The 242,463-nt window shown below is 39.1% G+C and overlaps 3 protein-coding genes and 1 long non-coding RNA gene across 9 annotated transcripts in view; 1 reads left to right on the top strand and 3 right to left on the bottom strand.

Moving 5' to 3' along the window:
* Nucleotides 1–3,120: 3,120 nt before the first annotated feature.
* Nucleotides 3,121–4,880, top strand: LOC124156944. Of its 5 annotated transcripts, none has more exons than XR_006864458.1 (3): nt 3,121–3,160; nt 4,106–4,270; nt 4,352–4,599. It is a non-coding gene; the product is annotated as an uncharacterized LOC124156944 (long non-coding RNA). The 5 variants fall into 5 exon arrangements; XR_006864460.1 differs by having other exon boundaries at nt 3,142–3,181; XR_006864459.1 differs by lacking the exon at nt 3,121–3,160 and adding an exon at nt 4,840–4,880 and having other exon boundaries at nt 4,011–4,270; nt 4,352–4,474.
* Nucleotides 4,881–14,509: 9,629 nt separating this feature from the next.
* LOC124158049 (cGMP-dependent 3',5'-cyclic phosphodiesterase-like) lies at nt 14,510–39,425 on the bottom strand. 2 transcript variants are annotated; one of them, XM_046533214.1, is made up of 16 exons: nt 39,169–39,425; nt 38,642–38,856; nt 38,438–38,554; nt 37,803–38,047; nt 37,609–37,718; nt 35,821–35,969; nt 35,290–35,432; nt 34,648–34,873; nt 34,085–34,269; nt 29,346–29,474; nt 27,647–27,782; nt 27,393–27,410; nt 22,256–22,373; nt 21,986–22,155; nt 18,167–18,312; nt 14,510–16,323 (listed from the first exon to the last, which is right to left on the bottom strand). In XM_046533214.1, exons 2-16 carry the CDS (start codon nt 38,729–38,731, stop codon nt 16,131–16,133), a joined length of 2,175 nt encoding a protein of 724 aa, XP_046389170.1. In that variant the 5' UTR covers nt 38,732–38,856; nt 39,169–39,425; the 3' UTR covers nt 14,510–16,130. The 2 variants fall into 2 exon arrangements, with proteins under 2 accessions (XP_046389170.1, XP_046389171.1); XM_046533215.1 differs by lacking the exon at nt 27,393–27,410.
* A 4,756-nt stretch (nt 39,426–44,181) lies between these two features.
* Nucleotides 44,182–235,691, bottom strand: LOC124158246 (ankyrin-3). The gene is made up of 18 exons (XM_046533437.1): nt 235,599–235,691; nt 233,419–233,627; nt 232,363–232,626; nt 230,650–231,066; nt 120,436–120,636; nt 114,099–114,305; nt 111,989–112,133; nt 108,915–109,114; nt 102,042–102,239; nt 99,318–99,524; nt 90,081–90,212; nt 85,853–86,059; nt 71,517–71,849; nt 62,211–62,574; nt 61,610–61,818; nt 58,584–58,719; nt 45,124–45,252; nt 44,182–44,462 (listed from the first exon to the last, which is right to left on the bottom strand). Exons 2-18 carry the CDS (start codon nt 233,557–233,559, stop codon nt 44,182–44,184), a joined length of 3,771 nt encoding a protein of 1,256 aa, XP_046389393.1. The 5' UTR covers nt 233,560–233,627; nt 235,599–235,691.
* A 1,439-nt stretch (nt 235,692–237,130) lies between these two features.
* Nucleotides 237,131–242,463, bottom strand: part of LOC124158245 (ankyrin-1) — a 20,008-nt gene continuing 14,675 nt past the window's right edge. The window contains exons 3-6 of the mRNA XM_046533436.1: nt 241,610–241,715; nt 238,556–238,752; nt 237,247–237,345; nt 237,131–237,136 (exon numbers count right to left, since the gene is read on the bottom strand). Of these exons, the coding sequence (XP_046389392.1) occupies nt 237,131–237,136; nt 237,247–237,345; nt 238,556–238,752; nt 241,610–241,715 (408 nt within the window). The remainder of the gene's footprint in view (nt 237,137–237,246; nt 237,346–238,555; nt 238,753–241,609; nt 241,716–242,463) is intronic.

Genomic DNA, 242,463 nt, shown 5'->3' with positions numbered 1-242,463 from the left:
TTCCACGAAAAACGGAGTATGAATATTTCGTTTTCCTTCTGATCGTAAAAGAAAGGCTCCTTGGTCGATAGATTGCAGAAGAAACAAATGGAAATCTACAATAACATCGCACATTGTGAGGTAAGGAAGTGACAATATTATAAGTATTTTTTGCCTGTATTTGTACTTTGTAAATATTTATATATTCAACGTAAGTCTTAATAATTCTAGCAATAGTCTATGTCAATGAGGGAACGTCACATAGTAGAAATATAGGCTTCTCAAAAGTTGTTGACAACGCTGTTGTCACCAGCATATTTTGATACGGATTCATCACGCTTTGCCTTGAAATTATGTTAAGTAATGCAAAAGTGCCAAACTTTTCAATGTTATTTATTACTTCGGGTCATGTTTCATACGGAATAATACGGAAATGGTGCATTTTCATTGTAAATTAGTAGAATAATCGGATCGTATGTAGGCTCGCTTGCGCCAGTATACATTTCTTCAATTCAGTTTTATACGTGCAATGGATAATGCCTTCTCTGTTCAGAAATTCCTCAATTTTTACGAATATTATTATTTAGGTTTGTTTCACTGCGGAAAAGTTAAGAGTGTCGTCAACAGGATGGTCGCAAACTACATAAACAAACTGCCGTTCCAACAGCGATTTCTGGAAAAAGGTATGTATTCTGAAGATAAGTTATACAAAGTTTGAATAAGTTTACATAGTTTTAATATTACAAATTGGCGACAGTCGAATCTAGTCTTTTCTAATAATTTCAGTTTTTTATGCACTTTTGGAAGTCGTAATAAGATGTCCTGTTAAACTCGTGCATTCGTTATACGTTATGCATAGAAATTCTTGCATCCAAACAACTCGGATATCAACCCGTGTGCTGGAGGAGAGTTGGTGGAAGAACCAGACGTTCCCGACTGTCAACAGGACGAGATGTTGGTGATTAATTAGGAAATCCGGATGCTGAAAGCAAAAGTAAGTGTATTATGATATTATGGAAAAGTATTTACAAATTATGATTGTGAAGTTCAATGCAACCATGTACGAGAAAGTTATATGCTTTACTCGAGTTTTAATTCTGCTAGTGTGTAGTAAATTTATGAGTTATGTAGTAGAATATTGAATTATCACTTGTTACGTTATTTGTTTGGCTTTCAGTTAACTTTTTTGTATCAGTGCTGTTGAAGTGATATTTTCATGATACTGGATATTATGCACACCGAATTGCAGTAACCTATAACTTCATACATGGACTCCTTCGCGTATAAATTTATATAAAGCCTATGTACCATTTATAAAGTTGTCTGGTAGTTTTTGAGAATGTCGCAAAGTATATCTTCATTTAAAGGAAGGGTCTATTGACAGGAATTTAATTAAAGTGTGGGCTATAGGGATATCAATATATGGCAGTTCAATTATTTGACAGTTATTTGAGTGCAGTCATTGTGTGTTGAATTCATGGGAATAAGGACATGTGGTATTATGTGAGGTTAAGTTATTGAGAGTGTAACAGTAGTGTGGGAAAAATAGACCTTAAATCTATGCTATCATTCATTTCCTGTGTAAATGGTGCAACAACATCAGCCCATTTTATTGTGGATTAGTGCAAAAGTTGAACATTATATGGCCAAATTCATGCAAAAAGTAATAAATATTCAACATTGTAATAGATACTAATCATTATATGTGTTAATAGATTACCCACTGTAGGATGTGAATCAATACGGTGAAGCCTAATGAAAATGACCACATACAATTTATAATCTGATATTATTGTGATGAGCATTGCTTTTCGCAGGCATTACCTGTCCTTCCTATGCAAACTATTTCCAAGGTTGTTCCTATTATTTCTGCCATTTTTTCAGGTTGAACTATGATGAGCTAGTCAGGTGAAGCAGCAACAAAATAAAAATGTACTCATGAAAGCATTTGAACTGTGGAATGACTGCTGGATAAATTAAGGAAGCAAGTGACCGTCTTATGAGGAATACTGCCTAAGTCTTGGAAGCTGTTTCATAAGTACACAGGTGTAAGTAGATGTTTTTTTCCATTGTCCTCCCTTGCAATCGCAAAATATTGTTATAAATTTATAACATATTACCAAGGTTGTTTTTATCATTATTGTCATCCTTCTAGGTTGAATGGTCTATGGTCAGTTGAAGCGTGTACATATTACTCATGAGAGCTGGTAAAATCATTGGAATTGTAGAATTTTGCTGGATAATTTAAGGACAATGTGACAGTTTCCTGGGGGAACATTATTGAAAGAAGTCATAGATGCTGTTCCACAACCATAAAGGTGTAAGTAGATGTATTTTTTCATCCAGTCCTTCCCTTGCTACATATTTCCATGGTTGTTCTTTTAATTCTAATAATTCTTCTAGGTTGATATATGATCCATGGTCAGGTGAAGTGTGAACATGTTACTTATGAGAGCTGGTAAAATCATTTGAATTGTAGAATGTAGATAGAGAAATTAAGGAAGCAAGTGAGAGTCTTATGGGGAACATTGTCGGAAAAGTTTATGAAGCTGTCTCATAACCACACATATGTAAGTAGGTGCATTTTTTCATCTTGTGTTCCGTTGCAACATATTCCCAATGGTGTTCATATCATTATTATCATTCTTCTAGGTTGAATTATGATCTATGGTCAGTTGAGGCATTAACACGGTATTCATGAGTGATGGTGAAATCAGTTGAATTATGGAATGATGGCTGGAGAATTTAAGGAAGAAGTTGGTTGCCTCATGAGGATTATTTATAAAAAAAATGGTAAGTCATGTAAGAGAATTAGAACTTGTTTCAATAATGTTAATGTGCACATTTTTCCCACCCTTTTATAGGCTACAAAATATTTTTGTAGGATTAGTTTGGGAACTGGGTAGTATTTAGTAATGGCATGAGCTAGCTTGTGTTATTTGAGAATATGATACCTTATATATTGCTATGAACAGCCTTTCATATAGCTGGCAAATGCTGAATGACATGTTAACTTTATTCTCATGTTTGGTTAATATGTGAGATTTTACAACCTGTGAAAGTTATGTAGCATGTATTGTTTCAAATAGTGTTTGTAATTCTATTTCAGGTGTACAAGGATTTTATTTGGATCTTACATCAGGGAGAATATCAGTTTATTTTAAGAAGTTGATGACTTTAAGTATGGAATTGCTGGCATTTGGTATACTTTTTATAATGGTTTTTATATGTTGTGTTTTCTAGCAGCCTGGTGCAATGGTTATTGATGAACTACTTGAAGAACAGTTATTCTTATTCCAGGATGATAATATGCATATTATAACTATCCCTCTTAATGATCAGTGCACACTCATATGACTTATGTGAATATAGATACAGTTTTGTGATTAACTTAACCGTGGAGATTGTAGTGAATTATAATATAAGAATGTGATTATGATGAGCCTGGATGATTTATTTCTCTCTCCATCAATGCAACATTATTAGTATAGTTTGACTGCATATTGAGATGCACCATATCTTTCCTTTCGGGGTTATCTCCTGCATTTATCTCGGTATTAATCATTTCGTTTCATTTAATACCCATTATGTCTGTACCCCACCCTGTATCTATAGTGCATTTCAACCCATAATATATCCATTAAAATTAACACATGAGCGAGGTATTCTACTGGATTTGTAAAACTACTTCCTACAATTTAACAGGCTTTATGCTTCAGTTATTTACATCCATGATTGTCTTGTCATTGTTAATTGTCTGAGTCTAATTGCTCAATTTGGAATGCATTTGCTCCGTGCAGCATTTGCTGACTTAAAATCAGTGATTGAGTTTGGAATCCATCCTATTCTAATTAATGTTCTGATGTATATTCATTTATTGCAGTTATTTGTAAAATCTTTAATGTACCTAAAGGCTCACCTGAGTGCACACTGACATCACTGTGTCAGATTATTTGCCGTGATTCTTGGAATATTTGCATGCGGATTATTCTAGTATTACATTCATTATTGGGATTGGCAATATTTACAATTTCTAACTAATTAACATAGGCCTCAACTTTAGACAATTAATAAGCATTCAATGAGAGTTTATTATTATCATATGGACATGTTATCACTTTCCTAGGTTCCTTTGTCATCTATGGTTTGGTGAATTGTGAACATGTTAGCCATGAGAGTTGTTAAATGATTTGAAGAATGGAATAACATCTGTGTTAACTATGGGAGCAAGTGAGTCTCATTCGGAACATTGTGGAAACAGTCTATGAAGATGAATGATTGGCAAGCATGAGTAAGTAGGTGCATTTTTCATTTGTCTTGCCTTTTCGAAATGTATCCAAGGATGTCCTTATAATTATTTTCTTTCTTCTAGGTTGATCTGTCTTCAATGGTGGAGCAAATGAGATACCCATCAGGGACATTGCTTTAGGAAAATCTTAGTATTTTTGACCTGTGGGGATGGTGAAGTCTGATTATCTTTGGTAACGTTGGTGAAGTAAGTTTGATAAGCTGTCTCTAATCTGTCTCTTAAGTTAGATAAAATCAGGGCAAAGCTGTTATAATGCAAGTATATAATGCAATGCAAATTATAATGCAATGCTGGTATATGCTATTGGAGTATATGAGTCTATACACTGACCTATAATGATAACTTGGATGAACATAACTTTTTCCTTTTGAATGTTGATTTCCCATGAACATACTTGTGCATCTCAAATTGAATGGTTTGTTCAATTAATTACATTGTTAACTCTTCGGTTTACTTTGTCTCATGGTATTTATATGTTATGTTTTCTAGCAGCCTGGTGCAGTGGATAATCATGAACTATTTGAAAAACTGTTCTTCTTAATCCGGGACAGGATACTATGCATTAAGTGGCAGGCTGGATTTGTAATCCTGAGGGTGATACCTGTTGTGTGGACCTTACTGCTACATTTGCCAGCATTAGCAAAATCATCATTCCTTAAAGTCTAGACATTATGGCAGTGCACCTTTAAATGGATGTTTTAAAAGCCTTAAATTATGTGCATCTGTTTTGAAATTAGTTTGATCAAATTGTACTACTATTTCAACAAAATTATATTTTATTTATTCTGGAAAAATATTCTATTGCCCATGACTTTCTGTTTTAATGATCAAACATTACTTTATATGACTGTAATTGTAAATAGTTATGTGATTTACTGAACTGTGGAGATTGTAGTGAATTTTATTATAATATAAGGATGTGATTACGATGTGCCAGCTTTTTTTATTTCTATCCAGCAATTCATCTCAATAAGTATTTTAATTGTTAATGGTCTGGGTGTAATTTGGAATGCATTTGCTCTGTGCTGAATTAAATGCAGTTGCAGTCAGATTATTTGTCATGATTCTTAGAAAATTGGTAAGCAGATGGTTCTAGTATTACATACATGATTTGGAGTAGCAATGTTAATAAATTCACAACCCTCTTAGATCAGTCATCGTATCGCTTGGTTTGGGCATTTTTCGAGAGTCGAACCAAGGTCCTCAGACTAAAATACCGCCATATAATATAATTTTAATAATTTAATTTTTATTTAATAAAATAATAAAAGTATTATCAGGTATGCTATAATTTCCTATAACCTTGGGAGATTTCATGAATCTAACTTCATAAATGAAGGAATGAAACATGGTTCCTTGTACCTATTCACCCGGATCGCTGAAGACAATTTTTGTTGTGTGGGTTGGGGATTTTTTCAGAGTTGAACCGAGATCTTCAGGGTCGAAAACCGCCCTTATTATCTAGTATAATGTAATTAACTATGATCGTGGAAAATTCCATGCACCGGACTTCCTAATTAAGGAAGTGAGACATGGTTCCTTGTACCTATACACACGGAGCGCTGTAGAACGAATGTTTTTTTCGCTTGGCTTGTAAATTTTTCCAGAGTCGAACCGAGGTCGTCAGACTAAAAACCGCCCATGTTATCAAGTATACTATAATTTCCTATGACCTTGGGAGATTTCATGAATCTAATTTCATAAATAAAGGAATAAAACATGGTTCCTTGTACCTATGCACCCGGAGCGCTGAAGTAAGAAAATTTTTGTCGCGTGGGTTGACAATTTTTCTAGAGTCGAACCGAGGTCTTCAGTGTCAAAAATTACCCGTGTTCGCAAGTATATTATAATTATCTATGACCATGGAAAATTTCATGTACCAGACTTCCTAAATAAGGAAGCAAGACATGGTGCCTTACAACCCATGCATCCAGAGCGCTGCAGTGCGAAATTTATTTTTCCCGTGAGTTGACAATTTTTCTGGAGTCGAACCGAGGTCTTCAGTGTCAAAAACTGCCCGTGTTCGCAAGTATATTATAATCATCTATGACCATGGAAAATTTCATGTACCAGACTTCCTAAATAAGGAAGCAAGACATGGTGCCTTACAACCCATGCATCCAGAGCGCTGCAGTGCGAAATTTATTTTTCCCGTGAGTTGACAATTTTTCTAGAGTCGAACCGAGGTCTTCAGTGTCAAAAACTGCCCGTGTTCGCAAGTATATTATAATCATCTATGACCATGGAAAATTTCATGTACCAGACTTCCTAAATAAGGAAGCAAGACATGGTGCCTTACAACCCATGCATCCAGAGCGCTGCAGTGCGAAATTTATTTTTCCCGTGAGTTGACAATTTTTATAGAGTCGAACCGAGGTCTTCAGTGTCAAAAACTGCCCGTGTTCGCAAGTATATTATAATTATCTATGACCATGGAAAATTTCATGTAGCAGACTTCCTAAATTAGGAAGAAAGACATGGTGCCTTACAACCCATGCATCCAGAGCGCTGCAGTGCGAAATTTATTTTTCCCGTGAGTTGACAATTTTTCTAGAGTCGAACCGAGGTCTTCAGTGTCAAAAACTGCCCGTGTTCGCAAGTATATTATAATCATCTATGACCATGGAAAATTTCATGTACCAGACTTCCTAAATAAGGAAGCAAGACATGGTGCCTTACAACCCATGCATCCAGAGCGCTGCAGTGCGAAATTTATTTTTCCCGTGAGTTGACAATTTTTCTAGAGTCGAACCGAGGTCTTCAGTGTCAAAAACTGCCCGTATTCGCAAGTATATTATAATCATCTATGACCATGGAAAATTTCATGCAGCAGACTTCCTAAATAAGGAAGAAAGACATGGTGCCTTACAACCCATGCATCCAGAGCGCTGCAGTGCGAAATTTATTTTTCCCATGATTTGACAATTTTTCTAGAGTCGAACCGTGGACCATAGACTCAAAATACAGACGTATCATAAATTTCCATTTTATGAACTATTTATAAAAAAAATTTCATGTCCCTGCATCGATTACGTTGTGAGATAACCGTGTTCCCTTTTACCTATGTCTCCCATTTAAATGCACGTAAAATTTGAATTCCCGCCGCGCTTGAGAATCAAGATGGCGGATTACATTGGTCAAGTGCGTGACACGACCTGGCTTTTACCGACCTTGGCCAGCCCCATGACACTTCCTATCCCACTCCATTGGGAACCCACGGTCTTTTATTGAAGTCGTTTCCTCAACCTGCCGCACGTTTGCCGGGGCGGCGCCACGTATTCTGGAGGGCAAGAATAGGGTTGTTCACCATATTTTTTTTATTTAAGAAATCGAAAGATCGTGCTTCAGAAGGAGCAATGACAATAATATTATGCTATTTTCTTAATTGTACATGTTTAGAGAAGGCTTTAAACAGTGACAAATTTTACGTTACGCCAAAAAGCCCTACTTCCATCTTGAATTGATGTGTGACGTCACAAGCCTGTAGATGCCCTACTGCAGTGTTGTTTAAGTGGCTCAGCAGGGTTATTCCACTTTTTTTCAAGATCTCCAGCGTCTGCCGCCAGATCAGTGTTTAAAGAAAATCCAAATTTATCCTTTAATATGAGTAATAATAAGCAAAATTACCCTTACTTGTACATATTTAATGCTAATCATATCATAAATAGCACTACAACGTACACATTTCACGAGTTGTCTTTTTGATACGAATTATTCGAATATATTCCGAATCAACTGATTCAATGAAAAACTTGACTCACAATAAATATAAAACACTAATAAAACATGATAATCGGTTTTCCAATCACTATGCACACGCTAAAAGAATTTGCACTCCTTGAAGTTCGAAAGATTCTCCACACCTCACTTCTCACTCATCACTAACGACTTAGAATCAGTTTACGTTATTTCACATTAACATTTCGAGGACAATGAAATGAATAGGCTGAAACAAATAGCTAAACCGGTTATTGTAACATCAAAAAACTTCGAATTTCACTATTACTCTTACCCGTACTCTTACCGTAACCAAAATATGACCAAAACAAAAACAAACAACAGCGCAACGAAATTCGTGAAATGTAAACACTCGTGAATGCTCAAAATGAATAGGTAATAAAATCAAACGGAACTTAGAAGCGAACAAACGATTGAAAATTAATATGCGTTCGATGTATCCCTAAAGCACAACTAGCTCAAATATGAAAAATATCCCCTAGGCAATAGTTAGATACCTTAGATCGAAATGCATAGGGTTGATTGAACTAGCATGGAAGAAATAAATAATTTCGTCTAAGCTGTTACATTCACAACTCCATTCACTCTTTACTTCATCGTCTATATGCAATCATTCACTTAGGGGTACATTAAGGGCACAAATTGTGTTCACTTGCACTAGAAGCACAATGAAAGTTCACTGCACGTAGTTTCCTAGCAAATGCAGCAATACAAAACTTTCAATTCCTGTCAACGCTACATACATTGCCTGCCTAACTTGAAGAATGGATTTCATGTCGCCTTGATCCATCCGGAAGCTTCATGCACAACATAGGCCATTTCAAAATAAGGAATAACCTTGGAAAATGTCCAGTCGGCATGCAGAGTACTCAGCTTGGCATCGAGCGATCGAGGGTACAGGCCAGCCGTACAGGCTTGTGTCGTCATCACCTCTATTTCAAGATGGCCGACCGTTTTTGGCGGCGTTTAAAATTGTTCGAATTTTGATTGCTAATAATTCCATCATTACTTTTTCAACGCATCTGTCATTCATCCCAATCAAAATGAAATTACATCAGAAGTGATATACATTCGTTTTTTTAGACCGTTTTGATAGGCTTGAACAACCCTATTAGCGGGTAAGTTAATTTCCGTATTGTTGAGCGCATACTACAGGTGAGTGGAAATAGTCATTTTTGTAATTAATTAAGATTTAGTTTTCATTAATTTTCGAATGTTAGCCTTCTGCATTATTTCCTTATTGTTCTACATTAATATTTCGTGGATATATATCGCGGATTTACTGAAAAAAGGAAAATGCCGTGGACGTGTGTGGTACCGCGTTGCACCACTGGTTATGGCCACAAGACTTCGGGGATTTCGCTTTTTAGAGTCCCCAAGGACCCTGAGAAGCGATGAAATAGCTGTACGATTCCTTTTTTTGGTGTGCTAAAGCTCCAAAATTTATACATATTTTAAATTACAGGTTCTGCTGTTCCAGTGGTCAATGTCATTCACAATGGAGGAATGAAGTAACACTGAGAAAATGCAAGATGTGCGACGGCTATCATCAACTATTCATCATTCTCTCCTACTAAATTGAATCTCTTAGAATGATTAGTAATTAGAAATAGAAATTAGTAATAGAAAGAATTAATAGAAATGTTAAATTGTGAGTACTTAAAATTTATTTTTCATGACATTACCTTGCATTGATTGTATAAATAATCTCAGTTTCAATAGCGTTGTGTAATCATTCTGGAAATATAGATTTGATGTGTGTGTACATTATATTCGTTGGAAAAATGTGAATCGTTTTCATTCTTAATACCTCTTTCGATGATTTCTTTTAATGCAGCTGTTATCGATGGTGCGTGCAACTCTCATGAAAAGTACATTTACCGCGTATTAGCAGTATTAGCCTGTGGTTTCTGTCGTACTACTCATCTTATTTTTGGGCGAGGGATAATATTTCATATTTGCCAGCACCTGAAAGTGATCAGACATCCGCAAATCCCTCGGACTATATCCATTGCACTGTTTTCGTGGAAGTTTATTCGGAAATTATTTGCAAAATCTCTTTCGTTCTTATCTTTCATAAGGTATTTTACTTCCTTAAATCTCAAATTATTCCTTTGGTGAGTAGGCAAGCATCGTTATAAAATAGCCTTTAACGGTAATAATGGTACTTCCGGAAATTATTCACCCTGTTCAACGATTAAATATGCCTATTCTATACCCGCAAAACGTCCCTAAAATAGAATCATTTTTTTTAGGTTTGCTGTGCCCTGCCATTATTATTATCACTTGATCGAGACTCAGGAGATTAAAAACATTAACATACGTCACTTCATAAGAAGTATTTCACTTCGGCCTTGGTAAGAAGCCGTTTGCGTTTCTGATATTATATTTGTTAATAGTGTTTGAAAGCAAGGAATAACATCTATATTCTTATAAGGCCGTGGAAACATGCCGACGGGCTCAGAGGCAATGGTGCGTACGTAGCTTCTATGACAACTTATATTAACGTTTACCACAAGATAGCTATAAATAATTATTTCCTTAAAAATATCTTTCCTCACTACATAAGGTTTTAACTGCTGACAATCTTTCGTTATGGCTGTAACTGATTTTACAAAGGTATGGAAGCAGACGAAGCTGAAATCCAACGCCTTCCATTTGATTAATACTCACGTATGAGAACGATTTATAGGTATTTTTCGCTATAAGATGTTAAGTGCATATGAAATTGTTAACTTATAACCACTGTCGATGTGTTTATATTCATTTTTGCCATAAATTAGTTCATAATTACTGAAGTATCGTATACAGATACGTAGGAAACTTGCCCTTCAGGATAGGTGGCGCCCCTACCGGCCTCAACGGGAAACGGCTTCATTAAATGACCATGCCTGAACGGAGAGTGTCCAGACCTTCTCATATTCTAAGACCGTGACCTTGGCTCTAATTTTTTTTCGATGGCCCTCATTGGCTCGAGTGGACCTCAATGTAATGGTGACCGGATGGCCGTTTGAAAGAAAAATAATCTGTAGAGATGTTTCACACTGATTACTCACCCATGCTTTTTCTTGGATAAGGTGACTTTGCATGATACAGCCGCAAATAATCCAGTAACTTCCCACGTCATAGTTGCTCTCCCCCTTCTTTCCCTCCAGATCCTCAGCGCTGATCGCCTACTAGTTTTTTTTTAATCATTACACTGCTTTAATGGTAATATTTTTATTGGTGTTACAGCTGACATTCCGTATGTACAAGCAGCTTCATACGCTGTATATCTCATGGTAGAACAAAATTAAAGTTATTATCGATTTTTCGCCTTGGTATAGGTGTCTTTTTGGAAAGATATCGCATGTTATCAGTCAGTCCCATTTTAAGAGTATGATCCCATTGTTTAGAATCTACAATGTAAAATTTTTAAGAATGGACACTGTTATTAGTGTGTTGGACGAAAAAAAATGCAAAAAGACGGGTGCCCGGAAAATGCATAAATACCGAAAATCATTATGCTGGATTTTCAACACATGATGTCCCATCTGCAGAAACAATGCAGATATTGAATTTAAATCTGCTTCGTGTTCGATGAAGTCTTGCTGAATTGCTATTCCTATATACTCTATGCAATGACTTCATTAACTGTCCATCCCTACTTCAATTGATCCCATTTCACCACCAGAAGCACAAAATTATTCTATGTTCAATACTGCAGTAGAAAATTCACTTTTAATTCACCACTAACGAGGATCCCTCGACTACATAATTTCCTTACTGGCATTTGGTTAGATGATGCTTGATATGACTTTCTATTCTAATCACTTACCACTCTTACCCTGATGCCAGAGACAGACTATTTTAACAATTTAGATTAACCCGCTCGAACATCCTCCCTACTTCTTACAAAAGAATCTCATTGCAATGGTCTATGATAAATTTCTGTGAAGTTCTCTCCGACAGGAGGGTCCAACCTCTCAGGACTTGAGCTGTAATGAAGGGCTGATTCTGAAATGCATGCGGGGGAGCATTGTGCATCGACATCCATTCAATGAATGCCATGAACAGAGAAAACCATTGAATTTGAATTGCAATTTCCTCATAAGTTATGACGAAATCCAATTTTTGCCAATTCCTCATTATGTATAATTGAAGTTTTATTGCTTGCACAGGTTATAGATTGTGTTTCCTATATTTTAACCCATTTGTGCTTTTTATAAAAAAATATCCTCAACACAAAGAATTTAACAGCAGCCTAGAAACAGACCTTTCGAAGGGAAAACGCTGAATGGAGATCCCTGTGTGGTGATCCCAGCCATATTGTCCCTTCTTAGAAGGACTTCCATCTCTTGCCTTGGTAGAAATTTGGAAAGTTTTCATTGGTGATTTTGCAAAAATTTATCTCTACCCTAAAACTCATTTAATTATCCTTTCCAAGTTTATAAAAAAAAATTTGTAAAATTCACGAAATTGTTCGGTGAAAATATTGAATACCAAGCATAAATGAAAAACTTTAAAATTTCACAAGCACCGCGACTAAACTGGTTTTTATTATCTTAATATGTATGTGTAATTTTACTAAGTTTTTCATTTAACATGAAGCAATTTCACAAAGTCATGCCTGAAACTATAAATTTTATCCTTTCCAAGCTTGAGGTTGTAGTTAATAATTTATTGTAGTCAGGGTTGTTTGATTTTGATCAACCATATTAGTTGCAAACTTATTGTTTTTCTGTGCCAAGCAATTGGGGGCACCTAAGCACTCAGTCCAATGTTCAGTTCTAATCTTACCACCTCTCTGGTTATTTATGAGGGGTGGAATGCAACGCTAACACCAGAAAAATGGCTATCACTGGCCCTGTTGGAGGGACAGAATAGGGATGAAACATTGAACGTAGGTTTTCGCAGCGAGGGGCATCGTCGCTAACGGCTTCCGGGTGCAGCTGCATGTTGCGCTTTGTCTTGCAAGCTTTCGTGTCCGTTACGGCATGCATCATCAGCCGATGAATGAAAATACGGAATTGGTTGTCAATTAATACACTCGTCCAACCTCCCCCATCCACCGGAGTAGTGAGGGAGGAGGGCGGCGCTGACGTCAGTCAGGACGAGTATATTAATTGACAACCAATTCCGTAATTTCATTTATTGCCTGATGATGCATGCTGTAACGGACGCAAAAGCTTGCAAAACAAAGTGCAGCACGCAGCTGCACCCAGAAGCCATTAGCAACAGGGATGAAACATGTTTCCATTTTTCCCGTGTAGCTTGATATTTTCCTTTGAAGCTAATGATTTATGGTCTGTGGTGTCTTGGGAAGGAAAAAAACGTCCAAGGCATGAGCTGAGAGAGGGCTGAAGGTAGTTTTGTGAAATCTGCATTTAGTTATTTTGACATGATTGTTAACCTACAGATCTGAGATTCCCCCAATGGTTGTTCAATCTCTTGGGAAGTTTCGCACCATGTTCCTGTCGTATTTTGCCTTAAAATGCCTAGATTTTTTGCGGCTGAAATTCTGTTGCATAACCCCCTGTGAGAGCTAATAAATGGTTCATGGGTAGGACAAGCATCGGAGTGCAACAAGTATCTGGTGAAGGGCCATATCTGCGGATATCTGGATCCTAGGTATTCGATACGACCATCTCTACTCCCAATTGTTCTTTCCGAGTGGTCGGGCAATTAGTACCCTTATCCAGGAATGCAAGAGGTGTTGGTTCACTCTGGACACATGGTCTAATTAGAACTGTTATTTGGAGGCGACTGCTAAGGTCATTTGGGTGGATGGAAACCTGATATTGGCAAGATTAAATTTTGCCAAAAAAAGAATAATAAGGACCTTAAGTGGCAACATAAATTCTAAGAGACAGCCTGCAGGAGCCTTTGCTACGTAGCCCCCCTTACCGTATGAAATAGATGTGGGACACATGTGGAGTTGATGAGTGGGCTACAGGATTCTGGTAGGTAGATTGGATTTTGGGGTGTGTTGTGAAATCCAAATGGGACAAGTGTGGATCCAGCATAGAGATTTGGTATCTCAGGAGATCACATGAATTCCTCCCAGGATTCCTTCAAAGCGGGTGTGTGAGTCCAATCCTCTTGCTCTTGCTGGGTACACACATTGTACATTACACTTCTCTTCCTCAAAGATTTTCTGAAAGTAGTGCATAGGTCTATCCCGACAATTTAACCCATCTACAAAGATTGATCCATTTTGTTCATGAAATTAAATCTCTAAATATCCTTTCCCTATTATGTGCACCACTGCTCCAAAAGCATTAGTTTCAAACTCCATTTAACCCAGTTCCTATACCTATTTATCATAGTTCTCGTTCACCACCTAGTCCAATTATTAAAAGATACACCAAAACACTTCAACTGTTTCTTGGGCTTCAAAACCCACTTTATGTGTAAGGGTTCATCAAGCATTAGAGGTCCCCTGGACTTGAATTTGGAGCACCTCAAAAAATATTATGTATTTCAAAAATTTGGTAAGCATCATCGGTTCAATTATTAATTTAATTCAGCAGAAATGAAAACAATTTATTCTCTATTAATTTATAAATCATTGGAAACAATAAGGTATGAAACTGAAAGGAACTGTCCATGACTCCTAACCCAGTTCACCATTTTTTAACAATTCAGATAGTTTTCACTTTATTACTGTCTCCTTTCACTATATAGCACTACAGAATAAACTGTTATACTCCTCTGGTAGTACATGTAGACCCTCACAGCAGACTCAAGAGAAGTGTGATCATTAAAAGTTCGCAAGTGAAAACTCACCATGAGGATCGGTGTCAATATATCATTGAAGTGTGTATTCACAGATGATGACGCCAGTTAAGTCTTTCTCTCATTAACTTATCTATTTAAATTATCTCCAATCTCAAGAGTACATAAATTCTTTCTTTCAAAAATTAAATAAGACTTTATTTTAATTGTTACAGATCTCATGGTGAAGCAAAACAATTTTGGAATTTTAAAGCCACATATTATTTACATGCCTACCTGTTTCATTTGCTCCCAAATCATTTTGATGGTCCCTTTTAAAAGTTAATGCATTACAGATCTTCTCTGAGCTTGGCAGGAGCTCACAGAAAGAAAAGAAATTGGTCTTCAGCAATCAACGAAAATAAGATGACAGCCAATTAATTTTTCGAGCCATAAACTTCCACTTGGGGATAGATAAAGTATGTATGTACCAGGAGTTCACTATTAGGCAGCACTAGGTAAAGCTAGAAATTCAACAGTGATATTTCCTTGAGAGAGTAGTCACAGAAGTCTATTCATGGAAACACCCTTAACATTTCTCTACAACTTCATCATTAAGAAACCATTCTCTGTAACCTGGAGGAAAATGTCTTTTTCGTTGATGAAACCGCTTACATTCACACATTTTAGGCATTAAAGAAAAATGATGCTCGTAGTATGAAGAAAATTCTTGATGGATTAAAAAGCTATCTCACAAACACCTAATTCAGATTTGAACCTCATCTATAGCACCATATTTTTTTACAGCAAATCAGATGATAATCACACTCAAAAACCTCAAGTTCTTTGTGCAAACAATACAATGATGTCAACCCCTAAATGACAATTATATCATACTTAAAATGCTCCACGATACCTAATTATGAAAACAAATAGTCATGATGCATGACACCAAATACTGGCATACAAGTGGATTTGAAGCAGATAATTAGAGATCTCCAATGTAACTAATTATGAAAACAAATAGCCATGATGCATGATGCCAATATTGGCATAGAAGTGGATTTGAAGCAGACAATTGGAGACAGTAAATTTTCACAAAAATATAAAATGAATTGAATTTAGTGATTTAATACAAGAGTATATTTGAGCATGATATTGTTGAATGATGGAGATCATGTCTCTCTGTTCAGTATATGCAGATATGTTCTTAATGTACGTTATTGCCTTTCAATTTCTAGGGTATCCCCTCAATTCTGTCAGGAAAGGAGTATAAGTATCTGATAGAGAAGCTTTTGAGTCAAACATCAAATAAAATGCATTTTGAAAGAAATTCCCTAACCATCACTTATAGGATGGTGAACACACTTGCTTACAAAGAGTGACAACATTTTCATTCCAAAGTCCTTTACACCACTTCATTAGCTTGAATGTAGTTTATTACTTCTATCTCAAGCTGTTCGTCTTCTAAAATTGCCATAGATGAACTTTCTTTTCTTAAACGCTTTGAGTACAGCTCCCAGGCAGTTTCCCAGCACCTTTTATTGATTTTTAGTGCATCGACAAGGCACTCTGCTTCAGGGAACAATTCTGCAAGGAACCTATAAAAAATTTAAAAAATGAATCAGTCAGAATTCATGGGTACTGCACTGATACCATTTACAGATTTGCATTAACTGCTTGCCGATGCCAATTTGTGAGAGGGGAAGAAATTAAATCAGGCATGTAGCATTTGCCTGCATTGGCTTGAGAAGGCTATAGTTCAAATATGACATCATGCAGCAGAACTCTTATTTGAAGTATGCTGCAAATGAAAAAAGTGACTTTCATCACTGTGCAAGTTTTTGTAAAAGGAAAGGACAAGTAATAACAAATTAGGCTTAATTGTACTATTAATGCATTAAAACATTACCATGAGGTGAAACTCATTTCCATCGCATTAACCTGCAGATTGCAGTAAGAACCCTGTCAACCCAATACACTAATTAATTAATCACCAGTTCACTAACAATTAATGAGGGATATCCAGCAGCCATGCAGTACATGGCAAATAATATTATGTTCAGCATTCACCCCTTTCAGCCAACCACGATAGAGCACCTTGCTCACAGCAAACGCTGCCTCCTCTCTTAGCTGCACAGAAGAACAGTGAAATTCCGTACAGTCTCCAGGAATGAACTTAAATCTTTGATCATGCACACGGCAGATATGAGAGTGAGTCCAAAGACAGGAATCCAAACACCAATTGGAGTCGGAGGGGAAATATTTCCTAAACCAGTTTTTTTATTTGTAGGCAATTATCAACAGGGAATAGAATTGGTGTTAGCCCACTGTATTAGGCTACAAGTTGAAGGCCTTTCTCTCGGCAGGTTAATACCTATACTACTCCTCTTTGATTATTGCATAAAACAATGGAAAACCACTTTCACGGATTTTTATCCTTTCAAATTTAATTGGAATTTGGATTTCCTTGACATTGAATGTATTTACTGAATTTAATTAATAGCTATACTTTATTATTACACAAAAGAGAAGTCAACATGCTCTCCCTTTATTTAAATGGCCAATGATCCCAGCATCAGATTTACATGATTCAATGTACATAATATATTCCCTAAAAAATTATTTAATGTTTCCAGCCAAGTATTCAATCATCATAAAATTGCTTTCAAGCCAGTTTTTTCCCAAGGCAGACTTCATTCTACCATAGCATCCTCTCCGTTGTCAGACATAAATATTTATGGACTTCATGGAAATAAACATGGATTCAAGTTTGAAGCTCCATGCCAAAATTCTCTTGTGTTTACTCTGTTTATAATGATCACTCACTCACACTTTCATTCTGAGGGATTGTTTGGATAGGTGAGGGAAGAGCTCACCCAAGATTAATTCACATACCCTACATTAGGCTCCATAAATATATATAAGACCCTCACATTAATCAGTTCAAGAAGACTGCTCATAAACCAAATTCCAAAAGAGTACAAAACCACTATGCTTAGTTAAAAATGTGTTTGGTTTAAAAAAATTGGCATATAATTAAACAACTGATAACATTCTGTGCAAGTGAAAATAAAGTGGCAAAATTTGAAATTTAATGACTGCAAGCCTATGTGGCCTATGTGGAATCATTGTAAAACTGTATGTATTGCCTTATGTAAACTGATAATGATGATAATGTTTATCATACTAATTAAAATGATCCATTCACATTAATCACTGCACGTCATTTACAATAATGCTTACAGCTGAAAAGAGAATGATTTTCTGCTGCCATTAACTGCACTAAAGTATTTCTACCGCGGAGGAAACACTTTTTCAGAATATTAAAAGATTAAACTTTTTCTTATGGATAAAGTTTGGAAAAAAATAATGCCACAGAGGTGCAAATGTCTGAAGTTTCCCTCGTTCAAATATGTAATGGAAGGCTAAATTCATACTCACGTAAACAATGGATGGACAATATCATTGAGGAACTGAAGCTGCAGAAAAGGTATGCACGCTTTCTCTCTATCCATCATCTCTGAAGGCCGATTTCCCATTGCCTTCTCCAAATCCCCTTGTGAAAAAAACTCCATGTATATCAACTCCTGAGGAGTAAAACACTTCAAATGAAAAACAAGACTGTTAAGAAAGTGAAATATGGTTCTCAAACTTTTAAATAAGGAATAATGACACAGCATGTATTAAAAGTACTAAAAAAAAAGCCTCTACGACATGTAAAGGTGCACAAATGTAAATGCTACCAAGCAACCTCATTGGAATAGAAAAAAGGGGAGGGCATAAAAATTGTTAGTACGATTGTAGCAACCAAGCCAGCTGAATTAAATATGTAGAAAATACATGGTTGCCATGTTTATGCTCCCTCGAAAACGATACTGTATCTGACACACAGGGGCATTGGCATTGCATATCACATACCTCTTAAAAGAGTGTGTTTCCATGGAATGCAAGAATATTCTACATACATGCAATCACCTGTGCAAGCTAGGTAGTTAAAAATGCATACATATCTTTGAAATGTACATTTGAGAACATTAACAACAATTTTCCATTCATAGTAATTAAATCTTTCTTAGTACTTCTCAGTCATGGCTCATCAAGCAAATGGAGAACAACTTCACCTATAATTCGAGAGTATTAATATGAGCGTCCATTTTCACATAATTTTCAATCATCATCATTAGTCAACTGTCGTAAGATTGGTATTATAAAAACACAGCAAAATTGCTCCACAAGTACTTATAGCCACATAGCAAATTAACCACGCTCTGCCAAAGCTAGGACTGCCTCCCTAAGCTAGGCTAGTATATATGTAGTTAATCTGTCAAGAGTCTAGGCCTTGGAAGGTTAACACACTCTCTCAGCCTTCTTGTAGATGAATGATAAGTCAATTAAAAAACCACTTTTGGAGACATTTTTCCAATTGTAATTGGCATTCAGATATTGCTTTCCACCTTAGAAATGGACCAAATTTGTCACCTGGAAGGGCAGTGGCAGATTTAGGGGTTATGACCCCTCCCCAAATCATACCAAATTTTTCTTACCTTAATATGTAGCCCTCTATCCTTCTATATCTTAAGGCTTAACACGATAGGCACAAAGTGTGAATCTTTGCCGAGAGATAAGACCTACCATCAGGAGAACCTCAGGGCCTTAGAATAGTAACTATGTCCCACATTTCCCAAAATCCACTATCCCCCACCCATGTGGGTGGGGATGGGCTAGGTGGTGAACCGCCCAAGAATGGTGGGGGTCCGAACAAAATTGCCATTTCATCTTGTGTAAATTGGATACTCAAGGGGGGCTACAGTCCACCGTCGCCCCTCTCTGAATCTGCCGCTGATTAAACCTATCCCAATGCAGGGAAATGAGTGCATAAATAATGCACATTCAATGTACCTAAAATGCACAGAGAAAAATGTGTGTTCACAATGTACATATAATGTACCTTTAAGGTGGGGACAAAAATGTGCTTTCAATGCGCATTTTCTATGTGCACTTAATACAGAAATGAATGCACATTAAAAGCGCAAATAATGCACTGTGGCTCTGCTTGGGATAAGTCCTCAGTCCACTCCTCTAACGTTTGTTTCCCTCCCCTCCGTAGCCCCCAACAAGCCTTTGGCACCCCAGGTAATTGCTCGCTTAGGTTTCATGTTACCAAGGCCATAAATCCTTCAAAATAAAATATCAAGTTACAGGAGAACAATAGAAACGTGTTTCACCCTTTCTGACCTTCTTCAGCCAACCTTCTTCAAAGTCCCAGTTTCTAGAGGCCAAAAAAAATGAGTCGCCTATTGGGCCCAAAAGTGTCTAACCATGACTTTCAGCAAATGATGAGGTATGTATCTTGATTGGATTAAAATATTCGTATTGTGCACAAAATTCAAAAGATAATGACTCAAATCACAGTATATTTTGGACATTTTAAAAGCATTTAAGCATGTAAGTATGTACATAGTTTCCAAGTGAAAAATGGAAGTGGAATGGGGAGTAGGAATGGATTGAGCCCGGAGTTCTATAGCCAGAAAAAATTTCACTGAAGTCAAGTAAAAGTTTCAAGTTAACTGAAAACAATAGTACTAATTGGTTTCATTCGAATAGCTTCCCCCTCTCCTCCTGACCATCTCCCCTCTTTTCACGTGGCCTGCATTCCTGGTCCTCAATTTTTGAAACACCCTGATAGCATTAGTCACATATATGTACCGTGCTCTTCTGTGACAACCAATTAATTTCCACGGTTAGTGTTTTACCTCCATATGGTTTCAAGAATAGGAATGCGCACCAAATATAAAAAAGAACGAGTCCAAATAGGACGCATTACAGACATAATTTAACTTTATTAATCATGGTTCCGTCACTTTTATTTATCGATTTATCAATGAATCACAAGTTCCTATATTAGACTGCACCCAAAAACTGATGAAAAGCTTTTACTACGACAGCATAATTTTGCTTGAATAAGCATAATTGTAATAATATAATTACCACTGATATATCCAACGATGAAAGTAATAAGGATTACACACAATAATTAGAAAAGTAGGTATGTGCACTTTATGTACGTTGTATTTTACACGTTAGTACACATATAATTGTGCATCTTATATTTTTGATTATCTTCCATATACATGACAGTTTCAAAATTAACAGAGGGCAAATTTAAACATAAGTTCCCAATCAATTTAGTAAAAATAAGACATTTTTCAGATTCAGCGCACATAAATAAACGGTACTCCATCAGCAGAACTTGAAAAACATGATAGAATCATAAAAATGCAGGCCTGCGTTAATAGTACATATTAGACCCAAATAAGACGAGAGAGAGACTGGAAACTCAAACCACACTAATCACTTAGCTCGCACGTTTCTACCTAGAAATAAAAAACCTTCATTACCTTACAAGCTCCTCCCTTACTCCCGTCCGTATTCTCCCCAAATCCTCGCTGCTAGGAAGACAGAGATCCCAAACACCCAGACAACACTCTCCATCCCCACCACAGCCCCTCGCCCTCCCCCCATGCTTTCGCAGCCCCCCTTCCTCTCGCTGATCGGACGAGTCCTTCTAGTCCCCCCAACTCGCCGCTGGCAAAACCCTCTGACGGATCATGTTTTTGTCATTTTCTCATTTTTTTACTACTCTACACATGCATATTTCTTGGTTTTAAAAGTCGCATTGGACTAATAACTTGTCTAGAATTCTTTCGTTCTGACTTTTGTTTGCAAAAAATAATGTATTCAATTAATTACAACATGTAAAACTTACAATTCCCAATTAATGTCAATTTAGACACAATAGAGAGAAAAAATGCAGTGACTGTTATATATTAGCGAAGGTTTCACTCAATATAGTATCATACTCATCATATACATATATGTACTACAATTAGAAAAATCGTTTCACAGGGCAATCACCTTCCCTTTAAACTGTTCAATTTTATCTGTTAAGAATAACAATGAAATTTTAGGCACAAAAAATGCATAAAAACTTGGCATTTTAAAAATTTCTACACAGGACCCTCTCTCCCATTCCATTCTCCCCAGACAAAGGTCTTGACCACTCCCCCCCCAAAATTTAATGCAGAATCCACTCTTGGGGGAGGGTTTAAACTCCGACTGTACCCCCATTGCCTACTGAGACACATTAAAACATGAATGGAGACTTTAGTTAACGTGCAAGAAAGATTCTTGAGATTGAGTGCAAGGATCATTCATATTTATTGAAAAATAATTTCTACAGTGGAATGGCTCAGTACTCACCGCTATCTTTTTAGAAATACTCCACGTTTTTGTTTGATCACTCAAGTCGCAGCAGGTCATCAAAAGGGAGAGTAATAACCCCCGGTGATGCTCATTACTGCTGTCGTAGCCATCTTCAGTCAACTTTTTCTGTTCATTGAAAATCCTCAAATGTTGTGCTAAATCAGTGGCTGCAAATTCAGAAGTTTGAAGATTAGAAATGGTAGCCAGGGGTGGATGACTTATATATATATATATCCATTATCACTCTCAATCATTTTTCAAACTGACCAAGTATCAAATGCCTCAAGAGATCTAAACATTTCTTGTACTCAGCCTGTTGTAAACTCTCAAAAATATTGCATCCTTCAGTGTTGAGAATGCACATTGCTTGAGAGAAATGGTGCCTCTGAAAATAGAAGATATAAACCAAATTAGCCTAAAAACCTTATCATGTAAAAAATGGATTGTCAAAAAACACTTCATACTGAGGAAGAAAAGAAATATGGATATTTTTCAGAAGATTGCACATACTGGGAAATATGCCACCTGAGTAGCATAATAGCAAAAATTAATGAATTAGATTTTTCGAATCTTGTTTGAAAAACATCAACAACAACAATTCTAATTACTCCTTTAAAAGGTGAAGTCTGTGAGCTAAAACTAACAGTGGAAATAAATCCACCTGTAATATGAATAAATTAAACCCCTTAGGCTTGCCTGAGCAATACATGAGTTGACATATTCAAAAGGTTTTTAGCATACATTACAGGGTCTGTCCATTAAGCAAGGCAAATATATTTATGAAATGCTTCAATTGATAGTATCACAGGAAAATTTGCTGGGTTGGATGGGGAAATGCTTCGGTTATACAATGCTGATAATTTTCATATGATGCTGGCTCAAGATGTGTCTTCTTAATTCATTATTTCAGGGCACCCCTATTGTTGCGTTGCATTCAATGTAGGACTCACTCAAATGAAAGTAAGCCATGAATTTATGTGAAAACTATTTAAATAATACTGAAATCTGTGCAATGGTTGAAGAAGCTTACAGGGACTCTACTATTATGGATTCTTGAGTTTTTACATATTTTAATATCTATCACATAAATGCAGCAATAGATTAAATATAAGATGATTATTGGCCTGATGCTTTTTTCGTCAGAAATACAAAAGCTGAAATATAGGCCCGCTGCAGTAGCAGGGTTAAAAATAATTCCTGCAGATTGAAAAGAATGGTCATCATCAGGATTGGCATGTTTAGGAATTTTTTGGATGGGTTTTTTGGGAAGGTATTACTGAGAGCACTGCCATAAATTTAGTCTCTTATATAAAAATTACAAAGCAAGTGGCCTAATGAACCTAAAAAAATATTTTCTAAGATTTCGGCAACTTTCTCATTTGAGGTTCTTTGGAATAAAGTTTTCATTTCCAAAGTGGTTGGGTTTTCAATGCTCCTTTTGTCCCCCTAGGCTTGGACGTACACTCAGCGAGGAGGGAGGAGCTGTCCCCTCTTACAATAGCTGTCATAAATTTTTGAACAACTTTTAATACACAAATGTAATTTTCTTAGAGTTTTGGCAACATCTGCCTTTTCCTTTCAGAAATGTCACAACCTGGATTTGCCCCTCATTCCAACTTATGATCTTGGATATGCCCTGGCCGCTTGTAGATCACACTGGGGTACCATAGCACCCACTGTAGACATGTGTATGGTCATCAGCAAGAGAAAAGAGATCTATGACACTTGGATGGTCCACAAAGGCAATGCTCGAAAGCCACACGGCTCTGCTCATTATAGAATTCTTGGACGACTTTGCAACACGACTTTGCATCCCCAGTTCAGTCTGGACTTTGCCAGGTAGCTCGCACTTCCTCGCTCTTCACAACTGCTCACAAAGGAAGCGATTTCGAGACTGTTGAAGCAATCCACACCTCTTAAGAGGATTCAGAAAAAGTATTTCAAGATGCATACACTCTGCATGGCAAAGCCATTGAAAAAAGTATTTAGGAGCTCAAGGGAATTACATTGAAGATTTTTAAATTTTGCTACATTCAAATATTTCAAATGCATTTTTCTAAAAAAAATTTTCCCAACTTATTGAAGAGACCCAGTAAAACAATTTTTGAAAGATTTCTAATTGTTCACTCAAAATTTCAAGTCATTATTTCTATGATGTGAGGAAGACTACAGGCATAAAAATCTCAATCAGAGAGAGCATATCATTCATTGCCATATCTTTTCATTGCGATTCATTACAATAGTGCCAAAGACTAAGAATACCTACAAACCATAGACCTGGACGTCTACAGTCTCCAAAAATAGATGATGGGAAGTAGACAACCCGATTAGCCTTTAGCTCTGACCATGTCCTTAGAACATCAATTGCATGATTTTAGATGAAATGATTTTTCTCCCAATTATTAGCAAAGTCAGAAATAGTAATGCATAATTTTGTTCCATGCTCAGATTTTTCTACCATGCTAAAAATACATGAAAGCTAAAATGCATATTAAGCATAAAAAAGCTATCAGAGAATATTTAAGTTATTTTTCAAATTCTTCCCAAATGTGATAAAGTTAAGTATGATGTAGTGATTTCTTACATTTTTCCCCGACAATCAATTTTTCATTTCCACATCATTAGATAGTATGTAGCAGCAAAAGAATTTCTCGAAAGAGTACATTACACTCTTATCTGGAGAGCAAAATGCAATAAACAGAGGAATGACTGCACAGTAACATTCTGATCAGAAACAAAGGGTAAATATAATTTCACTTGATCAAGCAAAGGGGCCATCGGAATGGCATCTTTACAAAGTAAAACACAGTATGACATATTTATCACTTCTACCTCACACAAGGAGAAAAAAATAAATACAGGACATGAAATAGATTTACAATTGGGGATAAGCATATCACATAAACAAAATAGTGCATCACTAGCGACACCTAGACATTGTAAATATGCAAAGAATGTCCTTGGACCTGATCAAATGATGAAAGTACAGTTGTAAATGACCTCTAATAGCCATTCAACCAAGTAAAATTCAAAAATTGCTTTCGGAAAGTAACTATTTTCCCTTGAGACTCAGCAGCCAGGTCCACTCTCAGCCAATGGATAGACTATAACAACATGGGATGCCCACTGCTGTGGTCTCCCAAAAATGCGAGAAATCCCAAGAAACAAGGTGTAGAGGAGCAAATAAAGTGCTTAAATTCCACATGGAAACCCTTTTCAACCCTTAATTAGCAGCAGATAACTGTGAGAGTGTAGAAGACAAAATAGAAACTGACCAATAGCACTATGAGCTTTATGGAGGGACTTGGATTGACTATAAAGTACCTATAAACTTGACAATTGTGTGTGAGCATTGGGGCAGAATACGTGGATCTTGGGCCAGTGCTTTGATCGTTCTGGGCTCCCCTCAATTCATCTGGGGTGCATAACTCCGAAGATGCACCTGAAAGGGTGGTTTGTAGAATTTCGAGCACCATACACGTCTTTTAGACAAGAGGGCGGATCATCCAGTGGGATTTGTAAAGAATTAACTAAACATAGCCTCCAATGAAATCTGCTTTGTGAAAAATTTCACAACGATATAAAATTCGGAGAGGTAATGCCAGAAAGTAGCGAAAATATTACCAAAATGCATACTCAAGATAAACAAATCACATACATCAAATTCAATAAGCACTTCCAATGAAATTCACCCACCTAATACAAATAAGCTGGCAAAGAACCAATCGACTCTAACCCTACAAAATATGACATTTACTTTGTCGTAGTTTATTGTTGAAGCGTAAAAAACAAACTTGCTGAAATCAACCATATATACTTCAGATTTGTAAATGATTATGTCAGCAGTTATAACTGACAATGAAACAGAAAGTGTATGTTGTGCAATTTAGCTGTGAAACAAAAAGGAGTACGTTTACAAGTTTACTCTTTGTACAGACCACCAAACTTTGCTGATGAAGCTGTCATGTGTATACTGAAAATTCAAACAGCATTCATGAGTGGGGGCAAGGGGGGGGACTCGAATAAAGTGGAGTTACATTCACTTTGAACCTATCGTGAGTTATGCATGCATGAAATATTTATGGCAGAGCCCTGAAGAAGCTACAACTCGTCAAGCATGTTGTGGGAAGATTTTTGGATGAAAATGTGAGAGAGAGGTGAATATTTCACACTCGTCCAGCCACACCTTGAATACAAAGTGAACATAACCTGAACGAGTGGCAGAAAGAATTAATTCACAAACTTAATAAAATACTAAAGAAAGCTATGCGATTCATCATAGAGTGTTATAGGTTTACAGAAAGTGCTACATAGATGTAAAACAAAATAGGCTGGGAGCCACTAGAATCTTGGAGGTTGCACACTAGGCTTAGATTGCTTGGGAAATTGAGAGCATGTCTTTCAAAGAAACACAGGGAGCATCATATGGAAACCCCACTTTATTTCCAGATCTGACAGAAATGAAAAGTTAAGAGAGATATTTTGCCAAATGGATAGAATGCATGAGAATTTGCGTTCCCTCAAAAAATGAGGGGCAACAATAAATGCTGGGGGTAATGTCGTTAGAGTATTTCCTTTTCAATTGTTACACCCCCTGCTGCATTCCTATTAACGCAGCTTGCAGGGTAGTATTTGGAAGTAGATATTAATACAATGGTGTAGTACATAAAGACATTGCAAATATGTTTCAGAGTTTATAGCCGTAAACATCATCAAAAAAATATTTCTTTCGCGAAATTGCAGGGGTGGATGTGTTTTGATATATGTATACATATATGGTAAAGCATATGCTCATATATCATATACATATATGATTCTTGTTTTGGAAATTCATGCAAACAGGCCAAATTGCACATAAATTTAAAACTCTCATTATTTCCTTTTCAAAAATGTTGCTCAAATTCATTCTCTATGTTAGAAATAGAGTTATGGAGATTTATCTATAGATGCTCGAACTTCTCACTAAATGTGCCAAATTTGTTTTAAAAATCAGATAAATGTTACTTTTAAGTGCTGTGATCACCTATGACCCTATTTTCTCTTTTAAGGGCCGGAGTTGAGGATACAATTAGACTCGAGTGACCTGACCCTTGGATTCACATCCAGCAGATAACTTTCAGAGTGAAGATCGAAAGGAGGAAAAGAAGAATGAGTGGAGATGAAAACAAAAGACAAAAAAGTATCCGACACCAAGATGAAGGTGTAAATGTAAGCATAATAAATAGCAATGAATAGAATCCAGAGAGGATAATGAACACAAGCATGGTAGCAGAGAATCATGGGAAGCACGGATGGTAAGAGGCAAAGATGAGAGACAACAGAGAGGAATAAACAGCACAAAAACTTTGGCACAAGCAGTTCTTATGGCAAAGGCAGTACAATTCATCTGCATCCGATTGATTACCTGACTCCTCATGGTCAACTAGGCACCAATAACGATTAGAAAATATGTATTTGTGTCATCACGATTAAACACCAACCCACATGGCTCCATGGAGTGCCATACAAATTAGAAACAATAAAATTAATAAATATAATTGATGAAACTTGGAATCAAAATTTAAACTCATTAATACACATCAATTGATAATTATAAGCAAAATTAATAAGTTCAAGCAAATAAACGAAGAAGGCAAGAAAAGGAATTCAAATATTCACCTCCATAACTGATCCTTCTGAACTATAAAGTCCAGCCAACACAGAGTCTGACGCCAGTTGGAAAGAATTTGTCGTTCCACGATGATCAAGGTCATGACACATGCAAGCTACAATGAAAACCAGCCCTTCCAACTCACTGCAATCAAAAATATAATATATATTCCAGAATATTTCTTCCAAACATGAGAAGTAAACACAGTAAATACCAACTGGCAAGAGATATGATTTGTGATTCACAGGAGTGCAGCTCTTGGAGCAAAGGATGAAGTATGAGGTAAGTAAGCAGTGCATTAATTGCGACAAGCATTACAAATTCGGTTCAGAGGTTTTTAAGAATACCTATTCACAGTTTTGATTCAAATATTACAATTTACAATAGAGTAAAAAAAATTAGTCGAATAATAGATGCCATTTCACCCGCCACACATTTAAATGGGTTTAGAAAAATTGCCACTGAAAGTGTTGGCGATAGAGCTATCCTAACTTCAGAGGGAAATAAACTGCAATTAAAAGTTTAAACTGAAATATATATTCACGGTCGTCAGACACATTGGATTAACCACTTTTCAATGAAAGCAAATACATAATTACAAATATTGAGAATAAATGGATCACTCTCCACTCATGATTCAAACATTTGCAAATTTAAATAAGTTAAAGATTGTAGCACTTTTCCACAAAATTTTTTTCTGCATACAATGCGTTTTGGCTCAGTGAGCCATCATCTGGTACAAGAGTGCTGAGTACTGAGCCATCATCTGGTCATCTGTCTTGTACCAGATGATGGCTCAGTGAGCCGGAACGCATTTTGCGCAGTAAAAAAAAATTTTGTGGAAAAGTGCTACGATCTTTTGTTTATATAAACATGTCTAACTTCCATCAATTGAAGCCTGAATCTGTTGAACTTATTCGGAACATTTGCAAAGACCAATTACAAAGTGAGATCAAGAAGATTTTGCATTGAAAATTCACATTAAAGCGAGATCAAATATGTTCATCAGAATGGAATCATAAGTGTGCAATAAATCCTACACGTAGCGTAAAATGTACATATATATTTTGTGTACCTGAACATGACAGCTGTGAGCAAGTGTGAACTGAGGTGGGTGGTTAGGATAGCAATGGCACCGAGATAAGGGTGTGAGGGCATCATGATTAAATCTTACATGATATCAAAACATTAAATTAAATCGTTTAAAAGTATAATTTCAAATAACATTATTCCTAATACAGCTGTTTCATTAGAATAAAAGCTTCTTTAGGAACTAAACTTCAATGGGAACAGACATGGAATTATGCATGAGATTTTGTTAAAAAAATTGGTGCTAACAACACATTCCAAATTTAAAAGGAAAATTCCCACGCTTTCCTCAGCTTTCATATAAATCCCCTTCATCCAATCCCATAATAATGCATAGGAATTTAGAATGGAAATCGATATTTGAATACACAGACTGAATCACCCAAGCAATAAAGTTTGTAATCATAACATTAAAAATTTCCAGAAGAAATGAAGCACATTCCACCAACATTTTGCCAGGAAAGGAAATATGGATCAGATTCGACAAATACAGGAAAAGTCCACTATTTGCCAACGGCTATTATTTATTAATATACAGGAGTGATATATGTAATTCAATAATGAATATGATCATAATAAAAACTACACAAGAAGTCATGAGAAGCATTCATTACTCACGTAATGTGGCCTTTTTCCATCAAATGGAGATTTTTCAAGAGAAGATACGCAAAATGAGCTACTGAAAATGCATGCATCCAGTTGTGATATGGAGGGTCCCTGTAGCCTCTTTGAACATACAAAATAAACCTGGAAATAAAATGGCAGCATAAGAAAACATATGAAAAATATGTTCACAAATGCTTGGAATAAAACTTCAAAGAGCATTTCGATGGCGAAGTTCTAACGACACGTTACACCTCAAATTGGCCGGTTTGAGACAGGTGTCTTAAACAAAGTGCAATAACATTAAAAAAATGAAATACAAGCATAAAACAACTCTTTGTTTGCAAATGAGTGCTTCTTTTTCAGTTTTATGAACTTGTGGTTTTTAATTTCAGTGTAAAATTAAAAAAATTATAGTTCTTTTGCTCTCCTGAAAATTTGCTATTTTTGAGATATGTGTTTTTAGAACTTAGCTATCGATATGTGCTCTAATTTCAGAGCGAATACTTAAACCAAGGCGTATCATTTACGGCACAAATGTCACTTGTAAGCAAAAATGGACAGGGTATCATAAACCAAGTGGTCTTGAGGATACCTACTTATTCGATTTATAAGCATTGCCAAGAAAATATTTCATCATCTTTTGCACAATAAGAGCAATGTACGTATTCACAGAATCAAAGCAGAATGATTTTGCAACTTTGATCTTTGTATTAGCAAGATTAAACATTGGAAAATATTTTTATGCTTTGAAATCAAGTTGTCCAGCATGATTTTTGGACTGTGTGAGTTAAGCAAGTAAGGCATGCATTTAATTATTTATCTATCCTCCTAGGTAACAATTCCTTTCCTCTATGATTTCATATACATAGATCTTGTACCAGCTCTTGCAACTAACATTGCTTTTTCTAACAATAATATCAAGGCTATATAGCCTATTGCCATTTAGAGCAATAAAAGATGAGGTGCACCAGCTGCAATCAAGTAGCCTATTGAATTTCATCAACATAACCTCTTTTCCATTGAAAAATCTCCTCAAATCATCTTCTCACTACATCTAATAATCCATTGATCATTACATAAAACATCATCAAATCCACACAAATAATGGCTCTCTGATGAAAATTCAGTCACAAATCAAAAGCTTCCACACTTCTCTTTCATCGATACAATCCTAAGGTAAGCTACCCTATAATGCATCACCTTTTCCTCAGCTGAGTTTGAACAGAAAGGCAAGAGATAATATATGCACAACCAATAACTCTCCCATTCCTAACTACAAGTATCACCACCGCAGATGATCTAACCAAAAAGTACTCGTTAATGCCTTGAAAGTACTTGCACTATTCAACTCTCCTCCACTATGTTCACCAAGTTTTTCAATTGTTGACTCTCGAAGAGCGTGGAAAGTAAAAAGATTATCTCTTTTTTGGAGAGGCCTCCTTAAATGCAAAGAAGAATCAACATTCTCAACCCTAGCAAATGAAGGACTTTGCAGAGTGAACTCTCATCACAGGCCAATCCTGTCGAAAGAACTCACACCATTCCCTCACTTTCTAGTCACTCATTTGAGTTAAGAGCCAGAGAGACACGGACATTTTTGAGAAGGTGGCAAATACTGCAGCTTTTTGTCTTTAAATTAAGAGTTACTAGCTAAATATAAAATGGTTCTTTTCTTGTAAACCCATTTTCCAATCTTTCTGAATCCACAATTAGTTTTCATTCACAGGTAAGAGAGTACGACCCAAAAATGGAATCACACCATGCACTTTGCATCCCTCATTAAAAACCACATTCCTATGGTACATCTGGTGGATATACAATATAAATATGGTATAAGTATTTTCCCCTACCTCCCTCACTTATCTGGACAAAGTTTTGGCACAATTTGCTCCAAAAAGGAAAACGAAGCACCCTTAACCCAACCACAACTTTCCCATCCCTTGAATCAAACCACTCCAGGTGATAGCAAAATTCAAAAGCGATTAAGGAAAATGGGATTTAAAAACAAATTCCTCATTGATATACACAGAATATAAATTGATTAATAACTAATATACACTGAATGGATACTTAATCATTCTCTAGCATTCATAACACTATGAGATGAACACTTTTGAGATCCAAATTTCATGGCAAATTTTTAATTTGTCCTGCAAACACTTTGCAAGGTCTTTGCTGATCACTGATGTTTCCTAGACCATCTATTGGGAACCACTGGTTAAAATTTACGTGTAAAAAGAAGGTATAAAAACGAAGCCAGGAATGAATAGTGAAATTACGGAGAGAAGTAAATGCTCCACCTTACAGCCTGGGAAATTGGCATTGCTTTGTTTTGTTTTGGGCCGGAGAGTTCTGAAATTATTCCAGGAGAAATTGATGATAACTTAGGGCTTTTACAAATTTAGCAAGTAGAGCATTTGGTTGGAAATGACGCTGTTGCATTTCAAGCCTGGAATTCTGCTGGAAGTGGTAAAAAAATATTGAGTATTGTGAATTTTTAAAACTTCAATAATTATTAATATAATACAAATAAAAACAGACAAAAATGTACTTTTTTCTAATAGCAAAATAATTACTTTGTAGGTAAATAGCTGGCTTTTCACAATGCATAACTGCATTCATCTAATCAAGCTTGGGAATAAAAAAACTGTCAGGAAAAATACAGCTAAGAGTAGGCAAATTGAGAAACTATATCATTAAGGGATGAGGGCATTAAAATCCAGCCCAGCAAAATAGGAAATGATAGAAGAGAATAGACAAATGAGCTTACCATCAACAAACATAACTTTAACACTAATGCCATTCACCACTATCACCAAATCATAAAGGTAAGACTGCAGAAGGATATCAAAATGCAAGTGATACGTACAATTACTCAATGAAAATATGTACCTTAAGGTATTCACATTTTCTCTCGGATTCAGACATGCCCCCTAACATCCCAAATAAGAGTTGATGCAAGAGCAGAGCAGAAGAGATTTTCATCAAATTTATATTCAGTCATATCAGGTGAGGCTTGATGGAACAGCATATTCAATATTGAAAATCAATACCTTTTTCATGACATTCTTACTAATATTTACCCAATAATGACAAGGACCACACATTTCAACATCACATGTGACCAAGGGGTCACTGAAGCATTTAATCTAGTTTTTTTCTTCACTATGGGTTAACCCCTTAACTGGGGAGAGCGACTATAGTCGCAAGCGGTCTCCGCTCCCCATGTGGGGAGCGCGACTATAGTCGCGCATGCCGTCGCGTCGCAATGTTATGCGGAGAAGGCATGAATATTCATTCTTTATGCATCATTGCATGTTTTTTGCTTTGTCAGAGGTTCTATACCAATATATTTTAAGTATATTGCCATTTTTGTGCAATAGCTTTACTATAAATTTTTTTTCGAAAACGGCATCTCCGGATATCGGTGGATTTGCTCCCCACCAGGTGAAAGATAAGGAAATTTCTGCCCCCAACCAAGGGGTTAACTACAGCTAACATTAATTAGCTCGTCATTACAAGATAGAATGAAAATGGTAATAGAAGTCGCTAATTTCTTCATAATCTGAGTTAGAATCTACAAATCATAATCCTGGATGAATGCCCTGATGGTGAGGAGTAAGTGTTGTAATATATTTGGACTTGTGAATTGCATTGTATGGTACATCCCTGTTTATAATGGAGTTGGCTTAAGATCTGAGCTGCATTTGTGCAGACCTCTTAAAGTTCCGCTCTATATTGTTTGACCACCTCCAAAAAAGTATGCGTCCACCCCCAGTGTGCCGTCATTACCTACCTGTACCTTACTTGCTTACAAAACATTTTATACAATAACAACATGAACATGTGCCAATACTTTTCAAACTGATTCCTCATCTGGAAATAATACTGACTCAATATGCCATGGAATTCGCTTCTCGATTGGTTGTCCAGAATGGATTCATATCAAGCAAGTATTGCAAATTAGTAAACAGAACCATAGAATTAGTACAACTTTCCATAATTCCCCATAGAATTTCTTGAAGTACATGATCATTCTTTCCAAAATCCTAAAATCCTTACAAAAAAACCTTCGATGTCCCTTTACACTCCACACTTTTTCATTCGAATTCCCAGGTGCGACTGGCTATGTCCGACAGAAGGAATAAAAGTGAGGGACGAAACTGCTCTTAATCATTCTACTCACCAAAAAATGCACCTTTAACACAAGAGAGCATCACTGAACTCAACACTCTAGTCCTACTCCAGCTGAACACCACATTCTATTTGGATGAATAGTCACAATCACACAAAAGAATTAATACAGCCATCCCTTCAAGCGTTGAGGGATAGGAGAAGACCTCCCCTGCACCCACCAATACACCTCAGCGCCTAAACCAGAGCCAAAACTAATTGGCACATCTTCAACACCATCACTTCACGAAGCATGCATAGTCATCATTTCTTTTAAGAATCACTGCAGCACTTGGAAGCCTGCTCCTCATAAACAAATATTAAAGGGCTACTATCTCTAATGATAAAAGTACCACTATCACACCACTCTCCGCGACGATGAACTGACACTGGCACGATTAGGGGCAAACAACCACTGAAGGCACACACACTGCGACATAATAAGTCTCTGCCTTTAAGGAGACAGTTTTCATGCGCTTAGCTCACCTACCACTTCACTAGCAAACAGCAAAATTTATAAATTAATCATTCAGGAACTACCTCGGTCACATCGCCTTGATCACAACGAAATTATTTACCTGGCCAGGGTTTCTCTCTTAATTCTCCATCTTTGGACCAATCCCAAGTCATCCAGCATGTAGAGCACTGTTTGGGCAGTATTGGATTCCTTCAAAGACCTCGGTGAAAACTTGAAATCAGCAAATTCTGGGCCAGGCACAGGTAACATGTTACTGATAAGTTTTTTTGTATCCTCATTACTGACCTAAAAATGAATGCACATAAGATTAATCAACAGAGACTTGAAGTAGAGTACGATGAAAATAAATTACATGTGCACAGCAAAAGACAAAAAGAGGTCAGAACTGAATAATTTCTTCAAATTGAGGAACAGAGATACGGTGAGAAGGAGAAAGGCATGGATAGGGTATATCTTAAGGAGGAGTTCTTTGCAAGCCAGTTGTACGTGAGGAACATTGAATTAAGGCAAGGGAAGAAAAGAGAAAGGAATGATAGAAGACATGATGGGAGGAAGACAATGGCACAAGGGGATGAGAATGTAGAGGGCAGAGAAGCTAGGAGAGCCAGCTGACGCCTGCCCAGGGACAACTGTGCTAAGAGGAAGATACAAATGATTAGGTACCTTCATGTGGTACATCATCAATTCGTTCGAAAGTTTACTCCTTGACTGGGCATCCTGAACCTTCTTCAGCATTAGGCTATGTGCTATGCTTATGGCACAATAAACACTGAAGGCCAATGCAATTTCCTCATCAAATGATGTAAAGTGCACCCCATTAATTTTGTTGCACAATTGAGCCACACCGATGACCTGCTTCTCATTTTTAATTGGAATGCAGAGTATGTTCCTTAAAATAGAGAGAAAGCCACAATAGGTATAAGGCTATTGAGTTCTTCTATTATGGGGTACTTATCTCACAAAAACTTAGAACATATTCATCCACAGTCACAAAAATGAAATAAACCCAACAGTCACTTGAGCAGGAATTGAACAATCCCATCATACTGAATACGGGCACCTATGCATGAATCGAAGAGAATTTATCTTTGAGGCCAAACAGATAACTAAATTTGATCTTTATAACCACACATGTGCCAAACCATAACAAGAAACACAAATATTTTAAAGAAACTTTAATTTATGTATGCATTTAAGAAATCATCCACAAAAATATAAGTACAATTGCAACTCATAACAGATATTGCCCTCCAGCAACTTGATCACTATAAGTAAAATTAAAATCAATAAGATTTCCAAGCTAACCTGGTCTTGAAACCAGTGTTTTCATCGATGCCTTTGTAGAAGAGAGGATGTGCGTAGGCATCATGAATGTTCAGGAGCTCACCAGTCATTGCCACATGTCCAGCAATCCCTTGAGTTTTTGCAATCCTTACCTCCGGTGCATTCTATAAATAAATGGTATTCCTTTAAGGAATGAAAGAAATAAGTAGAATTCATATGAAATACGTCATCTTGAAACTTACAAAAATAAAAATAAATTAAAATCTAGAAGGAGATTGAAACAAAAGATGCCTCTTCAATGGGAAGGAAACCAATTGAAGAGAGAGTATTGGAGGAATCATTGGAAACAAATTGATAGCCAACATAATGCATAATGAAATGTAAAAGAAAATACTGCATTGAAGATGAAAATCTTTCCAAATAATATCAAAGACCATGAAGTAACCATAAATTTGTGAATTCAAATGAGACAATTCAAAAAGAGACACGCACATGAGTAATTATGGAAATGAAATTGAGGAGGAGGAGAAACTCATGCAGGAGTATACTAACTTCATTGCCTGGCTCGGCAGGGATGCCATCAAACACCTCGGCAACTAATTCATCCCGCTCCTCATCCAACAGAAAAAGGGAACACCGCTCCGCTTGCGTCAGCTTCCTCGCCTCCATCATGATCTCTCTGAGAAGGTCCGATATATCACCTGCAAACAGAAAAATTGCCATTCAAATTGAATAGTCATGTAAGTATCCCAACAGAAACTTGGAGAAGAAAATGTTGAAAAATCAATTCCGTACTTGCAGTGGAAAGATAAAAATAAATAACACGGTCAGAAATGAAAAAGTACTTATATCATGTAAAATTGGGCAACAGAGATACAGTAAAATGGAAAAAAAAACATGGCAAGGGCATAGCTATATAAAGAAGGAATTGTTTGCAAGCCAGACTCGTTGAAGGAGAAAAGTGAGGAAGGGGAATTAAAAGGAATGGAATAATACGACAGTGTGAGTAACGGGAGGACAGCAGACTAATGGGTGTAGTGCACGGCTGCTGACCAGTGGGATCCAAGTGAAGCCTTGAGACATTCCAAAACAAAGATCCTTGAAGTTGAAGGTAGCCCAGGGAAAGAAACTGAATCCCCCCCTGTGGAAATTTTTGGGATATGTGAGAACTTATACACTTGTGGTTTCGTTTGGGATGAGCTCTTCCCCACCTTTCCAAATCAACCTTTGAATCATGTAACTAACAGAGTGACCTATCACTCCCTTGCCCTATCACCTATGTTAAAATAGGAAGATAATGAATAACTAGTATCTACTTAATAATCTACATAGATGTGATATGAAATTTCAATTCAATTATAATTAAGGATGTCAACATGGGATTTGATAGGTACCCATCAAATTCATTGGAGCCAACTTTATTTTATCCATTAAAAGTAAAAAAAAATCAACAGACATCTCGGGATAGGATGTTTCAGACACAATAAAATATGTTCAGGGTATGAAGATTTGAAGATAAGACCAAAGATCCCAAGATTTTACCATTCAAAATTTTCAATAATATCAATGATAGACTTTTATAGTTCCTGAAACGAAAATATTAAAAGGAATAAATCAATTACGAAGCTAACTTTGACCATCGCCTTTTGGCCGTCCATTGCACTTGAAAAAAATAGTCTTTGTGCTACTTGGCAATGATTTTATTGCCCAACTAGTTTCGACACTTCGCTAACAAGGGACCTTGAAAATGGCACTTAAGTGTTCAAAAGGTTATGAAACAAGACTGCCAAACACAACAAAGTCCATTTTTGCAAGAGGAATAAATCAAAGGTAAATTTGTTCTTTCTAACAGCCACACGGTGTTACAGGGTGAGTCACCATACCTTTCACATCCATTTCAATATGGAATGTTGACTGAACCTGTTGCTCTTCATAAAGCCCTAGATTACGAGGACATCAAATGAATCAATGATTACTATTTCAGTGATTCTTCAGTTATGTATATACAGTGGTTCAGGTGCAAAGAGAAAAGTTCACAGTTGAACAATCAGTCTACTCCAGGGTGTGGTAGACATACCAAGTAACACTGAATTTCATCCCATACTGATTTTGGTTTTAATCTTAAATTAATCTTCAACCCACTTCATTTTATCATGAACACCAAGGAATGCTTGCCAACTTAAAAATCATCATCATACGCCAAAAATTGTTACGTGGTTTGACACAGCTCTCCATTCTGGTTAGAATTAACAACTTAAAAATATAAGAGGCCAAATGAAGTGCAATTATTGCAAATGCCTTTCAAGCACACACACACACATAAAACTGAAATATACTCACTCAAATGGGTAAACAAGTTTCTCGCTACAGTTAGGAGAGATTGGCATTGGATTCGTAATCTCCTTTCCTCTTCATAAGCTAAAGTGTTCAAAATGATTCCTAATGTGTGCCTGAAAGCAAAAGAAAAATCCAATCTCAGTTCTTTCCCATGGTCTACTTTTGATCCTCACCCATCACACGTAAGGGACACTTACTCAAAACACTCTCGGATAGTTGCTATGAACCGAAACACAGAACCTTCTGCTTCTTCAACAAAATTCACAATATAAGCAATGATGGCAACTTGTTCTACGTTAGCATGATTAATAGGAACTGCCACAAATGTCTCAGGCATGAAATCCAACAAAGTTCGAATTTCCTCCTTATCACTTTCCTCCAACTCATGCAGATGAACTACAGTGTTTTTCACCAGAGGAATGCCCACAGCATGGTCTTTTGCCTGAAAAATAATAATGGAAATGGTTTACACGTTTCAACTAAGATACAATTTGTCAAAATGTAAAGGCACATCCACACAGAAAATTTGATAGTGAAAGCTGATGCCCAACGGCTTTTACCAATATATTAAAGGACTTTGTACAATAAATTTGCAATTAATGGATATGCAGTCAGGCCAACAATGTCAAACCTTGAATGCTGCATACTAAAGTACAACATGGCAACTAGTAGGAATCACAAATAAATTAAGGGAAAAGCATTGACCGAGTGATTCTCTAAATGTTCAAGACAATGGAATGGTCATATGAGGACTACAATAAAATTCTAAACACCACTAATTCTAAAACAACTACCTTGTAATCAATTAGCAAAAATGAATATCAAAACATACCGTAAACCGCTTCTCTTCTTCCAATACTTTGTCTCCTAGTACTTGAATTAATAACTCTTCTGTTTCAGATAACACTGCAGCCAGAAAAGCTAATTGGGACCCTGTTTCCTGTATTAACTAGAAAGGTCAAGGATCAAGTTAGAGTCAAAGTCATTACGACAAACAAATATATCCATGAAGGGTTTGAGGTCAGGCATAACTTACATAGTTATTAACTTTAATTTGGAGTTCAGCACTACTTTTATCGTTTAAAGTAGAGCATAACCGAAGGAGATTGGTTTCGCCTTGCGCCATTGTGTCTGTATTTTATGGGAGCATAGAAGATAGGAATTTAGAAATAGCTCTCAGGGTGGAGACATTTTGGAGTCAAACTGCATGATGGAGTTCTTGTATGTGATACATGCATTTGAAACAATGACCTAGAACGAAAATATTTATTTATAAACAAAATATATCATAAGTTATGGCAGCAGTTTCACTTCATTGTTAGCAGTTTGTGAATATAGAATGGGTATGCTATTAATCAATTGCAATGCGAGTAAACTTTTTAAAATGCTGATTACTAAACAGTAACTATATAATGTAATGGAATACAAAACAATTAAGTTATTTTAGACATATTAGTTTCATTGAAAGCTTCTCTTATCATTAAAAACGAACGAATGGGTGCAAATTTGGATATGAAAGAGTCCCACCGCGACACATCGCGGAAAAACACCAGTTGTACTCACCGCCTCTCAGAGGGGTTTTCCCTACGTCACTGCTCGAGTGCTTTCCCCTACGATCTCCTCGATTGACTACCTACGGTGACGATTTGGACCGACATTCACTTTACCTATATAGTCATTTGTTTACACTACACAACCACTGGTTTATTCATGCTGATACCTGTACACCACAATGGGCAAAAAATAAAGAAACACACAAGCGACGCGCATCAGGTACTCCTCTTCTCTCGACTTCAAGCAGACGACTGAGCTGTAACGACTGTAACGTTGCGCGCGGCGTGGACGAAAGATAGTAGTGGGGGGCTGGCCAATGGCAATCGATCCACGGCGTCTCTCCATTACGCAACTGGAGGTGGTAGCTCCAAATTTGAGTCGATGCGCAGTGCGATAAGACTAAAAATGCCCTCTTAAATAATAAAAAAGAAGCATCTATGGGGTACGATGGCATTCAAAAAGTAGCGTGGAAGTAAAATAAATGGAGTCAAAAATTACTCCGCAATTTTCTCGCTATTACAGGGATAAATTGAGCATTCCTCATTATTTTTTAAACTTATTGTTCGACCCGACGCACTTAGCAAAGATAGCAAAAATACACTTATGTGATCTCATTCAGTGAATTATACATAATTTGCAGGCGGTAATTGTGAGAGAGAGTCACTACGGATTAAAAGGATTTTTACCCGAAAACAGGCGTTCTTGCGCAATTTTATGTCGCGAACAAGAGGAAATGGAAATTAGGGCCTTTCATTCAATGAAGACACTTTTGGAAAATGCTGAAAAATAATAGATAAATCAGTGGCGTAACAATTGGGGGGACGAGGGGATAGATGCGCCCCCCCTAAAAGCCTCAGGGAAATAAAATATTTAAAACCATTGTCTAGTTTGGACATATAATGACTGCATCTGCTTAAAGTTAAATTTTTATTGCCAAAATGATGTAGAATGTTTTTCCAGGCATGCCATTTTTTTATTTCCCTCCTCTTAAGTCAAACCCCTTCCTTCCTTCGAGCCTGTACAGGTACAGCCTGAGCCATGCTTCGAATTCACGTTAGCTTCAGGGATTGTTGGCCATATTCCTTTACCGAAGCCTTGCCGTCGCCGTAACTTTTGATTAAAGACTAATTCTGACCGTTTATTATTATTATATCTGAAAGTTAATTCAGCATACAACTAAATTTTTTTGCCAACTCAGCTTGCTCGATGCCGCCAGAAGATATAAATTTGTGTAATTTCATGAAATATGGTCGTTAATAACTCATAATGTATTTTCACCTTTTGATTAAAAATGTGCTACAGAAAATCATTAGAGTATTCTCATTAGAATGATATTGAATTTTAAGCATTGACCGCCTTCACCGGATGGGTGAAGCTTTTGGTAATAATATACTTTATAGTCCTCGCTTTTCGAATACCATCTTATGTCGAGTAAATTTTACACTCGATAGTGAAAATGATTCATAAATGGCACACAACCATTGGCAGAATTTGGGGGGGTGGGGCAGGGTGGACGTGCCCACCAGACCCTTGTAAAACAGGCAAGATTTTTAATACCGTCCCTTTATGAATGCGTTCGTTTTGTATTACGGGGTATCCTTGTGCCCCCCAGAACAAAATCCTGATCCGGCCTTGCACATAACTTTTACTATAACCGCAATAAAACAGGAATTGAGGTTCTGAGATTTAATTGGCATCATGATACTACAAAAATTGAACCGCATCAGAAACTGAATTTCGATGAAAAAAGTAAATGATCAACTCAATATGCGATTTGTTTCCGAAACAGCAATTGGCCTTACAATGTCCCTTCTCCCTACTAAGAATTTGAATACATTTTTTGATTTGAAAACGTATGTTAGGGTGAGCGGTATAAATTTTAGGGCCTGGATTAATTCCAAATGACTCAATCCACGATATCACTGCGTATTCCTTTCGAGTTGAGGTCATAATTTGCAAGTGATATTCATTTCCTCCGTTGACCAACGCTATCTCGGTTGTGCGTCGCATGGTGCTCCAGAAAAAAATATGGACAACTTTTATTTATTTTTTTTTGACACTCTTCCTTGATAATGGATGAGATCACTTGAGCTGCGCATGCGCGTTTCCACCGCAACACGCTTCGTTTCCACAACAGACGCTTCGGCGCTCCTTTATGAAGTTTGGATCTAACTGGGTCATTCCACGTTAACTCATCGCAAAAAGTACATTTTTAACCCCACACGATTCGATTCCTTTCAAATTTGGCAAATACGCAGTGGCCATTAGGAGGAGTGAAAAAATAGAAAATTGTCCAATAAAATAACTATCTAAAAATCATCAACAAAACACTGGATACAAAATTTGAGCATGTCCGCATATCGTTGGACGACTATTACTCTATTTGTAAAATCTGAACAGCATTCACTTACACTTCGCTCTGAAGAGAATAAATAGAGTTATAAACTGAATTTCATTTGGCCTGTTTGCATGAATATTCGAACGAAGTTTTTTTCTCAACAATTCGACGTTGAATATTCCAAAACAAACCAGTTAATATTTTTTGGAAAAAGATAAGAAATTTCCCTGGTTCGTTGATTTTTCATTTGAAGATATCAGGTGGGCAAATACGAAAAAAACCTTTGGAGATCAACTACACCACCGAGTATTCATGATCTGCGACTTCTCAGATGAGTGGCGGATAAGGAGACAGAACGTCGGTGACATCATGGTCTGAGGATGGCAGGATAATTGAGCGGCAAGAATAGAGCAAGAAGACATCTAATGAGACGCTCAGATCAAGTGATTAAGGACGCAAAGAGAAATAATGAAAATATAAGCCGATAGGTGAATAGAGCGGTGTGCTGCTTCAAAGCTATCTCACGAACCCATTTTAACTAATCCATTTACCTAGCATCCATTTTGGCTTTATCTTCCGGATGGAAAATAACATATTACACTATAGTTCGTACAATTAACTGTGGGCCGTCGGCACTATCACCCTACTCTGAAACGGTAGACAGCGCAAAGGAAATGATATATTCGAATTTCAAGGAATTAGAATCAAGGCACAATGATATCCACTTCAGAGGATATGATCGGTGAAGGACATGTAAACAATAATAATTAACAATTTTTACTTGAGGTTCCAGCGTTTTCAAGTAGAATTTCCCTTCCAGGTAGTAGAGGTTTAGAATTCATTCAGCGCCATTGAATTACCACTTTTCATATTTTAATGCTTTTATTTGGTCCCTTAGGTAACAACCACAAAGAAAGAACTTCCCCACTCAGCGTCGCAGCGCCATCGTAGGTAAACTTAAACTTTACTTTTTAAATGACCACCTCTGCTGTAGGATGCGCCTTATTCAACAAAAGTGAAGAGTTTTCCCCGGCCAAAATATTTATTCCAATGACCAAAAAATGGGTGATTTTTTTACTTGCGATGTTATTAACACATGCTGCATGGGGTCTATTGTTCCCCAATCAAGAAATTAGGTCTCTCACCGGAAAATATGCAATTTTAATAGTCTTAAGACAAAGATTTGGTCCTTTCTCTTTTTGATTCTTTCGTCGCCGTCTTGGTCACTCACCAACAAAAAGAAAAAAAAATAACATACCCAATCACCCCCTACCACTCTCCCCCCCCCCCCCCCCCCGGGGGGCGGCGCATTTTAAATTCCCACCTCATACAACAATTCAACGCTTTCCCTTCGGTGCAATGCCGAGACTCGTGGGCAAAAGAAACACTTCAATAAAACTGGCTCAATGAAACATCCAATTATATAAGATATGTTTTAATGTACATTTAAATATGTACAAGAGGAAGAATTAGGAGAGAGATGGATGAACAACTCCATGAACAACAACGATCCTCATTTCGAGAATCTATCACTTCAAAGGAAGCGACTTTTAATGTACCAGGATCACTACACACCACCTAGGGACACGTAACACACTAGAATCCTCGATGTCACGCAATTAAACCCGTCTTGAAAGTCCTTCAAACGTCTTACAAATGAATACTGCAGGAACTTAGGCTCGAACTGCGTGCTTCCATTGAGGAAGAGCAGCAAATAATACCTGGCTGGATCACTTCAGCACAAAACAGATTGGGAGTATTAAAAAAAACACTATTGCGTGTTCACAAAGACCGGAAATAAAAACGACACCACCATGGAATTCAGCGTTAGTGTTCGTAGGTACTTGCTAATATTCCACAACTAATTGTTAGGATTGAAAATTGTTCTGAAGGCACTCGCTCCCTCCATACTGCTTTTCGTACATTTATGCGAAGGAACAACTCCAACAGCTCTCAAGACACTTCGTGATCAAAGATTTCACTGGTTCACCAGAATTCGCACTCTCCAAGGGAGAAGTTGACTGTCAAACGGCGCCGCAACTTATGGAATCGGCGATAGTGGCGCCGCGGATGTGGCACTCCTCAAAAAGTGTCGCTCAGAATCAATATAAGAATAGCTCTTAAGGTGGTTGCGCTGTAGCCAGTAGCTTAAGGACAGCATTGGGACCACATGGCATTGATACTAATGTATACATTGGAAAGGTAAGTCAATCAAATCCTTGCAAACCGATTTTAACCATATACTTAAAGCCTTTTTCATGACAGCCTAATTTTATGGACATTTTCCACCGCAATTAACGACATGTACACAAAAGCCTTGGTCAGAATTCGAAATTCGACGATCTTTGCAGTTCCCACGGGTGGAATGGTCGGAGGAGATTGAGTGGGGAATCACGTGATCTGGGATTTGCCCTTTCTTAATCGCGGTGGAATGCGCAGAAGCCCAAAATCGCTCTACATTACATTCACTCTGACGTTCGCAGCATTCCACATTTTTCTGCAGCTAATCGGCCCCACAAAGCAGCACTTTCGACACTTCGTTATCATCCTTTCACAGGTTCGCCAGAATGCACACTGTGCACTGGAGAAGTTGACGGTCACACGGCGCCGCTCTTTGGAAATTGGCAATGGTGGCGCCGCGGGCGTCAGGATGCATTCACGAGTGTCGTCCGCGTCTATTTGTGCTACGTGGTTGGGTTGGCCACGGAATTGGCGTTGGCGTCGGCCCTCGTTGGTCTGCCGTGGCCCCTGCTGTTGGCCGACCCGGGCTGGTTACCCCCGCCCGCCCCACCGCCGCCCCCGCCTGCCCCCGGCAACTTGTCGTGCTCGATGTCCTCGCCCATCAACTGGCGGTACTTGCGAGCGATCGTCTCCCAGTCCGCCACGTTTTCGATCCTCTGGGCGTTGCTGAAGCTGAGCTGCGAGCCCAGAGGGCTGAGGTGGACCACACTCAGGCCCACCGAGTCTGAAATCAAAATGGAGATTAGGGAGCGCCATCAAGTTAGGAGGGAAACAACCAGAGTTGCAGCAACGATTACTTTTAGTTACTTTTCACGTAAGCTTTAGTTACTTTATAAGCGTAACATTGAAACAAATTCCAACCACCACACCAATTTCAGAAAGTAATCGTTAACCGGAAGTAGTTGGATTCTTATTTAGCCCTAAGTTAGCAGAACTACATTTGGTAACAATTTTATCTGCTAACAATTACGACTATCATTGACTCGTTGAAAAAAGGAGATAGAAATAAAATCTGGCATCTAATTGCTGTTGCGCCAATTGTATCTTATACGTACTAAGCTGCCTTAAGAATGGAGGACATGAATTTTAACTGATCTTTTTCAGAATTTAGTGCCAACCCGCCACACAAACTTCTATATTAGCCATAAAATTTCCTAACAAAATTGAATTTTATCCAATTTCAGCATGGACATCTTCTCAGGATGCGTAAGATTAACAATATATTATGCGCGAGAGCATTGATTGAGCAACGCGAAAGAAGGCAGATTCCTCAGAAAAATAGTGAAAGTACCGTATGAATAAAAAATAAGTCCTTTTATGTGGAGTTGGGAGAGGATTTGCGGTGTTTTCATTTTACAATCTCGAATGTGAAGGCGTTGGCTCACCTTTGGGGGCAACTTGACCCTTCTTGACCTTGGAGAGCCACTTGGCGCCCATCTTCGTCCTGGCGCTGGACCTTGACCTCGACTGCAGTCCCATCATTTGCACCAGACTCGGCCTCTTCCGGTGGACCACTGAAACAAAGACAGAGAGATAGTCAGTTCAAAGAACGACCCGCTCCGACTCCATTGCCAAGTCTAAGAACTGAAAATGACAATGGCAATCTATGACGGCAAATATTGAAGGGGGACGCGCCATCCACCCGACCCAGTAATTTATAGAATAATTGAAAACACGGCTATCTTCGCGGTAGCTTTCCAATGAAAGACTTTACGTCACCAGCTAAATAAGCAACGCGAGTCTCTTGTCTACGCGTATCAGACCCCACAACAGCAGCTCTTACAATTAGGCGCTGAGAGGAATTGTATACCACCAAGGCGCAGCACATAGTAATGGTCCGATACCCCAAAATAAGGCTTTGATCATCCACGCCCTCTATTGAGAACACTTTTAAACATCAATTACAAACCTCGTTTCTAAGACTGATCGTCAAAATCTGGCGTTTAAAGAGTCGATTCCGGATTTAAAAAAGATAGTGAATTTAAAAAGAGTGAAGGCTGAAGCATCGGCCGACGCCGGTGTCTTATCTGGTGACATAAATGTGATCCCGGTGAAATTTTACTTCTATATAAACTACTGCAAAAATAAGGACAGGGATGCAGACCTACAAAAATATTGAGGGGACCCAAACCGGGGATCTTTCCCCTGGAAAATTTTTAAAGTAGTGAGTTTAATGTTTTTAAGCATTTTAGAAGAGTCATATGATCAACATTAGAACCCTGATAACTCGAATCTCGATATCTAGACACTCCGGGGAAAATCGACAAGCCTGACACATTTTTTCCTCACGCCCATAAAAAATTTTTGAGGGGGCTCGGGCCCATGGAGTCGGCGCCACTGATTAAGGAGTAACTGCAACTTCCACACAACGGAAGGAAAACTTTGAGTCATGGACAGAATGACCAAAAACGTATACCAGATTAAAAATATAAAATGTTGTAATTTAAGAATACTGGGACCTAGCCACGGTGATATCTTTACGGAGTCACCCGCAATGCACAAATTGTGCGAAAAATGCACAAAGTAAAAATCATCCACAGAGAAAAATTCATCCACAGAGTAAAAATCAAGGCTTTTTTTCTCTGTGGATTTTTTTACACAATAATATGATGTGGTAAGAAACGGTATGATCATGATAATGAAATGCATATTATGGTTCAAATATACTTCTGAAATAATGTTTTCTCGAATTAAGCATTTTGAAAAAAATAACTGCAATGTGCGCATCAATTCGCTTATACTTCTGACAGAAACATACTTCCAATTTAAAACTCTCTGGTGATAAATTGAAATGGCTGGGTCCGGCGATAAGTACGCTCCTGTTCTGCGACTGCCTTTTTATTTATCGAAAGTTCAACATCTCCTTCCACGATACATATTCGCATTCGAAGAAACCCTGAAATAAGTCCTCAAAGCTTTGAACTGATAAAAATAGGCCGGAGTGCGCCGCGGGATAGATTCTAGCCCGCAACATATTTGCAGCCGATGGGAGAAGTACCATTTATGGTAAAGGTCACGAAATCAAAGAGAGATGTCGCCATTGGCGATGTGCAATTGACGGCTGGAATATAGCGCCATCACTCCAACCGCACTGCGAGTTATTTTTTCTATCAAACTATCTAGGCGCGGGACAGGCGTCGACAGGGGCACAGCTAGGAATTAAGGCCAGGGGGGGTTTTAGCCGCCAAACACTGGGGTGTCTGAGGGTGTGGAATCCCCGCCAGGGTTAGCGGGAGGTGCGGGGACCCTCACCTAGAAAAATTTTCATATAACTGGTTCGAAACGGTGAGTTTTGCGGCCTTCCGAGGGATATTTTATTAATATTTACACTATTCTATCAGTAATATTAATCCAATTATGTGACATGTATTAAACTTAAAAAAATATCTGAGCTCTGGGGGGGGTTTACCCCCCAAAAAAATCCCCCTCGCTGCGCCACTGGGCGTCGAGGCCGCGACAGCACGCACAGGAAAAAAATCGTCACGGTAAAAATCACAGCCGCTGAAGAGTCGGCGCTCATTTGTTAAAATTGTCGAGAGCGGACGATGAGAGCTCGGGGTCAGGAGGTCGAGAGAACTACGCGCTGTTTTATGACGCGTCGTATGTCCCACAGACAACACCTTTTTGCCCTTTAAAGGTACAAAAAATAATACTTGAGGGAATAATACACGTCGGTTGCTAAATTGAATAGACCACACAGCGCGGGGCTTGGTTAGAATTTAGAGGATTTAATAGTAATCTAGCACACAGAGCTAAAAATAGGGAATAAGGAAATGATTTCCATGAAATATTTGCCACTATTATAGTATACGTGAAGAATGACACCCCGTGAAAACATCGAACGATAACAATTAATCTACGAGAATCTTAGAAGTCTATTTGCTTCATTTCCGCATCTTCTTACGTATAATCACCGCCGAAAAGAATTAAAATGTCTAATTTATAGACTTGCCGAATCCGCAGGATAATTTTCTAACACTGTAATGCTTCAAAGTCTATTCATCAATACCTATGTTTATGAGTCACTGAGAGGAAATTGAATATGCTTGCCTACAAACGTAGAGAAAAACCACTGTGAGGAGCACCACAACATGGAAGCATAAAAATAATAAAAAGTGACATTGAGTTCACATAGTATTATTATATTATTAAATCCACAAATATGACAAATATAAGTATAGAGTGTTAGTCCTATTGACTAAGTCGAAGCTGATACGTCAAAAAAACGCTAGTGGCATAAATGTGTCGATAGAAAGCGCCATGAGTGGAAAACCAGGGCGAAATAAAAAGCATGCTGCGATATTCCGTAAATAACAGTCATAGACAGAGAGAGATAGTCCTGAAGGAAATTAATGTAGCCATGGAAAACATGACAAGATATAATGTGAAAATCAATGCAAAGAAAAAAGTTCTGGTCAGCAGTAGAAGAGAAGGAGGATAGCCCAAGCGAAGGAGGCAGTCCTCAAAATGAGAAGTCGTCTTATTGTTGAAATTGTAAGCGATGAAGTCAGGAAGCCAATAGGGTAGTTAGGACACAATTTGAGCACTCATGTTTTTATGGAAGTGAGGCATTGACGATGACAGCAGCGGCGAAATCAAGGGTGTAAGTTCTCAAAAAGTGGCGCTATAGTACGAAGATCAAATGGAAAGACGTAGTGAGTAGTGCGGCGAGAAGTTTTAAGAACGGCAGGAGAGGAGTCTTATGAAAACCTTGGGCGGAGACACGAGGATGTAATGAAAATCATTGCTGAAGGAAGATTGCAGTTGGAAGGGAAGATGGCAAAGGTGGGCCTCGGACGAGAGCAGGTAATAAGAAGGATATAAAGCAGAAGAATTAGGTGAGGGTCGATAGATTGGCCGATGGGAGAACCGATTTGAGAGCTGCATCTTAGGATCGATGTTGACTATCGAATGAAAAATACGGAAAAAGTAAAAGCATAAAAATTTATGCAAAATTCTGAGAACCCTAATTAAGGACCTAGTTGCAATTACAGCGCAAATAAACTTGGACCAATTTGAGAAATCTAAGTTTGAACTACAAGTAGATATCTCGATTAATAGAAGAACAGGCTGAACTGAGGACTTGAACGTGTTTCTAATGATCTAGCGTGTTTTCGCTGATACGGAATGAGATGCGAACATGATACGAAATTTCTAGTGCTGAATACTGTTTTACTTATCTAAATTCCAATTTAAGTCCATAGCCGCAATAATAATTCCCATTTGCACGTTACAGGCAGTTGATATGCTCAGTGCATTGACTTCTCGTTCAACAACAGCGTAGAAATTTGGCGCAGGACAAGGATTCGCTTTCTTTACATTTCATGGGAAACGACTGTAAAATTTGAATCTAGAGGACAATGTGGCGGAGGCCCTTGGAATTCCATTAGTGAAGTTTTAGTGATTTATGTAAATTGCAAGAAGAATTACGCTTTTACTGCACCTAGGCCCTCAATTGTGCTTCTTAGCACCACCTAGAAAAGTAATTTCTTTAGACAGCGTAAGTGAAAAATATATCTACTATGAATCGCATAGCCACCAGTGCAGTGGTGAAACCCAGCCACCCACTAAAATCCTTCGATGTGGATACGAGGCGCTGCCAGTCCACTATCCACGGTCGGAGGGTTAATGAAGCTTTGAGCATATAAACTTATAACGACTCTTTCCGCCGCTTAAGACGTTAAGCGTCAAAAGAAAGCGGCTGAACATTAAGGAGGAGGGTGGAAGGGGACGGGGGTTAAGGAGGGGGGGGTGGGGAAGAGGCGGAAGCCACTCGCGGAAGCAGAACGATAAAAGGCAAACGGCGCGAAGTTATAAAAAAGAAAACTCTTCGCAAACAGGAACATAGCGGGAGGAGGAGCTTATCAGTCCATTTCCCCCCAGATGGAGCGGATCTCAACCAACACACTACGAAGCGAAATGGCTCCATTGGCAAAGGCAAATAGACAAAGAAAACAACGAGTGACGTCAAATCGTTGCACTAAATGGTCAATTATTATAAATGCTAACCGACTGTCGAATAGTAATAACGGGCCCTATTCTCTTTCATTAAGAAACCTCGGTTATCTCCCCGGCAACGTAACGGAGGTTGCGTTCCGTTGATATTCCTGTTAAAAAACTCATAAAGGAGTGAACATGATTCATGATGAACTGGTGACCTCCCTCGAACAAAAGGGAGTGGCATTAACTATAATAGAACGCTGAAAATGTTTTGAATCATGGCTTTACAGCTTAAATAATCATATTATAATATTTTAGGAGAGGACCGTGGTGACCTAACCAAAGACCCTCTGAAGAAAGAACCCTCGACGGGGTTCAAAACATGGATAAACACCATCTCCAAACATGCACGCGTTGCGAAGTGACCCACACGAAGATCACAGCTATGCGAACCACCCTCCCTACTACCCACATTGTGTTCATTCCACACGCTAGTGGGTTAATCTCGGCTAAACTCCGCACTAATCCAACCTCCGTGCTGAAACACTCAATAAGCGATTAGAATTACGAGGAAAAATATTATTATAGTATAGACTTCCTTTTTTTCTGATAACGTGAAATCTGTGCATTCATGATAACTTCTCCAGCGGAGGTAATCATGCATTTTAAGTGAGTACTAAGTCTAAAAAAGTTGCATCCAGTTTTCCTTTCAGTGCAGATTGGTAAGGAAGCCACTAGATTTGCAACTTTGAATACGAAAACACTAATGCGTCATATATACAATAGAAGTATTTAAGATGTTTACTAACAGATAGACACGAGTAAAAGTGTCCAATGTTGATGTCAACCATGACTGTGGATCTCGCTGTTTCTCCCAATACCTATATCGCACCTCAACATGTGCCAGTTGATCTCCACGCGACTGATAAGCTTATCAAAAGGCCAAAAGTCAAAGGACTGAGAAGGAAAGCTTTAATGGTTCAGAAAGGCGTAAGTTATTCCGCAAACAGAAAAAACAGCGGTGTGGGGGTGGGGGATGGGGAGGAGGAGTACTAAGGCGTCCGACTAAGAGGTCCTGTCACTCTCGCTGGTTTTTCGCTCCCACGAAAAAAATACACGCGTGGAGCAAAACTCTCGGCGTTAATGCCAAGCCAAACAAGAAGCAGCGGCAGTAAAGGTTATGACAGCGTGAAGAGGAGCAAGCTGGCAAGCACCTCTTCAAGCCGTGACACAAATCTCCTTGCCTCTGATGAGCGGGGGAATGAGGAAGAAAAGCGGCAATATTTGACGACGAAAGGGACATAGTAATTGCATTCATGACGTCTAACACCTCCATATTAAAGTATTTTTTTGTTTATGAAGATTGTGGTGGATTGAAGTAATGCTATTGTTAGTGTCTATTTTCAATTCCTGGAGCAACATTTCGCTAACTTTTGCACCCTCTTCATGGCAAAAATTCTATCAAAAGTACCTAACACAGACAACAACAAAAAATACAATGCCACTCTATGAGTAGGAATAAAAGATTCAAAGTCTAAAAAGCTCGGATATATTCCTTACCTATGCAGTTAATAACATTGTAGGGGTTTATTTACTTTTGAATACATCAGTATTTAAGCCGAGGACCCTTGCAGGTCTAAATACAAACGCAATATTCAGAAATTGCGGCTCAATTGAATAAGTCTCCCAGGCTACTTCCTAAACATAGGTAAATGTCATGGGATCGTGGGAAATTATTGAGATCAGAGAAGGAAGAATAATTATGGCGTTCAGAACTCAATTACTAAAATATATGCCATCGCAGAGGAATTCTGCTTTCTGGAATGAGAAATTTCTTTTTGATATAAATTCAGCCGAAAAGATTGCTTCCGAAGTAAGTAGTGAACGCACTTTAATAGAGCACACAAATGTAAGGATCACTGGCCAAAAAATAGTCTCCTGTTTGATAAAAGAAGCCCAGGTATGCATGAAGGATTGATTAAAATTAACAGCGTAATGGAATATCAAGGACTGGGCACGTAATTTAGTTTTGAGAAGCCCGATACTTCAACTTTGGACGGGAAATATATTATTCTGAATTGGAACACAAAAAAATGTATCGTCTCATTTATCAATATTTGAAGACTGATGCTATCGAATTACGATATAGGTTGATAAAAATCAAGCACAACGTGTGTTGGTGAGTCAGCAGATGGAAAGATAGGAGGATCGATTGAAGACAAAGTTCAATCGCTGAAGAGGAGAAGGCGGAAAACCTCAGGTCGGGAGAAAGAGATAGATACCTCGGTATGACAGCGAAAGGACGTAAGAGACACTTCTTTGGGAAGGAGATTACGCATGGAAGTTTAAAATTCCGGACGAGAGAGTCTTCGAAAGCCTTCGTTCAACACGTGACGACAGACAGCGCCAATCCCGGTGTACGAGGAAGCTCCAAAATAAAGCCCCTTTGATTATGCCATACCTTCCCTTTCCTCTCCTCTCCTCCCTCCGTCCCCAATGCAAATATTTTTCCGTTTTCTTTGAGTCTCCGTCGCATTGAGAGCTCAAACACTTGAGCAGGTGGCACGGTTGTAAACAAATTCGTAATTACAACATTTTCGTCATTTGTTTTTTGAATCATTGTATTTGGACTCGAAATATTTCCATATCTGAGGCATAATTGAAACATCAAAGCCATGCAGGTAATTGTTTGAGCATATATTTCAATTAATATGCTGCTAATTTTTTTCAGCAGTTCGAGTCGAGTGCAGAGGAATTTTGATTGATAGAAAGTAATATGACATTTCCTTCAGTCTTTGTTTGATGCAGTAAATCAGTAAAATGACATTGCGAGATACGTTAATTTTATTTTTTCCGCTCTTTTAAAGTTAGGAGGTACCTGTTAGCTTTTTTCACGCAAAACGACACATAAATTTTAATCTCAATATTTTTTTTTTAAATTTACGCACACCTAAACATCATCAAATATAGAGTTATCCCTTCTCGATGCAATTTCCAATAAACATTGCGCAAAATCTTATTTATAACGGAAGTAAATTAAAAAAAGAGACACATTTCGAACACTTTAAAAATGTCACACCTTCGTATCGTGGTGAAAATCAGTCACCATGCGAAGAGCAATAACAAACTTCAATCGTGTGATAAGTTGCTAATGCAAAATGTTGGTGCCAGCATGAAAATCTTTTAATGAAGGGAGCAACCGCCTGGACCGCTATCGTCTCACTCCTCTCTTGTCTGCTTGCTTCGTATTCTTGGAGTAGTGCTGCGCCTGCTAAATTCTAAATACTTAAGTGCAAAGATAGAGTTCAGGGATGATGTTGGGACCTGATGCTTCAATGCTAATGAGTATAAAGGAGCGAATCTGTTTACGTAAGCAAATGATCTAAGACAACTGAGAACAAGAGGAAGGGAGGAACAAGATGGCTCTCAGCGCAAGGCAATCAGAAGCAGTGCGTTTGGAAGCTGGTACAATACTAGCCGGTTGAATAGCCCAAGGAATGAAGGAATTCCTAAAAAAGAGTAGTCTCTTCACAGTTCACAGCTGGGAATGTAGGCGCAGTAGTAAGGAGGCAATGCATTGAGGCTTCAAATTGGAGTATGCCTTTATATGGTGGAGAGGCGCGGGGGATGACAGCGATAGAGAAGTCAAGTGGAAGTGGAAGCTTACAAAATGCTAAAGAATAATGATTAAGATCGAATGGATAGTTTGTGCGAGTATTGTGGAGGAAGAGACGGAGGGAAGCGCTTTGAAATATTTCAATGGAAGACGGGGGCGGCCACATCACGAGACAAGTTGGGCTGATAGTAATTCCCATAGTTGAAGCACAAGTGGAAAAGGGAAAAACGGCCACGGACGAGGAGCATGCCGCAGGTGAGGAATGAATAAAAGAATTATATCACTGCAAGATTAGCTGACAGGAGAATGTGGTCGTTGATCCAGAGCCGAAATTTTAATCCATTAAAATAATTCTGTCGATGGAAGTGAAAGTTAAGACAAAAATCTTCTCCTTTCAGCCATGAATTTATTTTTACGGCGTCAATTATATTTGTACTTTAATAAATAATTTTTTTATTTTTGTTGTTTGAGCGATAATTATAGTATTTTCTCTTATCAGGATATCCAGAGCGTAAGTAATCGTTCATTCATTCGCTCATGAATTAAAAATAAGAGAAAGCGAAAGCTGCTGCCCTTTTTTTAAGTTGATGACGTCAGCAGAGTTCTGATTCATATACTCGATCAGGAAGAACATTTCAGCAAGGACGGAATCGCTCAAAAGCGTGTAAACAATAACAAATCACGCGCGGGCCATGCTCTCGACAGAGGAGAAGCTGAGAACCTGAGAGACGCCCGGCATGAGCTCGTGACGTCATCAACATAGATTCAATAGGGTTGATGCTGTCGGTTTTTCGCCGCGAACTGCTCGAGAAGTGGACGATGCACAGTGGGCGGAAATCGGAAAAAGCCGGACAAAATTACAAAATGGCTTTTTTTGAGTTATAAGCTTGAAACTTCGCAGGTATACTCAAAAATGATTGAAATTTATTGATATGTACTTCATTTGACATTGATTTTACCCGTTTCTGAGATACAGAGGCTCAAACGTGAGCAAATTTCCATAAAAACGCCCGTCTTCAATTTTCTCTGAAAATCTTTCAAAGTAAGTGGATGGTGAAGTTATGGGTGGATTCTTGCCGAATATAAAACCACGTAATATGTTGGCATGGTGTTTTTTCTTTATTTTTCCGTAATCTTAAAGAATACAGTCCATAAATTCTTACCGTGCAGTAACAAAATGGCGGATACTGTTTTTCGACGAAGTTTTACATTTAGGTAGAGTTTCAAATAAGTTTTCGGCAAGGTCGCGCAGAGTAACTTATATGAGAGCATTTTTTGAAGATTTCATGAGGTGTTTATGCAGTTTTCTTTGAAATAAGTTTGCGTCGCCGGAAATCACATTGATTTTTCGATCGCGCGGCCGGGTTCGTCTCCGCGCGTCGGGAGTTGGATTAGCCGCGACGCGGTAAGGTTATTGAAGCTGTATGGGTTTTAACGCTCAGCATTCACCGTTTTTATGTTTTGCTTCAAGACACCGATTCTCAAATGGTCTATGGTGAAGACAGTGGAGGTTTTTCATGCCATGTAAGTGCACGTTTCATCGAAGTTCATTTCGTTTTCTTTGGATACGATCGAAGACCATACTTCTTTAAAAGCGTTCAAACCTCGAAAAAGTGAGTTGTTTTCCTGGGACTCATACAAAAAGTCCTACCAGAAAGATACCAGCTGAGACCCTTATACCTTCTTCACTCTCCGATCCCTGACCCTTAGCATTCTACTTCGAAAACGGTCGTTTTATTACACCGCGGAGTGGAGCCTTTGACCGTCTTAACGGGGGTATTTCCACGGGAACTTCTAGCTTTTTTAAAATGCGTATCATACCCTCAGTTCTACTTTATATCCATAAAATGTTTTCTTCTTGAGAAGAAGAGAATAATGTTCAAAAATATGGCTAATAATACAGTATTCAGTGACTTAACATAACTACTAATCATGAACATAGGTGATGGCAACTAAATAATCTAAATTTTATGGGCGAAAATTATGGATCGCGTGACAATCTCATGTTCGGCACCTTCACTAAGCACTAGAAAGTTGTTGAAGAAGATACGATGAAGACAGGGTAGTTTAGGTAGGCAATTCATCGGGAACTTCTAGTTTTTTTAAAACGTGTATCATACCCTCAGTTCTACTTTGACTGTGGTGAAGGAAAGTTAAGTTCTCTTGAGTGCGCAGAATTTGTGAAAGTGTTTTGAATTTGTTTGTGGAGCGTTGAAATTTTAAACTTCCACTTGCGTGTAAGTACGTTTTTTAATAAATCCCCGAACATCTTTTTCAAAATAGTTATTTTTATTTATATTACTAATTTTAGCTGAAAAATTTCTTAGCATTCCTTTCCTAACTAAAATAAATTATAGCTTAAATTATCAAATGACACTGTTTAAATTCCAATCGATACGACATATACAATATGCATTCAGAAAATCATATATTGCAGTGCAGCGTACACAAACCAACAGAATATTTATCGATATCAGGTGTACGATATTTTACATCTCCTAAGTTATTCATACCCGACGCTATTGCACCGCAGATTTAGAACCCCATGATTCAGCTGTCCTTCAGTGTGTTGCAAACTAAAAACTATCGTTTTTCTTAATTTCGAAATGACTATACTTCCCTGTAGGATAATAAATTATATGGGTTTTAAGATTAAGAAAAAATTAGGAAAATAAGGTAAGCAATGTAAGCATTACTTTTCCGTTGATCATGGTCAGTAGTAAACAGAACTTGATCGTGTAAAATCCAGAGTTGAAATCATTAAGGCCATCCACCTGCCTTTCGATATAGGTAATGTCTTTCTGATTTTGTAACTTCTTTTGCCTCTTTTTTTCACCTAAAGCGGATGGGATGGCAAAGTCGTGTCGACGTCGGCAGTGGATTTTCCCAGATAGTGTCATCTAAAATTGTAGAGCGTATATGTGAGAAGTGCCTCCGATGCAATTTAAATTCTTTATCAAAAGTTTAGAGATAAATGTAATTAACCAAAAGAAAGTGGAAACTTCAGTCGTTACCTGTAGCGCTGTTAATCAAACTAAGAGGTACAAGGGAACTCATGACTAGGAATTTATCTGAAGCATCCACATGTCGCCACATTTGCTTATATTGAGAGTGGCCCGAACTTCCATCAAAACCGTACTTAGAGATTAATGTATAGTTCACCACACATTTTGATTCTTGAGAGGTGGAAGTGGTGGCTAAGCAGGCTATTGTTCCCGATATGGTGTGGTTCAGTGGTGCTTGAAGGTTTACTTCGCACATGGTCACAGTTATTTTAATTCCTGCGTTATAATCTGCCTTTTTTTGCTATCGCTATTATATCATAGCTGGGATACAATTCGTGTCCATGGCTCAGAACTACCCTACGAAAAGACGCTTGGTCAAATCAGAGGCAATCATCAATGACAGTGCCTCTTCCACTGACATCTCAGGGTGGACCTTTTCACTCGTCCTCCTCTTTGAAAGAACTCTCTTAGCCCGAGTAGGGGTCGTAGTTGTTATTTCTGCAATTAGGTGAGCGACTGCAGTGTCTTCCCTCTCTCTCTCAAACTCACAGATGCCGCGAGAGCAAGCTTAGCAGTAGTAGCAGTAGTTTTTAAAGTTTTAATTTTCTTCTGCGTGATCTAACACATGAGGTGCGACATTTTTTGGCCGCCCGGGAATGCCTGGCAAATATAATATAAATTATGTAACATGAAGCCACAGGGGGAATTTTATTTAATCAATCAATTTGAGAGGAGTAGATTTTTACGAAAATACAATGCTCAACCGGCTGTCGTTGAAGCATCGGGAAAGTGATGCATAACAAATTCTGGAAATGTTATAGATTCAGCGAGCCAACTTTTGTACAAATACAAAAATCGTTCATTATTTCGAGAACTCTCTGCCCATTTCTTCAGGTATGGCCATAGGATACGTTTTGTCAGGAAGTCATTGAGAAATTTCAGGGCATGAGGGTCTTGTTTTAAATTCAGCCTCCGCGATAAATAATGGAGCAAATATTTTTTACCGAGTGAATGATATTTTTTTTACCAATTCCGATATTATTTTATAGGTATCAAGTCGTGTAATAATGTGAGGTGGCATTTTCTATTGAATGGCGGATGGGGCCTATGTAAAATTTAGAAATAATAAATTTGTCGAACCTATGGTTATCCAATGTCCTAATGAGTACACGGGGAAGAACGTATGGTAAACGTGTAAAGACATGGTAATCTGTAAATCAAAGTAGAACTGAGGGTAGCTAGATCTTCCCGTGGAAATAGGTATGGTCTTCGATCGTATCCAAAGAAAACGAAATGAACTTCGATGAAACGTGCACTTACATGGCATGAAAAACCTCCACTGTCTTCACCATAGACCATTTGAGAATCGGTGTCTTGAAGCAAAACATAAAAACGGTGAATGCTGAGCGTTAAAACCCATACAGCTTCAATAACCTTACCGCGTCGCGGCTAATCCAACTCCCGACGCGCGGAGACGAACCCGGCCGCGCGATCGAAAAATCAATGTGATTTCCGGCGACGCAAACTTATTTCAAAGAAAACTGCATAAACACCTCATGAAATCTTCAAAAAATGCTCTCATATAAGTTACTCTGCGCGACCTTGCCGAAAACTTATTTGAAACTCTACCTAAATGTAAAACTTCGTCGAAAAACAGTATCCGCCATTTTGTTACTGCACGGTAAGAATTTATGGACTGTATTCTTTAAGATTACGGAAAAATAAAGAAAAAACACCATGCCAACATATTACGTGGTTTTATATTCGGCAAGAATCCACCCATAACTTCACCATCCACTTACTTTGAAAGATTTTCAGAGAAAATTGAAGACGGGCGTTTTTATGGAAATTTGCTCACGTTTGAGCCTCTGTATCTCAGAAACGGGTAAAATCAATGTCAAATGAAGTACATATCAATAAATTTCAATCATTTTTGAGTATACCTGCGAAGTTTCAAGCTTATAACTCAAAAAAAGCCATTTTGTAATTTTGTCCGGCTTTTTCCGATTTCCGCCCACTGTGCGATGGATCGATAAACGGTAAAAATAGGAAGGATCTAAGGTTTTCCCGGCGAATAGACTGGAGGAAGAGTTCTCGGGTTTCCAGCCGGGTCCAAGGGTCTTTCAGCACCGACGTTTCAAAGGCTAAGTCTGCCTTCTCACTGAATAGACTCACGGTGAAGACTAGGAAGAAGAGGGACAACTGAATCATTCACACTCTCTGGAAAGGGGAAATTTGGAAGGGTGGCGTTGAGAGTGCACGGCGAGCGAATCTTCCCACTCACCTTTCTGGTGGCACGCCCTGAGGAAGTACATGAGCCACGTGGTGATCAGGTTGAGCGGCGAAGGCGTTGTCGTCGTCCGGTGCATGTTGCGGATCAGCTTGGCCAGACCATACTTCCACTCCACGTCCGATTGCGCCTGTCCACCGAAAGATAAAAGAATTAGATCAAATAAACCTCATGTTTAGACGGATGTACTTCAGGTCTTGCAGAATATTTGCATAGAATAAACGTGGAGCAGGAAAACTTACTTAATTGTATGAAAGGGGCTGAATGTTTAAAGAACACTCTCTAGAACTTATACTCTACGTCGGAGTGGGAAGAGTGGGTCGTCTGGAGAACGTCCCCAAAATCAAAGAAATATCTCAATTGACGAAGTTGATCGCTGATATTCTCATACGCATGTCTTGCTTCCCTAACCCTAGTGCGCCGAATGAGACGGAGAATATGAAGTATTTACGCAAAGCAATTCAGGAAATGAAGTTATTAGCTAGACTTATTATTTGGCGATGCCTAGTACCTCTTGAGGGTAAGTGGATAGATACAGTCAGGCATTTATGCATTAAAGTAGATTTCCATGGAACATTGTCCGTCTCAAAAATACCATTGAACTAAAACCACGCGACAAAAACAGCAATAATTCGAGTGTAAAGTAAAAAAGCGAAAATTTTTGCAGCACGTTGATTCGAAAACTGATGATGGTGTTTCAGCACGAGTATCCGCTGACAATCCCTTTTCCCAGCAATTATTTCTTCAGCCTTTCAAGAAGTATACGAGAAGTACAAAGCGCGAATTACACCGATGGCAATAAAGAGTGCCAACATCTCAGCGCCTAAATTCACAAATGATCTTATATGCGGAGAAGTATTGGGTTTGGTAAACTCAAAAATATTTTTTATTCACTTTCGTCGCTGCCGTTATTGTGGACTTCCGGGCGAAAGGAATCGCGGAAGCATGAGTGGCCAAACGAGGGATCTCCTCTGTTAAATTGGGTCGCGTTCGAATGCAGGAAGGCAGTGCCATATGGCGAGGCTCAATGCTAGTAGGCCGCCCTCCCCCACACCACACCACCCCACTCAGACCACGTCCGCTGACGGAAAGAAGGCAGAATGGATACATACCACTGTGGAAAGTGTGAGCGACGGGAAGGAACACCTACTATCGCGTGAAATAATATAAATGTATCCAAAAATGTTGTATGTTTACGAGGAAGTCCGCGAACGAGTCTTGTTTTGAACGTTCGATGAAAGTCAGTCAGCTGGTCTAGACTTTCGGATTATGATTTTGAAATGTACTCTGGTCGGCGGCGAACTACGGTGGCGCAGAGTAGCACGAGGGAAGAAAAACAGCATGAAATGGGAGAGGCAAGGATGGACTATGCGGCGCATTAAGTAAGGAGCTCTCCGTTTCATCTAAGCCACAGACAAGGGAGTGAACGAATCTTGAAATCATCCCTTAAAGTGTCTCCGCGGCCGACATGGGATGAGCATAGGGGTGTTGAGGCTGGCTAGAGGAAACGGCACGAAGAAACTAGAATGAAGCGATGAACTGTGATGCATTCTGGTTGTTCAGCGCGAATTTACGCACGGGAATGGCTTCATTTTCCAAAAACCTAAAAAGATAACTCCCACATGTCGGTCAGATTGTCATTTCAAAAGTGCAATCGGCATCTCATGAGTGTCAGACATTGAGAAGAGCCCATGTCCGGTAGAGAGACATTTAACACGAATTCAAAGCTCAACAAAAAAATAATTATCAACCAAAGTTTTTCCGAAAAGGCGCGATCATAAGTGCAATGCAATGTACACAAATTTGGCATTATTCATAACGCAAAAGAAAATATTTGTTGCGTAATTAAGAAATTAATTATTTATGTTGAATGTGAAATTGCCACATCTGGCTATTCGTGTGAATAACATCATCTAAAAACTAAAAATGTGTAGATTTTCTAGTACGAAGTAATATGAATATGGAATTGCAACAGCTTTAATGCGTATAATTAAATATGATCTCGGTAAAAAATAAACGAAAAACCGATGTATTTCATCACCCAATGATGCCCACAATAAGTTATCCAATGATACTAGTCTGTCGACCCTGGGAAAATCCATATCACCACCTCTCCGCTATAGCGTAAAGGTCAATGCGAGAGAAATCAACACTGAGAATGAGAGGCACAACTCAATTAACACCGATCTCAATCAGACAAATGAATGATTCATTTACTGTATCATCCGCTCCGTGACTGAGTAACGAACCATTAGAGCGGAGCTTTTTATTAGGAAGTCCACCCGAGAATTCTTATCATCTCTCGTCTGCGTTAGCATGTGCTCTTGTCTCTGTCCATCCATACTAATTAGGAGAGAGAGAGCAGTAAAGAGTGACTCACCACCACTATAAGCAGTCGGAGTGGTTCGCTCGCAGGGAGCACCAAAAGTAGAGCCTAGGCACCACGATGCCCTTTAAGGGACACCCGCGACCGCCACGCCACGGAGGGGTGGACTCAAACCACGCTCTACTCACTGCCTCTCTCGCGAGTTCCCACATGGATCGGTACGGACTTCGATCATACTACGTACGGCGCTTATCGGACAATACGAGGAAATGTGCACGATTCGCCAAAAGCTGCGTCGGCCGAACGGAGAGCGTTGTCCGCATATAAACAACAACCTGATGCAAGCTACGTAAAACAAAATCGCCTCCTATTAAGAGGACGCACCACTCCCGCATTAATGGTGGCATTGAGTATTCCCTTTTGCACGGCATACTGCTGGTTTAATACTTAAGCAACTTAAAAAACTTTCAAAGTGTTTAAGAAAGACCATTTTCAACAGTTACCTTTATCTCAAGCATTGGTATGTATAATACCTAAAAGAAAATACTTTCTTAAAATCATCGTATTTTTAAACAGGAGCCCTTCCAAGAGAACGACCCCTTACTTCGGGGATTTTAGCTTCAGAGTGTTCAAAGGCTTCTCCAAGGATATACAAAGGGGGAAATAAATAGTTTCGGTGTTTTTCGGGACGTACCTGAATCCGCTGGTAGGTGTCGCTCATCATGGCAATGAGCAGGTTGATGAGCACGACCACTGACACCACCATGTAAATGCCGAACACGAACTTGAAGAGGTTGAGTGTCCAGTCGGGCTGCTCCTTCTCCACTTTCAGAGAGTTGGCGTCCGTCATTCCGAAAACGGCGAAGAAGAGGCGCTCGAACGCGTTCAGCGGAGATAACCGGACTGCAGGAAAGGAAATGGGCAATCGATTATTAGTTACAGAATTACCAGTTGAACTTTGAAAAGTCCAGCATGGAAGACGTAGCTCGGTGAGTACCCGAGAAAGCATTGCATACGAAATCCATGGGCCAGAGCCGAACCAAATGGAAGCTCTAATTCCCGTATGATCAACGAAGTTAAGTAATTTTAGGCGCGGACTAAGGTTGCATGGGTGGTCATTCATATCTTTACCATGATGCTCTTATCCGCTGCCAGCAAGTAGCAGTCCAGATAGGGTAAACATTGGGTTGGTATAATGGACCAAGAAAGTTTCAAGTAACTGGGGAACTGACAAGACCAGCCATGAAACCCATGCACTTTTAACTTTGGTGGACTGAAGAATGGTGAGGACGCACCTTCTGCGAATAGGCCCGTGTACGAGATGGCTTTCTTGTTGGCCTTGATTTCCTCCGGAGTCTGGTTCTTGAAGGGCTGGTTGAGCGCCACCACGTGCATCGAGAATCCGAAGATGAAGATGGAGAGGACGGCTGCGAATCGGGCGAGGTCCTTCATCAAGTCACCGATGATGATGGCCCAGGGGCCGAAGAGGTGGTGGAAGGACAGGAAGTCGAGAATCTGGACGCAGGAGAGCAGGAAGGCGATGGCGATGAGCTGGTTCCTCAAATACATGAGCGTGGGCCAGTAAGGGCGGGATATGAGCGAGAAGAGGCCGAGTAGGTGCAGGGCCACGCCAAGCACGCCGAAGCCCAGAACGGCCACCTGCAGGCAGGAGAGGAAAGGAGGATTAGATCAATTAGATAGATTCAGGCTTGTACTCGTATATGTGTGGAAGGGGACCGGGACCCACTGATAGAAAAATATATTTACCGCACTATTACTGAGTTTGATGAATCAGGCATGTCGTCGGAGTGAAGTGATATGTACAAGTGTTCGTATAAATTAAAATATAATGTATAGCATATGAGGTATGGATCGATCGACAAAAAATGCAAATTATTATATTGATAAGTTATTTCGTAGGTTTTAGCGGCAATCTTCATCATTCTTCTTCCTTCCAAGATTAGGCTACTAGCAATAAGCCTGTTCCGGGTCCACATTACCATCTTTTTCTTGATCTTCCTATACATCTCTTGCCAATTGGTTAATATTCCATTGCTGGTTTTGGAATTCTTTCATTTGGCATTCGAAGTATATGTTCCTTCCAACTAAGTTTGTGTCTTGTAGTTTGTCAGTGACTGCCTGGATACCCAGTTCATCTCTTATTTGAGTATTTCTTAATTTATCCAATCTTGTGCAGCCTTTCAATGATCTTAAAAATATCATTTCTGATGATTCTATCTACCTCAATTCATTCTTTTTTGATACCCAACATTCTGATCCGTAGAGTAGGGGTTGCCATCACTCTATAAAATTTTATTTGTGTTTCTTTTCTCGTTTTGTTTTTTTAGAGTTCTTCTAATTCTTTTTCTGCAATATGCATGACTATTAAGAGAGGCTTGATTATCCAACTGCTTTAGCTCCATCCACGATGAATTTCAAAACTGCTTCCACTCATGAACTATTGACTTAGTTGATGATTTAGTAGATGACTTAGTTAGTGTAGATGGAGAACCGGAATATCTCAATGAAAAATAATTTGGCTACCATTTATAACACAGGATTATCAAAATTTTACAAGGGATATTCACGAGATATATTTCGTATTTTTACAGTTTTTTTCATTTATGGAATATAGAATTTTACATATTTGGATGCATCACTAAAACAATTAAGGAATCAACATAAATAGTTCACGCGACTATAGCGGATAATACTAAAATTTTTTATTAGCCTTGTCGGTAATGTTCGATAGACATAGTGAAGTTTACTGTTCATTGGCTGGAACGTTGAACCTTGGTTCTCTTATCATTTCTAATGACGTGTATAACACTGACTATGAGAATAGAACGTAAGTACAGAACTAGATCGGACAATACCAATTGAAAGTCGAAACGACGTCCCTGGGCCGCCTTTTGCCAAGATGTGAATGTTGCCTTTTTTCCAATTACCGACAACCTTCATTTTCTGCAAAATAATTTTAACAGGTTTCAATTCATACAGGATTAAGCCTCGTTCACAATAAGTTCACTTAGTATTGGTTGGCGTTACTGGGAGCTGATTTTTTGATACGAAAGTCTACCACCTCACAACAAATTAAAGAAACGTAAGTCAACTTAGCGTAACCATTCGTGGAGGAAAATTCCATTTTTATCTGATTATAGCAAATGGCAAAGTACATACATGAAATTGTGTACGTATGGTACCAAATATTATCGCAAGTCCTCCAAAATACATTGAAAATGATTGATTCGCGGTCTGAACTGAATATTGGTGAACCAAGTATTTGACACGTTAACCTGGTTCGTTAATCTCAAAGTCACGCCATGTTATCTATTTGCAAAGAGAACGCAAAACTCCTCGCCATATGGTCTTTTCAGTGGCGTATTCAAATATAGGCTATTCTTTAAAAATGTTTAGAGTGTGTAATTTAGACCCTTTTCTAAATTCACTTGGATCTCAAATAAAAAGTAAATTAACCATAGTGTTTGCTCAAATGTGACCTAATTACATTTGACATCAACGTAAAAATTTATTCGGGTATACCCAATAAACAGTGAAACTTCTCTTGACCGTGGCTAGTCGCGACGAGGATAAACGGGCGAGGAAACTGGTCTACGCACTGTGGTTTCCACTTCCTACGGGGATAATCACCGCATTTCCGGCCAATTAAAACTTTGGCTAGGACAGAAATCATTTGCTCCCCAACCGTGAGTGTCCTCCGTTGGCCTCCCGTTAGCCAAGTTCAAAGGAGGGTCTCTTCCTAAACACAATTGCCTCCTGCAAGCACACACCGCCGTCCGTTGTAATTAGATTATATTGGCCAACTGAATAATTAGTAGGTACCTAGGCCGGGAGCCCAAAAGCAGGCACTCTCATTCACCTCTTTGGCAAAAGGATCGCGCTGGCACAATCCAGTTGGTTGGTTGGACCTCCATTCGCTGAGGCATGCTTCCTAAATTCTATGGCGTTCAGCGTATGGCTGCCGACGGTGCATGCAGGGCGCTAATGAAATTTAATCACCCAGGCAGAACGAAAACAAAATGCTAATATCAATGCGGATATTTACGACATTTCTTTGGTGAAGTCAACTTTTTATTATTTTCTTATTTGCATTAAAATTGAGCTACAAAAGCTAATTACAAGCAACAAAATTAATTGCAAGACCTGAAATTTATGGATATTAACTATTTCGCTAAAAATATTCCCAACCAAAACACAATCGGTGCCACTGAATACATAAAATCCATCAGCTGGATGATGGATTAATTAAATATACTTTTATCCCATTTAGTTGACCAAAAATATGCAAATAAACCTTGTTCTTTGACAACATTTTCTCATATTTACCCTGAGGTTCACATTCCTAAAATTAGATGGAAGTGCTCCGCATCTCTTCTCCAATAAGATCCTAAATTTTTGTTGGTCAAGGTCGGTCGAAAATGATCGAGAGCCAATTTGGAGACGATCAAGACAACAGCTCGATAACTTTACTTTCTCGACTCCTGGAATTCCCCTCTCCTTTAGAAAGCCATCCTCTCGCTTCATTGCGATCAGCTCAATCCTTCCCGCCCCACCAAATACTCGCCCACGAAATCTGTTTCGCAATTCGACACTCTACTATTATCTCAACACGGCTCCAGATCAGCGAAGCGCACGCCCCCCCCATCTCACGCACGCAAGCACTCCTATGTCCATTGCCATCATTACTCTTCCTTCACATCCAACATCGACATTGGAGGTCCACGTCCTCTAGTGGGGGAGGCCGAGGGCCTGGTTCGGGAGGTCGGTGCGCAGTTTAGATGGGAATAAGAATGCCGACGACCCAAAGTAACTTCCCGCGGTCAACCGAAGCGAGGAGAATTAACCAACCCTTTCACTCATCCTTCTTTTCTCCACGGAATCAAAAATTACTTTTGCAAAATCATACCTTTATGATGAATAAGTTGGTATAATGAGTGGCGGAGACGTCTGGCAATTGTTCAAAATAATACGTAGAGGCTCTGAGATTTATGTGGTGGAACTGTTCCATTCATTACGTTAGTTAAAAAAACTTTTGGGCTATGTCTCCGCGTCAATTTTTGGGTGGCCTCAACGTTTCCACACCAATGCTGGTCGTTTTTCAAGGGAATATGATGAAGTAGGAATTTAACTTTGTAATATTGTTTTTTATTCTTTTTATTTTTAGATAATATCTTGTAATCAATCAATTGCTTCTGATCTGATCATCCTGAATTATTATCTTTCAAAAATATTATAATATATCAATGATAAAATGGCAGATTACTATCAAGCAGTAGTCCAATCAAAATTAAAACTTATATACATGCAATTCCACAAACTAGTTGACTTCGTACATCAACTTTCTTAACTTGTTTTCAAAAAAATGAAACGGAGAAGTATTTCAAATATGCTTTTGTGTTTCTGCCTTTATTCTGTTCTTTTCGCAGCTTTTTTCCTTATAACTTAATAAACCACAATGAATGAGGCGAAATGTATGAACAAATACAATTTCAGTAAGTAATGACTGATAAACCAATGAGAATATCCAGTTAAATTACAAGAGATTAGAACAAATTTTCCATTCAAACAGGCTATGAAGAATTTGACTCTCCAAAAATTACTTTGTAAATTTTCCAACCTCATCTTTCTCCTCTTTCCCTTTCAGCTCCTTCTTCCTCTTTTCCACTTCCTGTTTCAATTTTGCTTCTTTTTTTGAAAATTTTACTTCAATCAATCATTCAATAAACTGTGATGCAAACAAATTAGATTTTATGATTTTCTATTATTATTCTTCCTTTTAATGATTGCAGCGCTGCCATAGGATTTTGGTGTCCAGTTTTTGAACTAAACTCCTTATTAAATTTAAAATTTTGAACAAAAATCGAGATATTTTTCCAATAATAATAAAAGTGTTATTATGTTGCATTTTCATCTGGTTATGAATCATCCTGAAAATTTCAGCATATACCTAATCGGAAAGTCTGTTAAAGTTGAGTTGCAAGATTTGACCCAGACAAAACGACGAACAACGAAGCAAGTGTACAAAATTTTTTTAAAAAGACTAGTGCCTACCACATTGAAAATCAGTGGAACTATAAATTTCGAGCAAAAGGAATGTGTTTCTGCACTATTTGTAAGTAAACGGTTGTCTATAGATCATTAGAGCTTATTAAAAGTTTGCAGACCAATACTTTTAATGCTATTTAGGAACGTTATTAGCGAGAAATTAGGCAATTAATTCCCTTTGAAGTGATGCAAAGGATATATGATGATAAATTATATTGGTGAATGATATTGAATGACTGTATCAGAGTAGTAGCAGAGAATTGCATTGCCAACGCATTTCATCGTTATGAACTCAATATTATAGGTATATGTAGGTGATAACTATACCCCAAAATAAATTTTAATCGTATTTCGTAGGTAAGTCCCTGATGAGATAACTTAGAAAAAGGCAAGCACGACGTATGATTTCGAAAGTGCAATTGGAAATTTATGTTATTTCATTTACAAAAATATGAAAAACCATCTCTCAAGTTTTCTCCGGGAGATTATGTATCTTTTAACTGATTGGGAATTGTGCCCACCAGGAGTGTAGATTTTTATATTCAATATTTACTATCAAATTTTTGAAAAAAATCCACCAATTTCCCATCTGACATATAAAAGAGAACTTCTAGAAACATACATGCATCAAAAAAACACAGGGAGAAACAAGGGACTAATGAAGTGACTTCAATTCTGTGACGTCGTAGGAGCTCCACCACTTCCTTGACGGTTACCTTGAGTGAAAGGGACAATGAAAAAATAAATAAGACATAGAATCCATTGAGAAATAAATTGAAAAGGAAACACGGAAACATTTAACTTCACGAATAGAGAGTGACAGATAAGATTTAATTTGTAAACGGAAATTTTCCTCGAGGTAAGATTTAATTTGTAAACGGATGGAAATCAGTGAGCCGGCTATTATAGCGGCGGCGCGCCATCTTCTTTGCTCATCGATGGAGACGAAACATTTTCGAGACTTCCTGCTTGTGTTTTCGGTGCTAAAATAATGTGTAAGCTATATTTATGAAACATTCTTCCGATTCTGTATCAGTGGCGAATTATGCTCGATGACTGGTTTCGCAAGTTTTGTTTAAAGTAAAAAACGAATCGTAAATGCTTTAATGGAATAAAAATAAAGTGGGAAGCTAGAAAGCGCATCAATAATTTTCCTAAAACTTAAAAAAAGACTCTTTTATTTACTCATTTTAATTATTATATTTTTAAAATGTGCATAAAGAATTTTATGGAAGATTTTTGTATAAAAACATTTGGATTTTAATTTTGTTACATGATTTCCATCATATTCTCTTTCAATCAGAGTCGAAGAGCAGAAATGTCAAAATCTAAATCCTTAATTTTTACAGGTGGTAGGCACAGGATCTTGAACAGAACAAAAAGCAAGACTTTAACGTAAAGTCTCCACGATAACGCCGCAAAATTGAGGTAAATTCCTCTTTGGTTTTTACACCGGTTAGCAGTCTCCATGGTGGCCAATTTTTCATCAGTATACCCTATCAACACCTTCAGGGTTGAGAAAGGAATAATATCATCTTGCCTCAACCCCAAGAATATAGGAAGAATACTACAGCAAACCACCATGGAGAGTTCGACCCGGTGGAAAACTAGAGAGGAATTAACTGCAGCGATCCGCCGGGAAAGACTCACATCTTTCTGCACATAGGAAAATTTCTAGGTGGAACCCACAAGAAAATGCTCATTGAATAGTTGGAAATCTCGACAATCCCAAGGTTGATCAGATCGAAAGAGGTGATTTAGCCACTACACGATATGGAGAGCACATCATGTATATCGGTCAACCGCCGACTCACCCACCAGTAAAAAAAAAAAATCTTCGACTCATTCATATCTTATCAAACCAGTCAAACTTGCAGTCTGACATCAAAGCTGACAAAAAAGAAATGCCCTTCACAAACTGGATTGTATCTTCTATTCCACGAATTGAGGTAGGAGTCAGATAAGAATTCGCCTTAGAACAGAAGAGAATTTCGTTTTCTTTATGACATTATATATACTAATGCGCAGTGACAAGGCCTTGATCTTTACTAAAATGTTGGCATTAGTTTGTCAAATGAGTAAGAAGGGTGGCATTGAGCAAAGACAGCTGAGAGTCTCCTAGCTCATTATAAATGGTGGTTTCGCTAGAATATGGTTACAAAGATAAAAAAAAATGAACTTTGGGTCTTGAGCTAAAATTTAATGAACGGTTTTTTTACGAATTGCAATTAAAAATGGATGAAATACTTGAAAAACGTGTAAAAGGAAACCCTCTCATAGAGCCCAATGAAAAACCAGTCGTTGAAAATCTACTGCATGACGTAAGCAAATAATTGCTGTCTAATTTCTCTCCTGTTGAAGAGTTTGTATACTTTGAAGGGAAGCAATCAAATTAATTCTAAAAACATCAGAATGAAGATAATGCAAAATTAACCCGAAAGAAAACGGCTTTTTGGCAAAAAGGAGTGTGATTGTGTAAGCTCATTTGTCCAAAATTGCCGAGTTAACTAAGATAAGGAAGATTTTATCACAATTACCCACGCTTGAGTGAGTTGGTAGGGATGGGTACATTTTTTTTTCTCCATCTATTGAGTTCCCAGGAATATACAAGCATTCTCTCTTATCGTCATCCATGGAATCTACATTGTATTTTACTAATTGAAACGAGGGATTGGTAAGAACTTTGCCATGCCAGAATAAGTATCTTCGGAAGAGGAAGTTCCAATACGAATCGAACAGGGATTAAAATGGAACGAAGATTTCACGGCGTTTGGTTAGCTTCAATCACCAGCTGCCGTTGTTCGAAGAACTTTTTTGCAGGCGAATCTGAGTAGGCCATGCCATCTTATCAGAATGATCCTTGAAGAAGAATATCTGGAGGTTGCATCATTCTGAGACTACGAAACCGCGTGACTGGATTACAGGTGCACATGTCAATCAATGGCTTCAACTCCGATACGCAATGTAACCATGAGTTTACTCATGCTGCTTCGCTCGTGACATAATCCCAGTTCTCACATATTATCAAATTCAAGGAATCGTGGATTAAGAAGACGGAATTACGTCCATCAGGTTAAATTGACTTTTACCTGCCAACTTTTCCATCCTCGATTTCAAGTAAACACTCGTTTTCATTACAGCAAAGATTACGCTAAGATTCTTAATGAAAATAATGGTGAAATGCATTGATTCAAGATAAAGCTTTTGAATCCGCAGAAACTTTGCCTGATTTGAATAAGCATCAAAAGAATTTATTTAACGTCATTGTATAATTAGTGATGATGACTACAGGGAGTTCAAGTCAGACAGAGAGTGCTACTGAATTTTGAAGCACTTCAACATTGTGATTTCCACTAAAAAAGAGCATTTGGGCACCACCCTACCTAATCACCGGATTCGAATGCAATTTGAAGAAAGGAATATTAAATAAATTAATTCAAAGATCGAGCGTCGTAATGTACGATCCTCGAACATTACAGATTCCATAAATTAAAAAAAAGCTCTTGTATGATACTTTGCCGATTGATGCTACAACTTTTTACAGCAGCTGTTTGGTAAAGTTTTCGTTCTTAGAACTTTAATTGGCAGTTCTACTTAAGTAAATTGAATATTAGAAAATTTTAAGATAACTTTAGTCATAAAGAAAGTCATTTAGCGTACATTTTGCTCTATAATGATCATTGCGAAACAATGCAAACGATGCAAAACATTGCTTATTTTCTAGGATGAACATAGCTGCATCTCAGGAAATAATAAACGTACTCTAATTATTTTTGCCTCAAACTTTTGAAAATTCAGCCTAGTTTAAGTTCAATATCCAAAGCAGTCAGTGAAATGCAGTTTGGGCGATAAAATAAAATGATCCGAAAGAAAATATTTCGCGATTAGGCAGGGCTTTTTTTAAACAATAGACTCGAATTGAATTAGATAGAATTTTTAAATCATGACGATTGAAGGTCACGCAAACTTTTGTAATTTTACAGACTTCAATCAAGGTAACACGGATCAACGGATAACAGTCTTCTCGAAGTTATCCGTTGAACCCTAGGTCAGTGCAAAAAGTGGAACAGTAAAAAACCTTGTGTGTTCCACTATCGTCATGATGCGGCCTTTACTTCGAGTATTTCGCAGTTTCAACAACGGATTTGGAGTTGAAAAATTAGGTTATTCATCGACGGCATAGAAAAACAACCCTAGAACGCGAATTGATGCATGCAGAACCACAATTTGTATGATACTGACTTATTGTAGTAGCCTCCATGTCACCATGGTGTGTGCAGGCCAGGCCAGGGAACCTATCAAGGCGATCGAAGAGTTGTGAATTCGGAATATCCCCCCCAATCATGGAGGTCCGGAGAGATTTTCAAGAACTTTGCATAAAATTCGCTTGAGTTGGAGGATTTTTTCAAGCCGAAGTATATTAAATAAAATGTAGTTTTATGGCTAGAATTATGAAAACTACTCTCTCGGCATCATACATGTTTACTTTCAATCGGAAATGGGGGGGGGGGGGGGGCAGCAAACAGTGTGCTCACCTTGATCCAGCCGAGTCCGCTCTTGTCACTGGGGTTGGTGAGCTCGAAGAGGAGCAGTCCGGAGAGCCAGACGAGTAGTGCCCACTCGTACCAATAGGGAAAGAGGGTCGGTCGGACGACGGGGTGGACAGGCGTGATGCCGGCCAGCATGAGCAGCAGCATCAGGTATATGTGAGAGGTCAGGTACGACATGAACTTGATGATGGGGACCTTGTTGTAGCGGTGTCCCAGCGGCAGCGTGAACCCCACCCACACGGGCGGACAGATCAGGAAGAAGACGAACAGTAGGAGCACGCGCCACGCCGCCCAAGTCAGGCTGCCACGCCAAAGCTCCTGCGACGCGCAACGAGAAAAACGACATTAGCGGAGAAAGGAAAATCACACCAATGCAGCTCCAACACAAGTTTGTAGCGGACCTGATCCGGATGGATTAGCTGTACCTGTAGTGCTACCGATTATCAGGACAATCAAAAATATACTTTGAATGTCATGGTGTTTCGAGGAGGCAACACACAGCAAGGGTCCCAATTACTCCATCTTCCGGTTGCTACAACCGCGCCGGTTGCTATGAGATGACATTAGACGGAGGAGTCTCAACACCGCGGAAACCTTTTTAGTGAGAGGAATCGTCTTTTGAGCAATGAGGGAAGGGTAGGAAAGAAATAGTGGATGGAAACACGGCATCAGCATGAGCCCGCGCATAACCAAAGGCGCCAAGGGGACCACGACTGAACGTCCTCTTCGACGGACGCTATACTGCACTGACATGTCTTCCATTTAACAAAACACACACACTGGCTGACCAGTGAAAATTTATCGCTTCCACCGCCGGAATGTGAACCCGGGCTCCCGGGATGTGAAGCTCCAGCCACCAGATACCTAACTAGATAAGATAGATAAGCTAACCAATACCCTTTTGGTTAGCATGTTCACTCATTTTAAAGAGAGAGCGAGGGTATTGCTGGAAGTCGTGTCCAAATTTTGCTAATTTCATTACTGTGATTGCGTTGCAACAGAAAACAACCTTTCGGCTTCATATGCCTTTTTATTTCATAAATATATTTCATATTTCATACGAGAAATTCGGTGAAAATAGATTTAATTTCAGAGAACGTTAAGGACGAACCAAAAGAATGTTTAAATTCAACAATATTCTCAATGAAATTATTCAAAATCTGAGCTCCTTAAAATATCTTACAAAATTCTAGTAATTCTGTTGTAGTAAAAATCATCATCTTCTTGGGAATATTAACAATTTTAGGTGTAAAGTTCAGCGTTATTATAATGAGCTGGAACTAATACAACGCAAGACGTTGTGAGTTGAAGTCTACAAATTCTCGTCGCCATAGGATAGTGTCGAAAAAGCTTCATGATACATCTTTCCAAGTGTAGGTATTGAATACTAATTACACCAGTTTTAATTTTCCGCACCTCGCAAAAAATGGCCGCTGGAGTGCCTCGCTTGAAACTTTTATTTAGGATTAGGCGATTTATTTCCGAGCGCTGCTTTTCTCGCGTTGGTTTACGCGCCCATTAAGTGGATGAAACCTAAACTTGAGAGATTTCTAAGAGAGAGGGCTCGTGAAACTTTGCTTATCTCAATTTACGAGGAAAACAGTTTGCGCAATATTTTACTGTATTCAGGAGAGAAGACCACGACGAGGCTTATCGCAGGGAAAAGAACACTGACGGAGAGAGCCATTACATCATCCGCGCGGAGGAAGAAAAGAAACGAAAAGAAAAACAAATGACGCCAGAAAAGCAGCGGAGTGCGTCAAGGGAATTGATTAAGGGAGCTGCAGAGAAAAAAAAACACCTCAAGTTACCTTCTTAGACGGAAGGCGTATTTCAAGACTCCTTCACTGCTAATCATAAACTACCAGCCACGCAAATTTGGCCGCGGCAAGTTGATGCAGCGGTTCTAGCACAATAGGTCTCTGGACAAAATTTTAATATCCCTTTATATAACTATATCTCTCTTTATACTTATATATCCCTTATTATTTATAACTAAAAATCGTAAATTATAGTAAAATTTTCATAAATGCCTCTTTAATGCACTTATTTCACATACTTATTTTCTTAAGAATTTACAAAAGAAATGACCGTAACAGTTCCACAAACACACCCACTTCAAAACGTAATTCCATTGGCCAGCCGGAAAGTGACGTCAGCTCATGCAATCGTGTGGGAAATATCAGTGGCGTTGCGCATTGTCACCAAATTTCTCGGTTTATTGAACGCCTTTAAATAAGGTTTCATTTCTTATTTATCTTTTGGAGGTTTTATCGTGAAGAACAAGCGCCACGGAACCTGGTTTCACCCAGGCTGACTACGGAAACTTGCCGAAAATTACAACGGCAGCAATGTTTACTTACATAAGCAACAGTAATTGCTACATACACGCTGAAAGCCGGGGAGTGACGATGCATAGGTATGGAAATATAATATTACTGGCTCTTGTAAAATACATATTAAATGTGTTTATGAAATTTATCAATGAAATTCCATTTATTAGGGTCGGACGAGAAGATTACGCTGACGACGCCATTAGCACAGTCTAAACATATGTTTAGACTGTGGTTGTGTGCAAATTATGCACAATCAAAACGAATGTATCGTTCGAGCTCGTGTGTGCCCCGAGCACAAATAGTGGAGGCACGAGTTTTTTAGGAGGACGGTTAGGTGGAAGCTAACAGCCTTTCATGCAATTATTGTATAGAGGCTAGTTCTGATAAGTTCTGAGAGCAGTTCAAGTATTATGTAAGCTGGGCTGGGAAAAATTGAAATGCACAGTACCTGTACCTTGGGTGTTTGAAATCTAAAACAGTATTTGAAACACTTTTTGAAATAAAAAAAAACACATTTGTATGGAAACTAAGAGATTTAAAAAAAATGTTTAACCTGTTTTTGCTCGTAAGGATAGTTACAAATAGTACACGAGAAAGGTATGTTATATAAAAAAATTCAACTTTATCTTAGAGATATGTTTTTAGGAGTTGATTGTTAAGACGGTCAAAAAAATAAGATATTTTTTTCGTTTTTACTAATGTATTGACTGATCTTTTTAACAATATTAAAAAATTTAAATGTTCAAACATACCAAAAATATTAAAGTGATATTTAAATAGTATTAAAATAATTGAATTAGAGGTGAGCTCAGCTCGAATTGAGTTGTCAACAAACACATAACTACCGTGTGTGTAAACAAATCTCCAAGCAATTGTTGATTCTCAGTAATGTCCGTGTACTCTGTATGAACTCAAATCTTTTAACTTTGTAATAAACGAAGACGAAGTCACCAACTATCTATCTGAATATTTAAAGTCCTTGGACGCACCTGGCTTACCACGGCACGATTTACAGCTAAAGGTAGGCTCTGTGTTCATGATCTTTCGAAACCTAAACCAACCAAAACTATCCAACGGAACGTGTTTGGCTATAAAAAAACTGATAATGAAAGTGATTCACGCCACTATACTCAAAGGAAAATTCAAAGATGAGGAAGTTTTCAATCCGAAGATTCCATGATCCCAACTTATATGCCCTTTTCAGCTTAAACGTATTCAATTTCCAATTCGTGTTGCATTCGTGATAACGATTCACAAATCGCATGGTCAGTCTTTCAGTTTTTGTGATGTTTGTTCTCATGTGTCAGTGAAAACCCATGATTTTCTCATGGTTAACAATATGTGGTATGTTTACGAGTCGGTAAACCATCCGCTGTATTTCTTCCTTCGCTTCAGGGGCGCAGCTAGGAATTAAGGATAGGCGCAGCTAATACTGGCGGGTCTGTAGGGTATAGAAAACTCGCCAAGGTAAGCGAGAGGTGTGGGGGCCCTCCCCAGTTATTTTTTAGGATATAAAGTTCAAAATGGTAGGTTTTGCGGCTGTGTGAACAGTTAAATATTTTGTGACTCATCCGTCCCCCTAATATTAATAACCAAATGTTTTATATAAAGATTCTCTGAGCTTTTGGGGGGGTTTTAACCCCCAAAAAACCCCCTCGCTGCGTCCCTGCTTCGCTTCGCTATTTTTATTTAGCTTCATTCGCTTTATCTTGCGCCTGATAACAAAACAAAAACTATTGTTTATCAGAAGGCGCTTGACGGAAGACATTAAACCCGAATGTGTAGGGCACACCGTGGTGCGTTTACGCATGCAGCACGTTTACGCAGTGCATTTTTTCCAAACAGAGATACTATAACTGGCGCGCCTAAAGTGATTTGATACGAATGCTGCTTCATAGGGGCTTTTCTTACACTATTTTGAGCATCAGTCTAGCGTCGATCTGGCGTTGCGTTACCCTGCCCCGTGAACGAGCCAAGTTTAATCTACGGACTTAGACCTAAAAACATTTTTTTACGGTTAATAACACGAATAGCCAACAACTACTTGTAAAAAAGAGATGAAATATTTTTGTGAAATTATGCTTTTTTTTAATGGCCTATATGTTATCCGGGGCTGAGACGAACCCAAAGAACTTAATATCATTAAAATCGGTGCAGCCGTTCTCGAGTTATAAGTGTTCTAACTAACACGATTTTCGACTTTCTTTTATATATATAGATAGAAGAAGATATATAATATGTATAATATGTATAATTGTATACTAATATTATACATTTTCAATTAGCGGAGAACTAGGCATTTGTACACTTTTTAATTTTTTTATTTCGAACGATTTGTTTCCATTCATGGGGCGATTGCTAGACTTTGCATTGACGCAGTGAATCAAAACTATTTGTCGCAAATAATAAGTATGGGAAAGTAATAAAATAGGAAAATTGCAATTTCATGTATAACGAAAGAGATCCCCCTCATTCTCGGAGATACTTCGACTTACATACCTGCCATTCATTTGATAGTCAGTATCGCATAATGTTCAAGGGCTGGTAGTTCAGGGAAGCTTCTCTTGGGCAAGCTTATTTACACAAAACGTCGGAGATGGTTGGCTTTCGAGAAACATTATGTCCGAGGATTTGGCCGGAAGAAACAGATGTTCACTGCGTGGTCCAAGGTTTCCCTCCGAAACATCTTCTTGGGCGATTCCTTTATTGCTTCCGTCGTTTGCCGGAGTGAGACGTGAGGAGCAACCTCAAAGGCCACGCGGCCAATAAAGAGAGACCCTCACATTCGCGAAGGAGCAGTTGCCCCTGGCAACAGCCCCACACGATTATCATCGGAGGACACCGGCTGGCCAACTTCGCAGTTCCATTCCCAATCTCCCGCAGAAGTTCTGCAATTTTTTCCGCGGATATTGGAAAAGCTATCAACCCTATTAAATCATAGGAAGTGAAATAAAGAGGAAAAGAGTTTGTGGATAGATTGTGCAACCTTCCAGCACGCGGTCATTTTTCACACCCAAGTTTCTGGCCACGATAGCTCAAACATTGGCGGGACTTGGTCAAAATCATTTTCAAGTATAAAGGAAATGACGTGGATTAGTGTTCCTTGGTCCATCATTTATGGCAATGCCGATGTTATTTATATATAAAGGAACTAAAAACTTGTATTACGCATGGTGATAATAGTGAAAATTTGGTTCAGACTCGGTATAGTGATTCAGATTACGCTGGTGATCCAGATAGTCGCAGATCCACGATAGGGTGTATAACTTTACTTTTTGGAGTTTCTGTCAAAACGGGACAACTTAACGACAGAAAATGGTAACTCTAAGTGCTACTGAGGCATAGTATGCTTCGGCGAGTACAGCAGTTAAAGATATTGCTTGGGTTCGCAAACTTTTAATGGACACTGGACATCAAAGTAAAGAAGCAACGGAATTATACATAGACAATCAAAGTGTGATTAAATTGGTTGAGAAAATTCCAGAATATCAAAAAAGAACCAAACACATTGATGTCCAATTTCATTTTTATAGAGGTAAGCAAATTTGTGTACATTATGTTGCAGGTGAATACCAGGATATATTAACAAAGCTCGGTCAAGTTGCAGATTTGTAAGGATGATAATAGAAATTCTAGTTTGGAAATTAAATTATGTAAATACCTCTGTGATTAGTTTTGGATTTTTGTGATTGCTGCAAAAAATTAATAAAATAGTGGAAGTCTTATGAATGTGTATGTATTAGTGATTTTAATAATTTTGTACGCCAGGTCATCAACGCTATCTAGAGCGTGTTGCGTGCACAAGTGCATGCCGGTTGTGCCCGTGAGACGAGTGGGCAGGCACTCACAATCCAATGCAGAGCCAAGTTGTAAACCGATCAAAGTGGCCCTAAGTTTTGCAGAAGAAAACTTACTTTTTTCAAAATTAAATGCGATCTTTGACTAAACTATTTTTTTTTATTATCGAACGATACCATTCAACAAACTCAATCAGCAGGTCCAGAAGTGATGAATTCTGTGAAGGCACAAAGCACTACTTGTTGTACGAAAATTTCGATTTGTCTTACAATTTACTCATAATATAAGCGAGTAAATGAAAAAAATCTGCTGATTTTTATGGGAAAATATTGATCGTTTGTAATTTAGGCTGTGCCGAAGGTCAACGAAATGTGTAAAAGTGTATAGAGACAGGAATCATTGAAAAGCTCTCGGAATATGCGCATTAAAAACACCATTACTGTTTTTGAACGAATACCAGCGTTTGATTCCAAAATTAACGCTTGCCTAAATGTGACTGGAGATTCTCGAGACTTAAAATTATTGAAAATAGATTTGCAATAATAACATTGGTTCTACATTTCTGGAGATTGTTCACTTTTTAAGCGAATAGTTGGGAATCGTACAACGATTCGTGAACTAGTAATAGGTATGGAAAACCATAAAAAGTATTCACCATGACCATGTTTCCACTATGTAAAACCAAACGTTTGTTATTGTTTAAAAACAAGTCTGCATGTGCCCAAAATACAATTGTAATAAGGTGGGTAGGAATAAGATGAAAACAGGACTAACAGATAGGTTGAGAGGGATCAGTAAGTACCCAAAATTGATGACATAAAAAGGAGAGTGAAATCCTTCAAGTGTTCAGTCAAAGGATGCCTACTAGGATTAAATTGAAGGCAAACTTTTTCAAACGCAAATAATAGAATGATAACAAAGTTAACTTCAACACATTATCCTCTGAGAAAACGGGAGGAAAATTAATCAAAATTTGCAGGGTGGTAGAAGTCACAAAGTTGCATGTTTCCACGTGACATTTACCTTCTGGCGACGGATGATGACACGTATTGGCGAATAATTTCAAAAGTCATGGTACAAGGCATACACTAATCTTATCAAGAAAAAAAAATTCCCACGTTTCTAACATGTATCGTCACCATCACGATCGATATCAATAATAAAATAAGGACTCCTAAAATAATTATCTCAATAATCACTGACTTTCAAAAGAATTTCGGAAATGAATCACGAAAATGTCATAATTCTTAAAATCCGAGTAAAATGGCCGGATTTTTAAAGAGATTTTTACAGTGAAAATACCTCAGCGTTAACGGTAGCTAGTGAGAGAGCGTAGAATTAATTATGGTTTACGATTTGTTTGGAAGCTGATAAATACTCGAACGCTACGAGTGAGGCTTCGAATAAGAGAACTATTGAAAACATTTATAATTTCAAGAGCCACACGTGAAATCATTTTATCACAGCAATATATTTTCATGTCCAAAAGTTCAAAAAAATGGATCATACTTGACTTTGCCGAAAGGCTAATTATAAAATGGAATTCGTTTTTTATTCGGATAATAAAGGACTTCGAAAAAAATTGGGTCATTATCAAATCAGTCGCATCGCACGCCTTCATTTATCTTGCAGGATAACGGCTGAAGTTCCGCGTCACACGTCCGCCGAGGAGGCTTGCGGCGCATTACGTACGCACGTCGATAATATTTGCATTAAAAAAACGAAGCAGTCGCAGGTGAAGTACCTACTCGCGGATGATTCCAGACCGTATACAAGGTATAGTTCACCGGATAAGTTGGCTTGCGAGTGCGCGCGTACGAGAGTAATTATGTGGACTGGGGCATGATGGGAGGGCGGTGGGAGCAACCCCTTCCTCCCTCCCACCTCCCCCACCCAAGCCATCATGTTTACGTCGTTCGATAGTGCGACGGGGGGGCGGTGCCTCACCACCCGCCGCCCCACCCCCCCTCGCCACCCGCTGCTAGAACACTGCTAACCACCTCATACCTCTCCCACAACATACATCGTAAGGATATAAAAAAATACATCGAAGACACGTCGACGTCGCTTTGTTTTTCCTGTCCTTCTTGGCCGATTAACGTCTCGTATACTGATCACACATGTGGAGACACGATTCCTGAGAAAAGGGAGAAGAAGAAAATACGAAAAATATCGGTGGGGGTTTGATGACATTGACACGCGTGGGGTAGTCTGTGGCCTATTCTAGTTTTTCTATTAAATATGTTTTCGATATCTACTCAATTCTACTCTATCCTAAATTCTAAAAATATCTACTAAAAACTACGGGCATGGATGTTTGTGATTGTCAATCAAGTTAATTTTAAGAGAGGACAATGTTGTCCGAAATTCGCTTGAAAAATAAAGAAGAAATTATTAGTATCATTATTATTATTAAATTAATACAAATACAGATATATTGATAGCTACTTCCTTTCGCTCTTGGTCACACGCTTAGTCCTAAATTAAGGCTAAATTAACTTTGAAAATTACATAGTGCAATGTCGAAACCTGGCTCGGAAATGAAAAATTCTGTGGAACATACACCTCAGTGTTTTTTTTATTATGTTTCCTGTCACCAAGTTCCACCAAGTATCGCCATCCAGCCTTAAGTTAAAATAACTTTGTTTAGACATAACATTTCTGACACGGGTGGGGAAGCAATAAAAAATTATTGTGCACAATTTAAACTTAAATCAAGCAACTATATGGAGTTTGTGCATCAATTATAATCATGTTATAAACTTCATGAAGAACAGCGTTTCAAAGCGACAAGGTACAAAAAGGAAAAAAATGCATTGTTTTATTAAATAGCACTTCTAAATATGTCGCGGATGGAGCAATATTTTATCGTTATTTGATTCAAACTTCACAAAATAACCTCCTGTCGATTGTGACTTCACGAAAAAAAATTAGAAATTCTCATACGATTGCATTTTTCCCGGATAAAATGCTCGAGTTCTTATTTATTTAATGTCGAACTGATGACCATTTAGGTGAGTTTATTCAAGAGAATAGTAAAATACAAAGGATTATCTTTTTCTTAGTTCAGAAAAATGACCAATCCACAAATAAATCATGTCCTTCACCTCTAAGTACGGGCACCTATACTCATTTTGGGGCAACCGATGCAATCTGTCACTATCAGCTACTTGTGTAGCTGCGCTGCTGCGTTTTTTATGGTAGTGCTCAGCAGAAAAATACGGACTTAACAGTTGAATAAACAATGGAAATTTAAAAAATATTCGTCAATTACCTTACGTGACACCTGGAATGAATTCATGTCGTTCACATTTATAATTAGAACATGAGGTCCTGTTAACCTTAGAAAATTAACAGTGGATTTCAGCGATTCCTTCCCTACCCTTCCTTAATAGCGCAGATGACTTACCTATCGGTCGCCTACCTCCAAACACCCCAATACCCTTACACCCATGTTTGTACCCAGCTTTGAAAGAGTTTCGGAGGAGCTTAGGCGATATTTCCGAAACTTCTACCGCAGTGATTTACCTCCGCCACCGGTAGATGGGAGGATTTTCGTCCCATGGCAACCACGCCTAAATCCCCGCCGCCTTCAGACGCCCGTTTCAAAGTGACGAAGGGAATTATTATTCCCTGGGCGGCATTCCAACACTCCGTTCATCTGAAACTTTGCGTGCGGAGGCGGGATGAGCAGGTATCAACGCGGAGGAGACAGGCGGAGAGAGAGAGAGAGAGAGACGAAGGAATGCGGAAACGCTAATAGCATCCCAAAAACATAGGCGCTCTCATGTGGCAAGCCATAAGCGTGCTGGATTAGGGTGTCCCAAAAAAACCGAAAGTTTGAAAGTTGAGGGGGCATTTCCATTTTCCTATGCGAATGCATGAAAAAACATCCCATAAAATTTTTCAGCCCAATCGGACAATATTTGACCCTGCCGAAACGCATTCAAAGTTTGAATTTTTGAGTTTTCCAGATTTCATGCAATTTTGCCTACCCTGCAGGAGGCTCGAGTGTTAAAAAAACAACCAATTTTAAGTTCAAACCATCTCCTCTAGCTCTATAGTCGTTGACAGCAGCACTTGAGTCAAAATGAGCTTCATAGCCACAACTCGGTGAGTTTACAAGTCCCGCTCGCCGTTGAGGCCGCCAGGCGCCAGTCGAGTGCATATTGCCCCACCGTGTCGCGTTGAGATTCGAGTTATGCTCTTTCGGAACATCGCTCTGTTTATGTTAAATGTATCCTGGCTTAGTCTATCAGATACTCTTGGAGTTTAGTGTTGTGCACTAACTGATAACGTGAGGTATTGACGTGTGTTTCGAGGTCGAGGCTGTTTCGGCGGTGGCCAGAATGAACGTGAAGTCGAAGGGTACGCCTGTTATGCGAAGTGCGACAAGTGTTTGGTTGGTGGGTAATGAGTCCAAACATTTTCCCGGCAATGGTAAACAACCAACGCTGCATGAAGTTCTCAAAATTTTCTTTTACAACCTGCACTGTTCTCCAGGATCGATGTCAGCGGCAGATGCAGCAAGGATTGCAATCAAAGAGTTACTTGTTGTGTGGGGAAAGTCTAATATTCCTACGCAGGAGGTTCGAGCAGCCATTAAGAAGCTCCTGACAGCTTACGAGAACTACCGTGCCCTTGGGAAAGACAAAAATAAAACTAGTGAGAAGTCAGTGTCCGCAAGAGAGGAATTCAGCGAAGTGCTCGACCGTCTGTTTGACATCGGCTGCAAAGACGCCCTTTCAAACATTACTGTGGAGGAGGACAAGTTGTTTTACATATTTATGAAAACTGATTGAAAAGGATATATGGCGGGTATTCATATAAAGTGGTGTAAGCGTTTAGAAAACCGTAAGAGACTTCAAGAAGAGGGTTTTTTAAGGAAAAAACGGCATGAGAAAAAAAAGAAATATTGGATGAGAAAGCGGACCTCGTTCGACAGATGTCTGCGGAGAGTACGATAAGCTCGTCGGATTCGGAAGAAGGTAATTTTTTCCGGGTGCGGGAAGGGTGACCAATATGGCGGAAGAAAGGGAGAAATAACATTTTGTTACTTTTACAGAATTTAAAATGCGGACAAGGTCCGGAAAGCGCCATAGAGTAAGTATAATGTCCGAAAGCCTTGTGACTGCTTACATAGATCGGACTCAGACGTCCTCTGCCGCTGGGTCTATGATAGTCCAGGCTGTCACCAATGCGACAGCATCTGCATTGGGTTTAAAAGGGGATGAAATCCATTTAGTATCTTCCAAATCTCATCTACATAGAATGAGATTGAATAAAAGGACCAAGACAGTTAGGCTTATCAAGCAAGCCCTCAAGTTTTTTTGGCAGTGCACTGGGATGGGAAATTACTTCCAAGCAATGAAGACGACAAGAGGCTGTTTGAAGGACATTTCAACTGTAGATGACTTTATCAAATTTTGTATTCTTCAGCTGCAGGTTCGTAAATGGTAAATGTCAGGATGTTCAGGGTGATTTAAAGTCCATCCTCAGGATTAGTATTTAAAATTATGCCCCATATTATTTTAGAACCACCATCCTCGAGACGACTACAAAGAACTTTTGGAGTTGTGTATAGTGTGGTTGGGTGGTGTGGTTCCCAAGAAAGAGAAGTATGTGGTTCGCCCCCCCAGGCCCAACTGACAAATCACGGTGGATGAATAAGGAGTTCTACGCTTTTAAAACGTGGATTTTTGGCAAGCAATTGCGTTTGTCGACACATGACAGTGACAATTTATTCTAATTGTGTTGCTGCATTGCAATTGCATTTATGAAACATTGGTACACCTGTCCCGTGGCAGTGAGCGCTCCGAGAATGGATCTTGAGCTACTTAAAGTCCTTGGTCGGAAGAAAGACCCTCACTACGCAGCAGCTTTGGCCAAGTTTTGTAACCATCTATGGTTAAAACTTTCGAAAACTTGAATTGTATGGCCCTCTTCGATGAAATGGTTTCTGACGACGAGAAAAGAGACATTGCGGAAGCAAGCAGAGACAATGAGGGGTCTGATGATGACGCACCTCGGGCTACTCTTCCGCCTAATCGACCTATTAGTGAGCTGACTCTCGCTGACTTCGCTTCGAAAAATTCTGTGAAGTTTTTCAAAATTATTGGTATTTCGCGGACATTTTTTTTGCGAGATCCGTGCACATGGAAAAGTGACGTAGACTATCAGAAGGGCCTATCTATAGTTCAACACCTTAAGGTTGTTAATGATACTGCAGAGAGAGGATTTCAATTAATAAAATATTTTCTAGTCAAGAAAAAATTGACAAATGATGAGGCTCAGAGGCAACATTTGTTACTAGTTGTTAAGCGGCATAGGAAAATGTATGAAAAAAGTGGCAAAAACTCTAGTTTTTCATATTGCTTGTTGTTCACAGTGCATTTGTATCCGCATTGTGACAGCATAATAATAAGAGAGCATTTTCTTTCAGAAGTTTATAATTTTAAATCCCCCAAGACCCTTAGAGCTAGGCAACATGACATGAAATTTGGAAAACTCAAAAATTCAAACTTTGAATGCGTTTCGGCAGGGTCAAATATTGTCCGATTGAGCTGAAAATTTTTATGGGATGTTTTTTCATGCATTCGCATAGGAAAATGGAAATGCCCCCTCAAATTTCAAACTTTCGGTTTTTTTGGGACACCCTAGTGCTGGATGTACGTAATAGAATTCCTCAACGGGAATTCAAGTAGATTAAACGTCAGATTAAGTAGAAATATTGTATAAATTCCTCCCCTCATTATTATCGCATAAACTTACGAGGCAAAACAATTGGTTTAGCTGACCTTAATCCTATTCCTAGTGAATATATTGTTGACTGACGAAGCATTAATAAAGACTCATCTCTCCACTATATTCACCAATTAGAAAATATATTTACATTTAGTAAAACTTTTTGCTAAAACGTTATACACTTGATAACACTTGATTGATAAATATCGGAAGAGGCCGTCCTCGACCGTTTTTCCTGCCCGTAATGGACGTAACACTCCAGTATATCATTTATAAATGCCTACGTTCTCCAAATACCTTGTGCCTCGTTGTATGAATTAAAAAAATCTTCATATATTTGAAAATGGATAGGTATTACACCAGTCCATCAACTTTATTTTTATCAGCTTCATGATGATGTAGCATTTAAGTCGCACCCGTCATCGTCTGAAGTTGATGCTAACGTTAATAATTCGTCGATGCAAGGATGAATTGAAACACGAGAGTCGTACGCTATGAAGTTCCAGTTCCCTCGCACAGCCAATTAATGGATAGTCGAAACTATCAACCATCTAACTTTAAAAATTACACTGCGTAAAAGCTCAGTAAAATATACACACACGTGTTTATTTAAGAAACACAATAATCTGACGATTGCGATCGAAGGACAAGTAGTCGGCAATGGCGGTGGATGAATGCGTCGCCTTAGACATGTGGAGTGGATGGTGAAATCCGTGAAATTGAAGAAATTCTGCGAGATGGAATAAAAATACAGGAGACGACGAAAAACCCAATCAACATATCGATGGCTAAGTTCTAACAACACGTATCTCAAAAATAGCAACTTTTTAGGAGAACAAAAAAACGATTAATTTGCTTTACTTGTACACTGAAATTACAAACCAAAAGTTCACAAAACTGAAAAAGAAGCATTCATTAACAAACAAAGAGTTGTTATTTGCTTGGACTTTATTTTTTAATGTTATTACACTTTGCTTAAGATACCTGTCTCACATCGGCCGAATTTGAGATGCGCGTTGTTAGAACTTAGCCATCGATATTCATTTCTTCCATTGCTTCCCAATAAAGTGTTCACTTTTTTATACTATCGTATCCAACTAGCAAAACATCACCCATTAAAGGTCATATGATTGGTTGGGAGCAGCTCTCCACTAAATTCTCCTATCAGCAAACACTTTAGTTTTCACACACAAATATTATTTGTGTCTTGCATCCGTCATCACTCGGTCTTCAAATCTCATCGGTGGCCGTCCATTTCCGCTCAGACTTCCTTCGCAACTTCCACTTCTCTACAAATCCGCTCTTCGCCGTTTCCACTCCACTCTTTATCGCCTGGCGGAAGGAAGGAAGCTGCGCCTCGCGTGGCGTCCCGCACCACCGACGAGGCGCCGGGCGTGCCGCACCCGAGCGATCGAGAGGCATCTCGCTCATCGCTGTGTTTACCTGTAGGTATCGCTGGACGACGGTGTGCGCTATCACTTCCTTCTGCTCGTTTTCGATGAGCACGTCCAGGAACTCGATGTTCCTGCGGTCGGTGGCGTTGAGGATACGTCCAGCAGAGTCTGCGCCCGCCGCCAGAGCCAACAGCTCCGTCGCCATCGTCTCACACATCTTCCCGGCGGAGATCAAGTCTTTGGCACGCTCTTTTTCCTGAAGTGGGGAAAGAAAAAAATTTGACATGCCCATTAATCGTAAATTATCCAAGCTGTCGACCTCAGTGGAATGTATTTTCCCTTGAGGGCTAGGACGTGAAAAGAAGCAATTCTAGTACCTCGAATTGATTGTAAATCGTCAACATTTACATGAAAATGCAATTCCAATGCAACGTGCAATTTACATGCCGTCCTGAGGCTAAATAGACGGTCAAACGAGGACAAAAATACAGGTAAACCAAAAATGCACTCGTAGGAATAGATTTGTTAACACGATTGTTTATGATTATGATTTAATGGTTAAAAGTGAACTTGTGCTTTCTTATTTTCTGTTAAGTATCAATTTCACCCCAGACACAGCCCTGGCCATTGTTTATAAACAAATCAAAGCGTTGGGAAACCTTTTTTCGATGTAATATGGTCAAACCGTGAAAAGAGATAACATACACATGATTTTTTTTATGATTCGCTACATCTTCCTCTTGTACGAAAGTAATTACATTTAATTATTCTGGAATTCTGAATCTGGAGACGCGAGAATGGCATTCATTGAATAAGCAAAAAAAACACATAGTTTTAAGGGACATGCTCTCAATGAAAGTAAAGAAAGATACGGGTATAAATAAGTGTAATGTGAAATATAAATAGATAAGAGAAAGAACTGTTACGGAGGAGGAGAGAGAGACTGCAGCAAATCGGTTTCTCGATTTCTCGACACATGATATGATAAGATGTGATAGGCACGTAAGTATTATCGCTGGGAGTTTTATTGAAATTGTTTTTTGCACACTAGAAATTGAAGGGAGTGTAAATGCAATGGAGTCAATGACTTTCTCGGTATATTTTATGACAAAATTGTAATAATTAATGTTTTATTATTGTCAATTATAAAATCATAACTGCCGGTATTTTCAAAATCTGTGAAAATTTGTAACATACTCGCGATCAGCATCGCGCGTGTCGCGCATCAGATTTCGTCTGAGGAAACAAATATTTTACGTGTCGTCCGGAGGTTAAACGCAACAATTCTGGAAAAAGTAAAGTTTTGCCGGACTTGAAAAAAATGAAAGAAAAGTTAGGTAAATCATTAAAATAAAGTTAAAGCTAGTAATGGTGTTGAAACAATAAAATCTTCAGCACACATTTGACGTGAGAAATGGTAAATGCAAGACGCAGGAAATGATAACTCAGAGAGGCCAATAAGGCCACTATATTTCGATTAAACATCATAGCATCGTCTCAGACACATCCTGAAAACAATTTAGGCTTCGTTCTGCTGGTTAGTGATTAAAAACCCTGCCGGAAGAAACTCGTACGAATATTCTGATACAACTGAATTCATAAATCGGGCATTTTATGCGTGTATAATGCGAGAAAAATTTCTCAGCTGGATACTGAAAGTTTCAGATAGAAAGTCGGGAAAAATATTAATAAATTACGAGTGAGATGCACGTCAAAGGAACGACAGAAGTGGACTTAAACTTCAATATTTACTGCTCCTCTCAAAATTAAAGTCAATTGAAGCGTCTAGAGAAACGGTTCGGGAGAAACATTGCTATTCTTCGTGGTTTGGCTGCGATTCAAAGCGATACAAAACGCGAGTGACGATGGAAATACCACATACATAAATATCCCGCTGAATATGTATTGGAGGGGCTTGGTAATGGACGCGTCCATAAGTGTTCTGGTGCAGCCGACGATTGGGTGGAAACCCTACACGTCGATAAGAGGCCTTCGATTATATTGACCAGAAAATTACGTTTCAAAGACAAAATCTTAGTCCCAACTTGAGAGCGAAAATCATAGCCTTTTCATGAGCAACTGGTCCCGGATTAATGACGTCATATGTTAATATCAGCAGCTCGTTGTCGTCTCCGTGAGGTTTTGCTTGGAGAATGTAAAGCAGATAAATGAATTAAGTGTTTACATACCTAGTAATTACGAATGGAAGATTACAAAATCAGAATGAATGGGAAGATTTTCAAATTTCAAAAATAATTTCCAGAATTTTGAAACATGGAATTATAATTATTGACAAAAGACGGCCGCCATACGTAAGAGATGGGGACAAAAGGAGCAAAAGAGGCATCTCATTGTCCAAGCAAAGACCGCAATCATGACAAAAGGCCGCTACTCTGCTCCCAGAGCAAAAGACGAGGGATAAGTAAAATGTATTTGAAAATAGCCACTTGGTGCTACAGGAGAAAAATTGCAGAGTGAGAAACGAGGAGAAGGAGTAATCTGACGAAGGCAGGAAGGTAAAAGGGATCGAGGGCATTCGAAGATTCTGATACAAAAAATCAAACTGATAAATGGAACATTTTATGCGTGGATCATACGCAAGCATATCACAGCTGGATACTCAGTTCTAGATAGAAAGTAGGGGAAAAATATTGGCAAATTACGACTGGAATTCCCTTCTAAGGTAGATAGAACCGGGCTTAAACTTCAATATTTACAGCTTTCCTTTAAAGGAAAGTCAATTGAAGCGGGCAGAAGGAAAATAAGGAAAGGCAGGGTGATTACTTGAGAAATATAACGGTGGGTAAGATTGAAGCAAAGGTTCCCCGAGGAAAGGCAACCAATAAGTACTAGTTAATGAAGGACTGGGAGGAACATATGGGGTAACTGGAGGAACTGGTTTCTGAGAAATGGAAGGCAGTCGTATGCTAATATTAGGATTGCAATACTATGAATGAATGGGTACAGCTGAAAGAGCGTGATCGAAGGACGAGAAGTCGCGACGCTACGTCATCACCTATTGCGTAACTTCGCAGAGAATCACGTAGATGTCTATTCTTTCCTTTGGAGCGTGACGAAGGGCGAAGCATGGTCACTTATAACTATTCCCGATTCACGGAACTTCTGTTCGCTATCTTCTACCTCAATTTACATGCGAGCCTTATCTAATTTCGTAATTTCCATGACATGCTATGTACCCCGCCTCATCACGAAATCACAAAAAAACCGTTGCGTCGGAAGTCTATATTTCTATTGAAAGCTTTGTGCAAGAATCTACCAGATATAAAATTAATATTCATATTTACTATGAATGATTATGAAAAAGTAAAAAGGAGCTTTATTTAAATGATCAGGTGGTCCTTAATATAAAATGGCTCATTTATATGTGAGCATTCAGAGGAACTTGACTTGAACTCCGTTGGGAATAGTTTAAATATTACTCTGATCCACCAATAGTACGTAAATAATGGAAATAATAAAGTTATTCCAGGATACAAGGTGTCCAGATTAATAGAATGTAGGAAGCAATTCTATAAGACCAGATTCTGGCCTAATGGTATGTTGTATGGGATTTTAAGTAAGATAAAATGAAAAAACGGACCAAAAGCCTCAAATATCTAACATCTTCTCTTGCAGCCCTCCATTGAGATATGTTTTTAACGATTGTAGACTATATAAAATACGAAGAAAATTGTGACCAATGGACTTTCTTAAGAAAACAATAAGATGACCTAGTAATGCATCAGGGGGTATTAAATTGTCGAGTGACATTAAGAGTCAACATCGCACCATTCCCTACTATATTTGTGGGCGCGAGTATTTTGTTTTATGTCGTTAACTTGAATATTATGCAGCAATTTTGCTAACGCTATGATAACGCTTAAATCTCCTTGATTTGTACTTGCACCTATATGCTACACTTCATCACTTTCACTCCTTAACGCGCTATAGCAGAATTCGGTGGAAAGCTGCTCGGAGCAAACTCTTTTCATATGATTCAATTGGGAAGAAATAGAAAGGCAGATACATTAGAAAGGAGGGGAGTGCACCATTAGTAGTACCAGTTGCATAGTGATAATAGATGATGATGTAAGGACTCTCGTCTTTTTATGGCCCGTTTACGGATAAAACAGCAATATATTAAAAAAAAAAAAAGGAACTCTTTTTGTGAGATTCTCGAACCCATTGGCCAATGACGGCATAAGAAATCAGCGCGGAACCTATAACACGAAATGAGGTCACGAGAAGGATGATCTGTGCTTGGCAAGGGCTCTTACCTTGGTGGAGAGGGTCATGAAGGTGTTGGACAGCTTGGCTGCGGTGTCAACGGGCGCCGGGGACACAAGCACGAAGTACTCGATGGGCTTGTTGTTGTAGTTCTTGCTGCACACCATCAGGTTGTATACAAACTGTGGGGTGGGAGTAAAAATAATTAAGACTCGAGTGACGTCAGTAGCAACATGAAGGCAAAAATAACTAGCTAAGGGCAAACTTCCTCAATTTCACTCTGCAGGGAGCTCTATTGTGACTTCACGCGTATCACTTTTACGGGAGTCACCCGCAATTCATAAATTATAGGAAAAATTCTTTTTTTTCCTCTCGGATGCGAAGCCGAATTCCTCTAATGGGACAAATCATTACTGCAGGGGTAAACAAAACTATTACGTGGAAAAGTCGGATTGAAAAAAATCTAATCCTAAGTATCACCAAGACGATTACACATGGGTATTCCGCATACTATCAAAAAATTTAGTTTTCTCTTGTATGTATCAATATTGCAAGCACTGCAACACTGAGTGTAACAAAAAATTACAGAAGCAAGTAAGGTACAACAGCTAAGTAACCGCTGTGACATTCGAAGGTCGAATCAGAGTGAGATTAAGGTGCCCATGTTCAACTTATGAGACACCCACGGAGTGTTAGAAGTGTCTTCCCTTCATTCGTTGAAATCCATTGGTAGTGTCCTTGTCGTTTTCCTTAAAATTTAGACCGACGGACATTAAGACATTTCTATTCTTCACCACCCCAAAATTATCAGTATGCCTGTGCTTTGACAAGCGTTTCTCTCATTTTCCTACGAAAAGATCACACACTAAGGTTTAAGTAGTTTTTTATCTAATTTTGGGCAGCTTGGTAAGAGTTTTAATAATATAACTCAGCAATTAAAACCAAACCGTTTTTCATCTCACTACTGTCGCAAAGGATTTTCATAGAAAAGTAAACCCAAATATTAACATATAACCTCACTTAACGCAGTCATATTCCAAGCCTTCGCAGGCTATTGAATAATTCCTAATTTTTAAGAATTTTAATTTTTATCACTTAATAATGGCCGTGTACCTCGAATAATTTTATCGTCATTCTCTAAGATTCCATGAAAAAAAATAATTTTCCTCGAACGGGATTTTAACTCGAATCTCCGAAATCTGGATTCGAATCCATCCCGATAGTGGCAAATGATTCTTCCTCCGTGGAATCTTCCTCCGCACTTCAAGTGCACATGCGGTTATGCACTCGGTTACGTTCGCTGCTTTCTGGACCACGGTTATTCTTTGAATAATTTTCCGCAATATTTTATTTATGTATATTCGCAATAGCATGTGATGCCATAGATTTTTCGAACATTTGTGGAACGATTTAATAAAATAATAGAGTGATAATGAAAATACTGGAGGGAGCGAAGTTTCTTCGTAGGGTGAGAGTTATAGTTAGGGAAATAAAGTTATGAAGAATTATTTATCAATTTTCTACAAATTTTCTTAGATTAACTAAAAAATTTATAATTTCTCGGAAAAAAATGGAAAATGTGCTTCGTTAAGATTTTTTTCTTTTGTCGCCAGAGTCAAGTTATATGTTAAAGAAAGTTTGTTTGTTTTCCTGTTAAAATATAATTTAGCATATAACAACCTATAAGTAACCTAAAAAACAGGCCTTTAGCTAAGTAGGGCACCGACATTCCAAAAATGCTCATAATTATTGCTTGAATCCGTTTGCTTTTTAAGAATAAATTATTATGGCCATCTAACAGCGCAACAATAAAAATGTCAAGATAATATCCGACTATCCCCGATTTCTTTTACAAAATATGAAGAACAGTTTCGTCAAAAAAAGCGGATGGATAATAACACCGTTGGCGATGAGGCGAAGAGAACGAACGGCCGCGTATTGCTCGCCAACGTTGGGCGCGTGAAAAATGGAGTCGAGGCGGTGGAGTTGGGGTTGCTGTGGAAGATGGTCTTTCCCCTTTTCAATAAAGCGGCGCAGTGACGGAGATCGGCGATCGTAAAACGCACAAATTTAACGCCCGGAGAACTAAAAGACAGAAATGAAGAGACGTAATAAACATTTGGATCGGAGCCCGAAGGAAAAGCTCTGAAACATCCCTGGGGCACTACTGACCTCAGTATCACGAAGGACTGCTCATAAAAAGATACATTTTTAAAATCAAGATATCATTCGGAGAATTTTAATATTTAGAGGAAAATGCGTCCACGAGATATAAATTATCATAATTAAACTTACCGTGCTACTCTTCATTAATACTAAAAATAGGTCAAAACACAGGGTTGATGTTTAAAAGTCCATTTACGGCGCGTCAGTCTCAAAGAAGTGGATGACTAAAGTTTTAAAACTTTAAATTCTCCTCTTTGCAAAAATGTTTTCCCAAGACGTCGTACGGTTCATCGCTGCTATAATACCAGTCGATCCATCCCTACACAGTCCAGGATGAGGCGATGAGAAAATTGACGTCATAGTATTTGCTAAGAAAAGGGAACAGTTTCCTTATTTAATTTTCCTTGAACCAAAGTTTAGGTATATCTGCCAATATTCAGGAAACAAATGACAAACAGAGGAAGTCCTCATTTTTTTGGGCTAAATGCACGACAGATAAAGGAAATAAAATAACAGTGCCTTAAAATTGCTGGAGGCATGGTAAAAAATATTGGAAAAAGATATCAATTAAGAGACCAGGATATTTAATCGACGGAAAGAATTTTTACAATAAAAGAAGAAAAATTCGTATTTCGTTAATGGACAAGCACTAATCTCACCAAGAATATAAATTCATATACCATAGTACTAGAAAAGAAGAGGGATTAATATTTTTCCAATACTCTTGATGAATTAATTTGTTAAACACATCTGTGCCCCCGGAGAACATTCCTGTTCTGTCGTCACGTTTCTATACACTAAAAAATGAAAATATAACGACAAAAATCCTGGCTTGAGAGCGTAAGTTTCACGTGGAATAGTAAGCCATGTGAGTGGCTAAACTGGAAGTCAATGCGCTAGAAGTAAGGCAGAGAAAATTGAAATAAACCATCAGTCAAACGCCACATCGTCTTCAACTTCCAAATGCTGATGACCTACTGCTACTTACACCGCGGAATGAGCTAAATTGCCAATAACCATAGTTTTGTGGCATTGCTGTATCGTGGGTTGCATATTGTTAATATCGGCGTGTTCAAAGCATTTTATATCGATAATGTCTCTAAAACTAAGTCTCTTTTGACGTTTGAGCAAAATCGCCCATTTCTTTTAAAATTCATTTTCCATAAAACGGCGAAGTTTGGACGCGGTCTGGTGGTGGCCTTACTTTCTCGTGATTTTTCATCATGAGTGAGACAAACTTTGAGCAATTTAAGCTTGAAACGATTGCTGAAAATGTCCCGAAAGTGTCAGTCGTAGACCAGTAATGGGACAGTAGACAATGCAAAATGCGATCAACGGTTGAGTGGTAATGATCGATCCTCCTCAGGATGCTCGCTCGCTCGCGCTATCTTTCGGACGTTTCCGCGCTCAAATGTCGCGGCGGATTAAAAAAGCCATGAAAAATACGAATTTGGGCAAACGGAGCGAGAATTATGCGATTCATCACGAGCCGATTCTAAAACGAGTGCCTTAGCAAAGATTTGCGATTCTCATCCGGAAGGTAAACGGTCGATGGACCACGTGACGTGCATCGATGCGCGACCGTCATTTGTCATTTGAAGTGACATCCGGGATCAAAACAGTCATTTTTTATCCCACTGCGCCCTTCCGATAAAAAATTGGAGACTGCTAAGTAATGCTTCTCTTCAGAGAAAGAGACACAATATCCAGAAACCAATACATCACTTTCAGTCGTCGACAAACATAGATCAATAATTTTGAATAAACGACTAAGCGAAAACGAATAAGCGACGGCGTTTTTTTGCGTGACAAATCAATTCTCGTCCGCAGGAGAATGCTTACAAATGAAGCTCTTTATTTTTAGGAGCAAGAAATTACTTGGCCATTCATCGTCACTGTTATGGCCACACGTCTAACTCATGCTGTAACACAAATCGGAATAACATACCACTTTTGAAATGATCTCGGTATTTACACCACAAAAACCCTTATTTTCAAGATTCATAATGGGTGTGATGGAGTAAAAGAATGGTTATTTCCGTGGCTGATCAAATCTTTACTAACCCTGGCTTTCAAAGCCTTATAAATTGCTCTATCCGTTGATCTTGGTGCAATTTTTCCTTTCCAATATTTACCTCATTCACACATTTTTAGGGAAATTACTATAAAAACTTGTAAAAGAAAGGCATATCTTTTTTCACTATTAAAAATGGCTTTAATTATCGCACACGATGAATAATAATAGGTATTTCTGTATTTCGAATAATTTTATAAAATTGAAATTTGCTTAAACTTTCAAATTTTTGGTGAAATTGTTTTCTAGTACCCTCAAAATATTTTGAAAATTTGACCCATGATATTATTTCAAGTTTAGCAATTATATTGATAGCATAATAAAAGCACGGCCCGAAACAATTCTTGAAGAATCTTAACTGACCTTAAGTTAAAAATGGTCACTGTATTAATACGAATGTTGATTTCATTTACATTTAAATCAAGCTATAATGCGAGTTCAAATTGTACCGACAACTAAGATATTTTTCTCCGTCCCTTATTAGAAATAATGATTTGAATACTTGCTAATTCATGATTGCATTTTCAGGAAAAGGCGGAGTACATAGAGGCAGGTGGCCACACCCCTAGTTGCATTTCGCTTACCCTGAAAATGGCTCTCACCAAATGAGAGCGCAATTATTGTACAGAGCGATTGCAACGCCGTGCTCATCTTCAGGTGAAATGAAAGTTATAAGCATGAAGAGGGCTACAAAAACGATAAAAATGATGTTTTGTGATACTTGAACAAATAATTTAGCTCTATCATTTTCACGGTTCCAGAGAAAGTATCGTAAGAGTTATACCTCATGAGGTAGGGACATAGAAAGTTGGGATTTAGGACTGCAGCAATAACGGTAGAATTACTAACCTATTTTTTAAAAATAGGCTATAATCTAGGCTGCTCATCCGAATTCACATTCGAGATGACATAAGATATCAAAGTCGTTTTTTTCACCCCTATTCCTCATATTTTGCAAACACTATTTCAAGTACCTATTAGGAATAAATGAATCAATCTGCACTCAAAGCCTCGCTGCGGGCATTAAAAAAAAGATTAAAAAGCGAGCGAACTGGCAGCAGAATTCAAGTTTCCTAAGGAAATCTTGGGGCATCCGCAATGTAGTACCCTTGGAAACAACTACGACGGACATCGTCAGGAAAAACAAAACACTCGCGGCGACCGCAGCGCAATGCCTTTCAATCTGCGTGTAAAGATCTTTCGTATTTAATTCGAGTGCCTCCGCTAGAGGGCCTGTAAAGGGGTGGGGGCATATTGAAAACGACAGCGCGCATCTCCCGTGAGATGCGCGCGCATCGGACGGCAGCAAACAAGCGAGGGCGATTAAAGCGAAACAGATAATTGCCGTCTCAGTTAACAAGTGCATGTGCGACGGTCGCAAAAGAGGAATATTATGAAAGGAGGCATTTTGGAGCGTGTCGTCGTGATATTCGCGTCATTGGAAGGCACGCGGAAGAAGCGAACTGGACTCGGGCGAGAAAGGGAAATCAAAAGCGCATCAATCAGTCATTTAATTGCATCGAGCGGTGGCTCTGGGGGTGGGCCAGGGTGTGCTCGGACCCACCTAAATTTTTTTCGTTCCGTCCTCTGGCCCACCCTAATAAGACGGACAAATTTCAGAATCAAAGTCCAAAAATTAAAATAAATTGTATTCAGCTTATGGAAAACACTGCCAATACGAAAAGTAATTTTTTTGTCCATATTAACTCCGCAAAAAAAGACAAATACAATCGAAGTGGATTTAATGACGACCAAGGCCCACCATTGGCCCACCGATTTGCTGGAGCGTTGCTGATTGGCTCTCGAACTAGGTGGAAAACGTTGAGCTCAAAAAGGAATAATTTTAAATCTTTGCTCGAAAACAACATGAGTTAAAATCACGCGCAAAAATGCCAAAAACTTATTATCCGGACATAAATATACCGCAAAGAATATCATAAGAATGCATCGAGGTAAGTGTAACACTTTTTTCGTAGAATCGTTAATGTGCGGGTATACCACACAGCATGTCTATACCAGAAAAGTGCAGCAATGCACACCGTTTTCGTGTGAAAATAAAGAATAACTCTTAGTCTTTTCACGTCAAGTCTTTCTCTTCGAGTTCTGAAATCATAGGAGAGCGTGTTGAAAAGCGGACAAAAATCTTGATTCGTGTTTTCCAATGCACAATAAAAATATCTGTAAAATTAATAACGGTGTTATTTGCAGTCCGATGTGCATGCATCTCACGGGCATCGCTGTCGTTTTCAATACCTCCACCCACTCCTTTGCAGTCCCTCTGGTGGAGGTACTCGAATGAAAAACTAAAGATCCTCGCACGCAGATTGAAATGATCGAAACGACGCAATAAATTCATTCCACCCCCAGGAAATCCAGAAAACTTGTAAGTACCCGAGCGGCAACGTTTAATTAGAAAAGGGGATTCTGTGTTGGTCTCCAGCAAGCAGGTGTGCCCTCAGGGCTTTAATTAGAGGGAAGCCGCGATATTTATACTTTATCACAAAATGTGAATACTACAATGTCATATAGAATATTCGGGGAGGGGATAAAATTTTCGGGTCCATATTCGCCAATGGCAGTTAGTCCATTAAGGAAGGTGGTTGAAACGGCAGTCGGCGGTTTCTGAGAGACATTAATCTTAGCGCATGAGGTCAACGTACAATGGAAGGATGATATAGATGAGTAGACTTTGCCACTCATAGATATTTTAGCAGTGGAAGCCACGACTAAATTTTGTCTCACATTTTTGTCTTCTTCAAATCATGATTTGACTCACTTCTGGCCCGAGACGCAAGCAAATATTACACAGAAATAAGTTCTATCGATATACTCAGTAGGTGAGGTTCCTTGATTTTTTTTCTAAGGATCATTCTAATCATATCTTCGTATTATGTATTCCTTACAAGAAGATCTTCACGATATCAACCGTTTTTCTGGGTAATTTATATAATTCTCTATATGACTGCATCTTAAAACTGCTTCTAATATGTATTCAACCAACTCGGTGATGAGCACCTCTTTTATATAGTTTTTTTTCCCGGGGTATCATCAAATAAACACATTTTTTAAGTTTCATACAAAACTGAAAAAAACCCCGCAGTCAAAAAGAGGCGGGTGGCAGGCATTCATTGGGTTTGATTTGACATTTGCGGAATACGAGGCGTCGCGTGCGGATGTCTCGTATCAGCAGAGCAGTGATAACAATTGATAACACGCTAAGCCCCTCCTTATCCAGGCATAACTTCCCCGATTCTCGGACACTCTGAATATGAGCTCCAATTTCTGAGCGGCACACACACATCATCATCTGGTGATCTAAATCGCCTTTAACCCACAACACGTGTATTCTGCAAGGCCGCAGTTTTCAATTAAAATTTTTTTCTTACCCTCAAAGTATATAGTCTTTTAAATTTACAGGGATGAAGACAGAGAAAAATAAATCGTAAGAGAAACAAATTCATGAAGCCGTTTGCGAATTCGTTTCGTGGTAGAATTTTGAAAGGAGTCGAGCAAATTGCCAAAGATTTTTTGTGACTCAGATGAAAGAAGTTTTTCGTGTGTCTCATGGAATTCATTTTTTCGCTCGTCTCAATACCGTTTTCTCTTTCGATTTTTATTGTATCAGTCCGCTGAGGCGCGCTTTCATAAACTACGCTTAGATTACATTAAAAATTAAAAAAACTCTGTAATGAATTTTGGAGAGATAGAAGGTCAACGTTGACCAATCTTCATTGCACCACTTCCGATGACGTCACTGTACGTGGGCAATGCCTTCTCTCTCTCTCTCGCTCTTTCTCTCTCTATCTCGGTGTCTCTAATGGTAAGAGTGCTTTCAGTGGCAACTCTGAACCTAATCAAAAGCTGAGACCAACTTCAGGAGAGAGAAACTTCAGGAGCCATTATTACAGGAAATGCAAAAAAATAATTGAATTAAGAACTTGAAAATATATTTTATTACAATTCTGAGACTTTTCCCAGTTAGTATGTATCATATATGTACTATTACAATCCATTTTCGGGTGTGCGTCTGCGTGCTTAATTTTTAAACTAAAAAAATCAACATAAATAATTACTTGTTTATTTTGAGTTTAAATATTAAGCACGCAGACGTACACCCGAAAATGGATTGTAGTAACGCATCTAATCGCTGCGGAAACCTTAAAATCATGAGTATTATATACATTGGGAATATAGTTTCAAATTGGAATATTCGAGAAGGGGACATCCGAGACCGTCGTAGTTCTACTGGTCAGACTGGTCAAGCTGTCCCGCGATCTCGCATTTTGCAAATCCAATCGTGGTCGCATCAGCCGAATATCACTCTAGTTACCGTTATTAGTCCGCGATGGTCATGGCGTGGGCCGTTAATGCTGGCGGGCGACCGTGAAATTCCAATTTTGGGGCTTTTGTTGATGAGCAACCCTCTCACAACGGTTCTCATTTACTCATTTATATGGTATGGTATGAGGAGGAACACACCGCCAGCTAAGGAGACTAGCGGGAAAGGGAAGGGTAGGCAAGGAAGGGTGGAGAGAAACCCGGCGTCGGCATTAGCCTGCTCTCAACGAAAGGCGCCAAGGGAACCACGGCTTAACGTCCCATCCGACGGACGGAGTGTTGCGCTTGAAATGTCTTCCACTCAACACTCAATCAAATTCTCAGATCAAATTCAAATCAGGTAAATTCTCTATCACCGCCAGAAATGGAACCCGGGTCCACGGGGTATGAATCCAGCATTCAATTGACCCGATTCCCTTTTTGTTTAATGGCTTCGCTTCACTTATTTTTGCTGAAGTGAATGAATTAACCAATGGCTAATTTAAATTAAAAGAAATGTGCAATAGGGTTGCCAAGGGTCAAGAGTTGTTGATTAGTTACAGGAGAAGATGGAATATTCAAAGAGAAACAACGGCATGTATAATTCGAGATTAATAAGATTATTATTTACATTAATACTGTGTCTAATAGTTATTTATGGAGCAGAAGAAGAATTAAATGCAATAATTTTATCCAAATACATCACGTAATTGACATCGCACTCACTCACCCTCTTGTCCTCCATCAGCTGGTAGGTGTCGTGCTCCTTGCCCATGAGGTACTCGAGGACGTCGTTGTGTCCTTCGGAGGCCGCAAACCAAATGGGAGGCATGCCGTAGTTGGTCTCACTCTTGGGCGACGCTCCGCTCTCCACCAGCAACTTCACCACATCGTAGAAACCGGCACGGGCCGCGCAGTGCAACGGCGTCCAACCGTTCTAAGAGAATACCAAAGGTATATTTTATTGTCTTCCGCGACGCCCAGCAATAGCGTCCATCCTGCGGGTTTCCGTCGCGTCAATTGACTTTTGACGTCAGCTGACTTTCGTTGAAAATTCATCTGAAGCGACGGAAATCCAAAATATGGACGCTGTGGAATCAAGGATGCCACCAAACACTCGTCCCGCAATAGTTCCCTAGATTCAAACGCGTACTAGAATTTCAGAACCAAGTCATCGAGTCTGTAATCCAAAGAGGGTGTGCCGTGAGTTGATTCTTGGACTCAGGCGACATAATGAATAGGGGCTCACGAAATGGACACGTGATAATCACGATTTGCACCCGAACTGAAGAAATTCAATTCCTACTACAAATTGCACTTTTCATGAGAAACGAAGACTCGAATCATGGAAAAATACACTGGGGGACTGCTCCCCCATGGAAAGAGGGAAATAAAAAATATTAAGAATCGAAGCATTAGTAACAGTAATTGTTTCAATGAATTCTCCGTAAGGGCATGGCCGCGTTATTCCGTGATACTCCATCGTATCAACTAAAATTCAAAATCCATAATAAATAAATTTATTTATAATAATATTTTATAAAATATAATGGAGTTTGCTTACTTCAAATAACTTAACCTATCTTTATATCGATCCTCCCTCCCGTTTGGATTCTTAAAGCGGTGACGTCACTTAGCGGGGAATAAACAAAAATTGAAAAGACTCAGATTCAGAGCCTTCAAAGTCATAAAATCAGCAAAAACACTTTAAATCCCATTAATGGATTCAGTTCTTTAATGAAGAGCATTGGGAAGAGTAAGATGCAATAAAACCATTGGAGTCGAGGAAACGAGTCATAAACACGAGCTGTAACCCTTTTAAGAATACGACAGAGCCAAAATTTATAAAATTTCTGCCAATTCAAATTTCAGTGCTATGTAATTAGTCACATTTTTATCCAATATTAAAGCACAGTTTATTAACAGGATGTTGATGGTAGTCAGAATACAAATTAGTATATATGACAGAATGCATTACGCAAAGAATTCTTCTGCACTTAAAACTACCAAAATGAAATTGCCCTCACTCATTTTTCAAATAGTTAATGTATGATGGCTGGATGAGGATAACCGTCGAAGAACAAGAGGTCGCGAAGGACAGCTCCGGATGAGTTACATTGGGAAATACGTATAAGAAGAATTCCAATGTAAAACATTTTCGCAGCTTCCGATGATTACGAAGTAACTACGAGTTACCGCAGGGTAAATTTCGCTTTGGTGGCTCCTTAATTGAAATTGCTTATCCAATTAATTAATTTTGCCTTCAACAGACGTTCTATTTGCATTATCCTTAAATTTTTATTCTTTGAATTGGTGGGCAACTTCAAAGAGTCAGGCTCACAATTTTGCAAAGGCTCTTCAGAGGTTTGTAGGAAGATTGATACATTAAAGAGAGTGTTAGCAACTTGTTTGATTTCGAGCAGCGGGATACAGGATATCCATTGCACGAGACGGGAGGAAGACAAAGGAAAGTTTACAATAGATTATTGATTATTACTTTTAAAATTGGATTTACTACTTCGTCGAACGCCGCTCTGTAAAAATCAAATCTGTAAAAAAATGATAATTTTTCCAAACTTTTTGGTTTATAGGGAAAATAAAGGTATTAGTGAACAGTGCCACATTGCTTTCACGTAAGCAATTGTAAAAGGAACATCTATTTCAAATGAAACGCTTGAATTACGTTCATTATCACTATGGAAATAAATTGGAAATTTGTTGCGGCGGCCTTAATTTATTTCCAATTGGGATTGGAAATAAATTAAGGCGGCCTCTAAAATTGGACAGAAGCGATTTATGTGTTCAATGAAGTGTATCACCTGCAGATTATTGTTATAAAACTCTATCACATTGGTCTATCAATTCCTGGTAATTTGGTTCGTTATAGGTTTTTACGATGATTACGCCATTATCAGTGAAAACCACAAGCTAAGATCAAGAATCAAGAAAAAGAAGGTGGAAAATTTTTATAAAATTTTCCACCATTTAGCTTTTTGTAATTTTACGGCATATTACCAATTTGTAACCTAATCGGCCATATATTGAGGCATGATAGCCTGGTGAAAACAATCGTCTAGGGGCAAGTAGATGGCAATAATAGAAAAGGAGGACCTCGGACAAAATATTTGGAACAGACAAAGAAGGATGTGAGTAGAGAAGAAATACGTAGGTGTGAAAAGATTAGCTGATAGAAGAATTGAGTGGAGAGTTGCGTCAAACCAATCTTAGGATTCATGACCAGCGATAATGATACTAATTTTTACTTAACTATAGGTAAATTTTACCATTGATACCAATTATTAGTAAATTTTAGGTAAAGTTTTTTGCCAATTAAGGAAGCATTTGATATTTTTCCGAGTTTTTTTTTCCGACTTCCGGGACCATATTCTGCGACGGTTTAACCGAGAGAGAGAGAGAGAGAGTGATGATTATCGTCGAGTAGTAGGATGGTTACCTTGTCCGTGGCGTTGATTTCTCCTCCTTGTCCCAGGAGCACCTCCACCATCTGGTAGTGTCCGTGGGTGGCAGCGATGTGCAGCCCGGTCTTGCCGTGTCGATCCGCACTCATCAGCAGATCCGCCGAGCGAGCCAGGAGCAGACCGAGCACCGTTATGTGACCACCGAAGCACGCCAAGTGCACCGGGTTGTAGCCCTGTCAATCAGTAAAACGATGCATTAAAAAACCACATTATATCCATGACAAAAGTAGGCCTCTTCTGCGTCGCCATTTTGTGCTAAACTTTATAAAAATTGAATAATGTTAAAGCGGTGGGGAGGCTGCTGATCGGGGGGTCCCGGGTTCATACCTCGAGCGAAGCCATCGGAAAAACAATATAATCAACGTGCGAATCGGTCCATTGAATGGAGCTGGCCCACCTCCCCTGAATATGTGCAGCTCACGCGTCTGTGGCTCCTACCCTCGCCTCCCCAAACCAACTGTCGGAGTCAATCACAGAGTGATTGTGCGAATCATTTTCTTTAATAAGTTTCCTACACCACACAATAAGTAAATTACACCGGTAACGCATACAAATAATTAATTATTATTTGTCAACAGGCTGGTCGGGGTGAGCCATTAATTTTCCTTCGTCAGTGATGGACAATTATTTGCTTTTCACTTCACTCAGGCGACTTTATTGTCATCCACGACTTAATATTAATTTAATCATCAACTACACACTATCTTTTAGCGACACATCGAAATGCATCTCGTGATGATCCAACCGGCCATTGAATGAGGGAACCAATTAGTAGTGTGGGGTTTTCAGCCTCTCACGATTCGCCCATCAAAACATCGTCATTAACGGAAACTTAGTCCCGGCTGCAACTCGAAAAACAATTTCCAACGTTACGCACCGGGAAAACTTAGGACATTTCTTCAATCGATTGGCAGTGTTTCGCGGATAAAGACAACCTCAACATAGCAGCCCAGCGTGGGTGCCACATCTAAGTGCGCTAACTAGCGGTAAAAAAAATATCCTCATCTTTTAAATAACATATCCTCACATGGGAAAAGTTGATATTTTGGCCATAAAGTCCTGGAAAAATTTTTAATCCACTTAAAATTTTTATGAAATATTCTACAGAATTTAACCATTCATATATTTCTATCGTTAAACTGAATAAATGTGAGTTGTATTAATTTGTGTTCTTAAAAAGTGAGCCACTCCTAGATCAATAACAACACGTATAGATAGCTTAGAAAGTGGATTGCATTGCATAGATGCTTTCGCACCCAGGCGAGACGCATCGCCGCTGCAGCGAGAGAGTACCTTCGCATGGCGAGGAAGAAGGAAGGTCCACGCGATGCGAATGGCGAGTCTTCTCCCAGAAATGGACCACGCGGTCACAGCGCGCACCCCTCATCAAACCAGATCGCTTCCACACGGAGCGCAAAGGCGCTCCTCCCGCGGCCCATCATTCAGCCCATCGCAGTGCGAGCGCAATCATCCGACATAATGGCAATGGAGCGAGCGAGTGGTCCTTTGGCTGCGGTCGTATCAGGAAGGGACTCGCTCGCCCGCCTCTCATCAAAACCACTTACATCCATCCAAGGCCAAAAGAACCAACAGCACCAGTACAAACACACACACTCCTCGTGTGATTCTCGATTTACATCCAATGCTCCAGGACAGGGGCCGGAAACCTTTCCATGCCCACGTGCTAACTGGCGACGCACAAACCTGCATTTATAGGAAAGGCCGCAGCCAGAAAAATTTTGGGGGGGGGGGTCAGTTTTACCGGGGACGCATTTCGTGACCGGTTCATTCGGAAAGGGAGTACTACCCGCAAATTTCGTGGAGGTTATACCGCTATTCTCCCGCACTCGCTACGGTGCCATTGTCAAGGAATATTTCTGTGATTAAAATCTGAAACAATTGACGGGTTATAGGCCGATGATGGAGATGAAGGAATGCATCACATTCAATGTAAAAAATTACACTTGAAAATTTGAAGACTAAAATTTCCACTCAGCGGATATACAGTAATTTGACTTAGTACTTCGAGTCCCGTGGTGATTTCTTCCTTAAATTGACGCAGTACCTGCTTGCGTGCTCGTAACTGTCGTATTTTGTATATTATAATGAAGTTATTCGTCTAAACCATAGTCTAATTTAATAAATTATGTGTAATTACCAAGTCTTTGCCTTTGAATCACACAGATCAGAAAAATCCACGAAGTCACTCCTGACACGGGGGCCTCATACAGAGTGATCATAGCAGAAGTATAAAAAATGAGCGAAATTTTCGCGTTCCCATGTTTGGTCGAGGAAAGTGCTCGAGCACCGCATATTTATCAAGGACCCGCAATGGCCTCCGGAGCAGCCACGACCTTTAAGTGAGGCAGATTCCTCGTGAGGCGCTCTGCGAGTCGTGTGTTTGTGTGAGAGAGAGCGAAAGGAATGAAGAGAAAGAGAGAGTGCGTCGCTAAAGAGGAAGGAGAGGGGGGGGGAGGATGTTCTCGACTGCGTCCTTGAGATCGTCTCTTAACCCCACTCTCTCTCTCTCGCGAGCGCGCCTTCCGATCCTCTTCTTGTTTATTTTTTATTCGCGTCGTCCTTCCCGTCGGAGGTGGCGTGTTGTCACTGATTTGAAGCATCCACCTCCGCCATATTGGTGGTCGTGATTATTAGCTGGTCGGCGTGTGTTAGATGCTGTGTCACGTACAATTTAGATAATTTACAATGAATTCCCTCGAATTCGCCTGCGCTAATGCGTAATTAAGGCTTGCACGAGTAAATTTCCACATAAGTGATCAGTGATCGTAACAAAACCCAACTAATTTAAGTAAATAACTTCCAAGGCGTTTACCGACTAGAAAAATCAATATTGAATAAATGAAGAAAAACTGAATCCATTTTATTATTGTCTGAACCATTTTGAAACAAACTGTTGCATTAATAACTCTTAATAATTAAATTAACTTCGAACCGAAATTTTAATAATTTTGCTCCTTCAATAATATCTTAATCAATTGACAACGTTTCAATGAAAATGTTTTTAACGATTTTCTTTCAACCTGACCAAGGAAAAAATGATTGCGCATGATATGAAGTCCATGGTACCAAACATAAAGGGTACGCTTTCGCAAATTTCCACGAGGATGAGCCGCATGATGACGACTTCGGGCGGTTTGGGAGTAACAATATGGCCACCGGTCTCGCCAAACAGGTGTGCGCGTGACCTGCTCTAGTGCCTCAATGCTTAGCACTGCCATCTTCCCCGGAACTGCCCCGCAATCTCCAACCGTCACGGGAGAAACAGGAGAGGAGCAGACAGGTGAATATGACCGATCAAACCAGAAGAGAATAGCACAACTATTCCAGCGATGGACGCTATATGAAAGTGCCAATCAGACTGCCCTTGGAATTTACGCTTAACAGGTGTTTGTGAAATAATAGCGGGTATGTTCAGGAACTGCTTTCGGGTCCCCGGCCGGGTAAAAATTTTCGGCACCGTCTTCAGAGAGACGAAGATGATGGCCGAATCAGGGGACGAAACGTTGGAGGCCATAGACCCGGATGGACACCACAGAGCAGTTCCTGAAAATTATTCGCCTGCAAAGCACCAAGTCTTACATTACCGATATTTTCGATAGTGTGTGTGGAATTTTGCTAAGATCTCATTTTTTTTAAATCGGCGTTAATAGATGGATTTTGACATTAGTTACACTTTGCGGAAACCTAGAATGAAATAGACAGGTTGAAAATAGTGAAAATAATATTAATTTTCCGCGAAATTAAGATCGCAAATTATATTTCATTGCTGTGATTTTCGGAAGGCAAAGAGATAAATCGATTTTCTGTTCGCAAGAGATCCTTCAATCGCGCGATATGAATCATGAACACAATGACTTTTCATTTTTCGTGGTTTTCATTTGCATGCGCCAACACTGCTTTTTCTGAATTTAACCGCATCGAGATATGCTCTTAGACGACAAGTTTTGCTGTATTTCCAATCAGCGCCTTCTGTTCGAGCTGTGGCGCAGCGAGGGGGGTATAGATAGGGGATAAAACCCCCCCGGAACTCAGAGAAATTTTTAGTTTAATACATTTGATTTAATTGGATTGATATTACTAAAAGAATAGTGAAAGGATTAATAAAATATCCCTCAGGAAGCCGTAAAACTCACCATTTTGAACCATTTATCTTAAAATTCCGCAATTTATTGATCTCGCACCTACCAATTATCCTGGTGGGTATTCCATACCCACACACGCCCCGGTATTAGTTTTACCTAAACCCCCCCACCCCCGAGCCATAATTCCTAGCTGCGCTCCTGTGTTCGAGAGCCAGTTGAATGGGTTTTCGGACGAATTAAGTTAGATAATTTAGGCGTCGAAAGTGTCTTAAAGAAGGGCTGAAATTAGGTATCCTATTTAAATCACCCGAATGTTTGGTAGGTACCTACCATGAAAGTACTTTTGCGATGTCAGTCAATAGTTGTACATGTTTTGTTTTCTTTATGTATAATTAAATTTACATTAGCTCTATATATCTTTGATGAATGTTAGCTTTTTAAAACTGGGAAAAGTGCAATAGTTGTCGAGGCTTCCTTTGAAAAATTATATTGTTGTAAATTTGTCAATAACTTAGTTTATGAAGATATGCATTATTTAATTGAATTTTTAATAGTGTACAACAATGGTCACATGAGGTGGCAGTTCAAATTGTTATCATCATGTAAACTAATTTTGGAGTAGACTTACTATTTTTTCTGCATGAATTTTAAAATATATTTTTTTTCAAGTGGTTTTCAACAGAACTTGACATAATTGCATAGTTATTATTTTTACGATGCACAGGGGCTCAAGGTCTCATTGTTTTCCAATTGGATGCGGATCTGTGCATATTCTCCAAGTGTCTGTTCCCATTTCATGATGCATCGATGCACGCAGTTTCAAAGCACCTGCATCGACACGGATCTCCGTGCATGAGAGCGCCTGGGAAGAGGCGTGCGATAGACAAGCGAAAGCGAGTGTCCCGTGCAGAACACCTCTTTTTGGCTCTCCAAACAAACACTCAAATAGGGATGTACGTTGTTTATCGGTGTTCCGGTGTATTCTCAGTGTTCATCGATCCATCGATCCAGTAGGCAGTGGCGGATCCAGGGTAGGAACAAGTGGGGGGGGGCTAAGTGGGGGTCCGAAAAAAATTTCCATTTTATCTAACGTGAAATGGATACCCAAGGGGGGATACAACAATTGGATAGCCCCCCCCCCCAATAGATGTGCCACTGCTGGTAGGTGGTAGGTATACGTGGTTAGAAAATATTGGAAAATGAGTTTTATACTAATGGTACCGATATTTCAGAATAACTTTTTGCGACATACCTATTGGCATATCGATGCATTTTAAACTCATAGATTTCCATATATGTATATGGGTATATTTTAACTCACCGCAAATTCCTACATTCAATGGGGAGTGCACATACTGGATTCTGGACGCTGATACACAGGCGATGCCAATATTTCTCACTCAAATGACGCGTTAAAAATTGTCGATAAAAATTTATCTTATGCCTATACATATTCATCGCCATTTGAACGTGGATGACAATGCACATTTGCAAATGTAGTTGATTCCAAAAATGAGAGAACGTAAAGCCTCTTTGGGGCCGTCAGTCGATGAAGTACAGTATCAGTACATTATATGTATTTGTTAAAGGGCCAGGAAACCTTTTACAATATAATCACTCATTCGGAGATTCAACGTGGAGATTGATTTGGAAAAGTGAGGATAAAGCTCACCCCGGACTAGGCCACAGGCGTGTGATCTTCGCACATTTAGGATAGAGGTGCAAGCATTCCTTTCTGTGGGCCACCTCGCAACTTCGTTTGGGGTTATGCTAATGCTTCACCCGGGATATGAACTCAGGACCCTTAAAAATTCAATGTAATAAAAATGCAGGATATGAAGTAATAAAAAGGGAATCAATAAATAAACGCTGAAATAATTAGAATATAATAATTTGACATTTCCGTTTGAACCACTAATACTTCACTCTTAAGTGTATATCGCGTCGTGGGTTTCTGCGGGGCTCCAACGATGGGTTGACCACCATTCTTTCGGGTTTCCCATCGCGTGCATGCTGATTTGACGATATACGGTATCCAGCCAGCGCCGAAAGCGAAGCATTAATTCAAAGAAGAAGACTTCGACCGGAAGACGCTCGCAGAGAAACTGTTGCCATAATAGCAGAATGAATGCGATGAGAACGCGAAAGATTGTCAAACCCCCATTCAATGAAGCCCAAAGGGGAGCTCACGTCCCCATGCATATATAACATGAGTTACCTTTTTATCTTCACAACACATTTGTAATGTATTATCTTGGAGTACAGGTGTCCAAATCATTAACATTATCAATAGATCATAGTAACTATAAATAACTCTCCGCATGGATGCCTAAGTAATGGAACAATCATCCTCCGAAAGGTAGGCCTTAGATATGATTTTATAAGAAAATGAAAGGCCCAGAGTCCACGAAATAGTCTAAAAATACATGCATAATTGGTCTCGCTCCTCTTCAAGTCATGGAATCGGCCGATCAGTTGCATCGACAGCGCGCGACGAGGATGAAAGTTTTTTTTAACCCATTATAACCCAATGTTGCTTCTAAGCAAAATCAAAAAAATTTGAGCTCTACTCAGGAAATATTTAAACTACATGCCCGTATGTGCTGTAAAGTTTAATGGCGAAATATGTGGCTGCCTCAAAAGTTATGATTGAGTAATAAATGTTCACATTTTAAAACTGAGAAGTCTTGAAATTTGATTTCTTTTAGGAGCAGCTGTGGGTTGGAAAGGGCTGGTGAGACTCACGTTTTCCGTGGTGGCCGAGTCGACTTGCACTCCGGCCGAGTTGAGGAGCAGTCGGACGACGTTCTCGTTGCCGGAGTAAGCGGCCAGGTGGAGCGGCGTCATGCCGCTCTCGCTGCCCAGCTCGCCGATGAGGGAGGCGCCCGACGGAGGGTCGGATTTCACGGTGCCCGGGATGTGCTGCAACAGCTCTCGAACGGTGTCTGCGCTCATCGGACGGACGATGGATGGATGGATGGAGAGAGAGAAGGTGTAGATGACAGAGTGGAACATTCAAAATTGTCGAGGGCATCCAAGACCCCCAAATGCGATTTATACAAATAACAATGGAGAGGAAAATGGTAACAGTTTCAGGATGAATAGTGGAAATTTGTTGCAGCCATAATAAAAAATACTACTTTGCCGTAAACCATGTCGTTTTCTCAATTAAAATTTTGGATCTCTTAATCAAGTCGTTCGTCAATAAGGAGAGAACAGAAAAAATAGTTCACTACGAAAGATGACGTTCATTCAAAAGCCACTACTATCCCACAATATACATACATTAAACAGTACTTAACACAGTACTTAATACAGTACTTAACCGCCTTGAGGCATCTTCCTCATCCTGCTTTTGTTTTCATTCATCATTGCCGTTTGGATTTAAATATATATCAACCGTATGAACCAGATAATAACGAAAAGCGGCATTAATAGCTGTAAGGTAACTGAATTTAAAAAAATAAAACGCCACTAAATTGAGCATAAAAATGTCCCCGGGGTAATTAGCCTGAGCTGAGGAGGAAAAGGTAAAAAAAAGTTCCCGCGCAACCTCATTAGAGTGTGAGTGTGTACTTCTTAAGGCGACGCATCACTCCCGCTCTACCGATTATTTCTCTTGAAGCCTTACTTGTTTAAAAACTCCGCAATATTCTTGAAATTTTAGAGGCATTGAGATTAAAAATTTTTAAGCATGAATCTCAATCATGATAACTTTAACTCATTATTTTCTCATGAATAAAATCTCCCTGCTTGAGAAACATGCAACTCCTCCACTTTAATGAACCAGAAAATAAGTTTTAAGCAAGTGAAACGCAATAAAAAATACGGGAATTGGTCGGGGTCGGCGGCATTAAGTCGTCCTCTTTTTAAGGAAGGTGCTGAAAGGCAAGGATCGAAATGCATATAACTTGGGCACGAACGGCAGTTTATAAACGTGCAAATCACCGCCTTCTTCATTTGAATCCACATTCCACAAATTCTTCTACTATTATCGTGATAAAAAACACCTCGATACATAAACAATTCTTTTGAGAGCTTAGCCCACACCAAATATGCGCTGGGTTAGAAAGAATCTCCTGCACGGACCAAAGTTGCATCAGTTGCACGAAGTCAAGAGACGATCGTGATGAGAATCAGGCGTGAAATAAAAGGTGCTCAATAATTTATTATAACTATTTCACAGAAAGATTAAAACACGATTTATCATATTGATTGTTCACAAAATTTCAAGCAGGATGGGCTGTACAATACGTGGAAATCATATGTTCTACTTCCCTATGTTCCAAACTATTTATATTGTCCAGGGCTGGAAGCGACATCCCCACACTCGCATACACGGTTTTACGTTTAAAACTCCAACATTGGTGAGATTCTTGTTCGATGACAGGCAAACGTAAATGATCATTTGTCGTGTACACATTTCGTAAGATTTCACTGGTGCCTAGGCCGCAGTGTTTCTTTTTAGCGCGAAGCACATGTTGCAGGAAAGATACTTCACCTTTTTTTCCTCATAAAAATCATAAGAGTGGAAATAATTTGAAAAATTTATTTTTATATTAAAAAAAATAATGTAGTATTTTTTACCAATAGTAAATATAAAATGCTTAATAAATCAATAATAGCTTTTTAAATAAATAAGGAAATAAAGACGTAAGCTCACGTGATGTGAAAGAAGGTGAAAGTTCAAACACTGTGTTTTAACTCATCCATATGTGCAGAAGTAGACAACCACTTTTGGAGAAACTGGATAAAAGTAAAAAAAGTAGAAATTAAAAATCATGCAAAAAGATAGAAGTATAAAAAGTAATAATTTCACAAAAAAAGAAAAATAGGGAATACAACAGTTACAGTAAATTTTAAATAAATTTAAAATAAAAACGTGGACTAGACGCAATCTGAGTATGACTCTTCCAAAGACCAATAGCAGCAAACTGTCGAACACACTTCATTTAAATTGAGTTGTTCCCTAGCTGTCTTACTATCTTGCCCTCAACTCATTTAACTGTAATTATTCAACCCAAGGTGCCTTCTTTCATGAATCACTGCTGGAGTCGACAAAATATAACGAAATACAACAAATGACTACAACACTACGCACTTGATAAATTTAATCAACTTGAACCTTAAGCTTATTTTCCGGCAATGTGCCCAGATTTCCCTTTAAGTTCACCTCAATTCCCACCTGCTTAGCACCACACTCTTCTTGAACTTAGGAGTCCATAATTTCATACGAGGCGCTCATTACAATATCTATAATGCTAATTCTTCTGTAAACCTTGGGCAAGAAAGGAATTATCTCTGGTCATTTCACGTCACTTTTATCTTGATTTTTTGATTTGGTTATCTTGATGATTCAAAAATAGTTTTTATTTATTAAAATTCCATGCTATAGATTGTTGCATTTCGTTTTTTTCCGATTCCAACAGTGATTCATGAAAGATGGGATCTTGGAAGAGTCATCATTAGATTGCGTCCAATCCACGTTTTTATTTATAAACACCCCTAAGCTGTGATTATAATTTTTGTTAAGTGCTTAAATCATTTTTTTGCAAACTATTCAACAAAAACAATAAAATTGCTGAATGACTGGACGAGTTTCACGTAAGACCAGTCTGCAAGTGGATTGGTCGAAGCCTCCTCTTGTGAATGGCGAAGTTCAACAGACGACGATCAGGTTGGTGAGCACATGCACACATACATAGGTACTATAAGAGAGACAGGCGGAGACAGCAGAAAGCACTCCCGTGCGTGCGACATAAATCACCCTCCAGTATCGGCTGTAGAGAGAGGGGGATGAAAAAAGAAAGGGAACTGACCGGCTTGTCCGAAATAGGCGGCCACGTGCAGGGCCGTGACTCCGAGCTTCTTGCTTGAGATGCGCAGTGACTGCGTGGATCGGAGCACTTCGAGCACGGGGCCGTGACCGTTGCGAGCCGCCATGTGCACGGCCGTGAAGCCAGCCTTTAAAAGTTCACGGAAGAAAAGAGAGATGTCAACAATCGGAAGCGAAGGCCACCATCAATGAGTAGGCTGACGCAAATAATCAGGGAACATCAGATAGCAGTGCACATACGAGTCAGCAGCACATTGACATGATTGCATTCTGCAGGTAGTAAAAAGAATAGGAGAATTACATACAAATATTCCCAAAAAATATTCGCCTTTTAACGGAATTAAAAATCTGTTGAAAGAAATCAGTCGAAGTATAAAAAAATTACTTCAATTTTTTGGGAAAAGTTTCGAACTTCGATGCATTAATCGTAATCGCTCGATGAACTTTAAATTCATAAAAAAATGAGAAGGAAACGAATAGAATGTAAACTTGTTTGAAAACGACATAAAGAGCACAAATAGCTTCAAATCAATAATTATAGTTTTACAAAATTCAAAGACAAGGATATTATTATGGCTTATCGAGAAGTAGACTTTCTCAAATCGAATTGGTGAGCCCCACGAAGATAAAATATTCACTCCCGATCAACCAGTCTTCTCCGAGATGAAACCCTCGCATGAAACTTACGATATCTCATTGAAAGCTTCAAAGGATGAGGAATTGACACTGATTACATTTTTTTCGCGTATCTAATGAATAGAAAAAAAATGGAAACATAACCTCAGAGAAATGGTACTGTGGTAAATATTCATATCGAAATTATTGACAAGCGCTCACAAAGGGAAGCATAAACGCTCACAAGAAAAAATTTCAGAGTAATGTGTAAGGGTTGAATAAGTAATCTACCAGGAAAAGACAAAACACAAAAGGCCGATCGGGAGTAAAGCACCCTCTCTGACAAATGCATCCAGAACATCAAAACAATGAGTTCTCCCGAAAACCCAGTGTTTCTTCGTCCTGTCCGCAATCCATTTTCTCGTTACGCAAGTGGGTGTATGACAAGGGTAATGACAGTCGCTGCAAAGAGTACATCCATCACTGATGCACCCCCAAGCTTCACTACATAAGTGAGCGTAGCAGCTTCTCCGGGAGGAATGAGTTAGTTCCAGCGAAATTCCCAGCAAAGAAAACACTCCTCGATTCCGGAAAGAGAATCACGTTCGGTTGTGTCATTGGGAGAGGAGCGAAGCAGCCAGCTCCATCGCCATGGCAGCACGAGGCAAGGAGCTGGGCGGCGATGGGCGAAACGTGATGCCATCATCCGAACGAAGGAGAAGATGATCACTCTAGATAGAAACGCGCTGTAATCAGGAGAGGGAATGGACTCAGATGAGCCTTCCCGTTAGCGAAATTGGATTTTATTCTCCTCATGAATGCGACGACCCGAATACAAAATTGCAAAATGCATAAGGGAAAGCCATTGAAAATATTTTTTAACGATTTCAAATTTTTTCAAACAAATAGAACTGGAAATCAATTCCCTAGTTTATACTGAATTAAATAATATACACGCATAAAATATTTCTACAGTGCCTGAGGAATAATCAAAAGATTAACCAACTATTAGAAAGGTCTACTTAGAGGAGGAATGCATTTCGAGGGGACCTACAAGAGTATAAAAATATTTCGGGGTGGTTGACTCCTTTGCGCTAGCTTCGGCTTTGATTTAAAATTGGATTTAAAGGCAGTAGTTAAATCGAGGACGAGAGCAACAATCAGATAAATAAAGTATTTGACAACCAAGTGTTGAACCTCGTCCATTAATTAATTGCAAACAAAGAAATGGGGCTCTGCAAGTGTAAACCGAATTTATTAGAAATATATTCAGGTACTTTCATTAGAAATAAGTTGTGACTTTCCATAATACAAAAAGTGTGACCCAAATGAATGGTTCCAATGGATTATAAAATATCTTGTTTGCGAAAAATGCTTAGGTTTTTCTCAAACAATTAATATCACCTGAAAAGTGCAATCCCCATCAGAATATTGCACTGTCCTTATACTCTTTTCTCCGCTTTCAGAGCGCCTCTTACCTTGTTCTCGTCCGCGCAGGAGGCCCCTGCCCTCACGAGCACCTTGACCACTTCGGAGTGCCCTCCTTCGGCCGCCAGCTGCAGGGGCGTCGCCTCGTTGATGCGGTTGCGAGCCGCGATCACGCCCTGACGGTCGAACTTCATCAGCTCCTCAATCACACGGATGGAACCCTGCATCGCCGCTATGTGCGCACAAGTGCTCCCGTCCTGCAGATCAACAGAAAATCATCGAAATGTTAGGTGATAGAAAAACGGGAGAACATTTTACAGAAAGCACTCTTCAGAAGTGCAAAAAGGTTATGATCAGGTTCTACTAAACTAATACTAAATAATTTCACTCTACAGAAAAACTACTACTTTAAGTCAATTCCACACTTGTTTATTTTCCAACATAGGTTATGATAAAGTTAGCTTGTCATTATCAATTCATACATCATTTAACGATGAATCATTTAAGTACTTGTTTCGTTTAAAGCGACAAGCAGTCTTCATAATGATAAGCTAAATGTGTCGAAACCTATTTCGTAAAATAGAAAAATAAAGGAATCGATTTAAAGTTTTCTTTTTCGTTAGAAGGGAGGAATCCAAATTCCAGAAAGTGATTCCCTCAGTCCTTCCTCATAATTCTTAAGAATTTTTTTTAAGGGAAGAATTGGCAACATAATCCAGACGAACAACTTGTATCAGCGATGAGTTGATTGTAAGAAACGAATCTTTTTCAATGATTCTCAGTCAGAGTAAAAATAAAACAATAGATATTTTTAGCTTTGAAAGTGATTCAAAAATTTTGTTATGATATTTCTGCCCAGCAGAATATTTAATTAAATAAAACAATTAACCCAAATTCATCAATGACATATTTTTTATGTCATTCATGGTAAGCTCGCTACTTCAGGCACCTCAAACATTTAGCTTAGGTCAATTGATTAACAAAAATAATTTTTTAATACATGGCGGGATTGAGTTCAGAATCAAACGAATTGATTGAAAACGCGATATCGCAGAGTCAAATCACAAATGCAAATATAAATTAAAAATGGAGATTTGACTGGAGATTCTCAAAATGATGCAATTTTGCGGTTGACATGATTTTTTGAAGAACAAAATGCGTTGGCGCAATCGAGAGTGCGACGGATAAAATTTCGAACGCGACGGAGTGAAATCATGGAATCAATTATTGAGAGGAAAACACACCAAACAACCCACGAAAGCAAATATTTAACGTCCGAGAGAGAGAGAGAGAACGGCAAAATTTAACCAACTAAATATCAACCTAAATATCACCTCCCAAATGCATCGCGCTCATATCTGAACCTCGTGTTTTTATATATCAACTTTTAACAATTATGCACGAAATTCCAAAAAATAAATTTAGATTCAGTGATCGCGATATACGCGAAGGATCAGGTATTAGATTCAACAATGTAAACAATAAAGAAACAAACTGCTTAGAGGATAAATATCCTTATGACAGCAATGTATTAGAACAGAAATAAAAGAATTTTTCAGCGTTTTCGGCTTTACTTCGCGAAACTAGGAAATAAAAACTGGAAATCCCCCTGATACGTTCCACAGTGATGCCTTAATTTCCGACCATGTTGTCGATATTTGCGTCCTTATATAAACCTTGATGGTATAGCACGGTCGACACCACGGTCGCAAGCAAAAAGTCAGTGTGAAAAGCAGCAGGTGGATTTTCATTTCCCAAAAATGCTTTCATTGACAGAATTTGGGCTCTGTGCTCACGAGTAATTTTCGGATGGATCATTATGTTAGCGAACGAATTCAGTTTCCCGGCTCCCATTTCACGAATGAAATCAAAGTCGACTGATTTAATACGTGAAACTCACCAAATTTCGCCCATTAAAATAAATCAGCCACAAGGATATAAAGCAGAGTCTGTAGGAATTAATAGCCACGGGCATCATAAGGGTGAATGGGAACTACTCATTCATTTATGAATCTCTGGAGCACTCATTTCAATTCAAATACAGCGTTACATCGCGAGAAAAGGAAGATAACTGGCAAAGAAGAGCTGCGAGTAGTTTGAAAGCACGTAACAAACAGTTGCACTCTAATTCAAAAGTAAAATAAATCGTGAAGGCAACCGTTTTCAATGAAACGTAGAAATTAGCGTAACAATCAGTACATGCTTAATATTTCCATTAGGATTCATTAGGATATTTTAATTCGGGCGTAATACCGGTTTCACAATTAGGGCATTATCATGTATGCTGTCTCAAATGAAACTTTTCCATAACTACGTCAAGGGTGTAGGTTACTAGGGAGAAACAGGAGAGGGTTGGTAAGGGTTCTGAGGGGGATGAGGCAGGGTGTTGAGTAGGAAGGAGGAATTCACCGTTGGTTAAATAAGAGGGCAGTGAGTGGGTGGGGAAACGGTTTTCGAATGCTCATTTGCTCTGCTTCTTGCGCACTAGATATTCAAGCTCTAGTAACTTTCCTTTCTTTCCGCGTGCACCAACTCCGATTGAAATCACTGTTGTAGCCAATGAGGATTAAATGTTCTGAAGAATGAGATTTATATTCCTGCGAATCGATGAGAAAATGAAATAATTGTTTTTCCCTCATTCAGGAGAAACGAAAGGAAAACACCTCCACCAAGTACTGCGTCAGAGCGCCCGAATACCGCATCTATTGGCAAATATCCCTCTCTCCATTCAAGGAGAGGAATTTCTTCCATGAACAAACTGCCTCGCTCCAAACTCCCTTCAACCTCATGAAACCTATTCCATTGACGCGGATGAGAGCTAATCACTCGGAATGGTGCGTGTCGGACATCATCAAGTCCATCAAAGGGCCCATAGACGGAGATGGTCGGTGCCTTTTGTGCCGGGGGATCGGGTGTCGTCGGCGACTGCAAAATGCGTTGCTAAGGCAGAGTATCCCTCACGTCATCATAGCGACAATCACTGTCGTTTCATGAGAAGATTTGAGCTTCATGATGAGCTCGAATGAGTCCAAATGATCGACTACAATTAATTACGCCTGTTTGACGACATGTGATCATAAAAGATAACACCTTTAAGGATTTTCAGATTTTGTGTAAGAACATTCCGTGACATAGATAAATAATAGATGAGTTCATTGGGCAGAATCGATTACCTCCGCTGAGCTAAAAAAACACTATCTAAGTCAACGTTTAATGAACACATTCCCAACGATTTCGCAATTATTAAAGTTTAAGTTCACATTATAGTTAGTAATCAAGTATTCACCAGAATATATTTGGCATTGCATTTTCAAGGGAAGAACTCACTTCAAAATATGGATTTGGTATTTAATTGAGCGCACATTCCTTGCGTTATCGCAATCTCTGTTTTGACTTATAGCCACCATAATTGCTCAATGTTAACTTCAAATACTCTCGCAGTTCGTTCCACAATGAATTTTCAAGAGTGGATAATAATTGGCCGCAATTTAATCGGAGCTGCATTCAACTTCAGTTGAATTACGAAAAAAGAGAAGTTCCAGCACAAAATTTCATCTCAAGCAAGAGCTGCACAACTAATGAATACTTATCACGTAATGTTAAATAACTCCCTTAAAAGACGTGGTGAGTACAATGATGCGTACACGTCAATGATATCCGAATAACCATCAATCAGAGATGGGAAAACATACGATGTTCGTCTGTCCGCATCACGGTGATTACAATTGAGGTCCAGTCGGCCGCTCAATCTGCTGACTTACACCACCTCACATTGAAATGGGCTAACGAATCGCCACGCGCGTCCCCGAAGGCAAAATCACCCAAAACCACCGAGAAATTAGCTGTAACTAGTGCAGGAAGGTTTCTCGGGGGGTTTCCACTGCGTAATTTTCTCCATGCCTCCCGACGTTTCGAAAAGAAAAATGCTCTCCATCCTCAGGGGATCTTCCATGAATGCCGTCTAATTTTTTCGGTATATATATGGCTGGTGTAAATATAAATTTGTCCGGTATATATACTTGACCAATGACGGGGTGAACATATACCGGACAAATTTGAGAGACGGCATTTACAAGATCTCCTGAGGATGAAGAGCAAATCGATTTTCGAAACGTCGGGAGACATGGAGAACATCAACCTGTGGAAAACACGAATGATGCAATCCATCGCATTCATAACTTTGCAACGCTATTTATTACGAACGCGTAATGCAAGTATTAAGAATAAATGGATCCCTCTTCACTTCATTCATTGCTCTTCTTGTTCACGATGAGGATATTTTTGAAAAGTATCCTAGTGGCAAACTTCGTCACAAACTCTGGCCTCCACTACGGTAAGAAGTCCACAGTCCAAGGCTTACGACGAAGCGAATGCAGCGCCTCGAGAGGATGACGGCAAGGCTCGGAGTTTCAGCGTGAGCAGTCACGCGAGTGTGTCACGCAGGCACTGTGTCGAGACGAGATTGCTCTGCATTCATCGCCGCTAAATCCTTCGCAGCGGTTTAATTGGGCGCAAACATTTAACGCTCAAGGGTTCGTTGAGTGCTCACTCCCGAACTAAATCTACACAGCCACCAGGATCACGGGAACGACGCTCTGTTTGTGTCTGTCTACGGATCAGGTGCCTATTCACCTCCACTACTAGAGCACTTAAGTGCACCTAAAGTTAGGCGGCGTTCCCAAGAGCTTATGGTATTATTATTTAGAGCGAGAAACACAAGGCAGGGATTATGACAAGGTGCGGGAAAGGCGATACGTGTTCCAAAACTGGCTCTGTATTAAAATGATTGGCTACATTTGCAAAAAGACAAAAATTACATCGTATATGTTCGAAAATAAAGCAAAAGAAACTAATGACTTTAGTTGATTAAGATGAAAAACTTTGAAAGGGATTCTCGACACAGTTTTTACTACGTTTCCCATCAACTTCTTCAAGCAGCGGTCAAAATTAATTTTATTTAAAATTTATGACCTCTTTCGATTGATGTGCACAGAACTAATACTGCTTCAGCACTTTTATCAGTACTTCCAAATGCCAAGGAAATCTATTAGAAGAAACTTCAAGGAAAACTATTGATGGTGGTGATTGAACCATGAATTATATTTAACTTAATTCCGAAAATTCCCAATTGAATCGATAGTCATTAAGCAGTTGTAGTTTTTACGCAAAGCACGTGAATGATATCCACCAGATTCACTCTTTTTTGTTTACTGGTGCATTTTGGATAAATAAAAATTAAGATTTGTTTTTCCACCGAATACTTATTAAAACACCTCCATAGTGTCGACAATGAACGTCATCTTCTGGTACCAGACCAAAGTTAAATTTTTTCATCCAAAATTTTCAACAAATTCCGCTAAGTATCGCCGCAAACCACCAGATTCACTAATGCTATTCACACGTGGAAAGGCGAATCAAAACGAAAGAGTCGACTAAAAGTAATATTTTTTTGAAAAGTGAAATTAAATTATAATTAGAGAATGAGGTTATTATAACGGTGATGGATTATTTACGACACGGATATCCGAAATTACCATCACTGTCGGATGCAAGGACGCAATGAACGTTTGATACTTACACTTATATATTTTAATGCTTGATTCCTAAAAATAGATGTTAATACGAAACCTTTTTTTCGTTTATGATACTTTCAAGAGAATATCAAACATTCGCTTTGAAGGACCAAATGATTTCGTCAAGTTGTTATAAAAAAGAGTCTCCTACACAATTTCTTAACTCCAAAGTTACAGTGGGCCAGTTAAGTCACCGAGAGCAATATGTTTTTGCTAGGTTGACGGTTTACAGACCTTGGATGTGATTATTTCACTGTATGTGGAGGGGCATTTTCAAAGATGATGGAGAGAGATTTACAGAGCGTTAAAAACATTTTGATTATAAGCTGAGGAAGGTAGCTTTTGAATTCAATTAATTCGGCTTTAACTTTGTGAAAATCCATGTTGAAATGAAAATATACAACCTTGGTAACTTTTTCACAGGAAAATTTATTGGTACGACGCGTTTCGACGCTGAGGCGTCTTTATTAAATTATTATAATTATTAAATTATTAAAGGTAGCTTTTCTTTTTAGCAAAACCTTTTACTTCCAATGATATCCAAAAATAATTCCCAATACCAAACGCTTGTTTCAATTCCGGTGCCATAAATTTTCAACTAAAGATCATGAAGCGTGCACTCCTTTTTCATAAATATTCAAAGAGATAATCGCAAAACGCAATCCTCTACTATATCTGAAAGGTCATCGAAGCTCATCTTCTTACTCCTCGATTCAAGTTGTTCGTCCGATGCATTTAAAGTTCTCCCGTTTGCACTGCAACAGCCGTGACCGTGACAAAGCGTGCCATTGAATCAGGTGAGCAAGTTACAGACCTTGGAAGCGGCGAGCACGAGCGACGGCTGTTGTTGCAGGAAGAGCTGCGCCACTTCGGGGTAGTTGTTCTTGGCGGCCGCGTGGATGGGCTTCTGTCCCTGGTCATCCGTCGCGTCGATGCTAGCGCCCAGCTCCAAAAGCAACCGACACACCTCCAGCTGACCCGCCGCAGACGCAAGGTGAAGCGGCGTTTGCTTGCCCTGTGTGCACGAAAGGAATCAAGGGATTAATTTGCGTCAACGGGCATAATTACAGTCTTACAAAAATAGAAATTTGCATCGAGTGGACGAGGAATTTTAAGTGGCGCCAGCTTTCTCCAGCTCCCTCTATCTTCTCCTGCTCCAAAAATGTCCCCCAACATCCCAAGACAAAAGACAATTGGCGAGACCCCTTTTTTTTTGGGGGGGGGGGGCAAGCATAATGGAGGCAAAGGAGAATGAGAAGGTTGAGAAAAGAGATGAGGGGCAGAGTGGAAAATTGGGGAGAAGACGGCCGACTCTTGGTCGGATAAGCAAAGCGGGTCCAAGTTTCGCAGGAGTTGGAAATTAGACGGGACTTCCAACAACAATAAGCAAGAGACGGGGGAGCGGAGGGAGGAGAAGTGGAAGGGGTAGAAAGGAGAGAAGGGGAATTGCCGCTCGTTTCCCCTGGAAGCGATAACAATGGGAAGGGGGGGGGGGGAGGAAGATGGGATATACAAGTGTGCTGATTAAAATTGCACTAGAAAAATGCATCTTTGGGAGAAACTAGAATATTATACATTACATAAATCCTACCATCATTTAAAACATGCAACAGTTCATGAACTTTGCCATTGGATGAAGTTAAATAATTTTACCGAGAAAATAATAATTTATCGGATGTTGGTAGACTTGAAAATTGGTCAATTTAAATGGCATTGCATGATACGAGGAACTATTCAGAGGAAGTATGTCGGCATAACCTTAACTTCTTTTTCACAACTTCGGGAGTTCATTCATTGACATATAAACTGAGCACGGAGGCATGCATACATTTTGCAGCTTAGGGAAGAGAGTATTTAAAGACGCAATTAAACATTAAAAGCACTCTTTCTGTTTCATCACCACCGATAATTAATCCGGAATATTAATAACAGCTATTTTTGCAATTCTGGCTTATCTGCATGTCGGCGTTGAGATCGAGTTGAGTTAAAAGATATTAGAAAACAAATATAAGTGAGATGATGATAAGACTAAGCTAGACCAAGTTTCGCGGAAGTTTGAAATGAGAAGGGAAGAAGGGGAGGGGGATTATTTCTGGAGCACAAGGAGGGATGGGGAGGTGAAGTGGGAGGGAGAGGGGGCATCTGAGTTCGTTTCCCTGAGAGACGATGACAACAGGAAGGAGGAAAGATAGAAAGGGATTGGGCGAAGACAGATAAATATTGGATTTGCCGACACTAGATCATTTGTCTTCATAAAAAACAGGATGCAGGTAGCTGCAGATAACCTGAATCATGCCGTCTACCTGATGGAAATAAAAAATATTTTCCAATTTCACTCCATGAATTTTTACTTAATCTCAGATCGCTTTTTAATTAAACTTCATGAAGTAAAATAAACAACTTATATTTATTTACACCATAAAAACATTTCAAGTAATTACCCCTGAAACTATTCGACTTCTAGTCAACGTTAACTTTGAAGTACACTAAATGCAATTTTCTACCATCAAATGAAAGAAAATCTTTCTCATATCATCGATTATTTAATGAAGACCCGATGATTTGAAAAATGTTCACTTTAAAAGCAATTGCACTCCTATAGTTAGAGTAACGAAGTATTCCTGCAAACACTTTTTCCAAAATTTTGCCATCGTAAAAATGAATTGGATTTCACATTAAGACACACGCATTGCATGTATTATTTCAGCCAACATAATCGGGAATTCAAAGACAGCATTGAAGTTCAATTTCAATGCGAAAAATGAACCGGAATGAGGCCAATTGTGGACACGAATGCTTGAATTAAAAAAAGAAATTCCTATCACGCACATGCAGTTAAGAATATATAACAATGGGACTCGTACGAGAGATAGTAATGAGGAAAGGGCATCCATGAAATTATAAAATGAGAAGAGAAGAATGGACTAGTGCTATCGGCAGCATAATATGGAAAGGGCATGAGAGAGTTGAAGATGGGGCTCGCAAACCTCCTCAGAAACGGAGACAATAGGAATAGGCGGCGGAGGAAAAAGATTAAATAAGTGCAGGGGATGGTAGAATATTTTTTCTAAGGATTTACACCATATCTATACATAACTGTATGTTATAACTAAAGGATAAATTGTCTCTAACTTGTGCTCCAACCAATTTTAATCGAGCGAGTTAATTTTACTAACTGGGGAGACGGGGCCAAGAGGGTATGCGGGGTTTTTCTGAATCCGGTATTATAATTATCATCAAATTTTAAAGATATTTCTCACTCTGTCTTCCGCAGAGAATTCTGGGTACTATACCACGGTAATAATAGCTCCAGAATGGATAGTAAAGTTAAAAGTTTGGTGTAGACATGAGTGGCTGTTCGTACAGTTATGGTGGGTAAAGAGGGTTGCGGAGTTGGACATGGAGCAGCTGCTGAAATCCCGTCGCTGAATATTAAACGATAATATCCTTACACAGATATAAAAATTCGAAATTAGAACAGAGAGAATGATATAAGGAATAGCGATATTTCAAATTGCTAAAATGTTACATAAGGCTAGAACGGCAAGTGTGATGATTGCACAGACGTATTACAGAGCGTGTAGGAGGTACCTACTCTTAGAATTTCGAGTGGCTGCTCCAATTTACAGAGAAAGTTCGTAATGGGAAAGGGAATGAATGAGGTTTTGTGGCCGAGTGGAGGGTTTTATAATCTGTGTTTGGTGATGGCATTTCTGTAGGCTGTCTCCATCAGCCGATCTCTTCTTGCACTTCAGTGATTTCCGCAGAGGGAAGCGACAAGAAGAATTAAAATGAGTCGACATGAAATAAATGTGTGATAGCGAGGGCACGAATATGAAAGAAGCAAAAACAGCGAGGAAAAATGGAATTAATGAACTCGTCAGGTTTGTAGCAGTGGTCGCTCCGAAAAACCAACTGCGGCAACCGTTACCACCAAACAAAACTGTTTATATGTGTGTCCAACACACACAGCCCAATAGTTGCGAGCTTCAGAAAGTTGTGTCCTTATACGCCATCTACACCGAGCAAGCCTACGCAAACAACAATCAAAAGAGTAAAGAATATTTCCTGGACAAATGGCGTCAGAAGTGCATAACCTTCAATGCTCGTTTTATTTCTAATAAACGCACTAAAAGGGATTTAACTATCAACCTAATTTAAGGCCGTATCTTTAAGTGGAGTGAGAACGCTAGATCACATCTTTCCGTTGACATTGAGGTAAAATTGCAAATTTTGTCCACGATTTCATTTTTCATGGTGAGTATAGTGCATTTACTGACTTAATTTGAGCTAATTTGAGAGCATCTATAATGCATTTCAAGTAGTTGACGATATCTCTAATAGTAAAATTCAGCATTTAACGTGCAACAAAAAATCAATCGAACAAATATTTATAGAAAATTGAAATGGAATATCAAGTCTTATGCCAAAAAATGAAAAAATAAGGAGATACTGGAGAATGACGAAACATAAGGAGCGTAAAGTTTAAGAGTTTGAAGTACATAAAATATCACACTAAATTCATAGCATAATTTTAAATTTTCAAATATAATGTACACATGGCAAGCATATGAGCTGAAATTAACAAGAAATATAAACTACAAGACTAAATTAGCCATTTTTATTCATTGGTAACGGAAATATGAAATTTTAGTATCAAAAAAGAATATTAAATTATGGCGCTGAGATCCCTCGCGCGGGAAAATGAATTAAAAAAAAAGGTCAGGCACGCAGACTTGTAAGTTGATTAAACAACAGAGGGAGCATAAAGAGCAAGTTATTTCTTGACGTTGATTGCTCTATCTAGATTATTAATTCAAGTTTAATGAAAAAGCTACGCTATGCAAACATTCTTTCCTAAATTTAATTCCTTAATAGCCTCTTTAAAAATTATATTAGATCAGGGCTCTTGAAACCTCAGTAGTCGCAGAGACGTTTAAAGCAAAAAGAAAATAAATATGTCAGAAACGTAGTACGCCTGGATACTACTGCAGATGTTAGAAAAATGTAGTGTCAGCTCTTTTATAAGAAAAGAAATACAGAAAAAACTATCAGAACAACATATTTGTGAAATTAGGATTTACTCACTATAAATACGGGATCAGAAATAGTACACAATTTAATAAGGAAAATGAGATATTATAAAATTGATAAAATAATTGTTTTAGATCATTTTAATGTGTCAAAAGTACATCCACTCTTAAGGAATCCAATATTGTCATTTAAATTCAGTCAACATTGTAGACGCTTCAGAGCGTGAAGTCATTCCTCCACATTAATGAATCATATTTTGCGTCGAGAAAATGTTTAAATTTCCGCTAAAAGAGAGAAGCGGTGGTACAGATATATACGAGATGCGCCCGCATGCGGTAATCTGCCAGCATGAAACGGGTTAACAATCTCAGAGGATTGAAGAATGCAACTGTATGAGAAGGAGAGAGAAATTATTATCCATCAGGTGCACACTCTCTCTGGCGGTACTCGGGCGATGTCTGATCGACGCGTGATCTCACCACATGTGGCGCTGAAATCGTCAGTTTTCGCTTCGACGTGTGAGGTCAAAAACTGAAAATCCCTAATCATCTGTGTGAGTGCCTCATATTACAAAAAATTTCACTCATTTTGCGCAAGGGTTTAGGTTTAGACTTTTTGCAGAAATGCGAGTGCATATCCTGAAAACATGTCCACTGAATTTTTACTACATCGCGAAAGGCTTCACAAGAATTTAACTCATTATTTTCTCCGAATATTTGTGGAATGAATAGTTTTAGGCATGACTGCATAAAATCGGATTTCTTTTGAAATGAAATATTAAGTGAATTTGATGTATACAATTTTTTTCCCAAAGATCATCATTTCTCGACCTCGATATGAGATGTTGCCTAATTATTTGACGAAATTGGTCTACGTAGATTAAAAAACTGCGATGAAAGTGTCAAAGAATTGTAACGGATTACCGTAAAGGTTAGCTTCTAAGCTGAAAAAAATGTAACTTTCCTACTTTATGATATTATATGCACAAGAAAGCAATTTTCACACCTTTTCTTAATCCTTATATATTATTTTTGCCATCAATTTCCTTTTGCTGCGAATTGTCTATTTTTCAGAATTAATTCCCTCCCTCAATCAATATTAAAGCCTCACTAACTCTAATTCAATATGCCCTTGGAATTTATAGTTCAATAAATAGACCCATTTACAAGTGAAAATGGATGGGATATACTTGATTTAAAGGGATGCACTTTGCTTAATGCACCATGGTATCGGTATGGGATCATCTACCATGTGAATTCGGAATGCGAGACGGCTGCTGTTAAAGTATTTCTATCCACCGATTTGTATACAAAGGAAAGTTACGAATTGGCTTTTTCCAATTCTGCGCAACGAACCTCTTCAATCCCTGGGAAAGCGTTCAAGGGAATGAAAAAAAAATCCTTTCATAATTAATAAACGGGGATAGCATTAACTACTTACCCCAGATGGAACAAAATTAAAATAATTGCAGAGGACATGGGCCAAATGAATAAAAGTACACACGAAAGCTTTTACAGTAAAAAGTCTTTTGGGATGTGGACTTCGAAAACTTAATATGTAGGTCACATTTTCTCAAAACGAAGAGAATCGACGGATATTACAGACGAGAAAGTTCTCCTGGTGTCACTGTTCACCAATCGCAATTACCTCTTTTAACCATCATAGTTAACGCCTTAGTGAATTTACCAAAGGTTTACTATCACTACAGTGTCACCAAAAAGCTGTGGAAAACTCCATAGGGAATTCCGTAAACGTGTGACCCAAATGGCTCTACAATGTTCCGTCTTGCCATAACAGAAGGCCTCAAGCGATGAGAAGAGCCATCTCCGGAGGAGAGGCACACACGCGCGTACATTCGACAGGACTACATTCGGGAGCAGAGCGCTTTTGGGAACATCTTCTGTTGGAATTTCCAGCCGGATATCCGTGGAGAGCGGATCAGAGCGTTAAAAGGCCCAACTACGTGGATCATTGACAAAATGGATCAAGTGAATACTCCTTTCCGAATTTCCATCGACTGAACATTGTTTACAAAATACTACTTCTGTATTATCCTTAGATTTAAAAATGCGAACTAGAACTACTCATGGTTACAAATATTTGCCAAGACATTTTTGAGAGAGGAAGCTAAGTTTTATTTTCATTATGATGTGTAGTCTACGTTTATAATGCGCCTGGTATTAGTCTATTTTCATAAGGATATATATTTTAGCATGAAAGTTTCTTCCGTTCAAACACTTGCGTTGTTATTATAGCCAGCAGATATTACTGAATTTTAAACGCAGTTTCCACTGCAATTTGCAAGGAGAGCTATATTTTATCATCGATAGTTGATTAAATAAAGTTAAATGAGTATTTTTTTAATTTTCCATAGAGACACATTTATTTTGTTCTCACTATAGGTCCTTAAGAGGACCCACCATGGTCCCCTTCCACCGTTCGTCATCTTCTGACTAAATTGCCAGTCGCAGGGGCATTCAAAACGCACGCTATCATCTTGAAATTGTCATGGTGCACAGAGCAGATACTTTTCAATACCCGCGTCTATCGCAAGATATAATACATGAAAAATTTAAACCCCGTATATTATTCTCGTACTTATTAATGAGGGTCTGTTTCGAAGTATGGTGTAATGCTTCGACTAGAAATACACAGGAAAATCCGACAGTCTGTTTAAGTCCCTTGGAAATCCAATGCGTTTCGTATTAAAAAGCCTCGAGCCGTGTACAAACGTTTTTCTATAATGTAAAAGGTTTATAAAGTTTTTTTTTAAGGAAAAGGGCGTTTTTGCAGACGTAGAGAGAGAGGGAAAGAATAAAGGAAGATATTGAGGGGATTTCTAGGGATGCACATAGTGAGACACAGTGAGTGTTTGAAATGGGTCAGTGGGACTTGTGTGTGTGCATCACGGGCAATGCAGGTAGTGGATCAAAGGCCCGATAATTGAGAGGGCGATTGTCAAGGGACTTTGAAAGGGCCCTCCCCACTGGCAGGCCCTCAGGCAAGACCAACACAGCGGTGACCACGACCATCTGGACTGCAAATTACGGTCCTTCGTCGGCATACACGCCCATTTGCTAAGAGGTGAAAATTCGTTAACGCATCGCAGCAGTCACCTTGCATTGTGTTTGCTGCAATGAGGCTGCAGCCACTAACACATTTAAAGTCCTCCTGATTGCACTGTAGCGAAACAATGTTTTTCACTTGTTTACCCTCGCTTTTAAGCGTAGAGGTTCAATAGATTGCCTATAACACATTCAACAAACATGAAGGTTTAATACATTGGATGGAGTATTTAAATTGTAATCAAAAGCAGTAGATACAAAACTCTGTATTTTCTCTAAAAGTTCCGTATCAATTTTTAAGATACATATTATATCTCATCTGCGTTGCCTAAAGTGGCAAAAATTAGATGAAATTCCAAGCGAAAACGTTCCCTTTTTTAATTAACTGCTCTGAAAGGTTAGCCCGCATCCAACCCTTAGAGAACGAAGATTATTAATAGAAATGAAATCAAAACGTGACAGTATTTGGAGATCGAAGACCGAACGACGCAATGTCTCAAATATGTAATGAATTCCACAAAGTTTATTCAAATCGCCAAAAGGTGGCCGAGCAGCTGACACCGATTGTTTGAAGAAATAAAACTGTGGAAGTTACCAAGTGCGTGTTATGACCAACGAGATGATAATTGGCGAACTTACTCAGTGAAGGCATACGTTGATTAAAAGGGCCTCTAATAAAATAAAAATCAAAGTTATATCAAGATAAACGAGAGTTTACAACTAGGATGAAAGGTTCCATAACGGTACTGGACTCTACATTATATTCAAAACAATAAAATTAGAATTGAAAAGCTATAATAAATGCATTATTCATACTTTATCAGTCTTTGCACAATTCATTTACAACAGTTTTGAGCGAAACTAACTTTATACAAAATAGTATCGTAATAAACATCTTGATAATAATACTACGATTGACTGATCAAATTCGATATGTTAATCATGTTTCATGGTCAGGCACGCGCAGACTCTTAGTTAACGTATTTATTTACACTCGAATATTCGAAGTGTGGTAATTGGTCCGTAATATATGACGACACATTGACCGATATTTTCCATTTTAATGGCGGAAGTCTGCTATTTTGTCTAAGCGTTTCAATTTCAGTGATAGCTTGGGATGGACTTGTATTCGAAAAAGGACGAATGAAATAACTTGCATTTCTAATGGACCCAGAATGAACTATTTACGAAAATTATCTGATTTTTAACTCGAAGTTCAGTTCCCACACAAAATTAGGGCACATGCCATATGCTTCGAAATGCTGCCTGAAGTAGCATCTTCTGAAACAGAAGATGCTACTTCAGGCAGCTTACCCAAAGAAAACCAATAATTTCAAGCTACGATACACCGTATTTAGCTGTAAAAAATAACCACTACTCGCTACACGAAGGACTGCATTCACGTCTCACTTAATTAAATGCCCAATAAAAGGTATTCAACCATCACGCTCTCTACGCATAAAAGTTTAAGTACTGATCAAAATAATTCATTTTAATGACAGAAAAGTTTCCCATACAAAAATAAATCGCCCTCATAATTGGTCAGTGATTCCGAGAAGATCAGTTTCACATGCCAACAAAGGGTGGTCTATTTTTCCGTCTAGGGCGTCGCATCTAGCGGAGAGAAGCTCCAAGGCATTGTTATGACAGGACAAGGACGAATAGTTCAAGGTTGGCGAGGCCTAATGATGCATGAAGAATGGGCCTGTCTTCGTCTCTTATAAGCTGCGTCCGAAGCAGAGGAAATTGATCGAGCGTGCCCTTGGGTGGTCTGCAAATTACAGTGCTTCCATCACGGGGAAAGCAGGCTCTCAAGACGGAATTCCCTTGAGAGTCGACGTCCAAACCTTCGGGGAAAAAGACCATCACGCTAACTAGAGCACTCGATCGATCGTCGTCCAAATATTCCCATAATGCAGAGCGACCGATCGGCGATGTATTGCCACCGACATCAGCGAAGCAAGGACGAAGCATTTACGTGATTGAAACGACCACGTGCTTTCCAGAAGAACATTTTCCACCGCACTCAGCGTAATATTTTACAGGGAAAAGCTTTTCTTTGATGCTTTCTGAAACCTCTATGGCTGCAGAAAACAAAGTAAAGAACTAAAACAAATGCGCCGTACGCAGCGAAATAAATAAAGCTGCGACAAATTGTACAAATTTAAACATAGAATATATTTAAAGGAAGAATATATAAAAATAGCACAAATGTACCATGGAGTTTGTGATAGAGGATGTTCCAGCAAAGGCCGCGGAAAGCACAGGCACTAGCCGGATCTTGCGCATTTTAATAGGTTCCAAAATCGCCGAACCGCGGCGCTACGTGAAACACCCGCCTTGACCTCCTGCACAGTCAGCAACATTAGTGTTTGCGTGATCAAGTAGAAGAGTTTATCTAATCACTGAGTAAATGGAAAACTGTTCGGTGTACAGTATCTTCTTTTTTGTCATAAAAGCAGAAAGTAATGAGAAGCCGACGGTATTGTTTGCACCCGATAAAAAAGGAGTAGTCGAGGAGTTGGGGATCAAGGATAAAAAGCCTGTTTAAACCAAAGTTGGCACATAAATAGTTCGCAAAAAATTCGCCATTTTGTGCATAATATAATTTTTCCCAATTCTTTCCCAAACGATACGTTGTAACTATGTTGCTGGTGGTTTTCGGGTATTGCTGTGTAGAAAACATTTTAACTTTAATTAATGCCCTCCGCATCCAGAGCTCCACGCTTATATGGTCTACCAAAAATCCATAAGGAAGGTACACCTTTGAGACCTATTGTAAATACCATTGGTTCGCCGACCTATAAGTTAGCCCGTTATCTCTCAAGAGGCATCCAGGATTTCGTCGGTAGAACAGACTCCTTCATAAAAAATTCGGCGCATTTTATAGAGATCCTGAAAGACCTTCGAGTGACCGAAAGAGATATTTTAGTCAGCTTTGATGTCACGTCGCTGTTCACCAAAGTTCCTGTCCCGGATTCAGTGGAAATTTTAAGAACTCTTACAGGTGATGGACTACCAGGAGACTACCCAAACTTGGTAGAATTCTGCCTTAGAAACAATTACTTCCTTTACAACGGGCAAATATATGAACAAAAAAGTGGTGCGGCAATGGGTTCCCCACTTTCACCTGTGATTGCCAATTTATATATGGAGTTTTTCGAGAAGAAGGCACTTGAGACAAGCGAGAAGAAACCATCATGCTGGTTGAGATATGTGGATGATACCTTTGTGATCTGGCCACATGGAAAAGAAAAACTTGAGGATTTCCACATACATCTAAATACAGTACATCCAGACATAAAATTCACAAAAGAGCTCGAAGAAGGAGGTTGTCTTCCCTTCTTAGATGTACTGGTTAAAAGAAAAATGGATGGAAGCCTAGGCCATTCAGTGTACAGAAAGAAGACCCACACAGACAGGTATCTGAATTCATCATCGCATCACCACCCACAACAGAAGGCCTGCGTCATTAAAACGCTAACCCACCGAGCCAAAATCGTGTGTGATGCTGAGCATATCAGTGATGAAATGCAACACCTTATGTGGGCACTGAAAGGCAATGGTTATAGTGTCTCTTTCATTAAAAGAGCAATGAAAGAAAAACACCCTCCTCAAGATGACGGCCACAAGGGGAAGAAGCCACTTACATACGCTAAAATTCCATACATCTCCGGGGTCACCGATAGAATCGCCAGAATCCTCCATAAAGGCAACATTAAGACTCGCTTCTGCACCGTGAAGAAGATTCAGAATATCCTACCTTCACCGAAGGATAGCCATCCTCCCCTTCAATCTATGGGAGTGTATGAGGTTCCCTGCTGCTGCGGCAGAAGCTACGTGGGACAGAGCAAGCGTTCAATCTCCCAAAGGCTTAAGGAGCACGAAAGGGCGTTAAAATTACATCAGTGGGACGCATCAGCTGTTGCTGAACATTTTGCCTCCAGCCCTGGGCATAGAATAATGTTTGACGCTACACGGGTGTTAGCGAAGACGGAAGAATACCATCCGCGTCTTATATGTGAATCCATCGAGATTGCGAAAAGACCTAATGACTTTAATAGGGAGGATGGGTATAACCTCAGCCGTATATGGAGAGGGTTCCTAGCACAATATAATGGCCAACGGCTATCGGCTAAAATTCAAATCCGGCACAACAATGGGTAGCGAAAAACATATATAAGCTCGGGACGAGTATAAATTCCTTCCATTCTCTTGATAACACTCCCAGTAGGAGGAGTGAAACGTCGAGTTAAAATGTTTTCTACACAGCAATACCCGAAAACCACCAGCAACATAGATAAAAGAAGCTGTGAAAGTCTTCAGACGAAAAAAAAGATACGTTGTAACCACTGAACATTTTTTAACATAAGAATAATTAATTAAGCACAAAATGTCGCGGATGCATGCTTCTCTTCGCGGAAGTTTATCATGTTTAGGTTGTTCTCCACAAATGATTGCCACATTAGCAAAGCGTCATTTTTTATATCTAATTTAAGTTGCTAAACGTTTCTCAATTTTTATGACATTTGGTGCACACATCAGAACGGATTGCACGTAAATCAAATGTTATGATTTTGACCTTCTAAGCTCTCGACAAGTTCTACAGACCCCTAGATTTGGAAGGAAGAAAATGTCAACGACGATGTCATTAGATCACCATCAGACCACCAGGGATCGTGTGACGACCAAAAGAGACTTAAGTATATATGCGCCCATATTACTAACCAAATGTGGTCAACAATGACTTTTGAGGGTGCCAAAGACAATGAAGATCTACCTATCCACAAATTTCGCACCATTAGACCTTAAAATGATTATGTGGAGGTCCTGGATCGCTGGTATCTGAACCAGACTACGAGAGTTGCTTGATTCTTGGTTGAATTCCAAAGTAACATTTTCCTCGTCATCCCCCGTCTTTTAGGGTTCCCTCCGGTCAACGTTCACCACATTCATGGCCTCAATTAGTTTAGATTCGAAATTTATATTCGAGCAATCATCCCTTCCAAATCTCCGCTTGCGAAGTGATAGCAGTTGTTTTTCTCCATATCACACTTGTCATCAAGTTTCCGTTTCTAATATTTTTACGACAGTAAAACCACCGACAAATGTACGTAGTAATGGCCGAAACTCCAATTTTCGCCATTGCCAACACTCTCCCGCTACGACATTTTTAAGTTTTGCTGCTGTCATATTGGAGGCCAAATATGAGTTTGTAGACTATTTAATTAGAAAGGCGCGAACAAATACTGTCCCTCCACTGAATCTTCTTCATCTCATGCATATGCGTCACCGTGAAATTTCTCCGGAAAACACAACCCTCCAATCAAAGAGGAAAACAATATTGAACTTGGGCGAACTACCAAAACCATTCGTGTTATCAACTGGAAGTATGCAACCGTGCATAGAGTGCATGGAATGAGGGTTGCGTGCTTACAGTCAATGTCTCGGACGGTGACCAGCAAGCCAAGGATTGATGTTAAACGCTATTTCATTAGAAATAAGTAATGTTGCTAATTTCTAATGAAATTGCGTTCTAACGAATAAGGATCTAACGACTGCTGACTAACGATTTAACGATCCCGTCAACAAGATAATATTTGCAGTCACGTATTGGAATGTATCAACTTATTTAAGTCTCATTGGCAGATTGAAAACAGAAATGGCCACTAATGAAACCGAAATACTTATTAATATTTCTGGAAAAAATCAACCCAAGCTATCCAAGAGAAAATAAATTTCATAAATGTTTGCTACGAATACAAACGCGTCATGTTTTAGTTAATATGCCACTCAATATCTTTTTGTGCTAGTCTCAGTGTATGTAGTACCCTAAAAATAAATTAAATAAAACCTGTTGTTCCAAAGCGCCATCACAAGCTCGTATGCGGTACGATATTTGAAATAGATCGACAAACACGGAGACAAAATCATAGCAGATTAGGAGAAAAGTTGATTTGTTGAATATGTTACTTATAGGTCGATGTTTTGGAGGATTATAATAATACTATGTTGCTGCATGGCTAATGAAGCCATGATACAATTAGCGATGAATTTTTCACATTCGTTCGTACAATGTAATACAGTTCGTGAGAATACACCACTTTTACAGCAGAGATTAATTTAAAATGGACAAAATTAGAGGAGAAAGATCTCGACTTGCAAATGCACTCTTATATTTTGATCTTACCTGGAATACTCTTCGTAAACGAAGAAATATCTATGATTAAGATGTGATTAAATATGCAATAACGAGCGCATTTATGGGGACTAGAAACGTGATTATTTGTATATAAAGAAGAATCCTTTGATTAATGAAATTTTATGACAAAGTTTTTGTCCAAAACGTCACAAAAATAATTCAAGATAAGTAAACAGTTTAATTTAATGACGACTTATGGGAGAGGTTTTTTTTTAGTAGTTGGCGACCATCAGCGATTTAAGAGCGAATAAAAAATGAAAAATTTCTCACGCAAATCAAGATGTAGTTCGTAGGAATGAAATTAGGAGTGACAATAAGATTAAAGTCGCAATATTGGAAAGGGTGAGGTGGGTAATAAGTTATTACGATTTCGGAAAACCATCGGGAATATTGAAGACATTATAATTACTTACAGTGGCAAAAGTGAGGAAAATCTCGGAAAATGTTAAACAAGTATTAATTTAACTAATCAGAAAGTAAAATTATTATGCAAAATAATTCATTCAGATAACTTCTAAGTCCGTCTTAAATTTTTGCTACGTACATTCGTCATTTTCTTTCATCGTGTGCCCGTTGATCACTACATACACACACACAAGATTCACGGAAAAATGACGAAGCATAAATTATGAATGGAACGGAATCACTTTCTTTTGGGAATTACCCGAGTGCCCAATTTTCAGGCACTGCCAGCATCCCCCTGCAGCGGCTGTGGATAGAGGGAATTAACGTTTTGAATTTGCATTATAGTGATAGCAATTAAGTCGGGTAAACGGTTTTTTTAATACACTGAAGCCGTCGTTTGGAACTACGAGGGCTGAACAAGTGAAAGGCAAATCTCGCTCAGAGCAGCTCTTCCGTTTCTGCTTTCACGGTCCGTTCTTCTATTCAAAAGGGGAGGAGAACAAAAGAAGTGGAGTGGGGGGTGGGGGGGGGGGGTGAAATGTCCTTTTTTTCCACCAGCACCCCTCAGCCGATTGCTTCACAATTTCAGTTCCTCGAGTGCAAGAACCGACGCGTGATACAAAAGAGACAGAGACAGCGACCTATTCATGGACGAGGAAGACTGTCTCCCCAAATATTGACACAGGATATCAATTCATTTATCGTAGGCATTATATAACTTTACGATCAATGGGGTGTTTGCATGGATTTTTTAAGCGATATATGCGGAAACTTCACTTCATCCTAGATACGGAAATGCTATTTAAACTTAAATTTAGGGTAATTTTGGCCACATCTGGCTGCGTTAAAAATTACCCGGTTTGAACGTCCGCGAAAACAAGAAAAATAAACATGGCCGCCTGTGACGTCACGTGCCCGTAACTTCGAGTACTTGCCGTACGGGTATGCTGTAGTTAATGGTTACGCGCTCTCTTGAACGAAAGTCAGAGATAAACTGTGCGCAATGTCGGCATATAAATGGTGTTTTATACCTGAGTGTACAAATACAAGCAGCAGGAACCCTAGCAAAGTGTTTTTCGCGGTTCCGAAGGAAGAGAAACGGAGGAAGAAATGGTTTAGAGCTGCAAGAAGGGACTTCAATGTCTCTCTGAAATCAACCCTTTATTGCTGCGAGGACCATTTTAAGGTATTTTAATACTTATTGCTGACGCTTATTGAATAGATGCTAATGTATGTATATGAAACGTAAATTATTCATGATGAAGAGCCTTTAACATCTGCTGAATGAATCCATTAATCGTACAAAATAGCCAACGTAATGAAATGGAAAATAGATGCTTCCAAAAAACTGCTATTCAAAGGATGTAAATTGTTGACGAAGAAAACCTTGGAAGAAGCATCTAGTAGATGAGAAGTAAACAGTTTGAGCTATGATTTTGGTATGTACAGTTAAAAATATATACGTAATGCTTTTGTTCATAGATGGAGGACGACATGGGAAATTTCATGAGGTGCAAAATGGTAGGAGGGCATAAACTATTGAAAAAATGTGCTTTTCCCCCACGTATTTGGCTACCAGGAAGATCGGCAGAGAGCATTTGCGTCAACCACCCGAAAATTACCCATGAAGAGGACTCAGCAGAGATTAATAGAAGACGCACTGAGTGTAAGTTATACATATGCAGCCCTCCCTAGGCTGGTTCTAAAGATATTTGTAGCATCAATGTGAATTGATGAATATTACAGTCTTATTATGGGAACTATTTATAGGTACCTACTTTAAGTGTAGACTGCATTGTTTATATTTGCCCTTTAAATAAATTAATATTTTAATAAATGAATAAAATAAATGATAATCACTAAATAGAAACAGTTACAGAGACATATAAATGTGTTCTACAGGTATAGATTGACTAATATATGATATGCTGCCACATCATAGGCGGATCCAGGTGGGGGGGGCACGTGCCCCCCCCCCAGACCCTTAAAATTGTGCTAAATTTTTAATACGGTCCCATTATCATTTCGTTCGTTTTGTATGACGAGGTATCCTTGTGCCCCCCCCCCCCCTGAACAAAATCCTGGATCCGCCCCTGTGCAACATTGAAGTCTAATAACAACAGAACAGTTGATATTTCTGAAAAAATATTTCATATTAAAATGTGGCATCCATACACTTGGCTTCTAACTATTGGCTATACTTGGATTCTAACCCCATTATATCTGAAATAAAATGGGCAAAATAATAAGCTTGAAAGTGAAATAAAATGTTGTTAATCATATATTTAATTCTATACTTTTATGCCCAGTAGGAGTTTGAATATTTTCATATAAGCTCAAGTGATTATTGAAAATTTGAAGTGAAGAGTTTGGTGCTGCTCAGGTACTCAAATAAAAAAAATCAACTTGGTACTATGGAGATAAGGGTCTCGTTAAATGTATGTCAGCTACTTGCAAATTATTGCCTGAATTATACAACTCATAAAATATATGCTTTTCTTTTAGGTTGATAAACATATCCCTCCCCATATAACCAGTCATGATTTGGATGAGGAGTCAGTGGACATAGAACTAGACTGCTCTGAAGTTCATGAGGGTGGAAATGCTGCATCCAACTATGAGCCATTGACTCTTACTAAGACATTTAGTGATGCTAGTGTCCAAACTTCTGTTTCTCACAGGAGTAAGGGTATTAATTGCAATATGACAAAAAAGGAAGTACTTAACATTACCACATCACCCATCAAGTTACAGAGAGATGTGTCGACATATCCACTGAAGAGAATAGGTGGGGCTGTGGATGAAGAGGAATTGGAGTCTGTCACAACGACTGAGGGTATGGAAAATGGCAGTGGGAGTGAATATGAGCCATGCTCATCTGAGAGTGATGAGTCTGCTCATGAATTTCAGGACCCTGATGCAATTCTCTGTTGTGTAAATAGGAAATCCAAAATGTATATTGGCGTGCCAGATGAGTGGTTTCCTCATGCAATGTCTTTGATAATGAAATACACTAAACTTGGCCATAGAGACATTGTATTTACTCTCATGAAAATCAAGGTAAATGATTCTTTTGAAAGGCTCGCGGATCAATTTTTCATATCATGTGGCCATGCATGTAAATTTTTTTAACAGAACTGTGCCAATACTGGCACACACATTGAAGGAACTGATCTATTGCCTTATAGGGTGACTATAAAAAGGCAGCTTTCCATACCTTTCATTGTACTATGGAGATGAAATCATCAGGTAACTTACCGAAGTGCCTTCGTTCCTCCAACTTCCGGAATGCTGAAGCAGTCATTTCCCTCCAAATACTCCGCCACCATAAATACATCTACTTTTGGTAGATTATTTGTATTTCCTTTATCAAAATTTACGTCTAATACCATGTTTTCGACAATTTTCCCAGTCGCAATGAGGCCTCATACCGGTAACTACGGGCAAGTGACGTCACCAACCGTATCTTCTCCCGCTGATTTCCTTGGCTTTTTAGCGATTTTATTACTCATTTAATAATATATTTCTCCATTTAACTGCATTATAACCTATGTTTTCTTCATCTACTTCCTTTCCTCTATACGATGAAGAAATATTTAAGTGCAAAAAATTTTTATGCAAACACCCCATTGCTGCAATTTTTTACCTCAAGCATGATTGATGAGCTGACCAATTGGAGCTCAGCGTTCATGGTTGTCATGACTAACAATGAATAATAGTTAAAAATGGATAGCTATCTTCAAAACTTCGATGCATCAATGCATAATCAATTCCATAAAATTTATCATAGAACAAAATCAACGCCTAAAATCATTATTTCAGTATAAAATAAAAATACTTTGTTCTATTCCACACTTTATTTTAAATAGTACGACTCGGGTTTCTGCATTTCATGCTATCATCACGTGATGTAAGTTTACAAGAAATTTCCGCTTTTGATTAAATAGGCATGAACCCCATGAACTAGAAAAAAAACTCGCAAGTTATATACTCATATGAAATCGTCCACATTGGATATCACACGGTTTATGGAATTCATAGGAATTTGAAACGTTCCAAAAACCTTTTTTGGTGTTTACAAAGGGTTATGAGCCTCATGACGCGTAGCAGGTACGTACTGTTCTTGAAGACAGCAATTAGACTATTAACTTGTTTATTCAATAACGAAGAGTATCACAGGTTAAATGATAATTTAAAAATTACGTCAACTAGAGTTATATGACTTTAATCGAAATTTTACGGCGGAAAATCCGTAACTTCTCAGAGTGAATGGCTCCGTTGAGGCAGCCGTGGCCGGTATAAATGGCCAGTGAGAAGGGCCTACTCAACCGCAAACTCTCTCTCCGAGGTGGCGGAAGGAGGAGGGGAGAGAATGGAGGGTGGGGGGGATGAGCGATTGAGGCTCCCCCTTTCTAGAGAGGCGCACTCAGCCTCCCCGTGCCGCGCTCTAAGGTTCCTCAAGAGACGGAGCCTCGCTGAAGTGAAAACACTTTCTCCGCCACCGCTCCAACCACCCCCTCAAGCCTTCCTGACCCTATTTCTCTTTTATTTGAATGAAAACGAGGAGAAAGGGAACAATACGAGTGCTACAGCATTTTAAAAAATGCACACTTGGGTATTTCCATATTTTTTCGGTTATGTCAAAACTTCAAACAAGTGTATACCTTAGTTTCATGTTTCTTTTCATAATCATTAGAGATAAAACTAAGAAATTTGTGCACAGCGGGAGAGAGGAGACCAGGATCAACAATGAAATTTGAAAAAAATTTCGAAGAAATGAAAAAAATTGCTCCTTAAATAGCCGAGTAATCAGCGATTGAGGGAGTAAAAGGATATTCTACAAAATGTAGACTCTACTTATCGCTGAGAACAGAAGCGTATAAATGAGGAAGACATTGATCTGAAGCATTTTTCTAAATGACAGCGAGTAATGGACGTTGACAACAGCAGAGAGGTCATGAGGGAAACAAAATAAAATGTGTTATGGTGACTAATAATGAAGATCAAACAGATCATTGGGATGAATGAAGAGGAAAGGCAAAGAAAGGTGGGAAAAGAGAGAGAGAGAGAGAGAGAGAGATGTCTTCAAAAACTTTTGTTAGAAGACGGAACATATGAATCGGCCACATCCAGAGGCATTATGATCTCATAAAGACAATCGCCGACCTCTCGAGGAGGCCCAAGAGGTATGCACTTGCAGCAGTAGATAAAGTAGGACACAGAGAAGAGAAGTGCATGATAAAACTGCGTCGAGACAGTGAAAAATGGAGGAATTAAGTCGGAATGCCATGTTAGGAAATGAGTGAATGATACAAGAATCAAAGCGCTACGGATTCCCAAGTTTAAATGAATAGAGGGATTGCAGCAAGAGACAATTTCAAGTACGTATCTGTCCGTCTCGGAGGATCGGAAGAAACCTAATTACAAAAAAATATACGTGAGGAAGCATATCGCATGCCCTGATGTCACAGTTCCACCCTTAAACAGTGGCGCCCGCTTCAAAATTGTCATCTCGTGGCGGATCAAGATGATGAGAGGGAAGTGAAAAAAGGACGGGCTGAAAAGAGAATGGGAAAGATTAAAAGCTGTGAAAGAAGCGAAAGAATAGAATGTCACCAGAGACACAAAACTCTTGCCCGGAATTAGAACACATGCTACAGGATTGTTTTAATTATGTTTTTGGCTAACTACACCCATTTCAGAACTATAAGAGTTTGATGTGGGTCTTATTTACAAAATTCCGAGCATTTACCGTCACTACTACTAACCAGCAATCTGATGGCTAACAAGGGAGAATATGTATGAGGTAATATTTGAGAGAAGAAGCAAGAACAAAAGAGATAAATAGAATTATTTCTCCTAGAATTTCAAGTTGTAGGTAGATAAATAATGATATTCAATGATTAGAATAGAATTTCATAATGGGACGTAATTTTTGCCGGAAATAAGTGTCCATTGTGCTATGTATAATTGTCAGTGAGAACAATATAGCCCACTAGGGGGTTAATCTACAATGGAAGTTGGGGTTCAAATTCAGGTGAAATGTTTAATGAAACCCAAGCAAAAGAACCCTGAATGACCCCATGTATCCCGGGGGGAAGGAATTGACTCCTAACATGAATGTGGTACAATCGCAATACACGCCGATGGTTTAGTCCGGGGTGTGCTCTACCCTCGCATGACTAAACCGACCCTCGTGCTACAGCGCTGCGTAATTTATGACCCAGGATAAGTTTTATTACTTATTCATATTTCGCATTTCGGCATCTTTAGATAGTTTTTTTACCGGAACACTCAAAAGTAAGAAAACTGTTCTAGATTAGTATATCTAAGCGTCTAATTTTGTTCTAAATTCGTCGCAAAGCACATAGTACTACTAAAGTTAATTAAATAGGTATAATTACTGTTCTAAGCTTGTGAGAAGAAATGAAAAAGTATAATAAAAGTATAATATAAAGGAAAGTAATTGGGAAATGAATGAATTTAAAGGAAAGAACCACAATACTCTGTTACTTCAACTTTTCCTGTGCTCTGTTTTTATTCAAATTTCGTACACTCATGCCGAAGGGACAAATCCATTCACATCCGAGGACGGAATAGTAATGCGAGCACCAAACAAAACAATCACGCTCAGAAACACGAGGAGACACATCGTGGGATCAACGTGGAAGTTTCGGGGACACAGAGTGCCCGTACGTAGTTGAGCAAAGACCCGGGAGATGGCTCATTAGAAAGTTTACCTCCTTTAGTGCATGGCTAACTTCAGGACTGATGGGATAATGCCACCCGACCAACTGCATTAAGGAGACGTCTCCAACTACGGAGGCAGACCATAAAGGAAAGAGCCGATCCGGGGAACTTGAGAGATATTCAAGGAAGTGTTGGGGAGCAAGGTCAAGGACAAAACGGCCGAAAGCGGCTGTCGAGGACAACTGATGGACACAAGAGATGCAAATACGAGTGGGAGGCACGCGTTGGAAAAAGCGCCAAAGCACATGGGCAGCGAGATAGAATGGCCCTAAATGAGGAAACGAGTGAGTTTTGGAACTCGTTCTCTCTCTCCTGGGGTGGCCGAGGAAACTTTTTATGATTCGAGCCATGAATAGGCGCACTGCGCTTCTCTCTTTTATCTATCGACGTTCCACTTTTAAGAAATACCTGCCGAAATTTATAACGTTGAAGAACATATGCAATTTTCTGCCATTCAATGCAGTAAGGTTCGAAATTACAGTTGATTTTAAACGGAAGGAGTAATGGCATGGTAGTTATCTTCAATCAAACGCATGACAGATACTTCGGAATACGTTCCTTCGCCACCACGAGCGAAACAATGTACAAGCGACATTGATTAGGTCCCATTTCATGATTTCTGATACATTTCTGTTTCCGCGGCCGGGTTAACATCGTAACAAGATCATCTTACTTTCCTCTTTCTTACTCAAAATATCCCACATATCGTAGAACTTGTAATTTGATGTTAGCCGTAACTACGTTTGTAAAATAGTACGTATACGAAGCAGTAATTTAGTAACTAAATTGTATTCTGTGGCTTCACTAAATGCCATGAAGTTTGACTTACCCTTTTAAATAGGAAGTATATCATGCGTTTAAGCCATAATATCATAATGCATGAGAAGTAAATATAAACATATGGAGCATGTTTATTCATCGCACAGGCGAATAGGCTTGGAGAGCGACAGAGAAACCACTAGGGGAACCATTCGAAATGCGGCACTGCCAACAAATGGTGAAGATCAAATAGATCGGCATCGTGAGAAAACGTTATGAAAAGTGGGAGAAATAAGAACTAGTTCTAAGAAGAAGATGGGTGAATGCAATCAGCCACATCATGAATGATATATATATAGTCTGGTGAAGACAGCCGTCTACGGGCACTTCAGTGGATAGGACATATAGCTGAGGAAGGCCTCGAGAGAGATAGAGAGCTATATGAAACATGTGATGAAGGACGTAAAACAAAAGCATGTAATAGAATAGAAATAGGAAGTGAAATTTCATATTCCGGGACCATTGTGTCTCTTAGAAACATAAATGATTATAAATATAATAGAGTCAAAAATATTACAAGCGATATGAAGATTTATATTAAGCATCGATGTCACAGAATGCGACTTAATATATGGCAAAATAGAAAAAAATACATATATTTATCATAATTATCTTATTTGATATACATATTTATTAGCAAAATAAACGTATGAATACCCATAAAACATCTGATTTTGTTAGCTTTAGAATAATATTTGGTTAACTAACAATAGTCTTATATAATGTAGGGAGTTGCGAGTTGGCTAATAGGAGAGGTGATTGCGGAGCAGCGTAAAACCAGGATGATGTGAACATTTTGGAGTAAAAAATTATATTGGAATGCGCAGTCTGGACGGAATGGATTTTTAAAGAGGGAACAAAGCTGTCGGAGGGCGGCCGCGAAGTCCCTTTAAGCTGGCCGTTCAGTGACGTGGTGACGCTCCCTTTAACGAGCGAACTCAGAGGTGCACAGCCGTGGATGCGATCCAACTGGGAACACGGACTCGTGGGAAGCGGACCGCCACACTGGAAATCCCCACTCGGGCAAATGTCAAAGGAGGCGGGGGGAAGAGGGGGGAGGGCGTCACAGAGTTTACAGAATAAAGGCACCTGACGATGCAAATGGCATGCTAATGCCAATATCACAAGAATTAAAGGTGCACGACCGGTTGATGCAGAATTATTCGATAAAAAGCAATTTTTATCCGGATAAGATAAGTTTTCATGTCCTCTTCACCAATAAATATCCCACTGATGATGAAAAAGTTGTTTGAGAGCGCTCTAGGGAATGTTTTAATGTTTGACAGAGACTTTTGAGACACCGTGTTCTCTGCGATCGTGGAGCATGATGAAAGAAAGAAGACTCTTGGAGAAAGGAAGAAGAGGCTCTTGAGATTCAATGGATGATAAGGAAGGGTTGCATCATAAGCTGTAATGAGCGAGAAACGAATGAATTTGTATGAAAACAGTGAAATAAAAGCGGAACCTATGGAAAAAAATAAGTAAAGATGGTGGGATAAATTTATTAGTCATGCACTGCGACATTAGGGCTTGGAAAAATGATTTTTCTGAGGGATGATGGAGGCTAAACGGTATATATGAAGACCAATACTGGAATATTGAATGAAGATAATGGCGGACATATCTTTGTATTCTGAGTAGAAGACGATGACAGAAGATGCAGAGAAATGCGGAATCCTGTCACCAAGCAATCCTGAAAGATTTGCAACAGCAGCTCAAGAATGGTTATGATTGGTTTAAGTGGAACATTTCACTAGCCACCGCACTATTTTACTTTGCTCTATTATCTTCCCACTCAATTCACAACTGGACCAATTCCTTTGAGTCCAAATCTGCATGCTATTCCCTTCTTCACACAGTAGCACGACCACGTCTTTCTTATGCATAAGAACTCTTCTCATAACTTAATTCCACAATCAGATACTGTTACTTTTGTACATATTTTCCCCTAATTGGTCACCCATTACTTAAATAGTTCCGCTCGTTCGAGTTTGATTGTATCCCTTTTAATTTTAAACGTCACCTACCTTAGTTTTGAAGGTTTATAATACCATGCGATTTCGGACTTCTCGTGATTTATCTTCACGTCTTACCTGCTATCCACTATGTGTTTTGAAATAAAGACAATTGTTGTTTGTCTTTCACTGTATTGTACACCTAAAGCATTTTCAAGCGCATCCAACTGACTTCGGTTTTTCAGATGGCGATCGTTGAAAGAGGTCGAATTCCAAGTTTAATTACTTGCAAACTTTCAAATTGTCTCCTGTTATAATGGCGTACTTATCAATAAAAAAAAAACAAAATTACTCTTTCTATTCATAACGCTAGCATGTTGACGAAGGAAAATCTGTTATCTGATACTCATGTAGTACGCGTAAACCTGTCGAATTAAAACAATAAGAAAGGCAAAACGTGAACAGCAACTCTCGGCCGCTTAAATGATCAGTGTTGGTGAAAAACGAACGAAAAGGGAACACGTTTAGAATGTCATTAGCAGAGAAAGAAAATGAATATAAGCAACACAATTAGAAAACTTGAATTATAAAAAAAAAAAAAAAGTCTGCAAGAATTTCGACTCCCAAGAGCAGAAATGAGAAATTATAATGAGAGGAGCTGATTAGAGTTTCTAGGTAATTAAGTGGACGTCAGCTGAGGGGGTGGCTCGGAGGGAAACTTAGGGGAGAGTGGAGATATTAAAAATAGGCAAAGAGAAAGAGCGGAAAGAATGAGAAGAAAGAGTTACACGGGCAGAAATAAAAAATATATAGAAGAGAAGGGAAAAAAGTAATTGCTAACGCAATATAAAATATAAAACCTGCAGAATAATTCAGCAAAAGAGCTGGAACTTTGCCAGGCGTGGAAAATGGTCGGACAAATTGACGAAAGGGCATTACAAGACCTAATTACGACATATCTCAATTATAGTACAATAAACTAATAGCAAGCAGTGAATTAGAGAAGTCGAATCGCCCGTAGGTAATGATATACTTACTCACCATATTACATAAAGCTAAGCAATGGTATGAGTGATTTACGATTAATGTGTGGTCTTTCAATTTGATTGAACAGTTTACACCTCTCGTAAAATGTTCACGACACGAGCGTCTTGAATAAATAAAATTATGCATTTATCAAAAGTTTGCTCTATGCTAATAAAATGTTTGGATTGGCATTATTAGGTTTTCACGATGGGAGAATTTTTATCTATGCATGGAAACGGTTTTGCCAAAAGTCTTTAAAATATTGAAAGTTGAAGAGAAGAAGTTGAAGTCTCTGGCTAATGGAGAAAAAACCCGAAAACTCTACCATGAATTAAGTATCCAATGCAAACGGCGCCACGGATCAAAGCAAGCTCTTAATACTGGGGTGGAATACCCAATGCATGCTTGACAGCCAAAGAAATAGGGCCGTTTCCTTCATCAAAGAAAACGAAAGGCATTGATTGCGATTCGTTACCCACCATCAGTGTATTCATAATGTACAAATAATTTTGTTTTAAAAACCCCAGTTTAGACGAATTTTAATGGTCAATTTTAAACTCATTTGGAAAAAGCCAGATTGGAGCCCATGCGATACCACATCACGTGACGTCACAGGGACCTAGTTTCTATACGAGTAGATAGGAGTTTTACATCGTCTATGATTACCAATGCATGCATGAGGTACAGAGCTCAGGGAAACATCTCTCAATAATCACATATTAAAAATGCCTAAGGTCGGAAAGTTTCCTTCGTTTGATAGGGTAATAATAATCCTTATTTAAGCCAAGCGCTACCTGTTAGCAGCCTGCATCGTATCGGCGCTCAAAGCCTCGCCCTAAGGTCACCTCACACAGAGGCAGCGGGAACCAGAAACACGTCACATGGGCTTTTCCCAGCGTTTATACTTAGCCGTCGCTTGAAATTTTTCACTTCATTTAATCGCGAAATATATATATATCGTCATTTAAAAATCTAGAAGTGGAAAATACGTACTCCAGGAGTAATAATATTTCGATTTAGGCAATAAAAAAGAAATAGGAAGCCACCGTATTATTTCAGCACGCAGAGACATGAGGGGTGCTAAGGGCAATGGAATTGGTTGACCCGCGATCCGATTATACTCTCAATTCATAAACTGAAGCGAAACGTTTGAGGCTTGAAATCAACGATCCACACTCTTCATGTGGAAAATACGATATGTACTTGCATAAAATAGTCAAATGCTTAATTCGACTGATACCTAACGAGATGAAAACAAAAACATATTAATATGTGATGCTTCATAGGTAAAATATTTCCCTCCATGTACTTCTACCAGATCCTTGAATAAAGAATAATGAAAAATTCGAAAAATGATAATGCAAAGGTACTTCAAGGGCACATTTTGCATACACGGAAAATATCCATCAAATTTATATTGTAGTCGTGATCAACATTAGAGCTTAGACGATTATCACCGTAAGTGCAGGTAATGAATGCGAATATTGTACAACATATCAAGAAAATATTTGATAACACCCATTTTTTCCTCCAGTCGAAATACAATTAGTTCGTTCTCCTATTTCTTATTTTTTATTGCGATAGAGTTTGGAAAAAGGTTCACCGTAAACGAGTAAATGAAGCTGAAAACTAATGACGTCACCAACTCTTGAAAAATGGATAGCAAATTTCGCGTTCTCTTTGGTTTGAAACATAAGATCTCAGAACATAAGAATGACTCAATCGGGGAGATTATGCCGTCGTTAATTATCCCTCCTTTCATAATCATCGAGATATTTAAACAAATCGCGATTTCGGATTTGTATGAACGACTTCATCACATGATTATACTTTACTATACACATCGTTTGCCGTTGCAACATGGTAATGGGCCATCTCTATTCTTTTCCTCCACCCTAATATATAGAATTCTACTCTTTGGCATCGTTTTACCAGTGTAATTCACCTTCCCCTTTCCCCTACAGAGGGAGCAGTGATGTCAAAGAGAGCGAAGAGCACGTCAAACAGTCTGGAGCGGAAAATACGCGAGTAGGTGCGCATCGCTCGCCTGGGAAAAATTCGTCATTCGCTCTAATTTCTCCCTCTAGACCTAACTTTGACCTTTCCCGCAACTGGAGGGAATTAGAACGACAGGAAAAGCGCTTCACCAAAGAGCGAAGAAAATTTACAGTTCCTAGGGAACCACTAGCAATGATAATCTCTTACGTGAATCCCCTCTTGAGTTTCTGTTACAAAAAAAGAGTTTTATGCCAAGCTAAAAAATTAATAGAGCAATAACAGAGCTGATATAAATGGAGATAAGTAATAAAAAAAGCAATTAATAGATCTGGCTGGCGTTAAAAAATTATATGGGGCGGAAAATAGGGGTGAGTAAAATAAGTTTTTTTTGTGGCGCGTCCACAAATACCATAGCAAGCAAATTTTGATTCATTTCAAATTTTGATGCCGAAACAAGCGAGTCAATTTTCATGTTCATTACGCAATTTTAAGTAATCTTCAAATGAGGCTAAAGAAATATAGTAATTCTCATGACTTAGAGAAATAATGCCATCGTTCAAAGGAACCTTATACGTAAAATCTCCAAAATAACCTTTATAGAGCCAGAAAACTGCTTGATATATTTTAACCTAAAGTTTGATCGATGTGAAGTCATGAAAATTAGTTGCGGTATGACGATAGGAAATTGCTAAGAAGTTATTTTTCGCATCGCATGAGCTGAAACAGGCTGAGAAGGGAACCAATCGGAACAGGCTGAGAAGGGGATTATCTGGAGCAGTAGCTAATTGGCAGATGAAATACCGTCAGTAGCAGAAAAGCCGTTTCCGTATCCAAGAGAAATTCTATATTTGCAAGTTTAATTATAAAGTAACTTGATTCCATTTCAGCAAATTAACTTCATCATATCAGTATGAGATAGCTGTTCCTATTGAATTGTATTGTTTCAGGCTTCACTCTCCGGAAGTTCATATGCGTGGTAAAGTATGCGTGGATGAGTGAAGTTTGACAATGTTTACATCCACTTCATCTTAATGGAAAAACGCGTTTTCATAGATAGGCATCGTACTGGTTTTCTCTAATCTTTCAATCAATTGTTATTGATTAAAAAACAATTCGCGGATTATTTCACCAAAAAATTCTCATGTTGCCAGTAAATGATTCAGGTTATTAAGAAAACCCTTAATGTTTTATATTTAAAAAATCCTCCATTATTTACAGCCAAAATGAAAAAAACTTAATTACGACCAAGGCTTCCTCGTTTTACTCTTTTCTCTCCTGAACGCAAAATCAACTCGAGTGAAAAAATGAAAATTTATGTCGTAGTTATCTATTCGTAAACCGCTCGCTTTGGGAAAAACTGCTCTCATTCCTTCAACCTCACTATGCCGAAATTCTTCTTGCTTGACTTCGATATTCGGTCATATTCCAAGTCCGATTTTTGTTCATTTGAGAACATGTTGGATGGTTTTCGGCAACTTCGAAGGTCTTCAAATCAATCATTTTTGCTGGTAGCGACGATAAAATTTCACGAAATGGAGGGGGAGTACATATACTTATTTAAGAAGCGCGACATCTGCCGACAGGAGCACGAGTATGGTTGGGAGTTTGTTGCGGGGTATAGTTTCTTTCGACAAGAGTTTATCGTCGATGGGCCAATCGTAGAATTAATTTCGCAAGATCCGCGGGAGTGAACTCGTATTCGCCGATGGATGGAGTCTTGGAGATCGATCGGCAGTGCGTCATACGGAGCAGCGGACGGATGACGTATCAACGCAGGCGGCGGTGAAAGTACGAAATGCGGAAGAAACACACTGGAGGCAGAATTGATTGGGACTACGCCATCCAAAGAAAATACCTCCACTTCAATTAGTAATTTTTAAAGAATAGGTTGGACCCACACAAATGGTTTCTATATGGGTGGAAACGCAAAATAAGATCGCATAGTATCTACACAGAATATAGTGGATAATTTAACCCTCGATTGTTTCTGTAAATGCCTTTTCCAGCTGTTTGGGTCAGCATTAGCGCCATATTCATTTGATGAGGTCGTAAACTCACGACCCCAAATCGCAATTCATTTTAATAATTCGGTAGATGGAAGGATAAGGTATATCGCATCACGGAGAAAAAAGCTCATCCTCGTGTAGCCATTATCTCATGCTTTAAAAGTAAAAAAAGGAAAGTCGCCGCCCACTTTTCATGAGTTGATGACGTCATTAGAGCATTGACCCACTTAACTCGCTCAGAGAGAGCCCCTCATCATTATAGGAGGAAATTAAGCACATGGAAGTGAGCCGAAAAGGAACCACGCGAGGTCGATGCGCAAGGCCAAAGAGTTGCTGAGGCGCGTTGACTCGCTAGGCGATAGTTGGCGATGTTATTAAATTATCTCCAACAGGATTACATCCACCGACTTTCGCCGTAACTTCACTTTGATATGGAATGCTGACATAGTCCATAGTAAAAAAAACCTAACATAACACTAACCTGAAATAAGAAAACCATTGAGAAAATTATTAAAAACCTCCCAAAGAAAAACAGGATGATGGTATCAATGAATATACCCCGCAACTGTAACTTTAAGATCCAATAACGTCGCAGTGCTTTGGTTTCTTAGTCCATATAAATTCACTGGAAAAATAACACAATCCGCAGTTACATGCGCAGAAGGATTTCTGAGGACAAATGTACACCACCCCTGACGAAAGAGCCCATGTATGAGCTGCCTCTATCAGTTGAAAACTCGGTAAAATTTTATAAAAATAACTCAGTGGAAAAGCTAAGCCCCTTGTAAACAAATATTTCAAATTGAAATAAGCAGGGGATGGAACGATAGGATATTAAAAAATGGAAAAAAATACAAATCAAATGTTACCCCTTAATTGTGAAAACGATACATGGTTGAAAAGATCGAATGACAAAGATAGATCTGGCTGGATTTGATCATGCGTGACGTTGAGCCGTGGTAGCCTGATAATGACAGGGACAGGTGAACTGGAAGAAAGGCAAGGGATGGCCCTTAGCGAGTTACATCGGCCAAGTTCTTTAGGATGTCAAGGAGAAGAGGAACGCAGGTACACACGAAACGTTTGGCAAATATGAGCGTGGAGCAGAGAGCTGGGTCAAACCAATCATCGGATTGCTGATTTGTGATGATGACGAAAAACCATTCCATTGAATCCATTTTCCACTGAAATCGCAGTGCACATGCGTTATGTCTGCTTTTCTAGACTGGGCTCGCATTTCAAACGCCAAAATCAGATTCATCATGAGGATTGACATTTCGCCGAACACATGTCATTACTCGTGAAGTAACTTAACTCTTGAAAAAAAAGAAACATCTGGCCATAATTGTGCACCTGAGTGTTCTGTTTTGGGGACAGTTTTGATGGAAACGCAACCTTGACTTCGGACGGAGCATGGAGAGTGGAAGCGTGTGGCTGCGATATCGCCAAAGGGAAGGGAATGAAACGTGAATGGATTGTGCTGGTCGGAGTGATAGGAGGCGTAAAAGTACGTCGATACTCGGATAATTCAGAAAAAAACGGAATAAAACAGAGTGCACCAGGAATGATAAAAAAAGCTCACGAACAACATGAGAATAAGCGAGGTGAAATATAATTCAGAAAATTGCAGCAAGTAGCACTGATGTGCTTGAGTTGCTTTGTAGGATGTATGACATTAGACCTGTTTAAAAAAATTCAATAATCAGGCAATATTTTGTAATACGATGAAACATCGACTTAGCACAGTAAAAAAGCATAGTAGCATAGTAAAAAAAATCTTTTGATTTATTGCTGCTCCGTGTTCACGATTAATTAATAACACTGCGCTATAGTGCGCAAAACAGATCGAAAAAATAAATCTGTTTTGATTAAGCCTTTGTATTTTCCACCATGCTAAATTATCACGCTAAGCATAAAAAATTCACCGTAGAATTGTATTAGGGTACAAGGCATTACTGGATCGGCCATGAGATGGAATAATCTATTCTGTCTCACGGCACTGTAAGGCGGTGTGGGAGCAAGGAAGTCAAGTGGGAGGGAGCGGTGTGGTGAGGGCGAAACATTGCGATGATGCGGACGAGTGCAGAGGGAAACTCGTCCAATATCTCGCCGAGCAATCTGCTGAGGGCCCGCGTTGCCTAGCAGCGCCACACATCACTCTTCATCTATAAACATGAGCACAGGGATGTATGGGGCTGGCCACAAATTACTGCTTTCGCATTTACAACATTCGACATCGAGCTTAAATAAAACAACTTCTGAGATAAAAGTATTTTTCAATCTTCAATAACAATACGCAATGCTTCACCGGAATGAGAAAGGAAACATCTGGCTTCAACAACTACCCTTCCTTGCGATTATGTTACAAAATTAGTAAAATATGGTATAAATTTAGAGTGAAAACATGAGCGAACCACAAACAGAGATACACAGAGGCCGCTTGAGCTCATAACGTCATCAACTTATCAGATAAAGGGTTGAAAGCGCCGATTTTTCGCTGATAAGAACTGGATACGTAGATAACAATTCGATATTGAACGGAAAAGTACTGGTCTCTAATTTCTTTAAAGTGTACGACAATCAGCAAAACATTAATTCCTGAACAAGTCCACTTCAGAGGAAATTATAGAATTTTCAAAGGCCCGTGTCCGGCACCCTGTCGCTCTGATAGGTTAAAACAACCTTTCTATTCTCACAAATAAAGGATTCAAATCCACAATGATATGATGAGAAGAGAGAAGGATGCGCGCGCGCGAAAGGCAGAATAAAGGGCGAGAAAGTCAGACTCAGAGAATGAAAAATGGAGCGATGCCTCTTTTTTTTATTCCGATTCTGGAGAAGGAAAAATTGAGAAAGAGAGCGTGAGTGAGGGAAAAAAATGAGTGATGAAAAAAGGCCTTTGCTCTGTCTTCGTGCGCGGCTGACGGCAGTGCTGGCATCAGCAACAGTTACGAGAACTGCGAAGTGTTTTCATGCCCTGCGAAGTACGAGTTCCCTCGATTCTATTCCCTCATCCGAAGAGAGGATAGTTTTTTCGGGACGCCTGAAAGGGTGGCTGGCAGGTTAAAAAATATACAAGGGAAAAGGTATCGCAGTGCATTCCCAACAATGGAATAGAAAAGCTTTGCAACATTATCCAACGGATGCGCTTGAGATAAAAAAAGACCAAGGAATTTGGGAGACCTCGATTTAATTGACAATGCACTCATGAAATGAAAGAGTACCAACAAGAAGGGGCAAAAAATTACCTATATTAAGACGTAATAACCTCGTTTGATGAGTAACAATGCTTACGATGCTTGAGGTGGAACTAAACAGCATAGAGATTAATTGGACATCACTAAATATTCAACCGCGGAGAGAAGTAAAAAATCAGGGCACTGGATGGAGGCCTTGTAAAAGGATGAAAATAATTAAATGACCTCCCAATCAAACAGAATCGATAATAAACGCAAGGTTAAACCAAATGGAAGAAGTAGCCAACTAAAATGTCCATTTTCGAATCATATTGTATGTGGAGAGCGACTTCAGGAAGGATTACCTCTGATATAACTGATAACTTCAGGCTTTACTATATAAAACCTCTCCATATTGGAAAGAAAGAAATAAAAACTTTGTAAGGTTCACTATTATTTTAATATTGGCACTTCCGATATAACAGTGCCAATATTAAAATAATAGTGAACCTTACAAAGGATTACCATCACAAAAAATCTAAAAGAAATCTATATAATGCACAAAAAGATGCGTTGCGACGTATAACATTACAGTTCAGCCATTTTCTTATAGATTTGAAATAAAACTAACGCGAGAATAAGCTTAGTTTGATTTATTCAATCAAGGTGGGGAGGGAGTCCCTTACGCAAGAGCGTTAAAATGACAAGGAACCACGCGAGAATCACGCGCAAGGCCGAGGAGTATCTGAAAACGGTGACCCACTTGACATTAGCTCATGACGTCCAAAACTGGGTCTACGACAGGTTAAGGCCGGTGAAATATATTCACGTACAACTCGAGAAATAGTTGACCCATTAAACATCGTCATATTTTTTGATGCCATTATTTTCGATCGGAAGAAGAGATCAGAGAAGAATAGAAGTATTAACGAGAAGAAATTACGCTACGAGTCATTGCTCGCCAAAGAAGACTACGGTGAATTGGCCGCGTAATGAAGACTCATCAGATGCGTGGGAGACATGATGGAAAGAGAAATTGATGGAAAAGTTTCCAGAGGGAGAGCAAAAGACAAGGATCAAGGACAGATGGATAGAGGGATAGAGGGAGAAATAGACTCAGGGAGGTAAAAGAGTAACTAGCTTTGGGGGAGATGAGGAGGCATGGAGGACTGCAAGTACGCCAAAATTGGGATAATAATATGTATGAATAAATTAATAAAAAGTCACAATCGACAGGAAAAAGATAATCGTTGAACACGGATAGCCCATGAGAAGCAGGAGAGTAAATACCAACTCGAACCACCGCAAGAGTGATAAAATACCTTTTAATTCACGTAGTTACGGCATGATTCCATAGAAATCTCCTATGAAAATCTTCTAAGAATCCGAAATTCGAAGCTCACTACGCTCTTGATATATATTTAATGAATAAAATGTTTTTCAGTTTGAAAAAAGATAAATCCAAACCGAATAATCACAAGTGATAAAAAATAAGAATGTCACTTAGGGATCTTCGAAATCTGTGAATGGGAAAGCAGGAACTCAAGACGCTGCGCAAGACCAATGTGATTGAATTCAATCAAAAGATAATCCGAAGTTCCTGAATCATTGTACAATGTAACTTACAAAACGATGAAACGAGAAGAGATTGGAGCGTTAGTTCGCGGAAATGGTTGGATGAACTTTCTCGGCTTGAAATTAGTTCTGAAACTCGCGTCAAATAGCAGGGAGTCTGTTGAGCGGGAATATTGCTGAAAAGTTGCAAGAGCTACGGCTCTTTCTGCTTGCAACTCGTTTCATCCTTGCTCCTTCGCGAATGCCCTAAATTCAGACTTCCAACCTTCATTTATGAAACAGACTCTCTCTCGACAAGGCACTCTGCGAGAGGAAATCAAGGCAGCTTCCGAAGTTTTGGGAATAATTAAAACTGTCTGTTTACGTCAGAGGAAACAATATAGCGAGACCGGAATAAACATGGAATGGTTGTATGCAAGAGAAACTCTATAATGGGTAGGGGCAAGACTCTCGTAGGTAGGACAGAGGAAACGATTCACAAAATATAGTATCAACGATAAAAAAAACCGCCATATAGGTATGTTTCCAGGCCAATTATTTATCAAATTTGCTTGAAGCTCATGCATGCAATGAAGCACGTGAAATATAATTAAAATTGATTTAATCAATATAATGGCAAAAGGGAACTTCATTTTGAAGAAGTAGGCACAACAAGGAGTAGGCAAAGTAAGTAGAATGGTAGGTAGAAATGTAAAAAAGGAAACACGTGGAGAAAAATTTTTGAAGTGAAAACTTCTTATTGTCGCGTTAGGCACTTTTTTCAGATTGATAAAAAACTCTGAACTCGGCGTAACCGTCATCTCAAAATGGGCACCGCCACGCTGTTAACGAGGGAGAGGGAAATAAAGAGAGATAGAGTTTTCAATTTGCTCGTTCTTCATGTATGAAAATATATTCTGAGGCAGAAAGGATCGCTACTTATAGTGTTGGCGATAGTTAGTAGATTTTTTTCATAGCAATAGTTATAAAAAATATTTTCTTGAATTTTGGCTAGTAACTTGGCTTTTCCGAGTTTATATTCCTAACCCAGTAAGTAGCATAGGCTTCTTGTACATTTTTTAACATCGATCAACGTCCAAAATTTTAAAAATAAAAAGTTCCAACTCACTTCCGATGGCAGCCCCACGACTGCCATGTTTTTTTTATTTTTTACACTATTGTGAGGGCATCGATGAAGTTTTCACTTTGATTGAGTAAATGAAACTAAATTTTGACATTATTCTCCTTTGGCCAAATCACCTACAGTAGATTACTTTAATGCTTTTAACTTGGGGCAGTGAGTTGTGAGTGTGTCGAAGGCTATGGATATATTGCGCCATGATTGTTTCATGATTTGTATGCATACAAAATAGGTTCCTGAGACGGTCAGAATAAACAAAGCAGGCACTCCGAAGTCACCGAAGGGAGCGAGAGATTTTGGAAAAGAAATTGAAAAAATAACAATCAGGTCACATAAAAAATTCCAATCATATTACAACAGAGGGGATAAGAAATATTTGACTTTTTGTAATGCCAGTTAATTTACAAACATAATGGAGGAATCCGGATTTTGCCCGTAATCCAGCCTATTTTGTTAACTTCAACTAAAAATCTACAATTTACGTAAATAATGGAGACTTTTGCCATAATTTTTGACCTTCATCTACTTTTTTTGGGTCCTAAATTGAGGATCTGATGGTGAAAAAATGGGGAAGAGGATATTCCTGCAGATGCCGATGCTTGACCGGAGTCAGATATTACTGCGCATGGTAGGTGCCCAAAGAAAATATGACGTAACTGACGCGAAAGCTTTCCTCTTGGATATCTATCTGTGGCAAAAATTGGCCACATGGATGATTTTTTTATCTTTCGTAAACCGTGGGAGCGCATCGAAGGGGAAAGATGATGCGATGAACCTCACCACTCTCTTTTACGGCGACCTTTCGAAAAAAGAAATTCCGAGAAAGAGGGGGTGAGGGGATGAAGAGGGGATGGGGAGGAGGGGCAGACTGACGAAGTCGCCGACGAATCGGCGCAAGACGAAGCAAGAGGGTGGGCGAACAAATATTGACAGGAAAAAAATCACTCGTGCAAGACAGGCATTTTATATTTTTCACATATCTAGTCCTTGTTTAGGCTTACTTTATCGGCTCGATATTCTCAAGGCATTCAAATTGCGGTGCAACAGAAGAGTGACGGAAATGAAATGGATCGACTGATTGAGGAATGAGGAAGTGTAGATGAGGGAAGCAGGAAAGATGCCACGTGAAAGCTTAATAAGAAGAAGAGAGAACGACAGGCCGAGATATGCTGAGGCATTGCGGGATAGTGAGGAAAATCGTGGAGGAAGAAGAGATATACTTTGGACAAAACGTACGGAACAGGCGACGAAGGATGTGGAGGAGAGAGTGTTAATAGATTATCTCATTATTGCGTGGAGGGCTGTGCCGAACTTATCTCAGGATTATTGGCAGTTGATGATCGTGTCGACCGATTCGGACAATATTTACATTTATTTGGGTCTAATGGATGGAAATATTTATTTCAGAGAAGGTACCAAGGTAACATTTCCATGTTTGAGGTAAAGGTAAATGTTAACATGGGACTATTCCACATATCCTGATAGGTTGATGGCGCCAGCAGTCTGCGATATATTAAACGATGAAATAAAGTAAGGGGAAGTATAAATCATTGGAATGGCGCCGCATCATGATTAAAAGGCTCGACGCAAATTATTTCCACATATTTCGATCAAAAAGGTAAGCTTTTATTCATCAAATCCACTGATGTTGAGAGAACTCAATCCTCATCTTTTCAATGCTTATTCAAATGCCATAGTACATTTAATTAGTAATTAAATACATAGTACCATGTAATTAACGTTATTTGCCTTAGCAATATACAAAATTTACAGCATACTTACTTATAGCAAAATTTTTCAACAAAACAGGTGACAAGAATTTTCATTGTCTTGCGATAACCTTTAGCCGAGTGTCTCGATTTTACTTCCGTGGACTTAACAGTTCAAATTTTATGGAATTGCTGATGCCTATTAGTGATCGTCTATCGTGGTTATGTTCTATCCCACCGATGTAAAAGCCAATCAGTGCTGTTTTCGGGGTTAAATAAATAAATAAAAAATAAATAAATGCCGGCAACCTTTACATGCCTATGGAATGGATGCTCATTTAAGACTATGCAGGCAGAAAATGCATGTTGTGCGTAATAATTATTTATAAAATTGATAAATTTAAGAAATAAATTATCTCCACTAGTAATTTCATAGTTTCAAGTGCTAAAAATATCAAAAGCCAATAGTTAAACGGGAAAAATGCTATTAAAAAATAAATTCCATATCCATATCAAGTTTTGAGTTATCACCCAATTACTGTTGCCAATGAAGTCAAATCACATATGTTTCTTAAAAATGGTGCAATAAAGGCGGCTTGTTAAGCTCGAAAAAGAAAATTTAGCAAATTTTCTTTTCATATTAGAATTTTAGCCGTATTACGGACTGCGTATTTCCACAATCCACAAATTTTTCATTTGATTTTTTCGCCATCCTTTGAGGTTCTCAATGATGCAAACATCAATTATTAAAATGTGAAAATTGAGATGAGACATGATGGATGCATGTAGAGGCGTCGCGCAGTGAGCTCGGTGCGTCGCGTTTGAAAACTGCATTCCGTGGTGGCCGTCGTCGACTCGAAAGGCTCACGTCGTATCCACCACCACCGGCACATCACAACCATCGATTTTCGCGTGGCGCCATCCCCTTGGCTCTCCTCAACTGGCGAAGGGGTTGCTGCCTGCGGGGGTTGATGGGGTGGGCGGGGTGATGGGCGGGGGTTGGTTGATGCGGTCGAGGAAAATGTGAGGGCGGCGTGAGATGCGAGGGGGTTGATAAGGCCAAATGGAATCGCTATCGGCCGCATATCGACGGAGGGAGAGTGTATTAGAATGTGCGGTCGGACGGCGGGAAGAAGATGTCGCCCAAATGAGATCATAAATGAATGAAACCCCTCGAATGAGCAGAGGTGGATGACGCAAGAATAGTAAACGACGCAGGGGTAGTTCGCGAGTGACAGCAGTCACTTTTAAATGAATGCTGCATTTCAAATTGCATCACGTCATTTACATGAACATTTCAGTACTATGTTTTTAGAATTTAAAAGCAATAGCAGGGCGGCAACAGATAAAACTTTGAAATTCCCTGACAAAAAATAATTTATGGTTATCTTAACATTACTTCAGGGATTAAAATGATTAGTACCTGAAGTACTAATACAATAATGAAAGTAATAGCAACAACAGCAAAAACAGAGTATATGTAATTATGTGCGCTCTAACAAAATACGTGAATTCTTTCGTATTTATAGAAAATCTATGACGCTAGTAACTGGCTGCACCAACTATTTTTGATCATAAAGAAACTCTTTACCACTTGCAGATATATTCTGCACCAGGAGTGTGAGGTGTGGAAATAAGTCAAGCGGTGACGTCGGTAGAGAAGGATAAGTCACACATTTCACCGGGAATACAAGTCTCAACTAAGGAATTAGCGCCGCTCTTTTGTATTCCACTTGAAGGAGGATACCTAAAATAGCCCTGGTATTGCGGTTTCGGAATGATATCTCACTCTGAACATAATGAGAGGAGGCGTGACCCATCGCGAGGATACAATCGCGTAACAATGCCATTTTGGAGCTTTAAATGCCAAGGATAGCAGACAATGGGCCAATGCTGGTCCCAAGCGAAGTATCCACCGCAAGGAATCTATAAATAGATTTCCTTGTGGCTTTAACATCACTAAGAGGTTCACCAGAAGTGAAAATTTAAATCTCCAATAGGCCTACGTAGACTTTTTTTTCTTAGCACGAAAAATAAAACTGGTATTAGAGATATGAAACAAATAAATCAATAATCAATAGGTAGGCGATAGGCGTTTATTTATTTAAAAGATTAGTTAAAACCATTTATGTAATATTATACATATGACTGACACCAGGGTCGGAAAGAAGACTATTCCATTCATCTTACCCCGCCTAAATAACTGAAAAAAATTAGCTGTAATTGGCAGTACGGTGCAGATTATGATTGAGGCCCTATTGAGATATTATTTTTTTTTTTGAACAGACATGCATTAACTTCGCATGAATATGACAGGAGTAATTCAAATACTGCTCAATGATTTCATCAGAAGCAATTTGTTTTTACATTTAGCCAAAGCAATAATAGGGTCATAGGGTTAACTTTTTCACGTTTAAGGTTGAGAAGTAACAGTGAATAATAAAGGGATAGGAATCATGACGCAGGGTTGACGAATCATTTAAAAAAATTACGATAGTTCGCAACAAGACGCCCGAGTATAGTGTGAAATTGCTTTCAGATTCATACCAGGGTGAAAAACACATTTTTTAAGCAATTTCTTCTGATAAGCGCAAATGCATTAAGCTGTTTCAGCTCCTGAAGACAAAATAAAATTACATTGGCGCTTAAGTGGTACAAAATTGGGAAGGACGTAAATTAGCAAAAGAAGAAATGAATTTGTACTACATAGGAAGAATAAAACGTTTGCATGAAGGTAGGAATTAAGGAAAGGAAAAATGCACCCAAGGAGATACGGCTTGTGCGATTGGAAGATTGGTGTATTTGGCGGAGTGCATGAGTTGTCTATTCTCGGCTTTGGAATTATTCACTCCCAGTTGGGAGCGGCGGAGCGGAGGTAACGTAAGAGATAAGGTGTTGATGCGCCGAATTACTATGTTTATGTGAAGTACTAGAAGTGGAATAAAGAGTAATTAGGGAAAGTCTCCTGGGGAGAGGTGATTCTGGAGAGAAAGAGGACAATTCAGGCGAGAAGGCTTTAGGGTGAAGAGAGACGACATATAATGACGTCTTCGAGTCTCATCAAGGGAAATTCCGGAGACTTATGAGATAGCAATCACGAGAATAAAACGACTCTATAAGACGCAAGAGTGAATTAAAATGAAGCAATGCGCTCATTACAAATATATTCAACTAAGCGTACTTCATGGGACATTACCAAAACCTGCTAAAATACGGAATTGATTGAAAATTTGAAGTTTAAAAATTAATTTCGCACGGCAGGTTGGTGAATAAAGGGTAAACTGCTTGAAATGAATTCCCCATCCATGATAAAACCTGCAGTAACAAATAAAATATACCTTTATCCTTTCAAAATACAATTAAAGCGTCACTCAGTGATTCAATGCGAAATTAATTTGATCAGGTGAGGGTAGAGCTCACCCCAAACCACACGCGTGTGAATATGATACGTTCAGGATAGGGCCATTTAACCAATTTTTGAATGAGGATGTCCGAAGACTTCACTCTGGATATAAACCCGGGAATCTACTATCAGCAGCCAGGTGCTCCATCCACCGGGGTACCCTAATATACCATATAAGATGAGATTGTGACCATTTTAACATAAAAAAATGATACCTTTCAATAAAATATTTAAAACATAAGAATGTCGTTCATAAAATCACGATTTGATTATTTAATATCTCAAACATTCCAACAGTATTGTCAGCAGTAAGTATGTGCTGTCTTTGAGGCTCAAGTAGCAAATTAATTAGTCGGTATTAGGTTGGAAAATTATTCAATATTGCGACTAAATACCCATGTTTCATAATTTTACACAGAAGGCTTAAACATGATAATGAAGATTATGTCCATATAATTGTACTACAGGGAATTAGAAAATGTATTCACTCAGCCGTAGTAAATAGGCGGCGAATGCTTAGCTAATGGCTGCAAAGCAATAGATTTGAAGTGGCAAACGCATAGACAATGCTTAAACAAAACAATATATTTTTTTTCGGACTACATATATTTAATATCCTTCTTTGCCTCAAATATAAAACATGAATTATTGACTACTTACAAAGGGAAACTTATAAGTTAGATAATCAGATGCTAAAAATGATTTCCAGTATTCATTAGAAACTTATCCGGTACAAATGTAATCATTCGCATTTCAATTTGCGAATGGAGGGAGGTCACGGTGATGAATGACTTAGTCCCTGGAGTGAGAAACGGAAGGAGGTGGAACGAATACTCAAAGGTCAACTGAAACGGGGCGCAGTTGAAAGGGCAGAGGGTGAAAATGTAATGGCGAAGGAAAGCCCTTGGAAAGAAAAAGCGAACGGCGAAAGGCGTGGAGGATGAAGAGAGGAGAAAGTGCTCTTGAAAATTATGTGCTCACGGAGTGAAAGAGGAGAAGAATTCGGGCGGAGGACATCCAAGCATCTGACACTGAATTGAAAGGAAATTCCTCACATCCATTTCAACATCGAACCATTTATTACTACTATTTTCTCCCCCACCCTTGCCCTGGCATTTCCATGGCTTCTTAAATATTAGAGGAGTTTTGTTTTAAACTCGAACCTCGTTAATGACACAAAGTGTTGTCACAATGGTCAGTTCTTCGGTCATTATTCAGCATTTCGAGCAGATTGCATACCGTTTCTGTTTTCAGTTTTGCATCAAATTTAGAGGGTCTGATTGGACGGAGGCGAAGTTGTCGTTCGTGATTCATGTTGAGGACTAAAAATTCACTCTCGGCAAAGATATCCGAGAAAACTCCTGGCACTCTTCGTCAGGTAACAGCTTTAACTCCGCCAATGTTATTTCTCCTCGATTCCAAAGTAAACTCTTATCCATGCACAATATTTCCTCCATTCCAAGATGCCGCATTTTCACACGAAGCTACAGGCTAGAGACATTAGCGGATACAGAAAAAACCCAAGGGAAGGGGGGCGGAAAATATATCTTGAGCTACCTTTACTTTTATCGTAATGAGATAATGATCAAGTTACGTACAAAGTTTAAGAAAGTTTTATTTAAATTTATAATGCGCATATTCAAGACAAGGCCATCTTACGATACAAAAAAGTTCCAATTGTGGTTATGCAATGTTCGGCAATGCGGGCGGCCCCACAAGGCACCTCCCTCCCTTTGTATCCACCACTGGCTAGAGAGGAAGTTATCTTTCTGATATTTCTATTTCTACATCATAATTTCTATCCAACTTTATGTGCTTTTACCATCCAGACAAGTGACGAAAAATATTTTTTACGTGTTTTTAAAATACATTTTAACTTTAGAAAGCCATTTTTTTTATAAAAGTTTTCGGAGGATATACTTTGAGAGAATTTCGTATATTCTCCTTCGAAACGTTCGACTTCGACGTTCTTTAAAAACAATATTATATTGACCCGCGACCATGCGCCTTCACGCCATTATGCATTGGCGATGCGATAGAACTTGGCGTGTGAAACAAAATGGGAAGGAGCAAGGGAGAAGAAGGAAATAAAAGAAAACAAAGAACGGCAAGTTTCGAGGGAACAGAAAGGAGAGAAAAAATACGGCAGAGGAGGAAGTTAACAGAAATAGAAAGAAAAAAGTATTTTGCGAGACAATGTGGTCCGACAACAGGTGCGAGACAAAACTAAAGGTCGTTCAGGATGGGTGGGGTGATTTAGGGTTGGGAGGCTGAGGGGTGGTCCAGATGATCTTGGCGAGGGAAGGGAGTGTGACGACCCCAATTCACTCAGGACAGTGGGCACTAATGCATTCGAGATAGCAAGGGAGGGACCCACAGAGAATCGATCCTAGCGGTACTTGACTGCGTGATAATGACCTCTTGCAGCAGCACCCTTGACAGATGCAAGTGATAGGATAGGGAAAAAGCCAATCACGGTCTCTGTGACTCAAGAATCACCTATCTTATTCGTCATATATCTTATCTATAAACTTTATCAGCTAACATCCAGCCTATGTTCACGAACACAAGCTGTCTTCAAAATCATGCTTGAATTTTCATTTACACGTATATGATGGAGCTGAAAGGAGTTCCAAATATTATGTCTTTAAATTATCACAGCTAGCAGTTCGTCGCGCAGTTCGCTGACGTCTTGTACATTTCTTTTCGCAATTCCGCTTCTTCCAAAAACATGGCGAGAGATAAAGGAAACTAGTATTACCACGAGGAACGAACCGATGGAATAAGATTTGAATTGAGACGAGGAATGCCTCGGGTCCTTCGAAGAGGCACTCGATGAATTTGACTTGGAACAAACAGGTATTAAATGAAAGGTGGGCTATCAACCTAATGCCAGCTCACTGTATTGAGGGAACCCTGAGGACGGTGGTTGGCTAAGGCGATTAACTATTGATTTAATTATTTATTTAACGAGTCGCTCGTATACAGAATTTCTGCTAATTTATAGTGACGCAGTAACAAACATGAAATATTAACATAAAAAATCTGAACAAAGAGTACAGGCGTAAGATAGTAAAGAACAAAATAGAAGGCTCGAGGAAAGGGAGGTTTATGTATTAGCCGGGGAATGGGACATGGCGAGTTTGACGAATGAGTTTAAGGGCAGAGAAAACGGATCAATATTGTCTGGTAATGAATTGAGCAGGGAGCAATTATATATCTTCTATATATATCTTCACAGCTCAATCCAGGTGAGACCTACAAGTGGCATAGACGAACAAAAACATAATACTCTGCAGGCACACTTAGATCGAGCAATACAGAAAATTTTATCTTCACAACCTAAAGCAAGGACCTCCAAATGGCCAACTCTAAACGGATAAATATTTCTGCAAAGGAAAAAAGGAAGAAAATCCAATTTATGGAAGAATCCAAAATGGATAAATTACTCTTTCAGGGCCTCTATGGGCCATAAAATGTTAATCGGCTAAAGAGATTGTTTGTTGGGCCTTATAAAATCGTAACACGGATAAATTGTTAAATATGATAGTGATACAGGCTCCTCACCCAGTGATGACTAAAACATGAGGATAAAATATCTTTTTTGATACTAGTTCACTTTTTCAAGATATTTCATTGGAGTTTCGTCTAATGTACCGCAACAATTAGAGGTGCCAACGAACGGTCGCGTTGTTTGTCTTCTCGTATACTTCTCCCGGCAATATCGTTTCTTTCCAGGAACATGTCGAGGGGAAAAGAAAACACGCCATTGTCTGGAGCGAAAGAAGAGGAAATGAGATGTGGAATGCCTGGGGGGGGGGGTGTTCGCTCCTCTCCACTTGCTTCTGCCCTTGCAACTCTCCGTGGCGCTCCGCCGGAGGCAAGTTGCCTCTCATCGAGCAGGACAGCAGCCGAGTCGGGACAGGGAGCCGGAAGAAATGGGGTACACAGCGAGGCGGGCGAAATTACTCCTAGTGGAGCCCTCAGGGCCCTTGCCTTCCGTTCGTACGTAAGGCTAGATACAGTTCTATGAGGCCTCCTTGTGACCTACGGCAAGCGCGTTCTACAAACGGCTTGAGAGTTCGGCTTACGTCACACGGTTACAATTAACCCGTAAATTAACAAAGTGGACGGTCAAAATTACTATTTTTACACCTTAATCCATAACTCATTAAGTATTTCTACGTTTAAATGACAAACTAATTGAATTACAACTGGGCACTTTTAAAATTAAAGAGCCCGCAGGGAACGACATCTGCAATAAGAACCTTTACTTGAAGGTCAAGCGGCCCTGAAAAAAGCCCATGAATCGCGAATATGTTTGGAGGTGCTTCGCAATGCGTGTTTTGGATCGACAAGGGCACAATCAGCTCTCATATTCTATAGCAAGCGCGGACGACATTCGGAAAGTTAGACTCTGCTCCCGCGTAGGCCGTAAAAGAGGGAACAAAAGACGAAGATTGGAGGCAATATGGCGTCTGATTGTGCACAAACACTTCCGTGTCTGAAGCGACACCCACCACGTTGCTCGCGCCTCTATCGGGAAATCAAATAAATCAGGGGGCGATCCTTTAGAAAAGGAGTCATCGGTATAACTCGAATGGACGGCCATTTGAAATGAAAGCGAAATGATGAATGCTAAGAGCGCAATAGGGTGGTTTCCTATTATTTTTTGATTGCTTTAATCGAAAGATTATTACTCCTGGAGTAAGTATTTCACGGTTTTAGATTTTTAAACGACAACATCTATTTTTCGCGATTAAATGAAAAGTGAAAATTTTCAAGCGCGCGAAAACACGGCGCTTAAGTATGAATGTCGGGAAATATCCCCGTACGTCGTATTTCTGGTTCCCCCTCCCGCCCGGTGAGGTGACCTTGAGGCGAGGCTTAGCGCTGATACGTCGCAGGATGCTAGCGGATAGCTGAGTACCTTGCTGAATGGTAGCGCATGGCTTAAAAAAGGTTTATTAATACCTTATCAAACGAAGAAAACTTTCCGAACTTAGCCAGTTTTAATAGGTGATTATTAAGACATGTTTCCCTGAGCTCTGTGCCTCATTCATGCATTGGTAACCTCAGACGATGTATAACTCCTATCCTCTCGTGTAGAAACTAGGTCCCTGTGACGTCATGCGGAGTGGAATCGCATGGGCGCCAATCTGGCCTTTTTCAAATGAGGATAAAATTTGACCCTTGCCATTCGTCTAAACCGGTATTTCAAAAACCAAATAATTTGTGTATTATGAATACACTAATGGTGGGTAACGAATCGCAATCAATGCCTTTCGTTTTCTTTGATGAAGGAAACTACCCTATTGCGGCCGAAGGATGACAGCTCCTCATCGGCATCCTTTCTGTCCCGTTAAACACGCGGCCTTAAATCAAACTTGTCGCCTGGCAGAGCAAGAAAGCTTAGCCCACAAGATCATGCGTCATCGGGTATCATTAAATTATGCTACGAGTGACATATCAGCGAGATCTCTTCACTGTATTTCGTTTTCAAACCACTAAATATGCTACCATTGTTTAGCAAAAGGTGAAATTTACATTTAGAAAATTAGGTGAAATGCAAATTTTAAGTCCATCGTTTTAAAAATGCTATACAAAAAGGATAAAATTTCATCTAGCTTTTTTCCGCGTGATAATTCAATTTCTCTTGGCCAAGCCACTCAAAACATGAATCCGGAGGAGAGCAGCCCGACGCAATCGAGATGTCATGCGTGCAATTTGAGATCATGCACTATATAAAAATTACGGTAGGCAATTTTACATTATATATGCGGTAGTTGAAATTTAAAAAAAAACTCGTAAACGTCATTCTGCTGCCGTTTTTATAATTCTGATAGCTAAAGCTACAAATACAAATGCAAGTACTTTAAGGTAATACTTAGCATTATAGCGTTCTCTCGATGCAATACAAATATAGAAAGGTATTGACGGAAAATATAAGAAATATAAAATACCAGATTTTTATGCTCTAATTTGTCAAATTCTAAACATTGGATACGGTACAATGTTTTGAATTTCCTTTAGTTTTCGAAATAACCGCGGTAAAGGTATAAAAAATCATGTATTGCTGTCACAACATTTTTTTTAACAATCTCACTATCAAATAATGAGACACATCACATACGATAAGCATAAGTATATATTTTTCTATCTTTATACATGTTTCAACATCAAATTTTTAGATTGAAAAACTGGAAAGCATTCTGTATGCAACAATGAGAGCAAATTTTTTTTTAACTAGCGGCGGCTTAAGTATTTTCTTGAAAACGGGTTAAAAAAATAATTCATCGCGAAGTTAGAAACCCGCTTCAGGAATTAAGACAACTATATATATGATCTTCAAAGAAAGAGCCGTGAAATGATGTTAGAATATGACTAAAAGTCTTCCTTAGCCAAAACCACTCATGGCGCAAGGTATGATACCGAAGTGACGCTGCTTCCCAAATGACTTGACTTCCTTTGGTAGGCACCCAAGTAAAAAAAAAGGCGATCCACAAGATGCCATTCTGAGTGATTAAAATTGAATATTAAAAAAGGAGCCAATTTACTCAAGTGCTCCACGAAGTGACTCTTTGAACCGGTTCTCGTGTTTTCGAGACTCGCTGGAAGGGCGAAGGGTGAAGGAGGTCGAAATTCAAGCGAAGACGGTGTTGACACAAGATGCTGGAGTGGACGGAGGAAGGGAAGGAGGAGAGGGGGGGAGGGAAGGGGGGGGGGGTAAAGGAAGCGGAGATGATGAAGAGGGAAGCGAAGACGCACTCGAAGGAAGGAGGCTTGAGACGAATTGAGATGAGGATAAATAGAGGACAAGACCCGATATTAATTAAAATTAAAATACGACACCGAATTGGACGGTAAAGTAGTAATAGAGTAATATGAGCATTATTGGGTGTTGCTTCCATGAAACTTAAAAACCGTGGCATCATTTAATAAAATAATACTCATTATTTCACAAAAAAGTTGCCACACAAATAATTACCACGTGAATGTAGTGAAATTGAGAAGAAACGTTGTGTTGAAGAGAGCAGAAAACGAGTATTTTTTTCTATGAAGTGTTGTATTTTAAGGCATTGATAGATGGTGAAGCTACAAAATAATTCGCCGTGTTAATTCGTTGGTGAAGCTACATAATAATTCACAAACATTCGTCTCTTATGGTGGACTTATAGAAGAAACAAAATGGCAAAAATGGACGCAAGCAACGCGCTATTATTTCATACTGAAATGTTGCAGGCATCTTGAACTTCCGACAAATATAGTATTGTTTTATTTTCAGTAAAATTACGGAAAATAAAAAGAAACGAGGAGAAATACCAAAAAATAGGAGTCAAAAGGGAGATGTCAGGGTAATAAAAATGACTGAAAGAGATGAGATGGGTAGACTGGCGATTAGACTCAGGCACGACGTGGAATTGTACCGAATGGGAAATATGGAAGAAGTCCCTCTAGGAAGGCCTAGTAATGAGTGCTTGGGTAATAAAATGAAGAAAAAAATTTTTAGTGAATGGAAACCATAAAGAATCAGCCTCGGTGTCAGCGGAGAGAAGTGCTCGCCTTCCATACCGAAGGTGTAGTACCGCCTGAATAAGTTGCCCCTATCCAGGCGGCACGGCAGTGTGCGATGGTTTATTGTTAATTGTTGAAAATTCCGATCTGAAGGCCGCTTTCTGCTGTTTTCGGGGGTGATCAATTGAGGTAAATAATATATTAGGTATATGGGATATGGAGAAAGAGAGGCGGAGAAATTTTATAGCAAAAAATCAATGGGCCGCAAATTCTCTTTTACACTCCTCCATATAGTCGATCAATTTTATTAGGGGAAAGTAGATGCGTAGTTTATTATCCTAGCTCGAATGGAATATAGAGATGAAATAAGAATTATAACAAAGACAACATTGACAAATGAAAACCCTCTAACCAAACGATCCACCAAATTCGCGTGACCTATTACTAAAATCTTCAGTGCTCATCGAAAACGACAAAAAAATTATTTATGGTTTTAATTTGCTCAAAATATTTTCAGAAATAATTTGACTTCAAAATTATGTGATAACAGAGAAAATATTGAGAGTGATTTCAAGCAAAAAAAGTCTGACAGTTTCAGAAAGCATTCCTCGAGCTTCACTTATTGCTTGGATTCAAAACTGGGGAGCCTCGATAACTATGATTAAGATGGGTTTCAAGTGTGCTTTTATGGGCCAGGAAATATGTTAAATAATAATGTAATGTTAATAATGAACTACCTTAAAACACACAAATTCAACGAGGAAAAATTAAACATGAATCAAATTTTAATGAGTAGCATTATAAGTTATTTTACGATATGCATTAAATTCGTTTTGCTCAATAGTTGAACTACAAAATAATGATAACTTAGCAACTCTAAAACCAGGATCTAGACCTCAATTCTAGGAAAATAAATGCACATACGCATAAAATATGAGAGTGTACTGAAATAATCCAACCATAAACATGCAGCAGTATAGCCTAGTCAAAGAGCGATGTTTTTTTTACCAGAAGAGAAGCTTTTTTCAATTACTTTTTACCTTTAAATTACCAAAATGAGTTGATGTCAATTAAAAAAAGAAAACTGAAGGAAAAAAGGAAAGAGGTTTGCCTGTTTCTGTTAGCACAGATATTGTTTTACTTCTTACTCTGCTATCAATACGGTGGAATAGACTTGTTAATGAGTCGATCAATATTGAGGCAGCAAAAAATTCAATTCTAACTATCCAACGTAACAAGAAAAGAGTAAATGTTGATTTCGCAAAATAAAACACAAAATAGAAATATTTTATAAAATACTGGTCTCATAAAAACGCGTATTGCAAACCCGAGATTGAGCAGTTCATTATGAGTTTAATTTATGCGAAAAATTACACGGAGACAAAATCGTTTGCTTCACACAGGAGACTTGACAATGGGATCTCCGGGAAACACTCTATTGTGTAAAAATATGACCGCTAATGGAAATTGGGAAAAGAGCTTTCAGTTTAAAAGAGGATCATTTTAATGTTTAAATAAAAAATTATAGCGAGAGAGTATAACACATTTAAGAATAAAAGTATATAACTATAATGTTTCATGAACGAGTGCATAAATTTACGACTAAAAATGTACCCTGATAATTCGTATGCCAGAAAATTTCGTGCGAAAGCTTTTTCCGACAAAATATCGTATTTACACTGATATTCGCTCAGGGAGGGTAAATAATTAAAGACTAAATTACTCGATATTCATGGAAAAGTGACATCAGATGCTAATCTCATGCGGCAATCTGCACACAGCGAAGAATATCCCTTTCAATATCGATCAAATGAAACGTAATAAATGAAATCTTTAACACGAAATTGTTAACAATATCTACTTTCTAAATAACTAACCATCATACAGATTGATCAACGATCCTTTAATAACCACTCAGGAAGAGAAATTTCCAGTGAGATTAGCGTTAATGAGAGACATTTAAAAAAAAATAATCTGTGACATTTCTCCTGACGAATAATTAAGTCGAAATAAAAACTGAATATAGTTTCCTAAAAATAGAAGGAGAATATGAAACCTCTCTGTAAAAAGAAAAAAAATCCTTCCACCCACGACATTCGGCTTCCAGAAAATGTAATCTTCCAGTCCCAAAAATCAACAAATGTGCAATGCCTCAAGTTTATTCTGGGGCACTAAAAATCCAAATCACGAGATATGGATGTCTGATTGTGACAACCATTAAAGGACTTTAGGAGTGAAAGATCGGTATAGGAGGGCCTCTAATAAATCATACAGATCAGGTGGAGACGCATACGAAAGGGTAAATAATATATATATGCAAAAATGAAAAGATAGCAGGGTTGAGATGGCATCACTTTGGAACCAATATTAGGATTATAGACCGGACATGATAATGACAGAATGTCGAATTTTCCCTCATTCTGGTGTAAAATCTGCAGGAGGTTATCTTAGATTACAATTATCTATATGGTGCCTTTGATTAAATAACTGAAAGAAATAAAGACAATTTGCTTAAGAGGAACTTGATTGCAGACTGATGTTTCGGAGCAAAGCATCAAACTCATAAAATACGAATCAATCTTCTCCAAAGTAAGATGAGCTGCGGAAGATAAACAAATTGAGCAGGAAGGAATGAAGGCGATATCCGAAGGGGAACGAGAAAAGAGGCGCGGCTCACGGAGCTGGGAGTACATGTACAGGCAGTATGCGAGGAAATGCGATTACGCAAATTCAATCTCGGAGCGCGATGCTATCCTTCCACAACAAGAGGTTTACGAGAGAAATCAAGTTATAAGGAAGGATTATATTGAGGAGAGGTTGGAGGAGGAAAAGAGGAAAGGTGGACAGGCGGAGCAATGATTGGCGCGACGTGAAACAAAAGAAGAAGGCGATGCGAGCGTCTGCGGCGAGTTTTCCTCTCGTGAGAAGAGAGTTGGATTGGGTGGAATTATTGGAACCCTGAGGAACAGAATTCAAGAGCCTGGAGCGCGGAATGGTGGGGAAAGTCCAATTCAGAAGAACGGGGCGTTTCATTTGCCGAAAACACAATCAGGATTCTAAAATCCCATTTGGGATTATAATTTATGTTGTATAAGACAGTGATGTGAATTAAGAAAAAAAGTAATAATTAGAGAAAAATGGGTTTCTTTCAAAACATTACTCAAATTTGGAGATCTGACTCGTCCTTTGGGAGGGTTATGTTGAATAATTAACGTAAAGCTTTTTCTGAAATGTAGAATGGGTAAATATGAGGATTCTAGCCATTTAATACGTACTTTCGCAGGAAGTTACTGCTGCGTTTAATGTGTCAACCGAATTCGATGATTCCTACTGGATTTCCTGGTTCTCTGCGACCAGTCAAAAGTGGCCACAACTTAAATTCATTTTTTACTACTTACGCGATTCCGGAAAAAAACATTTCAACTTCCTCTATTCAAAGTCGTTGAGTTCAACAATATATTTCTAGTGGTAAAACGAAGCCATATCTAAGATAACAGTTCTCCTACATTTGAATTCAAAATAGCACTTCAAGTGGTAGTGGTAAAATATATTCAACAGTCATTCCTCAGCTGCGTATCAAGATTAAGCTCAGAACCAGCAACTGGAGAAAATGGAAGAAAAATTCAATAACAAAGAATTAGCGGTGGGATTTATTGGGGAAAATAAGATAATTATTCGTCTAAATTTACTTGGAGTTAAAATCTATACTTCGTAAGTCAAAGCTTAATTGCAGGTACATAAAAGTCTAAACAATCGCAATAAAAATATCGTTCCTACGGAAAATCCTAACTTTCTATCGAACTCGAATCCAGAAACCATTTTCTCTGCAGGTAATGAAAATAATATTTATATCTGAGTTATCAGCGAAACAATAGGTATTTTCAGAAATTTCACAATTTCAATATTTCATCGAATCTTAATAATTATATTATAATTTAATTATATAATTATTTTTTTTATTATTTCGGAAATTATAATTATTATAGTAATTAAAATTTCTGAATTTCCTGCGGCTAAGCCGGACTTGGAGGACGCGTGATCAAGTACTCGTCTGTTGTACCCGAAGTCCCGGATTAGAATCCCACCTGGATGGATATTTGTGGACAGGAATGCTTGTGACTGTCCAATCGGCAATTTCAAAAACACTGCTGATTCCGAAATTCAAATTAAAAGTCATAAAAGAAAACACAGCAGCCATCGGCAAAATTCTTATACTACTCTATTACCACGATTCTGAAGCAGAATACGCCCTTTTCAACGCTACGCCGCGCCGTTAATTGGCTACGATCCTCGAGGTAAATTATAAGCTCACCCCTCGACGTAGTTATTTTTAAATATTGTAAAAAAATATTAATTTCAATGGTAAGCTTGCAAGAAAGTGTTTCTTGACTGTAATGCAAATATATGATACGCTAAACACGAAAACCTCTATTACACTTTAAATTACTCTAAAGAGCGTATTTTCATCTCAGGGAAAGGAACTATCACATACCCACACGCCAGTGGCATTATCTAGGGTGACCTCTTTCCTCGCCTATCTGGAATCCAAACTTTGGGAGAGGAACGCTTTTTAGACTAGAGAGGCTCATTCCGAAATTACGAATTTCACTTTCTGGCTTCGAAGCCACGCGCTGTATCCACCCCTGCAGAGAGAGAGAGAGAGAGGGAGAGAGAGACAAATGGGACGAGAATATAAGCCACGCAAATGGAGCGCGTAAACTTCCATTTCGTATCGGGCGAGGAAGACAAGGGGTTGATGGGATAGGAGGGGAGAGGACAAGCAGGGGGAGGGGTGGGGTGGGGGCTGAGAGGAGGGGAAGCAGAGAATGTTAAGGGATAGGGAGATAAGGGGTGGATGAGGGAAAAATGGAGGAAGCTATCGAACGGGCGGGGAGAGGGGTGGAGGGGTCCGGGGTATTATTATATATGCAATATATATAGGGAAGAAAAGCTATCATGAGTAGAAGAGGTAGGCGTGGACCGAGGGTGGGAGGGAGTGCAGCTTATGTCCATGGAGACAGGAGGCCACATCTCCATTATTATCGCTCATTTCCCCGCGCAATTCGGATCGCTCCTGCCGTCAGAGACGCGAGTGGCGACTTCTGTAAACCCATTTCCGACCGACTGGAGAATTATCAATTGTAAAAATTATGCTTTTGCCATCTGCAAGAACACACAGAACAAGGACACAGAGAGTTCGTTTCTTTGACGCTCGCAGATCTCTAAGCAGGAATAGATTGCGATGGAAAAGCTGGGACGAGAAGGAAGGAGGATCGTGAGGATATTCAGAGGATGGTGGGAAACAGTTGACTGCTTGGGGGCGGCGCGTAGCGTCAGAGAGAATCTCACTTTGGGAGCATTATAGTACTTACACTCGAAGGAGCATTACCCAAAATGACAGCCTGATCACATAAAGTCGTGACAAGCAATAAATCACAGGAATTGCCGAACCGCAATTTGGAAAGAACCCATTGAAGAATTTACTGAGGCGCTGAAATAAGGAGATGCGACGTAAAACTTATTAATGCGAATCTGGAATATGCTACATCAGATGAAGCTGGAAGTGATGACAAAGGTTTCTAGATGTTACTAGATAGTGCCATCGAGAATTCTCAGCCTAAAGAAAGACAATATAGAAGATTACGATTGATCATTCCACCTCAATTCAACGAACGTTTGACCCCTTAGGGTATAGGATTACCATGAAAATTTCTGCATGGGTCTACATACATCTTAAACATAATTCTCCTTGACCGTTTTGCAAAAATAATGTTGTTTTATGCGCATTTTAATTTGCATATTTGCCAAAAAACTACATTCAGACCTTAAAATTTACTTTGATTTGTTCAAAACAGATAAAATCATTAAAAAAAAGTGGGATCACGGATCAAATATGAGTGAGTTCATATTTGAATACATATTCTCAATTTGAGAAAAATGTTAAACTTTTCTTTCTTTCCATTAATGAGAGCACATTGAGAAACTTATCTCCACACATCTGCAACGAATACTTGACAGAAAATCCTCTTCCATTCAGACCCCACATATGCCCATCACAATGCAAGACAGATCACTGAGAAATGGTCTCAAAATGAGGGGAAAATTTTGAACAGTTGAAAAAATTCCAATGTAATCGATTTCTGAAAGTAAAGGACTATGAAAAACATACTCGCTTTAAGACTTGCCATCCAATGAAAAGAGATGATTCCGGATATTTCCGGGAAGCTAACTTACATTTGAGACTGAATTTTGAAATAATGAAGCAATATCAGCTGGGATAGGGGCTTTCTGGTATAAACAATAGGTAACTCCACTCCCACAAAAAATTCACATCCATTCCCTTAAGGCTGCTGAGCAACCTAGTACACCAGTTTCTAGGTTATCTCTTTCTCTGACCCAATTCACGCCGTGAATCAACCGGAAACTCAGTTTGGTGAACCATTTATGCTGGGTAAATGTAGAAAAAATTGGTATTCGATACGTGCATGTCGTCTACACAGTGAGTTTTACTCCAATGTTGAACGTGTGACCTCCATCTGAATTGCCCTTCCGAGAGGGGAATAAATTGAACTCATGGAATAGGGTTTTGCTAAAGACTCTATCTCCACTTTAGTTCTATAGCTCTTTTCCTCTCGATTTCCATCAGAAATTGCTAAGGAAACGTGCGAGGCTTTCAGGATGAAAAGATAAATACAAAATAAAAATGGTGCAATTAGAATTTGGAGCAAAACATGGGGAAAAAGGATTTACAAGGTGGTGGTGGTGGTACACTGGTGAAATAAGAAACAGATTTAATGAATGCAAAGCACTTAAAAAGCATCTGTAACTCAGCCGAGAGATTGAAGAAAGGAGTTCAATGAGGGCTACATATTTCGCAATGTGAGTGAGACAACCCTGAGGGTCGAGGTTGAGGATGGATGTTAGCAGGAGTGTCGAAAGAGGCGCTCTAGCGAGTGAAGGGGCCGTGACGTCATGGGGAGGACAGGGATTATCCCCCACCCTCTGGTGGAAACCACTGGGAATCAGTATAGGCGGGAGTGTAGAGCGGGTGGGAGGACTGTTGACGTGGACGAGGATTAGTTGACGGGTATATCACGAGGAATATAGACTGCAGAGCAGAGTGTAGAAATGAAGAAGATCGCAATACAAAACATTTTCTATGGGAAAATCTTTTGGGAACGGGAAAAATTAACAAACAAAACCAGTGTGAACACAAAGTAGTGTCTAAATGTCCGTAATATATTGAAAACTGAATTCCTACTTCCGTTTATTCGAAACATACAAGATATATACATGATATCTTGATTACGTGGAGAAAGTAAAATCCAGCCTGAATATGTAAAATAAATGAAATTCTCAATTGGAGATAATTCGATATAACACGCACTCGAACAAAGAGAACGGAACTAAAAATAATTAATGGTAGTGTGTTAATTGAGGGTACGTTCAAGTCCTGGGGACCTTGGTTACTAGCTCATGTGAAGGGTAATTAATTTTCATCTTTTAGATATTAGTACTCCTGCGTGTATTCATTGCACGGAAGTTTTTTTATAGCCAGCATTTTACTCACCGTATTAAGTAAAATTCATAAAACAAATAACAGTATATTGTACGAAAAGTAATAAGTAATCAGCATACTGCAATTCTCCAAGAATAAACGAGGTATAGGGCAATCAAAAATTGTTGGCAGTGAGACAATGTGACAGCGGAGTGTTTTTCGCTTGAACGGTTGGTTTGACTTATTTTTCCTTCGAGGGTTTTAAATAAATGCCATTTTTGCTTTGGACTTGATTCCGTTCGATTCAAGGTCTATGCTTGACTCATTGTCAGCCTCCCCTCCGAAGTTCCCCCACCACAAACACTCCACTCGCTGCCGCTCTGCGCATTTAAAGGGGCACCAAGTTTTGACCACACTGTACCTTGGATGACTTAATTTTATCGGCCGGAAACAGACCCTACCATGAGAATTTAAGCACGATGCTCGATGCGCCTGAGAGATGGAGAATGTTTCCTTGTTGAGAACACAAATTAGCCATGTGAGGGATGAAATCCGTGCTGCCCTGGGACTCTTTACCGGAAATAGGAGGCTTAAATATGGCTCACGGCAGGGGAGATGCGACAAAGGTCACGCCATAGGCCAAGATGCGCCCCTGCACCGATGACGTCACATGGCGGAGGAACCAGGCGAAAGGGTCTACTATATACTCCAACAGATATACAACCGTCAGTACAACTGAAAACGCGACCACCAGAGCAGAGAAAGGTACAAAAAAACTGGCTAATGTGATAGTTTTTATTGATAAAAAGTAATCGGTTAAGATTAAATTACTTTTCCTAACATGTAATTGGTTTAAGTTAAAAAAATAACTTTTTCGTTAAACGTTATTTTTTTAGCCAGCATAAAATATAATCATATAGCAACCTTTAAAATATATGTTTTCGCAAAATTTAATTTTACGATAAGGTAAATGTAAAATTAAAGTTCAAGAATACTTTATTTCGCTTAGCCAATCCACTCAACCTCGCTCAGTTTGAATTTATCCGTCTGGGCCTAATCATTGCATCGCTGCACATCTACATCCGCCGCCATCTTACACTGGATTTTTAAATATCGTTTCATTTTCCCTTTCGTCTATTGGACAAGAGTCGTGCTCAATTCGAACAGATTAACATTTACCAAAATATGACGATTAAAATTTTGTTTAAAGTAAATTTTGACCAAGTTCATGCAAATACTTCGAGAATAAGAGTTATAGTGTAACTTAAGCAATAACGATTGAATCAAAGACCTTACTACTAAGTTTTAGCAATTAATTCTATTCCATAAATTTTAAAATCGTTATTTCCTACAGTGACGACCACATGCAACCGTAAAAAACCACGAATACAGCAATTGAGAATTCAGCAGTGGGCCTCTAAAAGTGAAAATGTAATAAGGCGGTGGGTTTCACCGATTCTACATTTTATCTACGATTTGAATGTGAATAGCTTGTGCATCTTTTGCCGATTAATCGAACTTAATATGACTGAAGTTACTCGCATTATAAATGAAACAGCCTGAAAATTCGCAAAGATTGTTTTCTTCGTTCTATTAGTCAAATATAGCGTGTAAAGAACAGTGCTCCTGAGCAGTGTAGCTGCATTAAATGAAAACGATCTGGCACCAGGTATTATTATCCTTCGAAATTGCTCAATCTATCGCATAAATATATTTTACGTCGCTGGAAGTGATTGATGATATTTGATATCAATACATTTTGTGATTGCTTTGTTAGCAGCATTCACGATACTATTCATTAAAAGCGATCCCATCTGAGATACAGTCTGAATGCACTCAATGAGTGTGATCAATTTAAAAACAAAGCTTCCGTTCTGTGGAACCAAGAATTATAATTTTCACGATGGCTCAATTTCACGATAACCTAAATCGTCCCACATTCGCTTGATACGTGAATAAAAGCGGCAAATCCTATGCATGATGTCGGTGTAAGTTCATGAAGTGATTTAAATTAATTTATACTCTACCCATTTTCTGACTTCAATAAAGATCGCTTATGTTAACGTAAAACTGGATTATTTTAGAACCAGATAGATGCCACTGGGACAGAAATAATTCGGGAGAGCAAGAATTGTGCAACTTTGGGCTGTTGCTTCCTCACTCGGCACTCTCATCGGAGTGGAGATAGGCCCTCCCCTTTGACCCTTGACACGAGTGTCCCCTCGTGCGAAGGAAGCTCCCCTCCCCAGCCTCCTGACCCCCTCTACTGAGTCCAGTTTCTGTAATGGCCGTTGGTCATGAACTCCGCAAAGGGACACGCCGATGAGCGGCTGATTTAGTGTGTCGCTTCGCCATCGCGAGGGATGGTGGGGGGGCAACCCGGGGTTCCGTGTCCTAGGTCCGTGCTTACGGGCGCATCTTTGACACCTGCTCCAAAGACACGACCAACCGACCGAAGGCCCAGCTGTGTTGTTCGCGTGACCTATGACAATGCGTCGATTGGAGGAAGAAACTGGATCTCCACACGACCTACCATCTACTCGTCAGGAAGGTCACAACTGTTTCCATTGAATGGTGCAAGAACTTGGCTATGTCTTACGCCATTTAATCGTGATATAGCGGATAAAAACGTTATTAATTAAAGCTATTACCATTGGCAATTTATATTTTTTATAATAGTTGGTTCAGCTCATATGTTCAACGTAAAAAACGTTTCTGTCCATTCTAAGGCGATATTTCGTTGCCTGAGTGAATGAATAATATAGATACCTTAATATGTTTTGCAGTACGACCTTGCGGTATTCAAACTGAAGTGGTTACATACCTATCAATGCACGAAATGGTCTAGTACTCTGGGCAATATCTCCTGAACTTCAGCGTAGTGATCGATTGGATCAGAAAATTGAGGATTTTTAAGCTAAAGTACATGGTATACATTACATTAGGATTACCTACCTTCACATAAAATTAATTACCTCAATTTCCTTGAAAAACTGAAATTTTGGTTGGAAATAAACACATTTTGAAGATGAGAGAGGGCTAAAAATGAGCGACCCGCCACAAAAAAAGACAAAATACGAGGGAAGCGACGCGCACCCTCAAAACCCCTGCGACCGGCCCACTTTGCGTGACCACAATTAACGACGGAGGGCGTTGTGGCGGAACAGCTGATTCACTGAGCCGCAAATACTTAGTGTCCGAGTGCCACGGGCGAGAAGGAGAGAACCCTTATCATTGGCTCCGTAGTGCCATTGCATCACGTACGTACACCTATCCAACCAACCATCTCCATTTCAAAGATCGCCGTTACTAACCACTTCCACGCCCGCCTGAACCCGTAACAGGGAACCAAATACCTGAAGGCCATTTCAAAATTAATCCCATCTCAATTTACAGTTGTACATTTATACGAGAGTTCTCAAGATGGTTGCACAGTAATATAAAGTTGAAGCCAATATTGAAACATCAATGTCAGTATTATTATATTACGGGAAATGGAAGAAGCTAGCGTACGAAATAGTCATAAATAGATTTTATTAAATTCTTGTCCTCATTCTTTGTTTTGGATTTTAAATTTATTGCAAAGAAAACTTCCAATCGTCGGGGAATGAAAACAGTTCTTTCCTTGACATTAAAACTGAGTCGAACAATGGCTCATAATGATTTAACAGTGCAGTCTTCCACCTCAAAAAATTCTAAATAATTTAATAATAAATTTATTTTGATAGATTAAAAATTGAAATATAATAAAAAATAATTTAAAAAATAATAATAAACAATAAAAAAGTGCCGGAGAGAAAAAAGGAAATTCAAAGCGTGCACATCGATGCTGTATGCAAGCCATATCTTAAAATAGAATTAATTGATTGAAAAATATCTCACAGAGCCTGAAAGTTATAAAAAGCGTCGAAAAACCGGAGGTCATAAAAGCAATTTCTAGAGTACAGCAAAAATTTTCTATTTTTTTGAAGATCTTTAGTCAAAAAATAAAATTATGAGTTTTGATGGACGAAATATAATTTTGAGCATGCACATATAGCCAAGACCGTGAGTGAGAGGAGCTGTGGGTCAGGACAATGATTGCAGGGTCAAATCAAAGTGCCAAATCCGGAAGCTTTCCCAAAACAACTGTCTTCCCAATGATTTACAACCGATGAAGTTTTAATAATCGAAGCGTCTATTTCAATATTTTCATTGCAGATATTTTCCGCTCGCATTCATTTTACTCGCCTGAAAGATGTCTTATTTTTGTGGCAATCATCTCACAACTGCTTAGTCGAAAGGCCAAGAGACGGAGGAGGATTCGCATATCAGCCTGCGGGAGAGAAAGGGACGAGGTATGGTAAGTTCACCAGAGGAAAGAGATCAAGCACAGATGCCAGACCAATGGCCACCAATCACCCCTTGGCCTTATCTTCTTGTAAGGCCATAAGCAGTAAGCAAGAGGGCATTCATTATACCTGAACAAAGCGATCACATCAGTGTAAAGGTATATATTTTAATGAATGGTACATTCTCCAGCCTTCCCAATCAATCCAACATTTTGTACCTCCTTCGATATTTTCTATATTTTGTCCAGGATCAAGTCCCTCTTTAAGGCGTTGCCACTCTATTGGAAAAACGTTTCACCCACAGTAACTTTCACTTTCCTTTCAGTGTGAGTTGGAAACGAAGCAATGCCTCTGAGGAACGCAAGGCACCAACAAATGTCAATGGTGGGAGGTAGTTACTGAAAGTATTGTATCCTATGTAGTCCGTTGAGGAACCCGCGATAAATGCCAGCAGTTACAGGCCAAAGCCCTCGCATAGAGGAATCGTATCGCACATTCCAAGCACCCTCTAGATGGGATAGCCTTGTGTTAACCTAATTCTATCAAGAGATGAAGACGGGCTTTGCTTATGTAGGAAGCCAAGCAAGTGGCATAAACGTCATTGCATCGATTCAAGGGAAGATGTGAGGAGGAAGGGCAGAATCCATGAAGCTAAGGAGAGGAAGCGAGATGATTACGTCCCATCAGAAATTCAGGGTGACCCATTTATCTTGACCACCCGAAATAACTTTTTGTCCAGATGCAAATTCAAAAATGTGTCAAGCAAATTTTCATTAGCCGTCAGGGGGACATTAATCAGCATGATTGCCTTCCTTCTAGCTTTGTTATTTACAAAGATATGAACATCGGTGTCTTTTTTAAATGGCACCCTATATTTTTTATTCGGCAATTCATTACTTCTCCTAAAGACTTATTCAAAAATGTAGCACAGTGGACCATTAATATAAACACGGTGTTAGGAAAAATGACTGACTCTGTAGCGCTTAGTGCAGGTACGCGGGTATTGGAACTACTCCACTTGATTGCTTGACTGCTGACGTTGACGGTGAAACAATGAAAACATAGTAAAATGCACACCAGTCATAAGAAACTCGTCCACAGTAAGTGGACGAGTTTATTATGTTTTCATAACGTAAACTTTGTAAATAACAAAGCTAAAAGGAAGGCAATCATGCTGATTAATGTCCCCCTGACGGCTAATGAACATTTGCTTGACACATTTTTGAATTTGCATCTGGACAAAAAGTTATTTCGGGTGGTCAAGATAAATGGGACACCCTGTATACCACCCTACCCTACAACTACCCTATCAGAAGGTAAATTATTTCGGCTCAAAAAATAATATTTTCAAATAATAAAAACTTCATTAATAGTGCCCTTCCCTTGAGCATAATTATAATATCACATTTATGACCAACAAATTTCAAGTGAATTTATTCACTCATAATTTTTAGTCCGCCGCCAAAATAAAAAAAAACATTTTAGAGACCCTAATAGATCTTTCCAGGGATCTTCATAAAACTGAAATTTATCGGTGGTAGGTATTAAATGATATTAAATTATTTTTGATGGTAAGATTAGATAGAGAACGTTCCACTTACGGTGAGTGAAAGTTCCACATTCAACTTCATTATATTTCCGCTCATAAAAAATTATATCACAATCTTAATGAAATTCTTTGAAAATGTCCAATAACGTGAAAGAAAGGGAGACCGTAACCTAAATCACATAAAGAAATAAAGATAAAAAAAGAGTATCGCATGAATTTTATGCATTATGCTTTGGTACGGTGAAATAGTACGAAGACTCCTAGTATATCATACGGGAAAAAAATGACCAACAGGTACATCGTTTCGACTATCTATTCCAGAATCATCTTCAGGGAATTTTGATACTCATAATCTTCCAGATAGAATCATCCATGGCACCTCAACTTGGAAGCTAGATCATAACTAATTACGCGGGCAAGTTTTATTAATGCAGAGAAAATTAAGAATTACTTTTTCATGTCACCATAACTACCAGTCAGCGTTGGAAAATTCGCAATTATTTGTAAAAAAAAAAGAAAATTACCCTGATAATAACAAGGAAAATGATTTAAGAATATTCCATGATTAATTTCGATTCGGTGGGTATGGAAGAATAATTTGATGCCACAATATTTTAAGAAGATTAAAATGTTTATCATAAAGTCGAGCGATTAAGTAAAAGTCAAGTAAATATCAAATAAATATTAAGTAAATAATTACATGCGGTATAAGTGATAGATTTTTGTCTGCAGTAATATTTGAACAGGTATGCGATCCACGGTGGTACAATCCATTGGAAATCTCAGGAGTTGTTTTCAATCTTGTCTGCGAGGTTATGCCAGCTTCAATGTAATGTCTAATGTAAAATTACAAGCTAGACTGGTTCGGAGAAGTGCAAACATTTTGTTGCTGATGTCTCCTCGAAGTGCGCCGTCAATCAATTACGTAAACCAACCGCGCTCAAACCAGAGAATTGAGTTTGGACTCGCGAATATATAAATGACTTTCTAAATACGCTTTCCAAAGTGGTGTTTATTATATAAATAATCTTTTATCAAAGTTTCTTGGCGTAAATTCGGGGCACGGGAATGACAACATGGGAATCAGTTGATGAATGAGGGGAGGGGAGGGACCGGTTATTATCAGATGAAAAGAGCAAGGTCGCACGGGGATAAGAGGGATGGAACCGCGGATAGGACTAAATTAGGATAGGGAGAAAACCCCATCACAATACCCTTTTCATGTTATATATCTACATGTAATTTTCGTTGAAAGAGGAAGCTAAAATTTTAACATGTCAATTAAAAATTCCAGTTAGCAAAATTCAGTATCAATTAAAATTAAATAAATAAAATGAATGATGTCTCCATGTCTCTGGGTTTCACCGCGTGGATTTTCTTTGTGACGACAGTTTCTCCTGATTTGAGATAATTACTGGAAATGGATGGTAGTGGTGGGTTAAATTCAGAATGTAGATGTGAGAGAAGGAATAACTTGCTACAATTATTCAAAGGGAAAAATATCATTCGACGAGCCAATATCATTAACAAAACAGCAGCACAGTTCAGGATTATCATTTATGGTATTAATATTAATGTTTCAGTACCTCAAAACTCTCTATAACTCTAGACTATCAAACATTTCCAAAATTCTGGCACATTTTGGAGACAAGGGAAAGGGGCTGTACAATGTACATTAGGTATTCGCCCCGGGCGGCGGTAGCTACACTATGCAACGCGTCACTAAGGGGGGGGGGGACACGATTGGAAATGGGAGGGGGTGGGGGTCCTTGGACCCTAATTTTCCGAACCACAAGGTCTGGGCGAATTCTCTTCCTCCCGGGAGGCCGGTCGTATCAAACCCTTCGTCCACTTACGCCTGTCGCCATGGTTTCGATCTCGCGTCAACAAGCCCGTTGCGTGGAGACCTCCCGCCCCCTCCCCTCCCATTTTCATTTTCATCCACTCTCGCTATCGCTCTCTCTCTCGCAAACACGAGCACCTACACTAAACGTATCTAAAAGAGAAAGCGTGCAAAAATGCCTTTCTTTAAAGTCATTAAAGGAGACATCCGCGCTACTCAAGACACCACCAATGTTTAGAGATCGCAGATTCTGAAAAATCATCCAGAGGGCGAACGCCTCCCTTTCATTTTGCATTTGATTTGGAGGCGTATTACTTTGCGCTATCGCCTTTAAATTTTCAGAGAATATAGCGGAGAATTTTTTTTTATTACCTTCCTCATCTCAAATATACGCAAATTAAAACTAAGAAAGTACTGAGGCATAGCTTTCATAAATGACAGAAAGGCAAATGTTGACTCGGGTCTTGTTTATATGATGCCTAGAACATTTTAAGGTGATGGCGTAGACAATTAAATATACAAATAACTTTGTCTATTCCACGTAGCTTGACTTGGTACAGACAAATGGTAGGTGAGTAATGCATCGTCAGAATTAGCCGCTCGACCTGGTGTGATTGGCCTTATTAATGGGAGATGGTGCCTTAAGGGGACGCATCACTCCCGCTCAACCGGCCATCATTTATGATGACGCACTGGTTGATTCAAGCTCGCCCAATCATCCCGCACTTATCAGGGCATGCAGAAGAAATCTATTTTCTCACAATTAAAAATTGGGCTTTCCGTGCTTGATTTCCGAATTTTTTCATCCGGTTCTTATACGCGATCATGTAAAAAATGGAAAAATGCTGATAAAACTAGAATCTAATTCTGCTGTGAAAAAGCAGGATACTATGTGCGGCATTGCATAACTTTCTCCAGAGAAATTGTAATGCAAGCAATTTGCCAAACTGGCTACCATGTCATTGGTAGGTGTACTTGATCAGTCAGTCAAAACGTTTTACTTGGTTGAATTACGCTACTGTTGGCTACGAAGTTAAGAAAATTATAAATAAAAAATATAAACAGATACTTGTCATGAAACTTCGTATTATCAACGCTATTACGGCACTGGTTAAGAGAAGAAATACTAGCCAAATAACACTATCATCAATTTTGGTGCCTAAAAATTTATAATATTAATTGTAACTGAAATAAAAATATTTTTCGATTTGTTTACTCTGCATTTGCTGAAATAATTGAAACACACAGAGTAGTATTTCATTTGTAAAAAAAGTTAAGGAAAGTGCGTTCCGGCACTGCTAATTTTGCCATGACGTCACTGCTTATTGAGAAAGGGAAATCCATATTGCTGGTCAGAACGACACGCTAGACAAAATATCTATTGCTGCACCAGTAACACCTATCAGCCCTAACCGAATTGGTTATAAATTTAGGACTGTAATACTCCCACTAGAGACTGAAAGCAAGATGGCGAATCATAATGGAATATTACGGAGACTATGTGACGGCAGGAGACGGTAACTCACAATTACAAGAGCCATTTCTGAGCGTACGCACATAACGCACCATCAAATTTCACTCTCTGCTCTTGGGTTTGCTCCCCAAGGATGACATCTTAGATGGTTCATTACCCGTCTCACTATGGTTCCACATTGTCTGCATTACATTAACGCTAACGTCTACACACGAGCCATTTAAACATTCCATTAACTCAGAGAGCCCGGAATCACGCACTTAGCCCAAAGATGTGATTTACGAAGGTACTAAGCTGAATAATTAGGATTGTAACGAGGGTATCATCATCAAATACACCGCTTGATATCATTAAGCCGCAAGGAACACACAAAGATTTTCGACACTTGAGCATTAGCACTTGCTTTGTATTCATTGTGATTATTAGTATTGGTAGAAAGGTAAGAAGCCTCAACTGGGATAAAATTTTGGAGCTATTGTAATGATTATTGTATAATAATAAGTTGCTACTATGTGCGTTGAATATAAATAATATTTTTTTTTTCATTATTTCTGAGATGACCCTTCGTTTTCTTTCACTTTGGAAACTGTGTGGCCATAAGCGAGCGTATATTTCATTCTAATGCGAAGCCAGCTCATTTTTTCCATCAACTCTGTTACTTTTATCGTACATTATTTCAACTGAAATAAAGAGTCAATTTTTCATTTATTCCATAGGAAAATAAAGCTAACATTTTTCTCCGTATAGCAAAATTATTTTGTGTGCCATCATATAAAAATATAGAAATTCGCAATAAAAAGAAAATTGAAAACAAATGCAAACCTTGAAGAAGCAAAGCGTGGAACGATGAGTTAAGACTATTGACCCAACTGTAACCAGACCCAAATGTTAAATTCAAATGAAATAGATACCATTTCATTTGTTTATTAATAGTGTATTGTAATCACTGAGCGTAATAGAAGGGCCAGGCACGCTAAGATGAAAAGTCGGACGTTTGGTTTAGCACTTTTAATTCACGCACACCTACTAAGGGGGAAAAAAGTATCCCAACAAAGGCTGTGCCGCCACTATCGCTCCGCGGGAAAATGGGTTTCCTTTCCAGTGGGTTGTTATTCTTTGGTCAGTGAGGGAAATTCAAACTAGACAAACCATTTCCTATCTTCATCGTCCAAAAACGCGACCGACTACTGAGTCTCCCGCAACCCAAAGCATGAGTCGCGATGAACTCTGTAGAATATAGACCCATGCGGCGGCATCATGTGCGAACATTGGGAACACTCCTCTGAATTTTCCTACGCTTGTCTCAACGAAACGGCAAAAATCACTACGGGCCAGAGGAAGCTTTCTCTTGAGGTAAACAAGACAGTCAACGAGCAGATTCGATGGGCCGCATACATATTTGAATGCAGTTGACTTTGAATAAGTTTTAGCTTTTCTGGAAGGACTGACGAGCACATGGCCAGAACGCGGTTTTCTTTGGATTGAGAAGGATATGTTCCTTTGTTGATTTAAGATGCCTTTTTCAGCAGACAAGAGAGGGAAAAGTAGTTCGGCTTGTTGGAGGCAGTAGCGGTAGCTAGAGAGATATTGTCCAAAGTGAAGTGTGGATTCATTGGAGTTTGTTTTTCGTGCCTTAATTATTTTGTCCGCATTAATTTAGATATTTTATTTGACCCTTAAATATTGTTCAACAGTAATTTTTCAGCTATAAATGTCATGATTTGTTTTAATTTTACAAAATTGGTTTTCAAAGCAATTGAAAAGAAAATGATGAATCAAACTTTCTTACCAATACCACGTCCATTCTAAGGCGACTTTAATGGTGCATATGTGAAGAAGGTTCTTGCTTCCAGACCAGATGTTTCCAAGTTTACGTCCCAGGTGAACCCTAGAATGCCCCGGTAAAAGTCCATGTGTAGAGTCCAGGAAAAAGAAATGGCCCATAGTATGTGTGATGCTCCCATGCCTTTTGATTACTTCACTCTAGCTTTACCCTCACCTCCTCAAACCAACCTTGGGGTCAAGCTCCGAATGTGCGATACAAGGCAGAATAATTTGAAGGTCCTGAATAAAATTTGCCACTCAATAACATAACCAATAAATAATTGTAACTACAACGAAAACAAGCAAAGAAGTGCAGCATTGCCCCAGACAACTTCACATAACGCAACTACGGAGTTGAAGACTCAAAAAAATCGACTGCTGCTTCAAATCAACTTAAATGGTGTATCTCGACTTCGGATAACCTATAAAGCAGGGCCGGCCCTAGCAGGTGCGGGGCTAGGGGCGAACCTTCATTGCGGGGCCCTTCACTAAAAATATTAAACTCTATACCCCATCTACAAATTTCTTTGGAAAACCCTTCATTCAAACCTACACTAAGCTCAAGTTCAAGTTGTTCACACTTTGCTTTCAGTTCGTCATTATGGAGAGATTTCAAACTTTCTGGGGAAAACAAAAAAACAAAAATCTCCGAATATTTGTTTAACTGCATCATTATTCCTTTTTCATAGTACTATTTTTTGTCTTGCACGGACTTAAAAATACACTAATAGTTGAAAATGCGTTTTCAAAACTATCGTATATTTTAATTTTTTTCACGAACGCGGGGCCCCCCAAAGCGCGGGCCCCGGGGCGGTCGCCCCGGTCGCCCCGCCCTAAGGCCGGCCCTGCTATTAAGGCCGCTATACACGGAGAATGATTTCATTCGCATGATCATTCAGCATGATCATGCGCATGTGTAGCGGTATTCACCGCGTGTAGCGGCCTTAACAGAAAGAGTCAAACGCTTCACTTGAAATTAAACAGAAGTGAGGGAGCCCTGCGTAGGATTTCACAATGTGCTGAAGATTCAGCGGAGATACGGGATGTGTACAGCGTGCTTCCAATGCTTTTAGACAAGAGTTTCGCCGGCTGCGAATTGCTGCTGGCTACTTGGCAGGTCCATGAAGTCTCATCGATCTGAGGGTCCTCTTCAAATTGCGATTTAGGGTGTTGAAGTGAGGTCCGAACGGAGAATGGAGGAATATTTATCAGCTATCTGCCTGAATAAAATCACTCAAGTTACGCGAAGTAAGAATTATTGTGTGCGAGGATTAATACGTGCGAGCACGAATATTTCAATAGAGGATCCTCAAGTCGGCCTCAACCACCGCGCATTTAGATGGGTTTACAAAAGTCACCACTCGCGTCGCTGACGGAGAAATTGATCCGAGTTTCACTGAGAAATAAGGTGTAATTAAGGTTGTCAACCGAAATTTGCATTTTTGATGAAGTTATTCATCAAATTCATTAATTTTCAATGATATTCCTCGCAGTTGCAAGAATCAAACCGCAAAAAAATGGATCGCATTGCACTCATCACCGCGCCGCGGACATTTTTGAAAACCGATAAAAATGCGACCGAATTGGCGATAGAAATCAACCTTCTGTATGATGGAAATGGGCCTACTCTATGCAATCCGACAAGTTTTATTCTGCTCGAGGGAGGAAAAGGATGAACGCAGAAAGAGGGGTTGTGATGAGGCTTTGCATATTGTTGAGGCGATAGCTGTTTCTCACTTGTTAAGGGAGGAAGTTTCATTTCCACCTTGGCAGTCACGGTGAGTGTTCCTCTGAGGAGAAGGAAGACAGCGACGAAGCGGCGCTGCTGCGATTTGTCTGTCTCGAGTCGAGGAAATGGGCGCCATAACTTTGATGCAGAGAAGGCAAGTCACGTTGAAGTTGGCCCTAATTGAATGCCAGATGAACGAGGGGTGGCGTAACGACCCCCCTTCTCCCCCCCCCCCCCCCCCCGAAAGCAATCTGATCGCCCGAGGCACCGCTCCAGCGCCTCGAGACTGCTTTGTTGATACACCTGTGGCGGCAAAGGATTATTACACTTTCGCCAGCAAATTCAGTTACTCAAGACATAATGCGTTTTAAAGCGGGAAGCTTCCCTCTCCGTCAATCCGATGAGATTTGCATCGTCTCGAGTCAAGGAGTACGAATCGAACAGAAGACTACTGAACAGAAATAAAAAGGCAGAGTGCTTCAAATATTTTCCATGCCATGTAGGAAATTACTGGAAAGTTTATTTTTCCAAATTTCACTCAAATACATACATTTCAGAGTAAAATAGGCACTATTTCATTTTAATTAAATTTAAAGTGCCGTCTGAATTTTAAGTTATTTAACCCTAGTTATAATTGAGGCGAAGAGTTAATAGAGACGTTAAAAATGTTGGCTAAGACACGCCCATTGATCAAATTGAAGTAAACTTCTTCCACGTTAACGTTCTTGGGAAGAATGAATTATTTGATCTCTTCGCTTGCAGATCTATTTCCTTGATTGTGTGCTAATTTTCCAATCTACTGCAGTTCGTGTGGCCTCTCAAAGTATTTCCGGTTTCGCTTTAATGCAGAATTTATCCCTGAAGCGCAATAAAAAGATTATTTCTAATACCTATTTAAACTTCATCCCAAATAGATTTACCATCCTAATTGTTGCAATACATTCGTAACTGTAATTAAGAGATTGCATCCACCTTAAACCTACCTTTCTGATATTCGCTGCACGCGCTCCGGCTCATCGATTTAAGCTATCCCATGAGGAGCGCATACATTGGCAGCATACTCCAAATGAGGTCTCAGGAGGCGAAAGACCCTTTCTATGGCTTTTTCCTTGCACATCCCGAGAATTCTTTCCAGAAACTCCAATTTGCTATTAGCATTACCCGTAAATCTCCTTGATATGCTTGCTCCGAGTAAGATCATCAGTTATTCTAAGTAATTTGAATGCTTATACGATTTTCAGCTTACTCTGTCATACGGTGAAGATATACACGGGGTAGCTTTACTATTTCCATACATACATCACAACGCGCTATTTCCAACATAAGTTGAGCTCCTCAGAAGCATATCCAGGAATTTCGTTCGGGGGGGAGTCCAAAACCAGGGAGGAAAATTTTTGAAAAAACAGGGTACTAAGAAATGGGTTGCTAACTAATTTTAACACTTTTCGTATTCGAAAAAACTTAATTTGTTAAATAAATGTTTTGTAATTTATGATTTTTCAAAATTTTGTTTTCTTTTATGAAGGAAAATAATTGTATTTTTATATTTCGGTGGGGGGGGGGGGGGGGTGAAGGGGTCCGAACCCCCCATGGCTACGCCACTGGAGGTCCTATTTTGCGCGCCGTTTCATTTTTATGCCGAGGTCTTTAGGCAGGGATTGGTAGCGTTTATTGCACACAGGCCCCCATTATCAACAATAAAAATAAAACACGAATCGTTGACGATTATTCGCCAAAAGGCGTTTCTGTGATCCGTCTTAACCATCGATACAGGGAATATGGCGATGATCAAAGCTTTCCCATGATTTAAAGGGAATGGCGAAGATGGCGATATTGAAAAGTAAAAGGCGATATACTACACAATCCAATGCATTATTATAACTCGTGAAAGATAGTCGTGAATATAATCGATGCAAAGGAAGATATCCATCTGAATGGGGTGTAAATATATACGCGTAGTGTAAACAGAGAGAATGGAATTCGTAAGTGGCAATTTAGCCCCATGGTATAATTCCATGGCTCGGGTAAATAAATATTCCACCTCGTACAGCACACCCTAGGGTTTTTATTCATATTTATCGTGTCAATCAGTCAGTCGTTTTTGCGTATTTGAATTTGTGGAATTTATTCATTTAGAAATCCATGTGAATATTGTACATACTACTAAAAACGATATGCTATAAATATCCACAAATAATAAATGGCTGTGTAGGCGTAGGATACTTTTCTGTTTTAGGCTGAGGTAACGACACGATGATTTAATTTCAATCATTGCTGTCATAGTACTTGGATGAAACATAATTCCAAACATTTGGGAAGTGTGATGCCTGAAATATTTTAATTCGGCAATGGGGAACTAACTGCATCAAATATAAAAGAAGATATCGATAAAGAATATAAAATAAAAATAAAAAGAGAATATGAAGAACGATAAAAGTAAGTAACCAAAGCTACAAAATAAGATCTTTTCGAAGCATCCTCGTGTCTAGCAACCAATAACTTTGTAGAGACTTTATTCTAAAACATAAAAAATTAATGCAGGGGTTGTCGTGATATTTTTCCAATTTTTCATCAACTATATCCAGAACAACTGCTTTATTAGCTCATCCTGTCGTCATTCAATAATTAACTGTTCACTTGTGAACACAGATGTGCAAGCGATGCAGCCTTTCACGTTTGAAAAAAGTTTTCGTATTACTATATGTAAAAAAGTGGCGGCCTCGGTGGTGGTGGGGTAAAGTCATTGGCTGTCAAACAGAGGATCAAGTTGTCCAGTTTCACCAGGATAGGTGGCCTCTATAAAGATGTTTACGACCGTGCATTGCTGTTTATCAATAACCACCCGATGTAAATGACTTCTCTGTGCTGTTCTCGGAGTGAAAGGTAGCTAGATAATTAGATAAGATTCATTACTTAGATAGATTCGGGAGAGTTTGACACAGGGATTTGACAGGGGGGGCACGTGCTCCCATGCCCCCCCCCCCTGGATCCGCCTATGACCCTAACAATTCCCCTCTTCCATCTTTATTGAGGTGATGGTGATAAATAAAAGGAAATGGTAATTTCCTTTACAGCAAGTAAGGTGATCAAGAGCAGTTTAGAAAGAAACATTTTCAAGTAAATACCAGGAAACCACTAGAGGTAGAACAATACATGAGAGCACACCCTCAAGAGAAGGATCTCGAGATCATTTTACGTTCTACACGATAACTACGAAAAAATTGAGTGGTGGGGAAAGGGAGGGGGGGGGGAGAGAGAGAGACGGAGGAAAAATGAGTGCGCCATCGATAAAAAGGAAATAAGCCTGAGTTTTATTCTCGGAGGGGTCTTTCATGCATGAAGAATTGCTCCTTTAAAAACGGAGGGTACGTATCGAAGAAACTCCATTCGACTAAAAAAAATGTAGGCTCCCCTTAATCTTACGAGGCAAAAAAAGAAAGTGGGCGGAATAAAAGTCGACATTGCGGCGAACAGGACGATAAATTGTCGCACGTACGCGTTCCATGCCCCCACCCCCTCCTTCCCTTTCTTCGTCTTCCTCCAATAGGAGGCCGTCTCTCTTCCACGCACACGACAGCGCAAAAAACAAAAGCAATCGCAGAGTTTTCCCGAAGGCGGTGCGATATATAATCCGGGTCATTGTTTCTTTTTTGTTATGACGAAGTTCCCTCCGCGACATTTATTACCTTATAACAACTGCGGCTGCCTCCGTTTTATTCCCATTCGGTGGCGTGGGCACCCACCTGCAACCCTCCACCACTGCTCTCGGCTCCCAACTTTGACCGCATTGGCATGTACTCAATATATACACGATCCCAGGAACTGAGGGACATAAATTTTTTATCGATTCTCGGAAGTCAATTACAAAGGTTATGGACACAAATGGGATCGATTGAGCACTCCAAAACGACATGTTAAGCATCCTAAACGGGTGTACTTTGGTCGAAGCTCTTCCCTTCTGCTCCATTTTTAATCTCTTCCATCGGATCAATAATTCATCTAGGGCCGGCGCCGTTGCCTAGGCGAGGGGCGTACGTGGATACCGTGGCCCCATTAGTCGCAATTAAGGCACTATTGCAGAGAAAGAGTGCGTGGCGGGGAAGATCTCTTCAAAAGGAACGACCACCCAACGCCTACCTGTCGACGTACGTTTTCTTCTCGGCAGCTTAACTACAGGGAATTATAAAATCAAGGCCATAATAGAGGGTTGAAATATCGGTAAAACTACGAGCCGAATCTTAAATTATGAGCATGAGATCTGAAAATAGTATATCTACGTTGGTACTACCCCGCAAGCCACCTCAATAGACACATTGCTGGGGGGGGGGGGGGGACACCAGCCCTCTAAACGAAAATAATGATTTGGCAACTCGGTTCCACGTAGCAAATGCTGAAGTCCTTCATTTCTCCCTGAAAGACAAATTCCTATTCCTATCCGTTCGGAAAAAATATCTCCTCTTTATCGCTTTTTTCGGAGCTGGAAATATATTGAAGCTCCAAGATGATGTAATCCGTGTCGCTCTGAAAGAGATCCAAACTTAATTGCTCAAGCCATCTAAGCCAAGCAAGCATATTCGGAGCCTTAGTAGTAATTCGCCTTTATATTGCTAAATGCGATTGACGTTCTGTTCTAAAATTTATCATTACTTTATATTGTGGACGTCTAGAATGTTTTTACCATCCTGAAGTGTTATCACAAGTTTATTCAAATTAAAACAAAAAATATAGCAATCAACTGAAGTTATCAAAGAGTGTTAAGCGTTGAAATCAAGTTACAACCACACAAACTAATGTCTCCGTCATGATCAGTAAATAATTAATGATTTGTGACCAAATCTTGGATGTCTTAAGTTATTTTGCCTAAATTGGATAAAACCGATAGTTTTTATACAAGTGAAGCAATTATCAAATAATGGAGTACGTTATTGGTACCGACAATGAAATATTAGATTTCATAAAAGCATCAATCCCCCTCAATATGAAAGATTGATGTAAAACTAGATGCTTAGCGCAAGTTCTGAATATGTCAACCTTGAGTGACGTAGATATTCTTCATAATAAAATCGCAACTGCCAACTCCATGCTTAATTAAATGTTGGGCCATGAGCTGCCGAAATTCCGATAGGTCGATGTTAATTAAGTGCCATCTTTTCAGTTGCGTTTTATTATGAAGATAACAGCTTCCACTAAGTATTGCCAGGCACGATCTGATTTACTTGAGTAGAGCAAGCACAAATCATGCAACTTAATGGCAACAGCAAAATAAATGGAATTAAATCATAAAATTTGAACTTCCTGGGTTGCAACAGCACTATGAATGATACAAATTTTCAGTTAGTCGCAATATCATAGAAGTTATTCGTAGTACCTGCACAAATAAGTAACTGCGGTAATTAATGATTCTAAAAGAAGTGAATGAGGTTAGGAAAGAATATAAACCCCACATTTAGGGAAACGCAGCAAAAGCAACGAATACGAATCACGCATAGATGTAAATGGCAAATTCCGATAACTAAGAAAACCAAGCAGTGATTTTTAGTACTATTCACACCAGTCCACACAGATCAACGAATTTAATAATAAACATTACATGGATGAGAGGAATTCATAGAGGGAGATTCTAAGAACCGTGATAATTTGTAAGAAATCCGACGGAATTGGTTTGAGCAACGTTAGCTTGATGGCGATTCTGAAAATAGGAACCGCGGAATGATATATAGATAGATGACCCTAAAAAAGGCGAAAATGTGTGCGCCATTTCTTCCCGAAGCGGCGGCGTTAAGAGCACGAAACACGAAACTCATTCCTGGGTCGTTTGCGAGATCGTTTGGACCTTTATTTCGGAATTTTTTGCCTCGCTCCTTCCAAAAGAGATCGGTTACAAAGGAGGCTGGCGTGGGATAAATAAGGTGCGCTAAAAATACGTCTTTGATCCGTATATGAGACTCCAGCTAATACTAGGCCACTTGTAAGAACAGGCCAGGAGAAGAGCAGAAGAAGGTATGCCTTGCGCTAATCAAACATAATCAGAGGAGACCGGGAATTTTCTCAAGAAGTCGCTTGATCATGAGCAATTAAGGCACATGCTGGCTTGGTTTTTAAGTTACATGCTGGACACAAGATTCACTCGACTTTCTGGGAACAATTGAGAATGGCATCCTGGTCAATAGTCTATAGCAGACAGTTGATGAAGGAAGATGCATTCGATAGGAGTAACAATGCTTACCTAGCATTTCGCGTAATAGCAAAAACAAAGAATCACACAAATATCCCCTAAACAGGAAATAAAATCAATAGGGGGCATCGGCTTTTGCGCATGACCAAGATTGAGCTGACCAAAAAAACTAGATCACGTGATGTATCTGATGGGTTTGATTGGTTAAGTATTTTATTCTTCTCCTTGATACGACTTTTGGCTACGCAGAGATTGGCTCAGACTCAAAATCACCTGCATGCGCACGTTATACCCAGAATATTTATTTTAATTATATGTGCATTATAATAAATATTTTTCATAACTTGGAAGGCACCCGCAATAAATTCTTGCAGAAATATATGGAAGTGTATATGGCTCTTACATATACTAACGTCATCATGAGTCAACAATTCTAAGAATGGATTATCCCTCCTCTTCTTTCCGCTTAGCCTTTTCATGGTGAAGTATTTCTTCTCTTCTACATCATTGATAACCTGTCCAATGTAATTCAATCGCGGCCGTCACTGCTGTAAGAACATTCTTCATTTTATAGAAATCCCTCTTCGCCTGAGCTTTCTACTGACTAATTCTTTCTTGCTTTGTCCATCGTTGGTTATTTGGCTTCCTACGTAACAAAACTCTTTTAACTCTACCAGCTTTTGTTTTAATGTTTGTCCTAGCCTCCTCTCTTTTGCTGCGTACTAGTAACTTATTCTTCTTTTTGTTCATTTTCAGATGACATCTGGTAACTATCCTTTCCGTATTTGTCAAAGTCTTCTTCAAATCGTTCTCCATCTAAGCAATGGCTGTTATGACATCAGTGAATCGCAGCACACTAATTCTTTCTCCGTAGATATTGACACCCAAAGCCTATTTTTATTTCAATTGCATGACATCTCGATAAAACATTAAAATTACGAGGGGCAGTGTACACCCTTGTCTCACTCCTTTTCCCATTCTGCACAGTTGCATCCACATCTCGTCACAGCTACTTGGCTTTTATACAACCTGTATACAATCCTATGATCATTGCAAAGCACTCAAATTTCTTGAGAACTCAAGCGTTGAATTCCATTTCGCGTTATCAAAGGCCTCCTCCAAGTAGACGAATGCGATGAAATCGGTTTGTTCTCCATTCTCTTCACTACGAGCTGCCGAAGAGCCAAAATTGCTTCTAATGTCCCTTCGTCTGTGCAAGTCTTCTCTCTCGCAAATTTTATCAGCTCAGATGAAAGTTCATCTATTCCTGATAGCTTATTGTTTCGCTGGTATTTTATTGCAGCATCAAATTCCAATCTAACGATGATGGCTCCCATGTCATTTTTTCACTTTCTTCTTTGAAGGTCAAAAAAAAACAGTGACATGTTAAATTCACTATTTTAGCCACTCAAATAGTCCAAAGACACCGCGGTTGTGACATTTCCTCTTATTTTTTTCTCTTTTTTTTTCTCCGCATTCAAATGCTGACAGTTTTCATTTCTGAAAGCCTGGTTACACGATACATTAACTCGCACGGGTTAATGTCTAAATGTATGAACGCGTGAATGAACACGAAAATGTACCGTGTAACCACCCAACTTGTGCGAATGCATGGACGGAAAATAGAACCTGTTCTAATTTGGTTCATGCATTCGTACATGTTCCGTTCCGGTCCACCAAAATCATTCACGCAAACGTACATTAACTTGTACGTGTTAATATACTGTGTAACCAGGCCTTGAAGCACTGTTGGGCGCGAGAAAACGAATTTCTCTCAAACCCTGACCTTGCATGCATAGACTTATGAATTTAAATTACTAACTTTTAACAAATTTTAGCTTTTCAATTAAGTTTATTGGTGTTATGGTTTTGTGTCGCATGGAGCGATGAGCGAATGGTTGGAGCTCACACCACCTGCATGAATGAGCACATTTAGTCATCATTGTTATTCTTTTTATAACACTGTAGTACACATTGTGCATATTGCATGATGGTGATTACTAGGATGCCTCGTTTTGCGTCTTTTTTATACGAGTGAATCGTAATAGTCGGCAAAAGTTGCGTGCCCGAATGGGTATTACCAATATGATTTTTTTCCAAATCACTTCATATCTCCTGTTAGCCTTAAAATTTCGAAATGTACAGCGAAAAACTATACAAATGAGAATTCATTAAAAATTGGAAAATATTTGCACCAGGTAGAACGAATTTCGAAAGAGGCACGCTCCAGACTGAGTGAGAATGTGCGCAAAGAGAGTGAGCACACGGGACGAATGTGCAGTGAAATATTTGGAGATGCATGCGAACCGAATATCACTAGAATAGAAGCACACCAGAATATTCACTACTCGGGAACACTGAGAAAGCGAAATGAGTTGCAAGCGACATGTAGAGATAAATGTGAATGGGTATGAATAAAGAACTTCAAACGTTTGGCGCGTCTCACGATTCAAGGCCAACTGAGAAAATTGGGGAGGGGCGATACTTCTGCAGCGTGCAGGCGGTTTATTTAGGGGTCGGTGAACTAAAATGCAATATTTGCTGTGGGCTGAAGGCATAGTATGTTCCGCTACTGTTACTTCCCACAAGGTGAAGAAAAAGGCAAGAATGGAAAGAGCTATGAAACAACTAATTGTAAGATTGCGAAAACTACTAGGTACTACTCGCACTCTAAAATGACCCTTTCTGCTGCCCTGGAGGAGGCAATGTATGGCATAATTAGGGGAACTCCCATAATTGTGACTACCCTTGACATTTTCAGAGAATATTTCAACGTCTTTGACTAAACACACTTCTATTTCGCGTCCGTTGTGGTCTTAATGTTGCGGGTTGCCTACCCCACAATATTGCTTTAGGGGACACGATAAAAGGCCATTTTCTCGATAATTAAAAGCAATATGGCTGAGGTATTTGGTCTAAAATATCAACTAAACTCCAAATTAATACTCCATTGCATTCAAAAGGGTGCTCGCTTAAACCGAATTTAAATTATAATTATTTTTACCGTTTTTTCACTAATAATTTCGAAAGTTAAAGGCTAATTGGCGAGCAGAAGATACGAACCGATTTAGAAAGAGAATCGTATTTGTAATACCCACCCAAGTACGCATCTTTTGCCGGCTATTAGTATTTGATCCTATACTAAAGTGGCCAAACGAGGCACCCCACTGATTACTCACCCCCTGCCAAACACCCTTGAAGTGGCTCGCATTGTACACTGTTTATTTAGGACGAAACGTTAATTCTACGCACTCTAAGCAGAGGCAATATTTCCACCAACTTCCTCTGCGGCCATCATCTAGTCATCACCACAACTGTATTCGCAGGCTTTTATGGAACGTGCATGGTTGTCCCGTTTCAGCATCTGGCTTGATAGGTTGAACATTAAATTTGAATGCGGAGGAGTAGGATGAGAAAGATTGACGCCGAAAATGTGGAGAGAATCAATTTCTCATGAGAATGATTTTGAAACAGATAGAAAGAGAGTGGCCCTCGCAAATGATCCCTTCACTAATGAGGAAACCAATGACGTGGAATGAAACGATAAGTGCCTTTGATGAGACGGCGGGGGACTCCACTGCTGAGGAAAGAGATAAGAGGCTTTCAAAAGAGAAGGAAAATGTCGGAGGAAATGTGGTTTAGTTTGGGGAGTCAGTAGTCATGGGTGCGAGGAATAAGAACATTATAGATGAATCCATAATTAGACGAACCTTGCGAAATCTACTAGACCTGCAAGCAAAATGAACACAAGTTTGAAAGCCTTGACTTGGCGATAAATTTAGACCCTCGATTGTTCAAAATAAAAGTGGAAGAAACGTTGCCCTAATCGTTTATGAAATTTGCAACCGACTCGCTCGGTAGTGATACGAAGACATTAATGATGATTTTGAAATTGAAAAACTGTAGATTTGTGCTTGATCGAGACAAAGGATTGCCATGAATTAAAGTATTTCTTTTTCACCGCAAGAAACGTTTGTAAATGCAGCATTCTCATACCGTGGGTCATAGCGTAACTAGGAATACGCTTTGGGGGGGATGACAGGGCTTTGGGGGGGATGATTGGGCTTTGGGGGGGATGATTGGGCTTTGGGGGGGATGATTGGGCTTTGGGGGGATGAGGGTTAGTGATGATGGGTTAGGATGATGGGTTAGTTGGGGCTATCCCCCCAAAAAACAGGGAGGTCAGGAAACATTTTGAAAAATAACATGCCTTAATATGCGTTTTACATCATTTTGGCATATAAAATTCAACTTTAAGAGGATGAAGTTATTATATATCAAATCCAGATAATATTTTTAAATATATTTTTGATTTCTCTGAGGCTTTGTTACATCCCCCATAGTAAGAGCCAAAAACCAACTAAGGTAAAATATATCGAGTATATCGCGGAACATAGCTTTTTCAGAAGTAAGATGACATTATTAAGATCATATAGACACGCTTTACTAGGGACATGTGAACGTTAGGGGCCAATGCGGGAAGTTGCTTTCAAAAAAGCTAAACGAATTATATTCACCATCTACCCTTCATCCCAGGTTAGTGGTAGGTGAGTTTTAATATATCAATGGATATCGCAATTCCACATGACCCGGTAGAGTCTATGCGGTTTCACTACCATTATAAAAAAAAACCGCAAGGATTGAAATTGAAAAATGAATGGGAGCATTTGAGCGAATAGGTAGGTACAATGAAATGTCCGCAAAAATATTACTTGATCTAAATTTAATGTTTTTACGGTTTTGATGCAGCTCTCTTGATCCTATAGAGCATCGGTTTGATCAATTCGATAGTACTTATAGCAGGTACGATCTTTCCACTTTTCGAGGAAAATCTGAAAGCTTAATTCCTAAATTCCTTACAATTGTTGTGCTCAAAATTGGTCAAAAGTAATATCCTGGAACAATGGCAGCAACAAATGATATATCTTAGAAGACGAAATTTTAAGATTTTTTCAAAAAGCGAAAGGTGCGCCCATATGCAATGTTCTACCTGTATTACGTTGACTGTAATGAAATCTCGAGTAGTGAAGGTTAGATAACTATCAGGTCCTTCTGATACCTTTTCTCTACCGCGGATATCGACGCACGAGCAAACACATAATCTGGACTGCAAAAATGTTCTAGGTGAGTCTGTCTGTGTGTTTGGCGACCTGGGATGAGGAAATCGCATGCATGAATATCCTCGACGGGAATGAGTCGAAACAAGCCACTCGCGGTATTCCTCGAGAAGGGAAAATAAGGAGCGAGCGAGGAGACCCCTGCGGACTAGTGCATCATTAGCATCCATTCCGTTTTCTCTGGGGATGTTTCCTCATCTTTGCACTAAGGGTTTTCTCTCAAAAGTTATTCTCTCTCCTCTTGAAGCGGAATTGAGGAAGAAGTTGTAAGGACGCCGTCGCGAGGAGGCTCGAGGAAGTCCACATTTCCTTTGCAACGCCCTTACCGAAAGAGGTCTCTGCAATCATTGTCCACGACGAGAAGAAAATGACGCTATGATTGCAGGCATGTCCTCCAATCATTACGAAAAAACTACAACGTGACACTCTCATGTTTCCAATACACAGAAAATCATATTCAAAATGTAACCCTTACAGATAAGGAAAACTTTTTTCTGTAATCCTTTTTTCGCTTGAAAAATATGTATCATTACACAGGAACAATTTTGCTGTGTTTTTCTCTTAACTTAGCCTAAATTTTTGACACAACCGTGATCTTAAAAAGGCTACAGGCTTGCTCGAATATAAAATTCGTTTGAACCACGGATATATAATGGCTCAGCGGTACATTTTTCGTCATAACAGTGTATCCTTCATCGAAATTTACGCTACTGTTGTATTTTCTCTTTTAATGGGTTTTCACACCACTTTAGAGTAGCAGCTGTTTTCTCTTAATATACGGTACTTCATTATCCTGATGATAACAGTGTTCAGTAGTGTAACCTTCAACCGCAGTGGAAAAAGCCGCGGCAGGGTGATAGTAATATTTTTATTGGTTTGCGTAGCGGATGTGGCAGGTAATCCATCATGCATTGAGCTTCGGAGTATTTGCAAATGACCATCTTACTGGATGTGAAAATTCTTTTAAACGTCGCATATGATATGGCAATTTCCTCCTGCACAACCCCTCTTAATTTTTAATCCATAGTTCGTTTAAAACATGAGGAATTACCTTGAACTTTCCAGGGCTTCTATGGAAGACCCTATTTAACATTATTTATGTGCCTCAAATTTGAAAATTTTGCCTCAATATTTCCTCAGAAGTACTTATTTACGTTTGAAGTGTAGAGAAAGGTACAATCTCTATAGCCTGAAAATTTTAAGTGGATAAAATGCGTTTTGAATGAAAAATAAATCCCCACAAATGGAAAAATGCGAGTAGTGAAGAGGGATTGATGCGTTTTTTTTTACTGAAAAAGTTGAATGGTGGGAGTAATTGCTCGTTTGACATACACAAGGTACCCATCCCATTTAATTCCTCAATCTCTTACTTTGTCCTTTTCAAAGATTCTCATCACCCACTTCGTATTTCCTTCCCAGTAAGCAAATAAGTTTCCATTCCAGCCTCTCCTCTCGTCCGAGGGTGCGCGAATATTACAGATGGATAGTCGTGCAAAGGGAAGGGGTTGGCAGAGAGGGGGTTGCGACAAAACTTGGTGCATACATCAGAAGGGAAGGAAGCTTGTCCCTCTCCTCATCCCTTAGACGTCCGTCCTGTTTGCTCAGCGGCTCGACAATGAAGCGAAGAGAGAGTTGGCTGATACGCCACCACCATACAGCTCGCTCAACAATGAAACTAAGCGGGCGGCTGTCCCGAAACACACACAACAAGCAAGTTCCTCCTTCGGTCACTTTCCTCCTACGAAGGCCCTCCCACTCACGCCACCCGTACTTCAACTGTTTCCCCTCGCTCCCCGCAGCAAGAGACGGACGCTTGAGTCAGACTCAAGGAGACTCAAAAGAGAAACAAAGTCATTCATTCACATGAACATTCGCAATATGTACTTTCAACTGCAAGTCTGCCGAGGCAAAAAAAAACTGGGCCGTACAACCTTTATTTCTGGCAACGGAATCTAATAATTGAAAAAATATGGCGATTATCACCCATAATTTGAAAACCATATAGATAAAAATGTCATTGTTCACATCGACTTGAAAAACTGATGTGGTGACTTGCTTTGACGTAGTTATCTTTCTTCTGGGTCAGATATGGCTTCCACCTCCTCCATCCCAGCTGTTGTCATGTAAAAATTACATCAGTTACAATTAGAGGTGGGTTAAAGTTTTCATTTTCGTCCAGCCTACTAAAACGAACAGTTCTAAATATAAGCTTGACCATGGCAACAGGTAAAGCCATCTTCCTCGTAGATATTGTTCCATGTTCAATAATGGCAATTCGCAAATCCTGTTCCTATCGCTAGTAGCATTCCTCATTTTATTCTCTCCAAGAAGGAAAGCAAACTTTCGAAAATGGATTCTGAGAACTTAGGTAAGGTCAACGTTCGTTGTTATTTATTATCAGTTTTCCCTCCTTTCCGACTATTTCTTTTCATAATTACACACTTCCTAGTAAAATATTTAAAAATATAATTCCTATCCTAATGCCAATAACTTGTAGCATAGGGAAGCATAAAAAAAATGAAAAAGAATAATGTTTGAAACTATGAATATATGTGCGAAATTAAGTGAAAAGGTCACATTATCATTTTATGAAAATTTCGTACAATCTGATATGACGCCAAATTAATTCGACAGATTTAATAATTGTTATAGTCATATTTTCATAACTCCTAAAATGTTGCGTACATACTTCCATCGACCAATTTCTCCGGTAAAATTGGAAATCCTCCCCCTTTGCAGTCAAATTAAAATTCAATAATGCAGAAATGGACTTGAAAAGTAATCTGTGAAAAACTAAAGCCAAATGTTTATTTTCCAAGAGCAGAGAATCGTGTAAAGTAACTCAGAGAAATACACACATTAATCCAGGCAATAGTTATCCATATACATAATGCAAAGGCAATAGCAATAGTGAAAATAAAGTAATTTAATTATTTATCCTCAAAATGGCGCTCTAATTAAAATTTTAAAACCCTTAATATCAAAATACCTTAAAAAAATAAAAATACTCAATCGAAAACAATTTTTATCTAAATTTTAGGTTAACTTTGAACAATAGCAATAAATGGGAACATTTTAACTAACCGTGAATTGACCACGAAAACGAACCATCAGATCCTTTGAGCAGATATACGTGGAAGTCCAAATGAACACGAACGGCCATAAGTACGCGAGCGGCAAAATGGACACGAACACTTCAATGAATACGAGCGAGTATTTCAAAGCTCTTGTGTGAGATAACTAAAGGAATAATTCAATGAATATTTAAATGTCGTTTTGATAAAAATAAAACTAAGGAGTACCACCACACAATATTCTAAGCCATATAGAGAAAAAGTGAGCAGCAACGCGTTGCAATGCCACACGTCTCAATTTGATTTCTAAACAAATATTACCTATCTTTTAATGAATCACTTGCTCCTCATTTCAGTTTGTTCAGTGAATTACGTACATTTTACTTATCACAGGGGAATTTAATCTCGATATTGAATGATATAGAACGAGAGTAATTATTTTTTAAATTAAAAGCATAACTTCACTCTTGAGAAATTGAAGCATCTTGTTTATAAAAAAAACTACACATGTATGAAGTTGCATCCTCGCAGAGTTAATTCGAGTGCATCAAGGGGATTATCTCTTTTGGTAGCATTTACCCGAGAGGCAATGCAGCTCAGCAGAGCAGCTTGTAGGAAGTGGGCCACACGAAGAGGCTCTTCTTATTCCATTTTGCTGCTGCCCTGCATTCGAAGAAACTCCTCGAGTGTGCTGAGCGAAGAGCAATATTTTCAGCTGAAACTCCTCCGTGAATATTTATTTGCTCGTCCATTAAGTGAAAAAAGGAACGAGTTGCGTGAGTGGTAATTGTGAGGTCACTGGCGTAATTTCAGCACGGGGACGGGAGCATGAATTTCTTCAACCCGGTAAATAGCAGACAAAAAAAAACGTGAACAACTCGCTGCCGCATTCGCAGTAATTTATTTCGTCGGACTTCAAGGCGTCTATTTATAGTGTGGAGAAATATCATTCCCCGTCCTTAAAAAGAAGGAATTTATTTTAAGAAATTTAGTGGAAGGTTATCTGTCGCAACACGCTGGGGGGCTCATACTTTATGGAAAAATATCCCTACATGATTGAGATCGTCTAAAATGAGAGGCATCGTGTTGCGAGGCATAATGACGCTAAATTAAGGACAATTACTTGGAGATGGGAGATTAGCATTCGAAAGTTTCTCATTGCCCGAAAGACGACGGTGTGGATAAAATGTTGTAATTTTAGAGTAGCTCAACATCGGCACAATCAAATAAAATCCAATATATTAAAAACGAGAAACATTCCACACCACTGAACGGAACCGGGGCATAGCGGAACCATAGAATGCATAGGAAACTGTGAGTTATCAAATCACAATCAATGGAAAATCGGCGAAATCGACAAATATTTATGAACGATAGGAGGGTAATGGTTACAAGGATGACACGATATAATGTATTCTTGAACTATCACCTTAAAAATAAGCAGCATTACTAAATACTGCATAAAAATGAATTTCTTGTAATATGAGTTAAATGGACTTACCTACTTTCAAAATAGTAGTGAAAAAATGAATAGTAGATAATGCGTTTTGGCAGCCTCTAATTATCGAATTGAAACATAAATGCAAAACAGACATAAATATGGCGTTTTGGTGAAAGAAATGCGGTTAGTCACGTACTCGGTGTTATAAAAAATGATTGAAAACAAGGGAAAAGTATATGAAAAAAATTAACCCCTCCTTTGAATCCACCAACGCTAATAGGAACGGGCGCACTTAATTCTAAGGCTTACGTGTACACGTAAATATGGCGGTGAGGTTTTTTTCTTTGAACAATTGAAAAAATAAACGAGAGAAAAAATGACGGATGAAATTTGTGGTGGTGAATGAGAGCACCCCTTCCCCCTCCCCCCCCCACTCCCCCGTCGGCCGACCCACTTTCCCCCTCCCCCCTCTCCGAAAGCAGCCGTCGCCCTGGCAGCGTAATAATAAATATCGCAACGAAACAAAAGGCGTTAAGCACGCGCCAAAAATATCACGGGAGAGCGAAATTTCGGCGGCACGCAATCGCGCAATGACGGACCTTGTGTCACGCGGCTCGGCGGATGAATAGCGGCACGAATCACGCGTGACACTTCCTTCAGGGATAAAAGTGGAAGAGATTTCCCTCATTTCAGGGACTTGATGGCATTTCGCCAAAACAGGGCACACACGTGTCATAATATTCAATTGCCTTCGTATGCTGGCATTTAACGTTTAAGTCTCGTAACTTTTCAAGCAAAATTCAAACAGAGCATTTCTCTTTAATCACCAAAGTGAAATAAATGAAGGAATATACAATGCCTTCATTAAACCGCATAATGCAGATTTCTCTGCGGGGACAGATTCGCAGCTTGTGCTGCCAGAACACTGAAATTGAATTAATTTTGTGCCAAGACAGGCAATCAGATTTTATTATGGTGAATAAATATTTAAATAAAAATTATGCACGATATAAAAAACAAAGTAAAGAATAAAAAGAAATTTTCAAAAAGTAAGGGGAAAAGTGTATCGGAAATACATTCCATTGACCTCTAAAAGTACCAAAAATACCAGTTAAGGATGTCCACAACTTCCATAAAATAAATCCGAATACATATTAGGTCAAAAGCATAAATTTCTAGGGAAGCATTGCAGGAAACTGTATATGCGCCTCAAAAAATCACCACAAATGCCTTAAAAGAATGGAAGTCCAAATACAGCAAGATGCGCCAAGTTGAATGTGAGTCGATCTTAAAAAAATAAACGAGCAGGCTGAAATATTTTTTCCAGAATTCGCCGAAGTTGCTCCAGAAAAGACAGTGATAGCAAAAACTATTAAATTCAGAATTTGAATCGTATTCTGTCCAAAAATCATGCATGACAATAATTTATAAATAATACAGACATGATACTCAGAATTTTCTGTCACTTACACATCTGAGCTGAATTTCATTTGAAGAAATTATTTACGCTAGCTGTATGAATCATTTAACTTGGGTTGTACCGATATAACAACATCAAGAGCTTTATTGGAATTATTCTTTTTCTCCTCAATACGGTTGTAAAACGTCACCCAGTCACCCAGGAGAGTTTCTTCACAGGAAAAAATATTAACTGTGCATAACTACAACTAAAATAAGCCAGGAAAATATTTATGGTTTGCTCTTAAGCAAATTATATTGGATATGAGATAATGGATAAACTATTTTGATTTATTTTAATCCTAAATTTTTGCGGTTGATTTTACAGAAAAAATTCTCATTTAAACAGTTATATCGCCGTTTTCTCGAGAAAATAATGCCATCACCACCGAGTAATTGCGACGGAAAAGTATACGAAACATAAAACCTCAAAATATGCATCTGTATTTTAACGAGACGATAATGCATGAAGTCTGCGACAGGTATAGAGCGCCAAATGAGGTCCTTCTCTCCTGTAAGATGCGACTGTACTCAAGAGAGGAATGACGCCACCATACTTTACGACCACCAGCGCAAATGTAGCCACTGTCGCCCATAACCTACTTTCCACAGTCTGTGGTATTCACATTAAGTCTGTCCGAAACGGATGCATGAAGAAACTCGCATTAATGGCGTTGGTTAAATAAAAGAGGAAATTTACCGAAATAAACGTTAAACAATGTCGGCAACGGTTGTATTTGAAATCATTATTTGGCAATAATCATACTTCAGTTTCACCGTAGAGTTGACCTACAATGGTTACCAAAATGACAATCAATATAGTTGTATGGTTAATGAACGCAGTAGCTGATTGGTGGTTTGTTATATCTCGATCAATAATCCTTCAGTCGTCTCGTTTTCATGGAAAGCGGTCGCTAATGTATTTTATACAATAATAATTTCCTATCTTCGCTTTAGCCAACATTTCTGTTTTCATTATGGAAATGAAATTTCATTGCTGGTATAACTTTTCTTTCATATATTAAAAATAGAATTTGTTATAAAAAAATCAATTTGCAAGGTCATGAAAACGGTTACAGCATTTCATGTAAGAACCATAACGACGTAACTGTTGGTTTTTCTTGTATGAAAGCAACCTTGATAATTCATGTTCTTCCTTGTAACCTGGGGCGGAATTCTGTACACCGTACCGACGATTGTCGGTGTCGGTAAGCCGGTCCTACCGATAAGTCTCGGTACGAGCGATTCAGGAGACACGTTTTACCGACGATTGTCGTTATCCCACCGACAGTTGTCGGTAAACCCGTCGGTACATACCGACGATTTCAAAACGCTCGGTAGGACCTACCGACAAATTTTTAGCAACATGGCAGACTTTTGTTTACACTTTTCGGCCTAAGCTGACGATTTTAAATCATAATCTACGACGCTAGATCCGTGGAAGCGCTCTAATTGTATGTTATTTATAATAAAAATGATTGATTAAACACTTGAAACGTAAAATTTACATAGTGGGAGCAGTATTTAACTTTACCAATGTTACACGTATATTACATTATGCGTTCCAATAGCGTAAGGTATTTTACATTATAAATATTCCGTAATTTTAAGTATGTAACGTATTGCTTTGCTTTTAAATTACTCACAACAAGACACGATAGGTATCTATTGTTGATTCGTAAAGTTTGGATCCGAAATTAATTTATATTTTCAATAAAAACGAATGCCTATTGATGCACTTTCAATGAAATATATACGTAGACATTTCGCTCACTTTCATATTAACTTCAATACCCTAAGTGAGCATCTGAGAATGGGGTTTATAATGAAAATAACTCTCCTACCTTCGTAAGTACTCTTGAGAGCATCAGACAGCAACGACGAAATAGAAAAAGCATATTGCTACTATATTTTAGAAGAATATAAATGGCATCACTTAACTCCTCTCACTCTTTGACGTCGTTACCGGTGCACAAAACTTCCCGTAAAATTAATGCTGAATTTACTTCACCATACTAACCAAACACCATACGGGACTTCGAGATAGATTTTCATTATTACTATAAGAGCACTGAGTAGGTACGTACCGTGTATTCCATCAGTAGAAAGGGGCAAATAAAAAGAATGATTGCACGAAACAAGGAAACATTTAATGAATTATTCATCATAAAACTACAAAAATTTCATTTCAACACGAGAAAACCTTCATACTTTCAACGGTATATCACAAATTAACACTGATCAAGCATATTTAGTCAAAGTCATATCAACGCAAAGTTTGAAATAACACACAAATGGTATCAAAATGCAAAAGTTAACACTTCCAAATAGATAGCGTAAAGTATGTCACTCAAGTTCACAATCACAACACTTGACGCGATGATACTGATGATACCTTCCGTGACATCCGCGGAATCTCGGTATTTTTCTCAACGAATGTATTTTAAATAGCCCAAAATGTGAATTCAAGCGACAAAAATGTTTTCTAATTAAATAATTACCCTTGTGGAAGTATCGGACTTACGGCGAACAATGAGGCAAACGATGTAAACAAGCCGTGGCTCAAGATGAAGGTACATTGTTACAATACTAATAAAAATAATTTTGTCACTGCTAATCCCAAGAATACAATTAAAATAAGCGTAGGTGAACAATTATTTAGCAGACAAAGTCCTCTTCAAGACAATTATACTTGAAAATTCCAATACATTGAGCACCAAATGTTGCCGGTGTTCTTCTATCAATGACCGTTGAATCCTTGAATATAAAGGCTTTTTTACTTGGGCTAGAAAAAATCCGATGGTAAATACAGCAAAATCTCGGAATACAAGCCACATCGCACCAACGGGAGTAAGAAATTGTGTTCGCAGAGTGATTAAACATCGTAAATATCTCACAAAGCAGTGATCAACTCTTTTTAACTTCTTCGCGGGCTGACGAATAACAGATGGCGTTTTCGGAGCCTCATTTGTTTAATGCAGACAAAGGAGAAATATGATTGGTCGAGGCGCCTAGCCTCGCGTGCGGGTGCCACTTTCGTACCGACAAAAGCATTACGTCACGAATTTGTCGGTTGCACCGACAATCTGTCGGTAGCGGCGTTTTGTGAATTACATTTCTATCGGTGCTACCGACGATCGTCGGTAGCTACCGACACCGACGATCGTCGGTATCCGAGTACAGAATTCCGCCCCTGTAAGCGCTTATCCAAATTAAGTAAAATGGATACACAAGGAACTCACCCCAGGACCTCACCCATTTCTATTCTTTTCTGTCATTGTCCATGGCTCACTCCCGTAAAGAAGCATACCCCAAATGTAAGTTCAGATAAAATGTTTCCACACTTTTACGCTAAAATTTACCGATGTAAGAAGATCTTTCTTTTATTGGAGTTCTCTCTTCGCTTGGGCTATTCTGCTGATAATTTATTTCTTGCTTCTCCCATCGCTAGCTCGTCTACTTACCAAGCAACAGAATTCATTCATCTCCGTCAGTTTTTGTTTCCCTATTTTAATGTTAGTCTTGACTTCTTATCTTCTGCTGCATACTAATATCTTGGTTTTCTTTGTTCTTATTTTCAGTTGATATTTTTTTCTGTGCATGATTTTCCTGTCACTGTATGAAACTCCAATTTCTTTTAGGATTCCTAGCATCGTGTTCCAATCCACGTTGTCAAATGCCATTTCTAAGTCTACGCTCCCAACGAACGTTTGCTTGTTCTTTTCCATTCTCTTCTCTATGAGCAACATAACGGTGAGTATTGTTGAAAAAAGAACTTTTAATGCGTGCTTGGCTTAGGCACGTGGCCGGAAATGTGCTCCGTGGGTGCTTGGCAGGTATTGCCTTCACGGATGCTTTGCTGTCGATTCATACAAATTGGAAAACCATGCACTTCAATTAGTCAGATACAGGTCTATTTCGTTAGCAAAATGCTTCAAGTTCAATTCAACGGGAATAAAAAAAATGGAAATTTTCGAAGGTTTAACTTCTCACAAATGGTTTCGTTGTGGGTTTCACAGTCAAATCGAAGTTGGCTTGTGTGCTAATATATGTAGTTTGTTATTCAATCGTGATAAAAACGTTAACTTGCTCTAGTTTCTCTAGTTTAATTCGTGTCATGAAACACCACTTCATCATTCATTTCATCATCACACCAAGAGACAAACCATTCCATCATTCCAATTCTGAGATGAAAATGGCACCCGGGAGCGTTTCATGAACATTACGCTTCCACGAAACATCCCACTCCTCATTAAAAACAGCAACCTTAAAAAATACTACTTTTAGATAATGTTGACTCAAGCATTTTCAACTCGAGATCTCGGGAATGACCCAAGCGTTAAGGAAACGAACCTCACGGAATAATGTAGAATGCACAATGGAAATAATAATGTTATGTGTAAGGGTAAAAAATTCCTCGATGGAAACAAGCTTAAATGTTGAAACTATGAAAAATCTGTTGACTTATGTGATTTCAATTTGAGATCTAGCAGCGAATAACCCATGCGTGAAGGAAACGAATCTCCCGGGGTATTTCAGAAATCTCTTAAAAAAAGGGCACATCATTTAGGAAGAAGGAGAGAAAACATTTATATTTCTGAGGAAATGTGGAGTAACTTTTTTCTATCTTGAACCCACCAACGTGAGCATTGAACAAGCAGTGCGATGCCATTTGATTCATCCCGGCTTAAGCTAACAACGACTCTTGAATAGAAACAATCATCCAATTACACAGCCCCCTCCCCCAAAAAACAGCTACTCAAATATTTACCCTCGAATCACAAAGGCATGAACACTGCGGCTTACATCTCGTCTCTGAAAGTTGAAAATCAAGCCGCGGTTAATGAGTCGACTCGGTTTTCCGCGAAGCGAGAGAATGAAATTCTGATTTCGAGGAAGGTCTTGGAAAAACCATTCTTCTCCTTCCATTGACTCCTTCAGCTTCTCTCCTTCACATAACTCCTCCTCTCCATTCTCATTCCGAGTGCAAATATCCCTCCTCTTCGGGAGGGAGTGCGAAAAAGTCAACAAATGAGGATAAACTCTGGCGCGGAGGTGGAAAGGGATTGGCCGGAGCACTTAGCGGCGCTTCCCTTTCGCTTTCAGACATTTCAGCGGAATTGAATATCCGAGGAAGCGAGCAGCGAGCCCTTCACCCATCCATCCATTCGAAAGACAAACCCACACTTCTGAGAGAGGTAAGGAAAACTGAGATCAGATACAGGAGAGGATAGATCGCGAATTTCCGACTCGTGGTGGTGGCACGAAAATTAGACACTTATTGTTAGTCGCACAGAAATTCACTCCAAAGTCAAATGGTGCTCTTATTTCAACCCTGTGGTACCTGGGAGAAGGGAGTAACCATAGCAACAGCTCCATGCAACAAAAAAGAATCGTTCAATGCTTCGCCTTCACTCTCTTTCAATTCGCGAAAAAATTACATAATTGGTAAATATAATGAATTTCATTGAATAGATCATGATTATTTGCGATAAATTTTGAGATAAAAAACTAAATATACCAGTGTTTTTCCGTTTTATGGCCCGTCTAATATGGAAGGGAATGTCGAGTGGTTGGTAAAGTTGGCAACTTTTACACTCACGCAGTTTTTCAAAATCGACTCGCCCTGAGTCCGCAAAAGGTTATTTCGCAGATCTCACGAGCTTCTAACATAGCTTCAGAAGGGGAACATTCAATTACAGCCAAAAATATTTATAATACTTCTCCCCTCGATAGGCTCGAAGTTATTGTAACTCCAAGACACTTTACTTCATCAGTCGCCTTTATGTTAACATTATCCACAACATATGCATGAGGATAGTTACATACGGCGACCTACACAAGTAATGTATCGCCGTGAATTTGTTGAGATGAAGTTCGAGTCTCCACTCTTAGCTCCACAAATGGTTTAAATCCGATGACTGAATTTCATCACAGCTTACATCGCAGACAGTGATCTCTAGTTTCATGAAAGATGACAGCGTCGTCAGCAAAGAAACGTATTTACAGCTGATTCGGGAACAGGTATCATTTATGTAAATGTAATGAACAAAAGGGGGCCGATTACGCCTCTTTGTGGGACACCTAATTTCACTTTAACTATAAATTGGAGCTAATTCCGACAGGAACTACTTTTCGCTTACGATCACACAGAAAGTTATGTATTCAGTTGACTACTGATTCCTTTAGCCTGATTGACAGCAAATGTAATTATACGAGGGCCGTTTTTTATCCAATCTCTCAAAGGTCAGCAAAAATGACATACAAGCGACAGGCGGGCACTGCGCAGAAAGGACGACTGCGCGTCCCCCGCAGCACACGCTTAAATTATTACTGGCCATAACATATTAGTCTAAGGTTAGAAGAAATCTTATTAACAACACTGCCTCAATTGATTCTCCCGCCAAGTGTGCACTGCGGAGAGGCAGTCAGGAAACTCGCCAAATGGCTTCAGCACTTACTTGTCTTGACCTTTATTCCGATAAAAGAGAATTTTGACGTTAATGCAGCTGCTCAGTGTGAAAAATCCCGTCCGCTCCCATTCTAAGCAAAAGAAGAGACATGCTGACATCTGGAAGGGTTCTGATTCATGACAGCGCCCGCCAACTCAGCGCTGATGCAGCCCATACGCTCCTTGAGCAATTTCAATGGAACTTTTTAGATCACCCGCCGTACAATGCCGACCTAGGGCCGTGCGACTTCCATCTTTACGCTGAAATGAAGATGTGGCTAGGAGGGAAGCATTTTGAAACGGGAGATGAGCTTCAGATAATAAAGACAGCATTCATGAAAGCCATTGGCGGTACCATCCTATGAAGAAAGTATGGTAAAGGTTGTCTACAGCCACGACCAATTCCTCAATCACCGAGGCGATTATGCCGAAAGGACACCACAAAAGTGCTCAATGTTTACCTATGAAATAACATTTAATCAATGATTTCGTCTTCTGTCCATCGGAGGTTGAAAAAAAACGGCCCTCGTAGTTTATTGTGAGGTAACGTGTCGAAAGCTTTCTTAAAATTTAGAATCTACAAGCCTTTTAGACACACCATATTTGAGAACGTCAAAAGTTTGTTCTGCGGAAATTCAGATTGTTCGAGAAAGCCAAAGGTTGAAGCTGGAGGGTAGGAAAGCTTCCGGAATGAATCGAGCATTCTGATTGGTCGCCACTGTTTTCTCAGCTGCCCCTGTGCGTAGAATATCTGTGGCCGCAGGTAATCTCTCGCCTTGTGAATAACTGAACAGCAATCGGCGGCACGTGCGAGCCGCCCGAAGGTGAACGAAAGGAAAATGACCGCTCGCGAGCACATACAAATGGGGACTTCTGTTCCCGTCCCTGCCGAGAGCACAGAGAGAAAGAGCCCATGCAATAGGGTCGTTCGCTCCGACATAAAATCGCAATTCTATATGAGAGAATTCGGTAGAAGGAAGGACAGACCAGTCTCAACGAAAGACACAACCCTCATCATTCGGCCACTTTTGCAGTAGGTTTAAACTGAGAAAACAGGAGAGTTGCTGCCTAATTTTCACGAGTTGGTGACGTCATTATAGTTCCAGCGGACTATGACCCGTTGTTCCACATGACGCGCAATGCCCGCGCTGTGGCTCCATTGACATCAATCAATGCTCACTCAGGAGCGCGGACCGTTCGTTGGTGGATGAGCCATCCACATGGTCCTGCGAATGGATCAATGTCCGCGCAATGGACGCCGAGACAGCTTCGTGCTTCCACATGGACGCGAGCGGCTGATGAGAACCAAGCTGATCTGTCAGCAGAATTAGTGGGGGATGAGAATGTGAATGCGTCTTTTTGCCATGGATAGTGGGACTGTCATTGAGGGGTTGATTGGAGAAATAGAAAAAAGGCCCAATATAAGGGATGACTCGCGCGAATTTCCGAATACAAAGGCCGTGATCTGATCGTGATAAGATCGCGGGAGGAGATCACCCAAGAGACCGGGCAACCTCTTTTCACGGGAAATTTCCTCAATTAATGGCACTTGGGTGCATGGCTGCGTTCTTCTCCCTTGGTAGGCTGAACATCACTGCCCGGACAGTTTTTCGTCCGTGCCAATGTGAAATGAGGCGCCTGATCCACGGGAAACCGGCCGAATGAGGAAAATAACTAATAAGTAGGCGGTTATCGGGCATGCGCATTAGGTTGGGTGGAAAAAAGTTTTTTTTTCCTGATCAAATTTGCTCAGTGCGGGAAAGTTGCGAAATGGTATAAGGATCTTGCGCACAAATTTTTTTTCAAATCGGATGATATTAACCACTGCCGCCCGAGCTCTAAAGTTTAAAATTTTGCGAAAATTCAGGATGATTTCAGAATCAAACGGCTATAAAGACGAATTTTACGAAAATATGGGATAATGGATAGTATAAAAGAGTGTATAAATGTTTATAGTTCATAAAAATGAAATTAGAAGTTTATTTGACAAAATCTACGGTTCAAACAATGCCTATGAATTAACAACAAAATTAGAGTGTAGACCACCCGCACAACACAACTCATTTTTGCTCCTCCAGCAATACATTTGAGCGCATTTCTTTAGGCGAAGGCTGATTCTATATCAATAATTGACTAACTTATTACAAGCAGTGGAGGGCGGTCAGCCTTGAGTAGAATGCATTGCAAGGAGAATGACTACTCATTCTCACATTCAAATCCATTCGTGCCGAAAGTAGGGAGGGATAAAGAGAGGTGGCAAAAAAATATAAAAGAAGAGAAAACAAATGAATAAATGAATGCATGGATGTGAGGGACGGCCATAATACTCGGACCGCTGGGATACATGTAGCAGAAGGTTCTCTCGCACGCACGCGTGGAAAAGTCAACAAGAAATCGTTTCTGCGAGCGCCCGTAACGCCATGGCGAATAAATAAGTCCGAAATAACTCATCACGGGGAGGAGATAAAACGCGGAAAAATGGCGAAAGATCTCACGCACACACACATTGTGGAAGAACTGACGCGGCGAACAATTTATGAGCTTGTTAAGCGACACGCAGCTATTCATCACTCCTGGGAGTAGAATTCCTTTAAAATCTCACCAACTGCCACTCGCAAAACGATAGTATTTGAACGCAATTAGCAAATGCAAATATTTACTCGAAGAGGAAAAAAATTAGCAAAAATCCGTGCCTATGTTTAAGATTGTGCAAGGAAAAATGTGCGCAAGGTGACTGACTTAAGCACTTCGAGGAAAAATAAGAGCCATATATTCTCTTCAACGGGATAGTATATTTTATAAGTAAAATAATAAATAAGCAGAAATCTTCTTTTTAAAGAAAAAGTTGGTGATATAATAATCCCTCGACTGACTACTATCCAGTGGATCATAGATACGACATCCGTTGAGGCAAGTGGACGCAATGGAGACCATGCATGTGCGGTTGACAACGCCGCTATTCTCACGAAGAGTAAAAATGAATTTATTCTTAGAGTTAAAATGAAGTAGAGGAGCGAGAAAATCTTGTAAAACCTGTAGGGATATTGGACCTCATATCTTATTCAGTACAATATTGATGCACAATTAATGGAAACAAGAGAAATAGTTGTGTAGTCAAAGGTAAGTTTTCGGTGGCAAAAGGTAAATGAAAATATTCTGCGAATTCGCACTCGGTATTTATTGTCTTTGCTATATAATGTAAAAATCAAAGTTTTAAATGCAGATACCAAATATTTTAACGGAGATGTCGCCTATCACCAGAATTCACGAATTAAAATTTAATCAGGAATGCATCGAAGCTGGAAATCGCTTTCTTTCACAATTTCACCCTGAGTCATGTTGAATCCACATGCGGCTTCAGCCGATAATGAGAGCGATAGTGGAAACTGGAATTACTCTTATGAATAGGGATGTAACGCTCAATAAGAAAATTTGGTCTCAACTGACAGAAAAACAAGTTATGGTGGATATGCCTTGATTGCTATTTAAATAAATCAGAACTAAAGACTTCACGAAAATTCTAATGGCACTCCGAACAACAAAATGGATAGAAAAGAGATAAAATCTATTGTCACAGATAAATGGCACGTGGTCCAGTGATACTCGGGGACCATTAATTTTGGATTTTGGTAGACCTATACTGCTATCACTTCGGTGACTGTTTTATAAAAAAGACGCATATATGCAGCAAGCAGACGCACGCTGCGTGAAATTATTGTGGAGGATATGGAGAGGAGACGAGGTAATGCAATAAGGGATGGGATCTAGTGCATCTCCATGGATACAGCAGCGGTGCTCCACGGGATTGAATGATTTGCAAGGCAGACTGGAGTGGCATATATCGCCATTGGGGGGGGGGGGGTTACCTCCCTCCGACCCCTGTGTGCCTGAGACCCTGTCTGAGGGGCACACGTCGAGATATCCGAATATTGAGACAACCGCTGAAGGTGGCGAGAGAGAGAGAAAGAGAGAGTGCCACAAGTGTCAGAGGGGGAGGGGGCGCGGCGGCGGAGGTGGGGGGGGAGGGAGGGGGAGGGGAGGGAGGGGGAGGGGGAAAAGAGAGAGACAAGTCTATCGGACGGCAGAGGCGGTCTCAGCGGAATGGAAAAATGGCCGCGAACACCAAATCCTATTCAAATGATTTTTTTTCTCCCCGCGGAATATGAGAATCCTTCCCCGCGAGCCATGCCATGGCATGCCGTCTGAGATGAACAACATTCGTCTCGCAACTGGAAATGGCGAGAGATGCAAAGCCAGCGGACAAATGACCAAATTGTGCTTTCCCTGCGTGTCATGCTGGTTAAATCCTCTCTTTCTTCCTCCAAAATCGCAGGTCTAATTCTCTCAACGTTTCGGCTGCTGACTCAGCCACCTGGACCATCAGGGGTCTGAATACCAACCGGTGGATAACCCAAGAAGAGTTCACTAACAAGTTGCGGATTATAATTACATGTGGATAAGATTACTTTATTTACTTGGGGTAGAGATTATGATGAATGATTTCACACGCACGAAAAACGCCTCGATTAGGAATGAGAATAAATTCTTCAAATGCTTAGTATGAATTCAAAATACAAATAATACAGCACACTTGGTAAAAACCCCATGACATGAAATAAATACAGTGTAACATTTCATGACAAATTTATAGCCCTACTATTGGCATAAACCAGAGGATGCCGCCGACTACTACATACAAACCAAAAAATACGGTCCTATTATTCCCATAAAGGTGAAAGTTTCGAGATGAAGTACCCATAAATTATTCGCCATTACCCATCAATCGTCAAATATTATCCCGAGAAGAAGGAAACTTGCAACTGTTGAATTCGAAAATTTTTGCAGTTGGTCCCTCATTTTTAGTCACTCAAAAAGAAAGATTTGTGAAAAACACTCGGCATCATGAAGCAGTTTCTTTCTATAATGGAATTCAGGGGATGAAATTGGCATTAAAGTAAATAGTTTGTGTTTCCCAGAGCCCCACAACTTCCCAATAAATGACAATAAATGTATTTTTTTAAACGGATTATAAAAATTCAGATAAAACACCATTAACTTTATCGTGTTGTTGAAAAGACTAAAATATCGGATTGAATGGATTCATTTAAGTTGACAGAAATTTGCCGAAGAGGAAAGTTAATTTCCTATCTATAATATTTAGTTTAACGGATGACACTGGAGTAATCAGGAGGAAAACTGACGATGAATAGAAGATTTTAGGCCCTCGAATCTCATGATAAAATTTCCCTTCAAAGACAGTCACTAAGATTGTAATCGCCTCATTCGATTAAGATCATGAGAGGTAAAGCAATTTATTACAATCTGAGGACTCACTAAAACGCCTGATGAAGACACAAAGGTAATCAGAAGCGAAGCACGTTGGTATCTGAAAAAATGAAAAAATCGGACGTACCAACGCTCATTGAATGTATGGAAACACATCAAATGTGAATGATAAAATAGCATAAATCGCAAATTTGGATCTTAAAGATCAGAGGGGATTTTTAAAATTCATCAATCAGAAATGCACAATTCATAAATATTATTTTAAATATATTTTTCTGCAGCTTATATTTTTTGTGCTATTGGCATAATTTGCTTTCAAGCATTCAAAAAATTTAGTATTATCGCCCTTAGATAAATGATCGTTTCCGTAACGCATAACTAAAATCATTGATTTGATAGTTAAAAGGCAATTGTTCAAAAAAATAATTGAATTTCCCACCCGTGGTGTTCGAATCGTTCTGAAAATCAGTTTTTCAATACTCCTTTTTACCCATAATCCAGTTCAAACCACCCCCCTGCGCTTCCAAAATAATTTTCTAGATTAGTTCGCAACAAAAGTAGCTATTCCTCATAAATTACTTAGTCTGTAGACAACTGGGACGGTAAATACCAATAGCTATGGACCGTAGAAGCGTGATCCTGTGTTACATGCCACACGGTCCCGCAAAAATCATCGCCGAAAGTTGGCCGAAGATCAACGTCGCTCGGCGGAAGTGTGTTTGGAAGAGAGAGGGAGGGGGATAAACCTAAGATGGAGTAGATGCGTTTCTAGGGAAAATGATTTTTTTTAATCAAAGCATTTTCATGAGGACCTTGTCCTGGATTATTAACGTCACTTTCCCCATGATTCGTGCGACGCAAACAATTGGCTCAATTCAAACAGTTGGCTCAATCGAAATCATGCCGCGAATGGGATCTTCAGGTGATAATCCAAACGATGTGATGTCAGTAATCTGGGTTTCTGTTGTGACCAACTCAACTGTCTCAATGGTGAGGTGTGCATACAATAAAGGGGCATATTTTTATACATACGTGACCTCCTTAATGGAGGTTTTACCTTAAAATAAATACAATCAGTAAGCTATCGATTTATCATCATTTATTTTACCCAAAACACGATTGATTCAGCCTCAGCAGATCCTATACCCGAATTGTCCTTTATATCATGGTACGTGAAAAATTCAGTGGGAAGGCGTCAGTTTGATAGCGAAGGGGAATGCAGACAGATAACTTAGACAGGAATGCAAAAGTTCTCCTTATTGACCAGAGGAACTCATAGAAGGAGAGAGATAGATAGAGAGAGAGAGAGGAGACATACATTTGATCGATTCCTTGGGAGCAATACATGAGGAGAAGAGACCTTTTAGACTTCGTATAAGGTGAAAATAAGTCAAGGAGAGAGTGGAATGAAAGAAGAAGTGAAAGAGGAAGAAAACGGATGGAGGAAAAGAAAAGTTCGGAGAAAAAGTGGAAATAATTAGACCTGGATTCAGGCACTAATGAAGTGCGCAGACGTCTAAAGGTAGGCAGGTTTGTCTCACGCCAAAATGATAAAAAATAGCTTTTATTTGACAAATACATCGTAGATTACAGAATCATACCTTATTTGTGATAGTACCTGCATCGCAAAATTCATCACTGGCCTGCATTGTTGCGTTCCCAACTGCGCGGATGAAGCAAAGGTGTCTGATAGCGCACAACGTGGTGATGGGGGCGAATGCTTCAGATCGAATGGACGGAGAGGGTGAGAAACGAAGTTTAGGGGTGGAATGGTGGAAGAGGGTGAACTGAAAAGAGCAACAATATACGCCAGGGAAGAGCCCAGAGGGTGGATATATGCCACGATATAAATTATATTGCTATTACGCGCGAACTATAATGGAGGACATTACTGGAGAAAAGGTCTTACGAAGAAGGTCGAGAGACTAGTACAAGTTACAGATAAAGAAAGAAGAAAAAAAAAATTCGAGGGAAATGAAGGAATTAGCTAAAGATAGGTAGTGATGGAAGAGATTTGCATATAAATCTCAATATTACAGCACGATGACTGGATTAGCACACGGTTCTGACTACACCCAAGGGAAGTTGACTTTGTTCACTGGAACTTAAAAAATGATCATTCAATGTCAAAACTGCATAGATTGTCTGGAAATTATCTCCGAGGTGGCAAGACAGCTCTCACAATAAATTCCGTAGAATGGCACAACTGTTAGTATTTTGTGTCAAATGTCCATTCATTACTGTAAAACAAGGATCTTTAGCAGAGCTTTTGGGCCCTAAGCAGAATTTTGGAACAAAACGAAGAGATAACACATAGGCCATAGGTAATCAATAAATAATCTCTCGTTTATCAATATTCAGATAAGCCTATAATGCGCGGCCAATTAATAATTTTTCACTTCTGGATGGTTGTAATCGGTAATTGCCTGATAATGCAGCCCTTAAAAAGACTCCCCTTTAAGAGCGACCGAAATGCCGGCCCTTATAATGAGAATGAGGGTAGTGAGAAGCAGCGAACGCCATCCCTTAAGATATGGGGGTGGATGCTACGGAAATCCATTCCGGCGCGCGTGACGACATCAGAACACCCCTCAACGATATATATATTGCGCTGAGGCCGTTACCATGGAGACGAGTCGGGCGTGGAACAAAGGAGTGGGGTGTGTGTATAGGTATTCTCTTTCTATCCCTCTCTGCCGTGAGTGTGTGTGTGTGAGTGAGAGAGACAGAGAGAGAGAGAGGAGCGAATGCGAGCGAAAGCAGATTCGCCCGAGCAAAACGAGGGAAAAATGTGGAAGTCCCCATTCAGACTCTTGTTCACTTCGTGTGAGCAGGAATGTCTTCAATATCTGCCTCGAGAGTGAAACGGGCGGGAGAATGAGAGACGCCTGCCGGTATGAAAGCCAACCCTTGAGCCAGTGCAGGAGTAAAGAAAATAAAACTCATTATCTCTTTTCCACTCGGCGAATAGGAGCAAGATATTAACGCAGACTCCGTTACGTTACGGTATGTGTTAATGCTGTTACGGGTATTTTGGAAGAGAATTTCACCGATTGAGAAAAAAGTACCTTTATCTGACTTTTTTAAAAGCAGTGCGACAATCAGAAATCAGCATATATTTTAAATGTGACTCTAAATTGAAAAAAACTCACCTATTTTACTATTGCAATTCAAATTTATTGGCAAAGTAATGGGACCAAGACAAAGTGAGCAAAAATATATCTAATCGTAATACTAACTTTCTGCAGTGAAAAAAATAAGATCTGGTAAAATTCACTGTTCGAGGATAAAAAATTTGGTAGAATATGCCAGTGAAGTTCCACGAAAAGAATTGTCTGATATCTAGGCACGAGCACGAGGCACGTATCGCAGAAATGTGGGCACTGAGGAAAATGGAGGAGAAAAGCTGGTGGCTTTGGGGTTCTGGAGAAAATCAGAGATGTTACTTGTACGGAGAAGATTAAAGGAGGAGGAATTCATGGGTATGGTGGACGAAGAGAGAAAACTAGAAACTAAAAACCAGCCGAGTGGAAAGAACCAGAAAATAAAACACAAATTTAATTTTTCTCATTTCGAATAATTTGATACTCTCTCATGATGGATTTGACTGGCAGTCACATTCAATCATGCCTAAATTCTGGTCAGGAGGCACACAATCCTTTCATCCGGTGAGTTATAACGCCTTGACATTAAAACCATTGCTGTTATATTGAATTGTTTGTATAAATCACAGGGTCTTATCTTTGTTAAATTGTCAATTATTTAGACCTTCTTTTTTTCTTTTGTTACGTATGAATGACGTTTTTCTTTTTTTGCACCAGTTGTACGTTGTCTTATGAACATGAAGGTGGTCAATTAAAATTAGTTTTTCTTGATACGTCCGCGTCCATCTCCTTAATTGAAATGAAGAACCAATTAGCAAATACAACAACCATAATTGAACTAATAGTACAATGATTAGTCGGTTGAATGAGAGACTGGATGGGTTTTACATAAAATCCATAAAGATCATGCCGCATGAAATTCAATAAAAATACCAAGCTGTAATGATTATGGACAAATCTTAACCTGACTGTAAAAATTACAGGCCTCCTGATAGCTCCATTAGCCACAGTTAATTTTTAAGGTATTCCTATCAAAAAGGTACTCAATGTTTCTTCTAAAATGATAATCAATCCACAGCTTCCGAAAAAAGACCTTTAGAAAACACGCCCACGAATTGAGAACGACAAAAAATATCGCGTTTAATTTTGATATCAAAAGAGAGGAAGTGAATTCGAACCAAATATCCGGTTCTCCCAATTCATTTCTTTCTCTCCCGAAAACAGATATTTTAGTTCAGTCATTAGAGCTCAAATTAGTATTCCGGCGAACCAAAATTCAGAGGAGGAAAATGGCGCAAAAGATAAAACAAACGAGAGGCCGATTCCGGGGACGAAAAATCAAGCTCAAATGAATTTCACGAGGAGGTGATGGATCATTAAATATTTAGATGAAAACTTTCAACTCCAGCCATTATTATTCCTCATACATCCATTTCCTTCTGCGATCTGCGAGGTTATTTATACAAGAAAATTCGATAGCCACAGATTGTTCACTTAGTTTTAGACTACTGCAAAGTACACTTACTTAGCTATGAATACGATCTTGAAAGAAGGAATGATGCTAGACCACATATCGCACCAAAATTCAGCAAAAATATAAACATCATAATTTTTGTTCTTGGATGCCTTCGTTATAATTAATGAAGAACAGAAATATTTCACCTCCTTGACAAAAAATAATAAGAAATGCAAGCATTAATGGCCATTAAATTAATTTAAATAGAATATAGGAGCCATGAAATCAAATAAGATTTAGGGACATATTTGACTAAGCTATGAGTTTCGAATGTACATTTTTAGATTTACTAGACAAATCACTTCTGAAGTTCAAAAAAAGATTAATCTATTATCAAAATAGGAAAAAATTCTACAAAGATCATAAAATAATGATAGTGATTTCGTTTCATTTTGATTCAATATTTTTCATTAAAATTCAGACATTCAGAAGTGAAATTGACCATTAGTACAAATTCCAACCATTCCTGAGACTAAAATCCTACATTCTCAAAATTTACCCTCAAATTATTATTCAATATATTCGTGCAAATGTTAGGAGCTATAGAAAACTTTTAATCGATTCTCGTCTGATTAATTGTTTAGTTTCAAATCATAATAACCAAAGTTAGTGATCCATCAATAAATATTTGTCGTCCAAACGGAATAACAAATACAACGGACAAAAAGCACTGAAAGGAATGAGAGTAGAAAGAGAAAAAGTTGAGCAATGTTTGGAGGAAGGCCTTTTTGAATGTTTGACGGGAGACCTCGTCGGGAAGTCAATTTGAAATCGCTTTGATGAGAGGGCGAAACGTAAAAGCGGAAAAAAAGACGAGAAAATAGGCCGATAGGGGTAGAAACAGCAAAAAAAAAACAACCCAAAGAGGGTTGATGCCATCTGGAAGCGCAGGAGGGATTAAATAATGAGGCAGAAGGTACGACACTGACAAAAAGGAGACAATTTAATCAATGTAAAATGCCAATGGGAATTTCCGAATGAAATAGCTCTAAAGAATTCATTCCGGGTCAATTTCAAGTCAAGAAAAATATACAGAAGAACCTCGCTGTCATCCAAAGTAATGAAATGAGTGCATAGGCGAACACTCGCAAAAGATGCTAAAGCGTTAACTTTCGGTGCTCTAAGAGTAAAGGGATTGCGCTATCACGTGTTGATTTGGTTGCATAGCGTCAGGATACGTCTGAACTCGTTAGCCATTCTCATCATCCACGGGAACATCTCACCACGGTTATTTCTTCGTTCTTTATAACGGCCCCTGGCATATGCAAATTTTACACGTTAATATTGTGGGGTGTAAAATAATGTCCATTATTTTTTTATTTACAATAAGATGGTGATCCACAGATTTTCAACAGATAATACAGAATCTGGACGCCCAACGCGTCACGAAGCTTCTTGCTTCGCGTCTCGCTTCGAGCGAGGGAGGAAAACGAATTCATGGCCAAAGCGAAATCTCTGCTCACCCAGAAAAGATGAGAGATCTGACACCCATCCAACTTGCCCTTGAGACTGACAGGACCTATTCCAACCAACACATCATCTTCATCGTCGTCTTTCAGCATCATACTCCTCAACGGCGTGCACCCGATCTGACCCCAAGGACGCCGTTTCCCACGTCCCCTGAGTAACGAACCCACAGATTGAATGCGAAGGCTCCCTCCTCCTTCTCTACTCAGGAGTGAATTCCGTTATTTTGTACGGAGGCATCGCCATCCAATATGCGTCGCACACTTTTAGCCTGTCGACAAAGCACTCGCCCATCCAAATTAATGTTGGTGGGTTGGACCTTCCATCTTTGGTATTCCGAAAATAATTCATGTTGTAGACTAATAAAGTTCGTTAACACATATACCACTCACAAGATTCTAATTATACTAATTATAATAATTGATTAAGTCATAGCCATTAGGAAAAACACCAATAATAGCCGTTCCTTTGAGCAAAGGAAAGTGATTAAATATCGAATGTGAATTAATCATACAAGGCATATGGAGCTAAATTGTTGAATATCTAATTTAAAGTGACTAATAGGTATATTTGCTAAATAAATGGATGTAACTTTAAGTTAAATCGAAGTCCTAATATAAATATTAAATTGTTTCCATATTGAAAAGTGTCAGTGCTGACAGAGTTAATATACTATCTACTTGAGTAATTCGCTCACCTTAATAAGATGCATTCTCGATTATTTAAAAACACTATGTATTTAAATGTCAGCATATGATGTAACGATTATCTAGTACTTGTTTTTGAATAAGTCATGGTATAAATTACACAGATTCGTATCACACACTAGATTGCACATTGACGTATTATGCAATAAAATTTTTATGTATTACATATTATGCGCTCCTAGAAAAAGTCCTAAGCAGATAAAGGTTTATATGGAAATGCATGTAAATCTTTATTTCTTAGATAAAGATTATGATAAAGTGATAGTGCAAAGAAAATGTACGAAATTTTGAATGGAATTGAATAATTAATTATTGGAAAGTCGGGATTAATTTTAAACTGTAGCGACTATTTGGAAGGGACTGCTATGTATACTCTGGACCGAGAACAGCATCTTCAATTTTCCTCATTAAACCTCATACACACTTCATGATTAGACTAATAAAACATCCCATCTTTCCTGTGCATAGATTAATTTTCAGCCGTTAAGTATTTCACTAACAGCGCAATTACAATTAATCAAATATGTCTCAACAAAAAGTAATCTCCTAAGCATTGCAATCTGATTAACATGACTTCGATAATGTTAATTAAATTTAACGCATCTAAAAAATAAAAAACTTCATAAGAGTTTACAATTTTATATCTGCGTTTATGCATATTATGTGTACATAAATGTATAACATTTAGTAAAGATTTGTATGAAAAACATTGCCCAATACTTCAAAGTAATAAATGCGCCGCAGCGGCCTTGATTACTCTGAGATAACACGTAGACAACCTAGGGAGTTTACATCAATGCGGGCAATTTCCTGTAATGCAATTAATCATCTAAGTACCTTAATGCTATTGATTAACTGCAAATGAAAACCAAACTTTTCAACCTCAAAGAAGAGAGTAATTTAAAACGCACCTGTGATATTCAAAAGAGGCGATTCATCGCTCTCGCCAAATCCAATGCCCCCTTATCGTTTTTTAATTTCCTCTCATTTCCGCTTCGCTAATCTTTGCTCTTCGGGTGAAAAGAGGCACAAAAGGTAATTTATCACCTTCCTGCTCGGTGGATACATCTCACAAATACCCCTAATCACTTCCCCGTCTTAAAATCTTCCGACCCTTGGTCGAACCCTTGCGCCTTTCTTTAATATCAGATCCGCATAATCATTTCATTGCAGCATGTTCTAAATCAACAAAAATTCAGATTCATTCAATACACAGGTATTTATTGACAATGCAGTTTCCCATCGACAAAGTGAAGACAGGCGTTTGAAAAATGAAGCAAGCACAGGAAGGTAGAAAAAACATTGCATTTTTTACTACTTTTAGAGAAGTAATTTATAGAATAGCATATTTACTACTAAGAATATTGTAGGGTTAAAACGGCAATTGAGCCCAAATTAAACGTAATTGCTTAATGTGATTATTCGGGTAAACAGTCAATAATTTTGGCAAACATTTCCGGCTCTATCAGATAACATAGGGAAATATAAAAAAGAAATACGAAAGGTTGGCAAAGAGAAAAGAGATATTTGAAAATAATCAGATTTATGTTTAGAAAAACAATATATAAATGTTTTTCTGACGAATTAGGAGTGCACGTCTCTATCCCCATAAAAATTGGAGATGGCCACGGGCAGGGACTCTTTTGATGCGAAGACGAATGACGAGAGTGTTTACTATTTTTCTCATTGATGCTACTCCGCCAAAAAAAAAACTTGAAAATCACGTGCCCAGGGGACATCTAAACATCGAGAAGGGCTTAAGGTGACTCGCTGTTCCGAGGATTAAAGAGGGCGTCCTGGAGAGGTGGCATCGGCAAATTCGGGAGTACCGCAATCGCACTGGTGACCCATATTCCCAACCCTTTGCAAGGACACCGCCCGCCCACGCGGTGGGAACATTGGAGGCGAAATAAGAGGGAGAGAGGAGGAATATAGTGAGTCTCACACAAAGGGAGAAAATGAAGAAGATACAAGGGAGAGGATGGAGTTGACTGAAAAGCATGGGGCGACATGAGAAATGGATCGGAGGACAAGAGTGACGTCAGAGGAGGGGATTGTGGGCGATATTTCAGCCAAGGTCACTGTGGGAATACAGGTGCTTTCTAAACTCATTTACTTTGATATCAAAGATAGGGTTGCATGGGTGAGAGTAAAGCTCACCTCGGACTAGGACTGAAACAGGATGTGAAATTCAGAGAAGGCAGAAGGGGTGGGAATTCGTCTCTTGGGCTACTTCGAGCATATTTAATGATGTTTCCCAAAGCCCTAACCCAGTACCCGTCAGTATGTCATCATCAATGTATATCTGTATTGAACCAGGATGCAGCCGAATCCCTCCAAACTTTTTTATTTTGCTCCCACATTTTCATCTCTCGCTAACTCCCGTTTCCCTCAAATTCGTCGACACATCAAATTCTCTTCTTCGAATCTTTAGTTTTCCTTTCACTTCTCCTTCCATTATTGCACTGAAGAGACAGTGATGCTTCATAACACGTCCCAACCAGTTTGCTTTTCTCCTTCTTCTGGCTGCCGTGATTGATCTTTGCTCGTCATCTCGGAGGCTGCGCGCTAGACTTAGATTGCTTGAACAATTGAGAATGGATATCTTTAAGAGCGACACAGAGAACATAATATTAGAGCCACACTATATTTCCAGGTCCGATAGAAGTGATAAATTAAGAGAGATGTTTTGCCGAACGGATAGATATGCGAATTCGTTTTTCCCCCGAACCATAAAGGACTTTAATAAACGCTAGTCCCAACTTCGTTTGAGCATTTAATTTTTTTTTTGCTGTAAACGGCTGGTGTCCTAACACCCCCTGCCACACGCTTTTTAGGCGGCTTGCGGGGTATTATGTAGATGTAGATTTCTTTCCGAAACTTGCTCGTTCCTCACCCTCTCTATCCACCTCTCTCTTATCATCATAAACACATTTCAAAACTTTCCAGATTAATCACTTCCTTTTCCCTAAACGTTCAAATCTCCGATTCATAGAGGACTACACCCCACACGAAGAATTTGGGAAATCCCTTAGGGTGATAGGTATTTTTTGTCAGTTAATAAAGATTTTGTTTTTTCAAAGTTTTCCTTTCTATGTACTACTCATGATTTCCTGAGCGGAGTTTCCATCTATATTTATCAGGCAACCAAGGTATTGGAAATATTCAACTAGATATAGCCCCCGACCTTTCACTATGATAGTTATGTCGCCTTCTTCCTTCCCGATCTTGATAAACTTTGCAATATTGAGGTTTATTTTCATGTCATACGGTAGACGGTCAGACGATTTACCCACTGAACCTACGCGTTTCTATGATGTCTCTACGTTTACATTACCTTAAGGGTTTTCTAGCTAGGTTTTCGTTTTCGCAAATGTTAAATAGGCTATAACTGCTCTTGAAAATGGCAATGAAACTAACGTACTCGTGCACGCAGGCGGTGTTCACTCCATCATGAATCCATCAAAACAATACAGATGACTACAGGACAAGTACACCACTATTGAAGGCTAAAATACCCGTAATACGTACAATCAGGGTCGAATTAAGTGAAGGAAATTCCGGGTAGAAACGCTGGAAAACCATAATTAAAATAGGTACTCTCCTCAAGTGGGACATTTTCGCTTTGAGAAGAACTCTTTGAGTGCGAGTCGGATGCGGCAGAGTTTTCCTCTTTTGCGTTCGCCATTCGTCCCCGGGGAGAGGGACAGAACGAGCAACTGGGTCACCAACTTCTCAAGATTTCCTAACAGCGCCTTAAAGACTTTCCGTTCCTCTCGACCACCGCAGACGAGTACGTGGCGGACCAAGAGATTTCTCAGATGTTCGGAAATCCAGGCACCTTATAAATCATCAAAAATTACATTTTACCATCGAAAATTACTCCGAGGGTCATTTAAATGCACATTAAAAATTGTTTGCAACCACGTTTAAAGTCGGCATTTGTCATCAAGAGTTTTATCCAACAATTCATTTTTTATTCAGCCAGGTATTGTTACAAGAATCCTAGACTTAAACAGTTCTAAGTTTCCATCGTTGTTCCATAGCAAAATTCTTCGATTCATCAATTTTTTACCCTCTCCTTTCAAGTATCACAGAACTATTTTGAATTGTAAGAGTTTATTACGCGCAAAAATTTTTAAAAATACGTTCACAAGCATTTTAAGACGTATTTATTTTCAAGTACCTCAAAATTAACTAGTTAACTTAAGTTGAATCAGCAAATGAAGGGCACCAAAACCAAGCCATTTAGCAAGCAGAAGCACAGCGGTACTCTACCTCTGCATCATGATATAAATTTTACCGAAGGCCATGGACAAGATACCTTGATTTCCCTATCCCAATTCAAATGCCCTAATGACTTTTCTCTGATTATTCTGATTACCCATTATACACGGTTATTTCATTTATGCATAAACAATATTTGAAAGGGAGAAAACAGAAATATCCCCACAAACCCTCATCAAGAAGTGTATCCCTTTGCACTATGTTAAATCTCTCTCCCTCCTTCGCCCTACCCCTCCGCTGCCCTATAACCCTTGCACCCTGAACCCTAGTGGCATCGCCCGGCGCCCTCCCTCCCCTCCCCACCTTCGAAATCCCAACGACCCTGAAACATGTGATGCACGCGAGCATATTAAAACCCGCGCGGCTCCATCAAAACCCAATTGAATGCAATGCGGAGAATTAAATCCCTGACGTGCATCGCACACGTTTATCCGCATGTAATCATATTTCCAAACTCCTACAATTAAGTGTTCTTCCTCCAACGGAGAAGGGAAATGATTTCTTTTTTAATAATCATAAACGCTGCTCCTCCCGTAGCGCCATCGATGAGCTCTTTAATTTCGAGAGGAATTCAGAAGGGAGAAATTAATTATGGGCCACTAGCTATGTCAGAGTGAGGACAGAGTGAGGCAGGCAAATAAGAGGGGGAGGGGAGGGAATGACGTCAAAGAGGGCGCTCGTTATTCGGTGCAACAATAGCAATTACGCGGCGGTGAGTTCTTTCTCGTTTCCGCGACAACTGAGTCCAGGGCCTCAAATGAGGGAGCCATTATTACTTCCCTGAGCGAAGGGCCTCTTCTACCGCGCGCAGGAAATTTAATTCCGTCGTGAAAGCAAAAAGAGCGAATCCGCGGTGCGTTGTCTTATACCCACGATGTACGATTCCCCTCAGTGCTTAAAAAAAAATAACTCATCGTGAGGAAGGGCAGAGATCCACGGCAGCTGACACACGAGACATTCCTTAAACTGAAATTTGATGTAATTCTTACGGTCGAAAATAAATCAGGTGAGTGCAGTTAATGGTCTCATTAGGCTTTTCAATATCTAAATTCATAATGAATACACTCGGTGTAATTATTATTAATTTCAATTAGTAAATGATAGGAAACAAATAAAGTTTCGCAAACAGTTAATAAATAATTGCAGTAAAAATTTAATGCAGAGGAACTTGAAAAACGAATTGAGAAAGTAGCTCGCTCATTCTGAATTTGCAATACTAAAAGATAATTTACGTTTTATTTTGCTGAATGACATAAAATTTATTCACTTCAAACTGAGACTGCATTAAAATTCCAATACAATATCAGGTAGATGAGAAGTGATATAAATACTTTAACATATTATTTAATAATTCTTCTTTTAAAGAATTCGTGAAATAAAAACCATCGGATCGAAATTTTATAATATTATGAGATTGGCCTAATTTTAGAGGAAAAAAAAGTAAAATAACAAAAAAAGAATGCTGAGGGAAAAATATCCTAGCCTAAACGACTCCTTTTAATTCAAAATAATAACGAATTAAAGAAATTTTCGATTCGCCACAAATCATCATCAGAAACTGTGACAGAATCAAACAAATCATCTTCTACTCGACTGTAAATGTAAGACAAAAGCCAAAATATATCTCAGAATCATAGATTTGTTTGAGTCTATAGATGTGTTGCTGAAATGGCTTATATTTACACGCTAGTCTTAAATACGACGAGCGAATTTTTCTGTTAAGATGCCATGACGATAGTTTTCAGTGGGATACTGCACTTCAAACGGAGGACGTGTGCCTCTATTATTTAAACCCAATGAATCATTTTGTACCTTTGGTTCCAGATTTATGGGCTCCGCTGCATGCTGGATCGTATTTCTCTTCCACCATGAGAAATCTTTGCTTCATACCACGCGTAACCGAAACTTCTCAAGTGTCCGCGGTAAACTATCGAAGTACGGAAGTTGATCAGCGCCACTGAAGATTGAACGAAGTGCATATGCAGAGAGGACGCGATGCAGATACGAGGAAACATCCCGATCCGTTTGAACTGGATCTCGCCTTCGAGAAGGCGATTCAGAGTGAGGACAAAATATTGTAGAGAAACTAATTCAAAAAAATAAATTTAAACGACCAAGTCGTTGCAATTTCACCAATGAGTGAACGTGGCGAATTTTACGCGCGATCACACGGTTTTTCCGAAGCTAAAATGGAAACAACGAACTATAATTCCTCGCGAAGGCTTACCTCTAATGCTGTTCCGACGCGCAGAACTGAGGTTGAAAATCTGTGGAAATGGGGACAGGAAGGACAAGAAATTGAATTCAATTTCGGCAGAATGGTCAACATAAACATGGAAAAGGAATTCCTGGCCACATTGAGTAATTCGATTGGTCGTGGAGCACTGAGCAGTTGGCCTTTTTGCTCATCCCTCCATTGTAGAGACAGCTCACTGCGATAGGGAGACAGCACTCTTCAAATGTCCAAATCATCAACAATGAAAGAAATTAGATTTTGGGACGGCTGTACTGCGTATAAAGGAAAGTAAATTGCTTAGGTGTTCGTAGATTCATAACGGAGAGCCTTATACCTACAGCTAGCTGACTCACTTGAGTCTTGAACGTAATACCATAATCTTCCAACATAGATCCAATGAACCACGGCAGCTGACAGCTCTGCAGACATAGAAATTTGTTCGAGGCATATGACATATTTCAAAGTCAGCAACAAAAGACGCAAAATCTATTCTGTCATGGATGCGCTTTCACACATGGCAACACGTTTTTAGTCAATAGAACCTCTAAAAATTGCCAATTGCACAACGTCATAAGGTTTCGCGAGAACTAAACTGTGTTTAGAGGAAATGCAAATCACGTCTAGACATCTATGGAAGCAGAGCAAAGAACCGCCTCACGGGTTGCGCGCAAGAAGTGAAAATGGATGACAAATGAGTACTCACGAGCGTGAGGATATCGATGACAGCGTTGTGGTCTTGGATGAGGAACCGCACGAGATGCGTGAATCCGTAGGTGGCGGCCATGTGCAGAGCCGTGAGTCCAATGCGTGACTTTGAGTTGATGAAGGCCTTGTGGGTGAGCAGGGCGTCGCACACTTCGAGGAATCCGCGCTCGGACGCAAGGTGGAGCGCGGATCGGCCCTCGTTGTCGAACACGTCCACACGAGCGTGCGCCTTGAGCAGCGTGTTGCAGATGTCCAGGTGTCCCTTGTTCGCGGCGATGAGCAGCGGCGTCCAACCGATGTTGTTCTGCTTGTTGATGGCCTTCTGCGACTCCGTGGAGGTGAGGCCGGCCAGCAGTTCCTCCAAAGCGTCGTTGTTGCCCACCAGGGAGCAGTAGTGGAAGGCCGTCTCCAGGGTCTGCATGGAATTTAAAGATCAATACTAGATGATAATTTTAAATTAAAGACGCTTGTTACTGGGTGACTCATTATGGCCAAAAGTTATAGTTTACTTCATACAATCGAGAGAAATTGGATATCATCACAAAAATCTTTTCACATCCTGCTATTCCTCGTAAATAAAAAAATTGACTTAATTTGCCCGCCTCAGGAAATTAAGTGATGTCATTAGACGTTAAGGTTTGTTCATATTTCTCTCAATATAGAGAAGGAACGAAGCGATCAAGGCTATTGGTTAGGAGTGAGCTCTGACGACATTAAATTTCAGAAACCCTTCCATGAGAGAGTTTATGAGACGATAGAGAGCCTCCGTGTTTCGTCAACGATTACTTACGGAGTACGCTTCAATGATCATGAGAACTGTTAGACTGACCATAACAAGGAGTCCTACCATGAAGAAGGCACATTGTACATTCTATCCCTTCCATCATGGCCATATCCAGGGGTGATCCCCCCTTCTCAAAAATCTTTGGGGCTACCCTCTGAAATTAGGTGAAACTCCCGTATAAATTCATACATACCCTAAACGAAATTTAGCCGAAAATATTTGAGGCAACGCCACACTTTAGAGCATATGGGGTATGGAATACGTGAACAAAATGGGCTCCCTTGACCTAACCCGATGAAACCCTTGCAGAGTATCCAAAGAATAACAATAAGAATACCCCGAAATTCCTGTTCTGAATTTATAAATAATTATTTTATGAGACTTGACCTTATTTCTTACTTCATGAGGAAAAAAACAGTACAGCAATATCACACTATCCTGATATTTACCAATTGTAATACGGTCTCATCCCCGAAAAGACATCCACCTTTAATGCCCGATTATAAGAGAGCGAATTTAACACCATAAAATAACTCAGATCCTTGGCACTGGAACGACTGATTAGTTCAGATAACACGTTTCAAATATTATTGATGCGAATAAGTGACGAAAATCAATCAGGCAACTATCATAATAGAAGATTCTTTTGACAGAAATTTTTAGGAAGAGAAGCCTCCGTTTAAGGGATTTAGATTTCAGGGAAAGTTGTAAAACAATCTAATAAATACCATTTTAGTTTTTGGCTTTCATTGGGTGAATCGAAAGTGTCCGAAGTGTTGAGTTAGTAAGCGATCTATTCAGAACACTCCGCAAAATCCCCGAGTTTTTCCAGGGAGACATAAATTCCCATAGTACTCCAGTGTGCACTGGTTCTCCAGATTAGATGCCACTGTTGTGGGGGACAGATAGAGAAGGTTGAAAACTCACGGATTTGGTGAAGAGCGAGTGATCGACTCCCGCGCCGTACAGCAACTTGACCACCTCCTTGTCCTCCAACGGTCGACTGGGGTTCACCTCGGGCTTGGCCACTTGCCCTATGCAGTGCAGCGCGCTGTGCCCTTCCCTGTCCACGGCGTTCACGTACGCCTTGAGTACCTCGGGTCCTTTGCGGTCCGAGACGAACGTCAACAGGTGCTGGACCACGTCTGCGTGACAACCGCGGCACGCCAGGTGAAGAGGAGTCTCGCCGATCTGCAAAGGGAAAAAAACGGTTGAATCCAGAAGTATTTAAATAAAAAACTAACGCAATTTGACGCAAGAGGAAAATGAGTCGAGAGTCAATCAATCAAGAGTCAATCGGATATGAAAAATAATCGCATCGATAAGCAGCGTTAAAGAAAGATTTTTTCGCTGTTTTCTTCGGGAGGCAGGGTAAACTTTAAAACGCAAGAAATATTGAAATCGAAGAGTGGGGGGCAATTTGGGTGCACGAATTCGCGGGCAAAGGTGGTGCGTACTCCAAAGGTGATTCATGAGGCGACTGGCATTTTACTCTTCGCAATTTTCAAGTTCCACGTTCTCCTTAAATTTATCAGCTGTACTCTATCTCAATGAACGACTATCAGAAATCAAGCCGAGTCATTTATTCATATGATTAGAGGAGAGTGGAATAACTCTTATACTCTATATCTCGTTTTAAATGGTAACTAATAATCTACCTACAATGCGGAGATTTCATGTCAGTTAAATATTTTTGGGATGAATAATTACGATACGGTTTAGGTAATTACCTCTTTTCGCCAAGCTATAACATTGAGATGATGTTTCAACGGGAATTAATGCTCTTTCCCCGAAGCATTCACAAAAAGGAATACTTTTCCGTGAAGACAGAATGGCACACAACAGCATGAACGCAATAATAGGCAGGAAAATGAATATTAAGCAGTCAGAAGACCCCATATTATGTATCTGATTATTTATACGGCCCCTGGCTGCGCTGTTACATCATACGCGGTTCATGGCTGCATGCCGCAAAGTACTCACGTTTGACTTGTAGAGTGGATCTCCTCCATCCTCCATGAGCAGGATGAGCGTGTCGAGGTTCCCGTGCTTGGCCGCCACGTGCACGGGCGTGCGTCCGTCCTCCGTGCTGATGTTGGAGTCTGCGCCCGACTTGAGCAGCATGAGCGCGCACCGGTCGCCATTGCTCACGCGAGCCGCTATGTGCAGGGGAGTCTCCTTCAGCTTACCGCCTGAGAATGAGCAACCAAGGATATCATTCACAAATGAAGTGCGACTGTAAAGACGGTGACCGCGTGAGTCACTGCGAGGGAGGAAGCCACCAATACATTCACGACTATTACGTGCAATAGGTAACTGCCATTTTACTTTCTGCCGGCCTCGGTTGCATCGGGTTGAAGACTCTGCCTGCCAAACCGAAGGTCGTGGGTTCTATTCCCCTTCTAGATTGGGTTGCCCCCATCCAGGAAGTGAAGTTTAATTGTTAACAGAATATGAGCAACGCATGCTTTCAAGTTATGAAAGAAAAGAATGCTCAAAAGGAAGGAATAAGCCCAACCATTCCCAAAATTTACTCCACCATCCGGAACTCATAGAAACCTTCGCTGTGATGCACAGACGGGCCACTCAAACCTGAGGAGCCCTCCGGCATCGGTGGGAAAGCGTTGGCACAAGAACCAGGGGAACCTTTAACCAACCAAGAACTAACTTATTGATCATTAAAATCAACACTTGAGGCATCCAATAATTCGTACAAACATCCTCCACTGATTAAGAATCTCAGCGACGAAACCGAGTCGATACCGAATCGCATTAAAGCAACATTTTTTCTCAAGCACACCCTAATATATTTTTTTCATTTCGAGCATTTCACGAGAGAAATATAGAGGCCGAAATCAACACGTGGGGGACACTTGGCGACGCTAATGCAATGGATGTTCTCTGATACATACGCAGCGTGTGCTATTTCATGGGGAATGTCTGGTCCTTGACGCGCTCTCCCAAATGCGAGTCCTGGCTTTCGGCAGTCCCCCCCCCCCCCCCCCCCCCGTGCACCTGTGGCGGTGGAGACGCGCGTGAGAAAGCATCGAGAAGAGAAGTTACGAGCGAAGGGTCGAGAGAACGGCGGAGATGAGAGAGAGAGAGATAGAGAGAGAAAAGAAGCAGCAGCGACGGAGCGATGCTTCACGAAATCAGTGAATTCGGAGCAAAATTATGATGAATCATCCACGTTATGGATTTTATTAATATAGCGAATTCGGAATCATGGTAGGATTAAATCATAATAATAAATTGGATTAAATACAGTAGACCCCCGTTTTACGATATGAATCCATTCCAAACTTGAAGCGAATTCCATTGTAGGCAAATTATAGGCATCATAGAAGGCATCCTTTCCATCGCAGGCATATTTCACAATAAGGAATAGGCGTTACATTTTCATCAATGCTGGCCGGGGAATCAGTTTAAAGAAAATCAAAGCACGTCAGTGTCGGCATGTTAAAACATTAAGAATATGTTGCGTCAACAAGTAAGGTTTAGAATTACATACATGATGACAAGTTGCGCAGTTAAAAGAAAAATAGGCGAATTTGGTAATATTAAGAGAAATGAGTTAAGATCGTGCGCCGAATACAGAATAAGTGTAGCCCATCGCAAAGAAAGGGTCGATCGTAAACAGGATAAATATGGCAGAAACGTAATCAAAGCGATATAAAAGCTTTCATAAAGGAGTCATCAAACTATTTCTTCATGAAAATCTATAAACCATATCAGAATATCAAAAAAAATGCTCATTACGTCTTATTTGCCTCTATAAATACTTCAAAATATCCTCAAGTATCCTGAATCGCTACTGTGAGTTTAGACTTTCCATGTAGTGCCGCTGTTAAATGCTTGTTGAGACCAACGACGCACAAGTAAACTCTCGAAGCATTGGCCAAAGGGATCGAATTTTTTAGTAATTGAATGACCAAGCATCCATTTGTCAGAGAGAAAATGAGATAATGATATTAATTAAACAGCTGAACTGCACACTCACCACTGAGGCTTATATGGATTAGAAAAGAAAACAGCTAAAACAATGTCAACATTAATGATACCCGCGGTGGATACCTTATAATTGAGATCATTAGAATAATTAGGATTAGAAAATGAGGAAATATAAACGTGAATAAAAAATGAATGAGAATGGCTGATCTTACCCCTGACGTGCACCTCAGCGCCGTATCCTAGCAACGTCTCCACAACAGCCGGTTTTGCCGATTCCACCGCGATGTGAAGAGCCGTGTAGTTGTCCTGAGAATGAAGATATTCAAGGCGTTTATTTAAATGAATATATTAAAGGGATATTATTTTATTTATATGAATATATGTATTAGAATCTATTTATACAATATTTATTTCATATAGGCAAGCATTAAAGTTGCAGAAAAACATCAAGCAATGAGAAAAGCACTCCACAGTCGTTTACAAGTGGGCTAAACAGGTTTTGAGGGAACGAATCAAAAGCGAAAATTTTGTAAAAAAACTAAGGCAGCAAGCAATCTTAAAAGGTTACTAAAATTCAGCATTTTGGGATTTTTAATGCTGTGGAAAAAGAAGTCCACAAGGCAAAACTGTGTTTAAGGGCTTCATCAAAGGAGGCCCACAAAAAGAACAGTGGTTATGGGCATTAATAGGGCGCCCTCTCTAACTAACTCTTAAGATGAACTTAATTTGTGCACGTAATCAGCGTAGCCGGGATAAAACTTAAATTTAGCTTAGTGGCCTGCTAAGTAAGCTTACTAAGCCCAGGTGAGTGATATAATTCAAATATAACATTTCGATTCACAAAATGTAGTCTATAGTAAGATCAAAAGGGATATTTAATTAAAAACAGAAATTTAAATTGACTCTTAATCTCGCCAAGAAGTGCTCAGCGTTGTCTTTGAAACATTCTCGCAATGCGGACATGCTCGGTCCATAATGCAGATGAGTTCGAAAACTTGAAAAGAAGAGGACGGGAGCAATTTCAGGCAACAAAATAAAATTGCAGAAGCACGTAGCTGACAAAGATTTTTGATGCAAGGGAATTCTTAGGGGAGTGGGCACTAGTCCAGAATCTATAAACCCTTTCGCGATCCAAGCGAGCAGCGACTGCAAGGAATTATATGCCTATGGCCACCGAACATCAAAGCATTGATTTAATATTGCGAGGACCTCAATAAGTCATGAAACCATCAATTAAAAAAGAAATGGATATTACTTATCCCTTTACTTAAAATTTCAAAAGCGGTGGGACAAACTGGTAATTTATTAAGTATTGTTCACTGAAAATTACAACTTGAGAGCCTTTGGAATTGAGCAGGCCAGCGGCAATCCTTTCTTTTTCAAGGAAGACTATCCATCCTTTGACCAGAATGAAACACTTCAAAGTAAAGAGAAAACATACCGAAAGCAACGATGAGACATACGTCACTTGTGAAATTACAATCAGCTAATATCAAATGAAAATAAAAATCTCCACGACATAGGTATGCAAATACTAAGTCTATTACACCGATGTGTGGCATAAACATGCTCGTGTTGGCATTAAAACTGCTATCCCAGCAGAAAAGCCACGTCTCATACGTATATTTGCAGCCGTTAACATCAGAGAGGTTGGAATGCGAAAATGGAAGTATTGCAAAACTTGTTACGGTACGGGTGCGTGAATGCAGGTTTTTGAAATAAAATTGTCCTGTCATCAGCAAGGTTACCGCTGGATAAACAAATGCAGAGCACACAAATTAGGGTAATCAGAGAAGAGAGGGGATGGTCGATGAGCGTAAGAGGAGAGAGAAAGAAAGAAAGAAGGAGAGAAAGACTCACGTGAGTGGTGACGTCCACTTTCTCCCCCTTCTGAATGAGCGTGCTGATGATGCCCACGTGGCCGTACCTCGCTGCCGTGTGGATACTCCGTGCTCCTCCCTAAAACAAATGAAAGAGACAACAATGGATGAAAGAGCCACCACTTAAACGGCACACAATAAGTGTGACAAAGCAAGACAAGCCAAACAGTCACAAATTATAAACGTTCAATACGTGGAAATAAATCAGAGCCTCACTCACGTAATACGAGTGATGCATCGAAAGCATTTACTTATATTCCGGAAAATGTTTATTTGTAATAAGTCATGCATTCTCAAAACTGAAAGACAGGATACGATTTAAGCGAAATATGGAATCGTAAACTGCAAGTTATGTCCAGATTTTATCTAATTTACTAAACTTTCACGTATTTTTCTCAAATGATTAATAAAGGTTTAGCCTCCAAACTAACCACTTCATCGATTTACTTTAAATTTCATCGAAGGATTATTTCATTAAAGTTGCTAGAAAAGTGTGTTCATAGAATACTACTTCACTTCTCCGTATCAAATCTCCCGAATGGTCTTCCACCTTCCTTGTGAATGGGATTTTTTCAGCAATATTTCACTATTTGTTGCATACAGATCTCATCCTTTAAACTTACATGGGCATTTATCTACTAGACTCGACTCGCTAATCAAATAGAGCAAGCAAAATTTATTAACTTGGGTTTATTTGTGTGTAAGGCTTTTTATTCATCATGAAAACATAAGATTTGTAAAAAGATCATTTGAACATGTTAAACTCCAATTACCTGCAAATTATCACCTGAAGAGGACGTAACGCGTCCAAATATGGATCCTGAATAAAATAAATAGCAAGTGACACTCGCATAATTTTATTCGCCAAAGTGAAATCCCATATTATTCTTACTAAAATTGCACAGCGTTTAAATCTGATTGAAAATGAAAAAATCAACAAGAAAACGCTTTAAAATAGTCTATGACTATGGAATTTTGGAAGAACAATTATTTAAAGTTGGTTTTAAATCAGAAAAACGAGTCTATGAATTTTTTAAAATTGACCAAATATTTTTCTTTCGCATTGAATGCAACCCTTCCCATTTTCCATTGATAATAACTTTTGCGAAAATCAAAAGTGAAATTTTAATTGACGGACCCAGGTTAGCATTTCTTTCTCGAGGATAAAATCAAAGTTCCAATGCGTAATGGTGGATAGAGGTGGATACTGGATGGGTAGGGTCAGGGACAAGTGGCGAATTCCCCAATACGACGAAGTCCCTCGGGTAGGCAGTGAATGTGTTGCAGACCTTGTTGGGCATGTGCAGGTAGACGCCCTTCTTGAAGAGCATCATGGCGCAGTCCGCATGGCCGTTGAGCGAGGCGATGTGCATGAGAGTGCTGCCATCTTTCGTCCGCTCGTAGATCGACGCCTTGAACTTGTCCGCGAGCAGCTCGATGACGGAGGCATGGCCCTTCTCCGCCGCCAAATGCATCGGCGTCCGATCTGCAGACGCCGAAGGAAAAAAGAAACAAACAAATGACATGCGGTTAAGACTAGTGGCACGTTCTTATTATTCGTGACGATTGGTCTATTACAAAAAGAAAACGTAATACAAAGCTGAAGATCAATAAACCCTTATTTGACCAGTTGTAACTTAAGGATAACAAACGCCGTCCAGGATAGGCTTACCCTAGGATAGGCCAGTATTGCTAAATCCACGATTTAAGTCTCTCCTTTCGTATTTATGGGCGAATATTCGAAAAATTAGGGGGCTTTTTTGACAATAAATTCATTTTTTTTAAATCCACTATCATAGATATCAGGAAATTCCTCAGGTAAAATTCTAACCCAACTAGAGAGGAAAGTCTCCCACCTCGGGGAGTAAGACACATTAAAGATGCATTGCCCAACTATCAGAAAGAATTTTTAAGAGCTCTAAAATAAAAAAACGCGTCCTACTCTCTTTAAAAACGAGTTACTAATGAAGTGAAGCAAAACCTGCTTCAGCCACCTGAATAATGTGGGCTTTAGTCACTGTCGCAGGCAAAAGCGAAAATTCTTCCATGCACAAGAATTTGCGCTGAATTTACATGAGCATGCACCAGTCCATGGTGAGATAGAAACAATTACCGAAGGGTAAGTAGCCGCAAAGAACAGAAAAAAAGGCTTCGTCACAGATAAGTACAAATAAGTTCAACAGATTCAGGCTTCAATTGGTGGACATATTTTAATAAATAAAAGATCGTAGAACTTTTCCACAAAATTTATTAGAGAATAATCTTGTGGAAAAGTGCTACGATCTTTTATTTATTTAGATAAGTACAAAAATGATAAGGGATGCGATATAGTAATAACAGTGAGTAAGAGTTAAGAAATGTAATTGTTAGCTTTCACACGGTTGTCATAAGACTCCTGAACTCCCTGGCATTTTCCTGGAAAAATCTTTACCCTGACATTTTCACATTGCCGTAACATAGATTTTTAGAAGGTTAAAAGTGAATGTAGTAGAAATAGTTTTAAAAATATAAATTAATAGTTATTTAAATAATGCATTTCTTCAATTAGAACCCATAGAAAAATTGTCTTCTGACCCCTATTTTAGTCATATAATAGTTAAAATATGGTTCTAACTTCAAACTGACATATTGAATAAAAATTCTATTACTTTTCGAGATATATGGACTTGAATTAACATGGGAGCCTTATGGGACTAAAAATTATTCGTTAATACCAGCAACTTTTAAATGTCTCAACATAATGATACTCCACTAACGGAAAAAAATTTCTTGGTAAATTTTTTTGATGAGGTTATTTCATTCCCGACTTATCTTTCAGTGCCAAAGACGCAAGCCAACAGTCATACGATAGTTCTAGTGATTCCCTCGTCACAACACGATATCCTTAGATGCAATGGATGACATTTCCAGACTTCTCACAGACTTTTTTCATGCATTCCAAATCTCATGGTTTTGCGCTGATCACCCTGAAGTGTGACGACCCTGTCAGCGATAATTGAGAGGATAGCTACGTCAAAACAAACTCAGGATCGTTGACCAATTACAATAATGAATGTATGCAATTCCCCTATTTCAATAGCGAAGACAAGTCCTGATAGGTGACGGATTTGATGAGTCAAATAACTAACGCAAGCCGCCATTCATTTGATCTAGGCCAAGAAAAGGTGGGCAGGTGATCACGATAACGCCTTCAAGGAGACGATAGGCATGTGCCAGATCGCTTAATCCCAATGATAAATTAACTAAATAGTCAATTGATTGGGGTGTCATTTAAACCGTCACGCGAATAGTCTACCGTGAAACAATTTCCCCGAATCGGAGATCAACGGTCGGTCTATCCTGAGTGAGGAAAGAAATGGGTGAGACAACTTTGGTGCACATGCATAATAGGAATATCGACAGGTCTGCTCTCTGAGCGCATGTCTATAATTTAAAGATGGAACTACAAATTATCGGCAATTCCAATAGTAATGCGATAATGCAGATTAAAATCATCGTCCTCATTCAATTGCAACGATCACGCATCAACTTTAGATAAGGCGACTTAAAAGAACATGCTGTCCGTCTGATTGCGATTGGTATTACGATTCCTTACAGCACTAATGATAAGAAAAGCTCAAGTACATGCAATGAGTTGAACTACAATATGTCTCCTGCGGATTAGAAGCATCATAAAAGCAATAACGTATAATCTCTCTGTGGTTTCTCGCCGTGTCAAGACTCAAGGAGACTATAAAACTATTAAGGCCTATAGGCGATTGAACGATCTACGATAGTTGAACAGTTTAAAGAAAATAAGTTCCCCAAAGCTTTTAAACTCTACTTTAAAGAGTACGTCCTTGGGGAACATATTTTCTTTCAACTATTGAGGTCTGTTTATGCTGGAGAGAGGCAATATGATGGACACCCAGAAGAAAATAACGGAAAATTCATTCTGACACAAAAGTTTTAGAATATTCTCCTAGTTATTTCAAAGGAGGTTGACACAGAGCCGGATGGACGAACTAATTTACACAAATACCTGTAAAATTTCACATTTTTATTTTCCAATGGTCTAGTACAACGTAAAGGAAAAATGTATCTATATTTTTACATGCGCTAAAATGCGAATGATGGTCTTAACAATGCAGTATAGATATTACTTCCCAGTAAATTCGTCTGTTCCCGATGGAAAAGAAGCATCGATGGATCATATAAGTATTTAAGTACAATTCTGGCATGATTGTAGATCATGCACTTTTTTATTAAAAAAGCAATTTGACGAGATAAAACAAGCAAGTGGATAATTTATGAAATACTGCAATGGCGCCCAATGAAGGCAATATGAAGAATCAAGAGCTTACCTTCGTTGTCTGTAATGGAAGCACTGGCTCGGACGCTGTAGAAGTATTTGACCAAGGAGTCATCCCCTTCGGCGGAAGCAATGTGTAAAGCGGTTTGGCCATCATTCTGAGGAGAACAGACAACATCCATTAACATGTAGATTATCATTCTATGGTTTATCATCAAATTACTACAGTATCGTTATAAGCCCCCACTCTTAAGTCAACAACCGAAGTGGCTGTGAAACAAGAATCAAATTTTCGTAATTATAAAAATTAAATAACAACAAAGACTAAGGTTTTGTAAGTTTACATTGGTATAAAATGTACAATAAGCATATTATTTAAACGTATTATGAGCAATATACAAGGGAATGCATCAAATCATCCTTGTGGTGTACTATATGATCCGCAATTATTATATACGTATCGGCTGCTGAGTGAAAAACTCAGTAAATATAGGCCAAAAAAACATACACATTACCTGAGAGTAATCAAAGAGTAAAAGCGGAAGAGGGTGGTTCTGGAGCAAATTAATTCAATAAAAAAACGAAGAAAAAACGCTGAAAGGGGCACTTTGACTGAAATTGAATTGAATTAATTGAAATGACTTCTTCTTCTTCTTCTTCCTTCCAGGATTAGGCTACTAAGCCTGTTCCGGCTCCACATCACCATCTTTTCCTTGGTCTTCCTATACTTCTCTTGCCAAATGGTTGATATTCCATTGCTTGCTTTGGAATTCTTTCATTTGGCATTCGAAGTAAATGTTCTTTCCATCTATGTTTGTATTCTTTTAATTTGTCAGTGACTGCTTGGACACCCAGTTCATCTCTTATTTGAGTGTTTCTTATTTTATCCAATATTGTGCAACCTTT

The sequence above is a fragment of the Ischnura elegans genome, chromosome 4 (genome assembly GCF_921293095.1).
Source record: "Ischnura elegans chromosome 4, ioIscEleg1.1, whole genome shotgun sequence".
In the NCBI taxonomy this organism is placed as follows: Eukaryota; Metazoa; Arthropoda; class Insecta; order Odonata; family Coenagrionidae; genus Ischnura; species Ischnura elegans.
Note: the sequence above shows the minus strand (reverse complement) of the source record. Positions and strands in the feature narration are given on the sequence as shown.

Coding starts and splice junctions, on each gene's coding strand:
- LOC124158246 (XM_046533437.1), bottom strand. CDS start 233,559: ATGCTGCTCAAGTCGGGCGCAGACTCCAACATCAGCACGGAGGACGGA. Junction 99,525..102,041: donor AAATCAACGCCACGGACAAG/GTAACCATCCTA, acceptor GTATTCTCTTAG/AACGGTTGGACGCCGTTGCA. Junction 58,720..61,609: donor ACACCTACCAGCGGATTCAG/GTACGTCCCGAA, acceptor TTCGGTGGACAG/GCGCAATCGGACGTGGAGTG.
- LOC124158049 (XM_046533214.1), bottom strand. CDS start 38,731: ATGGCGCAAGGCGAAACCAATCTCCTTCGGTTATGCTCTACTTTAAAC. Junction 38,048..38,437: donor AAGAAGAGAAGCGGTTTACG/GTATGTTTTGAT, acceptor ATTATTTTTCAG/GCAAAAGACCATGCTGTGGG. Junction 22,156..22,255: donor CTTGAGGCATTTGATACTTG/GTCAGTTTGAAA, acceptor CTGAATTTGCAG/CCACTGATTTAGCACAACAT.